Source organism: Saccostrea echinata, unplaced genomic scaffold (genome assembly GCF_033153115.1).
Source record: "Saccostrea echinata isolate AGI-Se365-2 ecotype Australia unplaced genomic scaffold, CSIRO_AGI_Sech_v1 ptg000001l, whole genome shotgun sequence".
NCBI classification, from domain to species: Eukaryota; Metazoa; Mollusca; class Bivalvia; order Ostreida; family Ostreidae; genus Saccostrea; species Saccostrea echinata.
This window is the reverse complement of record NW_026889750.1, coordinates 12,426,947-12,715,304: the sequence shown is the minus strand read 5'-3', so window position 1 is coordinate 12,715,304 and position 288,358 is coordinate 12,426,947. Positions and strand designations below refer to the sequence as shown.

At 33.8% G+C, this 288,358-nt stretch overlaps 1 protein-coding gene, 1 long non-coding RNA gene and 2 pseudogenes across 5 annotated transcripts; 1 reads left to right on the top strand and 3 right to left on the bottom strand.

The window, feature by feature from the left end:
• Positions 1-27,272: 27,272 nt before the first annotated feature.
• Positions 27,273-35,127, bottom strand: LOC133185538 (uncharacterized). The gene is made up of 3 exons (XR_009720913.1): positions 35,092-35,127; positions 33,864-34,041; positions 27,273-27,870 (listed from the first exon to the last, which is right to left on the bottom strand). It is a non-coding gene; the product is annotated as an uncharacterized LOC133185538 (long non-coding RNA).
• A 32,918-nt stretch (positions 35,128-68,045) lies between these two features.
• On the top strand, positions 68,046-212,349 carry LOC133185471 (hepatic leukemia factor-like). Of its 4 annotated transcripts, XM_061320714.1 has the most exons (4): positions 68,046-68,188; positions 123,582-123,812; positions 151,333-151,488; positions 211,747-212,349. In XM_061320714.1, exons 1-4 carry the CDS (start codon positions 68,095-68,097, stop codon positions 212,064-212,066), a joined length of 801 nt encoding a protein of 266 aa, XP_061176698.1. In that variant the 5' UTR covers positions 68,046-68,094; the 3' UTR covers positions 212,067-212,349. The 4 variants fall into 4 exon arrangements, with proteins under 4 accessions (XP_061176698.1, XP_061176724.1, XP_061176715.1 ...); XM_061320740.1 differs by lacking the exon at positions 151,333-151,488; XM_061320731.1 differs by lacking the exons at positions 68,046-68,188; positions 123,582-123,812; positions 151,333-151,488 and adding an exon at positions 206,731-207,153 and having other exon boundaries at positions 211,750-212,349.
• On the bottom strand, positions 93,904-102,093 carry LOC133181075 (uncharacterized; annotated as a pseudogene).
• LOC133181064 (uncharacterized) lies at positions 138,059-140,604 on the bottom strand (annotated as a pseudogene).
• Positions 212,350-288,358: the final 76,009 nt, after the last annotated feature.

Sequence of the window (288,358 nt, the reverse complement as noted above, 5' to 3'; positions counted from 1 at the left end):
TTATTGCCCCTTTCATAATCAATAATGATGATTTTGTCTTTGACGAATAAGCCATTTTTACGAGTTGATGGTATCAACTCATGTTATGTGACTTGTAAGGGATTCCCCAATGTATCGAAACTAATCACATTTTCATTTGAGTATTTTGCGTACGGGTTCTTTTATAATATTGGTTTATTTACAATTTTCATAATCTAAAGAACAAGGATATGTTTCCTGATATGCTTTGAAGTGTTTATAAACATAAATATTTATTATTCATTTTGTGTCTATCCGCGAGAGAAAATAGTGTAAGGGACATGCGGTCAACAAAAGTGACATGTCGTGCAAACAAAGTCTTGATTTATAAATAAATAAAAGTTTTTCTATAGTAAGAAGTATTTTGAAAACAGTTTTTTAAAGAAAATTCACAAAATTGAACATCGTACAAACCAGGCTATTTTTACAAGATTGACGTGCTGGTAGTATATAAATAAACTAATTCTTGCGCTGTTATGCTAATGAGCAGAGAAGTTTTCCCGCGTTAGTGATGAATCGTTCAACACAGAGATCATTGCCTATGTTTTTAAACAAAGCGAGAAGTTTGCAGTAAAGAAGGTCGAAGCAAATCAATTACTAACCTTAAACGGAAGAAATGAGCTGTACCAGTTGAAAAAATAATTTTGAAAGTTTTCTTGATTTCTTTTGCAAGCAATAAAAAATTTCGATTGCTTCAAGGGTAAGATTTTTTCAGCAGTGGACAACTTTGTGCTCCAATTTCTTTTTTTCCTGTTAAAAACACTGTTGAGAATTCCTGTCTTCCACAATCTAGATCTGCCTCACAGCAAGCTTTAAATACAGCAATGGTCACTTAACACGCACGTGATTCTTATCTCATTAATTGTCGACACTACACTGGAAAGTGGTTTCCTTTAATATGTCCAGCTGTGTTTTGCTTTTAGATAAAGTGAATTAATAGTACTGAAGGCAATAGATAAAAACAAAAACAAAAACTAAGTGGGGTGTTATTGATAAATTAAATGTGAAATGCATATTAATAAATGTGAAGAGATCAAGAAATCAAATTAATTCAAGAGTAGATATATCATGTAAATAGTCAATATCATGTCATTGTGATGAATTTAAAGTCTTCAGTCGAAAAGTCCAAAGAATTGAAATATCAAACGTGCATACATGTATCAATGAAAGTCAAGTAGTTGAATTTCAAGAAAGGCTTAACCGAGAGAAATGATATATAAAATGTGCATATCATATAAAGTCAAGTAGTTATATTTCAAGAGTGACTAAACCAAATGAAATGACATATAAAAATTAATGCTCATTTCAGTTAAGAGTCAAGAAGTTGAATTTCAAGAGTAGAGTAATCAAGAGAATTAAAATATTTTTTGTGCATATCGATGATCATAAAAGACAGGGGGTTAAATTTCAAGAGTGGCTAAATCAAGAGAATTGAAATATCAAATGTGCATGTAAATTTTGAAAGACAAGGAGTTGAATTTCAATAGTAACTAAATCAAGAAAATTGAATTAGGCAATATACATATAAATGAAAGTAAAAGATATGAACTATATAAGGCTGGCTTAATCACGAGAATTGGAACATATTGATGTGCATTGAAAATGTAAAATTGTTTGTCAATTTAAGAAACAGGGAAAATATTCAATGAGCATGTTAATGAAATAATTCAATTTGCGCTATTTGTAAATAATAATTCCCTACTTGTAGTACTATTGCAGGTTTGGCCTATTAATTTGAGATATTTAGGAGTTGTTTTAGTCCTGTAATATGATTTTACAACAGTTGTGCCATTTTTCCTTATTTGAAATTTTTTAGTCACTTGATATATAATATTTCTGTAAAATGATATCGAGTGTCCAAAATCTGTTCTCGGTAGTTTTAATGATGATAGTCTGTGCTGTGACCATTTCGATGATTGTATCCTTTTAAATTAATATTTTGTAAAAGTACAAATTACTTTAAAATTCAAACTACAATGTCATTTTAAGAAAAATCCCAAAATTAACTAGTATTATTTGTTTTCTCTGTTTATAGGTTCGATCTGTGATAAATTAATATACATTCCAGCAGATATTAAAAAATAAATAAATAAATATACGTGTTAAAAATACTTGATGGAAAAGGTGTAAATAAAATTGTATAATTTTATTTCTCAAAGAAAACAAAAAGAAATGATTTTAAAGTGATAGTTTTCATCATTTTCATATAATCCAAATATGGATAAGAGACCTCTACTCATTTAAACATTATATAATCAATACCATCAACTCGTAGTAGTACTTTCAGTACTTTGATTAAAATTCAGATTTGGATGAGTATTAAATGAGACATCCTGGCCGGTGGGATGTGAGTCTAATAAATGTGTGTTTCATTGACCATTGCATGTATATGCCACATGGGAAAAAATCATAAATAAATCACATTGTTACGATAACTTTTAATTAGATCTGAACTACATGTATTTGATAAAGAATATTGCTTCCTATTAGGGATGGCAATTTGTAACCGGTTAACCGATTACTCGGTCGGAACGATGGCAATCGATTAGAAAATCTGTAATCGGTTATTCGGAAAAAATAAAATATTTGTTAAATTGAACACATTTTTTAAAATTAAAAAAAAAAAGAAGAAATCTCTGCACAAAGGATGATCCTTTAGGATTTCAAGGATCTAATTTGGACGTACATGTAATTATGAATCTCCAGATTGAGACCTTAGCATAATTGGTCAGTTTATTAGCGTTAATCACTGTGAAAACAGCATGTCGTTACCCCGACTGTCCTGTATTTCTTTAATGATAATAATTGAATCATTGAGCACTGTGAATTGATGTGTTTGTCGTTTTCAGTTTTCAATCCAATTTACATGTAATTATTAAACAAATATTGTAAATTAACGGCTACAGAGTTCACATGTAGTTTTGATTATCATAGTGAAAATGCAGAAAGAACTTTTGTGTCATCTGCTCTGGAAAATTATCAAAGATTTGCTTTTTTCATTGTTTTCTCAATTTTTTATTGTCTACTGAAATTTAAATAAAAAATATGTACCCATATTTTTCTGATCCAGAATCAAGACTAATGGAATGTTTTAACTTCTATCGTCTTATTTGGGTCTATTTGTGTATGTGGACAGAGCTACTTGAAAAATAATTGTCAAGAAAACATGCATTTTGATACGATTAATCGGTTAATCGGTTGGAACGTCTTGCGGTTAACCGATTAGCAATTCTGTAATCGATTGCCATCCCTACTTCCTATGTCTGATTTATACCTGTGCATAATAAAAAAAAACTTGAGATCAAATTTTCCGTTTTCCGATCCGTTCCCTTTCCGTTCCGCATTTTAGCAACACCCCCTCTTACTGGGGTAGGCCGATTAAGAACTTCTTACTTGAACACTCTCCACACTATGCTACTGAAGCAGACAACCAATTTTGATTCATTATAATCATATTCATTTTATCCATGTAGTTCAAAAACCATAATAGGTTTTAAAACTTCAGGGAATAAAAAATCATGTTGCTGTTAAGCATGAATTTCTTATAAGCATTTTTGGTGAAACTGTGTTTTTGTGTACATTTTATTATAAAATTTGTTTTAAAATAACTTTTGTTTTTCATTGATCTTTGATTTCAGGTCATTTGATACAATTTTACAATTTGTCATGTGTGTGCATAGGTACTATCAACTTCAAATTGAAGCAATATCAATATTTTTTTTTAATTTTTGAATAGATTATGCTGAAAAAAATGTTTAAGCAAGTTTCTATAGTTCATACAATCAATTCTAATTCTTTGCCTGTCTTCGTATACTTGATACTAAGAAGTAACTTGCTATTTAATTTAAATCATAATTTAAGAAAAAGGAAGATACCCAGTAGTTTGTTCTTCTGCAAAATAATTATTTATGCCTAAAAAATGCATTATGTTTTAATATTTCCATTGAGAAATCAATCTAATAGTTTTTTTTTCATATTTTTCAGGAACCTTATTTATGGATCTTGGTGCTTGGTTAGACCCTCTGGGAAAAATAATGGTGGAATTTTCAAGAAAATATTAAGCTTACAAAAACAAATGTGTATGTGTGTGTTATGAGAGCCAGACTCTTGACTCTTGAAAATATGAACTCATCTGGTTCAAAATACCAATTGATGAATATCTTACTGGCACATTTGCATATAAAATATAAAATAAATAAAGAATTATAAGTGGCTCATTTTTGTTTTTCATTTCTTTTTGCAAGAGCTTAAGGTTCACTCAAACAATTATTCCTTAACACTTGATTTTCCTAAAGAGATTTAATTTATAATAGCATCTATTAATTTAAAGAATAGATGCGCTTATTTTATTTAGTTTCTGCTATTTGTGTTGGGTTAGCTAGAATTAATTAGATCGGGATCGGAATATCTCAAATTCCTCCTCTTTGACCTGGATCCAAAAACGAAAGGTACACGAATTTTGTAGCAGACAGAATTTTAAAAAATATACTTTCAATCACAGTTTTTCTTAAATCCCAACCCATCCCATTCACAAAGGTAAGAGTAAAGGTAAAATTTTGTATCATGAGTTAATCAAAAAATTTAAGAAGTTTTGTCTGCTGATGGGTTTTCTCTATCATTTCAGGTTTTGACTAGAGGATTCACTTCACTTGAAGTTTTCCGTCGTGGCATTCCATTGGCTTGACTTTGTATGCGGTGACTTTTAATTGTATTCAGCCTTGCGTGAAGAATTTCAGCATGGCATTCCATTGGCCTGACTGTATGCTGTGACTTTTAATTGTGTTATCATTCCGTGAAGAATTCCAGCATGACATTCAATTGAAATGGGTGTTTTGTTTTTTCCGTTGTAATCTCATGTTTTTGTTTGCGCCGAGCCATTCAACTGATGCTGTAATTCATTGTGCTGCTGCTGCTTAAAACAAACTTATTTACTTTGAAAATGTGTGCTGCTTTCAACAAATTCATGAACTGGTCTGTTTTGCTTGCTTAAAACAAACTCAGTTACTGTGCAAAATGTGTACTGCTTTCAACAAACTCATGCATTGCTTTGCTTGCTAAAATATGTTGAGTAACGTTCGTGGTTAACCCGGAACGATAACTCTACATACATGTAAAGTTTATGTAAAATACATAAAATATAATTGTAAAGTTAATTACCGTTCGCGGTATAACCGGAACGGCCATATTTATGCTTATTAATAGTATATGTATATGCTTTCATGTTGTTTGCTGCTGCTGCTGCTTGTTATTTGGGGTCGCCCTTTATGCTTGGCGACCCCTTGCTGCTTTTTAAATGCCACGACCAACAATCGCCAATATCATAATAAACGTGTTTAAAATCATGTTTTATTATTTTCCTCTATATAAATAATTAAAATGCACACAATTTCAGCATACATTGCGGCTCAAAATTTGGTAGGAGTGGCCTGTTAACTCGACAATTTTTCAAAGGAATAATAGTCATTTATCCCAATGAGAGTTATTTCTCTTATCAGAGAGTCAATGAACCTTAAACATGGAATAAAAGGAGTACATGTTCTGTGATTTCATTTTAAATTGTAAGTGCTCAGTGTTCTTGGAGACGTAATTTGTGGGTACAGTGTAACTTGAACATTTAACCATGTTTTGTGATTGGATATACCCCTGGACCCTGGGGAGGTGGTTGAAAAGAAATATGTTAATAAAAATCACACCAAATCACAAAACGTAATATTGTAATGATCTTTTTATCACATTATCAACTTTTTTATTCAAAAAATCTGCAATTAAGTAAACTGATAATGCTCACAAAAACGTCACTGAATTCACAAAGTATTTGTCTACCCATGTTATATTCTTCAAAGTTTATTAAATGTAATTATGTCATACTAGTATAGGAAAACTTAAAAATTTAAATGTCAGTTATATTTTAAAGAAATATGAGCATCCATTAGGCATTTTCTATTTGATCATAAACTATATTTTGGAGCAAAAAAGCTATCGGTACCGAAGCATCCGGAAAAATAGCACTTCTAGTACTTATATGTGATATTTTGGCTATTTCTTTTAATTCTTGTAAAATATGTTGTTTACATATCATCACAGTCAAGATATCACAGATCACTCCCAATCTTATTCCATGCTTATATATAATCATTGGCATAGAAGTCCAGTTTAAAGCAAATTCGTTTTCTATAAAATATTATTTGAAATGGATTCTTAGAGAGTCCAAGATTGAATCAAAAATTTCTTCAAAAATCAATAACATCAAGATGTATTTTGCAATAAAATGGAACTCTGACATATCTTATAATTTGTCATCGACAAAAATATTTGATTAAAAATCATACTTACCGTACTCTGAAGTTGAATTGGTATTAAAAAGATATGGTTGTCATTTACATGTACATAATCTACGAAGTCTTTGGAGATGAGGTCTTCCAACTATCTGTTGAAATTTTGGTGGATACTACTTATGCTCCTCCGTTAATTGATCTGTTTTTGTACTCTTATGAAGCAGAAATTATTCAAAAAACTTCTACGTGAGCTTCAAATCAATATTAAATTTAGAGTCTGTAGATATACTGTACATGTACAAGTATCCAAGGCGTTTTATCAATTAACATTAATTTGTCGACTCGATATATCCAAGTGAACTTAGAATAAAAAACACCACATAGTCTACTATATCTGTTTCATACATGAGTATTTACTGACATCAATGGCGATCAAACAACTTAACTATATAACAAAGGGGACTCTGTCAGCTTTTCCGTCGTCATTTTCCCATACTTATGTGGTAATATTCCACTATAGCCTCTATATGATATTTATGTCTTCAATTAAGTGAATTGATACCTAGGATCATGTTTTGAGTACGCTGTATGATTTTTAAACAAATTAGGCTATTGAAAAATAAGCTGATTTCACAGGGCTTTCTACAATACCTTTTAAAGCCATTCTTTTACAAATTTTATGGTCTTATAAGAAGACCTTGTTTGCAAAAACAACCTATCAATGGGTCGGACTTAGGCTATATTTTGACTATGGATTACCTCATCAATACAGAGTGCTCAAGGCGGCGGATTTTACCAGTCCACAGGTGATGCTTACTCCCCTAAGCACCTGTCGAGAGGTCTGTGTTTTTGCCTTTTACACGTTATGCATTAATAAAGGATTTATGAGATGATCACAGTTGGTCTTCATTATAAGGTACAACTTTTTACAAGACGGTTTCAAAGACGAAGTACCTTGGAAACATAGCACAAAATGATAATTGTTGGCCCAAATAATTTTAATCGCAAACATCATTTTTTTAGACAAAATCCAATAAATGATACATGTTAATTTTAAGAGTTATCATACCTGGCTGAGGGACTGGCATCCTTAAAGGGGTTTAAATTTGAAAGACCACAGATCGAATATGAAACACACCAAGCATACAAATGGATTAAGAAGAATTATACTTATATATACTAGGATCCATGGCAACATGCTTTTTTTGTCGAATCCGAGAATCAAGTGTTTGCCGGAGACCATTGGGCCAAAGATTACATAACATTTTAAGGTTTTTTACGAGTTGATGGTATCAACTCATGTTATGTGACTTGTAAGGGATTCCCCAATGTATCGAAACTAATCACATTTTCATTTGAGTATTTTGCGTACAGGTTCTTGTATAATATAGGTTTATTTACAATATTCATGATCTACAGAACAAGAATATGATTCCTGATATGCTTAGAAATGTTTATAAACTTAAATATTTATTATTAATTTTATTGGAATTTGTGTCAATCCGATAAAATAGTGTTAGGGACATGCAGTCAACAAAAGTGATATGTCGTGCAAACAGTTTTAATTTATAAATCAGTTAATGGTTTCTATAATAAGCAGTATTTTGAAGACTATTTTTAAAGAAAGTTCATAAAATTAAACATTGTACAAACCAGGTTATCTTTCTAAGACTGACGTGCTGGTGGTATATAAATAAACTAATTCTTGCACTGTTATGCTAATTAACAGAGCAGTTTCCCCGCGTTAGTGATGAATCGTTCAACACAGAGAGCACAGCCGTTGTTTGTAAACAAGGCGAGAAGTCTGCAGTAAAGAAGGTCTAAGTAAATCAATTACTAATCTCAAACGGAAGAAATAAGCTGTACCATTTGAAAAAAAATAATTTTGAAATTAAAGTTAATATTTCTTGTGCAAGCAATAGAAAATTTCGATTTCTACTGAATCAAGCAATTAAAACCATGGTTAAAACAACATTATATGTATTGGCATGTAAGTTTAGCATGTTTATTTAGTGACATTAAATGTATTGATTGATATTACATGAGCGTATCAGTGATACTGATATCTAAGGATAACGTTTCTGTAGTTTTCTCAATCTTATGACCTTGATGTTTCGAAACATTTATCTGACCTTTTTCATGTCACATATAGGCTTATAGGGTTAGATTTTTTTCCAGCAGTAGACAATTTTCTGCTTCAATTCTTTTCAGATTGATCTAAGAGATATGCCAGACAAAAGCCGAGATAAATTACATATTTACATTTGTTAAAACCACTGTTGAGAATTCCTATCCTCCACAATCTAGATCTGCAGTAAAGGTTACTTAACATGCCTGTGATTCTTATCTCATTTAATGTTTGCACTACACTGAAAAGCGTGTTTTGCTATCAGATGCTGACCATATGATAAAGTGAATTAATAGTACTGAAGGCAGTAAATAAAAATAAAAACAAAAAAAGTCGGTTTTTAATGAATTAAATGTGAAAATGCATAATTATAATGTGCATAGACTGAGAAATCAAATTAATTCAAGGGTATAAATTGTTTTAAAAAAACTGTATAAAAAAAAAAAAAAAAAAAAAAAAAAAAAAAAAAAGATCATGTAGACGGTCAATATACAGGTCAATATACATGTACCATGCCATTGTGTGGAATTTAAAGTCTTTAGTCGAAGAGTTGTAAGAACTTGTTTCTGATCCTTTTGTATTAAGAGAGCATGTCAGTAAGCATTGAGCTTTCTATGGAAAGTCAAAAATATGATTTTTTTTAAAAATAGTGTGTATGGATTATTTCTGTCACAAATAACAAGAAAAATACAAAATTAATGATTTCAACCATAATCACTGAGTCGTATCCAAGGAGAAACATTTCCTTAGTTACCAGAACAATTTTTCACATTCAAAACGGGCAAATACTGACATAATTAAATGCATTTTTCATGCAAATTATCTCAAAAGATGGTTTAAAGCTACCCATTTTTTAAAGATGACTAAATTGATAGTTCTACTTTGCCTGATTTAATTGGATTAAGTTCTTCTGTTACGTTGCTATGGCAATGGGAAAAAGCGACAAGTTTAGCATTGAAAAAATAGCTGAATTTAAGACATTTTTAAAAGGCATTTGACAAAAATCCATACAACGGCTTATAAACTCTATAATGAAATTTTGTAACTGTTTGAGTATACAAAAAAATTAAAAAATAAAATTGGGTAGACTTTCAAAAACATTGTTGCCATGGAGATTTAAAAATATGCAAATTTGGGCATTTTTAGATGATTTCCTGTTAACAATTCAGATTACTAGAGTAATTTGTCCTTTCAGAAATAAGATATCCTTATTCCACATGGGTGCAGTTGTAACAGGAAATGAGTCATGTACTACTATGACCTTTTCCTCACTTTGACCTTTGACCCCAAGGTCAAATTATTCTGTATTATAAATTCTATGTCTAATAATTTCTTATCTAAATCTCTACATGATTCTTGATATTTTGAACCTTGCTCCAAATATTTCATACATTGATGTACAGTGTATACTGTTAGACAATTCAAGAAGATAAATTCATGCTCTACCGTTGACCTTGACCCCAATGGCAAGGTCAGTTAATTAATTGAGGTCAAAGTTAAAAATTTTATCTGTTATGACCTGTTCTTGAAATACATGTATTTGAAACATGTGCAAAGTAATGAACAACCTTTAGTCAACACTAAATAATGATGCTTCAACATCAATAATGATTAAAATGACCTTGATGTTCCCTAAAATTTTCCTCCCCTGCACTATGTAAAATTTTAGTCCCATCCTTACCTAGAGGTTGACAATCTTAGGGGAAAAAAGAAAATCCAAATAACTTGGGGATCTTTGCAAATTAATTGATATGATTTAGTTTGGTCTTGCTATTCTTGAAAAGAATGTCTGAAAATGTGTACATGTATTCTCATTTAGTCTCCATTTTAGCCTCATCTTAGCCCCTGGGACCACGATTAGAACACAATGACATCTGCACTACCCGAGAATTCCTTGCATAATATGACAAATCCTGGCTTCGCTGTTTTTATTTTTTGCCTATATACTTTGATTCCCTGTTCTGGTTTCACCCTAAAACCCAATGGCCATTATTTGATATATCAGGAAGCTTTCACATCATCTTTTTCTTAAGATTTATGCAAATATAAATGACCCCACCCTATTTTTGGCTTTCCCTGATTATCTCCTCTTGGGAAAGAGCTCGGCCATTTATTTGAAGGAACTTGAAATATGCCCCCTTACTGAAGGATATTCAGTGTCAAGCATGGTCCAATGGTATTTTCGGTAAATTTAAAGATGAAAATTAAGATGATGAAAACAACAACACAAATTTTTTAACAGAAAAGCCCATTAAGTACAGCTATTGTTAATGCCCCTTTAAAAATTTCTCCTTCGATAATTCCATAAATACACTACTGAAAGCAATTACAGGAGAAATCCAATGAAAAATCTATTTTATTTTCCCCCTCTGCTTATATCATTCAACCTCTTAATTCACATCAGATTGAACTAAAGTCAATGTTTATTTAGACTAAAAATGATTCAACAAAAATTAATTTGACCACATTCATTAAAAACATCCTTAGAGTTCAGCCTACCCCCCCCCCCCCCGTTTTTTTAAATAGATTTGTAAAATCTTCAATTTTCTTTTTAAGGAGGAGGTTTCTTTAAAGTGCATGAATAATGCTTCGACTATTGACAACTACTCTTTAAGAAAATAAATAAACTCAGAATGTTCTTCCAAGTCCCCAATTTTAACTTGGAAAATCTTAAGAACCAAAAACAGAATTTTAGTGGCTACTTATTCTTGCAAGTCCCATTTCCTAATAGCTCAAAAAGACAAAAAGAATTTTCATAATTTTTCAAAAGTCATTATATTAGATCATTTAATATTCAGTTTATACACACATGAGGCTCAAAAACAATACAAAAAGTCCAAGTAAGTCCAAGTTTTGCCTGTGATTTGGGCACATATATGTATTAACTGTCTATATCATCCAAAAAAAATACATAACACATGCAATCCTCCATTCCTTCAGATTCAGTTCTGGGGATTACCGGTATGTGGTTATTAGACAGATATCTGACTTGGAACATGGTAAAACAAGATTAAACTTTAATAATGGTTCCGATCAAGATATATTTCCCCCAGTGGCTTCTTTAAAGGAACAGGGTGTCATCTTCAACTATCTATAATAGCTGTAAAAATAAAAGTTTATGTATTACTTCTGAATAAGTGATACAGTAGTAGATAAACATACATGTACAGTACCTGGCCATAATACAGTACGCAAAATGGCCGCCGTTATAAAAATATACACGTGTGCACACTTGCAGTTTTGAATGTTGTTTTTTCAAATTGATATATAATAAAAATTTATCCTACCTTACTAATACTTGGTTATGTAACCTTTTGCTTTTATAACAGCTTGTAATCGTGTTGGTATTGATATGTACAGTTTTCTAATCGTCTCCAAATCGATAGAGGCCCATATGTCCTTCACAATACGCACTAGGTCTTCGCGTTTTTTAATTTCGTCCATGCGATGTTCTAATCTGATCTTAATTGTCCTCCACACATTTTCAATTATGTTAATGTCTGGTGATTGACTAGGCCAGGTAAGTGTAGGGATGTTGTTTGTCGTTTTCCATTCAACCGTCTGTCTGGACTGGTGCACCGGACAATTATCCTCCTGTAGAATCCAGGGACTTGCAGGAAACTCCTTTGCAACAAGAGGCCACAAATGATAATCTAGGACCGAAATATATTTCTCGGAGTTTATATTTCCTTCTACTTCAGTCAAAGTTCCAACACCATTAAAAGATAAACACCCCCAGAACATAGCCGATATGCCGGAGCGGGGCGAATGACTACTATACTGTCCAAGACAATCGGGTTGAAATCTTTCTCCAGGTTTTCTCCAGACGTAAATTTTTCTATCCTTTCCTAAAACAACTTTCATCTCATCACTAAAAATGACCTGACTCCAGTTTTCCTCCACTGTCCACCCTAATTTGGATCGACACCACAAAACACGGTTTTGGCGATTTGGTTTCGAGATTGTTATTTTCTTTGAAACGGAGCATCTTTGATATTTCTGTTCTTTTAATCTCCTTCTTACAGTTCTATTAGACACTTTCTGTGGTACAGATTCGTTAAATTTATCAGTTAAATCTGACAGAGTCTGTCGACGATTTTTCTTCACCAACCTTGACAAGACGCGATCACCTCTTTCGCCCACCAATCGTTTTCTTCCCGGTCTTTCTCTGTTTTCCACGGAACCCCTTTCAGCATTTCGTTTTACAACCTTCTGTATGGAATTTGGACTTATTCCGATAATTTCCGAAATTTTCCGGCTACTTAAACCACTCTCATTCAATTTAATTATCGTCTGCTTTTGCTCGAGTGAAAGGTCTTCCCCCCTCGGAGCCATTTTGATTTACGTATGTTATGGTACTAAAAATAAATCTACGGAACTTCCTATGTGTGTGACGTCAGATATGACGTTCATGTATGGATGTGTGTAGTTGTCATTATTTTTTATCATATTACAATCGATAAAATGAAGAGGAAAAACATTGTATGTTAATTTTAATTTTAACGGCGTCCATTTTGCGTACTGTATTATGGCCAGGTACTGTACATCCTATCGTCTGTAACCATTTCAATGATGGTACTCTTTAATATTTCTTAAATAAACAAATTACTTCAAATGCAAGCTTAATTGTCATTTTACGAAAAATCCCAAAACTAACTAGTATTATTTGTTTTCTATATTTAAAAGTTTTAATTTGTGATTAATTATTATACATTCAAGTAGATATTTAAAAAAAAAAAAAATAAGAATACGTGTTAAAAATACATGATGGAAAAGTTGCAATAGAAATGATCTAATTTTATTTCTCAAACAAATAAAAATTAAGTGACAGTTTTCATCAATGCACATAACATCACAATATTTATCATACCTTATGAGGTTTTATTTCACATAACCCAAATATGGATTGGAGATCTCAATTCATTTAAACATTATATAGTCAATAGTCATCAACGTCGCCAGCGTGGTGCAGTGGTATGAGCGTCTGCTCTAGAGTCGCGAAGTAAGGAGTTGATCCTTACATCGTGGGTTCGAATTCCTCTGAGGGACGTAGAGACCGGTCCTTCGGATAAAACCGTATAAACCGAGGTCCCCTGTCGCAGTAGGTGCTGGCACGCAAAAGATCCCTCACTCCTCAATGGCCCTGAGTGCCGAATAAAGGTCAAAATTTGCAGCTCTCCACCGGCAAGTGGTGGCGTCTCCATATGAGTGAAAAAAAAAATCTCGAGAGGGACGTTAAACAACTAACAAACAATACCATCAACTCGTAGCAGTACTTTCAGTACTTTGATTTTTCGTGCTTCCGCTTATACGTTCGACCACACCCTCACATCCTGAGTTAACACGTTGCTGGCCGTTGGACCCCTGACGAATTCCGTTCGTTTTTACCTGGGCTTGCTTCTCTCATTGAGAAGCACCAATGAAATTAAAGTAGACAGATAATGGAAACAGAAAGGAATCAGTTTACTCATAAAATGCACGAGTTATGCATTGTTTATCACGGAAAGGCTTAATTATTAATGTGATTGGTTGAGAGATAAGAAAAACAGTCAAGATTTGTAATTTTCCCGAAAGACGTCGCTGCAGTCAGCCCGCAAGACATCGAATGTAATTGTCAGGAGTCCAACGGCAACGTGTTGACTCGGTACCGCTGACGATGTGAGGATGGTTCGACCATTCAAAAATGATCTCTCATTGTTATTTATCTATGCCTTGTCAAATAACATAAAATATAAAATCATTACTAATTAGCGGGCAAGATATATTAAAAAGCTATCTTAAATGATAGCAGCATTGTTTTTGCCCACTCCTATAGAAATGCAAATTAAATTTTAGTACTATTACAGCAAATAACAGCAAATCTCTCTCTCTCTCTCTCTCTCTCTATGAGCCTTCCTATGCAAAAAGGACCCTTCAGGTAAAAATTGGATTGGCCAGGAATTTGCGCACACTTGAAAAAGTAAAATTTCATTGATGCGACACATTAATTAGGTCCATAGAAAGCAATTTCAGGGGGGGGGGCATTTTCATTCAGAAGCACTTCCTTGACAAGCCAGCCAAAAATAGGTCATCAGAGGTTAATACATGTGTATTGAGGGGACACGTGCCCCCCAGATCCTACGGCCAAGATATTATGTGTTTGGATTTGGTAAAGTATGCCTTGATATTATGGCTAGATCAGTCATTTCCTACAAAGTATTACATTTCTAAATTTACTATCTCCTGGCCATCCCTCCGCGATGTATGTTTTTATTGGAAATGTGTACATGTAACCCTTTATACAGCCCTGTAGTGAATATCACACCAGATCTTCCAACAATCTGTTGGAATTCCCATGGGTACCAATTGCGACCCGTTGTTAGCAGACTTATTTTTGTATTAACATGGAGCAGAATTTATTCTAAATCTTATACATGAAAAAAAGAGATCTCTTGCTGTGGCCTTCAGCTCGACATTTATATATATCGACGATGTATTACCAATTAACAATAGTTATTTCCCGGTGACCGGTTGGCAGGGGATGCTTACTCCTCCATGGCACCTTATCCCATCTCTGATGTTTTTGGAGGTCCGTGTTTGCTCTGCTCCCGATTTGTATTGTTTTAATGGACTTTGAGCTTGAATACTATTCGTTATCTCAATATTTCACAAGTAACCATTTACCGGTATATTAATTGAAATCTTAATGTAATTTCTTACGTAGTAACAGTATTGTTCTTTTGTTTACTGATACTTATTTAAAAATTAAAATAAATACATGACTTTATTAAGTTGTTTACTTATTTTGATTTTCAAATAAAAATCAGTAATGACAAGGTGAAGATAACGGACAGTGATCGATCTCACAAAAATCTACAAACAATACAAATTTGTGAGAAGGGCATAAAACACGGACTCCTGGAAATTCCAGAGGTTGGATTAGGTGCCTAGGAGGAGTAAGCATCCCCTATTGACCGGTCACACGCACCGTGAGCCCTAAGTATTGATCTGGTAGACGGAACATTCCGTAGTCAAATTTAGTATAAAAACAAAGGCCTAACAATTGGTATGAAACACGTCAGCCAAAATATGACCCAATAGCTAATGAAGTCGTTACAACAGCCATAGAATTTACGAAATGCTGACCTTAAACGATGTTATTAAAATTATCCCAGTATCTTGTCTCGGTTTAAAAATTGATCGTACTCAGAGCATGCTCTTGAGTATCGAATAAGATGGAAGTCGTGAACACCGTATGCAGCATCGTCTGAAGCCACAGTTCGGAGTCCGCATATATAGCTCATAGCTCTCTCCTTCCACGGCCAGAATGGGAGAGGATCGTACATTTTGGCCGTGGTTTTCGACGATGCGTATGCAGGGGATAGCGGAATGTTTCTACATAAATAAGGAAAGTTGACGATGGAAAAGGTGAAATCTCGTTTTCATACAATTAAGTTGCTAGTTGGCCCCTATGTCTATAGTCAGTGAAACATCCAAATATGAAACAGATGTGGCAGATTTTGGTGTCTATTTCAAGTTCACTGGGATTATGAATGGAAGTAACTATTGTTAATTGATAAAATATCTGGTATTTTCAATAAGAAAAAGAAAACAGTATCATTTGTGTAATTATTGACTGCAGTCATTGAAAAAAGCTAAAAGAATAACCAGAAGACTCTGATGAGACTGTAGCTCTACTGGTCTGTACGTAAAACAAAGTAGCACTTAATGAAGTCTACTTCTGTGCCAAGTTATATTGAAATCAAACGAAAACTGTAGGAGGAGTAGCGTTTTGAAAGTATTTCACAGAAAATTCTATTTTTAGTAACCATGACAACACTATTCACTGAAATCAAAAACCGAAATACATATTATGTATCATACTGTATTCTAATTGTATGCCAAATAAGATTGAAATCAGACCAAAACTGTAGGAGGAGTAACATTTTCAAGGGATTTCACAGAAAATTCTATTTTTAGTAACCATGGCAACACTGTTCATCGAAATCAAAAACCGATGCACTAAATTATGTATCTTAATAAAGTCTTCTTGTATGCCAAATTATATTAAAAGCAGACTAAAACTGAAGCAGGAGTAGCGTTTTAAAGTAAATTCACAGAAATTTCTATTTTTAGTAACCATGGCAACACCGCTCATCGAAATCAAAAACTGATGCACTAAATTATGTATCTTAGTGTAGTTTTAGTGTGTGTAGTCAACCTGTATGCCAAGTTATATTAAAATCAGACCAAAACTGTATAAATGTTGTTAAGGAATTTCACAGAAATTTCTATTTTTAGTAACCATGGCAACACCGTTCATCGAAAAAAAAAAAAGAAAAAAAAAAGCACAAAATTATGTATCAAAGTTAAGTCCACTTGTGTGCCAAGTTATATTAAAATCAGACCAAAACTGTAGGAGGAGAAGCGTTTTAAAGGAATTTCACAGATATGTCTATTTTTAGTAACCATGGCAACACCGTTCATTGAAATTTAAAAATTGATGCACTAAATTATGTATGATAATGCAGTCTACTTGTGTGCAAAGTTATATTGAAATCAGACCAAAACTGTAGGAGGAGTAGCGTTTTAAACAAATTTCACAGAAAATTCTATTTTTAGTAACCATGGCAAAACCGTTTATTGAAATCGAAAATCGATGTACTAAATTGTGTATCTTAGTGTAGTCTACTTGTGTGCCAAGTTATATTGAAATCAGACCAAAACTGTAGGAGGAGTAGCATTTTAAAGGAATTTCACAGAAATTTCTATTTATAGTAACCATGGCAACAACGTTCATCGAAATCAAAAACCGATGCATTAAATTATGTATCTTAGTGTAGTCTTCTTGTATGCCAAGTTATATTGAAATCAGACCAAAACTGTAGGAGAAGTAGGGTTTTAAAGGAATTTCTATTTTTAGTAACCATGGCAACACCGTTCATCGAAATCAAAAACCGATGCACTGAAATATGTATCTTAGTGTAATCTACTTGTGTGCCAAGTTATACTGAAATCAGACCAAAACTGTAGGAGGAGTAGCATTTTGAAAAATTGTTTTCGGAGAGACAGACAGCTAGACAGACGGACGGACAGACGGACACCTTACTATCGCATAAGCTCTTCTGGTCTCTGACCAGTAAAGCTAAAAAAAGAAAAAAAGTCTTCACAATCTATGTTTTGGAGTCACCATACTTATTACAAGATTAACTGTACTGAAAAAAAATTGGATTTAAAAGAAAAAAAAAAGAATTTTCCTTCCTATTTGTTTTCATCTTTAAATTGCATGGAGGACATGTACTTAAAACGATTTGCTGGTAACTTACATGTAGTAAGTTATTTTGAACTCAGAGATCTTCACTGATCAAATATATGCACATGCATACAAGTTGCATTTGTTTTCTTTTTTCTTAATGCAATAAGCATGAGATTTGCACACGATACATTTTGTTTTAATTTTCTTGATTTCAGGAAATTTCAGACATTGTCTCTACGCGAACTATTAGACCTACTGCACAAGCTGAATGACCTTGAATATACCGCTATGATATAAAATGTACATGTACATGTACAATTCCTCTTGGCGTGATATCAAATTTTGCTTTGCTAAGAAGGCAGAGAATCTAGATCTTTACGATAAAAAAATTATGAAAAAGTTAGAGGCTTTAACAGTATTATGTCCATGTATATGTGACCGCGCTCTCGGATGTCTGGGACATAATTCGGCGGTGCACGTTCATTGGGGAATTTAGCTCAAGGGTTTTGGGAATGTTAGGAAGCACATAAGTCCAAATTTGTAGGGTAACAATGACAGTTTATTAAAGTAACAGTGAATTCCAAACAACATAAAAACATAAAGATGCAAGTCCAAGTCCTAACTAAAATTTAGATAAAGTTGGCCTAAATAGAAATAGAATCTTAAACTAAATAGAAATAGAATCTTAAAAGTTTCTTAGTCTAATTCCTACATGGTTCTTAATTAACACATCAACTCACTAGCTCTGTCACTCTAGATCTCCCTTAACTCTCTGTATTCTCAAATATATATTATTAACTAATTAAGAAATTACTCAATGTAAATATAGCCAAAGGGCAAAACTTGTCAACTAAGTAATCTGAACAATAGAATACTCAAGTGTCATCCTTTGATGTCAGGAAGTCAAAGAAGATTTATTTAATTAATCTAACACCTAATCAGTGACCATTGCCATCAGCCAGTATGAGTGTAAATGATTTACAATTGCTAAGAAAGCTCTAAATATTTCTGGGGATTAAGAATTAGCCAGATGTAAAATGTGTTTGTTTAGTTTCATTACTTAATTGTGAACAAATAACTTAGGATATCAAGAATTTATCAAAGTAAATGAATTTTATGAATGATATGAAATTTATTAAGAAAATCATTAAATATATTAAAATAAGTATCAAAAGTGAAATGGGAGCCATTTCACTGGTGATATGCTCCCCCTACTTCACCAAAAAGATTTCTCCTGAAATCTTAAAATACCTAGACTTCAATAATTACAAAAATCATTACCAGGTATATTACCCTATTATTTTTTTTAAACAAACAGCTACCAAATATATAACTACATATATACACAATTGTATCTGATAGCCTAACCAGGTTAAATTTCTGGAAGAAAACTTTCTTAACCTAAAGGTATAGTAGGGTCAGAGAGTATGAATGAAACATTCATAAGAACAATTAACAATCAAAAATATATACATAAATAGCATCCTAATTGGTAGGAATTATGCTAGAATGAATGGAAGTAATGATAAGTATGTTTTACATATATATACAAGGGCCCACAATAAAATCTTTTACGACGAAAAGAAAATGATTAAGACTTGCATGTACAATGCAATAAAAAATAAACATTGAAAACAAATAAGCATGCTATTAAAAGTGTCCTTTGAAATTTGTCCATTTGAATAGTACATTGGAGTTCATTTGCAAATTCATTTGGAATACATTGTTGCACAACAATTAAGCACAATTATATAGTTCATGAATTTGAATATTCTTATTCATTCTGAAATAAGAACTGTGTCCTTTGAAATCTACCTGTTTCTGGATTGGAATATTTGCACTGAAAAATGTCCTTCGAAATGATTCACTGGTATGTCCTTTGAAAAATTCTTTGGAGTTTCATTGAATATGCATCGTTGACTGCTTGCATTGTATCCTAACATCCCATTGGGAGTTCCATTAGGATTCAGCAGAAGTTATCATGACATCTCAGTAGAGAGTTCCATCAAGATGTAAAAGCAGTCAATGAATCATGACATCCCAGCAGGGAGTTCCATCATGATTAGTGGTCACCATGACATCCGCAAACAGGAGTTCCATCATGGTGATATAGTACAGAGTCACTAGTCATAACATCCTTAGGAAGGAGTTCCATTATGACCAAAATTCACAGACAGCTATGACATCCCTGGCTGGTACAGGGAGTTCAATCATAGCACAATTTTGATGACCTTGGGAAAAGAAGTGGGTCGATCAGCATAGTTTCCTGCAAAACTTCTGGAAAATGAACTGTCAATGAATCACACACAAATCATTTGTAGTCAGGGAGAGTGGCAAGAAAGTACAACCACCAAAAATCTACATGTGACACAAGAAGCTATACCTACAGATTACTTTTACTTAAATTTAAGTGTGAAAGTCTTGAAAATAATTTAATGTATGGGAAAGAATAGGTGATACATTATAATAGGTTAAACATGAGGGTATGAGAACTTTATTCTTACACAAAAAGTAATGAGAAATTATTACTGAAATGAAGCATTACACCGTTCCTCAGCAGTTTAAGAAACTAAAGTAGTTTCCGCTGGTTCATGACTCACAGGTGTTCTAATGTCATCCAGTATATCTTTGAAAACTACATTTGCATATATTCAAAGGGAATGGAATGAAAAAGAGGGGGGAAATATTTTCTTTAATATTTTGGGTATGATATTTTTCCTGCGTCCTTAGAAAATAATGATAATGTGCGGCGCCTCACACTATCTAGCACTGTAGGACAGGGCACAGAAAAAACACTAGATGGCCTAACTTATAGAAAGATTAAATTAAAAAAAATCTTCATGTTGTTAATACTTTTATTAATATAGAATGGGTGGAGTATCAATTTAGAAATCAGCATCAGGGTGAAAGAGTTTTGCGTGATTGCGAAGTTTGATTTTGAAGGCGAGGATACCCTCAGAAGATGAATAGCAAGTTGGTAACCATTTGGCTTTTTCTGGTGTAAAGTGATGCCAAAAGAAAGTGGTTCTGTGTGGAAATGAATGGACAGAAGAAATTGGGATGTACTGGCAACTGTTTGTATTTAGTTGTCCTTTTGTTCTTTTGTGAGATTCTGCAATTTCATGGTCCAATTTATTGAAGAAGGCTCTAAATAAATGGCCAGGAACCTCTCTTGGAAGACTGTAAGGTATACCTTCTTGGTAGTTGCCATAATCATCAGATAGAAGGAAGCGAAAATTGGTTTCTTTCCGATCAATTATTGCAGCGATGATTGCTTGTTTGCTCTTTTGTATTGGATTTATGGTGTGAACTGTCTCTTGTTAGTCAAAAAATTTCTTTTTCTGTGGACGTTTTCTTTTCTTTCCCTTGGCATTGTAGAGTGAATGGAATGTGTCCTTGAGGGTTTTGGGGATTTGATTTCCATCTTGCCAGGAAGTTTGAGGTTCGTTTGTAAATTTGACTCTGTAGATAGGTTTTCCTTGGTAAAGGCTGTACTCAAGGATTCTTTCGATTTGGTCTGATGAAAAGAGTTTTGATTGTTTATCCTTTGATTCGTTGCATTTTGGTAAGTTCTTTGCATGTTTATTTGCAGTTTTATTGTTATTCTTTGGTTTTGAAGTTGATGGTTGTGGTTGAGGATTATGTTGTTGGGGATCATGAGTTGATGGTTGTGGTTGAGGATTATGTTGTTGGGGATCATGAGCTGCATCTCTAATGCTTTGGTCATTATCATTGTCCTCGACATCATCTTCAGGTAGAGGCAGATTTTCATCATCATCATCCGGATGTTGATCAATATTATCTGGATGTTGGTTTGCATTTGCAGGATGCTGGTTAGCATTAGCTGGATAGTTTTCCTCAGTCATTTCTCCATCCAATTCTTCAGGATTCAGAACCACATCCTGATATTCTGGTAAGAAATAGTGAGGTCTGTCATCTGGACTATGATATAATTTGAGTCTTTTGGCATGAACAAGACTCTTTAGAATTTTGTGTGTGGCATCACTTCTTAGTTTGAATGTGTGGTTTGGGCCTTGATGAATTATAGAATGGGGACCAAGCCATTTTTGAAGGAGTTTTGGTGATTTTCCTTTGGGAACATGACTGCAGTAAAGCCATACCTGAGTGCCTAAGATGAATTCTGGCTCCTGTGCACGTTTATCATGTTGTTCCGTGTATTTTTGTTGATGACGCTTGATGTTTTCGGCAGCAATTTCTCTGCATAGTTTGAGTTGTTCCAGGACCCGCATTAAATGTAGCTTAGGTTCTTGTGCCATGGAAGTTTTAGGAAGAAGAGAAACATCAACAGGAAGGCGCATTTTCTGTCCAAACAACAACTGGAATGGTGAGAACATTGTAGACTGAGTAGCAGGTGTTGATCTGTATGCCATGAGGACAGCTGGAATGAATTTCACCCAATCTGACCGGTCTTTATTGCAGTATGTTCGAAGTGTTTGACTGATGAAGGAGTTCATCCTTTCACAAGCCGCATTGGTTTGTGGGTGATAGGCACTGGTATAGTGTCTGGTGACCTCAAAAAGTTCACAGAGAGCTTGCACTAGTTTAGACATAAAATTTTGTCCTCTGTCGGATATGAGTGTTCTTGGTGCTCCATATCTAGCAAATATTTCGGCAAACAGTACTCTCGCAACTTCTGTAGCTTCCATAGACTTTAAAGGAAAAGCCTCACACCATTTGGAAAAGCTGTCAACAACTAATAAAAGATATCTATCCTTGTTTGGTGTCATTGGTAGCTCTAAGAAGTCCATGTGCCATCTGGTAAATATGTCTTCAACGGGAAGTGGCGTCAAAGGGATTGGTTTCTGATGTTTTGAGCTCTTGGACTGCTGGCAGGTTTCGCAAGTTTTGATATATTTTTCAATGTCTGCATACATATTTGGCCAGTAGTATTTTGCACGGATAGTAGCATATGTGCGCTCATGTCCTTGATGTCCGCCACCAGCAATGCAGTCATGATATGAAAGCAAAATGTCATTTCGAAGGGGTGTGGGGACACAAAGTTGCTTCCCAAGACTTTGATCTGGAGATTGAATTCTAGTGCGTTCTTTGTAAAAGTGAAACAGAAGTCCATTAGTTATTTCATAATGGAATGATTTAGCAACAATTGCGGTAGCTTGTTTAAATTTTGAGGCAGATTTTCTGTTTTCTTGTACTCAATGATGGCTTGAAAGTCAGGGCAATTTTCTTGCAGATGCTGTAGATTAGGATTGTCTGAGACAATATCATCATGTTGATCTGCTGCATTCAAGGCAAGAATATCAGGTTTCCTAGGTGCAGTGTCATCTGGATACTCAAATGTGGCCGCCATAAACTCTTTTCTAGTAGCTTCAATGGATCCGATGGCAGGTAGGTCCTCATCATAGTGCATTCTTGGTGGAGTTGGAGGAGGATAATCTCGACGAGATAGACAGTCTGCGTTTAGGTTTTTCGTTCCAGGACGATGTTGTATTTTGAACTTGTACTGTTGAAGAAACAGAGCCCACCGTCCTAGTCTACCTGTCGCATCCTTAGTGTTGTCCAGCCAGCGTACTGTTACATGTATGTTGTCTGTGAAGACTGTAAACTCAGCACTAGTGAGGTAAGCCTTGAATGTTTTGATGGCCTCAATCAAAGCGAGGCCTTCTTTATGGTTAATGTGCCATCGTTTTTCTTGATCTCGTAGTGCACGTCCTCCAAAAGCAATTACATTTTCAAGTCCTTGTGAATTTATTTGTCCAAGGACATATCCAATGGCAGCATCTGATGCATCAATGGATAGCACAAAAGGTTTGCCAAAGTCAGGAAACGCTAGAATAGGAGCTGTTGTTAATTTTGTTTTCAGGAGGTTGAAAGCACCAGTGTGTTCTTGTTTCCACTGAAATTTGATGTTTTTCTTCAGGAGATTTAACAATGGAGCACAAATCTTGCTGTAGTCTTTGATAAATTTCCGGTAGTAGTTACACATTCCAAGGAAGCTGCGGACCTGTTTGGCATTTCGGGGTTGTGGGAAGTCAGCAACTGTGGAAATTTTGGCACGGTCTACCTCAACACCTTTTTCAGAGATTATGTGTCCAAGATATTTTACTTCTTGGGCAGCAAAATGGCATTTGGCTGGCTGAAGAGTGAGATTGGCTTTACAAAGTTTTTGAAAAATGAGGCCCAAATGTTGTAAATGTTCATCAAAATTTTTAGAAAAAACCAAAATGTCATCAATGTATATGAGTGCAATTTTCCAGTTTAATTCCTGTAAGACTTTTGTCATCAGCATCTGATAGCTTGTTGGAGCATTTGTCAAGCCGAAAGGTAGACGTTTGAACTGATACAGTCCTTGATGTGTGATAAAGGCAGTTTTGTGTTTGGTTTTCTCATCCAAAGGCACTTGCCAGAATCCACTTGCTAAATCTAACACACTGAAAATTTTGGATTTTGAGTCGGCTATTGTGTCAAACACTTCGTCTAGCTTAGGAATTGGAAAGGAAACGAGCTCTGTGATGGAATTTAGTTTCCTGTAATCTACAGCAAATCTGTATTGTCCATTAGCCTTCTTAACCATGACCACCGGACTTTGGTAAGGGGAAGTGGATTCCTCAATCACACCATTTTTCAACATCTCTTGAATTTGACGTTCTGTCTCTTGTCGCATTTGTGGATTTTGAGCATATCTCGGTGTGCGGACAGGTTTGTCTGTGTTTGTGATAATTGAATGGGTTTGGAGGTTGGTTTTCCCCAGTTCAGAGGCATCCTTGGCAAACACATCTCTGTTTTGTCCAATCAGAGTCAGGAGTTGTTGAATTTGGACAGACGAAAGGTTTTGTTCTTGAATGTTTACACTGAGCTCTTTGGCGATAATTGTATAATCTGTAGTGGCCATTGTCTGTGTAGTATCTAAGGTTGACACGCATGCAGAGTGTACAGTGTCAATGGAGATGATGTCAAAGTTGGAATCCATATGAAAAACTTTCGCAACAACTGAATTTGATTTTAAAGCAACTGATTCATTGAGAGGATTTAGGATCCTCTATGGAACTGTGTCTTTTACACATGTAGCCACGCATCTGCTACCAGATTCTTGTTTACAAGAAGGTTCACTGGTTCAAGGAAGACTTCAGAACCATGAGGGACATTAGAAACTGATAGGGTGATTGTTGACTCAGATAAAGGTGGTAAATAAATTTCAGAATTTGTACGAGCAAGGGAAAGATGTTGGTTTCCATCATATTTGTTGTATGGGGTTGTAATAGAAGCAATGATTGTTTCATTTTGAAAAGAAACACAATGGTTTGTAAGATCAATGACAGCCTTGTTTTGTTCTAAAAAATCTTGTCCTAAAATTAGGGTTTGAGGCAAAGTCTCTAAGATGTGAAAAGTATGAGGCATTTTTAAGCCATTGACATCAATATCGAGGTCTGTTGTTCCCAGAATTTTATGAGATGTGTCGCAAACACCTTTGACATATGAAAAATTTGATCTTGAAACATAAGGATTTCTGAAAATTTTCTTAAGAAACTTATTGCAAATGACAGAAATATTAGCACCAGTATCAACTAGAGCACTGATATGAAAGTTCGAGATTTTAACTTGAATTTTGTTTTTATTGGTGATAGCTGTTGAAATGGAGGCTACAAATTTGCGAGGGTGGGATGGGAGGGAACTAGGTGGATTTCTAACGGAGTAAGCCATTATCGTGAAAAATACAGTAAATAAAACAATCTAATAAAAATAATAGAAAGTTATAAAACTGTGACACATGTGATAGTAGTGGCTGTACTCACCAACAGGAACTGGCAGGCTGTTTCTGTATAGATTTGATGGCAGGGCTCCTTTCTTTAGAAGAATGTTAGAGTCACAAATCACAGTTTCAACAACACAAAGGTCCTGTAGAAATCCAAGAGTCCCAGAATGTTCACATTAGTCCACTGTAAGAGGAATTCTAAAGGATTCGACCCGGATTCTCGACCACTCTGTGACCGCGCTCTCGGATGTCTGGGACATAATTCGGCGGTGCACGTTCATTGGGGAATTTAGCTCAAGGGTTTGGGGAATGTTAGGAAGCACATAAGTCCAAATTTGTAGGGTAACAATGACAGTTTATTAAAGTAACAGTGAATTCCAAACAACATAAAAACATAAAGATGCAAGTCCAAGTCCTAACTAAAATTTAGATAAAGTTGGCCTAAATAGAAATAGAATCTTAAAAGTTTCTTAGTCTAATTCCTACATGGTTCTTAATTAACACATCAACTCACTAGCTCTGTCACTCTAGATCTCCCTTAACTCTCTGTATTCTCAAATATATATTATTAACTAATTGTAAGAAATTACTCAATGTAAATATAGCCAAAGGGCAAAACTTGTCAACTAAGTAATCTGAACAATAGAATACTCAAGTGTCATCCTTTGATGTCAGGAAGTCAAAGAAGATTTATTTAATTAATCTAACACCTAATCAGTGACCATTGCCATCAGCCAGTATGAGTGCAAATGATTTACAATTGCTAAGAAAGCTCTAAATATTTCTGGGGATTAAGAATTAGCCAGATGTAAAATGTGTTTGTTTAGTTTCATTACTTAATTGTGAACAAATAACTTAGGATATCAAGAACTTATCAAAGTAAATGAATTTTATGAATGATATGAAATTTATTAAGAAAATCATTAAATATATTAAAATAAGTATCAAAAGTGAAATGAGAGCCATTTCACTGGTGATATATATATGATGGCGGCGTCAAGAGACCAAATTCTAATGCATTCATTAGATAATTATGATGGAACATTTTTTGACTACATCAAGATACAAAATTCACTCCTCTATTTTTTTTATTTTCGACAAACTATGTCGCCGTAATATACCCATTTTTTTGGGGAGTTTATACTACACATATACATGTATATACTGGTTCAATAATCCCCCGTTTGGTTACCTCAAATGTTCTAGCTCCCAAAGCTAAGCCCAGTCATTTTACCCTTTCTTGAAAGTACAAATGTCACAGTGATATTTACACAAGATACCATATCACAGAACCTGTCCAAGTTGACTGTAAATGCAGTGATTCAGTGTCTTGCTGAACGCAGTACACAGGTACACTTTATAAACCAAGTTTTTCACCATCTTTCATGCACACTGACATTACATGTATTGAAAACAGAACATGTTACTAATTTCTTAAATCTGTGCAAGTTGGAGATTAGTTTCAATTGTTTTTGTTGCATCTATTATTACTCTACCATACCCCGGCTCCAACCAAATAAGTGGATTACCCAGGTACATGTATTTACTTGTATATGCATGTACAGCGATTATTCTGATCCTCAGCTTTTGGCAGTCATTTAAACCATGTCTTTACAGACATGACATAGAAAATGTGAACTTGCTCCGAGTTACTCAGTATTATATCATAAGCAGTCGATGAAGTTACACATACAAGTTGCATTCCTACATTACTTTTTACTATTATAATCTGTGAGTCAAATAATGAATGTGTTTGCAACTTTCAGTAAACTTCAAATTTCTGTTCAAGGATCAATATTATACACACCAATTTAAAAAACAAATTACCTGCCATAACAAATAACTTACAAATCATTGGTAAGAAATCATCAACAAAACACTACATTTCTGAACAAAACAGACTTTATTTGGTAAAAAATAACAAATCTTTGAAAAAAACATTTTTTGATTGTTACTAATATCCAGTCATTTTTAAGAATGTTGAATTTTAATTTCCTGTTTCACAGTATTTTAAATTCCAGTACTGACAAGTTAATCAACAGCTCCACATTCCAGCATTAAAACACTGAATTCACATTATACATGTAGAATATATCATTTTCTGCAGTTCTTCTGGCTAAGGAGATGGAATTCTCAAGTCATTGGTCACTAGTACATGTATTGTGTTCTCCAATCACATCTTCATAGAAATATTCACAAAGAGGATATTTTTATGCTTTAATACATGTATAACAGTTTACTGACATTTAAATATATATTCCTTGCCTTGTATATTCATGCATGCAGTTACTTCAATATTCTGTTCTTAAAGTCATTTGAATTGTTCACTAATCCTTTGAGCTCCTGTTTTGATTTAATTAGATTATTTGTTATGATTGTATTATATATAATAGCACATCACTTTATTTAACCTCTATAAGAGAACATTTCGAAATTCTTCTGTGTCAGCTTACATCCTGCATTTGAAGATTTCCTGGACATTCTGAAACAGAATAAATAATTTTATTATCATATACCATGTTTTTAAACCAACTTTTTTTTTTTAATTTACATTGTCCATTGCATACATACATACATGCATATAAATGTATACAAAAACAGCTACAATGGATTTTTTTTGCACACACACACATTCATACTGTCACTCACACTTATCGGATTAAGCTGGACATATGATGAAGAAATATGAAGGCTGCTTTAAGAGGACAGAAATCATTATATCTGTTGTTCACATATTAAAAAAAAATACGAACAATTATTGAAAAAACAAATATAAAACATTCCATAATATTCCATAGATTGGCTAAAAAGAAAAACATTTCAACTGGGTTCAAACATTTTCTTCCATAAGTCCCATTTCTTTTCAAACAATGATAATTTAGAGTTATAGATTGATACACTTCTCTCAGTGTTATATTTCATTTTCAAATGATTTATAAGGCCAAAAAAGTTTGTTTTTTTACATTGTGATGAGCAAGAAAAAATATACTGCTTAGTGTATAATATGATAAAGTTTATAATCATGTTATCTTTAGTGAGTGGTATTTCACCCAAAATAATATTTTTAATATTAAAACCAATTCTTTTAGAAGTTGTTCTACAGATATGCATACTCAAATTTTTCCATAAATCCACTATGTCATTACAAGTTACAAATACATGTTGAATAGTTTCAATATCCTCCTTACAAAAGTTGCATGAATCAGATGTTTTAATGTTAACTTTTTAAAGATAATATCCAACTAGAAGAATTCTATGAAGAAGTCGGTATTGAAACCACTTTACAGAAGAATCATTTGTAGTCTTGAAACATACTCGAAAAACATCTTGTGTGCATATATCATTCACTCCATGGGGAGTCAACTCTACATTCCACTTTGAAATTGCTGTAGGCTGCATATAATTTTTGTTTATGACATTATAAATAATTTTTGTACATTTATTATTTAAGAAAATATTTTCATAATAAAATGGTAAATAAGGCAAGCAACTTTTCTTCATTGATGTTCTCTCAATTGCCAGATTTTTAAAGCATTTTGCAATAGCACAAATGACATTATTGAACTGCATTACATTTAAAGTAGGAATATTAAATTTTTGTTGAAAAGCAGACTTTGAAAGAAAAAAACAATCATCAGACAGGAAGTCTCCAACAGTTTTAACACCTTTAAGATACCAATTTTTTATAAAAATACTCTTACTATCAATCTTTATGTTTGAGTTGCACCATATTGGAATATTACAAGCTTTATATTTCATATCCTTGTCATGTTCCATCTTTTTCATTACATTTTGCCAAGAACTAAAAACATCAAACCAAAAAGGATTGTTCTTTGTCATTAGAACATTAGAAATATACTTGTCTCCAAAGTCTAAAAATTGTTTTATAACATCATTTCCATTAACTGCCAAAAATATATCTAACCGTGGTTTATTTCCTGTATTTAACAGTCTTTGGACCCAAGTGCATTTTAAAGATTTTATGAAGTTAAAAATATTTACCATTTTTAAACCTCCAGATAGATTATCTTGAGTAACTATATTTCTCTTAACCTTATCACATTTTGATTTCCATACAAATTCAAAGATATCTTTATTTAATGAGGAAATTTTGTCGCTGCTAGGTGTAGGAAGAGAAATAAATAAATGATTCAGTTTTGGTAAAATTAAAGTTTTTACAACAGTGACTCGACCAATAGGTGTTAGTATTTGTTGGTTCCACTGTTGAATCAAAGACTTTATTTTGGGTAGAATAATATTATAATTTGTGTCAGTGATAGTTTCTAAGTCTACAGAAAAATTAATATCCAGCAATGAGAAAGTTGTTGACCCCCAATCTAACTTCCATCTTGGATGGTGAAAAAATTGATTTGAAAATTTTTTCGAGCCAATCCAAATAATTTTTGTTTTATTACTATTTATTTTTAACCCAGACAACCGTGAAAAAAAAATCCAAGGTATCAAGAGCAGCAAAAAGTGATTTTGGTGAACCATCAAGTGCAAGCGAAGTGTCATCAGCATATTGGGAAATTTTGTGTTCTTTCTCCTGAATAATAATGTCTTTATTTTGTTTCACCCTCACAATCTTTTTTTTCTTTGTGAATTTTAAATTCAAAGTTATTATTAAAAAGGACACTAACACCACGTGAATTGGACTTAAAAGAACTAAAAATACATTTATGTCCCCATTGAGCTTCTACATAAGGTTCTAAATCATCAGTAAAATGTGTGTCTTGCAAACACAGAATAGAAAGACCCTTTTTCTTATAGTAATTTAGGACATCATGTCGCTTTTGAGGTGTTGCTTAGTCCTTGACAGTTTACCGTTGCAATTTTTATGGAGTCATTCATTTGTAAACAGTATTTAAAGTATTAAGCAACCTCCAAGCAAAAAATCCGATATAATCAGCACTTTCATACACAATCATACTTTCGCACACACCTGTAAATAATGACAAAAGAGGCAAATGGTTTTGTGTCAAAAATAGAATGGATGTATATACAAAGAGAAGAAAGGACATGGCAAAATAGATTCCCAGTGAAATATCTAAAGACCAAAGAGAGCTTTCTTATTTTGTAATAAATGAAGCCTTTTCATTTTCAGTTTTTAAAAGCTCCACATCTGAAATAGTTTCTTCCTGAGTCCCGGCCACACATTGAATTTTGTCATCCAAGCCATCCTTCTCCCACAAATCTGCCTTTATGTCTCCAACATCTTGGGATAATTTGGCCAAAGTTTTGTAGGGCTCCATTATAGTTAAAGGTTCCATGCCAGGAGCAAAGGTTGCCGTCGCTTGAAACGGATTTAAAGAGGCTGGGGGGTTGTGGCCATTTTTAGACTATATTGATCTCCTTTAGAAGAAGAGCTCCATATGAAGATATAGAAAATGATCAAATTTTAAAACTAAAATTTTTGAAATTTTTCTTTGCCAAATGATAGTTGACAGCTTAAGATATCATATCTAAAAAATTAAGTTAAATCTGGTGGTTAATTTGTGGTTAATTTGTTGACCCCCAGCCTCCTTAAATGTCCAAATCCACTAGAGGGAAACGGCTGGCTTTCCACTGTGTCGGGTGCCATTGATTGTTTTGGTGAATCGTACTCATGGGTGCAGATCCCCCTGGATTCCTTACGTGTTCGCACCATTGTATCACAAAATGGAGGCAAAGGAAATAATGAATTTCTAAAAACAACACAAATATTTCCTTCGTTTACAAATCCAACCTTCAACAGTGTTGAAAATAAGAAACCAGGGAAGTTTCCGGGACCAGTAAATAGCAAATAAGCTCAAAAATTGATCTGAAGATCTCCACTAGAAAAACACGACCGCCATGGCCAATAACCATGTGACCTCTCCTTTTTTAACCAACTTAATTCTGGTATTATTTAGGTGATCAAAGACATAAATTTAAATCAACGTTCAGTATGAAATCAAATTTCTTCTTTACATATATTTATTAACTTCCTCATTAAAGGCATTCCATTAAATAACTTAAAATACATGTCATTTACAGTCTTGATCAAAGTCGTTTAGTATCTATCATAAGATAAAACAACCATACAATTTAGTCCTGGTAATACCTAATTATTTTAAGCAGATAATGTTGGAATGGTTCAATTAGCTCCAAAAAGCTTTTAAACTAAATCAAACTTTATAAATTAGAGTTATTACTTAAGAGAATATTAAGCAATCTCACAAAATTATAACACCCCTATCCCTTCCAAAGCAGATTCTTTTAATTTGCCTAAGTACATTTTTGTAAGTGACCTTGAATTTACTACAGTGCACCTATGGTCATGAGTAATCTTAGTGTGCAGTATGAATATCAAATTTTTACCCATAAGAAAATTATGGACCAGACATGAATTATACATTTTTTATGCAAGAGATACTGAATTAACCAAAATGACCATTGATCAAAGTAATATTACATGCCTTTAAAAAATTTCCATAAGAGAAATGGACTAGATTTGATTTTTATATTTCTTTTCTGGGTGACCTTGAACTAGATCAAATATCCTTGGGTGAAGGTCATAACACACTTTCAGGACATACTTAGAAATATAGTGCAGTGCATTGAACCTTGAGGACTGCTGATTTGTGTCCAGAGTGACATAACAATGTTTTTAAATTGCTTTATCCAACCAATCCAACCAATTTATCCAATGCTTTAGACCAATACTCTCACTACTTCACTAACAAATAGTAAAACTGGAACCACGCTTTCTATTTCCGAAATGTGATTTTTGAAAGTTCTATATTGTTTTGACATTTACTTGGCATTTTAAATATCCGGTAATGATTTTGCTTTAAGTCAGTTTCGTCAATAAACTTACAAACATTGATTATACAGTTTAAAGAGAAATTAATTAAAAAGGGAAGACTGAAAATAACTTTCGGTTGATAGAGGCACGATAAGGTGATAAAGATATACATGCACATGTAATATTTATAAACGACATTTCTGTGGATGAGAATATGCCGATAACATGGACCATGAGAATCATCAGCGGACAAGTTACAGCTAATACTGAAAAATTGCAAGAAAAGGAATTTCTACGTTTAGATAGCAACAAATTTAATGATTTTTTTTATTCTAACATTATGCATTAAAGCTTTTCAATACTGAACTGATTTTTTGCTTTTTTCCTAGCCACAGTGCTCGGCTTAGCCATGGGCCTCTTGTTTAGAAGAACTTAGCAATAATTTGCAGTGATCTTGTGTCATAAAAACACTAGTCAGTGACCTAGAGGTTGTAAAATGACCTTGGGTCATTGATAAATAGATTTTTGACATACATTTATACAAATTCATAATCATGATATTAAAAGATATTCAAAATTTACTCAATTTGAACAGAGACCTATAAACCACTAGTACATATATCATAGGGGTGAAACGATACACCTCCTTTACGGTTCGATACGTATTGTATAATTTTGTCTCGGTTCGGTTATTTTCGATACGATACATTTTGATAGAAGGAAACAAATTCTACATTGTTTTATGCTTTCTTTTTCTAAATCTAGTCACATATTTTACGAATTTTATTTGCAAATTGACTAGAAGAAATTGATTAAAATTATTTGACTGTCAAAAATTATTTTACAAGCAATCAGTCATCAAAAATTTACGTTTTCTATACTTATTTATTCTGAGTAACGTGTTATACCTTATGCCAAACCCGACTGAATAACGATCCCGACCGAAAAATGAACCGAACCGAAAATTAGAGATTTTGCACCGTGCATCAAACCGAGAAAAAATACCGCGGTGCATCGATACCGCGGTGAACCGTTTCACTCCTAATATATCACTGATGATAGATTCTTTTGAAACTAGTAATTCCCAGTGGATAGGGAACCATGGTATTCTAGATACATGTATGTCCAGGTCATTTTTTTTCACAGAAAATTATATGGGCAAACTGCTTTATATGTTTTTCATATTTACTTGCTAAATCTGCTTGCATTTAAATCAAGTAAATCCTTATACTTGATCAGTATATTAGATCAAGCCTATGATATACTTCAATGTACATTCATCAAACTTTTATTCACTTGCCCATGGGCAAGTATATGTACCTTTGCAAAAATGACTTGCCCTACCATGAAAAGCTAGCCCAGGTTGTTGGGCAATGATATTTGTCACTCCCTGGGAGTGGGTGTAAAGTATTAGTATGCTATGTTGCAGATCAGGACAGGAATATCTAAATGATCTCTAGTAAAGATCATGGCATGTACACCTTAAAGTTATAAGCATTCTTTGCAAGATGTACTGCATGTATGAACTTTCAATGTTTCTCCATTACAAAATTATAGTCTGGGCATAAGTGCACAGACAGCCAGAAATGGCGATACACAACAACTTTTAAAAAAAGTATATATAATTGAAGAAATTTTTTGGCAATTATGATACCATTGCTTTTTAATTGAATTATTACCACATCAAAAAGATATTTACATGTAATTACCTGTAAAAAGTAATCTTTACATTTCATCCATTTAGGTTGACACTAGCTCAGAGGTTCATTGCTGCCAAGTTGACTGCAGTACAATGTATAACAAATTAATGGTTTTGAGTGGTCCAATTACTCTGGCTTTTTTTTTCCAAGTATTAAGCCATTATTCCAATTTAAGCATGAGAAGCACCTACAAAAAACATAGTTTTCATAAATGTAGATGAATATACAGGTACTGATTTTTAAGTTCAGACGACACGTTCCTCAAAAATATATAATTTTTCACAAGATTTTGTGATTGAGATTTTGCTATTTTAAGGAGTTTCCTCACAAAAATTACCAGGCATTTGTGCAAGATTCCGAAGGTGGTATTTCCTACATAATTCTATACTAGAGGTCGCTTGAACTGCTGACATCATGATTTTGGTTTATATATATTTTTCAGATATTTTGAAAATAGTTTAGAAATGAAAAGATAATGATAATTTTAAATATTTTTGGTATATTACAAAGGAATGCAAATACAGATATTAGAGGAATGTGTCCAGTCTGACCTTACTACTTTCAACAGGTCAATTAATGAAACTATTATATTTTCTGACTTTTGAAATGAGGTAACTGTGTTTGATCAAAGCACCTCTGTGCGCCATAATCACAATATCCATATAAAGGTAGATTCCTTGACCTGTTAAATTGGTATGCATCCAAGCCCAAGAAAGTCATACTGATTTGAATCACAATTTTTATATCCAGAACTAAAAACCATATTTTGAATGAAAATTTCATGATTGAGGATGCATTCAAATGAAATAAATAATTTTGAAATTGTTAATAAGCACTTTACTTCTGCACTTAAATACTGTTTTGCTCTGAATTCAATACAGATGCCCAAGGGCCTTTAAAGTCACCTGAGTAGGATACAAGACTAAGAAGGATCCATAGAGTATAAAATAAAACAAAAATGATAAATATAATGTTTGCTTTTATTATAGACTCTCAGAAGAGGTAAAAAACTACAATAAACAAAACAAAAACAAAACATTACTATGAGACACAAACACAGATTCTAAAAATAAGTGCTTTGAGACAATGGACAATAATGGCGGGAAAATATTGTAGCTGTAGATTGTTTACATGTTATATGCAGATCATATAAACAGTTCATTTGTGAGATTGCTTACTGTAATCACATGGTAGATAAGCATAAATCTTTATCACTTATAATTCATATAAAACTTACTCTGTGGTGGATCAAATTTAGTATCTATAAAGTTTATATGCGGTGTGCTGCACTTGCAGCCATCATGTGTTTACATCTAAAAATAACTTGTACTTAAATTCACAAACATTAATAGACAGTTCGTACGTAAGATGGTTCCACTACAATAAATGAAGCTTAGTTTTCCAATTGCAAGAGAAATAGGATGATCAGTCAGATCATCAACAATATAATTAGTACTCCATAACAAATATTAAAGTAGATCATTTACTTGCCTGTACTTATCCCTATTTGTCACTATCACCATGCAGACTTAACATAACAATAAAACTAAAGCACTTTTCATTGCTATTAGTATATCAAAGCTTTTCAGGTCTTAAAATCAAATGCCTGGGCTTCCCATTTGGGAAAAAATTTAGCAGTTTCTACTTTTGCAAGGCATTCATTGACTTATTATACATTCGGTCAATCTTTGTTACAAATCAATTTAATTTCCTGCTGTTCTGAACTTCAGTTTTCTTTTTATAATATTTTGAATTATGTGACATTATGGAAAATGGCAGCCATTTTAGAGCATGTGTTTTTTTTCAGAATTTTTTTGAAACTGATCCTGATAGACATGTGACTGAGCTCGATCAGACAATTTTTTTAGCAATAAAGTTTCATATTGTCTTTTGGGAATTTTCTTTGATCAAATTGGGAAAAGCACATATTTTTACCATTGGGAATGGGGCCAAACAGCGGCCTCCTACCAAAAACCCTGTAAACTCAGATTGGCCTCTATTGGTCTTTAACTAATATTTCATGTATTATATATGTTATAATAAGTATTTAATTTAAAAAGTTCTTGTGTAAATTTTTTATTCAATTGACCTTCCAATTATATTTTCTACACTATAATATTTTTAATTATCAATCGATCTGCAAAGAAAACTTGCCCCCTCCCAAACCCCTAATGAAGTACATGCCATTGATTATGTTGCTTTCAAGCATTTTCAAGCAAATCTATATGGACAGGAGTGATGAAAAAATCTGTAAATAATGACGCCATTCAGGACAAAAAGTTGTCTGGTTTTTTTTTTTTAATTGTTTTTTTTTTTTTAAATTTATATGCTGCCTCCTTACTGAAACAAGAGGCCCATGGGTCACAATACTCACCTGAGTCAATATGGCCTTGTTGTTCTTCATCAGCAGATTTTTTTTCTCCTATATTCAAATGTAAAACTTTAATCACCTGTTCTAGCCCCACTTTACCCTTAGGTGTCTTGTTTTGGACAAACTTGATTCTAAACTATCTGGGGATGCTTCCATATTCATATGACTAATCATGGCTTTGCTGTTCTTAAAAAGAAGATTTTTAAAGATGTGTGCCATCCTACCCTGGGGGTCATGATTTGAATAAACTTGAATCTTACACTACCCGAGGATGCTTCTATATCAATATGACCAGTAATGGATTTGCTATTCTTGAGAAAAAGACTATTAAAGACTTTTTTCATATACATGTATATTTCTATGTAAAGCTTTAATCTATCATTTTGGCCCCACCCTAGCCCTGGGGAGTCATGATTTGAGCAAACTTAAATCTACACTACCTGAGGATGCTTCCATACAAATATGACTTATCATGACTTTTCTGTACTTGAGAAGAAGAATTTTAAAGTTTTTTCCTATGCATTCCTATGTAAAACTTTGATTGCCCATATTGGCCCCACCATTCTCCCAGAGGGTCATGATTTGTACAAACTTGAATCTTACACTACCTGAGGATACTTCTTTATCAATATTAGTGACTGGTAATGGCTTTGTTATTCTTGATTTGTTTGTATGTTTGATTCTATGTTGTTTAATGTCCCATTCGAGAATTTTTCACTCATACAAAGATGTCACTGGATGACGGTGAAGGGCTTCAAATTTAGACCCATACTCGATATTCAGGGCAACTGAGCATGCAGTGATGATTCTTTATCATGCCATCGCCTACCCTGACATGGGACCTCAGTTTTTAAGGTCTCATCCGAAAAATCCTTGACTTTCACTTCTAGTGCTGAGTGCTTGGTGAAGGAACAGTCACTAGCTTTATTATGTTTTAGGTTTAACCCGAAGAATTGAACCCTGGCCTCCTGGTTACGAAGCCAGCACCCTACCACTAGACTATGGTGACCAGTTTGTTATCCTTGAGAAAAAGATTTTTAAAGATTGCTTCATATATATATTCATATGTAAACTTTTGATCCCAATTTTGGCCACATCCTAGCCCTGGGGGTCTTGATTTGGACAGATTTAAATCTTACACTACCTGAGGATGCTTCAATATCAATATGACTAGTAATGACTTTGATATTCGTTAAAAAAATATTTTTAAAGATGTTTTCCCACATACATGTATTCCTATGTACAGTCAGGGGTGAGACTGAAAATCATCATTTTTAAAAATGATGATTTCTAGTCATAAACTTGAGTTTTAATAATGACTAAAATTCATCATTTTTTAGAATACTGATGAAGAACAGTCATAACTATTTGGAGTTTATTTTAAAATATAAAGTTACTTCTAAAAATGAATATGACTGTATTTCATCATTTTTATTCATTAAATGAAATACTAGTAATACTTAAACTTAATTTTTCCAAAAAAAAAAAAAAAAAATATTTATCAACATTTGTAAACCATTTTACACATAATTACGGTACAGGAAAATCGGCTTGGTAATAATTAACGTCTCGGACAGGTAAGGGTGATCGTTGTTAACTAACCTTTAAAGTTTAATTAAAACTAAACAATTGATTGACAGCATTTACAAAATAAATTATGTTATATTGATTTAATATCTAGATATATCCATCATCACATGAAATTTTACGTTTTATTTGTTACGGTTCATAAACTGATAAATGCAAGAGTTGCTGTTATTTGTTTGGTTAAGAGTTAACTGCCCTTTGTTTTGAAAAATCCGGTAGGTGGCGACACCTCTATCCTCTGTTTTTAGAGGATAAAATCTATCCTCCAAAAACAGAGGCCGTCTAGACCTGTTTAATACGGCTGACCAGATGCCCAATGAATCGTTTGATGATTACTTGTGCTGACTACGAGAACTTGCAAAGACATGTGAGTTTGGCGATATTATGGACCAAATGATTCGTGATAGGATAGTACTGGGAACTAAGGACCAAAGTGTTCGTGGACGATTGCTCAGAGAATCTAAGCTTACCCTTAACAGTGCCGTAGACATGTGTAGGACCAGTGAGAGAACTACCTGCCAGCTTAAGAAACTACAAGGACAGAGTGACACTAACAATAATAATACAGCTCAAGTCAACTATGCAACAAGAGGAAATAAAAAACACATGAAAGATACAAAGCAGCAGAAAAGATCTTCAACAAATCCACCAAAATACTCAGACAAAGGAGATTTTAAATGTAAATACTGTGGTGGAAAGCATGCAAGAGGAAGAAACAAGTGTCCTGCTTATGGACAAATCTGCAACAAGTGCAAAAAGAAAAATCATTTCTCTTCAGTGTGTCAGAGTGCTAACAAAACTGTTCTTCAAGTTGATGAAACAGATGACAGTAGTGATTGTGAATCTTGTTACACAGTGAAGACAACACATGGTAAACAGTGGTTTACAAAAGTCAACATGGTGATTGACGATGCAACTCATCAAGATGTAATCTGCCAACTGGACTCTGGATCAACATGTAACATTCTTGGATTTCGGCAATACTGCATTCTTACCCAAAATGGTTGTCCACCATTGAAAGCAACCAGCAAGGCTCTTCGACTCTATGGTGGAACATCAAAGCTTGAGCCCTTAGGTACTGTTGACATTATCTGCTCAGTACAAAACAATACAGAATGTCTGAACTTTTATGTGGTAGATACAGATCAAACTGCACTGCTCTCGGCTGAAGCATGTGAAAGGTTAGGACTGTTATCTGTGAATATTGTGAACAGTATTGATACATCAGTTAAGAATAGCTTTGAACCACTAACGCGCAGTCAACTGTTGAACACATACCATGATGTATTCGAGGGCCTAGGATCTTTCCCAGGCGAGTACAAGATTGAAATTGATCCGTCTGTCAAGCCAGTTCAGCATCAACCCAGAAAAGTTCATCAAGCCATGAAACAGGAAATTCACACAAAGTTGAAGGATCTTGAGAACAGAGGTGTGATCAAGAAAGTTACTACCCCAACAGACTGGATAAGTAGTATGCTAACCGTGAAAAAACCTGGTAAGCTACGCATGCCATATGCATTGATCCCAGAGACTTGAACAAAGCTATCAAGTGATCACACTACATCATGCCTACCCTTGAGGACATATTACCAAATCTTGCGAATGCAAAAGTATTCTCCGTCCTCGATGCAAAAGAAGGATTCTGGCACATCAAATTAGATGAATCTAGCAGTTTTCTAACAACGTTCTGGACTCCTTTTGGTCGATATAGATGGTTGCGCTTACCCTTCGGCATTTCATCAGTGCCCAAAGAATTCCAGCGTAGACAACATGAAGTGTTAGAAGGACTAACAGGAGCAGAATGTGTGATGGATGACATCATAGTCTACGGCTGTGGACAGACCATGGAATCAGCAATTCGAGATCATGACCGCAACTTGACGGCAGTTCTACAAAGAGCTCGGGAGGTGGGACTAAAGCTAAACAAGGACAAGTTCAAACTTCGTCAGACTGAAGTTAAATATATGGGCAGTATACTTACCGCGGAAGGCATCCGTCCTGATCCAGACAAAGTTAGCGCCATTACAAATATTAAAAGACCTGAAAATGTAAAAGCAGTGCAACGTTTTATTGGTCTAGCAACATACTTGTCTCGATTTTTGCCTCACCTATCGGAAACCTGCGAACCTTTGCGACGTCTTACAGACAAAGGAGCCATTTGGTCTTGGCAATCGCAGCAGGAAGAAGCATTTCAGAGTGTCAAACGTCTCGTGAGTCTTCAACCCGTACTCAAATACTATAATGTCCATCAGGAGGTCACAATTCAGTGCGATGCAAGTGAAGTTGGCCTTGGAGCCACATTACTTCAAAATGGACAACCCATTGCCTATGCCTCTCGTGCACTTTCTAAAACTGAACAGTGTTATGCACAGATAGAAAAAGAGTGTCTTGCTATTGTTTTTGCATGTGAGAGATTTGACCATTACATATATGGTAAGGATTGCATTACAGTACAGTCAGACCACAAGCCTCTTGAAATGATCTTCAGGAAACCTCTCTTGTCAGCTCCAAAACGACTCCAGCAAATGTTACTGCGCCTCCAGAAATACAACCTGGATGTTGTTTATACCAGAGGAAAAGAGTTGTTCATCGCAGATACCTTGTCTCGTGCAACTCCAGAGTATCATGGACAGCACATTTCAAAACTCGCTGAGGAAATAGCACATATTCAACATGCAGAGTGGGTTAGAAAAGTCACAGACTTGAGACTGAATCAAATTCGAGATTTGACAAACAAGGATGAGAATCTCCAGTCATTAAAAACAGTTATACTTTCAGGATGGCCTGATACTAAAGAAGATGTTCCTATTCCAATACGACCATATTGGAATGTCAGAGACTCTCTCACAATACAAGATGGTATTATTTACTGCAGCAGCCGTGTTGTCATTCCCAAAGCTCTTCGACCAGAAATGCTACGCCGCACTCATTCCAGCCATTTAGGAATTGAGGCTTGTCTACGCAAAGCTAGGGACTCATTGTATTGGCCTCTCATGAATGAGGAGATCAAGGATTTTGTCAGCAAGTGTAGCACGTGCAGTACATTTCTACGGAAACAACAGAAAGAACCACTAATGACACATGATGTCCCAGACCAACCATGGTCAAAACTTGGAATTGACATCTTTACTCTAAAAACTGAGGATTACCTTGTCACAGTTGACTATTACTCAGATTTTTTTTGAGCTTGACCTTCTTCCAGATACCACAGCAGCCACAGTAATCAACTGTTTGAAACAACATTTTGCACGTCACGGAACGCCAGATGTTGTAGTTACAGACAATGGTCCGCAGTTTAATTCAACTGATTTTCATAATTTTTCATGTGATTGGGAGTTTCAGCATGTTACTTCTTCCCCCTATCATAGTCAGTCCAATGGGAAAGCAGAGGCAACTGTAAAAATTGCTAAGAACATTGTGCGCAAGTCTAAGAAAAATGGAGATGATTTGTGGAAGAGCATCCTTGATTGGAGGAACACCCCAACTGTTGACATGGCCAGCAGTCCATCACAGCGTCTTATGTCACGAAGAACTCGGCATTCATTACCGTTGTCACAGGAATTACTCCAGCCCAAACTCGTGGAAGATGTAATAGATAAAGTGAAGTTCAAGAGACAAAAGGCTAAGTTTTACTATGACAAAAGTGCTAAAGAACTTCCAAAACTTAAAATTGGCCAACCGGTCAGGATGAAACCAAATACAGACCCGGAAAAGAAATGGAGTTACGGTACTTGCGTGGAAAACGTTGGAAAGCGCTCCTACATTGTAGAGATCAACAACAAACAATATCGCCGAAACCGTAGAGACCTTCGAGCAACAAACGAACCTTATGATGCCAATTCGCAGTCTATTCCAGAGTACGATGATGCACTTGATGCACCGCCAGTCATTACAGAAAAATCCGAAGTGAAAGACCTTAAAGTTGCTAAAATTCCAACTCCGCGAAAGCCTTGTGAACCAAACCCAATAAGCCATCGAACAAGTTCACGTGTACCCAAACTTCCAAAGAAACTTGAGGACTATGTTCTGTGAATAGTTTGCTCAAAGTATAATTTCTGTTTTGCAGTTATTTTCTTGTTTTGCAATTATTCAATTCAAATGCAATAAGTGTCATATCAGAAAGTATGTTAATGTACTTCAGTTTTTCGTTTCTTTGATGCAGAAACACTCATGCTTTATGTTTCAAGATTTGTTTACAAAGCAGGAACATTTTTTTTTATTGATTATGCCTAAATTTAAACTTGTAAATGAATTTTAAATGTAATTGTCATTCATTATCAAAGGGAGGGAGATGTTAGGATGTACATTGATTAGGCTCACCCTTTTGTGTACTTGTGTATTACGTCATCACTTTTGCATCAATCAATAAAATGTTGAACTGCAACACAGTTGATATGGTCCACGAAGCCTTGAACAAGAAAGAAGACCTCCACTATCACATCTGTGCTAATATTTTCTTAACGGTAAAAGGAGACTGTCCCTGTATTAAAATAAGGAAATACTGGAAACCAGAAAATGAAGAAAACCTCATACCTACCAAGAAGGGGATTTGCCTCCGTTCTCTCGAATATTTGAATCTAAAATTACACATGAGTGGCATTGACAAAGCGGTTCCCAAACTTGAAAACACCGTACCTCATTTCCTGCAAGACGGTCATCAAAATCAGCTAGGGATGCTTCAATATGCGATGTGAAATCCCTTAGAATACCAAAACTGATGAAACGACTACAGACGAAATGTGTCGAATATTCTTTTTAATATGTGAAAACTGTACAAATCATGTGTGACAATCATACCTTTTTATGTTTTGTAAACCTAAATTTTTTACTTTGTGTGTAAATTCGTATTAAGTATATGTAATCTAATAAATATATGTATCAAACACAAGTCCATGATTTTTGTTACATCATCATAACTCACTACCGGAATGCAAATAAATTACAAGCCGATTGTTGACAAAGCGTTGTGTATCAAGCAAATGGTGAAATTTGATCTGAAAGTCTCTTAAAAACGTCAATAGATTTGTATTATGATGTCTTCTACAAAGTACCATCTAGATATAAACATCTGGACATTAATATTTGTACATGATAAATAAATGAATGCAAAAACTGTAAAGTATAAATCAATAAATGGTTTGTGCAACAAGGATTTTCATAAATGTAAATTGCGGAGTAGAACTTTTTTAAAACACTCTCTCCTTCCTCCTCGTCTTGCTTTGTTGTATATACTCAAAGTCATCGAACGATGTCGATCACGAACCAATACGACACAACGGAGGAGGGGAGGGGGAGCAGGGTGGTGTTTCTTTTGTTTTGAAGTCTTAGCAAAATACTGGTGTCGATAGCCGAATTTTGTAATCTAAAATAATTCAGCATAAATATAATTTGTGTTACTTTACACTATAAAATCATTCAAATGAAAGATACACCAAAGATGAGTGTTGTGTAATACTTAACATTGCTACCACTCCCTACAGACTGTTGTTGGTGTGACTGATCCAAGAGACCAAAAACTGTTTTACTATGAGAGGGGGAAGGGGGTTAGTGTAGATATACTATCAACACAACATAACTAACCATTCGCCAGTTTCAAATAAGCTAATGCTACATTCTTTCACATATAAAAATGTAAAAAAAAAATAGAGAATGGAGATCAGAAATATGTGTTAGTCCTATGGTGAAAAATAAAGAAAAGAGGTAGACACAAGGGATGGGATTGCGCCAACAACAAAGTCTTTTCAACAAAATCAAAAGGAAGAAGCTTGGAGTAAGAGTTGTTTAAAACTCTCATTGATGGGATTGTCACGGCAAGATGTAATAAAACAAGCTAGATTTTCACATCGGAGTCAATATTTTCTGCGTCATTAAAAAAGCCAACCCTTGCCTAAATATTAGACAGTTCTGGAGACCACACCAAGAAGAAAACAGTGTGGAAAAAAGGATTTTTTTTTGTCTGACCCACAGAGTACGAAAGATTGAAATCTCTCTTTAACGAAAGACAACAAGCTTCCGAATCAGACATACCTTGGTTCCTTGCTATCTAATAGATGGTTATTTGAATGAATTAGGCATGCTGTTTTGCCCTATCGAATCAATAAAAGTACCAGAACTGGTAATGAAAAACTGAATCAAATTGTGTGTAATATCCCAACATCTTTAAATAAGTATATTTTCATGTGCGTGAAAATCGTGGAAATGTTATCATGTATATACATATGTAATTAACAATGAAATAAAATGATTATTTATGTTTTTTGTTGTGTGGCTTAACTATGATTCATTTAAGATATATAAGGTACTCACTGGGTAGTGTCTATCGCTATATTTGAAAGATGAAACGTTGTTTACCAAAGAGATATGAATTGTGTTATCAATTTCGCACAAAAACGTATGGGCGATATGATCCACGTACATTTCCAAGTGTGATATTTCACATAAAAATAATTGGAGGAAATTGTTTGAACTTTTTCAAATAGGAAAAATAATTGCAATCGGATTATGCGACGATTTTAATATCGGTTTTTAAGACTCATGTTTATATAAACATGCTAAAGAGGAGGGGAGGATGGAGTGTTTGTGTGTGTGTGTGTGGGGGGGTATATAACTTTTAAAAAGTCTGTTACTTTCAATTAAATTTATCTGCAAAATAAAATACATGTATATGTTATTTATATTCTACATGTATATGAGAAATACAAGTCTTGGTACGACCAAATGAAGTTAGTATTGAAACCCCAAAACGTGGTCCCAAGAAGGTTCGCAGTCAAGGGAAGAATTGTATTGTCGCTCCACGTATGATATGCACAAGAATCTGTCTCTACAAAATTAGAGGCGCTATCAAATAAAGACGTAGTCTTTTGAAATCTCTTCACAGGATGATAAAGATAGAAAAACATCCAAATATATTTATTTTCTTTGTATGACGTCACATTTGTCGATCACGGAAATGATCTATTCGGGATCTGCCCATTTGTTCACGCCACTGACTTTCATTCGTATAGTTGAAACGTGTAAGGGCTCCGACACCTTGAAAATATGGATGGAGACAGTAAAAAGTTAGTAAGACAATCTTATAAAGATTCGAGGTCTAAAAACTGGTGTTTTATATACGAATTGAGAGATCGGGTCCTAGAAGAAACATTTAGGAGAGATATGCATGATCTGTACGAATATGATAAGGTGATCATTCAATATATTATTTGGAGATATTACCTTCAATCTTCAGGGGAAATAATAGCGAAGGGATATATGAGATTAAGAAAAAAAGGAATAGGGGCACAGTTTGGAAATTTTTTGCACCACTGTGGATGTTTGAGGTAGAGATATACCAGGAGCGGTATTGCAATGGTCATACAATCATGAAACAGTATCTCAGATCAGGAGACAGAGACGATGACTGTTGTCATGTAGAACTTGGAAACTTCTACGAACACTGTTCACGTGTATGGATCCCTAAATGGGTCAATAAGAAAAGGTCTATTCAAATTGATCATTGTTTTATCTGTTTGAAAGACAATACAAAAACTTCCTGGATTTGTCGACGCTGTCATCAATATCCCTGCTGTCAGCAATGTAAGAAAAACATGCAAATCATGAGAATTCAATCCTGCCCCGTTTGCCGCTATCGTGGTGAATAAACACAAACTAACCCTCTTTACCACTAATCCGGATAATCCTTCTTTTGTCTCTCTGTTGCTTTCGGACAGCAAAAGAATATGTTGTTTGATCGCCCCACACAGATACCATGATACTTTTGATGTACCATTACCGAAGAGGTTACCGCAATAATATTTGGCAAATTTTCACAGGTTGTACTTTACATGAAAACTATGAGTTGTCAAAATAGGGAGCTCAAATCGTGTGTACACATAAGCTTTTTGCCGATTTAATCCGAGCCAAGCAAACATTTTGGGTGTAGAGTTTTCGATTCATTTGAAAATACCCCCGAGAACCATCAGGAGAGATTTCAATAAATCTGATTAACAATGGATCTTAACATTTATGTAACACAGTTCTCCAATCCAGTCAGAAACTTCAATATGAAAAATGTGAAGATAAAACGAACAATGTTTGAACATTTTTTGAACAGTTTGGTGGATATTGAAAGTGGAAGTGGATGAAGAAAAGTTTTCTGCTTTATTATTTTATTCAAAATATTTTTAAAATATAAAATGAAAACAAAAAATAAAAAAATAAACACTGGAAAGAAATATACTAGATATAAAGATGTGGTAAATAAACAATAAAAAAAATCCACGCATTTTGCGAGTGTAAATCTGATGTATTCATTTAACAACATCAAAAAATCAATGCCTAAATAAAAAAAAATTAAATCCAAACTGTTTCATTTTGTATTGCCATTTCTTTTTTACAGTCTCTCAGTTCTACAATGTTTACGGCGAATGTCTCCATGTTGTCTTCTTCTTTAGAGGTTGCTTTCGGGTCTTTATTCAGATATGTTTGAGTTTTCATTTCACTCATCACTTTCTCTAAATGACACTATTTTGCGAGTCTTCTCTTTGTGACTTTTTCATTAACTTGTCCTGAACATGACACGTCAACCAACAACGATTACCGAGCCAGTTACATCCGTAAAACTGGACATACGGCGTTTTTAGCGACGTCATAGCCCTCAACCGGAAAGCGTCTGATTTTCTTTTTCTTTTCCAAATATTAACTGCTTGTGATGAATCGTGTGCTGACCATTGTGGTTCAGCCACTCCAACAAACAATAAGCAAGAGAGTGACGATCGCGTTCTCGTGGTTTAAATTTACTTTCTGCTAGACGAGACGCGAAAGAACCCACAAGCATATTCTCTCAAAGCACTGATACATAGATTGGCATCTAAATCAATTATTGTACTACAACTTCTTTTTTTTAGAGGTTGGGATTTCACGGAAATGTTTCAACATTATTCTAAATCCCTTGAATTAGGTTTTGCTTTTATCGTATCCATATACGTCGTTGGTCTGATCAAAAGATGCAAAATTAGCCCCTCCTTTCTACTGTCAAAAACTAGCCTCCTCATTTCTACTGTCAATCTGCATGCAAGACCGACTCCGAAATGCTGTATGTAAAGAATCAAAAGAACGTCCTGTGCGGAAGATTCGACTTTAAAGGTTATTGTACCAAACCAGAAAATCAGGACAGAATGTTATATTTTTTCCTCCCAGATTCTGTAACAAAGGTAGTATTTTTTGTAATATTTGGACATTTTAAAAAGGCAAAAATAACTTCATGCAGAGGAAGGTTGGAGCAGTTAAATTTTTCATTAGACACTTAACATTTGATAAAGGAAAAATCTGTTACATTCCTGCCCGTCGAAAGGACACATTAACCCCGAAAAATTAAAGGTGGAACTCAGATACTGAGTAGTATTTTAAAAATGTAAATACAGGAGCACATACGCAGGCATAAGCATTATTTTATTTTTGGTTAATAAGCCATATTTCAAACCTAGCTCGATATCCTAGACGAGATAGCTTTTGAAGAAATTAATGTCATATGCGGCCTAACTGAAAGGAATGCAAATGATTTGTTTCGGTATTCTTTCATTTTAAAAACACCATTTTGAATACCATCGGATTTCTTTTATTTTTAATCATCGTCGTCATGTTCAAGGCATTCAGCCATGACTTTGTCCACATTGTCGACGAAAACGGGGTTTCAAGGGCCTCGAACACGTAGACAATTTCTGCTTTTGCACTATTGGCTATCATTGTCATGTATTAGAGCATGATCCTGACCAAAGTGTTGTTAACTGGTTTTATGATATAACGCGGATCGGTGTATCCATCTATGTAAGAACAGACGTCAACAGAGATGGGAATATGAGTATCTGTATATTGCTAAAAACCAGAGCTTTATTGTTTATAGATCCTAATATACTCTCAAAGTCAAACACTAAAAACCACTCGTATTTAATCGTATTTTTTATTTAGTCGATCAAATACAGACCTTGGGATACTGAAACCCACCTTCATAGTGTCCTTTTTTTTCTTTTGGTCCGAACACGCTCATGTTGTTTCATATTTAAAAAAAAAAAAATTGAAATGATGAAAAATATGTTCTGCACTGGAATTTTTTGGTATTAGAATTAAAATTCGAGATGTAAGAACAGATGATTTCGAATAGATTTAATTTAAACCTGCTTGAAAATTTACCTTGCGATTTGTAGACAGACTGTGCCGATTGTTCGGAGAAAAGACATTTATGTTAAAATTGAAGCATATTTCATATCAAATGAATTTCTTTTGAGGTAATGCATCGTAAAGTTTTAGTCGTTTTGGTGAGCATTTTTTTTTTTTAAATAAGGCACAATGTTGAATCAAATTATTTACACGAGATTCTGAGTCATTGTAATAGTAGCTTTGAGGAAGCACTATACACAAGCACTATGCACAAGACTAAATATCTGTATATCCTTGACCTTTCTGGTCCTTTGTCAACTTAACAATGGATTTTTATCGACTAATGTTGTGAAGTAGAATTACGTCCGTATTTTCAAATACAAGATTAAGATGATTTATGAAAATGCGTGCATTGGTTACTAAATATGGCTTCCATTTTATGTCCTCGCATATGCTACTGCAGGCAATTTAAATGTTCGCGCCGCGACACTTTAAAAGTCTCTGAAAAATCCCTGATTATGACGGGGTTTGAAATACCTATATTCTTTTGTGTCACTTTGTAACAATACGTGTTCAAATTCTGAATTTAATCTGAACGCTCTACCTTGACAATAATTCATGTTCTTTGCTGCTGGCATGCTTTCCCCAACAGAAAACAATATCTATGGAGAAATTTTACACACTACAAACACTTCCCTCTTGTTGACGTCTTAAAATGATCGGGACAATAAGTAAGTTTTTTTCATATCCTTCAATTTATCATCAACGCTTCCACCTTCTTCCAACGGAGGAATCCCGTTCCCCCATGGATGGCTTGTAACTGTCCCCTCTCTCTCCTACTTGAAAATGTTCGTTCATCTGGTGAACAGAGTCCGAGCCGAGTCAAATCTGTTATTACAAGTTCTACATGTATATCGTTTAATCGGTTCTTGAAACATTCAAAAAAAAAAAAAAAAAAAAAAAAAAAATAGAATTCAACAAATAAATGAAAACTTAAACTTCTTTCTTAAGTATTTCAATGTATGAAAAAAGAGAATAATATTTTTAAATATGGTAAATTGGAAAATAAATATACGAAGCATAGCTCATTTATAAAGTTTCAAAATGAAATTAAAAAAAATTGTTTAACTCACTTTGATTTTTTTTTTTTTTTTTTTTTTTTTTTTGCTTTTCTACAAAAAAATATTTCTTCAAAAAGATCCATTGAAATAAAAAACAATTTCTTGATTTGATTTTAATTTCACCCAATTCACAGGCATTTTTCATGACTGTGTTTGTGTGCGTTTTAAAGAAAAATCAGAATTTTCCGATATCAAGTTAGACATCCGATGGTATTCAAAATGGTGTATTTAATAAATTCTCCTTCAAATTAACCCCTCAATTTTTTAAGCAAATGATTTCAAATAAATCTTTTTTCATAATACAGAACAATCAATTTGATTCGTGACGCATTCACAGGTCAGCTGAAAATCAAAGTGAGTTAGACAATTTATCACACCTTTTATTACACCTTTCCGGAACAACTCTGTATTTTTCATTCGATATAAACAAAAATATTAATTTCATTTATAAGCACGCATTCAGCCCCACCCCCGCCCACAAACGTGTTACTTTTTTCCCTCTAGTTTTGTTAAAAGAAGATAATAACACCCAAGTATTTTCTGTATCACCAATGGATTCTACTGAAAATTAATTCAGATGAATTTATGATTTGTGAAATTGTTTTTTTTTAAGTTTATTCTCTTCATAAAAAGTCATCAATAAAAAATCTTTTTCTACTTCCAAGCGGATATTTTTTTTAATACTTTGATAAAATATTTTAAATACGTTTCCATTGTTCATACAATTCAATTTCTCCGCCTGTCTTAGATATGGAATAGAAACATAAAAAGAGGCACATAATAATGTAAGAAAAATTGTTTTGTGAAAGGTTATGCCATTCATAAAAATTGAAACTAGTCAATTTCTTAGTTTTTTCCAAGTAAATCAAATTGTATCAAGAGTGGTCTTCTTTTTTCTTTTACTTGTGCTCTCGACGCTTATCGCTCGGACACAACAATCGTACATCATTTCTTAAAACGGCCGAAACTGAAATCTCAAAAAGAAAACATATGCAAATTGGTTTCTGTAAAATAGATTCATGACCGCGGAACATTAACTGGAAAAATTGGAAATATACGTTTCCATCTTAGTTGATGATCGATAATGATATGGGCGGTTACAATTCGACACGGACGTCTGAGAAAACATTGGATTGAAATGCAAGATTTAATTTGGTTTTCAATCCATTTAAGCTGACTTCATAGACAAAATACTAATGTATGATTCAAAAGACAAATAGTTTCAATTCCTGAATAGGTTGAAAATGATGTAGATAAGAATTTTCAATCCAATATCAAGCGTTATAGATGTATTCTTTCATGGGACGGCCATTTGATTATATGGGGGGGGGGGGGGTTAAATTTATTTATGTCCATGCCTTCATAATACAGAATACATTCTATATTTATTTTAAGGATGTCAAGAGAAATATATTATTTTGAAGTCTTCTTCACCGAAAAACGGTCGACAAGCAAAAACGGGAAAAAGGGGTGGGGTGGGGGTGGGGGGCTGCCCAAACTCAAAAACTTTCTGCTTATTTCTAAGGTCTACCCCCCCCCCCTCCGGAATCAAATGATTTATTTCTTAAATCAATTTCGGAATAATTTGACATTTATATAAATCAGAGTTTTCTGTCCAATGTTTTTGTTTTTATGATTGATTGATCAATCAATCATAAAACAAAAACATTGGACAGAAAACTCTGACTAGCTAATTCATAAAAATGTCAAACTATTCCGAAATTGACATTAAATGTCTTCTGGATCAATCAGTAACACTGTGGGTATGAGAGTAGCTGAGGTGGATTGAAAATGAATTTCGAACTAGAATTTCAATCCATGTTTTCTCAGACGCATTGTTTTGACTCTAAAGATGGAAATGACGTAAGCATCATGTTTCCAATCTGACATACAAGCCAACTTTCCCGATTTAGGCGGGATCCTCCCGATTTTACCCTTTGATCATCCCGCTCTCCCGATCGGGAAAGCAAAATTGCCCTAAAATCCCGCGATCCGATTTGAAAAAATTCAACCTAAAATTTCCGATTTTCAGAGTTTCCCTACCGAAATATTTTGTCAATCGGGATTAGAATATCAGACTTGTTTATTCAATGCACACAGATTAGTCTCTTTGTTTATTTAACTCATGCAGGTAACATTGCTGGAGCGGTTAGGGGATTAAACTTTTCAGTCAGAAGGGGTATGCATAGATTTAGGGGTTAATTAAATATCATTTTATTAAAAACAAAAATTGAATACAGTCATTTGATAAACTAACAACAAAATCAGAATTGATCCATGTTGATCGTTTTTTAAAAACGAAAGTAGAAAACAACAAAGCATAGGTGCTGATTTTATCTGCTTGTAATAAAAATATTGTAAAGTTTACCGGTTAAAATAAGATAAAAATAATTTAGATGAAACAACAAAGTCTCATACCTCAAGTACACTGAATTTCTCTCTCTCCCCCCCCCCCCCAATGTAATATGACAAGGGAATACCCACACTATGCAAAAGTTCATCATGATTATAACAATTTCAATTTTTGTTTGGGATGGGGGTAATCCTTGTTTTAAATAATTTATGATCTTAAGAGTAAATTATTTTCTTCAGATTGTTTTGTGTGTATGATAAAATTAATTATCTGATCATGATGTCTAGTTATTAATAGGGAATAAAATGACACTTCTGTTTAAAGTACATACCACAAACAAATTTTCTTATCTCTCTCTCTCACACACACACACAATGCATTGCAATTTTTCAATATTTCTTTCAATTTAATGTCTAATTAGGAAATTCTAATTGTGTAAAATGTAAATATAGAATTTTACAAAATTAATGTTTCCCAGGAAATGTACAGTAACAAAACCTCATATATTTTTAAAACTTTGCAAAAAAAAAAAAAAAAAAAAAAAAAAAAATTATTGAACTGAAAGTTGTACATTTTCACATTTTTCATCAAATTATGTGTCTTAATGTCGTTAAACTAAACAGATACATATATCACTTCTGAGAGAGGTACCTATTTAGGCAAATGATATTTGAATTTTGGAAGGAAAAAATTTGTTTGTATTATTTATTCTTAAATTGTATTAACAAGTATATTGATTTGATATTATAAAGGATGAATCGTTTAAACGTCCAAATCTGGCCCCCGATAATTCACAAAAAATTAAATTAAAGATTTTCTAAATATTTTTGCCTCAATCTTTCCATCAAACATTGTAGTTTATTAATTTCAATTTCAATTTTTACTTCCTTGCGCTGCAATTAGGTATTTATGTGATTAATATAGCAGGGGTATGTTGTTTACATCGATTTCTCATAGACTTTAGGCCACACCCCCATTTTGCAAGCCCATTTTTTATATGAGCGCATGGATGTTTCAAGTTGTCGTAAATACGGTCAATGTAAAGAGTTATACTAGTCATTTACATTCATGAAAGAAATTGAAACAGTCTTGCGCTCATTTGTTATTTTCCTAAAAGGTGCAAAATCACGGGTGCTTGTCTCCATAGTAAAGGCACCTTATTTACAAATTTCAACCCGTCTTTGACCTCATGAATAACAAAGCACTGAACACATGACTCAAATCTATTCACTTCCACGCTTTGAGCACACCTACGCGACATGTTGGGTGTATTCGATTAAGCGACACGAGTTACACGAGTTAATAGAGTTGTAAATAAAATAAGACATCTTCGACACGGATGACCAACCCGTGTTACGCGAGTATACTCCTCAGTTTACCTGAAGTAACAGGTGAAAAAAATGGCGGAAAGTGAAGACGCAATGTAAATGTGAAAACTGTTTCTGCATAAATTTCTCAGTGTTTGTATTAGAAATTTACAACATTCATGAAAAAAGTCTACAACATTATTTTGACATCAGTTTTTCTTTTTTAGTTTTCAGATCAACTCATCAATTTACTTTTGTGTTATCATTGACAGATTTTTTAAAAAAGTTTATCTTTCTTTTTTGTTTTGACTATGCCTTTTTGTTGGATTAATCATTATAAAAATGTCTGTGTATATTGATCAATAAAATTATTCCTATAGATTTAACAATCGTAACAAAGATACGTCGTGTTAATTAGTTAAGTAATTCAGTTTCAAAATAATAAACAGACTCCAATGTGAGAGCACTGACATTTACATGTGCATGTAATAATCTTATAAATATGGAGGTCGCATCCCCCAGAACCAGCTGGTTTGTTGTTTACAATAAATATACACATAAAAAGGTTATATCTATATGGAAATTACCTTGTCAGCCTTCAATCACAGTCATAATATTGTACCATTAATACATGCGTAATTTTTTTTTTGTAAAGATAAATTTAGTTAAAATATTGAACATAATTTTTAAAGACTCAAAGTTAAAAGCCATGAAAACCATTAGCTCAAGGTTTATTTCCAACCGGCGTCACAATTTTATGTGGTATAGATCTACAAAAATTTATTCAAGTATACGTCTCTCATATTCTATGACTAACACTGGATTAATGAAAAATGTCAGTCATGATACTTTTCTGACCAATTATTATACCCCATGCAAAAAGTTAGAGAAAAATCAGAATGGTGTGGTATGACGCTTCTATACATGATGAATATATCAAACATTGTAACATATAATAAATACATATATACAGATATAAAGATAGGACATACGAAGAATGAACCACAACTTTTTTCATTTCTTAACTTAAAAGCTAAATGCAAAAAAATCCGAAATTACAAAGCTCGGAAAAGTTTTGGACACTCAGTAATTGAACTAGTTTGAATGCGGATGATTTTTTCCAGTAATAACATTTAATATATTTACTTCTCAATTCTTTGTATATAAGGGACAAATCAAAACAAAATGAAATTCATCTTCTATGTTGGTTTTACAAAATTCACAGAATCATCGTTCCGTTACAATATTTCTATGACGCCAAGTTTCAATTTCAAGGTTATGTGAAGACATTTTTATTCTACTGTTTTGTTTTTATAAATAGAAGGTATTGACTTTCTTAAATAATATTGCAAGGTTAAATAATCTACAATATGCCTATAAAAATACATTTTGTTGAGTAATTAATTTCAGCCATGAGGTTTTTTTTTTAATGAAATTATCTGTTATTCTTTGTTTGATACTCCAGTAATTAGAAATTGTTTATTAGTCATTTGTTTGTACTGTTCAAACCAGATAAATCCAAGTCCATTTTCAAAAAAAAATTCTATGATTTTTACAACCCAGTTGTCAGAGTGTCTGCTGGAATATACACATTTTCAGGATACAATTGTCAGTTTTTGTTTTTGATCTGTTTTTATACACCCGTTGATATACTGTTTTACCCGCCATATCTAAATAAACACTGTACAACACGAGATGTTTTATTTTGATTTCTAAAGTTCAACTAGTAAGCATGCGCATATTGAACACTAGTGTGACACGGGTTGTCTTATTGTGTCTAGTGTCTGCGAGCTATCGATGGTCAAATCATATTTCAAATGGGTAATTAAAATTCTGGCAGAAAACTTTATCATGATTAAGATGTGTTAATATTTTCAGTCGATTTTGTTTGATTTTTTTTTGGTATATATCAATTTATATTGAAGTCCTGAAGCATATAGCTTGCACTTACTGCTTGTGTCTCTTAAATACAGAATTTTAAGATTTAAATTACTGTGGGTATATATAATTCATTTGCCCTTGTTCCTGAAAATATACATCGGTGCTCCGTTCATTGCCTTGGAAGATATGAAAGATTTTTTTCAGTTAAAACTATCATTAATTTTATAGTCCGTTATTTGAAAAAAACACCAATTCATCATATCTTTAGAAAAATAAATTGTTTGTTAAAAGTGCACAAATGCACCCTTCCAATAGAAGAAACCTTCATGGAAAGAAATTGAAGTACGGAGCGCTCAAAAAACCTGTGTACCGGATGAAAAATCACTTGATGAATACATTTGCACAAAAAGCACCCCTAATTTGAATAGAAGGAAGCTTCAGGTTTAATCTGAAGCAAATGATATAATTTTTTACATCGGCACAAAATTAATTTCACATTTTTTTTTTTAAGATCATGTAAAAGAAAGTCCATGTGTAGTAGAGGTACTTTTATTAAAATTGTAAAAGTTGAAATGATTTTAAATGAAATAAAATAAATATTAGATATATATTAAATAAACTAAATAAACTATTAAATATGTTATAAATGCATAAATGATAAGTTTTCTATTAAAGTTTCATTCTGTTCATTCTTTACTAACATGAGTATTTAGTGACATAGATATACACCCCTTTGGATCCACACCTGTACATATACTTTTACATGACCACACACACATCTATTGGTCAGATTTTGAAATGGTTAGATTTCATTGGTTGTAAATTTGGTCTTTGTGGGGTACTGAGTTTTATTCAGAATTAGCTCAAGACTTAGAATGGAGAAGACATAGTTATATTGCTGCTAACTTACTTTATTCAAAGACCTAAGACAGTTCCTAAAAATGTAAGTTTTTATCTTTTTATGCCTTAAGATATGTTTTCCATAATTTATGTGAAATAGGTGGAAAACAGAATATTTCACTTTTAAATGTTAACATATTGAATTATCTGTCTGTATAATCAGATGTAGATAAATCTGATAGAGTTTTCTTATTAATTAATTTGTATATATACTTAGAAATATTTTGATGTGAATATTTTGATAATCAAACTAATTTAAATATATATTGGTTATGAGAAAGGTATTTGTAAAGAACAAATCCTGATTATTTTATTTATTGTACATAGGTAACACCATAAGTAAACCATATAAATAATTGAGATTGGAGAAAGTTCAATTCCATAAATTGGTATGTCTATCTGTATATATATTTTATGATTTGTAAAGAAACATAAAAGAAAGATAACTCTTCACAAGACTGTTAAGAGTAATTATGTTGTAAGAGTTCACTCCCTTATATAGAATATCTTCATTTTATCATATCGCGTTAAATTGATAAATATGATAATTAATTGTAAAAGGGAAGATAGATAATTTGTTATATTTTTATGATCAGAATATTAGATAATTGATATATTGTTTGAACATATTTTTATGACGCAATTTGTATATTGCAGGACATATCCATTTTCCATTTTCCATTATTCCATAAATTCCATATATTCTACCATTGATTAACTGGACATGTCACCGTAATAAACATGTAGTTAAAAGCTACAACTGTGTTTTCTATCACTGCCGGGAATACCCGCTACACATGTTCGCAGGTATTTTTAAAGCATAATGTTTAAAAGCAAGAACATGCATTTGTGTGACCCTTTCACATGTCCGATCTAGATATAAGTAAAAAAAAAAAAAAATCAGTCGAATGAAAAAGGGCGTTAAAAATACATCGGAGTGATTTATTATTTATCTTACTACAGGGAGAGAGTTTGTTAAAGTCAAAAAGTATAGGTGTGGATTTCGACAATTAATGAATTCCGAAACGAGGAAGATCATATTAACTTGTCTGGCATGAAGAAACAGGATTTTTTGAAGCAATGCAATTTGGACTGTACGAAGTACACTGACACGGATGTTTCTTTATCCACCAGCGATAATACTGACGTTAAGGAGGGATTCTTCTCTTATTCTACTCATATTTCTTGCATTTAAAAATTAATGAAATTTTCATAGATTCAAGAAGACAATATCACTATTGGCCGGTTGCGTACCTATGGCTCAGATAAGTACAGCTCAGCCGCTGATCCGCGGATCACGTAAGCCGGGTTTAAACCCCAGTTGAGTCGGGTTTACTTGAGACGTACTTCTGTTGCGCGCTATAAAACTGAGTAAGGCTTACCTAATCTTGACTTACTCAAATTAAAATGTTGAAGGCTAGTAAGTTTTCTAATTTTACAGCTCTTCAAACATGTTTTACCGTTCACGGTAGCTCAGTCGGTAGAGCGCTCGCTCCGTGATCGGGAGGTCGTGAGTTCGAATCTCGGCCGCAACAGACCCAAGTCGATAAAAAATGGGTAGTAACTGTTCCTTCGCCATGCGCTCGGCACTTTGAAGTGAAAGTTGCGGGTCCTTCGGATGAGACCTTAAAAACCGAGGCCCCGTGTCACGGCAGGCGTTGGCACGATAAAGATCCCTCACTGCTCAATGGCCCTGAGTGCCGAGTAAAGGTCAAAATTTGAAGCCCTTCACCGGTATATGGTGACGTCTCTATATGAGTGAAAAATTCTCGAATGGGACGTAAAACAACATACAATCAATCAATCAATCAAACATGTTTTGATATATCTGGTTGAATCTCGAAAGGATATATTTAAAAACAAAGATATATATTGATGGTAAGTTGTTAATTAAAATGCAGGAAAAAAAATGCAATACAATTTAATTCAAACCACAGGATCTGTCATCGAAACTCACACCATAAGAAAATATGAAATGGCAAGCATACTACAGCTTTCCAAAAGACTGAAGAGAGGAAAAACTGGGAGGGGGGTCTTGGGAATAAGTAACAATAGAAACAATACCAAAACTTTAGACAGAGGTAGGAACAATGTACATATTTAAATTTTCAAGCCCTTAGTACATAGTTGTTTAGAATGTTTAGCTTGATATACAACTAATGTAACAAAGAGATTATTTGGGTATTATTCATATAGCCAGCAATCCAGTGAAACATTCAATTCGGTACAAGTATTGATAAATATGTCAGTTTGTTGTCATGTTCTCAAGGATCAGGCAGTAAGCATTTTCAGTTGGGGGGGGGGGGGGGCACAGCCAAACATTTTTAGTTGTGGGGCACAACCCAAATATCCTTGACAGGCAAATTAAAAAAAACAAAACTTCATCATATATTTTCTAGAATTTTCTATATATCGGCAAAATTATTAAGGCTGGGCAGCCCCCCCCCCCCCCGGTCGTACGGCCATGTGGATAGCCTACACAATGATAAAAAATAAACTTTTAATTTCTAAGAAATTCGGCATTATTAGAAACTATTGGAATGCGTATCACCAGCTGTTTGCATTGTTTGAAAGTGTGAAATTCGTAATTTGATTTAAATTTGGTATATGAGAAAGTTTATATAATTTTTTTGTTATTTTACATTTATGTACCCGAATAAATTCCCATTTAAAAATTTCTAGTAACTTTAGACTTCAGCTGCATCAGTGTGAATTAAAACGACACATTGAAAAATGTGCCAAAAAAAATCTAATATGACCATAAAAAATTTCTTGTAGAATAGCCTTTTTAATATGGCGAAATCTTTCAATACAATCATCGTCACCATAAAACATTTCTGGAACATCAAAACAGTTCAAAATATCAAAATATTCTACCAAAAATCCATGGAAACGATATCAAGCTGGGTTTAAACCACCCCTATACCAGGTTCAGAATTTACCGTAATTCTGAGCTGTACTCAGCCAAGCCTTACCTGTGTGCAACGTGTAAACTTGGATTTAAACCTGGAATCATTGATCGGAGGTTTAAATCCGAGATACGCAACCGGCCATATGTGATGGTATCAATTAGATTAAATTTGACCGTTTTATTTTAGAAAGAAGGTCAGGTCAAGGTCATTATCTTTTTCCTTGACATTTAGAGTAAAAAATTACTGTTGCTAATCATGTGACGCCTACTTCTATTTTAAAAGATAAAATGTTTTTCTTTTTGCACAAAAAGATGTTACCATATCGGTTCTATCAGATGATTCTACCAAATTAATTGACATTATTTAACTTAAATAGATATTGGCTAATCCGGATTTCCTCTGTTTTTCTTAATTTTTTAGGATATATTGGTTATTTTTATATACTTCTTATATTTAAACATTTCTTATTTTTACATATGGTAAAGTAGTCATATTAATGTACAAAATAATACAAAAACAAAAAGCTTTGACCGTTTAGTAAGAGAGAAAAAACACTTTTTACTGATTTTTTGCTCAAATCTGTTTTAAGGTTGGAGGCTTTCCAAAGCTAACAAGATTGTAGTTTGTTTAGAAAATCATTTTTATTTGCTATGATTTAAAAATTTAGGGCATTATTATTAATTTTAGTGACATATCAAAATTTCTTCAAGTCTTTGATTGTTTAAAAAAATTAACCACATGTTATGTTCTGTGAGTGATTTTGATAGGCAGAAAAGGAGATATTTTCATACGCCGCAGTTGCGCCAAAGATATAGTCCCTTATGGATTTCAAACTCAGTTTGCCATTTCTATTTAAAATTGTACAATTATGATGAGTAAAGAAAAATATGATCTTTTAACTACATTACAGCCAAGTTTATAAGACATACAAGCAAATATACTTGGAATATTTCGTCTAGTCAGAAACCAGACAAGAATCCCTCCTTAAACTGACGTTTAAATTTTCACTTTCTTAACTATCTATTTTTTATACACCGAGTGTAGTTTTATATCGTAATTCAACCGCCTACGTGTATTTGTTGTAGCACTCGCATTTTGCAAAATTATATATGTATGAACAATTTCTAATTATGTACGTAATAAGCTTAAATGGATTAATTATTTCTTTTTCCAAAAAAGGGGTTTCTTTAAAGTGTGAAAAATAGTGTATCCTTCGTTTTACGTTCTGTTTCCAAATTCCATTGTGTATTTAATATATAAATAATTTAACGAATTTCTAGTAAATCATTTCAAATACGACTCGTAAGTTAAGCAGAAAAGAAATCAAAGTTAAGCCAGCCAAATTAAAAATGTATGCTTATATTTTGTCGGTCTCTAGCATGAAAAAGGTTTTTATAGGTGTCAGTTAATCATAAAACTTAGTACACTTCGAACACACGCTAATGTATTCATACTAATCGCACGCTTGAGAGACGCTCCGCTTTCTCATTCAAATAATAGCTGTAATGGCGAAACCTGAATTTTACAGTGAAGTATAAGATTTTATTTAATCGATATAATGTTTATATTGAAAGTGTCTTTCCCCAAAAAATCTTTTATGAGTATCTATACAGACTATGCTTGAAGACTTTAGCTATAATATAACAATGCTCTGATTTGAAAATGTAAAATTCTGCATTTAAAAAGGGGCGAGAAAGCAGTGTTATGAGGATTCATTCTTTAAAAAAAAAAAGGATAAACATTTATTTTCACGACAAAATGTCGCGAATTTAAAGCTTTGGAAATTGTCGTCACGCGCAAAATCCCCCATGGGAATTTTCAAAAGTTGGCATGTATGCAATCTTGCCATGTCGGAATGATTTGACAATTCGCGATCCAACTATCACCTTCTGGACATAGAAATATAGCCGTCAGTCACGTGTCATGTTTAAGCTTATTCAATCCTAGGAAAAATAAAATTCCTTGTAGCATTGCGCTTGATCTGAAATGACCTTTCTGGATTTCTGGAATTGATAAAATCTCGTGAGAGATTAATTACTAATATGTTTACAGCAATTGTCTGGTTTCCATCTCAAATTTACGAAAAGTTCTAAAAAAAAAAAAAGGCCCTCGGGCTTATATTGGAGTCTTGGGTTGACTTAGGATGTGATACAGATATTGCCATGTATTATTCTCTATGTATTCAATTTTAATTTACTGTAGATCCGTCTTTTCAAACTGCACGTGACATTTGTTACATTTGTACATTTGGTACATCTAGACTCTTACGTCACATGACGTCGTATGTAAGATGCATTTCCAAACCAAAACCTGGAGAATGCTAATTTTAATAATGTTTATTCTTCTATTTATCTGCCATATCCATGAAATCAAGGTGAGTTCATTTCTGAAGAACTTTAATTTGTTGTTACTAGGAGAACGTAGTTTGCAGCGAGATGTAATTTAGACTGGTACCCTGACATTGGTTAACGGGCGCAAGTTTGTAATTCCTAGCGGCAGCGAGTGGCATCAAGGGCAGAGAACAAGTGCTAGATGTAATTCGCAAAGGATTGTGGATCCAGAGGTTGATTACTGTGGAAAAAATTATTTGGATCAATGTGCAAAGTCCGAATTTTCTCTTCGCTCAGGCGTTGCTTTAAGAGCTTGCAGTGACGAGTGGCGCTCGCTAATATGTTGACGGTGCAACCTTTAGGACGAGCGCAGATACCTATTCATATTTTCTTCAAACCGCACATGACATTTGGTACGTCTAGACTCTGACGTCACATGACGTCTATGTAAGTTGCATTACCAACCCGAAGCCTGAACAGTGCTATTTTAACGAGGCCCAGTCTACTTGATCTGCGCATACGTTTTAACGCGGCGTTGTTTCAGACGCGTCATAGTATCCTTGATTGCCGTCACAATTGAATAGAATAACGTCACAGCTAAGGGGGCCGATTGGGGTTTTATTTTGTGACAACTACTATAGAGAAACTCTTTAAATTTATACCATATATACCTCAGTATACGTGCCAAGTTTAGTGAAAATCTACCGTCTGGTTATTTTTTAGGGACCATCTCAAAATACAGGTACATTTACTATAGGATTATATAGGAAAATACTATTTTTTCACACTTCTGAGCAAATTATACAAATACTACTATAGACTTTTTGCTCTACTCTACTCGTATTACTCTATATAAAATTAATACCATAAATCTGTCTATTTCCCCGAGAAGATACTATTTCACCCATCTGAGGAATATATTGTTTTAAAAATGTCTAAGTCTCTAGTTAATAAATCTCCTTTGTTTGTTTCGGTATAATAAAACACTTATGGAATGGGTACTCGGGAAATATTAAATTTATGGTTCCCCTCGGCAGGAAACTATTTCCCTCGGCGGCTTCGCCGCCTCGGGAAATAGTTTCCTCCCTAGGGGAACCATAAATTTGCTATTTTCCTCATACCCATTCCTTAACTGTATATTATTTGATGAGTAATACTATATTGCATATTTTATCATAAACAAAATCTGATTTTAAAAATTTGTTTATCTGTAAAAATATTGATATTAAAAATTGATCAGGATCAGTGTCGCGAACAATCGGGGTATGGATTAAATCATTGATTATGCCCCGAAGATTCGGGAGTATATTGTTTTTGCCCTGTTCGTCTGTCTGTCTGTTTGTCCGCAAAAACCCCTAACATTGCCCATAACTTTTGATTGGCTGAAGCTATGGCTTTCATATTTCAGATGTGTATTCCTTGTGACATGATCTTTCTTTTGGTACCATCATATTTGACCTTTTGACCTTGGAGTTTGACCTTGTTTTGCAAAATTTTACTGAACTTTAACCTTAGCCATAACTTTTGAACGGTTGGTGCTAAGGCTTTCATACTTCTCATGTGTAATCCTTGTGACAAGACCTTTCTTTGGATACCAACAACTTTGACCCTTGACCCAGGAGTTTGATCTACTTTTGAAAAACTTTAACTTTGGCCATAACTTTTGAATGGTTGGTGCTAGGGCTTTCATCCTTCACATATGTAATCTTTGTTACAAGACCTTCCTTTGGATACCAACAACTTTGATCCATTGACCTTGACCTTGGAGTTTGACCTACTTTTGAAAAACTATAACCTTGGCCATAAATTTTGAACGGTTGGTGCTAGGACTCTCGTACTTCAAATATGTAATCCTTGTGACAAGACCTTCCTTTGGATACCATCGACTTTGGAAAACTTTAACCTTGGACATATCTTTTGAACGGTTGATGCTAGGGCTTTCATATGTGACATGGCTCTTCCTTGTGACAAGACCTTCCTTTGTATATCATCGACTTTGACCCTTTGACCTTGACCTTGGAGTATGACCGACTTTTGGAAAATTTTAACCTTGGACATATCTTTTGAACGGTTGGTGCTAGGGCTTTCATATTTGACATGTCTATTCCTTGTGACAAGACCTTCCTTTGGATACCAACAATTGTAATCCATTGACCTTGACCTTGAAGTTTGACCTTTTTTTAAACCTTGGCCATAACTTTTGAACGATTGGAACTATGTCTTTCATATTTCACATGTGTATTTCTTGTGAGAGGGCAATTCCTTGGGCATCATTAATTTTGACCATTTGCCCTTGATCTTGATGTTTGACTTACTTTTGAAAAACTTTAACCTTTTCCATATCTATTCAATAGTTGCTGCTAGGCTTTCTAATTTTTTTGAGATATATAAATGAAAACTTTCAAGGACCCTAGATCCCTAATTTTAGGGAGCATCCCCTTTTTAGTGGTGTCAAATGAAAGCTCTTGAAATTATGCACAACTTATTCTACATGTCTTAACAAAATATTTTTAGTTTAAAAGATACAAAGGAAAATATGTCTAAATTTTTCGAGGTGACGTAAGTCAGCCTCGTAAGCTGCTGACCAGCTTCAATGGCACCCCCCTCTGATCACTACCATTTGCAATTTCTTATTTATCTTCACTCTTCGGGACAATTCACTACTTGATGTTGACACGTGGCACCTTAGAAAGCAAGGATCAAATCAGAGATAGGTTACTAATATGTAAACAATAGCACATGCAAGATTGATTGAAAATATTAAAACGTTAATTTTTATCAGTTCACTAAGAAATATAGTCCTCTGTTTATACATGCATTGAAATCAGAATTTCGGTTAAAAAACAAGATCAAAAATGTATTTAATATAATTTTCAAGCAACAAGTAGCGTTTTCATGGACTTACGAATACTAAATACAAGTTCCTCAGTGGGAATAAGATATGAAGTGTCCATACGCTCCGAACGATTTTAGCGAGGGTAAAATGTAAACAAATGGCTATGACAGAGATCATGACCTACATGTATGTGTATTGAACGTTGATGGCAAGCAAGGGAGAGAGCAGAATCGTGAAACAAAACCAGATGAAAGAAGCGTTTTGCTTACTTTGAAATATGCAGTTAAATGAATTCGGGGATCAACATAGGCGCAATAGTCGCTATTGAGCTCAAAACTTTACCGTAAATTATCACAAAAGCGAAGTTTAACATTTTCATCCCATCTGTTTTGTAAATCATTTGTAAAATCTGTTAAAAACAGGTAGTAATATTGTCACTATTTATAAATCTGTTCGGTGTTATCACTGTTGAGATAGTTGAATAACAGCAGGGCGCTTGCACCTATTTCGCTGCTAATGACCACTTCATCGAATACTCGATCGGAACTCCTCTAGAATTTACGCTTCTGCATATTAAAAAGTCCATTGTTACAAGTCATACACTACCATTCTCTATCCAGAGTTGTCTTCCGATACGCTACCAACACCTCTGTCAACGCTCATTGTTCAAGATTCTTGTACAAGTTTTAAACAGTGAAAATTTGAAATTAAAATAGTAATTTATTGTTGTAATTATCGATAAAGATGATAATTTATCATTTATTTTAAATCTATTATCCCTCGAAACGATTTATTTTCTCAGTTGTAAGGGAACTATTTTGCGGAGAAAAAAAATAAAAACTGCATTAAAAAATCCTTTTAAGGGGTAATAGATTCAAATAAATCATGTTTTCCGATAAGAAATATAATTAAAAATGATTATTAAGAGAATTTTTTATCATTTACAAATTTTCCAAGAATCTTGTTTAACAAGCGTTGACAGAGGTGTATGTGGGAGCGTAGCGGGAACGACAACTCTGGATAGAGAATGATACACAACAAGCTGGACCTCAATCGATGTCAAACCAAAGATGTTGGAGATTAATTTCGACTGTTTTTATTGTCAAAAGATGAATTCATGCTGTGAATACAGACATATATTTTAGAGTTATTAACTGTCTTTGGCGATCACACGTGAGAAAAGGCTGATTGCATGATAAAGTCGCTCAGTCGGCATGCAGTAGTAGATCTATTAGTTTTCATAATCTGGTAATTAAATTACTATTCTTTGTTTTCATTCTTTAATAAATACATTCACAAAAAAGAAATAATAATAAGGAATTTGAAAATGAACTTTGAAGAGAATGTAACAAATTTGCTACTTGATAAGGCTCTGAAAATATAGAGAAATGAAAAGAGAAAAATGTTTTAATCTTAAGTGTAAATATTATGTACCCCCCCCTCCCCCGTTTTTGTTGCTGTATGGTCGAGTACTTGCAAATTACAGGAATTTTCTGAGTTTACAAATTTGTTTTTCTGTATTTACCGGTTTAAGAAACTTGTTGATCAATTATTTTTTTAATTTTTAAAATACATGTATATTAAAGTTGCATAATTAGTCAAAACCATGTGTTTCTTTTAAGAAAATTGTATCACAAAACAAAAGATTTTTGTGAAATATGAATATAGCGAAGTTTTGACAACTTTACTGACTGTAAAGCAAGAAAAAAACTGCAAAATATAAGTGCCGAAAAAACAAATGTTGTATCTATCGCTTTGTTTTTATAGTTAATGTCAACAATGTCAAGGTCACGCGTCCTTTATTTGTAAACAACATTGAATTGGGGCAAGCAGAAGTAAGGAATAAGTTATGATCATCTTTTTTGAAGATTGTATCAAAATTCTCAGTCATCCGACATTTATATCTATGGAATTGAAACCATGGTAAATTCTTCAACGTTTCAGCGCATGCGTACAATAAAGAGGAAGAAGTGAAGCAATATTTTTGTGATGGGTTATACACATATTTTTTTTTACTTTTACTTTTCTCCATTAAATTAGATTTTTTAGGTTCTGAAACCTGTAATTTTCTGAAACCCAATATCTTCAAGAACTGAACAAAATTTGAATGTGTCATGCAAAAATTCTACTGTTGTCAATTTTCCCGTGTGTCCATCACAGTGTCACTTTAATCGTCAGTCGCGGATGGGCTTGTGGCGGAAGCATTTTTCCCATAAAGGTGTTATAAGTGAAATCTTCCTAAAAGGAGGATTAACAGCAATTAAAGCAGAATGCTGCGTTTCAAGTGCAGTCAGTGGCATTTCCATAATTTTTAAAATTGTTATTACATGTACATGTATAAGGTTTTTTGTTGTTGTTTTTTTTTGTTTTTGTTCCCTCGTTACATTTATGCAAACTATTTTGTTAGTTGTATCCATAATTTCCCTTCGATCTTGAAACCTTACAGCTATAGATTTTGAACTGCTGGACTAAATCCATCACTAAAATCATGGATCCCCTAACACACTCTCAATTTGATGTCAGATTTTAGAATGCGGTATAATTGCCTTTCTTTAAATATGACATTTTCCTACATGGCTGCTTCGGGCAGACGTTAACTGACGGACTCATAAGGTGACGATTGAAGTGATTATGATGTATTTGGATTTGGGGTAATTTAAAGTGAAAGAATTAAAATCAGTTTGGAAATTCAATTTTTGCTTTAAGAAAATAATATGAATGAAAACAATGGTTTGAATTCTATTTTTGCACTTCATTGGCATTACACATTTCTATAAGAACAATTAATGTATTTGGAGAAAATGACATTGGAAATAGTTTCAAGCAAATGCACAAAAGGGCTAATTACAATTATCGTGGGATTGATCTGGTTTCGAAAGATATGCATGTAGTAAAGCAATATATTAGGGAAAAGGGCTAGTTACATTTTGATATGACTGTCTTGAAATACGGAGAATTAGCTCTAAAATTTTGTACATTTTTGTGCTCAGAAAGAATGCATGGAACTTTAGTTATTGAAACATCATTTTCGACTAGTGTGCTACAGATCTGAGGGTATCTCAAGTCTACGATGCTTCATATGATAAAATAAAATAAATTATACCAATTTAGTTGAAAAAATGTCTAAATGGGCCTGCTTTTGGCCAAAAAAAAAAAAAAAAAAAAAAAAAAAATCACAGAGAGGGTTTTTTAATTGTATTGAATGCTAGCTGTATCAGTAATTAATGTGGCTCCGGGGCCATGCAACTTAGACGAGCTCATTTTTGGTCCCAGTCTCACTTTTACAAAAGGAATTATTGGTTGAAAAGTGAGACTGAGACTGAGGTCATCTAAGTTTATGGCCCCGGGGCCTGGAATTTCAAAGACATATGACACCCCCCCCCCCTGTTTTTTTTTTTTTTTTTTTTTTTTTACACATTCATCTGGAAAAATTCTTAATTGTTAGTATTTTTGCATTTGTTTAAGGTAACTAGTTCAGTTTTTTATAGATCAAATAAGTTACAAAGTGCATTTGTCGTATTGCTCACTTTTTGCTTTCCAATGATATTCATTTGGGGCTCTCTTGATATAAGGTTTTGTATATGCCAGTTAACTTGGGGATAGATTTCACATTTTACTGGAAGACGTCATCTCGATTCAGTACTTTGATTTCTCTTTTAGACGTCCTAAGTTTTGATCCCCCTCTAGCGCCATTTTAAATGCAGTTCTAAATCAAAAAACAAAAACCGATGTGCACAAACTTCAATGTATCTTCTTTTGTTCTCCATCTATTATAGTCTCGGAACCTTTGTTTCGAAACCAAAGCTCCTAAAATTTCAATCAAAGGGGGGATAACTCGTGAGCAGAAAGGAATTTCTGAAATGTACTAATATTCAAAAAATGTTTTGTAAAATCTAAACGGCCTGAAAATTTGAACAAAATCCGTGGAGAAATAAGGAAGATATGAAGCTTCAAAGTCGGCGTCTAGGAAAAAAACGTAATAAGAATAATCTATGGTCGTTTGTGCGTACAAACGTACGCCTGGCTACGCAATGTCCGCAAATCGCTTCATGTTTCACCCGATATCATACCGCATTTTCACTAAATAGGCCTGACTCGGAAAAAAAAATATGCAACCCCATTCAGAATCAAATGCTTGTCCCCTAATAACTTGCAACGGAGATGTTTTCTCCCTCTCTTTTGATCTTTTTTTCTTCCTTCTTTTTTCGTATGATTATACCACGTGACTGGTCAGTATGCGTAACGGAAGAGTTCATTATTGTGTTGTCCTAACTGTGTGAACTAAGAGACCTTAGAGCTTGTTTAATAATTTTGTAACATTGAGTAGGCTAATGCATATTTTTAATAAAAATAGGAAAACATATTTAAAACCTCGATTATAAAGATTTATTTATTTCACTGTCAATGGGATCGCCCTATTCCACATTTCTAACTGTTTACTATGACGTAAGTGGTCATCTATTTTCAGTTTTTATGAGATTATAGATAACGTTTCGGCGGTTTCAGTGATGGCGGAAGGGGGATTCTGCGATTTTTCACCCGGTGTAGACGGCAGTATTTTATCTCAAATGTACCACGAACGTGCAGGGGCTCAAAATTTCGGTAAGGAATACACATACACACACAATAGCTTCCATGCGCCTGTCCTTGGCTTGACCAGTCCGGCAGCCATGTTGGATCATGGATAGTAAACATTAGATGTAACTGTTATATAGCATTCAGTTACTGATCATTATATAATAACTTTATGCAAAAATATACACAACTGGAAGATTGTGACAACGTAGATTTTTTCTGTCAATAATGAGGTTGCTGTACTTGTCACAGGTTTAGTGGAGATTACCAGTTCTGTATTTATGATTTTATCAAAATCTGTTACTTTTGAATCATGCAAAACTAATCTCAGCGAGAATCTCGCTGAGATTAATGCAAAACATGATCAAATCTTCTGGCTCTGGTTTTTGGTTCTGCCTGGAACTGTCCACAATCATCTTGTTGATTATATCGGAAGGTGGTGGTGCGCATGATAAGTAAAATATTAAAGATTAAAATAGCAGTCCATCGGCATAATCATGTTATTCAGTTCGCGAATTAAGTTTGATGTTGTACACGTTAACCTCATTACATTTATAAAACTGATTTTAATGATAAAAAGCATTAAAAAAAATGATAAAGAGCATTATACAGTTGGACAAGACTCAGATTGACTTTTCACAGAAAGCGAATAAAATGAGTATTTAAAGTGAGGCAAGACTCTTAAATTGACTTTTCACAGAAAGCAAATTGAATAACATGAGTATATATATACAGAGGCAACATTCTAAACGTCTCTGAAAGGGGAGGTTTTCCCCAGAAAAGGATTTCTTTTGGGGGTCATACAGATATATAGCTGCAGATATGTAGCTCGCTGGTCTGAAAAAAATTTGGATGGAGGACCAGAGAGCTACAGTGCCACCCATTGAAAAAAGTGTGTATTTATTGCGCACAAAAAAGTGCGCTGTTTCTCGATTTATTTTCAGTGTATATAAAAATATTACTAATCTTGTGTTCTTAACATATTTTTTTTACTACTTCCACAACAAAACTATGTACAAGTCATGTACAAAGCGCGTTGGACCAAATTGTCTTGCCACTCAAAATGGCAGTATAAATAGGTGAAATTTTCAATGGTCTGAATTTCAGACCCAGGAGGGCTCTCTACAATGGTTTGGGGAAATGTGTCATTGTGGAAGTAGTGAAAAAATATGTTAGGAATGCACGGTTTGTAATATTTTGAGTTGCAGCTTAAATATATAGTGAAACAAATTGAGAAACAGCACTCTTTTTTGTGCGCAAAAAAATTTACACTTTTTAGCTCACCTGAGCTGAAGGCTCAAGTGAGCTTTTCTGATCAAAATTTGTCCGTTGTCTGTCGTCGTTGGCGTTGTTGTCATTGTAAACTTTTCACAATTTCATCTTCTTCTCCAGAACTACTGGGCCAATTTCAACCAAACTTGGCACAGAGTATCTTTGGGTGAAGGGGGTTCAAGTTTGTTCAAATGAAGGGCCACGCCTTCTTCCAAGGGGAGATAATCATGAAATCATGAAAAATTAATGGCATCATTTAAAAATCTTCTTCTCAAGAACCACTGTGCTTGAAAATATGAAACTTATATGGAAGCATCCTCAGGTAGTGTAGATTCAAGTTTGTTCAAATCATGACCCCTGGGGGTAGGGTGGGGCCACAATGGGCGATCAAAGTTTTACATAGGAATATATAGGAAAATTCTTTAAAAATCTTCTTCTCAAGAACAGCAAAGCCATGATTGGTTATATTTATTTGGAAGCATCCTCAGGTAGTGTAGATTCAAGTTTGTTCCAATCATGACCCCCAGGGGTAGGGTGGGGCCACAATGGGCGATCAAAGTTTTACATAGGAATATATAGGAAAACTCTTTAAAAATCTTCTTCTCAAGAACAAAAAAGCCATGATTCAGGGCTCGACATTAATTTTTTTCCCTACTTGTCCAATCGGACAAGTGACCAAGACATTTACTTGTCTGAACTTCAACTTCACTGGTCTGAAATTTGTTCAATAAAGATACAATACTGTCAACTTGAAAACTAATATAAGTCCATTACATGTGATTCATTCGTGATGTTATTGATAAATACAACAAACACATAAAAACAAACTTTTATCTAGACTTTCTATCCTGACAACAACATAAATGTTCACAAACATCAAACAGAACCTAAACTTCGTAACTCGATGTAACTTCATGCCCTCCTTTGCAGTAGTATGCAATTAGTGAACTTCGATCACGATCGAGTGTGAACTCAATTACATAGCGATCCATATCGGGATCAAAGTTCGTTTTTTTATGTACTGCTTACGTCTTTACCGATGAACTTTCAATAGTCGTTCTTTTTATTATTTGAAGACTTCTTTATATTAAAATGCACTTGTCCAATCGGACAAGTGCCCAGCAATATTCACTTGTCCGTAATTTTTTTTCGCTGGTACCGGACAAGCGGACAAGCGTTAATGTCGAGCCCTGTGATTGGTCATATTTATATGGAAACATCCTCAGGTAGTGTAGATTCAAGTTTGTTCCAATCATGACCCCGGGGGTAGGGTGGGGCCACAATGGGCGATCTAAGTTTTACATAGGAATATATAGGAAAACTCTTTAAAAATCTTCTTCTCAAGAACAGCAAAGCCATGATTGGTCATATTTATATGGAAGCATCCTCAGGTAGTGTAGATTCAAGTTTGTTCCAATCATGACCCCCGGGGGTAGGGTGGAGCCACAATGGGCGATCCAAGTTTTAAATAAGAATACATAGGAAAAATCTGTAAAAATCTTTTTCACAAGAATAACAAAGCCATGATTGGTCATATTTACATGGAAGCATCCTCAAGTAGTGCAGGTTCAAGTTTGTTCCAATCATGACCCCCGGGGGTAAGGTAGAGCCACAATGGGTGATCAAAGTTTTACATAAAATACATAAGAAAAATCTGTAAAAATCTTTTTCTCAAGAACAGCAAAGCCATGATTGTTTTTTTTTTATGGGTGCATCCTCAGGAAGTGTAGATTCAAGTTTGTTTAAATCATGACCCCCCAGGGGTAGGGTGGGGCCACAATGGGCGATCAAAGTTTTACATAGGAATACATAGGAAAAAGCAAGCCTTTTGAAATCTTCCTCTGAAGAACAGCAAAGCAATAATTAGAGTCATATTTAAATGCAAGCATCCTCAGGTAATGTAGATTCAAATTTTGTTCAAATCATGACCCCCCCCCCCCCCCCCCCCCCAGGAGAATAGAGGGGCCATAACATGGGATCATAGTTATACAAAGGAATACAAATGATATATCAATAAAAATTGTCTTCTTAAGAACAGCATAGCCATTATTTGTCATATTAATTCAAAAGCATCCCTTTGAAGTATAGATTCAAGTTCAAATTACCCCCCCCCCCCCCCCCCGAACCACTTTTATATCAAAACTTTTCAAGACTCAACTGATTTCTGCTTTTTCCTAGCCACAGTGCTCAGGTGAGCGATGTGGCCCCTGGGCCTCTTGTTTCAATGGGTGGCACTGTAGCTCTCTGGTCCTCCATCTGAATTTTTTTTCAGACCAGCGAGCTACAGATCTGCAGCTAATACAGATATACAGGACTTATCGCATGTTTCTTAATTATTTGAAATTAAAAGCGTAAAACGTTCCTTATGACCACAGTTTATAAATTTTGTGTTTTTGCTCCAGATAAACCGCTGTAATTAACCAATTATTGACTCAAATGAAAACCCCTGAATTAAAAATCTAAGTTAATTAGATAGTGATCACGTGACCCTGTGACGTCAAAGGCGACAATAGCTGATCAGCTCTATAGTTAATCTTACTATATTCAACATGAATATTCTGCATTGTGGACGACCACATCATTGATTTTATCGATATGAAATTGAATATCCAACCTTATATTTTAGAATTGTCAGCAAGAAAAAATCTGAAAAATCTGTTAACATTGTAAAAATAGCAGCGACGATATCGAAGGAGACGCGGCGAAGACAAAGAAACTCACCATCACAATACAATTTGATTTGTCATGTTATCACATGTATTAACTTAATTGATTTACAAATTTAATATTGTATAACTTTATTATTCATCGTTTTTAGCATAACATTAATTTACTTATGTTTTGTAAAGGATGACAGTCTTGAAAAATAATTTTCCGATCACGAAACATTGCCTTAATCGGAGTTGTACAGATTCTGAATGTTTCGAATAAAAATCGAAAATATCTCAAAAGCCTTATACCTTAGAGCTAGTTAATGTTTCTATAGTAATTAAAAAGCACGCTAGGAATTAATTTTTTCAGCATTTTTCGTAATTAAGCTGCATATGTCGTTGATAACTCCGCAAATAGTGTGCGTATTCTCATCTCTCTATCACTGAATTGTCGCCTATGACGTCAGAGCAGTATTTCGCCGAAATCCGACTGAAATATGCATATTGCCGTATTTGAATTTCAACTCTCAATATCTCTTAAAATATGCTTCCAATAATGTTTATTGTATTAAAGGACTTATCGCATGATTTCTCAGAAATCTTAATTTTATGAAAAATATTATCTACAACCTTGTTTATTAAAATTCTGAATACAATAAACGTTGTTGAAAGCGTATTTTAATAGATATTGAGAGTTGAAATTCAAATACGGCAATATGCATATTTCAGTCGGATTTCGGCGAATTACTGCTCTGACGTCATAGGCAACAATTCAGTGATAGAGAGATGAGAAGTTAGACACTATTTACGGAGTTATCAACGACAAATGCAGCTTATTATGAAAAAATGCTGATAAAATTAATTCCTAATGTGATTTTCAATTACTATAGAAACATTAACTAGTTCTAAGGTGTAAGAATTTTGAGATATTTTCGTTTTTTTATTCGAAACATTTAGAATCTGTAGGTCTGATTACGGCAATGTTTCGTGATCGGAAAATTATTTTTCAAGACCGCCATCCTTTACAAAACATATGAAGGCATACTTGCTTGAATTAATATTATGTTAAAAACGAAGAATAACAAAGTTATGTAATTTGAATTTGTGAATCAAATAAGTTCATACATGTGATAAAATGACAAATTATCAAATTGTATTGTTATGGCGAGTTTCTTCGTCTTCGCCGCGTCTCCCTCGCTATCGTCGCTGCTATTTTTACAAATTGTTAACGGATTTTTCAGATTATTTCTTGCTGACATTTCTAAAATATAAGGTTGGATAATAAAAATCATATCTATAAAATCAGTGATTTGGTCGACCATAACGCAGAAAATTCAGGTTGTATCGCGTATATTTTAGTAAGATTTACGTGAAGAGCTGATCAGCCATTGTCGCCTTTGACGTCACAGGGTCACGTGATCGCTATCTAATTAACTTAGATTTTTAATTCAGGGGTTTTCATTTGAGTCAATAATTGGTTAATTACTGCGATTTATCAGCAGTAAAAACACAAAATTTATAAACTGAGGTCATAAGGAACGTTTTACACTTTTAATCTCAAATAATTTAGAAACATGCGATAAGTCCTTTAAGTATTTTAATAAACAAGGTTGTAGATAATACTTTTCATAAAATTACGATTTTTGAAAGACCGTGCGATAAGTCCTTTAATGGTCACCTGAGTACAATACAACAATTTATAGGATCCATAAACTGATAAATGAAGCTTTGTTGCCCAAAAGCAAGAAAAATAGTATGATAAGCATCAACAAAATAATTGGTATAGAATGTATCTGTCCCCCATTTATCACAATTACCATGCAGACTATTAACAAAATGTCTATTTTTAACCCCATATTATTACTTCTCACATTGGTCTCTCTTGGCCTTTGAAGAACATTTAAAAAGAAAAGTTATTTTTGCCTCTCCTTTATTAGCTCACCTGAGCCGAAGGCTCAAGTGAGCTTTTCTGATCACTTTTTGTCCGGCGTCCGTCTGTCTGTCTGTCCGCCTGTCTGTCTGTCTGTCTGTCTGTCTGTCTGTAAACTTTTAACATTTTCGACTTCTTCTCAAGAACCACTAGGCCAATTTCAACCAAACTTGCCACAAAGTATCCTTGGGTGAAGGGGATTCAAGTTTGTTCAAATGAAGGGCCACACCCTCTTTCAAGGGGAGATAATAAAGAATTAGTGAAAAATTAATAGCATCTTTTAAAAATCTTCTTCTCAAGAACCACAGGGCCAGGAAAGATGAAACACATGTGGAAGCATCCTCAGGTAGTGTAGATTCAAGTTTGTCCAAATCATGACCCCCGGGGGTTGGGCGGTGCCACAATGGAGGATCAGAGTTTTACATAGAAATATATAGGAAAAAACCTTTAAAAATCTTCTTCTCAAGAACAGCAAAGCCATGATGAGTCATATTTATATGGAAGCATCCTCAGGTAGTGTAGGTTCAAATTTGTTCAAATCATGACCCCCGGGGGTAGGGCGGGGCCACAATGGAGGATCAGAGTTTTACATAGAAAAATATTGGAAAAAAACTTTAAAAACTTCTTCTCAAGAACAGCAAAGCCATGATGAGTCGTATTTATATGGAAGCATCCTCAGGTAGTGTAGGTTCAAGTTTGTTCAAATCATGACCCCCGGGGGTAGGGCGGGGCCACAATCAGGGATGGGCACGATTACTGAAAAATGTAATCGATTAATAATCGATTACTTAGAGGAATTTTGTGTAATCAATTATTAATCGATTACATTCATTTTTGTCCTGTAATCGATTGTAATCGATTACTTTGGAAGATGTAATCGATTAATAATCGATTACTCCCAAGTTTTTATCCCTTCAAATACCAAAGCAATATTTAAATGGTAATGTTGATGATATCCACTGAAGTTTGAATGTATTCCTGCAGTTTCAGTGCATTCTTTTAAGGTTTTATTCTGGCTAACATTCTCACTAAATGCCCAAATGAGGGATTCTGTACCTTGAAAAGTAGAGAAATGATTCCTACAATAAAATATGTCAAGGAATTAATTATTCCTCTCAACCTTGGATCTGAACCTCCATATTCAGATTTGACTTGTTGCAAAAATTATTTATGATAAAATAATTTTATTGTGAATAACTTCCTTAGAAGTATTTGGGCTGCCCGTATGTTGATAGTACACATTAAACATTCTTGTGTCTTCTTTAAAAAAAATAAGTAAATTAGAACTCTTAGTAATAAACATGTAAATCAAATGTGTCTTTAAGTAATTAAACTAATAGCACAATTTCATTCTGTATTGAAATAAGTGTTTTGAGAGCTATTAATTGTTTTAATAATATTGTTTGTCTTCAATAGAACTATGAATAATAAAAGTTAAACACTAGGTAGTTCACAGTTTACACCTCATTATCTGCAAGTCAGGGATGTCTCAGTCAATTAATTAGCCAAGATAAGCAAACACAGTGACACTTACTCCCTCTCTTACAGACACTTATAACCCCTCACTGATACAAAAGAAACCTTACAATTTTGAATGAAAACATGAGGATGATTTTGCAAATTTTAAAGTTACTAAAACAACAAGTTTGAAGTTGTTTAAACGTTTTCAGATATGAATAAGTATTTCCATCTTCTTTTTTCCGAGTACAATGTAGTTTATTTACCAAATCATTTATATTTAATACAGCACTTAAATCTGTTTTTGCTATTTATAATTTTCTATTACAACCACAAAGTTTTTCAATATTTGAAATATGAAAAAGGACATGCAGCAAGAGGACTATGGGTCAAATGTAAAATGCATACAAAAAATCTACATGTATATATTTTATTAATAAATAGTTGAAATACACTTCTGAATTATTTAATACTAGACCAGTAGGTCTATAATGCAAATTTTATTGAGAACATTATTAAACTTATGATAATAAAAGTTAGGTAATCCAAACATTACACTAGGTTGTTTATATTTGATATTTGTGTGTGAATGACAGGAAATAATTCTCCAAAATAACATCCATTTATGCATAAAATAATCGAAAGTAATCGAAAAAGTAATTATAATTACATTGAAAATTTTAGCTGTAATCGATTAAATTACGATTACAAGTAATCGAAAATCTCTTCGAATACAGATTACTGTCGATTACTTGAAAAAAAGTAATCATTACAATCGATTACGATTACTCGATTACGATTACCCCATCCCTGGCCACAATGGAGGATCAAATTTTACATAGAAATATATAGGAAAAAAACCTTTAAAAATCTTCTTCTCAAGAACAGCAAAGCCATGATGAGTCATATTTATATGGAAGCATCCTCAGGTAGAGTAGGTTCAAGTTTGTTCAAATCATGACCCCCGGGGTTTGGGTGGGGCCACAATGGAGGATCAAAGTTTTACATAGAAATATATAGGAAAAAACCTTTAAAAATCTTCTTCTCAAGAACAGCAAAGCCATGATGAGTCATATTTATATGGAAGCATCCTCAGGTAGTGTAGATTCAAATTTGTTCAAATCATGACCCCCGGGGGTAGGGCGGGGCCACAATGGAGAATCAAAGTTTTACTTAGAAATATATAGGAAAAACCTTTAAAAATCTTCTTCTCAAGAACAACAAAGCCATTATGAGTTATATTTATGTGGAAGCAGGTATAGCAGGTAGTGTAAATACAAGTTTGTTTAAATCATGACCACAGGGGGTAGGTTGGGGCCCAATGGGGGATCGAAAGCCATTTGTTATATTGACATGGAAGCATCATCAGGTAGTTTGATTTCAAGCCCCCCCCCCCCCCCCCCCCCGTAATCTTTTCAGTACTGAATTGATTTGTGCTTATACCTAGCCAATGTGCTCAGATGAGCGATGTGGCCCATGGGCCTCTTGTTCATCTATTATTTCCAAGTCTACCTGATCATTAAAACTATGAAAGTACTCTTTGTATTATACAATAAATATTCTTGCATTATTCTCTTATTCTATTAACCTTTCAAATACATTATTTACAGTGATTAATTATCAAAGGTAAATGGCAAAGGGGAATAACTTTGCTGAGCAGAATACAAGTTCATAGAGCCCTGGCCAGGACCAGAACACTTGACTAAATAATCCAGGTGTTCAACATTCTGGTAAAAATACCCTTGCATATTAAAATTTTACTCTGTTTGCCTCGAATATGCCCAGAAGCATAGAAGATTTTCAAAGAAATGCATATTCACTATATTATTAAATAAATAAAGCCCCCCCTCCCCCCCCCCCCCCCCAATTCTGGAAGAAGCACCTTGCTCATCATAACTATACACTTGTTTCTTTGCTTTATTACCAGCAGTAGAAAAAATATTTTGAAAGAAATTATGCATTTTCACCATATAATCAATAGAGCCCCCCCCCCCCCCCCTTCACCTGAACCCCTGACCCAGGAGCCATGAATTTCACAATTTTGAAAGAGGCATTCTTCATTATCATAACCATGCACTTCCTTTGTTTGAATAATACCAGGAGCAGAGAAGAAGATTTTGAAAGAATTTATGCATTTTCCCTATATAATCAATAGAGCCCCACCCTATCACAATAACCCTTCACCCAGGGGCCATGAAATTCACAATTTCTGAGGAGGCAGTAATGCTCATCATAACTATGTACTTAGTTCATTTAATATCCAGGAGAGAGAAGAAGACTTTCAAAGAATTAATGCATTTTCACTATAATCAATAGAGCCCTGCCCTAACACCAGAATCCCTGACCCTGGGGCCATGAAGTTCACAATTTTGGAAGAGGCACTCTTGCTCATCATAACTATGTACTTAGTTACTTTATTAAATACCCAGGAGCAGAGAAGAAGATTTTCAAAGAATTAATGCATTTTCACTATATAATCAATAGAGCCCCACCCTAAAACCAGAACCTCTGACCCTGTGGCCATGAAATTCACAATTCTGGAAGAGGCACTCTTGCTCATCATAACTATGTACTTAGTTACTTTATTTAATACCCAGGAGCAGAGAAGAAGATTTTCAAAGAATTAATGCATTTTCACTATATAATAAATAGAGCCCCGCCCTAAAACCAGAACGCCTGACCCTGGGGCCATGAAATTCACAATTTTGGAAGAGGCACTCTTCTTCATCATAACTGTGTACTTAGGTCATCGACTAAATACCCAGGAGCAGAGGAGAAGATTTTTAAAGAATTAATGCATTTTCACTAGATTTAATCATTAGAGCCCCACCCTAGCGCCAGAATCCCTGACCCTGGGGCCATGAATTTCACAATTTTGGTAGAGAGCTCAATGCTTATTACAATCATGCCAACAGTTTAACTGCTTGATGTCCAGGAGTAAAGAAGAAGATTTTTAAAGATAGCACTTATTTTGATGGTTTTAGCCCCAACCCTCAGGCCCCAGGGGGGCAGGGACCATAAAATTCAGAAATTTTTGTACCCCTTCACACATCGATGCTATATGCCAAAATTGGTTGAAATTGGTTCAGTGGTTCAAGAGAAGAAGCTAAAAATGTTCAAAAGTTTACGCACGACCCACGTTGGATGGATGACGACGGACGAAAACAGATAGCAATAGGTCACCTGAGTGACTCAGGTGACCTAAAAATGGGGCTTGGATTTTTTTTGGGGGGGGGGGGTTTCATTCTTAAAATAATGAAGGAATTGAATGAAGCGAATTGAATAACATGAGTATATACCAATGCTAGTTCAATTTTCCTTTCTATAAAAAGGAAGTGAACTGAATCGATAATACATATCAGATATTAAGAGCGAATGGAATAACATGAGTATATAAATAGTGAGGCAAGACTCTTAAATTGACTTTTCACAGAAAGTGAATTGAATAACATGAGTATATATATACAGAGGCAACATTCTAAACGTCTCTGAAAGGGGATATTTGCCCTGGAAAAGGGTTTCTTTGGGGGGTCATACAGATAAAAAATGGGACTTGGATTTTTTTGGAGGATTTTCATTCTTAAAATAATGAAGGAATTGAATGAAGCGAATTGAATAACATGAGTATATACCAATGCTAGTTCTATTTTCCTTTCTATAAAAAGCAAGTGAACTGAATCGATAATACATATCAGATATTAAGAGCGAATGGAATAACATGAGTATATAGATAGTGAGGCAAGACTCTTAAATTGACTTTTCACAGAAAGTGAATTGAATAACATGAGTATATATATACAGAGGCAACATTCTAAACGTCTCTGAAAGGGGAGATTGTCCCCGGAAAAGGGTTTCTTAGGGGGTCATACAGATAAAAAATGGGACTTGGATTTTTTGGGGGGATTTTCATTCTTAAAATAATGAAGGAAATGAATGAAGCGAATTGAATAACATGAGTATATACCGACGCAAGTTCTATTTTCCTTTCTACAAAAAGCAAGTGAACCGAATCAATAATATATATCAGATATTAAGAGCGAATGGAATAACATGAGTATATATATATATATAGTGAGGCAAGACTCTTAAATTGACTTTTCACAGAAAGCGAATTGATTAACATTAAGGCTGACACGGTTCCCCGAAATAACCGAAAACCGCAGTCCAAGTTGTTCGGTTCAGTTTCGGTTCCATTTTTCCAGATTTCGGTTCGGGTCTGGTTTATATATTAGAATGTTTTATACAAAAAATGGCATCAAAATCAAAAGAATGATGACGATAACCGTGATCATGGTGATAAATAAACATCACAACTGAATTATACTTCATTCCATGAGAAAACACTTGTCACAAAAGGATTATATAATTATCAAAACAAGCAGGAATAGTCAGTTTGTAGCTATTAGTTAGCCTAGTAGTCCTAAACAGCAATGTCAAGACGTTAACATGGATAAGATTTTTTTTCAAGGTGAATGTAATGTAACAAAAGATTTTTTATGTTAAATTCATGAAATTAAGGTTTAAAATAAAGGTGAATAACCGAAACGGAAAACTCGAAACTGAACCGAAAACAAATTTTGGAACCGTGACAGCCCTAATTAACATGAATATATAAATATACAGAGGCAAAATTCTAAATGTCTCTGAAAGGGGAGGTTTTCCCCGGGAAGGGTTTCTTTGAGGGTCATACTAATATAAAATGGGGATTGGATTTTTTGGGTGGGTTTCATTGTTTAAATAATGAAGGAATTGAATGAAGCGAATTGAATAACATGAGTATATACTGACACAAGTTCAATTTTCCTTTCTATAAAAAGCAAGTGAACCGAATCAATAATATATATCAGATATTAAGAGTGAATGGAATAACGAGTATATAGATAGTGAGGCAAGACTCTGACTTTTCATAGAAAGCGAATTAAATAACATGAGTATATACTAGTATATAAAGAAGCAACATTCTAAAAGTCTCTGAAAGGGGAGGTTTTCCCTGGAAAAGGGTTTCTCTGGGGGTCATACAGATAAAAAAATGGGGCTTGGATTTTTTTGGGGGTTTCATTCTTAAAATAATGAAGAAATTGAATAAAGCGAATTGAATAACATGAGTATATACTAACGTAAGTTCTGTTTTTCAATACAAATCAGGTAGGGAATTCATTAACACAAGTAAATATATAAAAATACAAACTTATTCCGTAAATTATACACATTCTTAGTGAACTTTGAAGTCAGTTATAAATTTGTAAGGATTCATTTATCAACACCAGTAGATATATATATATACTGACATAACTTTAAAAAATTCAGGACTGAGGTTGCAAATTTATAATACAGGTGCAAGTGAATTGCATTTTTCCCTAAAAGGGAAATATATATAAACTTGTCTTATATCTACATTAAATATTTTTTTCCACTGCTTCAACGAACGTCAACTTTGATCTATACATTTGAGCACACATCACTCACGTTAAACTTGCACTGTACGAGGCCTATGAAAACAATTGGGTGGTGAACGCCGTGAACACTCTTAACACCATACTGAATAATATGAAAGAAGGAACACAAATAATTTACATTTTAATAATAATTGTAATTAGTGTTTTTACCATATGCACTTCAATGCATTTGCTATTTATTTTGTATCTTTTAAATGATACAAACAGTTTGAACTGTTTGAACAGTAAAATCCCAACAAGCTATTTAATACTGCGTTTATTCCGTAAATGGCTTACAGATTAATATGTTAAGTCTTTATATTTCATCTAATACGAAATAAATAGCAAATGGATGATGTATCTGTTATTTTCTTTGAACATTAGAAGTCCAGCAAGATTAAAACATAAGTAACATTCCGTTTATTCAGTAAATGGCATCAATTGCATAACCCGTTATATAAAAATACGTACTTTACATATAAAATATTAGAAATAAATAATTTACGGATTAAAAAGCATATTTTGGTGTTTTTCCTTTTAATTCCTTCTCCATTAGTTCCCATTTATTCTGTTTGCAGTATTATATACTTAGATATATGTAAAAACAGCAAAAATTAGTACACCCTGAGCCTTGAACAGGTCTGATACAATCTCTTGATTTAGCTTCAGTAGTTGGCCATAATTTAGTTCCCAAAATGGCCGCCGATGTTTTCGTGAATCTTTTTGGCATGGTATTTTGTCTCCTAGTTTCCCAATACATTAAAAAATCTTATCGAATTTTGGTTTTAAATTTATTTTCCTAATTCTATTTCCGTTTTGTTTGTCGATAATTGTCTGCTAACAAAATGGGTCGCCGTGGAAAAGATTTGACACCGGAGGTGAGAAAAATCATCGTAAGTTTATCTGAGAAAGGTTATTCTGGCCATAAGATCTCGAAAATCACTGGAGTTAATCCGAGGACTGTAAATAAATTTATAAAACGAGTAAAAGAAAGGGGAAACAAAGAAAACCTTCCAAGAACTGGCAGGCGGAGAAAAACTGACAATAGAGCCGATCGTCGACTTTTTCGGATGGTACGGAACAACCGAAGGCAGACATTGGAAGACCTCACAGATAAATTTAACAACAATTCTCTTGAAAATATTTCTTCAAGGACTGTTAGAAGAAGATTGTTTGAAAATAATTATAAAAGGCATGTTGTATCTAAGAAAATCACGATAAGGAGAGAAAACAGATCTCGGCGGACCAGTTTTTGTAGACAGAAATTGTGTTGGACAGTTGAAAATAACTGGTCTAAAGTAATTTTTAGTGACGAAACAAAAGTGGTAATTGGAGAGGACAAAAAAATTTATGTGTGGAGAAAATCTAACGAACGTTTAATGGGAGAATGCACAGGAATGTTTAAGGACAGAGAGAAGCAAGGTACAATCTCTGCTATGTTCTGGGGCTGTATCACCTATAATGGTGTCGGAACAATAACACTTATAAATGGAAACATGAATTCCAATATTTATATTGAAACTTTGGATAGATATTTGTGGCCAGTGGTAACAAAAAACTTTGGAAATCACCCTTGGATATTCCAAGAAGATAATGCTCCTTGCCATGTATCAAGACAATGTAATGCCTGGAAAGCAGACAATAATATTCCCATTTTACCTTGGCCTGCACAAAGCCCAGATATGAACATAATAGAAAATGTATGGAGAGTTCTGAAAATCCGCATCAAATGCCGCATAAATGAAATTAACAACAAGACAGATCTTGAAAGAGTAGTGACTGAAATCTGGGCATAACTTCCTTTGCATTATATTAAAAGCCTATATCAAAGTATTCCAAAGAGAATCAGAGCTGTAATTAAAGCAAAAGGATACATAACAAAATACTAGTAATTTAAGGTAAGTGTGTGATGTTGTTTGCATGCTATTTAAGTTTTACATTACAACAGGCTAGCCCAACATTTAACGGCGGCGGCCATTTTGGGAACTAAATTATGGCCAAGTACTGTATATAGCTATGTTCAGGCCTGTAGAATGCAGGGGGCCTGGCCTTCCACTTTTTTTGTGAGTATAGTATTTTGCTGTAGTAAAATTTCATTTAGACACTGGTTTCCCCCCCCCCCCCCCCCTTTTTTTGTTGCTGTAAGGTTACGCACTGGCAAAATCCAGGATTCGGCAGTGTTTGGGCAGTTAAAGAGATTTTTTATGCCCCGCCATGAATATGGCCGGGGCATATAGTGTTTGTCATGTCCGTCTTCCGTCCTTCCGTCCTTCTGTCCTTCCGTCTGTCCTTCCGTCACACTTTGCGTTTAGCTCTGTTCAAAGCTCAGTTTCAAAGAAACTATCCAAGATATTTTTATCAAACTTCATATGCTGATAGATATTGATGAGGGCTATGCAACTGCATCAACATTTTTTGACCTTGACCTTTCCTTTGACCTTGACCTCACTTTTCTTAAATTAGTGTTTAGCTCAGTTTTAAAGATACCATTCAAGATAGTGTAATCAAACTTCATATGTTGATACATACTGATGTAAGCTATTCAATTGCATCAACATTTTTTTGACCTTGACCTTTCTTTTGACCTTGACCTCACTTTTCTTAAATTAATGTTTAGCTCTGTTTTAATGAAACCATTCATGATACTTTTAACAAACTTCATATGCTGATACATACTGATGAGAGCTATTCAACTGCATCAATATTTTTTACCTTGACCATTCCTTTGACCTTGACCTCACTTTTCTTAAATAAGTTTTTAGCTCAATTTTAAAGATACCATTCAAGATAGTGTTATCAAACTTCATATGCTGATACATACTGATGAGAGCTATTCAACTGCATCAACATTTTTTGACCTTGACCTTTCCTTTGACCTTGACCTCACTTTTCTTAAATTAGTGTCAAACTTCATATGCTGATACATACTGATGAGAGCTATTCAACTGCATCAATATTTTTTGACCTTGACCTTTCCTTTGACCTTGACCTCACTTTTCTTAAATTAGTGTTTAGCTCAGTTTTTTAAGAAACCATTCATAATATTTTCATCAAACTTCATATGCTAATACATACTGATGTAACCTTTTCAACTGCATCAACATTTTTTGACCTTGACCTTTCCTTTGACCTTGACCTCACTTTTCTTAAATTAGTGTCAAACTTCATATGCTGATACATACTGATGAGAGCTATTCAACTGCATCAATATTTTTTGACCTTGACCTTTCCTTTGACCTTGACCTCACTTTTCTTAAATTAGTGTTTAGCTCAGTTTTAAAGAAACCATTCATAATATTTTCATCAAACTTCATATGCTAATACATACTGATGTAACCTTTTCAACTACATCAACATTTTTTGATCTTGACCTTTCCGTTGATCTTGACCTCACTTTTCTTAAATTAGTTTCTGAATCAAACGTCATATGCTGATACATACTGATGTAAGCTATTCAACTGCAGCAATATTTTTTGACCTTGACCTTTCCTTTGACCTTGACCTCACTTTTCTCAATTTGTGTTAAAATGTTGCATTACTAATATACCCTTGGCGGGGCATTCATGTCCTATGGACATATTTCTAGTTTTAAAATGTTTGAACCCCCCCTTTGGACAATTTTTGTGTTACTAAATGTTTGTCAGATTTTTTTTTGGGGGGGGGGAGGGGAGTTGGCCCCCTCACTTTTGAAACCATTGCTACGGCTTGATATAGCTTTATTTAGCTATTCAGAATGGCTTGGTTTAGCTATTTTATCATATTCTTTTCTTAAATGTGTCATATTTTTCCATAATGTAAAAAAAATCCCAAATAGGTGCAGTGAAAGTTGAACTCTTCTAAAAACGATGCCAAAAAAAAAAATAAAAAAAAAATACTCCTCAAATTGTGCCTCCTTGATGAGACTGTAGTTTGTACTCTGAAGTTCAAAAAGTTTTAGACCTATATAAAGCAGTTGATTTTTGACCACTTGAATGAAATTAAAGAAGGTCAATCATGGTCAACAAGATAATTGATTGGTAATATTTCAGTACAATCAGTGGCATAGCGCCCTTTAAGCAACAATGCAAATGAATACACAGATTTTTCAACAAAAATAATTAATTTTTTTTTTCAAAAGATGTCAAATGTTCAATAGATCAAAATAAAATAGGTTTAAGAATGTAAAGAATTCTAGATTTATTTTATCCCTACATATAAACTAAAATATTTTCAGCTTTTATATAAGATCTTTGATGTAGTGTACTTCTCCTTTCATGTAATGATTTTAGTATTTCAAGGACGAATTTCAATTTACAAGCAATAGCAAATCATGAAATATGCTATTTACTAAACCCAAATTTTCTGCATTGTAATATAGTACTATAATTTCAAAACAATCGATAAGTAAAATGTAACAGTATTTTGTAGTTGAATATATGTAGAATTTAATTAGCATACATAATAGAAATGCTTTTGAAGAAAAGGATTTTGTGGAGCTGTATGTATTGTAAAAACTGGGCAAGTTTTTGTTAATGTTTAGTTGAACTATGGTGGAAAAAAATAAAATATTTCAAGGTAATTTTCTGATTTAAAACTGTTAAATTCCATGAGCTTCCAGGTGCTTCGCCTCAAGGCGGCCCCCAGACCCCTTGCCTTTTTTGAATACAGTAAATTTTTTGCTAGCTATGCCACTGACAATGTGAAGTAAACATACTTAGATATGTCTCACTGCACACAAGGATGAATAGTTCAATACAGTTACCAAAACTTTGGAACTATGTATCTTTTCCCCGAAAAGTTTCAAAAGCAGCAATGTTTAAACAATGTTTGATTCGGATAAAGATTGCTTTTTACGATGTCTATACTGCAAATCTGAGTAGTCACATACTTGCAACTTTTGTCTATTTCTTATGATTCAGAAACAAATGTTTGTGAAAAACTGTATTGGAATAGCTTTATAAACTATTTTGAACAGCTTTGTAAACATCTGTTTGGTTAATTCAAGCTACAGTACAGCTCACGAGTTTCTTCCACCCCACCGTGGAAAACACACGGTGGAAAATACCCCGTGTTACACCGTGTACACGGAGTTCCACCGTGTGCATATATTGTGATTACACCAAAGACGCACCGTGTCACACCGTGGACATTACCGTTTCATCGTGTGACCTTCCGTGTTCCACCGTGCAAAAAAATTACGGAAGAAAATGGTTTGTTTATAAAAATAATTTTAGAATTGAAACCATAGGTATGTTGGTTTAATTGCTAGAAAGAAATAGTAAATGAAAAATTATTTAATTCAAACAGCTCACTATCACACATGTAAGGTCATAACATAACAGCGGCGTTCAGTGTAGACTTTGGTCCACCGTTGATGGTATACATGTATATATCAATTGAATCAATTTATTTTGATTTCTGTTGAATTCATATTTCATATTCATTTGAAAACAAAAACAACTACATGATTGTGCAAATTAATATATTTCTGACGTATGCTATAAGTGCGCAGGTACAAATCCAAGTACAAGTACATTGTCTTTGAACTTAATAATTATTCAATGCCAAACATAGATACGGATCGATAATTTTAGTTGTTATTTTCTCTGTGAAATAATATGGTATTAAAGGTATTGACAGTAAAGGCATTTACAAATAATACCTACATGTATGATATCAGATAACTAATTTAGCATCATCTGATCACTACATCGTAAATAATAATAGTGAAAAAAAAATGTCTAGTCAGTATATTATGATATTCATACGGTATATGAATAAAGTCTTATTTTGCAGAAATAAAATAAAAAGTGTAGACCACTTATCAATGAAGATACTAAGTTGCTACATGTGAGGAAGAAAAAGTACATGTACATGCAAGAAAAAAACAAAACAAAACACGTAGCATTCACTAAAAAATCTTATACGCAGTTTGGTAGTCGTACAATCGGCAAATTCACATGAAAATCAAGCAGTTGTATGCATCCATTGATTAAACTTGACATCAAAAGACATAAATGTAAAAAAAAATTCAATGTTTGAACGTTTATTTCTGTCGAATATGTAAAGTGTCAGTATTTCTATCTCGGTATTTTTTTTTTATTACTACTTAATCTTTTACGATCAGTACGAAAAGTAAAAAAAAAAAATCGCTTGAACTGCCAATGCAGCATTTTAAAAATTCTATTACAAATTATATACTATTCACTTTTTTCGTAATAATTAAAAATTATTTTGAATTCCATATTTTATAATGTTAAGATACGAGAGAGAGAGAGAGAGAGATTTTTTACTTTCAGGTTCATCCTTCTGTTCTTTTTTTTCTCATATACATATAATGTATCTCTCTTATTATTTTAAAGAAAACATAGTTCACCTCCAGTTTTTATTAATCGAAACGAAATAGAATCGGTGCAATTTAGGTACAAGTTCAACACATCACACACGGAATCCATGTGCTCTACCTGTCAATCAAATACCGGATATCGATGAATTGCAGAAACTTCTCGTGTATGTATGGAGTCGCTCCTTGGCTAATATATTTCACACCTGTTCAGAAGAAAAATATATTGGGACATTCAGTTGCTATGGCCCTTGGGACATTATTCACATGTTGAAACTCTAGATGAGTGTATACTATACACCTCAACTGGCTTCGAAACTTACATGTACACGTGTCGGGAAGTTAATTGGAACTTGAAAAATAAACAACTATTTATTTAATTGTTTATAGAATTTTTAGTACAGCAACATATTTTTTTTTAAAAAAAGTTACAGTTACAAACGAATATTATTCAACTGTATCTAGATTATATAAAGTCGTTATATACTGTAACATAACTTACATGTACACTGTAAAAAATAAGTGTTTTAAAAATAAACACCAAATTGCCACAGATAATAAACACTTTAATACGTTTAAAATTTAAACACTTCGTGAAGTGTTTAAGAAATAAACACGTTAGAATGTTTAAATTCTAAACACATGATGTTTAATATTTAAACACTTCCTTCTCATTCTGTTTAAATACCAAACACTTCAAAAACACAAACCGTTTAAAGATTAAACACTGAATAAACACAAGGAGTTTACTAAATAAACACCGTACGTGTTTAAAATTTAAACATTTCATGTTTTATTAATAAACACGTTCAACCTAAACACTTAAACACTTAAACATGTTTATTCGATGCAACAGATAATAATCACTTAAACATGTTTATACGTCATTTTTTAAACACTTCAACGTGTTTAATTTACAAAATAAATAAACACTTAAACGTGTTTATAAGTTTTCAACATTTTTATTTGAAACAAACATACAACAGTACAAAACACACTGTGCTTGATGATGAACATGTACATAAAGCTTAATTAATAAATGATTTAATGTTGAATAGAGATTCAAACTTTATAAACAAGTATAACATTTATCAACACGTTTTGGTAACACATACATGTAGATACATAATTCAATTCAAGTTGAAAGATAGAATTACCAAAAAAAAAAAAAAAACTAGCTTGAACATGTAAAACCTGCATGTGAACTAAAATTCAATAAAATTGGTGGCGGGGGGTTGAAATAGGAAAATCGCTTAATAAAATGATTTTGAAATATTATTTTTCAGGAATAAAATTTTTAAACTTTATTTTAAAAAAAGAGACAGGGCGTCCATTACATCTTTTTTAATAAAACAAATAAATTCATAATTGAATATAACGCACAAAGACTGAAAATATTATTTATTTTCTGGGTACGGGATATATACATTGTGTATGTATTGCAGTTAATAAAACCAGTTGTACTTGTATAATTTTACTTTCACTAATATTCAGAGTTTTAACCAAATGAAAATTTTCAGTTTTTGCCTGTAAACGACTAATTCATTAAATATTCTTGCAACCTCACAAGAGCTGCCGGGGTATCACTCACTAAATTTCATATAATATTCTAACCGAGTTAAACAGTCTCCTCTACTTGTGTGTAAAATTCAGGTTCTTCTGCCACGGATGATGATCTCCAGTTTTCCATTCTCCAAAATTTTATTCAACCTTAGTATTTCTAATTCCTTTTTCTTATCAGAAATATCCTGAAAAATAGATAGATAAAAAATATTCACTATGCAAATTCAGAAAATTATCTGTAAAAGAATACAATGAGATTAAAAAAAATTGTTATCCTTCACGCCAATCTTAATTAATAATATAACACATACTGAGAAACAAGTTTGAAATAAAAATCTGCAATACAAATAAATCATATAAGCATACAAATAGTGTATACACTAAAAAATTAAATATTAATGTACCTGCAGGAGCAGCCCAACAGCAACAATTAAGAGAAGGGGGAGGGGGGCTACCCAAGGCATTTTCTATCATGTAAACAACATTCCCCCAAAATGTAAAGTCTCCTTAAAGAATACATGCGCGGGCAGGGGATGAAAAGTGTTGTTGTTAACGCTTATGTGTTAAGTTATGTATGGTCAGCAAATAATCATAATAATGCGTGATAGGGAGCATAAATTTTATCAAGGGCAGGTAATTGGATTACATTTACTTAAATTTCATGTTACTGGGAGACCCAAAACTAGTGTAGGCTAGGAAACAATGATGTTTGTGTTTGTGTGTGTGTGAGGGTGTGTGTGAAGGGGGGGACCCTTTTTCTTTGAAATGCCCTTTAAACTCACCTCTCAAGGTTGAGTGTGATCTTCGTTTAAAATCACTTTCCTTTATCAAGTAATGTATTCTTCTCAGGATTCACAATAAAAGATGAACGTCCCTGCAAATTAATTAGATATCGCAATATAAAGACTACAAATATTTTATGCCGACCTCTGCACATAGCCGCATTTGCACTCAGACGATATGCCTAACAATCCTGCATTTCGTAAATGAAAAGCAGTATAAATCTCTAATGTATTAAGCATTCAATTTTTTCAGATTTCATATAAAGAAATGTATAAATACCTCCTGTTTCCTTGTTAGATATGGTGTTTTTGCCAGTATATGCGTGATTCTGCATCTTCTGCGTTCAAATGGCATGTTATGACATAATCAATTGCGTCATTTTCTATCATGACGCATTAAACACAGGTGTTTAATTTGCAATTTCTATATATATACCATGTGTTTAATTTTTAAATATATGATGGTTAAGAAATGAACACTCGTGTTAAACACCGGTGATTAAAATATTGATAAAATTATAAAAGTCATCATAATATATGTTTCTCTTTCCCCTTTAACAGTTTGTGAAATTTATGAATTTTTGGCACAAAATTACCGTAAATTAATGTTAATTGTAATTGCTTTTGGTATGATCTAAAGTCAACGTATTGCCTGGCTATTCGTATTTTTTCTGTGTCAAAAAATATCTACTACTATGTACGGAATTACTTCATAAATTAAGAAATTGTACAAATGGCAAATGCACACAGCAATACTGAGAAGCAACACCTAATTTATTTTTTTGATTTGATGCATATGAACATTGCGTGTTTAAAATGGATGATTAAACACCCTACTTATTGAACACCAATTTAAATAGTCGTGTTTATATGTTAAACGCTAATGTTTTGTATTTAAACCCACCATGTTTAATTGTAAAACACGACTGTTTAAAAATTAAACACAAGTTAAACATCATTTTTTACAGTGTACTGGTAAAATGAAGAAAAAAGAAATCATAACTCTCCATGTTGTAAAATTGTCTCTCTTTCGTTGATTTTATAATTTATCATTAAAATGCTATTTTTGAAAAGGATTAGAATAAATTCTTAAAAAGGACAGGTAATACAATAAATAGGCATATATAAATATTGATCTTTTTTTAACATGTCTGTGTAGAAATTATCCATAAAACTTGTTATGAAAAGGGGGGGGGCTGTTATTAAACGTAGGAAGAGCACATATACAGTATGCTTGCTTTTATTTAATGGTTTGAAAAATCTCCGCTAGGTACTAGTAAAATATAAAATCTTCAATCTAGTTTTTCATATCTCCTATGCATATGCTTAGTTAGGCAGTGAACCTATTAACAATTATAGCAGACTTTTTTTTCATACACGTTACGGAAGAAAACTGTTTGGCTTTTTACATCATTGTTTAACATAGAACATATTGCAGAAATATCATTTTCATTGAATAGTATCATTGGAAATTTTTTCCATTATCGACGTCATTGACAATTGTTGAGCATAATTATAATGTTTTACATCTCATCGTTTACATATTGTGATTATTCTTGGCGACAAGTTTTGTGAAAAATGTTGTGCCCATAATGCTTCGATCTGTACACAAAATACAAGATAAATATTAAGGTTTATATTTTACACATAATTCTGAACAATTACAAACAGACACAGATGAAAAAGTGTGGCATCTTCAATACCTGAATATCAACATTTCATATTTTTTGATGGACTGGGCAGAGATTTACTCATTACACAGAGATTACATCGGGTCTCATCTCAATATGGGTTCCATTACGGGACGGAAATTTAAGTCAATCTTTTCATAACTTTTTTTTTCATCCGATTAAAATAAAACTAAACAATGTATTTTCTGTGTCGTATTTTGATGTAGTAATTATTAACTTATACAACAGTTTCTACAGTCATTTATAATTTTAAAAAAAGTACGTCGGATAAGATAATCAATTGACAATTCCACATGGATTTCCTGAGCATTGTGCAAATGCAGAATATTCCTTTCTAATTTTTTTTAAAATTTAGGTTTAGATTTTGTTTTACAAACAAAATAATCTTTAAGAAGATAACTTCGAAATAACACAAGATTGCTGACTGCATGGTAAAATTCTGTCTTTGTTAAATTCATTGACACGTCAGTACAATATCGAAAGTAGGAAAATGCACGCTGCGGATGATATGCATTTCAATGATTTTTTATTCTAAAATCTTCAATGAATTATTTAAAGTCATTTCAAACCACTTAACGTTGATTAACCAGCACGGAGTTCCACGGAGCAAACGCAACGTGTCCCACCGTGTTTACACCGTGTCGCACCGTGTGCCAGCTTAGCGCTGAAAACGAAACATCAAAGACACCGACATTTTTCAAAGTCCACGCAAAAGCGTGGACCAAGGGTCCACCGTGGCCGGTGTTTTCCGGAAGATACTCGTGAGCTGTACTGTAAATAGTTTAATTAAGAGATTGTGCTGGACCTGTTTTGGCCAAAACAATTTCTGGAGATAAGTTGTTCCACTCCTTGATAGTACAAGGGAAGTATGAGTACTTCTGGTTGTCACCCTTAAGTGATGGTGTACTTGCAACTTTATTTTGTAAAACAATGCAGTTACTGCAGTAACTTTGCATTACAATTCACATGAAAATGACAAACTAAGCAAGATGCTAATCCATTTCTAATTCAACCACAGCCAAAATTTTCAATTTCATGATCAACTCAGCGCCCCTACTAGAACCAAAATCAGGATGGGATAATCGTAATAAAGAATCATAATCAGCTGTAGTTGATTACAGACAACTGTGTAATCATGAGAAATAGGTATTAAGTCAGACATCTTTCTGATTACAACTAATTGTAATGTAATCGATTACTCTGAAAAAAATGTAATCTTGATTACTTTTTAGTTTTTACTTTTCTGATCAAAGAGTGTCTGGCGTCCATCTTTCCCTCGTCTTCTGTTATGTGTTATGTTTTATATAAAACCAAATCTGATATAGTTTAAAATCTTTATTTGCCTTTTGAGAACTACTCAGCTAACTACACAGCTATACACATCATCAATGCTAATCAGTTATGTACAAATAATGCATACACAGTGAACATTTGCATAAGATAAAATGTTCAAACATATGAGTGGCCGATGGCCTTGAGCATGTTGTGGCCGATGGCCTTGTGTGATTGGCCAATCGCCTAGTATGATTGGCCGATGGCCTTGTGTAGTTGACCGATGGCCTTGTATGATTGGCCGATGGCCTTGTAACTGAAGTAGGCTGATGGCGCTGTGCATGTGTTTGCGGCAGATGGCCTTGTAGAAATCGAATGAACCATATATGCTGAAAATGCAATTTCTTTGGGGTTGTATAACACATAACATAAATATTCATGTGCATAGTTGCCAACTCACCGGATTTCGTCGGGTTACACCCGATTTTTCGACCCTTAACCCGATGTGTGAAATGCCATGTGTGAAATGAAAATATATGTGAAATGCCCTGTGTGAACTCATGCAACATATAAACGGAAGTAGTTCTCTGCGATCAAATTAAGGTGGTGGTGGGGAGGAGGTGGTTTGGAGGAACCGTGCTAGAGAGACAAAGCAAAACTTGAGGAGTAATTTGATTGGCTATTACAATCACGTGACATCGGTAAACCATGTGCTAAGTAATTTGATATCTATTATTTAAACTATATTTAATTACATTAAAATAATTTTATATAAAACCAAATCTGATATAGTTTAAAATCTTTATTTGCCTTTTGAGAACTACACAGCTATACACATCATCAATGCTAATCAGTTATGTACAAATAATGCATACACAGTGAACATTTGCATAAGATAAAATGTTTAAACATATGAGTGGCCGATGGCCTTGAGCATGTTGTGGCCGATATGGCCTTGTGTGATTGGCTGATGGCCTAGTGTGATTGACCGATGGCCTTGTGAAGTTGGCCGATGGCCTTGTAACTAAAGTAGGCTGATGGCCTTGTGCATGTGTTTGCAGCCGATGGCCTTGTAAAAATCGAATGTACCATGTATGCTGAAAATGCAATTTCTTTGGGGTTGTATAACACATGACATAAATATTCATGTGTGAAATGCCCAAAATGAAGATATCACAAGACACTTGGTGTGTTTGAGATAGCTGAAAGTCCCCAAAAGAAATTGTTACCACCACCATCCTTAATCTGATAAACATCCTCTAAATACAACAAAATTGCTAAGTAAACAAATGTATATATAAACACAGAGTTTTGAAATATTCAATATTACTGTATAATAGACTAACAAAGAAATAATATGCCTAGTTGAAAACTTCATACAAGGAATTCTTCCACTAAATATCGGTTTAAGAATTTTTACAATAACAATCCAATGGAAATCTATTTAATCATATATTTCTCAGGTGAAAAGTCCTTATAGTGAATATGCTTATTGTTGAAAATTTAAGAGAACAAACATAAAAACAAAGCCATGAAACAATCCATATTAGTATCATAATTGTGAGGAAAACTATCATTACTTCAATAAAAATTCTTTAGTACACTGATTTATAATTTTGAAATGCACCTAGCATCCTAGATGAAAGTTATATGTTGATCATGTTACTGTTGACTATGTACAATAACTCAATGAATATAAAGGTTTTAACAAGAGGTAATATGATTCCAGTTCTATTTACATCAGTGTGCAATTATTTAGCGGGTTACATAACAGAGACTTGGAACAGAACTTAAAGTTACATACATATGGTTTATCACTGCAAATGAAAAATCACATCCTTAGGAATCACTGAAACATTTCATCACTTAATCACTATGAATCACTTGTTGCACATTGCCTGTTGTGCACTGGACAATGTGTCATCGTCTGTACGAATGTATCGGTTGTAGCAGTCGGACCTCCATCTTCCCAACGTTTTAATCATGTGATCCTCCACATTACCCGATGCCGCAGATGTTGCTGCCCCAATTCTGAAGGAATGTCCATTGTACTTTTCATCTCTGTATCCCAACAAGTTAAGTAGCTGTTTAAGTTTACTGATGAAGAAATTTCTAGTCAATGGAGTTCCACTTTCTTCAATGAAAAGTGCAGGAGATATTCTACCATTATTCCAGGTTTTGCGAATCTTGAGATGTTCCACCATGGAGTTGACAGGACATACATCATTACCAGATTTGAAGATCCTAATACTTATTCCTTGACAGAAAGGGTCTGTTTTTGAGCTAATTTTAGCTCCAAGGTGAATGCATTCATTGTGTCATCCATCATAATGTCTGGTAAAGATAACATGTTGTCCAGGTTACCATTCTGAATGGTGAATTCCCCACGTCGTAGGAAGGTGAAAAATGCTAATGAGGATGCAGACATTAGCATTGTGTCCACGAGTTTGCCAGACATCCCTCGTTTCAGAACGTAATGTAACTGACTTAGTATATTGTAAGTTATGGGTCTTCTTTTCTCTCTAGTATTGCTTTGTTTCTTTATCCCTCTTAATACGGTGTGCAGTCTGGGGCATGTTTCATTCATGGTGAACCAAGGGCAGTGAATGCCAGCTTTCACATAGAAGAATCTCACAGCTGCTAGGTATAACTTAATGGTATTGATGGACAGTTTTAAAGCTTTAAAACAGTGTGTCACAAAATAAATGAGTGTTTGTTCTGAATTGATGGTGGTCTAAAGTCATCTGCTCTTATCCCAATGGAAGGTAGAAAATTACAGAAACTCCTAAAACCTGTTATGTAAGCATTTCTTGTGTTTCCACTATTGGAAGAATCGCACAATTTATCTGCTTGATCCTCTAGTACAAAACAAGTTCTTGAAGTGATGGTACACACTGCTCAACGCGTTATCGGCTATTCGGTTGTTATCGGGCATTCGGTGGATAACAAATTTTGACAGGTTAGTAAATTGTTGCAAATAAACACTGTAAAAATAGAAACAGAGAATTTTGAATGTGCTTTTTGTGAACAAGAATGAATACAGATACAAAATAAAGCCCCAATATATCTTATTATAGTATTTGTAAGTCTTGAGAAGACTTTAAAAGTCAAATTTGTTATATTTTGCAAGTTTTTGGCCGATTGGCATTGCTGCATATAGCTCCTCTCTTCAAAATCCTCATATTTACCTCACATTAATTATTGTCCACAATATGACATCGTCAGAATCTCGCAAAGATGTAATTAAAGGGTAAAAATAGCCCTTTTTTAACTTTCAGGATGTTATCGGAAAAATCTAAAGAAACAAAGGAAATCTTCATTAAATCATAATATTTAAAGTGGCAAGAACACAATTCTAATTTCTGGATATCATTTTTCTCTTTTTAGAATATGTAACTTTAAGAAAAGGAGTGTTTTTTGATCAAGAAAGTTTTGGCATTTCTCATAATCACTTAAATGTGTATGATCTTGACTTGTTCGAAAATATCGTATTAGTTAATTCTCTGAATTATAAATCTCTGTTGTAACAAAAATACAAATGCCAAATTTGTTTACTGAGATTCTTACGTTGCATTATTCGCAATATAAAAGCATTGCAATTATTGCTGAATTCACAGTAATTTACTCTTAGTTTTCTGTGTGTTGCCTTCCAGTTACGCACTGTTCTTCGCTCTTGTCTCTGTTTTCCTTGCTTCGTTTTTATTCCTTGACTTTGCATTTTTGATCTCCCCTTAACCATTGTTATTCCTTTTGTTAGAACTAAGTACATACATGTATTAGTTTTGTATAAAGCAATTAAAGAATTTAAACTCAAGGGTGGTTAAATGAATTTTCCAAAAGGGTGTTAGACCAAATATGACCAAGAATTCCAACTTTTGAGAAAAAAATTGACTTAACTAGTTTACAAAAAGCGTTACTAACAGAAAGAAACTATTTTCAATGAAATAAAAATATAACTTATTCAAGTTCAAAGTCTATTGAAACAGTATACATTTGGAGCAGAGTAAACATGGAACACTAACAACATCAGATGTTGGTTCAGAGGCAAAGAAGGGATCATCCCCTGTCGACCGATCACACCCGCGGTGTGCTCTTTGCCTTATCGGCCAAATGAAAAATCCGTAGACAATTCAATGTGTAGGTAGAGCTCATATTCGGATTTAGGATGGGAGTGTCGGGGAGGTTCGGACCTCACCTGGAATTTACAGAGTTATTAATATTTACAGTGCAGGAAACTAATTTTGTTACAGCATCGATGCTGATTTGAATGCTTCCTTTGCTTGCTGATTTGAATGCTTCCTTTGCTTGTTGATTTAATGCTAGTAATCCTTATCCTGATGCTGTTTTATAATTAGGTCAATGCTACCAGAAGTAGCATCATGCTACCGGAAGTAGATAATGAATTTCAGCATTGCCGTTTAAAGCAATAAAAGTGCCTTTTACAATTATTTGATCATAATATCTCACTATGTATCAATAATGTGAATACTTTAACCAATATTCTTTCTTTCTTTTTTAATTTTTTACTGAATTAAAACTCATTGATTTTCTGATGTTAGTAGGATAATGCTGATTTTATGTAGGTCAATGCTGGTTTTATCCTTTGCTTGCTGATGCTGATCCTGGTAATGCTGTTTTTTAAATGCTGATCCTGATGCTAGCTCGATCCTGATGCTACTAATGCTTATGCTGATGCTGGTTTATGTAACAAAATTAGTTCCCTGCACTGTATAGTGAAGTAAATAAAAAAAACTTTGGCACATCCCCTTCCCCACTGAAAAAGCGGATCGCTGTTTGTAGAAAAGGTTAAAAAGGTGAAACATGAAGAACTGAAGTGAATCGACCAGCAACCCCCCCCCCCCCCCCCCCCCCCCTAAATAGGTATTTTTCACGTTTGGGAAATGAGTTCAACGTTTTTTTTTTAAGGTCAATTTTATTTATTTATTTATTTTTACTGAACCATGTTTTTGTACAAGGATAGTCTCCTTAATCTACTACATACCCAATTATAACAAGAAAGAAATATTTCTTTGCGGTATATTTGCACCTCATTCGATTTCCTCTATTTCAAACCTTAAAATGGTTAGACACAAACAATGCTATCGCTCTGCATTGGACAAAACAAACTTTTAGCTCATTGGGGCACTTGAAGTGATGATGTTTTTTTTTTTTTCAAAAATGACATAATAGATCGTAAGACCTGACTAACTAAAGAAACTAAAGATTTGTTATATACATGTACATTTACGTCTGAAACCGCCTAAAGCCACTAGTGCCTATCTTTAATGGAAAACAGAAAAATGATTGAGCAGATAAGTGGTTCTATTATAAAATCATAATTATAATTATATGCATGTGTATCACAAAAACTAACAATGGACAGCTAGAAAATTTTCAAAAATTTCTTAAAAAACATCACGTTTGAAATTTTCAAAGACTGACAGATTATAATGGACTTTTTTCCAATCTTTTTCTAAAGCTGAAGAAAACTTTTTAACCCGAGTTTCCGATAACGTGCACTCGTAAAAACCGAATTATCCGGCAACATCAACCTTGTTGACGATAACGTTTTCACCTAACGAGACATTTTAAATGCCTGTTAACTAACCCTTAATTTGGATTTTTGATCTTAGTCTGCTTATCTACAGGTATATGATTGTCCATAGAATATATAAACTATTTTGTTTAATACAAAAAACTGAAATTGACTTCTAGAGAAGCTAAAATGTGATGACATATTCCAAAATTTTTATAAAATATCATTTGAAAGAGCTGTAGATCTTTTGAAAGAGAGTGATTTGGTTTGTGCTTTTTGCTGCTGAAAGTATAATCATATATCTGCCAAAGATCACAAACTTTGTTTGCTGGAGTACGCAGTTATCGTTGAATTAAGAAATTTAAAATCACCTACGCTTTCTAAACATCGCTTTTCTTGCACCGAATGCCCGATAACAACCGAATAGCCGATAACGCGTTGAGCAGTGTGTTGTATGTTCACTGGGTCTTTTGATGCTGCTGGAGCTGCTTCTCTGAATCGGGCCATCTGGAAATGAGAAAGAGAATCAGCTATCACATTTTCTTTACCTGGGACATGAAAGTTTTCACATGCTGATTTCCAAGTTAATTTTCTCATAAGCTTCAATATGATAGAAGATTTAGAACGACGTTTTCTAATTATCTGAACAGTAGCCAGATTGTCACACAAAAATTTAATCCGTTTTCCCGATCATTCATGTCCGCATCGAACCACAGCTACTACTATGGGGTATAGTTCTAACAGCGCCATAGAAAGAGGATCCCTTCCCAGGTTGTGAATTTCTTCTGTCCATTTTCCTTAAAACCCCTGTCCGGCATAATACCCACCAAAGCCATGGTTTGATGAAGCATCAGTATATAAAGAAATGTCATACGTGTATGTGACATTTTCCTCCAAGAAAAAAGACTTTCCGTTCCAACCTTTTAAGAATTTTTCCAACATGTCTAAGTCTTTTCTGCACTCACTCGTCAAGTACACATGATAGTGAAGTTCGCACACGGAGTGGGCTAGGGTAAGTAGGTAAGAAATGAATGATCTACCAGCGGGGATTACACGTGCTGCAAAATTAAAATGGCCTAAGACACTTAGAAGCTCCCGTTTTGTGCATGATCTTTTTGATCGAAGGTTATTAATGAAAGTTAATATTCTTTCAACTTTCTCCAAGGGAATACGACTTTCCATAATTTTAGAATCAAGTATAATTCCTAGGTATTCAATCACTCTGTCTGGACCTACTGTTTTCTTCTCTGAAATAGGGATTCCGAGCTTTTTGAATACCATGGTCAAAACTGCCATACTCCTCAGTCCACCTTCACCAGGGAGGTCAAATGTGATGAAATCGTCTAGTAAATGGAGGATATTTTTTGCATTGTAGTTATATTCTAATATCCAACAGATGGCTTTGGAAAGCATGTCAAAAATTTTGGGACTACTCCTACAACCAAATACTAGTCTCTTGTAGAAGAAGTATTTGTTCTTCCATTTAATTCCGTAATAGGGTTGAACTTCTTGCGAGATAGGAATTAATTTAAAGGCGTCCACTATATCAGTTTTGCAGATGAGTGACTTCCTACCTAGTCTTTAAAATGCTAATGGCATCATCGATGCGCACATATTGCAAAGAATATTCGTCTTTATCAATAAGATCATTAATACTCTTTTCAGATGATTGATTGTGAGGCGAAGATAAATCAACAATTAGTCTATGTTTCTTTTAGTATTTCCCTTGAGAAATTCCAATGGGGCTAATTCTGTAAATGGTATATGGTGGTATGTCATATGGACCATCTAAGTAACCTTTCTTCATTTCATATTCTAATAATTTGTCTACAATTTCAGGTTGTTTTCTAGCTGACAGCAAATTTTTGCACTCTAATGTAGAGTTAGGTAACACTGTTATTCCAGTGTTAAATCCCTTCTCTAGTCCTGTTATTAATGAATCAACAAACATCCTGTCGGGGTGTCTAGTAAGTTCTTTTTCAAGTAAATAAGTATTTATCGGGGTGATTATTGCTGTTTCGCATTGCCTGTCCCCATTCTCTTCATAAATTAGTCATTGTTTCTCCGATTGAGTGTGATCTTTGGATTTGTTTTTCACTTTTGTGCAATTGGATGCAGAGTGGTTGTTTAGTTTGCATTAATATGTGGAGGAGATTGCAAGAATTCCTGTGGCATCCATTTGATCCATTGAAGTTGTTACATATTTCTTTCCCTTTGTATGAAATTCTTGGTCTTCCTTGAACATAGTGTTGTACCGATAATCAGAAAACATCGATTGTTGACGAAAAAATGCTACCGATTCCAATGATCAATAATAATTTTTCATAATTGATCATCGGAATCATACTTCTAATACAATACATTCCGGAATTATCCATTTCTGGTTTAAAATTTATTTCTTCTTAATGAAAGAAATGGCGTCTGCATCTGATACTAGCCAACTAGCACAGAGCAGAGGTGTTTAAGAACTGAAAGGTGCATATATAGGGCCTAAAAAAATTATGTTTGTTTCCTGTAACCCGACTGACCCATTCAATTTACCCGAGTGGATTTTTTTTCTGCCAAATCTGTGTTTGCTCTTAATTTGATCAATCAGCTGATTCTTTTTATTCAAAAAATATTAATTGTATCTTTTATTTGAGATATAGTGTATGCAATTTAGTCCACATTTACCTTTTCAATATATAAAGAGTAATCAATCCCCCCCCAACTTTTTGAAGTTCGTTTTCTGCCGCTAGGCAGCCATGTTGGGTGTCCACTGTAAATATAACACCTGGATAATTCAGTCCCTGGATGTTTGACCCCATTATTCATAAGCAAAAAAAAAAAAAAAAAAAAAATCCCGAGCTACCGACCCTTGATTTTTTGGGAATGTTACAGGAAACAAAGAAATTTAATTTTTTTAGGCCTAGAAAGTGTAAAAGAAGCGAAACAACAAAGAAAATAATATATTATATATTTCATATATTCATGTTAAAGAAATAATATGAAATAATTGTAATGTCTGCTTTTTGTATACAAAAATATGAAATCTGATTATAAATGGTAAAATCGCATGGGAAGCAGAAATTTATTCCAACTGATGATCAATTATAAAAATTAACCGATGTCCCATCACTACTTGAACATCCACATTACTAGGTGTTTGTTTCATCTTGCCATTTGGATTTACAGAAGATATGAGCCCCATCTTTGATTTCGGGCAGAAATGTGAGGAATGTGTCAAGCTACTACAGAACGCATCATATCATAGTTTGACCTGAAAATATGGTTGTAAACAATTTAGTGTCTCTAACTGACCAGTCGATGTTAATGTTTCTCTGTAGCAAGAGTGCACTTGCTAGGGCTGAGAACGCCTTATGGTATTCGTAGAAGGCAGATCCTCTTGTAGTGGATGCCATTTCTACTATGTCATGTTCATAGGCATCGTCTTGAAGGATAAACCTCACAAATGATGTTTTTGTACTTCGTAAAGGCTATTATAAATTCATTAAGAGTTAGATTTCTTAACAACCTAGCATCATGATTTTGTTTCAGTAAGATGTATATACCTTCACTGTCGGTCACCCTTTGTTCCTCTACCTCACATGGCATGATAAGTAAGGCTAGGTTTATATCTTTACCTTGGATTATGTTGCTTCGTAGTGTTGGTGATACTGTTTCCACATATGGCAAAGAGTCCAAGGAAACTCGGGTAGGTATATTCTGCAAGGGGTTCCATTCAAGGGACTGAGGATTCAAGTAATTCCTAGTCTCAGTTGAACTACCTGGCTGGTTGGATCCCGGATGATTCTTCTTAAGGACATCCAGTTCGTTTGCCATCTTTGTCACTGAGTCTCTTATTCCTCGTATAGCTTCAGACAGTTCATCTTGCCTAGATGTCAACATCCGCCCAGCCTCGTTCTCGGTTATCTGATCTGAAGATGCCGGAAATGTATCTTCTGCACCATCTTGATTGTTAGCTCCGAGATCAATGTCGGTTACACTACTTGTCGAAGTTGTTTTCCTTTGACAAAACATTGTCCTGATATATTTGCACTAACTGCGACTTTTTGAGCAATTGTGGCAGCACGATTCCTTTCTATTTCAGTTTGTTCAAAATTTCCGATGCTGTCCAATTTTCAGGTTCACTTGTGTTCCAACGTGAAAGTTCACTATCTGTCGGTCTTGATGAGGTTTCGGCACGTTTTCTTTTCCTTCCAGACATTGTCACTTACAAATAAATAGATCTATACAAACAATCAATAATCACATAGGTCACGGATTATGAGACTATTCGCCCGTGTCCATATAAACAAACACACGTGGAACTACACGTGGTGTATCTGCTATTTAGATATTACAATCCACAACAGAGAATATAAATAACACCGGCAAAGTTTCACGTAAGTCTTATAAATAAAATCCGTAGGAATTTACTTGAGATTTGCAGGAACTGTGCTAGAGAGACAAAGCAAAACTTGAGGAGTAATTTGATTGGCTATTACGATCACATGACATTGGTTAACCATGTGCTAAGTAATTTGATATCTATTATATAAACTATATTTAATTACATTAAAATAATCTGTCGTCTGTAAATTTTTCACATTTTCGTCTTTTTCTCAAGAACCATTGTGCCAATTTGAACCAAACTTGCCACAAAGCATCCTTGGATGAATGGAATTTAAGTGTATTCACAGGAAATGCCATGCCCTCTTTCAAGGGGAGATAATTAAGAATGTGTGAAAATTTGGGAGCATCTTTTAAAAATCTTTTCAAAAACCACTGGGCCAAAAAAGTTGAAAAATATGTGAAACCTTCATTAATAAGTGAAGAATCAATTTTGTTTCAATCATGACCCCCGCAGGTATGGTAGTCAAAGTTTTACATAGGAATAGATGGTTAAAAAATCCTCTCAAAAAGAGCAAAGCCATGATTAGTCATATTGATATGGAAGCATCCTCAGGTAGTGTAGATTAAAAGTTTGTTTAAATCATGATCCCTGGTGGTACGGTGGTCAAAGTTTTACAAAGGAATATATGATTTGAATATCTTCTGAAGAACAGCAAAGCCATCTTTGTCATATTGATATGGAACAATCCTCAAGTAGTATAGATGAAATATGGAGATAATGAACAGCATTCAAGCTCAGAAGTCCATCAAAACAATAAAAATCAGGAGCAGAGCAAACACAGACCTCTAAAACATCAGAGGTGGGATCAGGTGCCATGGAGGAGTGAGCTACCCCTGCTGACCGTGTTCTCCTTGTCATGATAGGAAAATAATGGAAAAACTGTAGACAATTTAGTGTGTAAATAATGGCCTAACAATTAATATGAAAATGTCTATCAGCATTTGACTTAATGATAGATTGTATTTGCTGACAAGGTCATTGTATTGACCATAGAACTTGCAAAATGATGACTTTAAATGAGACTGTTGATATTCTTGTTTCATCAACTTGTTTGTCATTAACTTACCTCGTCTTAGAAACCCTGTATGTAGGTGACAAAGGTATATTGCTACATAAGTAAGGGAAGTTGACAATTGAAAAGTTGAAGTCATCATGTTTATCATAAAGCTTTGTTGTTAGGTTACCATAAACATCTTTTTTCTAGTAAAATATCCAAATATGAAACAGATGTGTCAGACTCTGTGGTATCTTCTATTTCAAGCTCACTGGAATATATCGTCTCGACATATGAATGGAAGTAACTATTGTTAATTGATATGTGGTTGATATATCTAGATGTCAAGTTGAAGACCACAGCAAGTGTTTTTTTCTTCTCATGTATAAGATTTTGAATAAATTTTGCTTAAAGAGGTATGTTCCTGAGCTTTTCAGTAGAGTTTTGTCTTGAGCTCTATTTAAAAAAATCTGCCTAATGTTTTAGTTCTTATAATAAATTTTGGTTTCTAATGCAAATTAATCTATATTCGGTTAAAACCCCATGATTAAATTCCATACCAAAAGCATTAAGTGAGGAACTATATTTTGTGGCGGAAGGGTTTTTTTTAAGAAGAAAACGATCAATTTTTCTCTTTTGAAGTATTTACAGTATTGTTAAGTTTGGATTCCTATTTTTCCATGCAGCCTGCACACAGAGTTTACTGTGTGCAATGAACTGTTTTATACTGGTCCTAAATTACATATTAAATATACTATCATGAATTCTATCATCATATTTGACAAATATAGCAAATATATTGTGAAAGTCCAGGAAAACAATAGCCTCAATTTAAGCTTTATTAGTAATATCTGAAAATTAACATTACAGACCCCCACTTTTAATTTTCTTTCATTCTGCTTAAATTCAGTAAAATGACATTACTTTCAAATGATTTTATTGTGTGTGAAATTTTTCATTCCAGAAAAATGACATTTTTTGAGTGCAGAAAGGTCAAATAATTGACCATGTGAAGTATTTGGAAACTTTTTGATGTCACAAATTTAAATTTGTCTGTTCAAGATAAATTGAGACTGTGTTTGTTCGGATAATTTATTTGAATAAAAAATATTTGAGGAAAAACATTAAAAAATTTGATTTATATGTGTGACATAATTACAGTGCAAAAAGAACATATTAAATCTTCGTAGCACCAAAAGAAGTGTTAACCCCCATTTTGTATTTTGATTTTTAGCTCTTCTGAGCCAAAGGCTCAAAGAACTAATGCTATGGCCATTTGTGCCGTATGCGTAAACTTTTTAGCTCACCTGAGCCGAAGGCTCAAGTGAGCTTTTCTGATCAAAATTTGTCCGTTGTCTGTCGTTGTCATTGTTGGCATTGTTGTCTTTAACTTTTCACAATTTCATTTTCTTCTCCATAACTACTGGGCCAATTTCAACCAAACTTGCCACAGAGTATCCTTGGATGAAGGGGATTCAAGTTTCTTCAAATGAAGGGCTACTCCCTCTTGCAAGAGGAGATAATTACAAAATAGTTAAAAATTAATTGCATCTTTTAAAAATCTTCTTCTCGAGAACCAATGGGCCAGGAAAGATGAAACTCAGGTGGAATCATTGTCAGATAGTGTAAATTCGAGTTTGTTCAAATCATGACCCCCGGGGGTAGGGTGGGGCCACAATGGATGATCAAAGTCTTACATAGGAATATATAGGAAAAATCTTCTTCTCAAGAACAGCAAAGCCATGATTGCTCATATTTATATGGAAACATCCTTAGTGTAGATTCAATTTTGTTCAAATCATGAACCCCCCCCCATTTATGGGGTAGGTGGGGAACACATGCATTTTAGCTTTTCAGTACTGAACTGACTTTTGCTTTTTTTCCTAGCCACATTGCTCAGGTAAGCAATTTGGCCCATGGGCCTCTTGTTAGAATATGGGCCATAACTTAAGAACCCCTTGGTCTATTATTGTCAAATTTGTCACAGGGTATCCTTGGCCCAAGGGCTCCCATTTATACTAAAACTAGGGTTGTGGCCCTTAAGCAAGGGGAGATGATTAGGTAAATAAAACCAAAAGTACTGGTTGCTAAAAAAATCTTCTCAAGAACCACTGGGCAGATTATCACCAAACTTACACAGAAGGATGAAGATATGTTGTAGATTTAAATTTGCATGGGAAATTGCCCTGGGGCAAAGGGCGTGGCCTCAAGGTTACTTCAGGGTGGGGCCACAATGGGCAATCAAAGTCTTACATAGGAATACATAGGAAAAATCTTCTTAAGAACAGCAAAGCCAATATTGGTCATATTTATATGGAAACATCGTCAGGTAGTGTAGATTCAAGTTTGTTCAAATCATGACCCCCGGGGGTAGGGTGGGGTCACAAGGGGCAATCAAAGTTTTACATAGGAATACATAGGAAAAATCTCTAAAAAACTTCTTAAGAACAGCAAAACCATGGTTGGTCATATTTATGTGGAATTATCCTCAGGTAGTGTAGATTCAAGTTTGTTCAAATCATGACCCCCAGGGTTAGGGTGGGGCCACAATGGGTGATCAAATTTTTACATAGGAATACGTAGGAAAAATCTTTAAAAATCTTCTTCTCAAGAACAGCAAAGCCATGATTAGTCATATTTCAATGGAAGCATCATCAGGTAATGTAGATTCAAATTTGTACAAGTGATGACCCCCACAGGAGAACTGAGGGGCCATAACAGGGGATCATAGTTATACAAAGGAATATACAAAGGATATATCATTCAAAATTTTCTTCTTAAGAACAGCAAAGCCATTATATGTCATATTAATTCAAAAGCATCCCTATGAAGTATAGATTCAAGTTAGTTCAAATTAACCCCCCTCCCGAACCAGTTTTTTATTTAAAACTTTTCAAGACAGAGTGCTCAGGTGAGCGATGTGGCCCCTGGTCCTCTTCAGGGCTTGAAATAATTGATGGCCAGCTGGTCTGGGGCCAGTGAATTTTCAATCTGGGCAAGTACATTGCAGAGGGCATGTACCCTTTTGGTCAGCATTTTCTTTATGCATAATAAAATTCATTCACGGAGGGGCTAGTTAACTTGACACGGTTGTGTGTCCCAATTTCTACCATTTCTTGTTTTGTTAAGTTGTACTTCTAAGTATGAAATATAAAAAAATATTACTATTATGAATATGTTTTTTGGGCCAGTCTTTTTAAAATCTACTGGCCCAGTGGGACAGTGAAAGTACTAAGCTGACCAGTAAAAATTTAAGGTAATAGCCCTAGTGACCAATAAACAAAAATAATTATTTCTAGCCCAGCTCTTGTTAAATTTTGTGGCCATTCTTTTTCATAGAGCTGGCCGCAGTGTGCGAAATTAATGGTAGAAGTATAGACAAAATCTACAGAATATGCGTCCGGTCTATAGCGAGGTCAGTACCTCAAGACCGATTTGTCTATAGAGTAAACGCGGCCGTTTTACTCAATACAACTTTTCATGCGAGTTCTAATGAAAAATCACCACGAATTTCCCCAAATTAATGCTTTAAAATTCTCAGCCAATGAAAACTTAAGCATCAAGCTTTATTGTTCATAAATCTCCTTTATCTGATCCATTTTGCAGTACTACATGATTTATTTATTCCTAAAAACAATCGTCAATTTTTCCTAATCCAAATTTCCTCAATTCCTCTATGGTAAATACGTCTGAATATCCCATTGAATTATTTCCTGACTCTGTAAACTGGAGAATGGGTGTTGGTTAGATTAAAATCACATATAAAAAAATATAATTAAGGACATTTAAAATTCTACTATGAAAAAAAATCAATGTTCACTCTATAATCTGAAGGCATGCATATTTGCAAAAGGGGATAGAGAGATAGACCTAGATAATTTATATTAAATTCAGTGAAATTTATATATTTTCATTATTATTGATTAACTAGTACATAAAAATCCATTTCATTTTGAGAAATATGCTCAAAATTTTTCAACCAAAAAAAAAAAAAAAAAAAACAAAAAAACAAAAAAAAAAAAATCCTAAGAGCCTGGCACTTTTTTCCTTAAACAGTACCTGCATCTTACAGTAAACACATCTTTTTTTTTTTTTTTTTTTTTTTTTTAAGAAATTTTAATTTTAATGTTCCCTGCATCTGAAAAATTCAACATGTTCAAAGTGTATAAAATAGTGTTAAATCTAGACCCTAAAAAGGGCATGGTAATCCAAAAGTCAAAAGGGCACTTTATGCCATGACAAGTTTTCATGGGGGCACTCTTTAACATGCCTTTGAAATTATAAACTTTTACTTTATGTACTTTAATTATTGTTATACTAAACTCTTTATTTACATTGTATACAAGTAATTAAAAGGTCATGAAATTTATAAATCTGTTTTCAATTATTCATTTTTAAAAAAGAAAAACAACATAATACAATTCACACACTGACATGACAATTAAAATATTATATATATTTAATTTTTTACACAGGGAATTAGATATTAGGTTATTTTAAAAACCATTATAGTTGTGAATCTAGCTGTTGCATGCACCAAGAATTATTAGTTGGAGGCATCCCAGGATTTTTTCCTGTTTGGAATACATGTAGTGTTATTGGTGTATGACAAGCAAAAAACAAAAATAATTTTTTTCCAAAAGGGGGGGGGGGGATACTTAGAAAATAATTGTTATAGGCAGTTTCTTTATTTGGAAAATAATCTATCAATATTATCAAGTGAAAATTTTGATCTAAACAAAAAAAATAAAACTTTAATGAAATAATCAAATCTTGAAAATCTTGATAAATACTTCGAATTGACCTTCAGGGTGTCAACTCTAAAGAACAAAACATCATTTAAAGAAATTCCTTCATACTTTATTGTTTCCAAGCCCATTTCTCATATAATATTCAGTTTTGGTGCAATTCAAGTTGAGTTTATTCAGATTAAATGAGCAGACTGTTTTACACTTTTCATCATCAACTATGTTTTTTTTCCCTCTTTTCAGTTTAAAAAAAAAATGATTCTGTCTTAATTTATTCAATTCACAAGTTCATCTATCTTAGACATTGGGCTAATTCTTGCTTATTCAATGAAATCAAATGATGTTTTTCTCATGTTGTCTCCTATACCCTAACAGCCTGAGGCATGTTACCTGGCCAGGTGGCTGTGTGCGTTGAAGCGAGAAGTAATATCCTGCCGTGAATTCACACCTTTGAGTACACATTAAATAAAAAAAGGGCTAATCAGCATGCACTGAATAAACAGAGCAGCTAGTCAATCTCCACTGTTGGGCATATTATTTATATTTGGCAAGTAGCAAAAGGGCATGGCACTGGAAAAAAGGGCATGGCGCTGAGGAAAAACGAGCATGGCACCGCGCCATGCTAGTTTGCTTTAGATTTAACACAATAAAAAACCTAGAATCATTGCTTAATAGTAATGGTTATAAATGTCCATGTGTCTAATGTCAATGCATAAAATATTGCAGTATAGGGAAAAAGGAATAAGCCATTGACAAAATATACAATAAAACAAAAATATACATGGAACTATATCATTATTATTTTTTTTTGGTCTACAGATGATTTGTCAGGTCTATAGAATTTGAAATTGTTGTAGACCAATTGTCTATAGCTTAGAAAAGTTAGTTTCGCACACTGGCTGGGTGTTGGGACTAAAAAATTGTATTGCGATATATTGCGATATTAAATTTTGTATTACAATATATCACAATATTATATTTACTTTCATTTTTACCTTTTTCTTTATTTTTTTTCAATAAAGACATAACAAAAATTATAGTTTTTTTTCATTCAAATTCAATCACTGATTTAGTGGAATGTAAATAAACTGAAAAATTAATGCAAAAAGTATGAGAAACTTAAAGCTACTCTTATGAATAGATTGTTTTGAACACAAAATTGACAAATTAAAAAAAAAATTTTTTTAGACACTAGTCTTGGTATAAGCATCAAGATTACTGCAGATTTTTTTTTCAGGAAGATTGTCCACATGACAAGGCTTTAAAGACCCAATTTTTTTACCGTACGGTTACCTGAGAAGAGGGAGTGGTCTTATTAGTACAGATGTTATTTACCTGGAGTGCCCTAATACTCAAGATGCCAAAAATTCATATACACATTGCATTATACAGGAAGTCTTTATGGTGATCATGGCCAACATTACACACGTTTCTTGTCTAATTCTGAGTGAAACAGTGATGAAACCAAATAATGCTTTTGCACGAACTTGATAATCTCAACATTTTCATCGAAAATTTTGATAAAAAAAATATCATGAATAAAGAAATATCCTTTTACTAAAAATTATATTAAAAAACTAGATTGTAAGCTACAAAGCAATCATATCAATGATTTTTTAATTGTCAGTAAAAAATAATTACAAGGTATATTGTACGTGTAAATATTGAAAAAAAGTTCCATTTCTCTTCAGTACATTAACAATCTAGAAATTATTGATTTCCCTGGCCGACACTGGTGCCCATGATGTTCATTTACGAATAAGGAATTTAGAGGAAATTCGAACTATGATTTTGACATTTCTTCCACTACGTGGTGAAGAATTATTGCCAATTTTTGTAATCTAAATTTCTTAAATAAAATAAATGCCATCCGAAGATAGTGCAATTTAAAAATAATCCCCAATTTATTGTACACGAAATACAATATTTACGTAACGTGTACTATTTGTGAGTTTTTTTTAAACATCTGCTTTTACAGATAAAACCTGTGATAATTTAAAAGGAATCTTCATAATTTTCAAACTTATTTCATGCCATCAGTGTCTAATTATCTTCTGTCAATTATTTTATTCCATTTTGTGTTGATTCATTTTATTGGGGGGGGGGGGGGGGGGGGTCGCTATATTGTTACTGAATTGAGTTTCTGTGGACCCAAGCGACAAATCAAGCGGGGCACAGAAAAGAGGTTGTCGCGTAGTCAGGTAATTGTTATCGAAACATCCAATATCAGAACATCAGGTAGCACCGGTAGCTGGCCTGTTAATCAGATCAGTAGCTATTGTTTTATTTATGATTGACAGGCGGTATATTATTGATCTTGAACCAGGTAGATTTTGGGGGCATTAACACAAAATTGGGTGTTTAAGGCGACCATAATTTGATTTTTAGTTTTACGGATTTTTTTTCAAGAAATGTCAAGTCGGAGGACGAAAAAAAAAAAAAGAAGACAAAATTCACAGTTTATTATTTATTGATACATAATTTTGTGAAGTTGCACGGCATTTTATATAACTGTCATGGTATGCGACTTTTTTTGTGACACTACGTATTTCCCTGACACAGTCTGTTGTTTTGCATTTGTTGAATTTGTTAATCAGGGATTTATCAGCCTATTTTTGGAAATACCATTTTTGGGGAATTGGGAAAAAATTAAAATGTTGCTTAAATCATATACTCAGGTGTATTTCATTTAACATTTCAGCATGAACTCTAATTTGGGCAACCAAACAGACAATTAAATATGATCCAACTTCATCATGCAAGATCAATTATGAACAATAGACTAATAAATTAAAATTGACTTCAATGACTGAGTATAAAGTATTTATACAACTCACAGGTACTTGGGTCTTGGTTTATAAATATGTATGTACCTTATTGATATGTACTTTTTTTACATATCAATAAGGTACATACATATTTATAAACCAAGACCCAAGTACCTGTGATACAACTTAGGTAGTAACGTGTATGTATGAGATTCCAATTTAAGTATAGAATCTGTTTCTGGGGATTATAAACCTCCTGCAAAAATTATACCAAGTACACATTTTCTATAAGTCCTCTTTTAATACATGTATGTATTAATGCATTGAAAATGTATTTTTTTTATCTGAAATAATACCTACAGTGCTTACTATTCATTCGTAGATCAATTGAATAGGTGGAAATAACTTAATACGTCTATATAATTACACAATATCACCATGTTCAGAAAAACTGAGGAAATTCGGATTAAAAGTTGGCGATGTTTTTACAGTGTTTTTAAACGTGTTATGACTGTAGCTTTGCTAAATGAGTTAAATAGAGGAAAATTACAGACAATCTGACAATTTTACTTTGTGTTTTCCAAGATAATTAATTTTAAAAGCATTGTTCACCTATTGGGAAAAAACACTGCCAAATTGGAAAAAAATTAACTCATTTTCAATTGGGAATGGGGACGAATTTCGGCCCCAGAGAAGGTACTGATAAATCCCTGAACTGTTTGAAAGTGTAGGTTGGTTTTTGAAAACAATGAAACCAATCCAACGATGTCCACCATTCTCCACATGTGTTTGATTTGGTATTATAAAACATGGGTTTGACACGAGTGTCTTGAAAAATTCCGAATTTTTTTTTTTTTTCAAAATGCAAATTTTTAGAGTCAGCGGATCTGTAAAACTAAAAATCAAATTATGGTCACCTAAACAAGCCCTCTGGCTACTGACAATGTCACCTGCAGTTGAAAAAAATCTTTCTGATGCTACTGAAGTTTCAGGGATACACAGAATTTTTCTTGCCAAAGAACCCACTAAAGGGCATTTTCCTTGTGTATTTTCCACCATTGTAAGGGGTCACTGTTAAATGGTGCAGGAGGCAGACTTTTATATGTTTCAATATTTTCTGTTGCTTTTTCAAAACAGGTTTCTCTGTGGCTGGGGTGTAAGACACAAAATACACATCAGAAAATAATGATGCTAAGTCTTCTTGCTTAATTTTCCTTTTCTGAGGACTGTTATTATTACTGTCAATGTCAACAGCTACTTCTGTAATGCTTGAGGTAGAATCATCATGCAGTTCTTTGGGTTGGGTCCAAATTTGGTAATGATGGTAATGGTGGATCTGAAGTTTCCTCAGGTTCTTGTTTAATTTTCATTTGCCCAAGTTCAGCAAGTTTGTTAATTACATTTGAATGAACTTCTTCTTTCAAGTGTCATCTTCTAGGAAAGGCAGTGATTTAAATCTGGGATCAATGAAGCTTGCCAGAGTAAGAATATATCTCTGGTGATCATATCTGTGCTGTAGATCCTGAACAATTGTGTTCTTCATCTGTTTAATCCCAGTACTTTCATCATCTCTTGTTTGCATCTTGTGAAGAAGAGTGTGCTGTATAGGCATTATGACAGATATGGTAGGCATGCTCTCAGTGCAGAGAGATTTTGTCACAGTTTTTAATGGCTTTAAGCATTCCATGACTTCCTCAGCAAAAGGTAGGTCTTCATCTGTAAATGAATTTATATCTTTGTCTCTAAATCTAGACTCTTCTTTCAGCCTCAGAACTGTTGTAACAGCACACTGCATTTCAAGAAAACGACAAACCATATCATATGCGGAGTTCCACCTTGTGGGTACATCTATCAATAATTTGTGTGCAGGCAATTGTAGAATTCCAGCTTGTTCTCTCAGCTTTGCAGTTGCAACAGAGCTACGATGGAAGAAGGCAACAATCTTTCTCATTCTAGCAAGAATATGGGATACTTGCTTCACCTTAAGAGACTTCTGCACTGCAGGGTTAAGTGTATGGGCATAACATTTTATGTGATATTCCGCTTGAAACAAAATGCCAGCCTTTTCCATATTGCTAGCATTGTCTGTTACTGTTGGAGGTCTTGGATTAGAAGGAAGGCCCCAGTCTTCAACTGCCTGTTCAAAATTTCAGCAATGTTTTCACCTACAATAATAATTCGTAAACAAAATTAATCATACCTCTCAGTTTAAGTATGCTTTGAAAAAATATTTTAATTTCTTGTTTATTAATTTTCGTTTCCTTTTACTTTTTTTTAATATTAGATTTTTACCTGTGTGATTTTCTGATAAAACTCTTGTTCGAATCACAAAATTTTGTAAGTCCAGTCGGTGTCCATAAATATGGCAGTTATTGTGTTATAAATGAGTCTGTACTCCTGGACGTCCATCCATCAGTTGTTAGTGCCACCTAAACAATTAAATAAAATAAAATACATCACTAACACAGTAACAAATGTTGTGCATAACAGTACTTTCTCCCTTTTCTCAGAGGAAAAAATGAGTAAGACATTGATAATATTCCTTATCATAATTGAGGAAAAAATGAGTAAGACATTGATAATATTCCTTATCATAATTGAGTTTTTAGCCCACCTCAACGAAGTTTGGGGAGCTTATGTAATACCCTTGGCATCAGGGTTGGCGTCCTAGGTTTAAGTTTTAGGAGCAGTTTTCTTTTCAAGAACTTCTATGCCCTATATTTATCAGAGATGCATGGAGGATGCTTCTAGTGTGTTTCATTGTACCAGTCAAGGTTTCAAATGCTGCAATTTCAGCTAAAGAATGACCAGGTTAATGTTTTTGGAGCAGGTTAAAGTTTTTTGAAGCGGGTTAAAGTTTTTGGAGCAGGTCTCATTTCCAAGTAATTATAGGCCCTATATTGACCAAACTTGCATGGATGATGCATCTAAGGATGCACACTACTGAACTTGCTTCGGATGCTGGATCTGACCTACATTTTCCGGATGAGTGACCAGGTTAAAGTTTTTGGAGCAGATCTCATTTCCAAGTAACTATAAGCCCTATGTTGACCAAACTTGCATGGATGATGCATCTAAGGATGCACACTACTGAACTTGCTTCAATTGCTGGATCTGACCTACATTTTTCGGATGAGTGACCAGGTTAAAGTTTTTGGAGCAGGTCTCATTTCCAAGTAACTATAAGCCCTATGTTGACCAAACTTGCATGGATGATGCATCTAAGGATGCACACTACTGAACTTGCTTCAGATGCTGGATCTGACCTACATTTTCCGGATGAGTGACCAGGTTAAAGTTTTTAGAGCAGATTTCATTTCCAAGTAACTATAAGCCCTGTGTTGACCAAACTTGCATGGATGATGCATCTAAGGGTGCACACTACTGGACTTGCTTGGGATGCTGGATCTGACCTATATTTTCTGGATGAGTGACCAGGTTAAAATTTTTTGGAGTAGATCTCATTTCCAAGTAACTATAAGCCCTATATTGACCAAACTTGCATGGATGATATGCCTAAGGATGCACACTACTGGACTTATAACGACTTTACTTATACACTTTAATTAAATATTTCAGGTATTAAGTGGCTTAGAATCATCAAACTTTGTCAGTTGATGCATCTTGGGTCCTTGGAGTACGACGCATGAAGAGTAGGTCACCATGACCTACTTTTGAAATTTTATGGCTGTATTTAATATTTTCAGGTACTATTTGGCTTGGAATCATCAAAATTTGTCAGTTGATTGGGTCCTTGGAGTATGTCCACTGAAAAGTAGGTCACCATGACCTACTTTTCAATTTATACAAGTATAATTAAATATTTCGGGTACTAATTGGCTTAGAATCATCAAACTTTGTCAGTTGATGCATCTTAGGTCTTCAGAGTAAGTCAACTGAAAAGTAGGTCACTGTGACCTACTTTTAAAAATTTATGGCTTTAATTAAATATTTCAGCTACTAATTAGCTGAGAATCATCAATCTTTGTCAGTTGATGCATCTTGGGTCCTTGGAGTACGACACATGAAAAGTAGGTCACTTTGACCTACTTTTGAAATTTTGTGGTGTAATTAATAGTTTCAGGTACTATTTGGCTTAGAATCATGAAAATTTGTCAGTTAATATATCTTGAGTCCTTGGAGTAGGTCTACTGAAAAGTAGGTCACTGTGACCTACTTTTCAATTTATATGACTATAATTAAATATTTCGGTTACTAATTGGCTTAGAATCATCAAATTTTGTCAGTTGATGCATCTTGGGTCCTCAAAGTATGTCATCTGAAAAGTAGGTCACTGTGACCTACTTTTTGAAATCTTATGGCTATAATTTTAAAAGTATTTTAGGTATTAATTGGCTTAGAATCATCAAACTTAGTTGATGCATCTTGGGTTCTCAGAAAATGACAAGTGATAAGCAGGTCACCATGACCTACTCTCAGGTACTAATTGGCTTAGAATCATCTTGGGTTCTCAAAGTGTTTCATCTAAAATGTAGGTCATGATGACCTACCTTTGGAATTTCAAGGCTTTATCTAAATATACAGGATACTTAGAGGCTTCAAATAGAAGTGATAGGTTATACAGTTTATCAGAAGAGCAATTCAAGACCCTTGGGCCTCTTGTTTTTATGCCCCCGGATCGAAAGATCCCGGGGGTATATTGTTTTTGTCCTGTCTGTCTGTTTGTCTGTTTATCTGTTTGTTTGTCTGTTTGTCTGTCTGTCTGTTGTCAACTTTAACCTTGCCCATAACTTTTGATTGGTTGGAGCTATGACTTTCATATTTCACATGTGTATTCTTTGTGACAAGACCTTTCTTTGGGTACCATCATATTTGACCTTTTGACCTTGACCTTGGAGTTTGACCCACTTTTGCAAAATTTTATGAGACTTTAACCTTGGCCATAACTTCTGAACAGTTGGAGCATGGGGTTTCAAACTTCACATGTGTATTCTTTGTGACAAGGCCTTCTTTTGGATACCAACAACTTTGACATTTTGACCTTGACCTTGGACTTTGACCTACTTTTGAAAAACTTTAACCTTGGCCATAACTTTTGAACAGTTGGTGCTTAGGGTTTCAAACTTCACATGTGTATTCCTTGTGACAAGGCCTTCCTCTGGATATCAACCACTTTGACCCTTTTGACCTTGACTTAGGAGTTTGACCTACTTTTGAAAAACTTTAACCTTGGCCATAACTTTTGAATGGTTGGAGCTAGGGCTTTCATACTTCACATATGTAATCCTTGTGACAAGACCTTCCTTTGGATACCAACCACTTTGACCCTTTGACCTTGACCTAGGAGTTTGACCTACTTTTGAAAAACTTTAACCTTGGCCATAACTTTTGAACAGTTGGTGCTTAGGGTTTCAAACTTCACATGTGTATTCCTTGTGACAAGGCCTTCCTCTGGATATCAACCACTTTGACCCTTTTGACCTTGACTTAGGAGTTTGACCTACTTTTGAAAAACTTTAACCTTGGCCATAACTTTTGAATGGTTGGAGCTAGGGCTTTCATACTTCACATATGTAATCCTTGTGACAAGACCTTCCTTTGGATACCAACCACTTTGACCCTTTGACCTTGACCTAGGAGTTTGACCTACTTTTGAAAAACTTTAACCTTGGCCATAACTTTTGAATGGTTGGAGCTAGGGCTTTCATACTTCACATATATAATCCTTGTGACAAGATTTTCCTTTGGATACCAATCACTTTGACCTTGACCTTGACGTTTGACTTTTATTTTAAAAACTTAAACCTTCACCATAACTTTTGAACAGTTGTATCTAGGTCTTTCAAATTTCACAGGTGTTTTCCTCGAGACAAGATCTTTCTTTGGGTATCAACATTTTTTATCTTTTGGCCTGGATTTTGACTTGCATTTGAGAAACTTTAACCTTCGACATAAGCTGCCATACGGGGGCATCAGTGTTTCACAAACACATCTTGTTTTGCAATGAAATTGAATCATAATAGAAAAAATTTCTATTATGAAATTTAATTTAATTCATCTTATGTTAAATAATAATTAATGATTTTAATTCAGGTGATCTCCAGATACCATCCAATATATTTATAACAACATAACAATTGGAATTACACACACATATCCTAACTGGGAGGTGTTACATGTATGAAGACGCCACCAATAATGAGAGCTGAAACGATTGTGTGTTTCATAGTTTCAATTATTTAACAAAAATGATGTAAAAATATGTAGGATAAAATTATTGTTTTGTTTATTCATTGGTAAATGAAATAATTCAAATGATATTTATAATAGTAATATCCCAGATATCATTAAAAATTCAACAAAATTTAAACTTGTTCAAAATGATTTGATTTTTTTTTTGAAATGTATCAATCTTTTGATTTTGTATATTGTTTTAAACATTTAAAAAAAAATATTTTTTTTCAAAATGTTTTAGCATTGTTTTGTTAAAAGATCTTCTTTCTTGAAGTGTTATGATGTTTCTGAAACATTGTCACTGAATGTTTTTACAAATGTTGCGAGAACATTTTTCTTAATACTTTTCTTTAAAAAAAGTTAAATTAATAATAACAAGAGGCCCATGGGCCACATCGCTCACCTGAGCACACTGGCTAGGAGAAAGCAGAAATCAGTATTCAGTATATTGAAAAGTTTTAAAGGGGGGGGGGGGCGGGCAAACTTAAATTTACACTACCTCAGGATGCTTCTATATCGATATTTCTAATCATGGCTTTGCTGTTCTTAAACAGAAGAATTTTAAAGATTTTTTTCCTGTGTATTCCTATGTAAACTCCGATTGGTCAACACTACCTGTGGATGCTCCTATGATAATATGACTAATCATACATGTAGCTTTGCTGTTGTTGAGTAGCAGATTTTTTCAAGATGATTCATATATATTCTTATGCAAAACTGAGACCCTCTGTTATGCCCCAACCTCTTGGGGGTCATGATTTGAACAAACTTGATTCTACAGTACCTAAGGTTGCTTCTGTATATATATGACTAATGTGGCTTAGTTGTTCTTGAGAAGATTTCAAAGATATTTCCTATGTAACGTGTATGATCAGGTTCTTACAAGGGATATATAGGTTTTCCTTTTAGTCTGTCTGAGTTAATGATTGGAATGATTATTGAGACAGCTATGTCTGAGGGTACTTAGATTTCCTCTTTCATCCAGAGATGGGGACTGGGTGAGGTACTACTTGCACTGTGTTTCTCCCCTAGGTTCCCATTGATAGATAAGAACTAGGGATGTCAACGAATATTCAAACATTCTAATGTTCATTCAATGAGTTAATATTCGAATATGAATTTAAGATTCAAATATTCGATGTTTTTCAGATTTCACAAAAAAGAGATAATAAATTTTAATTAGAACAATGCTGGAATCATCCCCGTTTTATTTACTAGCGATCCTCTTATTTCTTTCTCTACTTTTTTATATTATAGATCTTCTAAATTATTTCATTTTGAGTACGGTATAAAAGAAATAAACAAGTATTATTAATGTATAATACAAAAAGTACTTTCGGTAGTTTTATATGATTGGATCTAGAATTGAGGGCATTGAAATGAAACCCTTCTTGAATGTCTAAGAGACAAGTGAAGAGTGTACTTATAAAAATAAATTTTATTGATCATTGAATTACATCTTTCATAGAATCAGTCTGTAATATTGTAAAGGACTCAATTTCAGAATAATGCATCAATTACTTGATTATCTGGGGTTGTTTATATTCCTAAATTGTAAAATCATTATCGGGAAAATAATGACCTAGGGAAATTGTCTATGGAAGTGTTTGTTTATGTTTTCAAAATATTGTACCAAAGATTATATTACCGGTATATCTCTTATTAAACAGATAATTGTAATTTATTCGGTGTTTTTAAATCTGAAGAGTAAAGATCATCTTGCCCCTGGTTAGATGACTGGTTTGTCAGTTTGAGCTTGTACATACAAAGGCGTCGGAAGCAAATTGAAAGGGGGAGGGGCTAACCAACAACTAAAAAAAAAAATGTTTGGAGGGCTAAGCCCCAGTTTCCAATACCTATATTATGTCTATCTTTCCAAAACAAAGTAGTGTGTGTGTGTGTGTAAAGCCCCCCCCCCCCCCCCCCCGACGCCTATGATAGATATCATTTGTTAGAATTATATTTCGGTTGTATATACTTAAATGAATTATTTATTTTAAACACTGACAATATCAAATGTAGAATTCCTTATTGTATACCTACAAAAGTCTACATTCAGTTTTACTTCCAAATACTGACACAAAAGCCTGCCATTAGTGTAAGATGATGTACATTTAAAATAATCAGATTTTATTAATTTTATTGAATATTTGAATATATTTGAATATTTTCATTGAATATTCGAATATGAATTATTGACATCCCTAAATAAGAACCTGTTGTCTCAATCTTCTTCAGATATACTACACCCAGTGCTTAAGTACTTAACAAAGATTACATTGAAGTCTATGGAGCAATTTTTTAAAAATAAAAATTCAAATAATATCAATAAATACTGAAGTGAAAAAATGCACTAAAACACATTAGAAATAGAACAACAATTGAAAATGATTTTTTTTTACCAGGTAAGATTTTTAAAATTAGAATTAAAATTTAAGATTTTTAAATAATTTATTAATGAAAAACAGAGGGAGATAACTCTTACCAAAATTCAATGTCATAAATAAGGACATCCCACCCTTACATGCTCATAGTAATAAATGGGAATTATGTCTAAATATACTGAGTAGTCAACACCTACACATCTGTTATGTATTCAATTTCATTGAATCTTTTGCTATTAGGATGGAATACCTTAACTTCTTTATCTTTTGCTATTAGGATGGAATACCTTAACTTCTTTATTGCTGACCGTTCATGGTAGCTCAGTCGGTAGAGCGCTTGTTCCATGATCAGGAGGTTGTGAGTTCGAATCTCGGCCGCGACTGACCTAAGTCCATAAAAAATGGGTAGCAACTGTTCCTTCGCCATGCCCTTGGCACTTTAAAGTGAAACTTCGGATGAGACCTTAAAAACTGAGGTCCTGTGTCACGGTAGGCGTTGGCATGATAAAGATCCCTCACTGCTCAATGGCCCTGAGTGCCGAGTAAAGGTCAAAATTTGAAGCCCTTCACTGGTATATTGTGACGTCTCTATATGAGTGAAAAATTCTCAAATGGGACGTAAATCAACATCCAATCAGTCTTTATTGCTGATTCAACACCCAACTTCTTCAGCAACCTTCTGAATGCCAGAGCTTTGCCTCATATACCCTTAGGCTAGTCCATTCCAAGGATTGTCAGGTCATTCCACTATTTGAAGTCTTCAATTCGTTTTACTCCAATGCCCCTTAACCATTACACCTATATCATATGAAAACCTTGACCCCCTGTTGTGGCCCTGCCCCACCTCCAGGGGTCATGGTTGGACAAAATAGAATCTACACTACCTGAGGATACTTCTGTAATAATATGACTAATCATGGCTTTGCTGTTCTTGAGAAGAAGATTTTTAAAGATATTTCTTATATATTCCTATGTAAAACATTGACCCCCCTCTTGTGGCCCCGCCCTACCCCCGGGGGTTATGATATGAACAAATTTGAATCTAGAGTATGTAATGAAGCTTTCACATAAGTTTCATCTTTTCTTGTGCAGTGGTTTTTGAGAAGTAGATTTTTAAAAGATGCCACCAAATTTTCATGATTCTTAATTATCTTCTCTTGAAAGAGGGCGCAGCACTTCCTGTGAACAAACTTGAATCCCCTTCACCCAAGGATGTTTTGTGGCAAGTTTGATTGAAATTGGCCCAGTGGTTCTTGAGAAGAAGTCGAAATTGTGAAAAGTTTACAGACGACAGATAGACACTGGACACTCTTTGATCAGAAAATCTCACTTGAGCCTTTGGCTCAGGTGAGCTAATAATAAAGTAGACCTTCACCTAATGTTATAACACCATTTTGCATAGTTTTAAAAATGTTTAAAACATTTCATCATTACTTTATCTATTTAATGTGACCAGTTGGCAATTTGAAATTTAAGTTAACCTACATGTTGATGGAATTAATTTTTTTTTTTTAATCTAGAATGTCTTGTAAACATTTTCACAACATGAAAATATTTGATTGGTGTCTCTCAAATATTTAAAATAACGTTTTTTTACAACTACAATAAGATGTTTTGTGCTTCCCGTAAATACGTTTTTTATAAAAGAAATTTTTTGAGTTATTTTCATAAATGGAAGTTCTTTACTCTAAAATTTCATAATTGACCTTGATAATTTTATGATTGTGTATTCCATTAAAATATTGACTGATCAGCTCCTTATATCAAAGCAGAGGATATATGTAAACAATATACATGAAATGAAATTTAAAAATGCTGATTTTAATTCCTTTATTTGAAGAAAAAGGTGACTTACTATTGAGTCTATAAATTCTTCAAGCTTTCAAAGGACCACGTACAGCCCTTTTTGGAAACATATTTTGACCAACTGACTGTACACATTCGACATTTTTTATGTCAACATTACTTTAATGTATTATAGGCATATTAAAATCATGCTAAATATGAAATTAGATAATATGAATTCGTGCCTCAAACAAATTAATTTTAAGTCCCGAAAAGTGTTAACCCAAGTCCAGAAACGTGTTGTCAGGTCCCGAATTGTTGGGGTCACGCTCCTGAAACATCCATAATTCTTGCCATCGATACTAAAAATAAAGACTTCTGTGAAATTCTTTTGAAGTGTCACTATTCCCCCCATGGTTTTAGTCCGATTTCAATATAACTTGATAGGCAAGTAAGACTACACTTAGATATATAATTCTTTATATTGGTTTGTGATATTGATGAACATTGTTGCCATTGGTACTGAAAGTAAAGATTTCTGTGAAATTCTTTCTTAGCGTCACTATTCCTCCTACGGTTTTAGTCCAATTTCAATATAATTTGGCACACAAGTATATAACACTAACAGTCTTTGACAAATCCCGGGAGTCTGAAGCCTGGGACCTGGTAAAATTGGAAGCAGGCATGTGGAAATTGCATACTTACAAGCCCAAAGGGCATGTAAATTCTGAGGCCTAAGCCTCCATATTATCAATTTAAATAATACCAATAGCATTAAATGTACTTAAAAGTCTGATTTTTCATCTAAAGTGGAGCACCAAATAAAATTTTAACGATACTTTATTCTACCACAATTTCCAAGGAACTCTTTTCCAAAGGAGACACAAAAAGTATACACGTTGAAAACAATACATTACTTCCAAGGAACTCTTTTGCAAAGGAGACACATAAAGTGTACAGGTTGAAAACAATATTGATGGCGAGACAATAGATCGATAGAAATGGATTTCGGATCATTTCCTTGGCATGAATAGGCAAATAAGAATAAAATTACTTGATAAAATTCTGGGCATGTAAATATTTGTTCGGGCTAGCGTAATAAGTGGTTAAACCTGCCTGAAATGCATGTACTGAACAAAAGATTTGGTGAAGACTGCATAAGCTTCATAATTCTGTTTATCAGTTTTTGATTTCGATAAATGGTGTTGTCATGGTAACTAAAAATAGATTTTTAAAAAATTTCTTTTAAAACGCTACCCTTACTGCTTTTTTTGTCCAATTGAAATCAAACTGACTCAGAAAGAAACTAAACCAAGGATCATTATTTTATTTATTGCTGTTGCCAAAATTTCAGGTCTTAGTGCTACCTTTGTTAATTATCCCCTGCATGACACAGTTTTTAGAACATTTGCTCTAGAGTCGCAATGTAAGGAGTTAATCCTTACATCGCATGTTAGAATTCCACTGATGGACATAGAGACAGGTTCTTCAGACGAGACCTTGGTCAGATGAGACCGTATAAACCAAGTTCATGTGTCGGAGTAGGTGTTGACATGAAAAAGATCTTTCACTGCTCAATTGCCCAAGTGCTGAGTATAGGTCTAAATTTGCAGCCCTCCACCAGCAAGTGGTGGGGTCTCCATATGAGTGAAAAATTCATGAGAGGAACGTTAAATAACAAACAAAACCCTTCAAGTTGTTAATTAAATAAAAATCAGTAAAGCTACAGTCTCATCAGAGACTTCTGGATATTCAGTGTGCCTTATCTTCTTTGCTCCTAAACTTCTAACCAACTAACTGTATGAATTTTGAAATGATTAGAGATGATAGAGTTCTCACTAAATGGTGAAAATTTTGTCACATAGGTCCAGACCTGTTCCAGATGGACCCAAAACGTTAATAACCTGGGGCCTGTTTTACAAAAGAACTTACGACTAAGACAAACTTATAATTCCACTTATTACTTTCTTTGGAACATTAATTTGAAAATGGTTTTAATAGTTTTAAAAAGAATTTAGAAAGATACGTTTATGACATAAATTTTAAATAAAATAATCAATTTTGAAATTTTTTACAATCAATGAAAGTATTTGGTCTTAGTTCTAAGTTCTTTTGTAAAACGGGCCCCTGGTATCCAGGTGACTGCCAATGTCCATAAACCTGGTACATGTATTCAAGTTTAAAAGTATTAACGAGTGGAATGACTAATCTTTGTTTAATGGTTGATTCCTTTTATAGATGAATCTAGAGACAAACCTCATGGCCCTGGCTTTTACCAGGATCAGTACTCAACAGTAGAAGAAATGGCTGCCAGTACAATACAGGCAATGTCTAACCAGAATCGTCAAAGCAATGTATTGGGAACCCCTACTGCCACCACAGCTGCTGCTGGTCTGTTCGAACCACACTTACATTCATCTATGAACTATGCTCTCAAACCTGAAAAAGGTCTTCCACCTACTCCCCCAGGTAAGAAGAATGATGGTAAAAAAAGAATTTTGTACTTATATTATTAAGGCCCCACAAGGATTTATGGATGCTTTATAGTAATCACTCTGTCTTTTCTGTTAATAATTTTGTTCAGCTCACATGAGCTGTAAGCTGAAGTGAGCTTTTTCTGAACACTGGTTGTCCACATCTGTCTGTCTCTCTCTGTAAACTTTACACATTTTTGACTTCTTTTCAAAAACCACTTGGCCATATTTAACCAAATCAGCACAAAGCATCTTTGGGTAAATGGATTCAGAATTGTCAAAATGAAAAGCCAAGCCCCTCCAAGGGGAGATCATTAAGAAAAGGCGAAAATAGGGTAGCATCATTAAAAAATCTTCTCAAGAACCACTGTGCCAGAAAAGATTAAACTTGTATGTAAGCTTTCTGATGTAGTGTAGATTGTACATTGTTCAAATCATAGCTCCCAGGGATAGGGTGGGACTGCAATAGGGGATCAAAGTTTAACATGAGAATATATGGAAAAAAAACTTTTCATCAAGAACTACTGGACCAGGAAAGATTAAAGTTATGTTTAAACTTCTTGATATAGTGTAGATTTCTAAATTGCACATCATGGCCCCCAGGGATAGGATAGGACCACAAAAGGGGATCATAAGTTTTACATAAGTTTTACATAAGAATGTATCTCATAATGGAGATATATTGAAAACTCGAAGTTCATGCTTGACAGAAAGGATTGGTGTGTCATGTCCTTGACTAAGTGTCACAGTAGCAAGTTCAAGATCACAAGCCAAAAAAAGTATAACTAGTGTCTGGTCAAGAACTCTCTTATGAAAAATATTGGATATTAATTGATAATTCACAAAAAATTACTTATGAATTGAGGGTAAGGTAAGTTAAGATAATATTTATTTAAAGTTGGGTTTTAACAACAAAAACATTAACTCTGAAGAGCTATTTTCTGATTACATATTAATATTATTACATATAAATACAACAGCCACACAAAATATAGAAGAAATAGTGCTTTTTAAATATCACACTTCTAAAATATCACTTTACTATAATGATGCATATAAAATGATATGACATAGGATTATATAGGAAAAAACTTTTAACATCTTCTCAAGAACAGAAAATGCATATGAAACTCAGAATACAACAATACCCTGATAATACTGGCCAGTCACTTTGATTGATTGTTGACCAGCATGGCATTTACACGTGGTCAGTCAAAGCCTATGTCCTCAAAAAAGCATGTGTCATATTTGTTCTGATTTGACTGGATGAGGTTTTAAATTTAAGAAAATTTAAAGAATGGAATTAGTAAGGCTACTCTAGCTGCTACTATTGTTGTACTATATAGCTATCATTATCATCATTATAGGAAGTTAAACTTGCTTTGTCTGTCCACATGTAATTGTTGTTTACTGCGTACTATAGTGAACAATCATTCAATACGATTGGTCAGTATTGTCAGTGGTATTACTGGGTTCTGTGTTTCTTGTGCAAAGTATTATTGATTCCATTGAAATCAAACATCCAATCGATGAGTAATAAGAAAATCAGCATACAAAAATTTAGCACACCTCATCCAGCAAACTGTCATGCTGTTAGTAAAACAATAATAATTTATCAATCTTTATATGCTTATACATATTGATGAGAACTATTCAATCACATTAACATATTTTATATCTTGACCATTCATTTGACCTTGACTTCAAAATTTGTGTTTAGCTTAATTTCAAAGAAACTATTCATAAGACAAATATTTTTATCAAACTCCATTTGCTTTTTCTTATTGATGAGAGCTTTTCAATAACCTCAGCATTTTTTACCTTGACCTTTCCTTTGACCTTGACCTCACTTTCTAAAATTTGTGTTTAGCTCAGTTTAAAGAAACTGTTCAAGATAGTTTTATGTATGCCTATGCACTGATACATTATTTGGTGAGAATTTACCAACTGTGTCCAATTCATTTTACCTTGACCCTCCCAATGACTTTTTACCTTACTAATTTTATTGCGCTTTAAAACTCAGTTTTAAAGAAACTATTCAAGATATTTTCATCAAACTTCTTACATTAATACAGATTTTCATGTTGCATTACTAATGAACCCTTGGTGGGGCATTCATGACTTATGGACATATTTCTAGTTTTTTTCTCTGTTTCTTTTGTTTTTTTGACGTACATCTTAACTTTATTTTGCCCTGAAGAAGGGAGATGGCGTCCCGAAAATTGACAATTTCTATTGTTTGTATCTTGGTCATTTTTAGTGCTTTGTATAATGCAGCTATGTTAAGGCTTCCCGAAGCTTTAAAATGCGCTCATAGCATAATATTGTATTGGGAGGTTGGTTTTGGTTTTAATTCATAAGTATTGTACTTTAGTACTTCCAATTTATATAGAGGGTTCCCTCGGCTATATATTAACAATTATTTGGTATGATATCACATGACTTTGTTGTTCACGTGATGGTCATTTATAATTTTTTGAAGTGTTTCACATAAATCGCTTCGGCGCAGCTGATTATCACAATAATTATTAACATTTTGTTATATGAATAAATTCATCGTATCCTTGTGTATCCGATATGTGCTTGGGAAAAGTCATAGTATTACTTGGGTACAAAATATTTCGTGAGAAATTCAAGTTTGTGGGTATTTTCCACACAATATCGTAATCTGTATCAAAACAAAGCCATCACACATTTTCCCCAAGCAAGATTCAGTTAGAGAACAACCTCTTCTTACAGATTTCCACAAGAAAACTCAGATTAATCCTCATTAATCACCTGCGCCAGACTCATTTATACACACAAAATAAATTATACCTCCAACCACAGGTATAAAACAGAGTACATTTCAAAAGTGTATTTTTTGTAAGCATTTTGAACATGCTGAATTTTATTCAAGGGTACGTAAGCGATGTATTTCTAAAATATTCGGACATATAAGACTTAAAAAACCTTTAAAGACTCGTGAATTTTGCAGCAGTTATTTAGCATTTTACATGCAGTTTGAAATAAAGTGTAAATTAAGTTCATGACACTCTCCCCGTCAAAACAACTCAAGTTGGCACTGACTTGACGTAATTTTCTATTATGATGTCATATTTTGATAGTTCAGAGAAGTGAAGGCACAGAGTGCACTGTGATATTCTATGGGAAGCCTTAACCTGCCTGCGAAAATTCCCTTTTGTGATCTTGTTTCTATTTATGAGTCCAAATCGGCAAGCATCGAGCATTTCATGGATAGTCAAAAATTTATTTTTCAAAAGCTTTTGGTATATAATTGATATTTTCCTACTTAATGCTCAAACACAATTAAAAAATTATTTTGGATATATTAAGGGACTGGTATGCAAGGAAATCCATTTTCTTGGTTACGGGTTCATAAATCCAAATGAAATCAATGAATTTTTAGCCATTTTTCTATGAATATGCTTTCTGTACATTATAAAATAAGGTATTTTGATTATCTTATTTGTTGAAAGAATGAATTACTTTATTTTCCAAAAATAACAAAAACAAAATTTCTGTACTGATATTGTTGCCATGACAATGGGAAAAGAACATGACATCAATACTTATTAATTTTGGAAAAAATTACATGTTTATCACTATATATGCAAAATCTACAACCACCGCTGGAAAAATGATTGCTGTGCTCTTGAGCTTGTTCGGGGTCATCTATATGTCATGTCTATAAAATAAAATAGATGGGCAACTTTAGTAGAAAAAAGTTTTAAAAGGTCAAAATGTGTGTCAGTCTGGCATTTATAAGCTTTTTTTGAAGAGGTACGGGTATACTGAATACATGTAGTGTCCATTATATTGGTTTTATTGGTTTTGATCAAAGCTTACTCATAAATTACTATTTTTGAGTAATAATTGCACAACCAATTTCAAAGGGAATTTTATATCCCCCACACATGAAACTTGGAAAAGGAGGGGATATAGGAAACACTTTGTCCGCTGGTCCATCCATCCATATGTCCATACAATCTTGTCTGGTCCAGAACATTTTAATGGAGAGCCATTGAAAGTTCATACTTGATATTATTAATAAGATTGTTTACGACTTGGAGATGTATCATGAACTTGACCCAAGATCATTTGAACAAGTTCAAGGTCATTGGAAGAAGAATAGTGCAATTCATGCCCATTCTATAACATTCTAATGAAAAGACTTGAAAATTTATACTTAACTTAAGGTTTGTTTATGAGTTGTGGGTGTGATATGACCTTGACCAAAATTCATTTGGGCATGTTTGACCTTGACTCAAGGACGTTTAGCATTTTCAAGGTCACCTCGGTGAAAGTGTACAATTTGTGTTTGGTACACAACTTCGCATGAAGAGACATTGGAAGTTTGTGCTTTACACAAAGGTTTTAGGCCAAAATAAAAAAAAAAATTGTTTCCCATAACGCGACCGACCCAATTAAATCCCGCCAAGTGAAAAGTTTTTTTTTTAAGAATATTATTCACATATTTTTTTTAAATGTTTATCAACTTATATGAAATACAATTTCATCAAAATCTTAAATTCTTATTAGAACAGCCGATTTTGTTTTACTGTGATTTTCAAGCTTTTGTTGGAAACAAATGGCGCCCATATTGTGGTCACATGGGTTAGTTGGTGTTATAAAACAACTGCAACATATCAGCCATATGCCTTTAGCTTATTAAAATCTTACACTCTTGAAACATTTTGTTAATAAAATATACCATGACTAATTAAGAGTGTTTTAGTGTTATTTACAAACCTGTCTTTTAAAATTAAGGTACATAGTAAGCATGGTAAGGCCCCCCTCATTAGCAGACAGGGGGCCTAACTTGTGAACACATCAATTAAATTCACTGCATTTTATTTAATTTGAGTGATGATCTAATAAACAGTTCTTATGTTTATTACATGGGACCATAGGAGTTGTAAATATTTCTGCATATTTCATCCTGATGAATATATTAATTCAGATGTTCTTTCCTCATGCCTTTTATTCATGGGTTAAACTTCATGACCTTGACATTGTGCATGATATTTTTAGATAAAGTTTGGTTCAATTAAATATTGTTTACATATTCTTTCCAAATAGTTTTGAAATCTTGATACAGCTTCCTGAGACGTCCAGTGTGTTTTTTCTTTAATTAGGCCCTTGAAGATTGGTTGTTTCTTTGCTTTAAATCTGAGAATTTGAGAATTGTTGGGATGACAACATTTGAACATTTGCCTTTCAAAAATGCATACATTGATTGAAACTTGGATACTGATACTTAAAGAGAGTCACTATGAGAGCTCAAATAATTGAAGTTAAACCATTTCAAGCATGCATGTAGTATCAGGGTTAGGGTTGGAGGGGGGGGGGGCTGGCCCCTCTACTTCCCCCACTCCAGCTTTCCTAGTTTAGAAACAATATTGCACGACAGATAAGACCTCAGGGGCTACCTAAAATAAAAATCTGGAAGGACTATTCATGAATGATGTCTAAAACTTGTACTTTAGACATTTACCTTAAAATATATTTCATAACATGCTATAAAGTGAAATATAAAAGCTTTGTGTTTAACTAGTCTTCTTTTTTATCTGTCAAAAACCATTTTGAAAATTTTGAAATTGATTGATCTTTAATGACCTTGTTCTATGATACTTCAAAATGCAGAATATAAAGAGAATATGCATGCCAAGAATTAATAAGTTATTAGTTGTACATGAACAAAAAGCTACTGACAGACAGACAAAGAATGTTACTTTTGGACTGAACATTTTTATTTGATCATCTTTCATGACTACATTGCATGGATCTTTTTTTTCTGGCTCGCTGAGGATATAACCACCAACCACTGACTTTCAGCATCACTGGTCTGTACTGTAATAATGTATTCTCAAATATCTGAAAAAGTGAGAAAATTAAATTGTGATTATCCCCCCCCCCCGCAAATGAAGTTTAGGGAGGTATATTGGAAACAGCATGTCTGTCTGTCTGTCAGTGTGTCCGTCTGTCTGTAGAGGAGATTTTGTCCGGACCATTTCTTGGAACCTGTTGGAAGGATTTGTCTGAAAATTTGTACACTCATTATTCACCAGTTGAAGGTGTGCCCCTGGTATTTTCATCATGATTGGATAATTTTTTTTGCATTTTACAGGTGTTTTTTTTTCATTTTTATTATTTGGTTTTGTCCGGATCTGTTCCCAGAGACTATTGCATAGATTTGTATGAAAATTTGTACACTTATTATTTACCATATGAATATGTGCACCTGGTATTTTCAACATTATTTGACAATTTTTCTCCATTTTACAGTGTTTTTTTTCATTTTTATTGACATAGCATTTCGGGTTCATGTCTAAGGTTTGAGACATAGAATCTAGAACATCTGTACAAAAATGTGAACTTACAGCTTAAAACTACTCATTAGAACTAAAAAAAATCGCAAAGTATTAAAAACAGTTTTTACATTACACAGCAGATAGTGTAAATCCATTTGTCCCTTGGGAGTGATGAGTGGACATGCATCCATTTAAAGATTAATTAATGAGTTTAGTGTGGGAAGCTGTTAGGGCATCTCTGATCAAGCAGGTCTTATCTGTATCTCCTGGGGATTGGGCAGAAAGAAATAAAGATCTCTGTTGTCTAAGTCTCTTAATTGTAATTTATGTCTGTCAAAATACATAGTTACTGGAACCAGCCTTTTATTTTTAAAATGAGTTTGATATAAAGGTATTAAGATCAATTTGATTTTTTATAATTAATTGATATTTTTTTTTTCAACAATCAATTTGCAGAGTGTCATGTCTCACAAAGATGACAGATAGTTGCAAACTATTTTTTCAATGTAATAAAAAACACTGTAATTATTAGTATTGATGTTTTATTAGGCTGCACCTTAGTTTCATTCATTAAAAAAAATATAATGAGTAACTAAATTTTCACTCTAAACGTTTAAGCAAATTGTGAACACCTCTCACATCTAGAAAACATTAGTGATTTGGTACCTTCTCTGAAAAACCCAGCGGGAGGTATTTTGACAGTTCTAGTTTTATATAGCTTTGCTTTCATATACTAGGCACCATTTCCAGTTGAGCTTGTTTTATTATGCCTCCGCTCCAAAGGAGAGGAGGGTATACTGTTTTACCCTTGTGTGTCTGTCTGTCCGCCTGTCTGTCTGTCTGTGTGTCAGTCTGTCTGTCCGTAACAAATTTGTTTTGTTTAGGCATGCCATATGGTGGGATTCATTTTTGTGAGAATCTGATGTCAACTTCCTGTTTATCTGTGCATCTGTCCGTACCATACATAACAAATTTTGGTCACAGTTTTCTCAGCAATTACTCATCGCAGATGCTTGAAATTTTAGCACACTCTTGGTTTAAGCATGCCATATAGTGGGATTCATTTTTTGTACGAATCCGATGTCAACTTCTTGTTTATCCGTGCATCTTTCCGTACAATACATAACAAATTTTGGTCACAGCAGATGCTTGAAATTTTAAGCACACTCTTTGTTTAGGCATGCTATATGGTGGGATTCATTTTTGTGAGAATCTGATTTCAACTTCCTGTTTATCTGTGCATCTGTCTGTACCATACATTTCAAATTTTGGTTGCAGATTTCTTAGCAACTCTTATTGCAGATCCTTGAAAGTTTAGCACACTTATTGTTTAGGCATGTCATATGATGGGATTCATTTTTGTATGAATCTGATATCAACTTCTTGTTTATCCCTGTGCTTGTCCAAAAATGAACTTGTGTATTCACATCATAGCGGAGGTATTATTAGCGAGCATTGGCTCACAGACTTCTTGTTTGTTCTGTTTGTTTTTAAATTCTTTTAAAATTTGAATTTTGAATAACCAGTGATTTGTTTGATTTATATGAATTCTTATTTTTTCATTTTTTGGATATAAACAACATAGATGATGTAATGTGTTTTCCATGTATTGAGTATTTCAAGACTTTTATACCTTCACATCCCTATCTACAGTCAGTGGACATAAGTAGCTGGGCCTAGGAAGGGGTAGCGCCATACTCCATCTACGCATACTGTAGAAAAATGGGGATTGAAATAATAGTGCGCTGTGCCATGCGGTGTGCCTCGCAAAATGCAGGCAGGCATGTTTTGTTAGTTTGTAAGTTCATCCCAGTTGGCTCTTTTGGTATTCTTCATCGAAGTTAGATGGAATCTGAGATGTATCATATGATAATATCGGAACCATCATTGGGCATATTGACATCCACTGGTAAACAAAGAAATTTTTCCTTCAGTGTGGTTCATAAGTGTTAAGTCTTTTTCAGTGGCTGACCACAGCTTTTAATGAAAGTCATGCACATGGAAAATATTACATTCTACCTTTAGTTACAATGAAATACCTTATTAATGAAGTATACATATCTTGGCATGTCCCTTTATCTGTAAATTGGCATTTTTTTAAAAAAATGGGCGCTTTTGGTTTACATATAATTTTCCTAAATACTTATTGTGTTAGAATCTAGTTGATGAAGGATTTATGAAGCTCTTAGAAACAAAAAAAATCATTTCCACTTATCAGAGTAATAAGATTTGCCAATACCTATTGCATTTTTAGCTCACCTTAGCCGAAGGCTCAAGTGAGCTTTTCTGATCAAAATTTCTTCATTGTCTGTCGTTGTCATTGTCGTCGTTGTAAACTTTTAACATTTTCATCTTCTTAAGAACCATTGGGACAATTTCAACCAAACTTGACATGAGTATCCTTGGGTAACAGGGATTCAAGTTTGTTCAAATGAAGGACCACACCCTCTGCCAGGGGAAATAACTAAGAAATAGTGAAAATTTGGTGGGGGTATTTAAAATTCTTCTTCTCAAGAACAACTGGGCCAAAAAAGAAACTTATGTGAAAGCTTCCTGACATAATGAAGATTTGAGTTTGTTCAAATCATGTTCCCTGGAGAGTAGGGTGGGGCTGCAATGGGTGATCAAAGTTTTACATAGAAATATATAGGAAAAATCTTTAAAAATCTTCTTCTCAAAAACAGTAAAGCCATGATTGGTGATATTTATATGGAAGCATCCTTAGGTAGTGTAGATTCAAGTTTGTTCAAATCATGACCCCTGGGGGTTGGGAGGGGTCACAATGGGCAATCAAATTTTGATTTAGGTATACATATGAAAAATCTTTAAAAATCTTCTTCTCAAGAACAGTAAAGCAATGGTTAGATATATTTATATGGAAGCATCCTCAGGTAGCTTACATTCAAGATTGTTCAAATCATGATCCTCAAGGGTAGGAAGGGGCCATAATTGGTAATCAAAGTTTTACATGAAAATATGTAGGATAAATTGTAAAAATCTTCCAAAGAAAAGCAAATCCATGATTAGTCATATTAATTCAGAAGCATCCTCAGGTAAGTTATATTCAAATTTGTTTAAATCATGTCCCCTGGGGGTATAGGGGGCCATAGGAGATCAAACATATTAAAAAATCTTCAAACCCATTAGTCAATGAAATATGAAAGCATCCTCAGTTAGTGTAGATTCAAGATGAATAAATCAGACCCCCCTTTCCCGAGAGGAAGGGGGTGTTTGTGATCACTTATATATTTAACCTTTTCAATACGAAACTGATTTCTGCTTTTTATCTAGCCAATGTTCTCAGGTGAGCAATGTAGCCCATAGGTCTTTTGTTTATAAATTTTCCTAAATTTTGTTGTCAGAGATATATGAAATATGTGGAGATAACGAACAGTATTAGAGCTCAAAAGTCCATTAAATTACACTACACCCTTGTCAAAATAGACCAGGATATCCCAAGATTTATTGAGATTTTCTCAAGATTTCTTGGTCAAAAATCCCAGGAAGTCTCAGGATTATCCTGGTTCCTAACCTCAGGAATTGTCAGGATGGTATTTGAACAAGGATTTTTCAGGATTTGACAGGACATCCTGGTGAAGCAAAATATCCTGAGATATCTTGAGAATTCCTGGGAACCACAACTATCCTGACCTCAGGAATATTTCACATGTTTCATGGTAGTATAAAAATCCTGAGATGTCTTTAGATTTCCTGGGATCACAATCCTGTCATCATCCTGGCCTCAGGAATTTGACTTTGTAGTGTAAAAATTCTGAGATATCTTGAGATATTCCTGAGATTGACAATCCCTTCACTGACCTGAACTTTGGAATTTGTCACTTCTTTCGAAAACCAGATTTAAGTTCTCAAAATGCATTTAAATACTGAGAATTCCCTTTGCACACTAAAAAGAGTTATTAGGCAAGTTATTCTTTAATCAAATGTTGTTTTTTTTCTTTGGAGCTTTAAAAGTCTTTCATGATGTTATGAATGGTGGTAACATTGACCCCATGGAAGCATTCTGTTATTAGGCCTGTAAAAGTAAAGATACTTTATTATTCGAAGACACTCACATTAATTATGTTAAATGTCAATATGAAAAAAACAACTTTATGTAATTTTTTTGCTTTTTACACTTACAACATCTACCTGTGTTAAAACATAATTTTACCTTGATTTTATGTTCTCTTTTCCTTGTCAAGGCAACAAGGCCCTTTTCGGCGAAAACACCAATGAACTGGAAGTTGTCAGCTTCTCTTTACTGAAAAATATAAATCAAGGGCATTGGCAAAGGGGCGGCAGGGGCGGCGATTGCCGCCTCAATAATTTTGCAAAAAAAAATTAAAAAAAATTAAATGAGAAATATAGAATTACAAAATTTATAAAGGCAATATCTGTAGTCAATGGAGCGGTGAGAATAACGGCAATATGTGGTCATTGGAGCGGCAAAGTGTGAAAGCTATTGTTTACACAGATGCAAATTGGGATGCACGTGTACATATACCTATACCTGGCGCGTGTAAACAATAAGCAGGGTATCCATTGGTCCACGTGCTGGTTTGCTACAAATTCTTCATCAGACCCACAGCTATAGCAACGTTTTGAGAAATTCTATTTCTTTGGGGTGGAGTTGGGGGGTCTCTACGTTTCCTGATTTTTTTGTTCTTTTCAAAAACGGGAATTTGCCCGAGTTCGACCTTAAAGCAAAAACAGTGTGTGTGGAAGGGGGAGGGAGCAAGCAGCGTTTAAATGGATATTTACTAGGGATGGCAACAAACATTCAAATATTCATTCGATGAGTTGAGATTCGAATATGAATTTAAGATTCGAATATTCGGTGTTTTTCAGATTTTATAAAAAGAAGCACTGTGATTTATAAATTTTGATTAGAGCAGTGCTGGAATTATCCCTGTTTAATTTACTAGCGATCAATTTCGATCGCCTGATTTCTTCCACTATTTTCTTATCTTATAGAACTACTAAAATACATGTTTTTTGTTTTGAGTAAGGTGTTTAAAGAATTGTGCAATAATGCTTTATGTATAAAACAAAATGTACTTTTATAGTTTTTATTTGTTAGATATGATCAGATCTAGAATCGAGGACAACAAAATGAAATATTAGAATGTCTCAAAGGCGTGAAGAGTATAAATTAATTGATCATTGAATGAATGTCCGATATAATTAGTCTTTAATTAATATTGTAAAGGGCTTAATTTCAGAATAAATGTGTAAATTACTTGATTATCTTGGGTTGTACATAATCCTGAGTTTTATATTCATTATCGGGAAATTAGTTAATTACATGCACCTAGGAAAATTGGCTTGTTATCACTACTCCTTCGAAACCTTAAACCGTAGAGATACGAAACCTTCACTAATGTCTTTGACTAATTTAGTAGACTCTTCAATCTATTCAGTGCGAAAGGTTGCATAAACCCCTTTAATTAGTTATTGCCCCTGAAAGTTTTTGATGGTTACGAATAATTTTTTTTTTTTAAACAATTAATCGTAGAGACAGGGGACCAATGGCATTGGCATGGGTGTCCTTTGACCTTGAAATTTATATAGAGGTCAAAAGTCAAGGTCATTCAAAATATGAGAAAATTAGCTTTTTTAATATCTCTTTTGTCTTTCAACAAATACTGAATATTTTTGCATCTATAAAGTGTCCTTCTAAAACTATTTCAAAGATTTCATTCTTGTCCCCCAAGTTTGACCCATTCAAAATTTGTCACCCCTTTTGCAACAAAACCTTGTTATCGCTACTCCTCCGAAACTGTAAACCTTCATCAGTGTCTTCGACTCATGTAGTACACTCTTCAGACTATCATTGTGAAAGCATTCTTTGGTCCCTTGTATGAGTTACTGCCCCTGAAAGTTTATGCTGCTTACATTTAAGTGAGCGTCTCAGAGAAAACCATGCAAAACAGTCCACAAGCAGGGTTTATGTATTGTTATCAATTTTTGTGTGCAATATAGTATTGATATACCATTAAATTTGCCACATATATTTTTGTCATTGTTGCCTTAGTTCATGACTTAGAGGCATGTTACTAAAAATAGAACATGTAGTCAAACTAGGAGCTTGAAATCATTGAATCTAGACATATTTGAGGAAGTCTCAACAAATTATGACATTTCATGCATTGAAATTAATTGATAGGCATAAAAGTATGTTGCCTAGAGTATCAGTCAGGATAGTAAAATTTATTCAGTACTTATCCAGTTTAAGTACAAAAAGGTCACAAATCTTCCAAAATTCACATTTCCAAAAAATTCAAATATTTATGAACTTTCAAAGTATTTTTAAAGATTCTGTAAACACTGCAATTTGTTTTATTGTAATTACACCTGTAAGTACAGACCATAATTAGGAAGATATAAAAAATCTATCTTTGGACTCTTTCAAATAGGGCAGATATGAGGTCACGAACAATGCTATGTTTTGACGTATTGCAAATCATAATAAACATTGTTAAAAAAGCTCACATCTAGTATATCATAATTTAACTGGAAATGTTTCAGCATGTCACTTTATAATATTTCAAAACAAACAGGACAACTATAACACAATTCTACGTAAAAGGAACTTAAATACATTTTAATGCAGAACATATATGTTGTCATGGGTTACGGTATTATCTTGGTATGTTTTCTTTAAAAACATCAAATGGCTGTTATTCATTGAACTTATTTTTACAGGAAAAAGTATTATTGTGTGGTATTAATAAATATTCTATATAAAAAGGCAAAGTGTTTAAAAATATTAAGAAATTTATTTTTGTCATTTAAATATAAAGAACATGTTGCCATGGAAATACCATATTCTTGGAGTTTTATCATTTTCTTTGAAAAGGATGAAAATTACTTTAATCAATTCATTACTCTTCGATCAGAAAATCATGAAAACAAGTCCAATATTTACAAACATTTAAAATAAAACATTGGTGTACAGATACAGAAAAAAATATGTAGATGTTGCCATGGAAACATCATACATTTTACGTTTTTTTTTCAATTTTTCCGGAATCCCCCCCCCCCCCCCCCCCATGATAATCTTCAAATCTTTACTTTTTACTTTTGCTAATACATATATAATCTGACTAAAAAGGACTATTTGTGTTATGAAATAGACACAAAAGAACATGTTATACTAACATAGCATGTAAGCTACCATAAAAATGTTTACCATGGTTACCAAACAAAGTAAAATATCAAGTGTTTGAATTAGAAATACATATATGCTATTATTATACCTCATTATAATTATTCTACACAACGCGTTATCTGATTGGTTCTAGATTATCACGTGATCGGGCCATAAAACTTCATATTTCACAGTCGTCGGCATGCTTTTCATCATATTCCCCCTCTTCGGATACCTAGTGCATTTTCCCGCAATAGTTATCGTTTGTTGAAAGAAAACTCCCGAGAGTAGTAGACGTCACAATAGCTTGGTTTACGTCACAAAATTGATGATTAGTGATGTGTCAAAGGGTTTCAGTAACTTTGCGTTAAAAATGAAAGTGAATTTGAGAGCGGTGCCGAATTTGGAAGTTTATGTTTATTTCAAAGTTTTTGCTTGTTTCGGTATAATAAACAATTCATTGCATGAATGTTCGGGAAACATGAAGATTTATTCAGCCAAGAAATATCATATTCCCCTCGGGCGAAGCCCTCGGGGAATATGATATTTCTTGGCTGAATAAATCTTCATATTTCCCACACTATCATGCAATAAATGTATAATATATTCATATGCTAAGTGCATTTCATGAAATGCTGGAATTGTAACTTGTATCTTTAGAAATATCTTTAACAATTAGAATAAAATTGCAGAAAATAAACTTTTCACACCTACATGTTTATCAAATAGGTTGCTATGGATACACAAAATTACGTATTTACAACATTTAACACATTTTCAGATTTTAATGCCATAATCAATTGCAGTTTCCTCTGCTTTTCTGTAAAGGTGGTTTCCCAGAGCGAGATGTTTCTCGAGATTGGCAGACCTTACATACTGTTTCTGACAAGAGGGATCTGGACATGAATACAATTCATCGAACAGTTGTCTCTGATCCTGGTGCTGCATACTGACAGTTTCATTTCTGTTGTTAGAGTTTCTTTTTCTCATACGAACTTGTCCAGTATCAACTGCATGGGACGGAAATTCTTCTAAAACCTATACCAGAAAAATCCATAATGCATTAGTAATATTTAACTAAAATAATAGAAATTCTACTGTATATTGTAGAATTTAAAACAAAAACAACAACTATTTAAAAAAAAAATTGTTTATCCATACAAAAAAGTGATTGTATATTTATTATATAGATTTGTAATCATAACAAATACCTGGAAAACCTTCATTTCTCTAACATGAAGATGTTGATATTTCAAGGGATTTGTTTCAATGAGCCTTCCACAACCAACCTGGTATGCCTTTCTCATAATTACTGAATCCACATTAAATATGAAGTTGTTCAGAAGGCTAATCTGGGGGATTTTGGATTTTATTTTTGGTTCCTCTGCATTGTCAATGGAGACAACACAAGCTTTAGTTCCTTTCAATCCATGATTGCTTTCTAAAGCTCTTTTCAAATCTCTATGGCGAGTCCTACAAATTTGTTCACACCAATCTGAAAGTAAAATAATGTGATCTTCTAAACAAATACTTCTTTTTTTGATATAAAAATTAAATTTGTCAGGGATGGCACAAGTTGCATGTGCAATAATGCACTAAACTAGAATGGACTATTGCATAAGATATATTACATGCAGCACTTTAGTTTCAGAATTTCATGAGTTTTACAACAAATGTACAAGTACTTTTCACCTAACAAGGGATTTTGTCTTATATGTAATAAAATTATTAAGCATGTTGCAAAGTCCTTGCTCATTCTCAATTTTTCCCTCAAAATGTCAACATTTTGAATCTGAAAATTGCTTAATGTATCCTTTTGCATACTAGCTAGCTAATGTATACTTAACAAATATTATAATTATCAAGTTCTTCCACAAACTGTACATTGTAAGAGGGAGAAACATTCTTTTTATGCTCCATTGAGCACCTCTTGCAAATTGCTACAAGACAAGTAATTGAAATAAATAATGCAAATTTTGTCAAAGTACAAGTACATTGTAATAAAACTTATTTATGGCATATACACATCATTATCGAATTCATTTTCTTTAAATTTCCTTAATAATATATTGAGTAAATAAACAAATTATAAATAATAAATAATAGTGATCACCTGGTGTACTTTAACTGTTTTGAGATATAATAATTTTTTTCTATAGTTTTCTGTGAATGACTTAATTTAGGTTACAAACAAAATTAAATGCTGATTTCCAATAAAAGGCCTAAATGACCCCCCCCCCCCCCCTCTTTTTTCATTTTTTTTTTTAAATTATGATAGTTTGTGTAATTTTCAAATAAGATCCTAAGAAACCATGTAAGTCTTACTACTTGTGATCAGTGATCAGTTTGCATTTCTCAGATTACTCCATGTATACATATGCTCTTTAAACTTAACTTGAATTTATTATTTAAATTTATTCTACTGGAATAAATATTTCTTTCATACACATAATTCAATGCAACTTTTTTTATAATCATTTTATTGAAAATTTGATAACTACTAACTAGGTTCATAATAATTATAACCAACCTGAAACTACTGGTAATATTTGTCTTGTATTTAAGGACCCTCTATACACTAGAGGAAAATATTTTTTGGACATTGAGAAAATTATAGTGTGTAAAGGTGTAAGTATTGAGCTTATCTATCACATTTTCAGCATAGGGTGCCTTGCATTTACTCCCAGGAAAAATGTTCAAAGACAATGAAGTACTGATGAGCATGAATACCTGCACATGAAGTGTTCTATCTATTCATCTTGGCCTATTAAAGTGTTATGAATGCTTGATTTGATCGCAAATTAAGTAATAAACTGTACTTACATTTCAATTTATTTAATTCTTGATCAAAGGGCAGATCACTCTATCTGCATAAAAATACCACAAAATCAGAACTCTCTAGTGTGCAGTGTATAGAGGGTTCTTAACCACAGTTCTTTACAAATTGTTGGACTGGATCCTCTGTCTGCTTTCATGTTTCCCTGATGACCAGGATAGGAACAGGTTCTCTTGGGTCTTTTCCATCATGCCCCCAACTCTTCACGGTGCTTTATACATATTCTCATTGAAAGAACGGTTTTATCAACCGTGAAATACCCACTTCGATATAATATTAATATATACTCAGGACATACGTGAGCATCATATACATGCTTGTCTATTATTTCCGCACTTTGTAGAGAATATAGATGACTCAAGATATCTATGTCACATTCATAAACATAAAAAGTGTTTGCAAAATTACAATCAGATTCTCCATTATGAAAGTCACACACAGCAGGACATTTGGTTGGCAGTGCTTGTAAATGAACATCCATTTCCATTTATAAATATATCAAATTAATCAGAAAAATCTTGGAAGTCATTTTGATTAAAAAGATCAGACCACATAGATCAAAAAAGCTGCATCAAGTTCATTCTGATAAATCATGTTTTTACCTCCATTACTTCTCTTCTCTTTTCTACCTCCTCTGCCTGGAGATTGCATTTAAGGGGAGGTAAATCTTATAAATAATTTTTCATAGAAACAAAACTTATCTACAGGATTTAGACATGGAAGATATTGATCTAACAAGTACTGTAGATTCCTTATTTTTTGCGAGTACTTATTATCGTGAAATGACTCTTTCACGTCAAATCGCGAGGACAGTAATTCGCGATAGGACGGTTGATCAAGGGATTTTACATTGATTTCAGCACCATAAAAATAAAAGCGAGAAATTTTATTTCGTGAGTGCTGCTTCTCGCGTAATTACGCGATAATTAGTTCCTCACGTATATTTAGGAATCTACAGTATTTATGACCAGAAAAAGCATTTTAAGGTCTCGATGTCTAAAATATGAATAAATTCAAGAATGACCTAAAATATGTCATTTCATATATATATATATATCAATTTTTATCAGTTGTGCAGTAAACTTTGAGAGTCCAAAGATGGATTTTCTTTCAGTTTCCATTTAGGTCTTCTACTTCTATAATCATGTGAAATAGACAAGATGCAAGCGTTTACAGGTATATTTATACCTTACTCAAAGTTAGCATTTTCTTTCATATCTGGCAGTGGTATCAATATGCCAGTTTTCTAAATTCTGCCTGATCTTTATCAAAACAGTACTATCAATTCAACTTTGTTTTACTGAAAATATAAGACATAGATAACTTATATATGAGTAAAAAGTTTGTATGAATTGTTCTCTTATTTTTGTAATTTGGTACTCAAAATGTATCGTTTTTGGTATTTTTTTTTACAATTTTCAAAGGATACTTGGGCCAATACTTAAAGTAGGTCAAAGCTAAAAATAGAACAACAATGAGGGGCAATTGAATTCAAAATTTGGACTTTCATGGGAGGTTCTTCCAGTTTTATACCAGTTTTAAAATATCTGAGATGTAAGCTTGTGGACCATTTTTGCCATTTTGCATGGTTTTCTCCGAGACGCTCACTTAAAGAACTTTTATTTAAACGGTGTATCCTAGAGACATGGGACCAACTGCCTCTGCATATTTGGCCTTTGACCTTGAAATATAGGTCAAGGTCAAAGGTCAAGGTCATTTAAAAACATAAGAAATTCCTTGTATATGTGTAAAATATAGCAATTCACCAAATGACCTTGAACTTTTACCTTGACCTTTGACCTTGACCTTGGGTCAAATGGAAAAGTAAGAACATGCATCCAGCTCCAGTATCAGGAAAAACATAGAAAGTAAAGATTTCTTGTTTTGTTGTTGTTGTTGTTTTTTTTTTGTTTTTTTTGTAATGACCTTGACCTTTGACCCTTGACCCAAAGGTCACAATCAGGCTTAAGGATGTGGAAGTAGTTACAATTCTTAGTTTAAAAGAGGCATAAAATAAATGATTCATCACCCCCCCCCCCTTCTTAAAAAAAAAAATCACATCAACAACAATGTAGAATATTTCTGGAAAATTCAAACCAGACCTTGGATCGACACCATATTTGGTACAAATGTAGTATAGACCTCAGAAAAACCTTCTGGAGAGTTTTACGGTGAGTCTTATAAGTTTATAGAAGTCATAAAGTTTCACGGCAAAAACTATAAGTTCTGTTGTGTTTGAAATTAAAGTGCAGGTGAAGGAAGAAATGATCTAAACCTTTTATCGGCTATTTCTTCAGATGTCGTTAGTAGCATTTGATTCTCCTGATATGATACGACATTTTAATACCAAGCATTCTCTCTTTCTTTTACATTTGGAATTTATTTGATTTTTATTTAGAATTAATCAGTTTCCAGAAATAGCGATTTTCGGTAGATTAAAAACAATTCTCGCTTTCATTGTCGTTTTTCCCTTCTAAAAATGCATGTTGGGAGTTTAATTTGTGCTACACATATTTAATTTAACCCAAAGAAATGCTTATTTAAATGTTTCATATTTATTTCAGGATATTTAGTCAAAAATGTTTAAATCCGAACCCGATCTTTTAAGCTTACAACGAAGCTATTTACAAAACATTCAGCATGCTCACAATATCGATGAATCGGGCTACAGTCCATTAATACATTTTCATTAGGGAACAGTGTTAACGATTTCTTACGCAGTCCGTCCCTTATTATTTAATATACTGCTTGCAAATTCAGGAACTATTTCCTTTTACGGAACTTCTTTCTTCCCCTTCCGATTCTAAAAATACGCTTGCAATTATTCTATAGTCCTAAACATTTTAACATACTATCTTTATCAGAATGCGTGGCCTAATGGTTAGCGCACCTGCCTTTCAAACCAAGGGTTTTGAGTTCGATCCCAGCTGGAGGAGCATTTGATTTTTTTTTTTTGCATTTATTGCATTTTTCTTCATTTTTTTTTTCAGCCCAAATGACACAGAAACACTTAAAAAGGTGGAAAGACCTCTAATTGTTCTGTGAACAATTAGTTTACTAGTTTATTTATTTTATTATTTTTTTTTTGACATACATGTTTCTCGACCACCAACGAATGCAAGTGAGATTTAGCTAACCCTGCCCATTATGTGACATAAGCAGTCCATTATCTCATCCACAGGTCCAATATCTCACTCCGCGGTCAAACATTGATTTTTTTATGCCCGCACAGTAAAACATTGGAAATGTTAAACTTTTATTAGTATTGATATATATATAGGAATGAATTTTTAAAGGTATAACAAAATTTTTTATCTCTTGACTTTGACCTTGGAGTTGTATTCGGATTTGAGAAACTTGAACCTTTGCCATAAGCTGCAATACCGGGGCATCAGTGTTTCACAAACACGTCTTGTTCAATATGCAAACTAGACAAAAAACATTCACAATGAATCCTTAAATCATTGTGTTGAACCTAATAAATTATTTTGACTCGATCTATGGTCTGAAAGAACATGGCTGAACTTATCCAGTCAATAACTCACAGATTGGGATTTTTCTTTACCAGTGTGTGCTATGGCCTTGATGGAGTGTGACATGGCCTTACCTCAAATTCAAGGTCACTAAGGATAAGATGTTTTGACTGGATGTATGGACTGTAAGAACATGTGTGAATTTGAGAAGTCAGTAATATGCAGATGGGCTTTGCTCATAACCAGAGTGTGTCATTGCTTTCGCAAGGTCATTTGGACAAGTTCTAGGTCACGTACATTCCTTTATTGTCTTTTTACTACAGAGTGAAACATTGTTAGTTGATACCCTTTACAAGATTGCTTATAACCTTAGAGTATGGCATGACCTTGACTCAAGGTCACTTCTTCCTGTCAGCAGCTCCAAAGGAAGACCTAATCGTTGCTTTGCAATGAGCTCGGCTCTAGTTGTCTTTATTTCTGTTGAATTTATATGAAATAAAATACTTAGGAATGTTTTTTAACTTGGACGTATCGAAGTCTACAACCGTGAATCCAACCTTGGCATGGGCCGATCGCCATCTAGCAAATTTCACATTTAAGGGAGCCGACTTGGGTTTTATTGTGTGAAAACTACTATAGAGAAACTCTTTAATTTTATACCATATGTACCTTACATTGACTTCGGTATACATGCCAAGCTTAGTGAAAATCTACCGTCTGGATATTTTTTAGGGACCATCTCAAAATACAGGTACATTTACTATAGGATTTTATAGGAAAATACCATTTTTTCGCACTTCGAAGCAAATTATACAAATGCTACAATAGACATTTTGCTCAAATTATACTATTTGATGGGTAATACTATATTGTACATTTTGTGCATGAAACACAAAATTCTACCGTCTGGTTTCCAGAGGGAGCATCTCAAAATGTCAAAATTCATGATATTTTCCTGTTTTTATGGAGTACAACAAAACATGACAGATACCATAGATTTACACGAAAAAATAATAAAAATGATTGTTAGATTCTCAATTTCCTATTTTTAAAATTTCAAGAGCATGTATTTTATACTTTTTATTCTATAATGGCATAATTAATGACCCCGCTTAAAGAACTTCGGTTATTCATAACGTCAAAAACACACTATTATTCTACCCCAATTTTGTGGAACAATCTTGTAATTGTCGTATGGTGCTTACTTAATGCTGTGGCTATCTATAGTAAACATTTTCATGTTTGTTGATTTATTTGCAACAATTTTTCACCAGAGGAATGAATAATCTTTTAATTGTTTTAATTTTTTTTCCCCGCCATGAATATGGCCGGGGCATATAGTGTTTGTCATGTCTGTCTTCCATCCTCTGTCCTTCCGTCTTTCCGTCTGTCCTTCTTTCACACTTTGCGTTTAGCTCTGTTCGCTCAGTTTCAAAGAAACTATACAAGATATTTGTATCAAACTTTATGCTGATAGAAATTGATGAGAGCTATGCAACTGCATCACCACTTTTTGACCTTGACCTTTCATTTGACCTTGACCTCACTTTTCTTAAATTAGTGTTTAGCTCAGTATTAAAGATACCATTCAAGGTAGTGTAATCAAACTTCATATGTTAATAGATACTGATGTAAGCTATTCAACTGCATCAACATTTTTTGACCTTGTCCTTTCATTTGACCTTGACCTCATTTTTCTTTAGTGTTTAGCTCAGTATTAAAGATACCATTCAAGATAGTGTAATCAAACTTCATATGATGATACATACTGATATAAGCTATTCAACTGCATCAACATTTTTTGACCTTGACCATTCCTTTGACCTTGACCTCATTTTTCTTAAATTAGTGTTTAGCTCAGTTTAAATGAAATCATTCAAGATATTTTTATCAAACTTTTATTATTTTATGGTATCAGAAGTTTCTTTTAAAAAAATCGACTTTCAAATCACCGTCCTCGGAGGGCTTCTTTGATAACGGCATTCAACCAAAAATCGCATGGAGCTAGGTCAGGACTGTAGGGTGGATGTGGTAAAATGGCAATACCATTTTCCTTTAAATATTTGGTTACTACCTCTGATCTATGGGCTTTATTCCTCTAGTACTGGTTGTTGGTCGGGTCGTTTTATAGTGCTCTACAACCTGAGACAAGACATTCTCTGCATAAAATTGACCAGTAACACTGCTGTGTTCTGGAACCGGAACTTGAGCAACAGGGCTTTTAGAATCAAAAAATAAGGTGTACATTACTCTCCAGACAGACCGGTTTCTGAGTGCAATTTGAGGCCTTGTATCATTTTCACCGATCCAAACTTTATTATTGAGCTTAGTTTCCGGTTCAAAAAAATATATCCATGTTTCATCACCAGTTACAATCTCATTTATTCACCTTTGGTCACAATCTTCATAAATTGTTAGTAACTGTGAAGCCATTTCTACCCGGATGCGCTTTTGCTCTTCTGAGAGAAGATGCGGCACCCATCTAGCACAGACTTTCCTAAGCTTTAAGTTTTCCTTTAAAATACGAAAAACTGCTGACGAATTAATATTAGTTAAGTCTGCTATTTCCTCAACTGTATATCTAGCATCATCAGCTATCGTATTTTGAACAGCGGCGATTTCTTTTTCGCCATATGCACAAACTGGACGCCCCGAATGGGGGTCATCTTCAATTGATTTTCTACCCTCTTTAAAATTGAACTACCCATCTTGCTATTGCTTGATATGAAAGAGCATGCTCTCTGTATACTACATCTAAATTAGCTTTTATTTCTGTTGCCGTAAAGCCAAGCAATGAGCAAATTTTGCAATACGCTCTTTGCTCAAAAAAAGATTGTTCTCCTTATCAGTCATTTTTACGCCCAGTATACAGAGTATACCTAATTATGACGTCATTTTAGCAGACCTATATGTCATTTTGAATGTAAAATGACGTCACTACTAATGCATATTTGCCTAAGCTTTACAGTGGTATCAGAGTCGTTTTAATCCGTAACGTAGTTAAAATTTTATATACCAGTTGCCAGAACTTTTGAAATGCCCCTCGTATATTTATAGTAAACCGGCGTTCCTTTTTCTCTTTCTAAACAACTAATTAAAAGTATGTTTTTGATAAGTGTCGTTTTTCTCCGATAATTTTTGTTGTTGTTGAGTAATGCCTTATTTTCACATGCAGTTTTAAATAAAATTCTGTTAACTAATACGAGGGGCATTTGAAAAGTTCTGAGAACTGTTTGATAAAATATTAACCGTTGAACAGAAATTACTGAATTTGATATCATTGGACAGATCAGAAAAATATACACATATTGTGACATCATTTTGTATTTTTTTTTACGTAATAACTCCGAAAAATGACGTCAGAATCTCGAATGTCTAGCATACTGACCATAAAAATGACATAACAAGAGACACAATTTCAGTAAAGTAAAATTTTAAAGTCAACTTTTGTTCATTACTCGGATGCTCGCCAAAGGACACAACTACCAGTTGAGAGAATGTTTATATAGACTACATTCAATCATATGGAGGTTATATTCAGGAGCTCCTATAGTTCTGAGGTGGTTTAAGAGTGTGTCAAACATAGCATGTTATTATCGAATCTTGTGCAAAATATTGGATAAAAAAGACACTGCTGTGAGAAAAACACAAAGTTTACAATCACAGGAAAATAGTGGACGGTGTTACAGAATTTGCTGGCATTAATTCGTCATGTGTTTTAACCAATTTTGTGGGAACGATTAAAGCTCAATAGAGGTTAAGCCAAGGATGTCCAATATTTTTTCGTAAAAACAAAATGGCGCCAGTGTAGTTCTAACCCCACCGTAACTCGATATGTTTGAAAATTTTAAATCATGGAAAATAAATAAGATTGTACATGACAATGAAACCCAGATTTATTTTTTTGAGTTGAAAGTCAAAAGCTGTAGTGAGTTTTGGATTGCCGAAGTTGAAATAATATGAAAAAATACGCACAGAAACTTGTCCGGGGGAAGACTTTTGTACATCTTATTCATAAACGGTAAGAGTCCTGATACTCAAGATAACATTTTTGGAAAACTGCATCATTACACTTCAGTTTTATACGGAATATGTTTTGTTTAATACAGAGGAGAGCTGTATAAAAGACCGAAAATCCAGATATAATTAAAAATCTTTTATGAATGCCTAAGATAACATTACTGTGCTTATTAACCAACCAAAAAAATAAAATATGGAACTGCTGATTTACCGTAACATTTTTATAGTCTTACTCTACTTCCATGCAAATTTTCTTTGAAATATCTTTTCAAATAAGCCGTTGACAGCACTTTTTCGATGTTCTCATGTGGACAAAAAACACGACTTTTCAGTATGCTACTTATTCAAGATTCTGACGTCATTTTAGGAGTTATTACGTCATAAATATAAGAAAATGACGTTCATAGTAATCCATATTTTCCAGCCCTTTTCAATGGTATCAATCTAACTTTTGTGAAATGGTTAATATTTTAGCAAGCAGTTCTCAGAACTTTTCAAAAGCCCCTCGTAAATGTAAAGTCAAGAAAGTTATTGTACATTTTTACTACCCCCCCCCCCCTACACACACGCGTGCACGTGCATGTGTGCGCGCGTGTGCCCAGAATAACGACAACATAAAATATTTCTTTTAACCCAAAATAGACCTCTGATCGACTTTAAATCTGCTGTATATATTCACCTATAAGTCGGTTTTTTGGGAGTCAAACGTTGGTCCAAAAATCTTTATCCGACTTATATGCGAGTTATAAAATGATTGGTATTTTAGTGGGTCAATCACTCTAGTTGAAGTTAAAAGAATACAACCGACTTATAGGCGGACCGACTTATAGGCGAGTATATACAGTACTAAAGACCCAACATACATGTGATAATTTTTAGGCCCAAATACTGTACAGGAGTCTTCAAAATACTGGAATTTGGGTGAAAATACTGTACATTGTTCATCAAAAAACTGTACAAAAAACTGTACAAAATATCGACCAAAAAATCAATGAAAGAGGTTCATTTCAAGAAACTTTTGCCTTTTGCAGCTTTTAGAACTTCAACAATCCCCATGGTCAATGCTGAAATTGGTAAAAAGACTTCCATAGTACAGTGTAAAAGACTTCCATATTACAGTGTTTAATGCCAGAGTCTGATCGTCTCCAGACATCTGTATTTATTTTTAATGATACTAAAAGCATTTCTCTTACTCTGTGTTTGAATGGATGATACTAATGTCTAAGCAGGGCAAAAAAAGTCATGGATTAAATTTCGTGTTGCTGTCACACATTGTTGTTTTCTCTTTCAAACGTCTTTAATTTCTTACTGACAAAATTTTAACTAATTACAGTTGAAAAACCCCTTAGTAAGGGTATTATGAAAAAATATTCTGTCTAACAAAAAGCTTTGATACGTTTTAATTACGATGTAATTATCGTGGGAATATTTCACACCTTAGATCATGATGTTTTGTTTACATTAACCAAGCACAGTAAGTCACGCATCAAAAAAGATTTCCAGTGCTGCGAGAGTGAGAATTAAGGAAAAATGGCAGTTTCCAGTAAACAATTCAAAATACGGCACAAATTTCCATTTCCAGTGAATTTTGGTGTACCGCCGTGAGGCTGTGAATGTGGTAAAAAATACGTGACGTTTTGTGTACAGCCGGTACATATCACAGGTATGACCCAAAATAAATTTTCTTGAAAGTTTGTTTGCCTTTTACTCAATTAGTTAATCGGCAAATTTCTGTACAGATGAACAGTAGTGACTAAAAACTAGCTATATTTTTCCTTTGATACAATCCAATTCTCCTGATATGTTAGTTTTAGTTATATGTTTAAACATCTCTGTTCTGATGTATTTCCAAAGGTACTTATAGACAGGACCCCCCTCCCCCCCAATTAAATATGCATGCTGCTACATATTTGTGAGAAGTATCCAACTGCATCAAAAACATTATTTGACCTTGAACTTTCCTGTGACCTTGACCTCACTTTTCTTAGATTTGCATTTTGCTTAATTTAAAAAAACCATTTAAGATATATTTATGTAAGTTTATGCACTTATACATAATTTGGTGAGAATTTATCATCTATATCCAACTTTTTAGATTTCAATTTCAATTTTAAAGGAACTTCTCAAGATATTCTCATGAAATTTCATAGACTAATACAAATTTTCATGTTGTATTACTAATATACCCTGGGCTGGGCATTCATGTCCTTTGGACATATTTTTAGTTTTTCATGCAGTGACTTGTTTTTATACCCCCCACAAACAAAGTTTGGGGGGTATATAGGAATCACCTTGTCCCTCTGTCCATCTGTAAACTTTTCACAATTTCAACTTCTTCTCAAGAACCACACAAATTTTAACCAAACCGGTAAAAAGCATCTTTGGGTGAAGGAGAGTTTAAATTCTTAAAATGAAGGGCCAAGCCCCCTTCCAAGGGGAGATAATCAAGAAAAGACAAAAATAGGGTGAGAACCATGGGGACATAAAAGCTGAAGCTTATGTGGAAGCATCCTGCGGTAGTGTAGACTCTAAATTGTTCAAATCATGACCCCCAGGGGTAGGGCGGGGCCACAATAGGGAATCCCAGTTTTACACTGAAATATGTAGAAAAAAAATCTTTAAAAATCTTCTTCTCAAGAACCACTGGGCCAGAAAAGCTAAAACTTATGTGGAAGCATTCTGGTGTAGTGTAGATTCTAAATTGTTCAAATTATGACCCCTGGGGGTAGGGCAGGGCCACAATAGGTATTACAAGGGGGGAAATAAGTTGAAAAACACCAAGGCCAATGTTACTCAGGTGAGCGATGAGGCCCATGGGCCTCTTGTTTGAATCCCCTTGACAACTTTTTACTTTGTTTTCTTTTTATATGGATATAAAGAATATGAGTTACAAGGAAGTAAAATTTCAGGTCTCAGTGACTAATTCCTATGACTTAGTTTTGCTGTATCCCTTAGCAGGACACTTGCTCAGTGCAACAATGAAGTTTATAATATTTATACTTAAGGTTAGACGACATGTTCCTCATTAATATATAATTTTTTCCAAGAATTTGTCATTGAAGTATTGCTACTTTAAAAATAAGTTTCCTCACAAAAAGTTAAGGTACCTTACCAAGCATTTGTGCAAGATACCAGAGGGTGTTATTTACTATATAATGCTATTAGAATCCTATTAGAAATCACCAGCATTGCCAATATCACATTTTTTTGGTGTCTTCATCTACTTTGACATTTTAAAAATAGTTTTAAAGTCACAAGATAATGATAATTATGTTGAAATTGTTTTATATTACGAAGAGATTCAAAACAGATACCGAGCAACATGTCATCTGACCTTAAGCATTTTTGTCAGGAATGTGAAATTCTGCTGTTTAATTAAAGCTATCATGCATTGTTATAAACTATTATAAATAATGAATGCAAAATGGTGTAGAAACTTTCTTTTTCCCCCACATATATTTATATATAAGAAGGTTTATCATGGTCAAGTATGTATTACAAATAATCTTGTAAAGCCTTGATGAAAATTTAATTTCAGTGATTTTGTTCACTGATATGAAAATTTTTCCAAATAAAAAACTTAAACAATTTCCTTTAATGGATAGAAAACTCTGGATTAATAGGAAAAAAAACCCTGAAAACTCTTCCTACAACTTTAAATTTACATTCCATGGTAGTCTTGGGTAGCCAATGAATGATTGTCTTGCTTCTTGCCCCATCAGGGAGCCCCAGTGAAGGAACCCCCTCCCGGCAGCACCTGGCAAAGCCAGTCCCCATGAGGAGACGGTCGGAAAAAAGTGTCTCCCAGACCAGATTGGCCATGTCAAACTCTTATGAGGCTTCCATGATTGAGCATAGTGCAGCCCTCTATGGACATGGTAGGTATTTAATTACAGCCTTGTGTAAAAGTAACTGTTCTGTCACTTTTTCAATCCAAGTGTTTCTGGTCCTCTCTATTCTAACAAACACCATTATAGGTGTTATTATCCTTCAGAATGATACAGTCAATCTGATTGGTCATGAGCATGTCACATGCAGGGAGACAATTCATGATGTCACAAAAACTCTGCAGATCTGATAATGAACTGGAATGCGTGGGGTGTCAACTGTGTTGTCTCCCTTCAGATGACAATGAAATAGCCCAAGTGAACTTGCAGGGTGACAACTGTGTTATCTTACTTAAGACGAAAATAAATTGTCATAAGTGACAACTAATGTAAATAATGATACAGTGATTCATTTTGAAAATGGTTATCATGGGTCCAAAGGACCCCTCTTAATGACAACAATGGGTCCTGTGCCAAAATCAATGCGTCCAAATCCAAGAGTACCGTATATATTAGATATTACAGAGGAAATTCTGGTGAAATATAAAAGGGTATTGCACAAAAGTGCAAATGTTTTATTGTAGCTGTGAGTGATTAATAATTTTACTATCAATTGTCCAAGTAAGAGTACATGATTTTGTGTCATAAAAATAATATACTGTCCACTGGGCACTTTGGTTCTATTTTCAGATCGTACATACGATCTCACAAATTGTATCAGTCATAAAATGCACAGAAGCAGAATGAAGTAAAAAAAAAGTTTAAAAAGACATGACAAATAGTCAGAAATAAAAATGATTAAATTTTATACTTGTTAGCTTGTAAGGAAAAAAAAAACGAAAAAAAACCAATGATACAGCTTACAGCTTAAATACAAAGGCATAGCATGGTATAGTATTCACTTCATAAACGTTCCATGGTATAATCAGTGATAATCGAGCTATGCTATCTAACTTTCAAATATTTTCTGATAATCGCTTATTAACTGCAATTGTGAAATCTGACCTGTTGTTGACAACCTTATACCTGTTGAAATCGTTCATGCATGCAGCATATCACTTAGCACGTGGATATGATGCAATCGGTCAAGTTTTGAATCAAATTATACCGAAATAGTTTAAAATAGTACATATAAATTTATTGCGTCCATTGGGATGCACATTTATTGAAATAATGCGTCCTGAGCAAAATTTGTGCGTAATTTACGCAGGACGCACACCAAAATGAATCACTGATGATACATATGTGGGATCTGTTAACAGTTAATTCTAAGGGTGATGTCAAAGTTGTCTGTTGACATACAGTTGAACTTCGGTATCTCAAACACTGATATCTCAAATACCATGGATATGTCGAAGTGATTTGGAAGTCCTGACCCCTTATTCTTTAAGCATTTTACCCTAGACAACTCGAATCCTCAAATATCTTGAAGATTTTTCTTGGTCCATTGAGTTCGAGATAACGAGGTTTGACTGTATTTTAAAAGTATGGAATCATAGCAGTGGGTAGTAGAACACAAGAGGTATGACTGATATTTTCTACTCTATTTTACTAAATTCAGATTCTTTAGGATAATAAAACTATTATGGACTTCTAAACAGTCCATAATTGTATATTGTCACTGGCTAAAATAATATACATGTATATTCAACATATACAACAATATGTGCCTATCCTCACTGCACATACTGTTACCCTACAGTTAGGGCTATTGAAGAAATTTTGTCATTTAGTTTTTATTGTACCCCGAAAAAACGAAGTTTGGGCGGGGGGTTATATTGGAATCAGCATGTCTGTCTGTCTGTCCATCTGTCTGTAGATGGGATTTTGTTTGGACCTGTTCTCGGAGACTATTGCATGGATTTGTCTGAAAATTTGTACACTCATTATTCACCCAAATGAATGTGTGCACCAGATATTTTCATAATGATTGGATAATTTTTCTGCATTTAACAGGTGTTTTTTCAGTTTTAGCTCACCTCAACGAAGTTGGGGGAGCTTATGTAATACCCTCGGCTTTGGCGTCGGTGTCGGCGTCGGCGTCCCAGGTTAAGGTTTTTGGAGCATTTTTCTTTTCAAGTACTTCTATGGCCTGTATTAGTCAGAGATGCATGGAGGATGCTTCTAGTGTGTTTCATTGTACCAGTCAAGGTTTCAGATGCTGCAATTTCAGCTAAAGAATGACCAGGTTAATGTTTTTGGAGTAGGTTAAAGTTTTTGGAGCAGGTTAAAGTTTTTGGAGCAGGTCTCATTTCCAAGTAACTATAAGCCCTATATTGACCAAACTTGCATGGATGATACATCTAAGGATGCACACTACTGAACTTGCTTTGGATGCTGGATCTGACCTACATTTTCTGGATGAGTGACCAGGTTAAGGTTTTTGGAGCAGATCTCATTTCCAAGTAACTATAAGCCCTATATTGACCAAACTTGCATGGATGATACATCTAAGGATGCACACTACTGAACTTGCTTCGGATGCTGGATCTGACCTACATTTTCTGGATGAGTGACCAGGTTAAGGTTTTTGGAGCAGATCTCATTTCCAAGTAACTATAAGCCCTATATTGACCAAACTTGCATGGATGATACATCAAAGGATGCACACTACTGAACTTGCTTCGGATGCTGGATCTGACCTACATTTTCCGGATGAGTGACCAGGTTAAGGTTTTTGGAGCAGATCTCATTTCCAAGTAACTATAAGCCCTATATTGACCAAACTTGCATGGATGATACATCTAAGGATGCACACTACTGGACTTGCTTCGGATGCTGGATCTGACCTACATTTTCCGGATGAGTAACCAGATTAAAATTTTTGGAGCAGATCTCATTTCCAAGTAACTATAAGGCCCATCTGATCAAAACTTGCATGGATGATGCATCAAGGGACGAACAATCTCAAAACTTGCTTCGGATGCTGGATTTGACTTACATTTTCTGGATGAGTGACTAGTTTTAAGTTTTCAGATAAGTCTATTACCAAGTAACTGCAAGCCCTATCAGACCAAAATTGCATAAATGTTGCATCTAGGGATGCACACTCCTAGATTATTAGTTTAGTGTGGGACTTTGCCTTACTTAAAGGCAACATTCATTGAGGTGAGCTCTGTAATCTCTGATTACCTATGTTTATTGACTTTGTCATTTTTGGATCACATAGGTTTGATACATAGAATCTAGAACTGCCATTTGTACATCTTGTAACAAATGTGAATTGCAGCTTAAAACTACTCATTAAAACTCAAAAAAATCAGCAAGTATTAAAAAAAAGGTTTTTTGGTCAATAGTCTCTATAAATCTAAGAGTCATGCAGTAACCTTATTAAAAAAATGTTGCATCAAGATTACACAGTTCTTTTTTTATCATTATATAAAGCTTTTTAACAAAGGAGATGGGTGAACAAGGCACGCAGAATGCCTAAAGCTTCAGATACATAAAAAATCATAATCAATTTGTTAATATAGTATTTAGAGTAAAGTTCTTATCATCGAAATTTATGATATTATGATAAACAAAATTTTTCTGAGGAAAATTTTCACGGCAAAAATTATTCTGTTATTAAAAAAATAATGTGGTATTTGTGGGGTTCGAACCCTAGCAATAAAAATCCTGAGTATCATTTTCTTTTGAGACTAACATGCTAACCACTATGCTAAACAGCTCCTGATGTATGGTGGCATTTAAATCATGTTTGTGATATGACCCTTGACTAAATGGACTTTCTCGGAAAGATGTGAATGTTGTGTCATAAAAGTGTATTTTAAGGGTAAAGTGGGTCTTTGCTTCATGTTTTTGTTAACCAAAAAATGTATATATTAACGCAAACTTTGAGGATAAACTTTCAAAAATATGGAGCGAAGACCCACTCACGAAATTGATACTTTTTGCCCTCTTTAGTGTGTGTATCTATTTCATAAGCAAATAATTTCAAGCTTTGTGAGATTTTTGCAAATTGCTGAAATTTTACATAAAGTATACTTTATTGTTAGATAAAATATCAAAGAAAATTTTGTTATAATTGAGATTTAATTTTTACCTTCATGTTTGTCACATATTAGGCATTGCTCTCGCCTTGTTCGCCTGTCTTCTTAAAAAAAGAATCTTTGTTTTGAACAGAATGACATAAATGAATGTCATTTTGTACTCATACTCAAGGTGCATTACACAGCAGATAATGTAAATCCATTTGTCCCTTAGGTGTAAGGAGTGGACATGCATCCAGTTAAAGATTAATTGATGAGTTCAAATGGGAAGCTGTTAGAGCATCTCTAATCTAGCAGGTGTACATGTTATCTATATCTTCTGGGAATTGGGCAGAAGAATTAAAGATCTCTGTTCTTTAACTCTCTTAATTGTAATTTATGAATTATAGTCTGTCAAATTAAAATACATAGTTACTGGATGACCAGCCTTTTATCTTTAAAATGAATTTAATGTAAAGTTATCAAGATTAATTTGATATAGTATAAATAACTAGTTCTAATTGTAACTGAGATAGATGTTCCCCAAATGCTCCCCCTACTCCCTTTGAGGCCTATATGCTTCAACAAATTAACCAAAACCTTTGTATTTTAGTCTTTACCAACTTATTCTCAAAAGTATTTTAAAGAAATAACAATGTAAATAGAGCACAGTGAGCATAAGAAAATCAGATTTAAGTACACGGGCAAGCACATGATTTCCAAAATTACCATATTCATGACTTGTACAAAATCTAATAGAATGCCATAATAAAAAGCTCCAATTTAAATTTCAAAAATATTCATAGTAAGTTACTGCAACATGAATATTAATCAGATATCAGCACACGTGCATACATGTCCTCATATTTATATATACTCTGAATTTCATCTTCTTTCATTAACAATTAAAAACATTTAAAATACTAACAACCTTAGCCAACCGGATTTTAGGAAAAGTACTTGCATGTATTTTCTAGATTTCTGACATATATAATTATTATGTTCCCCAAATGAAGTTTGGGAACATATTGTTTTTACTCTGTTTCTTATTATTAGGGTCTTCCGTCTTCACGGAAGACCTTATAGTGATTCTACTGTTTCTTATTAAGGTCTTCTGTTTCAGTCAGAAGACCTTATAGTGATTGTACTGTTTATTAAGGTCTTCCGTTTCAGTCGGAAGACCTTCTAGTGATTGTACTGTTTATTTTTATTATTATTAAGGTCTTCCGTCTTCATCGGAAGACCTTCTTGTTATTCTTAGGTTTCTTTTCCACTATTTAAGGTCTTCAGCGGAAGACATTCTTGTTATTCTTAGGTTTCTTTTCCACAGTTTTTATTATTCTTTTTCTTACCGATTTTGTGTACGCGAGTTCTCGGAAACGGCTTGCTCGACTTTCATGAAACTTTCAGGTCTAATAGAACATCAAAAAATCTAGACATATATTTTTTTGTTTTGATAACGTCACTTCTGGTTCCGAGATTTCTGCATTTTAATGAATTTTAGAGGGTTGGTTTGTCCGTGAGTTTTCTCAAAAAAGGCTTTAGAGAGAAACTTGAGATTTTCAGCGATGACAGAACAATATATGTAGATGTGATAAACGTATTTCATTCTCACCGGTATTGCTGCACGCCGACGCTCGCTATGGCCCGAAAAAGGCATATCGAGAATTTCAAAATTTCTAACACCTTTTCTACAATATCTTTTTACCTGTAAATATTTTGTTAGAACATATAGAACAAAAGTTGTGTAGAATGTTACAATCTTTCAAAGGATATCAACAATAAGGGGCTGGCCCCTAAAATTAGGGAGCTAGGGGGGCCAAAAGTGTTTTCCTGATATCTCAAAAAATATTGAGAATTTGTATAGCATCATAGAAGCAAAGTTGTTCAAAATGATAAGTAGCAGCTAAGGAGACCATTAAAAGTCATCAAAATGACGTCACTTCCGGTCACACCGAGAGTAATGGTAAATGGCTCATTTTTGCACATATGACCGTAGAAGTCTCTCGATCTCAATCTCATCTCCTTCAAATTTAGACGGAAGACTTATTTGTTGCTTTGCAACAAGCTCGTCTAGTTTTATTATTATTATTGTTTTTTTTTCTTACCGATTTTGTGCACTCGAGTTCTTGAAAACGGCTCGCTCGATTTTCATGAAACTTACAGGTCTGATAGAACATCAAAAAATCTAGATATATATTTTTTTGTTTTGATGACGTCACTTCCGGTTCGGAGATTTCCGCGATTTTGTGATTTTTAGAGGGTCACTTTGTCTGGCAGTGTTCTCAGAAACCACTGAACATAGAAGTATGAAATTTTCAGTGATGATAAAGCAAACTATAGAGAAGTGAATTTTGTATATCAGTATCAACGGAAGTACGAAGCATCGATGCTCGCTATGGCCCGAAAATAGTCTTATCGAGAATTTCAAAATTTCTAACACCTTTTCTACAATATCTTTTTACCTGTAAATATCTTGTTAGAACATATAGAACAGAAGTTGTGTAGAATGTCACAATCTTACAAAGGATATCAACAAGAAGGGGCTGGTGCCTAAAATTAGGGAGCTAGAGGGGCCAAAAGTGTTTTCCTGATATCTCATAAAGTATTGAGAATTTGTATAACATCATAGAAGCAAAGTTGTTCAAAATGAAAAGTAGCAGCTAAGGAGATCATTAAAAGTCGTCAAAATGACTTCACTTCCGGTCAAGCCGGAAGTAATGGTAGATGGCTCATTCTTGCTCGTTTATCTGTAGATGTCTCTCGATCTCGATCTCATCTCCTTGAAATTTAGACGGAAGACTTATTTGTTGCTTTGCAACAAGCTCATCTAGTTATTATTATTTTTTTCCCCATTTTTTTGTCCAAGCGATTTCTCAGAGATGCCTTAATGGATTTTCTTGAAACTGTCAGGGATTATGACAAATAATATAAACTAAAAACATTTTGAAGGATTTTTCAAATTTCACTTCCGGTTGTCAGATTTCCTTTTTTTCAAAAGAGATCATGTCTGGACGATATCTCAGAAACGGTAAAAGATTAAGACCTCAAACTTTCAGGGATTATAGATCATCACAAGTACGTTTGTGGAACATGTTTAAATCCGTCAGCCGTCACTTCCGGTCGTCACAGGAAGTGATCAAAGAAATCGAAAATTTCAACTTTTCTTATTAAATTTTTAATTAAATCTTGCATCACTTTATTGCATCTATTTTGCAGTTTTGAAATATGTTGGTCCCACCGGAAACAGAAACGTCAACTTCTGCTTATAAGCGAAAAACTACATAATTTGAGTATTTTACTTTCCCATAAATATCGCTTATAGATGAAGTATTTGAAATGATTTTTAGATATGTTATTTAGACTGCAAATGTCTAGAGTAACGTCAAATATCTTGGTAAAATTCACTTCCAGTCGCATGTTTTACTGTCCGCAAAATAAGAACTTTTCAAAGTGAGATCTCAAAAAAGGTAAGAGATTAAGACACCAAACTTATATGAGTAATAGAACTTAATGAGTAGGCAAAACCCTTTGGGTTATTAGCGTCAGCCGTCACTTCCGGTCGTCACAGGAAGTGATCAAAGAAATTAAAAATTTAAACTTTTCTCTTTTGAAATAAACCTTGCAACATATAATTGAATCTCTTTCACAGTTTCTATATGTGTTGATCTCACTGGAAACAAAAAACGACAACTTCCGGTTATAAGAGAGAAACTATGTAATTGGGTACATAGAAACTATGTAATTGGGTACATAGATAATGGTAGTGATGTCAAAGACTGTTTGATGAACCAAATGACACTGATAAAGAGAAGATACAAAGAATGATACTTCTAGCCAGGCATGTGACTTTGAAGATGATAGTTTACTGTTTAGTAACCACCTCAAATCAGTGATTTGTTTTTCTGACATCCATTCAACATTTGAAACTAGCTATTCCTGGTTTTAGAAATTGTTCATATGTAGACCATGCTCTTGCGTATCAAATCAACTGAGAGATATAAACTCCGTATGCAGGTGATGAAGAAGATATTGGAGAGTCATTTCTTATGTCATAATTTGAGCAAAATATGTTTAGCCGAAATGAAATGTGAAATGAAAACTGGAAATGACAGATGAAGAAAATTTATTTCTCCATCCTCCTGTATCCCTAATGGTCTTCTGAATTTAAAGCCATTGGAAAACTAACTTAAAGAGGAACACCTTATCTTTGGTGATACAATTATGGGGGAAAAAATATTACTTCTACAGGGAAACAAAAGTCGTATTATTACTTGTATTGCAAGATGGCCAAATTTGTATGACCAGTGCTTTTGAAGAAAACTATGCTTGCACTCAGTGTCCCATGAACAAAGCATTCTAAAGATAGAGAGTACAATTTAATTCTAATGGATAAAGATCACCTCAGAAATGTTAGAACTTGTGTGATTTGAAAATGGTATAATATTGTTTGTCTGTAAACGTGTTTTTCTGTAATACCTATTCATAACTCTTCCCTGACAGCTTCGGTATTTCAGAAAATATTCGATAGAAAAAAATAAATTGCACTAGGGTCAGTGTCTTTCTATGTATCAAGTATAATATGTGAGAATTGAAAATTTATTCTTTTTTATGATTTTCTGGATACTATTCATTAAAAGCAATATAAATTCCTGTCATTATGTTATAACATTTATTAGCATGTGCATGTTTAAATAAATTTTAATTTGTCTTGTCTACGAAAGTCCTGACATTAAGTCAAAAGTCTTAGGAAATGGGAATATCATAAAAATAATTAACTCCTGGCTTTACAATGAAATGTCCTGGCAAGATTTGGATTTGAAATGTTTAACAAAGAAGTCCTGGGAGATCCCAGGAAGTCCTGAATTCAAATCCCAGGATTATTAATCTTAGGATTTCCTCAAATCAGATTGTGAGGAAATCCTAGGAATTCTTGGGACATCTTAGGAATTCCTGAGAAGTACAGGTAACTCTTGATGGCTCGAACTTCGATCTCTCGAAGTTCTTGATCGCTCGAAGTGAGTCTCCGGTCCCGAATTTTTCCACCATATAACTAAGCAAATTTACTCTTGATTTCTCGAACGCTCGATCTCTCGAAACCCTTGATCCCTCGAAGTCAAAATGCAGTCCCGCTCTGCATATTCTATTAGAATTTACCCTCGATACCTCGCAGTGGCTATGTGTATACAAGATTATATAATTAGCACCTTTACCTGGACATTTAAATGGCCCCAGGCAAAAGACGCGGGTCTTGGGGAACGGGATGTTTATTCAGGTGACACTTATGCTGCAAGGTGATAATTGATTTATAATTAATCATATTTTGCCTATATGCTATTAAAATAATTATCATCGACTGTCTTACGATAATTAAGAGACGCAAGTCATTGAAAAGTAGTAATTGATTAAAAGACAAAACACTAAATTAATTTTTATTTCGAGTCAGAGTCAAAGTTAAACGAAATATGAAAAAAAGCAGAAACAGCCTCAATGTCAATGTGACGAGTATTATTGGACAAATACTTACAGAACTGAGTTCAATGATCATTTTTGGAATAGTCAAAGCTATATATGCGACGCTGTTAATGTCGTTTTCATGTAAGGAATGTGTAATATGATGTCCATATTACAAAGAATAAATAAATATATAAGAAATGACGATATACATTTTTTGCTTTACTCAGTTTAATGAAATGTTCATCTTCATTACGAAAAAATATCGTTGTTTTTATATAAACCACGTGTAAAAGGTTAGCACTGCATGAAAATCATCACATCCGGTAAGATAATTTTAAAACCTGTCAACAAACCCGGAAAATTCCGGACTCTTGAAAACTCGAACTCTTGATCTCTCGAAGTTTTTCCTCGGTCCCGCGGGCTTCGAGGTATCAAGAATTACCTGTATTTCAAAGTCAGGAATGTTTTCTGCAAGGGTGATCAAAGAAATCAAAAATTTCAACTTTTCTCTTTTGGAATAAGACTTGCATCATATAATTGTATCTTTTTCACAGTTACGATATGTGTTTGTCCCACCGGAAACAAAAAATGACAAGTTCCGGTAATGAGAGAAAAACTACATAATAGGGGTTTTTAGCTCTTCTGAGCCAAAGGCTCAAAGAGCTAATGCTATGGCCATTTGTGCGGTGTGCGGTGTGCGTAAACTTTTTAGAATATAGGCCATAACTCAAGAACCCCTTGGCCAATTATTGTCAAATTTGTCACAGGGTATCCTTGGCCCAAGGGCTCCCTTTTATACTAAAACTGGGGTTGTGACCCTTTAACAAGGGGAGATAATTAGGAAAATAGAAACAAAAGTACTGGTTGCTAAAAAATCTTCTTCTCAAGAACCACTGGGCAGATTATCACCAAACTTACACAATAGGATGAGGATATGTTGTAGATTAAAATTTGCACAGGGATTTACCCTGGGGCAAAGGGCGTGGTCTCAAGGTCACTTCAAAGTTGACCAAAAATTACATTTTATTAAAATGTTGATATTTTGCTTACTATAAGGACTAGGATCATCAAATCTTGTCAGTTGGTGCATCTAAGGACCTCATATCATGTTGACTCAAAAGTAGGTCACGGTGACCTACTTTTCAAATTTTGTGGCCATTCTTTTTCATAATGATTTAGAGGCATATTTTGAACAATTAAAGGCCTATGATCATCAAACTTTGTCAGTTGATGCATCTTGGGTCGTCAAAGTACGTCACTTAAAAAGTAGGTCACCTTGACCTACTTTTTGAATTTTATGGCTAATCTTTTTTAAAACAATTAAGGTAATTAATTCGAATACGGGGAGGCTTAGAATCATTAAATCTTGTAAGATGATGCCTCTTGGGGCCATAAAACATATTTATTAAAAAGTAGGTCACCGTGACCTACTTTTTGAACTTTGCAGGCATTCGATTTCAAAGCGTTTTAGAGGCATAATTTGGACATTTTAAGTCCTATGATCATAAAACTTTGTAAGTTGATGCATCTTGGGTCCTCAAAAAAGGTCAACTGAAAAGTAGGTCACCTTGACCTACTTTTCAATTTATATGACTATAATTCAATATTTCAGGTACTAATTGGCTAAGAATCATCAAACTTTGTCAGTTGATGCATCTTGGGTCTTCGGAGTAGGTCGACTAAAAAGTAGGTCACAGTGACCTACTTTTGAAAATTTATGGCGTTAATTAAATATTTCGGGTACTAATTGGCTTAGAATCATCAAACTTTGTCAGTTGATGCATCTTGGGTCTTCAGAGTAGATCGACTAAAAAGTAGGTCACCGTGACCTACTTTTGAAAATTTATGGCTTTAATTAAATATTTCGGATACTAATTGGCTTAGAATCATCAAACTTTGTCAGTTGATGCGTCATGGGTCTTTTGAGTAGGTCGACTAAAAAGTAGGTCACCGTGACCTACTTTCTGAAAATTTATGGCTTTAATCAAATATTTCGGGTACTAATTGGCTTAGAATCATAAAACTTTGTCAGTTTATGCGTCATGGGTCCTCGGAGTACAACAACTGAAAAGTAGGTCACGGTGACCTACTTTTGAAAATTTATGGCTTTAATCAAATATTTCGGGTACTAATTGGCTTAGAATCATTAAACTTTGTCAGTTGATGCATCTTGGGTCCTCGGAGTACAACAACTGAAAAGTAGGTCACGGTGACCTACTTTTGAAATTTTATGGCTGTATTTAATATTTTCAGGAATTATTTGGCTTAGAATCGTCAAAATTTGTCAGTTGATACATCTTTGGTCCTCGGAGTAGGTTGACTGAAAAGTAGGTCACTGTGACCTACTTTTGAAAATTTATGGCTGTAATTAAATATTTTGGGTACTTATTGGCTAGAATCATCAAACTTTGTCAGTCGATGTATCTTTGGTCCTCGGAGTACAGCAACGGAAAAGTAGGTCACGGTGACCTACTTTTGAAAATTTATGGCTTTAATTAAATATTACAGGTACTAATTGGCTTAGAATCATCAAACTTTGTCAGTTGATGCATCTTGGGTCCTTGGAGTAAAACAATTGAAAAGTAAGTCACTTTGACCTACTTATAAAATTTTATGATTATAATTTTAAAAAATATTTTAGGTATTAATTGGCTTAGAATCATCAAACTTAGTTGATGGGTCCTCAGAGAATGACAAGTGATAAATAGGTCACCATGACCAACTCTCAGGTACTAATTGGCTTAGAATCATCTTGGGTTCTCAGAGTGTGAATTGGAATTTCAAGGGTTTATGTAAATATACAGGATACTTCGAGGCTTCAAATAGAAGTGATAGGTTGTACAGTTTATCAGAAGAGCGATTCAAGGCCCATGGGCCTCTTGTTAATTTTCCCGTACATATCACCTATAGATAGAGTTCTTTAAGTGATTTTTATATATGTTATTGAGACAGAAGAAGTCTAGAGTGACGTGAAATATCTTAGTTGTCCTCAAAATGAAAAGTTATTTCAGCGAGATCTCGAAAACGGCATGAGAGTAAGACACCAAACTTATAGGAGTAATAAACCTTGGTTAGAAGGCAAAACACATAGGGTTAAAAGAGGTAGCCGTCACTTCCGGTCGTCACAGGAAGTGATCAAAGAAATAAAAAAAATTCAACTTTTCTTTTTAAAATTAGAACTTGCATCACTTTATTGCTTCTCTTTCGCTGTTTTGAAATATGTTAGATTCCACTGGAAACAAAAACTTTAAACTTCCGGTTTAAAGAGATAAAATACGTTATTTCGTGGTTTAACTTTCTCATAAATATCACTTATATTTAAGTATTTGAAAAGTTTTTTTGCATATGCTGTATATACTGCAAAAGTCAAGAGAAAATTCAGAGATTTTTATTCAGTTCACTTCTGGTCGTGTGTTTTCCTGTCCTCAAAACTAGAATTTGTTCTCACAATTGTTCGGCAACAGTAAAAGACTGAAGTCTAAAACTTTCAGGACTTATAGTCAGTCATCAGTTCATTTGCATCGTCTAAAAATTGTGTGTCGTCATTACTTCTGGTCGTGACAGGAATCGAAGCAAAAAGGTAATTTATTAAGTTAATTTGTTTCTACATAAGTTTTAGGCTAATACCGAAGTTGGAAAAGACATGTTCATGGAAACAGGAAGTAGTATAATGGAAGACCTTCTCATTACTAGTAATGAGTTTCTAGTTATTATTATTATTATTTTTTTCCAATTTTTTGTCCAAGCAATTTCTCAGAGATGGCTCGATGGATATTCTTGAAACTTTTAGGGATCAGGGGCTGACAAATAGATTTTTAAAGCACTTGCCGTCGGCAAGTGCATGGTCAAATTTCACTTGCCCTAGTTCAATTTTTACTTGCCCCACCATAAACTATAAATTAAAGATAACACTTATGACAAAATAATTTCGATTTCATTTTAAACAACAAAACATACTTCCTTTAATTCTTTTATTGCTGTGTACTATCCAGCACTTTATATTCATCATTATGAATTAATTCGTCACTAAATTGAACAATTTTGCAACTTCGTATGTGTTGTTTTGAATATTGGCGACATTTAAAACCACCTGCAGGTAAATTTGTACCAAGTACCATACAATCTGTTGATTGATTGATTGATTGTATGTTGTTTTACATCCCGTTCAAGAATTTTCCACTCATATAGAGACGTACAATATGTGTCACTATCATATTTCAGCTAAATGTCATGATACCTGCTATTTCTTAAAAATAATTGTTTCCGACTGTTGTTTTTCTTTTTTCATACTTGGTACATGTATGCCTAGACGGTAGTTATGGACGATGTACTTGTCATCAGCTTTTGATCGTTTTCTGCCTCATAACTGTCAAAACGTTTTCCATTTCTCCAATGCCAATTTGTCTCTTTCAATTATGTACAAATACATGTACTATAAACTTTCGGTTAAACTTGTAATGACATGATGACACAATTAAATTGGTTCGCATACAAAGTGTGACAAGCAAAGGAAGATAACTCTTACAATAAAATAATTTCGATTTCGTGTAAAACTGTAACGTTTTTAAAAATATTTATTGATTGATTTTTTTAAAGTCACTTGCCCACGGACAAGTGCTTGTTAAAAATTCACTTGCCCGCCTCTAAAATTCACTAGCCCGGGGCGTCGGGCAATGGGATTTGTCAGCCCCTGGGGATTGTGACAAATAAAATAAACTAAAAACATTTTGAAGGATTTTGCAAAATTCACTTCTGGTCGTCAGATATGTCCGATTTCCATTTTTTCAAAAGAGATCATGTCCGGACGATATCTCAGAAACGGTAAAAGATTAAGACCTCAAACTTTCAGGGATTATAGATCATCACAAGTATGTTTGTGGAATATGTTTAAATCTGTCAGCCGTCACTTCCGGTCATCACAGGAAGTGATAAAAGAAATCGAAAATTTCAACTTTTCTTATTTTATTTAAATCTTGCATCACATTATTGCATCTGTTTTGCAGTTTCGAAATATGTTGGTCCTACCGGAAACAGAAACGTCAACTTCCGGTTATAAGCGAAAAACTACATAATTTGAGCATTTTACTTTCCCATTAATATCACTTATAGATGAAGTATTTGAAATGATTTTTAGATATGTTGTTTAGACTGCAAATTTCTAGAGTAACATCAAATATCTGGTAAAATTCACTTCCGGTCGTGTGTTCTACTGTCCGCAAAATAAGAACTTTTCAAAGTGAGATCTCAGAAATTGTAAGAGATTAAGACACCAAACTTATATGAGTAATAGAACTTAATGAGTAGGCAAAACCCTTTGGGTTAATAGAGTCAGCCGTCACTTCCGGTCGTTACAGGAAGTGATCAAAGAAATCAAAAATTTAAACTTTTCTCTTTTGAAATAAGATTTGCATCATATAATTGAATCGCTTTCACAGTTTCTATATGTGTTGGTCTCACTGGAAACAAAAAACGACAACTTCCGGTTATAAGAGAGAAACTATGTAATTGGAATTTTTAACTTTCTCAAAAATATCACTAATTGATAAAGTTTTTGAAATGGTTTTTAAATATGTTATTGAGACTGCAATTGTCTAGTGTGAAGTCAACCATCTCAGGAAAATACACTTCCGGTCGCATGTTTTTCTGTCCTCAAATTGAGATTTTGTTCACCTAATTGCTCAAAAACAGTACATGACTGAAGTCTAAAACTTTCAGAACTGATAGTCAGTCACCAGTTTATCTACATCATGTAAAAATCGTACGTTGCCGTCACTTCCGGTCGTGACGGGAAGCGATGCAAAAAAGTGATTTTTTAAAGTTTTTTTTCTTTTTACAGAAATGTTTAGCTAAAACAGATGTTAGATAGACCATGACCATGCAAATTATTTTCATCGGAAGTGCCAACCAAAAAAAACAGAAGTTGTCTCAAACATGAGTAGTTTTTCATGGAAACTTTTAGGGATGATCAGTTGTGAATAATTTAGGTGTAGAATGAACATTTTATTCGTTTGGAACACTTTCGTTCATGACGAAGTCCATAAAGAAAACAGAAAAATAATTCTGTTTGTTTTTATCTGTATTTACGTATCTTTGGAAGCCTTGAGATAACTTTTGTTAATTATTTAGAGTTATCTTATTGAAAGGATTGTGTTTTTTTTTTTTTTTCAAAAAAGTCAAGAAAACGGAAGACCTGTTATTGCCTAGGCAATAAGTATCTAGTTAAGGTCTTCCATCTTCACGGAAGACCTTATAGTGATTCTACTGTTTCTTATTAAGGTCTTTCGTTTCAGACGGAAGACCTTATAGTGATTCTACTGTTTCTTTTTATTATTATTATTTTTTTTTCCCCTTTTCTTGTTGGAGCGATTTCTCAGAGATGGCTGGACAGATTTTCTTGAAATTTTCAGGGATGATAGAGAATGAAAATACCCCCAGACATTTTTTTTTCATTTTTTCGAAAATCACTTCCGGTCGTCAGATATGTCCGATTTCCGTTTTTTCCAAAAATATTTTGTCCGAGTGAGATCTCAGAAACGGTAAGAGATTAAGACACCAAACTTATATGAGTAATAGATCTTGAGGAGTAGGCAAATCCGTTTGGGTTAAGAACGTCAACCGTCACTTCCGGTCATCACAGGAAGTGATCATAGAAATTGAAATTTTCAACTTTTCTGTTTTGAACTTTTTTTTTCATCAGATTGTTGCATCTTATTTGTTGACCGCCGAACGTCTTGTTGAATGAAGCTAGCGTAAGGATAAATGAAATATACAGGAATTATTGGATCTGACAGATTTTGGAAATGGATAATCTGTCTTTGAAAACATAAATACTCTGACCTCCAAATGCAATAAGATTGGTAATTTGTACGGTACATACAATAATATATTTGATGATGGAAAAAATTCAATAGAACATACATTTTAAAGAAAAGCGCAAAGATTTGCTCGTGACGTTTGGCGCGAAATAATGTATTGTAACATCCCCCCTTTTCATAGCAGACAAATGCTCTGATACAGAAGAGCAGAAAAAGATAACATGGACATGAAATACATGTATATGGAATTGCATGGGGAAAAAAGTTGAATATATAAGGAATAAAATTAAAGAAGACAGTATCATCAGATCACCAGTAATAGATTATTTCTTCTGCTGACAGTTATTGTTTAATTAAACTCAAGTAACGAATTCCGAAGTGAATCTGCCTGCACAAAATTTGTCTAGCTAGCTCTCATTCTATAATTCCTCCGTATATAAAAAAAGCTTTTATCCTCCTTGACGCTTGCTTCTTCAAGCATTGATTCAAAGTAAAAATCAATGATGGATGGTAAAATTGCTCGTGAAGTGGTTTCCATATTGAATTTTGAAGCAGGCGATCTGGGTTTAATCCCAATTATGTCTGAATTTTCTTTCTCATTTTTTAGCTTTAATTTACGTTTTCATCTTTATAAATGATATGAGCGTTTTTTTTTTCTTTGTGAATTCTGCGCTGTTCTCATTTTTTAAAAGACATCTTTAATATCCTTGCATTTTGAACCATGTAATATTTTAGGTATCTTTACTACGAGCATATATAAATATAATTTTACATGCAAAGAATATCACATATAAGGAAGGTTATTCGGACGGAAGACCTCTCGTTGCTTGCAACGAGTATCTAGTTCTTATTCTTATTTTTTAGACAAATTTTGTCCAAGCAATATCTCGAGAACTATTCAGTGGTTTTTCATCAATCTTTCAGGGATAACGCACCAGTTAATGGCATTGTACATTTAAAAGAATTTTGGAAAAATTCGCTTCCGGTTCCAAGTTATCGACATTTTTCTGATTTTAAAATGAAATATTGTCCGTGGGATATCTAAAGAACAACTAAAGATATGAACTGGAGACTTGTTAGAGACTATAGAACATGACTTCTAGATATGCAAATCTACCTTGATTTTCGTCATCAGTAGTTCCGGTCGCTACCGGAAGCGAATTTAAAAAGTCTAATTTTTCAGCTTTTCTGTTTTTCAATATTTTTCTATGATATTAGTAGGGTTAATAGAGACTCTTTTCATAATGATAAATATATAATTTGTTTTAAAATTGATAAATCCAAACTCTAGAGAATTTTTATTATTCTCTTTTTTTAAGACAAAATCTTTTGCACGCGAATTCTCGAAAACTATTCAATGAATTTCTTTGAAATTTTCAGGAATAAAAGATTTTTATATGAGTTTTATATGAAATTCCGTTTTTTGGTAAATTCGGTTCCAGTGCCGTGTTATGCACATTTTTCGGATTTTAAAATGAAATTTTGTCCGTGAGTGTTCTCAAGAATGGCTAAAGATATGAACTGGAGACTTGTAAGAGATGATAGAACATGATTTCTAGATTGGAGAGGGGACCTTTTCATGCATCGTCGTTGCTTCCGGTTGCTACCGGAAGCGAATTTAAAAAATCGATTTTTTTCTACTTCAATATTTTTCTGTAATATCTGTAGGGTTAAGAGGGTCTCTTTTCAAAATACTAAATATATAATTTGTTTTTGAAATGATAAATCCAAACTCTAGATATTCGTCATTTTCACTTTGAAGCGGGAGTCCAAATGGCGTAATGGTTAGCGCGTTGGATTTTCACGCTGACGACAATGGTTAAATCTCCAGAATGTCTGATTTTTTTTATCACTTTTAGCTTGAATTTACGTTTTCATTTTCAAAATCGGACGGAAGACCTCTCATTGCTCGCATTGAGTTTCTAGTTATTATTCTTATTATTAAGGTGTTCTGTCTCCACGGAAGACCTTATAGCAATTCTATTGTTAGCTCACCTGAGCCAAAGGCTCAAGTGAGCTTTTCTGATCACATTTTGTCTGTAGTCCGTCTGTAAACTTTTCACATTTTTGACTTCTTCTCCAGAACCACTGCGCCAATTTCAACCAAACTTGCCACAAAGTATCCTTGGGTAAAGGGAATTTAAGTTTGTTCAAATGAAGGGCCACGCCTTCTTCCAAGGGGAGATAATTAAGAATTCGTGAAAAATTAATGGCATCATTAAAAAATCTTCTTCTCAAGACCCACTGTGCTTGAAAATATGAAACTTATGTGGAAGCATCCTCAGGTAGTGTAGATTCAAGTTTGTTCAAATCATGACCCCTGGGGGTCAGGTGGGGCCACAATGGGCGATCAAAGTTTTACGTAGGAATATATAGGAAAAATCTTTAAAAATCTTCTTCTCAAGAACAGCAAAGCCATGATTGGTCATATTTATATGGTAGCATCCTCAGATAGTGTAGATTCAAGTTTGTTCAAATCATGACCCCCGGGGGTCAGGTGGGGCCACAATGGGCGATCAAAGTTTTACATAGGAATATATAGGAAAAATCTTTAAAAATCTTCTTCTCAAGAACAGGAAAGCCATGATTGGTCATATTTACATGGAAGCATCCTCAGATAGTGTAGATTCAAGTTTGTTCAAGTTATGACCCCCGGGGATCGGGTGGGGCCACAATGGGCGATCAAAGTTTTACATAGGAATATATAGGAGAAATCTTTAAAAATCTTCTTCTCAAGAACAGCAAAGCCATGATTGGTCATATTTAAATGGAAGCATCCTCAGATAATGTAGATTCAAATTTGTTCAATTCATAACACCCCCCCTCCCCCCCGAACCACTTTTATATTTAAACTTTTCAACCTTTCAAGACTGAACTGATTTCTGCTTTTTCCTAGCCATAGTGCTCAGGTGAGTGATGTGGCCCCTGGGCCTCTTGTCTCTTATTATTATTCTTCTTCTTTTTTTTTAGACAAAATTTTGTGCACGCAATTTCTCGAAAACTATTCAATAAATATTTTTGAAATTGTCAGGGATAAAAGATTCTTGTATGAATTTTATATAAAATTCCGTTTTTTGGTAAATTCAGTTCCAGCGCCAAGTTATGGACAATTTTCTGATTTTAAATTGAAATTTTGTCCTCGAAGGATCTAAGGAACGGCTTAAGATATGAACTGGAGACTTGTTAGAGATGATAGGACACAACTTTTAGATTTGCAATATTGCCTTTTCGTGTGTCGTCAGTTCTTCCGGTCGCTTACGGAAGTGATCAAACAAATCGTTAAATTTCAACTTTCTTTTTTTAAATCAATACTTACATCACATTATTGCATCTCTTTTGTAGTTTTGAAATATGTTGGTCCCACCAGAAACAAAAACGACAACTTCCGGTTATAAGAGAAAAACTACATAATTTGAGTATATTTCTTTCCCATTAATATCGTTTGTAGATAAAGTATTTGGAATGAATTTTAAATATGTTATTCTGACTGCAAATTTCTAGAGTAACGTCAAATATCTTTGTAAAATTCACTTCCAGTCGCGTGTTTTTCAGTCCTCAAAATGAGAAGATGTCTGAGTAAGATCTTGGAAACGGTAAGAGATTAAGACACCAAACTTATATGAGTAATAGACCTTGAAGAGTAGGCAAAATCATTTGGGTTAAACTGTCAGCCATCACTTCCGGTCGTCACAGGATGTGATCAAAGAAATCAAAAAATTCAACTTTTCTTGTTTAAATTAAAACTTGCATCATTTTATTGCATCTCTTTCACTGTTTTGAAATATGTTATACTCCTCTGGAAACAAAAACGTCAACTTCCGGTTTTAGGAGATAAACTACGTTATTTTGATATTTAACTTTCTCATAAATATTGCTTATAGAAAAAGAATTGAAATGTTTTAAAACATGTTGTAGATACTGCAAATGTCTAGAGACATGTTAGAGATTTTTTATAAAATTCACTTCCGGTCGCGTGTTTTCCTGTCCTCAATATTAGAATTTGTACTCACAATTGCTCAGCAACAATAAATGACTGAAGTCTGAAACTTTTAGGACTGATAGTCAGTCATCAGTTTATCTGAATCGTGAGAAAATCTTGTATCGCCGTTACTTCCAGTCGTGACAGGAAGTGATGCAAAAAAGTGAATGCTTAATGGTTAGCACGTAGGATTTTCACATTGACAACCAGGGTTAATTCTCCAAAGTGTCTGAATTTCTTTTATCACTTTTTCAGCTTGAATTTTCGTTTTTATTTTCAAAATCAGACGGAAGACCTCTCATTGCTCGCAATGAGTTTCTAGTTAAGGTCTTCCGTTTCCATGGAAGACCTTATAGTGATTCTATTGTTTCTTCTTCTTCTTATTATTAATCTTTTTTTTTAGACAAAAATTGTGCATGTGATTTCTCGAAAACTATTCAATGAATTTCTTTGAAATTATCAGGGATAAAAGACCTTTATATGACGTTTATATGAAATTCCGCTTTTTGGTATATTCAGTTCAAGTGCCAATTTATGGACAATTTCCTGATTTTAAAATGAAATTTTGTCCTCGAAAGATCTAAGAAACGGCTAAAGATGTGGACTGGAGACAGGTTAGAGATGATAGACCATGACTTCTAGATGTTCGAAATTACCTTGTTTTTCGTCATCAGTACTTCCGGTTGCTACCGGAAGCGAAATAAAAAAGGCAAATTTTTCAACTTTTTTGTTTTTTAATATTTTTCTATGATATACAGGGTGTTTCATAATATATGTTACATTTTTAAATCTAAATATTTTTCTTACCTATCATATTTCAAATACAATCCCTATATCATTTTAAACATCAAATCCTGCATTTTTATTCCATGTGAAAAAGTCAAAAAAATCTTGGTATTATTTTGTTTATTTGTGACATTAAAACTTATGTCATATTTTGAATATTTTTCGAAATGGATATTATAATAATCTATCAACATATTGCTGCATGAATTGTAAAGGTGTTTTATCAATACAAATCGCCACATTTCATTCATAAATTGATGATGGAAAATATCAATAAAAGAAAAGAAGCTTTTTAAGATGCTCATCAGAATGCTAATAACAGAATTTAAAAGGACCTGGACGGGCGATATGTGAGAAATGACACAATAATCCAGAAAGACTAAGAATTTAATTCAAGAACCGAAAATTTCTTGTTTTAGTGGAAACTTTAAATAATGTAGCAAACTCCTTAAAAAGTGTGAGATAGATGTTTTCAGAAATTAATGCTGGCAACATCAGCATTCTCAGTGTGTATTGAATTTTGAAATATGATTTGAAGTGATCAGCATATGAATTCTTAATAATGCAATGCCCCAAAGAAAGAGTTTGGCCCCTGGATTTGCCAGTTCTCAATCTTTGGACCTTTTTCTGTGGGGATGTCTTAAGAACAGGGTCCACAATACTAGATCCTAGATACTGAATGAGCTCAAAAAACAAAAAAAACAAAAAAAAACAAAAAAACACAAAACTTCAAAGGAGGAGTGTCTCACCAGAAATGTGGACAACAGCTATTAAAATTTCCTTAAGCAACTTTCTTTTGTAGCTGAAATGGACGGAGATCATTTGGAACATGTAATGTGTGGCTTTGACGTTGTGAAATTCAACATAACAAAAATGATGCAATTTAGAATTTAGCTCTTTTTCATTAATGGTTGAGATTGCGTCCTGTGTTTAATATTTTGGTTGGTAATTTTACTTTATGAATCTGATGGATACATGCATTAAATTGGTGAAAACACCAGCGTGTATCTTTTTCTTAAGTTTGTCAATTTGTAGACTCCTAATGTAACATATATTATGAAAGACCCTGTAAGTAGGGTTAATAGAAACATTTTTTAAATATAAATATATAATTTGTTTTAAAATTGATAAATCCAAACTCTCAATATTCGTCATTTTTCACTTTGGAAGGGGGGATCCAAAGGCATAATGATGAGTGTGTTGGATTTTCATGCAGGTGACCCAGGTTCATATGTATTATACATAATCAGTATTTTATTATGTAAAGTCAAATTACATGATTGGGTTGGACATCAGAGCCTATACAAGTCCTCTCCAAAAAGGAATGAGAAGTTAGATGTATTGCACAACGGTAATACATATTGTGTTATACTAGTAAGTAGTAGCTTTTCAAGAAGCTTGCCTGACTAAAGCAATAAATATTTATAGCAAATGTTACATGGCAAATATTTCCTTTGCATGCCGGACCAGAAAAATAAGAAAAAAAACTTTTTTTTCAAAGACTGTTTAATAAACATAAATGGTATCAGATTCCTTGACTGTAATAGGGCGAGACATGTTTTGCTCCGAAACTTTCCAATCTTTTCATGAATGTGTAACTTATCAGAATAGTCCACTTTTGGGGGTTAACAGGAAAAAATATGAAGAAAAAACTTAGCGAAATCACTGTTTCAGTGTTACTTAAACATAATTATTATAATGTTATATGTACAATGTGATAAATACGCATTCTAAAGGTCAAAAATCAGGCTATAAGAAGATACTTTTTAAACATTTCATTGAAGCTATCTCCTTTTTTAAATCAAGATTACATCACATTATTGCATCTCTTTTGTAGTTTCGAAATACGTTGGTCCAACCGGAAACAAAAAAAATGTCAACTTCCGGTTATAAGAGAAAGACTACATAATTTGAGTTTTTCTTTCCCATTTATAACTTTTGTACATAATGTATTTGAAATGAATTTTAAATATGTTATTCAGACTGTAAATGTCTAGAGTAACGTCAAATATCTTTGTGAAATTCACTTCCGGTCACGTTTTTTTCTGTCTTCAAAACGAGAAGTCTGTACAAGATCTCTGAAACAGTATGAGATTAAGACACCAAACTTGTATGAGCAACAGACCTTAAGATATAGGCCAAACCATTTGGATTCGGAGCGCATGTTGTCAATTCTTGTCGTCACAGGAAGTGATCAAAGAAATCAAAAATTTCATCTTTTCTTTTTTTTAATTAAAAATTGCATCACTTTGTTGCATCTTTTTCGCAGATTCGAAAGATGTTGGTCTGACCAGAAACAAAAACGACAACTTCGGGTCATAAGAGAAAAACTACATAATCTGAGTATTTTACTTTCCCAAGAATATTCTTTATAGATAAATATTTGAAATGAATTTTAAATATGTTAATCAGAGTGCAGATGTCTAGAGTTACCTTAAATATCTTTCAAAAATTCCCTTCCGGTCGCGTATTTTGCTGTTCCAAAATGAGAAGTCTAAGCGAGATCTCAAAAACAGGTAAAAGATTAAAACACCATACTTTTATGGGGCCAAAAGTCTTTCATCTTTAACTCTTTAACGATCAATAATTTGTAAAACATTACTGAAGCAAAGATGTTTATCTTAATGATTTACAACAATATATGATAAGATTCTGATCAAATGTTACGTAATAAGGGGTCACAAGGGGCCAGAATGCTAAATCTTTGATGCTTTATATCTCGAAAAGGGAGAATATTTTGTAAAGCAATACTGAACAAAAAATGGTCAGAATGATGTTCTAAACAATATGCACCCTTTTAATTTTTGGAAAACGGCCCCATTAACGACCTGGAGGGGTGGCCCCTAAATATTTCCATTCAGCATATCTCCACAACGAAAAGAAATCTCTGAATAATTGTTGAACAAAAAATCTTAAAAATCACAAGACCTTGCATTTGATATCAAGAATAAGGGGCTGTCCCTTCAAATTAGGGGCTCAGAGGGGCCAAAAGTCTTTCATCTTTAACTCTTTAACAATCAATAATTTGAAATACATTACTGAAGCAAAGATGCTTATCTTAACAATTTACAACAATATACGATAAGATTCTGATCATATGTTACGTAATAAGGGGTCACGAAAAGGGAGAATATTTTGATAAGCAATACTGAATAAAAGATGGTCAAAATAATGTTCTAAACAATATGCACCCTTTCAATTTTTGGCAAACGGCCCCATTAAGGACTTGGAGGGGTTCCCCCTAAATATTACCATGCAGCATATCTCCACAATGAAAAGAAATCTCTTAAAATTTGAACAAAAAGTCTTCAAAATCACAGGACCTTTCATATGATATCAAGAATAAGGGGTTGACCCCTAAAACTAGGGGCTCATAGGGGCCAAAAGCATGTCATCTATAGCTCTTTGTTAATGTTATATAAATCAAAAGAATAAAATCTAATTAGGGAAGTCTATGTATTATTATCTTTTAACAAAGATCATAGTCAAAATCATGTCTCATCTTATCGAAAAATCAGACGGAAGACCTACTCGTTGCTCGCAACGAGATCTCATCTAGTTAGGTCTTCCGTTTTCAACGGAAGACCTATAGTGATTCTACTGTTTCTTCTTCTTCTTCTTATTATTATTAGGTCTTCCGTTTTCAACGGAAGACCTATAGTGATTCTACTGTTTCTTATTATTAAGGTCTTCCGTATTCACGGAAGACCTTATAGTGATTCTACTGTTTCTTATTATTATTATTATTTTTTTTTTCCCCAAAATTTTGTGCAGGCGATTTCTCAAATACTATTCATTGGTTTTAAATGAAATTTTCAGGAATTATGCGTCGTCAAATGAACTTTGTTCATCAGAAGGAAAATTTGGAAAACTCGCTTCCGGTGCCAAGTTATTGACAGTTTTCTGATTTTAAAATGAAATTTTGTCCCCCCTTTTTTTTTTCAAAAATGGTTTGAGATATGAACTTGAGACTTGTTAGAGATGATAGGTTATGTCTTCTAGATGAGGGGAATCGCCTTTTTGTGCATCGTCAGTACTTCCGGTCGTTACCGGATGCGAATTTAAAAAAGTCGAATTTTTAAACTTTTTTGTTTTTCTATATTTTTCTTTTATTTTTATAAGGTTAATAGAGGCTCTTCTGAAAATGCTTCACATGTAATTTATTTTAGAATTGATCAATCCAAGCTCTAGATATTCGCATTTCTAAATTTGAAGCGGGTCCAAAACGGAGGCTGTCTCCGTAAACTCTGATAAGTAGGTCGGAATTTCTGGAGTCAGCCGAGCGTTTGTTTGAATGAAAGTACCATAAGGATCAAAGAAATGTGAAAGAATTGTTGGATTGTCACATCACAATTACGTTGCAATTCTGTTTCAAACTAGAGTTTTAATCCGGGGTTTCCTCAAACGTCTAATATAATTGTTCTTGTCTGTATCTCAAAGTAGAAAAACGACATGACTACAAGTGGAAATACGATAACTACAACCTTTTGTTTTACACCACGGAAAAACTGATCCTAAACCATGGTTATAAGTAATAGCTTTTCAAGAAACTTGCCTGACTAAAGCAATCAATATATAGTAATTATTACATGGCCATTGTTTTTCCCCATGCAGGCTTGTGTCATATTAAATGAACAAAAAAGACAAAAATAAGAAAACCATTTTTTTAAAGATTGTTTAATGAAGTTGATATAAATATTTTTTTTCTAAAAGATGTTATTGAACATAAATGGTATCAGATTCCTTGACCATCGCAGGACGAGACATGTTTTTGGGCGAAACATTCCAGTCTTTTCATGAATGTGTAACTAATCGGGATAGTCCACTTTGGGGGTAAACAGGAAAATAAAACTTGTAGAAAATCTTACCTAAATCACTGCTTTAGTGTTACTTATCCATACGATATATAATAAGTACAATATGATAAATATACTTTCTCAAGCTCGATATTCAGGTTATAAGAACATACATTTTGAAATTTCATTGAAGCTATCACCATTCAATAAAAATAAATTCCAAAGGAAATGCGTGAATATTTACCCGTGACGTTTCGCGCGAAATAATGTATCGTGACCAACCTTTCGTAGTTGACAAATGGTCTGATGCAGAAGTATATAGAAGTGCAGAAAAAGATTACATGGACATGCCTGTATATGGAATTACATGAAATAAAAAGTTGAATACATAAAGAATAAAAGAAAGTAAACAGTATCATCAGAGAATGGCTAAAGATATGAATATGAAACTTGCTGAGGTGATAGAGCATCAAATGTAGATATGGTGATTAACCATTATTTTTCGTCGTTCTTACTTCCGGTCGCAAACGGAAGTGAATTCAAAAATGTTAAATTTGCAACTTTTTGTTTTTCAATATTTTTCTCTGGGATTTACAGGGTTAATAGAGAGTCTTCTAGGAGTTTTATGTATGTTTTCATCTTTTTGAAAAATTTGCAGAGATTTTTATAAAATTCACTTCCAGTCGAGTGTTTACCTGTCCTCAGAATTAGAATTTGTTCTCACAATATTGCTCGGCAACAGTAAACGACTGAAGTCTAAAAGTTTCAGGTCTGATAGTCAGTCATCAGTTTATTTGAATCGTGAGAAAATCTTGTATCGCCGTTACTTCCGGTCGTGACAGGAAGTGATGCAAAAAAGTGAATGGTTAATGGTTAGCTTTCTTGGATTTTCACGCTGAATTTCATTTATCACTTTTTCAGCGTGAATTTTTGTTTTTATTTTCAGAATCGGACGGAAGACCTCTCATTGCTCGCAATGAGTTTCTAGTTATTATTGTCTTCCGTTTCCAACGGAGACCTTCTACTGATTCTGTTGTTTCTTTTCCACTATTATTATTTTTTTTTTTAGCTCACCTGAGCTGAAAGCTCAAGTGAGCTTTTCTGATCACATTTTGTCCGGCGTCCGTCTGTCTGTCCGTCTGTCTGTCCGTCCGTCTGTCTGTCCGTCCGTCTGTCTGTCCGTCTGTCTGTCTGTCTGTAAACTTTTCACATTTTCGACTTCTTCTCAAGAACCACTGGGCCAATTTCAACCAAACTTGCCACAAAGTATCCTTGGGTAAAGGGGATTCAAGTTTGTTCAAATGAAGGGCCACGCCCTCTTTCAAGGGGAGATAATTAGGAATTACTGAAAAAAATAATGGCATCATTTAAAAATCTTCTTCTCAAGAACCATAGGGCCAGGAAAGATGAAACTCATGTGAAAGCATCCTTAGGTAGTGTACATTCAAGTTTGTTCAAATCATGACCCCCGGGGGTAGGGCGGGGCTGCAATGGAGGATCAAAGTTTTACATAGAAATATATAGGAAAAATCTTTAAAAATCTTCTTCTCAAGAACAGCAAAGCCATAATGAGTCATATTTATATGGAAGCATCCTCAGGTAGTGTAGATTCAAGTTTGTTCAAATCATGACCCCCGGGGGTAGGGTGGGGCCACAATGGAGGATCAAAGTTTTACATAGAAATATATAGGAAAAATCTTTAAAAAACTTCTTCTCAAGAACAGCAAAGCCATGATAAGTCATATTTATATGGAAGCATCCTCAGGTAGTGTAGATTCAAGTTTGTTCAAATCATGACCCCCGGGGGTAAGGCGGGGCCACAATGGAGGATCAAAGTTTTACATAGAAATATATAGGAAAAATCTTTAAAAATCTTCTTCTCAAGAACAGCAAAGCCATGATGAGTCATATTTATATGGAAGCATCCTGAGGTAGTGTAGATTCAAGTTTGTTTAAACCATGACCCCCGAGGGTAGGGCGGGGCCGCAATGGAGGATCAAAGTTTTACATAGAAATATAAAGGAAAATATCTTCTGAAGAAGAACTGCAAACCATGATTAGTCATTTTGATATGGAAGCATCCTCAGGTAGTGTAGATTCAATTTTGTTCAAATGATGACCCCCAGGGGTAGGGTGGTGCCCAATGGGGGAAGGAAAGTTTTACATAAGAACATATAGAAAAAATATTTCTTCTCAAGAACAGAAAAGCTATGTTTAATCATATTGATATGGAAGCATCCTCAGGTAGTGTAGATTCAAGTTTGTTCAAACCATGACCCCCGGGGTAGGGCGGAGCCACAATGGAGGATCAAATTTTTACATTGAAATATAAAGGAAAATATCTTCTTCTGAAGAACAGAAAAGCTATGTTTAGTCATATTGATATGGAAGCATCCTCAGGTAGTGTAGATTCAATTTTGTTCAAATGATGACCCCCAGGGGTAGGATGGGGCCCAATGGGGGATGGAAAGTTTTACATAAGAACATATAGAAAAAATATTTCTTCTCAAGAACAGAAAAGCTATGTTTAGTCATATTGATATGGAAGCATCCTCAGGTAGTGTAGATTCAAGTTTGTTCAAATGATGAGCCCTGGGATAGGGAGGAGCCACAACGAGGGATCAAATTTTTACAAAGGAATATATGGGAATTTTTTTTTAAAAAATCTTCTCAAGTACAACAAAGCCATTTGTTATATTGACATGGAAGCATCATCAGGTAGTTTAAAATTCAAGCCCCCCCCCCCTCCCCCGGTCTTTTCAATACTGAACTGATTGTGCTTTTGCCTAGCCAATGTGCTCAGGTGAGCGATGTGGCCCATGGGCCTCTTGTTTTTTTTCTTACCGATTTTGTGCAGACAATTTCTCGAGAATGCCTCAATAGATTTTTACGAAACTTTCAGCAATGATGGCAAATTATCTGAACTTTATGCGTTTTTTTTCATTTTGTCGTCTTCACTTCCGGTCGCGAGATACGGCCAATTTTCCATTTTTAAAATGGCATTTTGTCCGCGAGTGTTCTCAAAAATGGTTAGAGATTGAGTTTTGAAACTTTCAGGGATGATAGATTGTGACTCATACATTTGAGAAACCTGTATAGCTTTTGTTGCCGTGACATCCGTTGTCCACCGGAAGTAGTTTAAAAATATGCAAATTTTCATTTTTTTCTTATTGAAATGTTTTTAATAGAGGCAAATAGACTGTTTCGAGTCATATTATTTCCACGGGAAGTTATTTCTTCCGAACCTGAAGTAGTCAAAAAAATGCTCATTTTTCCTCGAAACTTTGAGGGATAATTCCTCCACACTCAGTGAGGAGTTTAAAGTCATTTTGAGTACTTCCAGTCATACCGGAAGTGAATAAAAAAGACCGGAAATTGTTTGAAATTGATAGATTTCACTCTTTTATGAGTTGCTAAACAATTCTGAAGAATTGATATGAATATCTTTTACATTTAAAGTTGTTTTACTTTCTTTTAGCAATCAAAATTTCCCTATCAAGATTTTATCAGAAATCTAACGGAAGACCTACTCGTTGCTCGCAACGAGATCTCATCTAGTTATTATTCTTATTTTTTTGACTTTCTAATTTTGTGCATGCGATATCTTGAAGACTATTGAATGGATTTACATGAAATTTTCAGAAAAAGTATGTCGTAACATGAACTTGATCTATCTGAGAGAAAATTTGGAAATTCCCTTCCGGTGCCAAGTTACAGAACATTTTCTGATTTCAAAATGACATTTTGTCCGCGGATAATCTCAAGAACGACAAGAGATATCAAAGTGAAACTTTCAGGGAATATAGTTCGTGATAGGTACTAGCCGGGTCGCTACTTTTCGTTCGTCGTCGGCACTTCCGGTCGCCTACGGAAGTGATCAAAGAAATCATAAAATTTCAACTTTCCTTTTTTAAATCAATACTTACATCACATTATTGGATCTCTTTTGTAGTTTTGAAATATGTTGGTCCCACCGGAAACAAAAACGTCAACTTCCGGTTATAAGAGAAAAACTACATAATTTGAGTATTTTTCTTTCCCATTAATATCTTTTGTAAATAAAGTATTTGAAATGAATTTTAAACATGTTATTCAGACTGCAAATGTCTAGAGTAACGTCAAATATCTTTGTAAAATTCACTTCCGGTCGCGTGTTTTTCTGTCCTCAAATTGAGAATTTGACTGAGCAAGATCTCGGAAACAGTAAGAGATTAACACACCAAACTTATATGAGCAACAGACCATAAGATGTAGGCAAAACCATTTGGGTTCATAGCATCAGCCGTCACTTCCGGTCATCACAGGAAGTGATCAAAGAAATCAAAAATTTCAACTTTTCTTTTTTTAAATTTAAAATTGCATCACTTTTTGCATCTTATTGCATCTTTTTCCCAGATTCCAAAGATGTTGGTCCCAACGGAAACAAAAACGACAACTTCCGGTTATAAGAGAAAAACTAAATAATTTAAGTATTTTACTTTCCCATAAGTATTCTTTATAAATAAAGTATTTGAAATGAATTTTAGTTATGTTATTCAGACTGCAAAAAATATCTTTCAAAAATTCACTTACGGTCGCGTGTTTTCCTGTCCTCAAAATGAGAAGTTGTCTTAACTAGATCTCAAAATCTGGTAAAAGATTAAAACACTAAACTTTTATGAGTAATAGAGCTTGAGGAGTAGGCGAAACCATTTGGGTTAAACGCGTCAGTCGTCACTTCGTTGTAACAGGAAGTGATCAAAGAAATCAAATATTTTATCTTTTCTTTTTTAATTAAAACTTGCATCACTTTATTGCATCTCTTTCGCTGTTTTGAAATATGTTTATTTCCACCAGAAACAGAAACGTCAACTTCCGGTATTAGGAGATAAACTATGTTATTTTCATATTTAACTTTCTCATAAATATTGCTTATCGATAAAGTACTTGAAATAATTTTATATATGTTGTAGATACTGCAAATGTCTAGAGAAAAGCCAGAGATTTTTATCAAATTCACTTCCGGTCGCGTTTTTACCTGTCCTAATAATTAGAATTTGTTCTCACAATATTACTCCGAAACAGTAAACGATTGAAGTCTAAAACTTTTAGGACTGATAGTCAGTCACCAGTTTATTTGAATCCTGAGAAAATCTTGTATCGCCATTACTTCCGGTCATGACAGGAAGTAATGCAAAAAATGTGAATGGTTAATGGTTAGCACTTTGGATTTTCACGCTGACGACCAAGGTAAAATCCCCCCAGAGTGTCTTAATTTCTCTTATCACTTTTTCAGCTTGAATTTTCGTTTTTATTAGAATCGGACGGAAGACGTCTCATTGCTCGCAATGAGTTTCTAGTTATTATTATTATTATTAAGGTCTGCCGTCTTCACGGAAGACCTTATAGTGATTCTACTGTTTCTTCTTATTATTATTTTTCCGCCCCTCTAATTTTGTGCACGTGATTTCTCAAAGACTACTGGATGGAATTTAATGAAATTTGCAGAAACAATGTGTTGTAATCTGAAGTTATTTTATCCAAGATATTTTTTGGAAAATCACTTCCCGTGCCAAGTTACAGACCATTTTCTGAATTTAAAAAGACATTTTGTCCGCGAATAATCTCACGAACGGTAAAAGATATCAATGTGAAATTTTCAGGGATTATATATCGTGATAAATCCTAGCCGGGACGTGACTTTTCGTTCGTCGTCGGTACTTCCGGTTGTTACCGGATGCGAATTTAAAAAGTCGAATTTTCTAACTTTTTTGTTTTTCAATATTTTTCTTTGATTTTATTAGAGTTAATAGAGACATTTCTAAAAAGACTTAATACATAATTTGTTTAAAAATTGATAAATCCAAACTCTAGATATTCGCATTTTAAAATTTGAAGCGGGTCCAAAATGGCGGCTATCTCCGTAAACTCCAACGAGCAGGTCGGCACTTGGAGCTCCTCGGGTGGCTGGTACCTCGCACACTCAACGGTGTTCTACAATTTCGGGTTTAATCCCGATTATGTCTGAATTTTCTTTTTCATTTTTTAGCTCTAATTTACGCTACCATCCTTATAAATGATGTTTTTTTCTGTGTGAATCCTGCGCTATTTTCATTTGTTTTAAATAAATCTTTAAAAATCCTTGCATTTTTGTGAAGGACCCATGTTATATTTTACGGACATTGGTAAGTCAAAGTTTTCCTGAGAAAAAAAGGTTAAATACATGGGTTTTTCCACTTATTAAATAGTGATTGAGAGTGATCTCCCGTGTAGAATTCTCTAAGCAATGAAAACCAAAAAAGCATATGTTTACAGAGGTAAACAAAGAGCACGTGTACTTCCTTCAATGGGTAGAATCATCTATACAGCAAGAAAGAAATGGCTTTGTTGTACATTGTATTCAGGAAACAAAGAGCCAACAGGTCTTCATTTACCATAGTTATGATCAGTATGCTGGGAAAGGCAAAGATGTGACATATGCTGAAAGGTAGACCGACTGAGATCAGTTTCTAGGTTGTATGAAGGAAGCAGCATTTTGTAAGTGATCAAAGAAATAAAAAAAATTCAACTTTTCTTTTTTTAAATTTAAACTTGCATCACTTTATTGCATCTCTTTCACTGTTTTGAAATATGTTAGATTCCACCAGAAAAAATCCCGTCAATTTCCAGTTTTAGGAGATAAACTACGTTATTCTTATATTTAACTTTCTCATAAAAATTTCTTATCGATAAAGTGCTTGAAATAATTTTATGTATGTTGTAGGTACTGCAAATGTCTAGAGAAAAGTCAGAAATTTTTATCAAATTCACTTCCGATCGTGTGTTTACCTTCCTAAAATTAGAATTTGTTCTCACAATATTGCTCGGCAACAGTAAACGACTGAAGTCTAAAACTTTCAGGACTGATAGTCAGTCATCAGTTTATTTGAATCGTGAAAAAATCTTGTATCTCTGTTACTTCCGGTCTTGATAGGAAGTGATGCAAAAAAGTAAATAGTTAATGGTTAGCACGTTGGATTTTCACGCTGACGACCAGGGTTAAATCTCCAGAGTGTCTGAATTTCTTTTATCACTTTTTCAGCTTGAATTTTCCTTTTTATTTTCAGAATCGGACGGAAGACCTCTCATTGCTCGCAATGAGTTTCTAGTTCTTATTCTTATTCTTATTTTTTTGACTTTCTAATTTTGTGCACGCGATTTCTCGAAGACTATTGGATGGATTTACATGAAATTTTCAGGAATGATGTGTCGTAACATGAACTTGATCTATCTGAGAGAAAATTTGGAAATTCACTTCCGGTGCCAAGTTACAGAACATTTTCTGATTTCAAAATGACATTTTGTCCGCGGATAATCTCAAGAACAACAAGAGAAATCAAAGTGAAACTTTCAGGGAATATAGGTCGTGAAAGTTACTAGCCGGGTCGCTACTTTTTGTTCGTCGTCGGCACTTCGGGTCGCTTACGGAAGTGATAAAAGAAATCGTAAAATTTCAACTTTCCTTTTTTAAATCAATACTTACATCACATTATTGCATTTGTTTTGTAGTTTCGAAATATGTTGGTCCCACCGGAAACAAAAACGTCAACTTCCGGTTATAAGAGAAAAACTACATAATTTGAGTATTTTTCTTTCCTATTAATATCTTTTGTAAATAAAGTATTTGGAATGAATTTTAAATATGTTTTTCAGACTGCAAATGTCTAGAGTAACGTCAAATATCTTTGTAAAATTCACTTCCGGTCGCGTGTTTTTCTGTCCTCAAAATGAGAAGTTGACTGAGAAGGATCTCGGAAATGGTAAGAGATTGGGACACCAAACTTACATGAGCAACAGACCTTAAGATGTAGGCAAAACCATTTGGATTCAGAGCGTCAGTCGTCACTTCTGGTCGTTACAGGAAGTGATCAAAGAAATAAAAAAATTCAACTTTTCTTTTTTTAATTTAAAATTGCATCACTTTATTGCATCTTTTTCAGAGATTCGAAAGATGGTTGTCCCAACAGAAACCAAAACGACAACTTCCGGATATAAGAGAAAAACTAAATAATTTGAGTATTTCAATTTCCCGTAGATATTCTTTATAGATTAAGTATTTGAAATGAATGTTAAATATGTTATTCAGAGTGCAAATGTCTAGAGTAATCTTAAATTTCTTTCAAAAATTCACTTCCGGTCACATGTTTTTCTGTCCTCAAAATGAGAAGTTGTCTGAGCGAGATCTCAAAAACAGGTAAAAGATTAAAATACCAAACTTTTTTGAGTAATAGACCTTGAGGAGAAGGCGAAAGCATTTGGGATAAACGCGTCAGTCGTCAAGTCCGCTTGTCACAGGAAGTGATCAAAGAAATAAAAAATTTTAACTTTTCTTTTTTGAATTAAAACTTGAATCACTTTATTGCATCTCTTCTGCTGTTTTGAAATATGTTAGATTCCACCGGACAACGTCAACTTCCGGTTTTAGGAGATAAACTACGTTATTTTATATTTACAATTCTCGTAAATATTGCTTATATAAAGTACTTGAAATAATTTCTTGTATGTTTTAGATACTGCAAATGCCTAGAGAAAAGTCAGAGATTTTTATAAAATTCACTTCCGGTCGCGTGTTTACTTGTCCTCGAAATTAGAATTTGTTCTCACAATATTGCTCGTTAACAGTCAACGACTGAAGTCTAAAACTTTCAGGAATGATAGTCAGTCATCAGTTTATTTGAATCATGAGAAAATCTTGTATGCCGTTACTTCTGGTCATGACAGGAAGTGATGCAAAAAAGTGAATGGTTAATGGTTAGCATGTTGGATTTTCAAGCTGACGACCAGGGTTAAATCTCCAGAGTGTCTGAATTTCTTTTTATCACTTTTTCATCTTGAATTTTCCTTTTTATTTTCAGAATCTGACGGAAGACCTCTCATTGCTCGCAATGAGTTTCTAGTTATTATTAATATTCTTTTTTATTCTTATTTCTTCTCTGGTACTTTCTGTTGCGCAAGTGTTCTCGGAAACTGCTCATCCAATTGAGCTAAAACCTTTTTAGGGTTAATAGGCATGTTGTGTAGATGTGCTCGTTGAAGGTCATTTTGCGTGCACATGCATGCACGTGCAGTCTTATAGCCGTAACTTTTAAGTTTTTTAATGAAATGCTTTGAAACTCATAACATAAGGATATATTAGTAGAGTAGACAAGATGTAATGGTCAAATCAGCATGAACTCACGTGGATGCACGTGCGCTTCGCTCTGATTGGCTGAAACAAAAGTTTCAATATCTTTCTTGTTTTTTGACAAAATACTTTGAAATTTAAAACATAGTCATACATTAGGAGGTTGTACAATAAAATATATAAGAATTATCATGAAAACACACGCATGCATGTGTGCTGCAATCTGATTGGCTTATGCTTTAGATGGCTATAACTTTCTTGGTTCTCAACAAAACAGGATGAAATTTAGAATATAAATAGGCATAATGGATGCCAACATTGTGCTACTATCACAATTTAATGCTAAAACATGCATGCACGTGCGCGCGCGCGCAATGCGTTAAATGACCAATGTACTTGATATAGCCGTAACGTTTTGATGAAATGCTTTGAAACTCAAAAAATAGAAATATAATAAGTGTAGACAAGATGATGTGATCATCATGCATATGCATGCACGTGTGCGTGCGTGCAGTGCTGAAATGACCTATATATTTGATATAACTGTCAGTTTTGTACTTTTTTTATAAAATGCTTTGATGCTCAGAATATAAATATATATTTATCTATTAGACAAGATGATATGGTCAACATGCACATGCATGCATTCACGTGCAAAGCGTAAAATGATCAATATACTTCATATAGCCGTTACTTTTATACTTTTTGGTGAAATTCTTTGATAATCAGTTTTATAAAATGTAATAATGTAGAAAAGATGACCTGGTCATCCCTGCACATGCATGCACTTGCGCGCATGTGTAATGCGTAAAATGACATTAATACTTAATTGCCTTATTTAATGAAACTCTCAGGAAATAAGGCACCAAAAGAGAGTTGGGGAGCATTTGGGGAACATCTGTAACGGTCCCTGTTACAATTTTAACTAGTTATTTATGTTATGGCGTTCATGTCCGTCCGTCCGTCTGTCTATTAGCTCTTTCGTGTCCGGCTCATAACCTTAATACTATTAGGCCTAGAATTACCAAACTTTGTCTGCTGATACATCTTGGGTAGAAGGTGTGTCACACATTAAAAGAAGGTCACTCTGACTTTTAATTAAGATGCTATGGACAAATATGGAAAAATCCTGTCTGGCTCATAACTAGAAAACTATTGGACCTAGAATCATCAAACTTTGCCAATTAATGCATCTTAGGTAGGTGTGTCTAACCCTTTTTTAAGGTCACTGTGACCTTTGATTTAAGTGAAAGGATGAGTGCACTCAAGCTATGAGAGTTGGGTCCCGGTGTTTTGCGCAAAATAAAATTCCGAAGTTCATGAACTTTATGTTTTATAGGTATTAAACAATGTCTTAAGAGCTGGTTTTGGTATATCATATTACACGAAAGTATTAAATGCCGAGCGACACTAGCTTTTGAGACGGGGGTCTAACAGTTTTGTCACATTTCTATTGTCATTCATATGCATACCAGTTTTCAACGACATTGTTTACATCGAGCCGCAACTTGTCCATTGGTCTCATTTGCACAGAATGTGTATTTTAATTTAAGGACGTTCGATCCTGAGCTTTTGAGCAGATTTTGGTCTTGAGCTTTATTTCTAAAATTCTGCATTATTTTTAAGTTCTAACATTAAATCTGGATTCTACAATGCAAATTATACTATATCCAATGAAAAAACCGCAATTAAATTCCATTCAAATAGGATTAAGCCAGGAACTATATTTTGTGGCGGAAGGTTTTTTAGAAGAAAATGATCATTTTTTCCCTTTTGAAATATATACAGTACTGTTAAGTTTAGATTCCTATTTTTCCATGCTGGTTGCACACAGAGCTATTTTGTGCATTGAAATGTTTAATGCTGGTTCTAAAATATTAATTAAATCAGTTTTTTGTGAATTCTATCATCATATTGTGACAAATATAGAAAATATATTCTGAAACTCCAGGAAAAAATTGAGCCAATTTTATCATAAAATTAACAGTTTTTTAGTAATATCTAAAAAATAACATCATAGACCTCCACTTTTGATTTTCTTTTCTGAATATATAAGATAACTCTGATCAATCTACTTAAATTCAGCAAAAGTTTAAGGCTTTAAAATATTTTTCTTGCTTGTTAAATTATAAATGCCCGAAAAATGACATTTTGTGAGTGCAGAAAGGTCAAATAATTGATTATGTGAAGCAATTTGAAATTTTTTTTTTGGTCACAATTTTAATGTGTCTTTTTTAAGAGAGAATAATAGCATACTTTGTCCCATGATTTATTTGGATAAAAAATATTGGAGGGAAAACGTCGAAGATGTTATTTTTGATTAAGACACAAATTCAGTGCAAAAAGGTCATTTTAAATGTACTGTAGCGCCAAAAGAAGCACATTGACCCCCATTTTTTGTTTTGATTTTTAATTAAGCTATGTGTGTAGAAGCTAAAAATATACTTGACAAAAAAAGTTTAAGACTTTAAATATCAGGATCCAACGTCGTTAAATTTCAACATATCCAAAGGACAATGTTGGACAAATTGTGGCTCATATCTAATTTTTTGAAAAAGTCTCCAAACTACGGTTGAATTAGCCACTAAATTAACAGTTCACCGAGTGTCAACGATTGATATTATAATCACTTTACTCACGTGACATTCCACTGTACGATACGCTAAGGCTTTCATTGAACATTTCATTGTGTTTGTCATTGAAAGTTTCTATTGGGACAGTATCTATCGTACTTCCAACTTCAAACTATGGAAGATTTTTGCGCAAATTTTAATAGGGTTTGAAGATTATATGTCTCTTATTTTACTTTGTATTTTTCATTAGGGGTGTTTTGAAAGAATTCTGGTATTGACAGTGTGATTAGTAAGTACATGTACAGGCTCATGTCGCCTCTGTATAATGGTATGCAGGGCGAGACATCTTCCCCATCCCTAAACACTAGAATCATTTATTATTTGTGCACCATGAAACTACACAATCTCTCTCTTCTCCATTTAAATTTGCAGTGTGAATAAAATCATATGTGCTAATGTTTAAATTCCACATCCATGCGATTTAAATGTCTCCGCCTATTTGCGGATACCTTAAATTCGAAAGTGGCTCGTTCAAATTTCCAGAATTTAAAGCTTGTACATGTTCTTTTCAATGACATTGTCTGTAATTATAGAAATATGTATGACAAAAAATTCAAGGAATAAATATCAAAAGAATATGCTTGCACAATAATCAAAGATTAATTAAGCGATATATTGTAATGTAAAGCTTAAAATGGGTAGCCGAAAAGGTTCCAAATGACGTACTAAAGTGCACTCATTCTTTTAAAAAAAACTATGTCTTTTATCATTTAAATCACACAATCCAAAAAGATGTAAGAATATTGCAGTATCCTTATTAAAAAAATGTTAAATCAAGAAAATACTTATTTTTTTTCATTATTATAAAATTGCTTGCTATAAATATATACACGAATTGATTCTAGTTAATTCAAAAAATTATTGCATCAGAAAAATATTGCAAATGTCACACATGTTCTCAGCACCAAAAATGGCAGCTAAAAACAATGCCAAGAAAAAATTTCCAAACTGACAGCAGTACGGGAATCTAGCACTGGGCCCTGTGAGTTGGGCGCCAGTGAAGTAACTACCGGGGGTGTACTTATAACCATTATTTACACTATGTACAACTACAGAATAACACTGCAGGTTCTGGCCCGTGGCCGACTCACCGACTGTGTCTCTGAAGCACATCTTGTCTCCACAACATCCTGGCGCTGAAAGAAGTCCGTGCGACTGTCCCGCCATCTGACGTAACATCATCAGTAGGTCGTACCACGGGACAGTTGCACAGATACTATATTAGAAAATGTCGAAAAACGTCTTGTATTAAATATCTATCAAGTTTTTTACCGTGATTTTAGTCTCTAAACCAGTTTACTAGCACATTGAAAAATGTTTTCTTGAATACGCCGCCATTTTGAATCACACGGAATAAACATGACCATTTCACCTGTCTAAATTTACACAACCAATCACATTTCATCTAAGTAATGGAATTTTTTATTCATTCAAACCTATTACCAAATAAGGAAAGTGCTTTTATTAGACAAAATTTCCATTGGCCGCCTAAAATAGCAGTATAAAAATATCGTTGCTGTCACCCAGAATATTCCGGGGTCAGCTCACGGCACATATTGGCTTTGTTTGCCGGAATATTCCGGGTTCAGCACTACAGTACAATTCGTTTTTTATCATACCGGTTTTATATCGTACTTCTTTTTTTATCATAGATATTTGAAACACAAAACCATTTCTTAATACAGTACCGACTGGACACAACCTAACACCAGAGCCAAGCCAAAGCGCACCCCGGGTTCGCTTCCTGGGTTCGCTCAGGGTCCGCTGCGGGTCCGCTTTCAGAAAATAGGGGACCGCTCTGGGTGCGCTTCGGGTTTGCTCTGCATTCGCTAGGGGTCAGCTCTGGGTCCACTAGAGCGAACCTGGCGTTCGCTTTCTGGGTTTGCTTCACGCACTCATGTGTGAATCGGACCCAGCTTTAATCTTGCCGCCAGTAAGCCCCGCCCCTTGTATATTCCAAATACAGTAGTGAAATCGATCATTACTGTTTTTATGGCAATCAAAACATATGCATTTTAGTGACAATATGGAGAACGTTGATATAAATTTTCAAGAATTTCACCATACATTCAACGTAGAATTATCACTTTTATTTTTCTTACTTACATGCTAAGTATATCTCGAAAGAAAAAGAAGAAAAGGTGTTTAATTTATTTTCGATGTATCAGATGGAGTGAAATTGATAAGAGTATCTTAATATAAAAAAAAAAGCTTTCAAATTCATTTGTTTACATTTTTCGTGCATTTTAAAATAAGTTGGAACTTCCAATTGTAATTGCAATTGCTAAATCATAATTCAAATGTTTGAAAGACAAACAACTGAATTATGATCTTATCTATGAAATACATGTAGCTGAGACATACTGTACACGTAAAATGCTAAGTTTTCATATTTAGCAGTTTACATTTAAGCATTTATAAACATGTATATGTAGGTCGTGATAATCACTAAGAATTCTAGATCTCATACAGTGTAACTTGAGTTTTGTTTTACTGATCATTTATAATTTACTTCCATGCTAGAAATCATTGTTTTATAAGGAAGACGGAACGGAAAAAAACAAAAAACAAAAAAAAACAACACTCAAAAAAACCAAAACAAACAAAAACTAATAACTGGTCCACTGATAAGAATATATCATTTTTTTAAGTTGTTTTCAAATACATGTAAATGATCATTTGAATAGTTTGTGTTCCTTACTGGTTCATCCCCCCCCCCCCCCCCCACTACATACATGTACATACTGGAGCGGCATGTTAACATGTTAACAAACAAAATTCTGAATGTTTAAAAATAAATAAAAACAAGAGAGAAAACAAACAAAACAAGAATTCAATAAGGGTAAACTTGCATGATTAAGTAGATGAAATTAAGATAACAACGCCAGATTTTTTTTTTTTTGTTCTATTTCGATGAGCCCCCCACTCCTCTGTACTGGAATTGTTTTCTATGGGCTGGTTGTAGCGATTTTAATTTCAAATAATATACAGTGTTCTCTCTCTCTCTCTCTCTCTCTCGTAAAGCTATATTACTGATTTTCAGCATTCAGGTGGCAGCAAATTACATGAACATGTACTCTTCATGCAACGTAAAAAAGAACTATGACGTTTCCAAATTCAAAAATCAAGAAAAAAAAAATAAGAATAATAATTGAATTTCTCATTGATAACTTGCCCAGACGAGGTACATGTAACTTAAGGGGCATTGAATGTAGAGGGGGGGGGTATATACTCAGGTATACCGTGACCATGGAGACAGTATACATCCAGCTAGCAAGTGTCAATTAAAAAACCCACTGCAATTGCTCTTAGCACCCGCAATATCTTCGAAACAGGTGGATGATTACCAACAAGTGTTGACCTTGGCTTCACTTTGAAACTATAATTATTAAAGTGTTAAGATTAAATAATTATGACAATTACAAAGTTCAAATACAGGTACCTATCTAATGAAAAAATATATGTATGTTTTCGTATGAAGGTATCTTTGCAAGTTCAATTTACTAATGCTGGAATAATGTGTACTTTTCATGCACAAGTACAAAATGTACCCGTCTAGTATTTTTATGACGTCGAGCTCTTGGAGCTCGAACGTCATCTAGCAAGCGCCCAGTTGAAATCGCGACCGGATATGTACGCGACCGAATGTGTCAGTCGATGCATCCGCAATAGAAAATAGCAATAGCTATAAACCAATTTCTTTGAAAACGCTCAAAATGAATAATAGCTTGAAAATAAAATTGCATCAATTATATCTGCAATTAATTCTATTGCAAAACAACAATATTATGTTTTATTCTCACACAAGAAAAACGTGATGGTTGTTGCGGATGAATTTCTACAGAAAGGGTGCGTTGAATGACATGAATAACATTTCGGAACGATAACCGTGTAACATAAACAACACAACAGGAGGTAAAATAATTACAAAATAACATTAACACGAATACTACAAGACTAAAAAGATTGAATTTCTAAATCTTAGCTTTACTTATACAATCTTCTAACCAACTCTATCCTAAAAACCGATGATATTGACCAGTATTACTGTATTTCTCTATTTCCTCCATTTCCCAGTATACCGTATACCACGCCCGATCGTAACTCGATCGTAACTGTAACAGAACAGTCTTGGTTGTAGTTTAGATGCAATCACTAATACAACGCTATGACATTGGCAATTAGAAAAAATATTATATAAATTCATGAAATCCTTCATAGTTCTTCAACTGACTGAAAAGAATTTAGCATAAACATGTTCGACGGTGTCTGGTCAATTCGCACCCTGCTCCATTCGGACCATGACATAAGGCCCCGGACTGTAATTGTGATATTTTGTTTAAAACTATTTTTTTTTATTATTTCTCCTGAGTCACTCACTTGACTTATTACTATCTTCAAATTCAAAATGATCTTTTGAAATTTTTTTTCTTCTTCGACGTCATTGAAGCCTTTCAGGCTTTTGATTTTTTATATCCATATAAAGTGTTTCGAAAATTACATGTAGTACATGTAAGAGGTTCGTGAACATGTAAACCTGTATACCTATATATATATCGACGAGAAGGAAAGTGATAAGCATTTTTTTCCTTTGTCTGACTTGCAAGTAGTTACAAAAGTTCAAAAACATACAATGTAAGGTCTACATGTAGGATAATTATAGAATTGACAAAATAATCTTTCCCTATATACATGTATTTAAATCAAGCTATTTATTAAATTTTGGTAAAAGATTAATAATAAATAAATAAATAAATAAATAAAATATCATAGTAGTTTAAAAAAATGAGGTTTTTTTTTCACTCCAATTTACGTATTGACATAATGCACATTTATATTGTACAATGTCATTTAACTTTTTTATGATCAATTATTAAGATCGATAATTAGGGCCCCGCAAGGATTTGCTGGTGCCCTATAGTAATCACTCTGTCTGTCTGTCCGTCTGTCATTCTTCTGTCCACAAATTTTCTGTTTTTTTCTAATAACTTTTTTTGTAGTTGACCAATTAAGTTCAAATTTGGTATGTTGGTTGAAGAGGCAGTAAGACATACAGTACCCGCATCGTTATTCTTTACAATTCTATCGTGTCCTATCGTGCGTTTATCTTATTGTATCGTGCGTGTATCCTGTTGTATCGTGCGTATATCCTATCGTATCCTATCGTATCGTGTTTTCCGTTTATCAGGTTTTGCGTTTTCTATCGTGTTTTCCGTTTATCAGGTTTTGCGTTTATCGTGAAGATCGTTTATCAGGTTCTATCGTGTATCGTGTTTTGCGTTTATCGTGTGCATTCGGAAACCCTCGCTTTTTATCTTTACATTGAGAAGAAACACCCGAGATATCCCGAGTTTATTTTTCGTTTTGTTATTTTATTTACGATCCATTTAATTGTTGAAGAGAGAGAGAGACTAATAACTTATCTGATTCTCTGGTTTATAAATTTAAGAAAATAGATAGATAAATTACTAAATAAATACATAAATAAATAACAAAAAACATCAAGTACCGGCCGTGACCAAGCAGAGAGCGTAAATCAAAAGTTAAATCCTATTTAGCACATAAAATAATCGGTTTACAGGTCAATCGTTTTTTTTTAATTCAAATTGTCGATTTGTAAGAAATATTATTTGTCAAAAATAGAAATATTATAATTTCTTTAAATAGTCAGAGTCACCAAAAGGTAGACCATTATTAACTTTCTTTTGATAATTATAGAAACATAAAACAGCAGGTATGTGTGCAAAATAAATAAACTGAAAAAATATCAGCATCTATATAAGGCCTATCTTTTTTTTTCCAATAATGGAATTAATCAATAACAAGTTATTCATTTTTCAGAAACACTAGTAGAAGCACCTTTTTTTTTTATTAATATTTGAAAAGCATCATCTGGTAACACACTTGTACATGTAGTTATATTTTTATGCCTCTATTCTAAATGTATGCACAATCAATTATCTAAAGGATTGTTTCCAAATGATTCATAAAGGCATAAATTATACAATGTAATGCATGATCTTGATAACATTTACAAATTTTGTCTGTACGTGCAAGTATGTAGTTCCTATTTATTTCTTTTTCTATTTATTTGTTTCTCTTTTGTGTCTAACTAAAAAATAAATTACAATTTATAATGCATGTCTATTGAGCATGTTCTATTCAATTCACCATAATTATAAATATATTTTATAATGTAGATGTTTAACGATTTTTACTTACTACTGCTTTTAGAAAATCAAAAAAAACAAAAAAACCAGTATACATCTTACCTATTTCGGCGTGGAAATGAAATGAGTATAATAGTGACAGACGGAAGCGCTCCCGTACCAAAAGAACTGACATATATGTACCTGCCTAATCAGTACACTGTCTCCCTGTCAGGTCAAGACCCAACCCCTTACCCCTACATGACACCTTGGCCCGTGTGTATTCAACGTCAACATACCTGAACTGCTCTCTCACATGGTGTCAAGTATTTACCTTGAACCCTACTGGGTATAAATATAATGCATAATTTCATTTTCTGCATAATGTTCATAATTTGTGTGAACAACACTTAAGGATTTTATACACTGTACTAAGAAAATAAGAAAATGTACACTTCAGTTACTAATTAAAAACTGAATAAATGAATCAAATGAAATATAGGCGAGATTCGTCCCACCACTCCATTGATTTAATTCATTTGTATACTTTTATATACTTCTTATTGGTTTAGTCTTAAACATGATCTGATCTGATCAAATTTAAAATAAAATATTAATCGAAGAATATGGTGAATAACTCTTATAGAAAAATACGAACTTTACCTCGCATGATTTTTTTTTTCGCTATTAAAGGCTCTTCAAAAGATATATGCAAAAATTTATATGAAATCGCCCGGTTTTGCTTCAATACACAAGACATGTAAATGCCTTGAATTTAATTTTATTACTGTTTATGGATTACATTTAATAATTGACTATATTCAAGAAGTCAAAATATATTTTAATTTTTTTTCTTTTTGAATCGGATCTTCTTTTTGTTTTTTATATATATATATTTTAGTGGTTAATGCAATCCCCCACCCCCACCCACTGACTGTGCCTCAGGTGGGATTAAGACTTTCATAATTTACAAAGTTTTGTTTTATTTTGCCGATATAGTCATATATAAGATAAGTTTAGTAACAATTAATACAAAGTCTAATAGAAATGATTTACAATTATTCAGTCCGAAAATCTTGTCATATTGTGGAAATTTATTTTACATTATTATTTATTTGTGTGTGAATCGGCTTAGCATACACCTAGCTATGGTAGATATAAATTCTGTTAATGTGAATATTTATAACCAACTTTTCCGCGACAAATTACACTGCTTTTCCGCGATTATATTTTTGGCTTTTCTGCGATTTAATTTAGCACTTATCCCATTAGTCAGGTAAAAAGTCTTTCTCCCTGCTGTCAACCAGCTTCAATCTTCTTCTTCTTCTTCTTTTTTTTTTTTTTTTTTTTTTTTTTTTGTCTTTACTGAGATTTTTGTCAGTATTCTTTTTGTTTCTATCTTGGCAATCTGTAATTGTCGCTTTGCATATTTTATCTTTATCGGTAAGACACATCGCCATTATTTACCTTTCGATACGTAAATCCATCGTTTGTAATATATATTTGTTACCACGAGTTGGTTCGTTATGAACAATTTCCATGGCACCTAAAACATCACCGACCAGTGTAATATGTGATTCATTCAATTTTTATCACAGTGTGGTACTATCGAGTAGAACTTATAGGGAGATACATGATAATCCGGTAAATATCGGCAACAGTTTGCTGTAAAGTACTTACTGTGACACTTTAAAAATCGCAGAAAGGAAGTATCGAAAAAAAGGAGAAAACATACAACTTATAGTAAAATTCAATCGCGGGAAAGCAGTATAAGGTAGTCGCGGAAACGCAGACAGGTTGCAAAAATAAATTTGCGGAAAAGCAGGTGGGCGAGGCTTGTGTAGAAAGAATTTTCATTTCTTTAGGGGCGGGGGGGGGGGGGGGGGGGGGGTCTAAAAAGAAATGTTTTGACAAGAAAACAAAAGAGGCTAAAGACATTATTGTTGATGGGCGATATTATACAAGCATTATATTTTACTCTATACTAAACATGTTGGTACACTGTAACATTTTTAGGTACACGACCGCGTTCTCCCTTCTGGGTCCTATACAGACCTATGACATTGGAAATACCAGAGAATAAATACAAAAGAATGGAAATGCGATATTCTTTTCGGATACTAGATGATCTAGTGACGTTTTTTAATTTTGTTAAATTTGATTTCTTTCGGCCGTTATCCCTCTTCATATATATACATATACAATGTACATGTATGTACTTGGAATATGTAAATGATTAATTTTCGTACCGGATAGATATTTGTGACATATACATGTATATTTATATAGGAGAGATATAATCACAGTCCAGTGCACAGCCTGTGTCGACGCAACTAGCATACTTCAGCAAGTAACGTGTTTAAAACATTAAAAAAAATATATAAATAAAAACAAAATCATAAAAACTTTGAGGAGACAGCGTTAACTTTAAAATGTAATAATTATTTATATATATATATATTTTTCCCCTAGACTGACTAGTAAATTATTTTCGTAAGATTTGAATTATTAAATACCGATAATTTAAATTAATGCGATTTTGGATACATCACAGACTTCTAGCAGAAGATACTGAATCCAAAAATTTCATTTATTACAGAGTTCTTCCGGATATATACTCAATATTTGATAATAAATTTATAAGGTTTCATTTGTTAAAATACTGAATATATTTATAGTGTTTCATGAATTATTGCACCTGGTTTTAAAACTTCGATTGACTACGGAATTTTTGAGCCACCATCATTAAAATCACTGTTTTTTAAACGACTAAAATTCAAATTTAACGATTCGAGGGAATTTCGACATTTGAATAATTATACAAACAATCGCATAATTTCCACCAAAGAGTTCAATTTATCTGAAATAATTACAGTTTGAATTTGGTGACGATCCATTATTGACAAAAAATAAACATGTTTCTTGTACAAAGCATAGTTACCTCAAATGTTTAATCATATTACATTTAATATATTTAAGCATTTAGATTTGCGGCTTTATAAGTAATTAAAATCATCATACTACAGTGTATCTAAAAAGGAAACAATTCGTCTTGTCAAAATACGTTTCGCATTTTGAAACAATCCTATCAGGTTTTGCGTTTATCCTATCGTGAAGATCATTTATCAGGTCTATCGTGTTTTGCGTTTATCGTATTTTGCGTTTATCGTGTTTTGCGTTTATCCTATCGTGCGTGTATCCGGTCCTATCGTGCGTTTATCCTATCGTATCGTGCGTTTATCCTATCGTATCGTGCGTGTATCCTATCGTATCGTGTATCCTGTAAAGAATAACGATGCGGGTACTGTATTTTGATGCTAAGTTTGGTTATCTATGTCATCTAGTTTGGAGCTGGGGTGGTGGGGTAGATTCCTTAACTTTACATTAGAATGAATGTAAGGGCAAAGAGAGATAACTGCTGAGAATGTTCCTATTGTAAAGTATGAAACCTGCAACTAGTCCCATGGGATTAATTAGCTTTCCTCTAGAAGAAAATCCAAAGCATTATCTGTTTCTGTCAAATTGGGATTAATTAACACCTCTGTCTGCAAATGAAGTTTGTTTTGAAGTTAAGGTCAATTCTGAATGATGTTTACATTCTCTGAAATGTGGATTTAAAAAATGTTCATACTTTATTTTGGTAAAATACACAATGAGTTATGATTTTATTGAATTCTAAAGACAAGATATACATCAAGATAAGTTTTTTTTATTATTTATTGATTCATTTTTTTAAAATTTTTTTTGTTTTGCTGCCTTACGTAAATTCAAGAATACATGTACTATTAATTTTAAGGTAGTCCGATAATAAACTCATTCTATCATTACTGGAAAAGTTCTTATTGTAAACTTGGAAGAAAAGGATGAGAGAGCAGTACAATTAATCCTCTGGGATTAATTATCTTGTCTGGGGCAGAAAATTTTCCAAGCTTATCTTTATTTGTCACTTTAAGATAAATTAACCTAATTTGTTTGCAACTGATGTTTGTTTTGAAGTTAAGGTCAAGCCTGGGTGATATTTGCATTCACTGAAGGCTGGCATTTTATAAAACACATGCTTTGTTCTTGTTTAAATATACATTTAATTGAGTTATTATAGATATGATGTTTTTTACTGCCTTATGTAAATACAGGGATACTCTTTACAGGTTGTTTGATATTTAGGAATTATCTTGAAATTTTATAAATACAGTTGTTATTGCATATTCTTCTTAATATATTTTTTAATTTTTGTAATCAATTAAAATTCTCATTCTGTAAGCTGCACCCTTATATTTCTACCCCTTGGCGGGGCCCTTGCTGACTGGTCAGTTTTCTAGTTTCTATGGTGATCTGGATAAATTAAAACGTGCATGTAAATTGAAATAATAAATTAATAAAAAATAATTAAATTAAAGCACGTACATGTTCTTATACTGTATCTTGAGATAATAAAATTCTATAATTTATCGGAGACCAGTTTTTTTTTATTCTTCTTTTTTTTTTTAGTAACAATTGTTATAACCATTATTATCTTCTTTTTTTCTCTATTATGAATTAAAGTACTTATTGTCTGATAAATTTACGCAATGTATATTTATATATTAATGGATTTTAAAAATATAAAGAAAATAAATATGTAACTATACATGTAACATGCTACCTGGATTATAAAAAAATATAATGCATTAATAGATTTTAAAAATAAAAAATAATGAAAATAGATGTGTAAATATTGCATGTTGTCTGGAGAATTAAAATATATAAATGTAAAATCATGTTTAAAAATCATGTTAATATTTTTACACTGTACATTCACACGCTTTGCTTGTACAATGTTTAGATTACAAACTGGCATGTTGACTGGTCGATGCGCTGATGGTCAACACATTTTATCACTTATCCTTATTGTAAAACCTGTTCAGCATGTTGATTGGTCGACGCACTGATGAGTAAATCGCTAATCCTGATTGACAACTCTGTTATGCAACACCGAACACACGTTCAGTTTCTGGGACCGCTACTGAATTTGAGGTTCGCTTTCAGTGTTCGCTCTGGGTCCGCTATGGTTGCACTCCGGGTTCGCTAGGGGTCAGTACTAGCGGACCCCAAGCGAACCCAGAGAGTGAACCCGGGGTGCGCTCTTGGTTTGCTTTCTGTTAGGTTTTGTCTGGTTGGTACTGTAATTCATTATAAATTTTGTCTGTTATTATCATAGGTAAAAGTATACACTTCGCTTACTATAATAGAAAATTTTTGTCCGTAATATTTTTTTCACACCTTATCACTCTTGGGACAATCAACAAAACAAAAGATAACACCTATCTACACCTGTGTTTCATGCACTGTCACTTGTCTATACACAATATCTTGATTTTCACTTTGAAGTTGCCGATAGTGACTGGGGAGATTAGTCACACTTCAGTGCACTTACCTGAGCAATTTACATGAAGTCTGTTTATTTCATGAAGTACATGACAGGATAACACGAACTCTTATTTAACTCACCTCGACGAAGTCGAGATGAGCTTACGCTATACCCCCGGCGTCGGCATTAGCATCGGCATCCCATTTAAAGTTTTAGGAGCAAGTCCCATTCCCAAGTAACTATAAGCCCTACCTGGACCAAACTTGCATGTATGATGCATCTAGGGATGGACACTACCACATTTGCTTCGGATGCTGGCTCTGACCTAGATTTTTCCAGATGAATGACCAGGTTAAAGTTTTTGGAGCAGGTCCATTCCCAAGTAACTATAAGCTACCTGGACCAAACTTGCATGTATGATGCATCTAGGGATGGACACTACCACATTTGCTTCAGATGCTGGCTCTGACCTAGATTTTCCAGATGAATGACCAGATTAAAGTTTTTGGAGCAGGTCCCATTCCCAAGTAACTATAAGCCCTACTTGGACCAAACTTGCATTTATGATGCATCTAGGGATGGACACTTCCACACTTGCTTTGGATGCTGGATCTGACCTAGATTTTCCACATGAGTGAATTTTAGCCATTTTTTAACCAAATTAGCATGGATGATGTTTCTAGGGATGGACACTTCCTGACTTGCTTTGGATTCTGAATCTGACCTACATTTTCCAGATGAGTGACCAGAGTAATTTTTTTGGAGAAGCTTTATAATATTGTGGCCTGTTATGATTAAACTTGCATAGATGGGGCATCTAAGGATGAAAACTTCCAGACTTGCTTTGGATGTTGGAACTGACCACAATTTTCTTGATTACTAAACAGGTTAAAAGTTTATTGAGCAGGTCTATTTCCAAGTAACTATAAGTCCTACTTAAACCAAACTTGTATGTATATTGATCTTGGGATGTACCTATCCTATTTAGGAAAAAAAAAATATTATGTAAAATCTGCCTTACTTATAGATAACATTCGTCGAGGTGAGCTCTGTAATCTTTGATTACCTATGTTTTTCATAACTTATTTTCTTTGTATGTTAATCCTGAATTGTACATTCATAATGAATACGTTTTACCAAATGTGTTGAAACTAAATTTAGTGTCAGTATTAACCCAAGCTTTTTACGCTTGATGTCTGGATCAATGTTCATAGTTAATTACATTTACAAAACTACCCGATTAATTAAGAAATAATTAATTAAGTGAAATTTACTCTCTCATCAGTCTGTCCTAGTGGCTTTGAATTTATATGCTCATCAGTGTATCAATGAATTTTAATTATACAGCGACATTAAGTGAAAATAGGTAATTTTGGATGAATAAAAGAAACAATTTGAATACATGCTCTTTGTTGCTATCTTAATTTATTTAATGTGTGACCAAAAAAAAAACCCCGAAACATTGGTAATTTGAATTGACCATAAATTAAAAATGAAAGTAGATCAAAATAAACAAGATGGATGCCAAGGGATCTAGAAGATTTAGTTTGAAGAGTATTAAGCTTTATTTAAGTGAATTTATTTATGATAAAAAGTTGAAACAGAAAGTAAATATTGTGAAATGATATGTTAGTTAACTTGTATTTCAAATAAACCTAAAAAATCGAAATTATGTATAATACATCCAATAATTTACACAAACGCCGTATCATGTCAAAGGTCCGACATGAATTTCAGCCGACTATGGTTATTATAATAGTCGCTTATTATAAAGTTTTGGCCTGAGAAATAAACTATGATAATAAACGAATTGTACTGATAATAAACGAATTGTACTGTACTAGGGTTAAAAATAGTGATACGGTATTAATTGCGAAAGTTGTAGCAACATTTACCATAAACATACGAGGGTTATTCAAAAAATACATAGACAATGTCCCTCATCATCATATTATTTTTACACGATTTAAGATCAACACATTTTCATATGTAATATGATAATATGATATGATAATATGTCTCATATGTATTTTTTCGATGTGTGTTACCAGAGGCACTGTGTTGGACAAATGCCACTCAATGCCGCTGACTTTACCAGAAGCTTTGTGTTGGACAAATGCCTCTCAATGCCGCTGACTTTACCAAAGGCACTGTGTTGGACAAATGCCGCTCAATGCCGCTGACTTCACCAGAAGCTCTCTCTTGGACAAAGACTTATTAAACACCAACCCATTTCTTTTGATTTTTGTGACTTCTTACATGAAGTATGAACCAAGCAACTTTATTTATTTTATATAAATAATTTACACTGACAAAGTTACGTGATCTAGCTGTCTAGATCTCAGTGCACATTAGTTTACTATGTTGACATCACAATAACACGATACTCTTGTAATAAATAAGATAGATCTGTTTCTGTAGATCATAAATTTGAATTGGTGGTTGTGCTTGTATTTTAATTCTTAATTTGTTGAAGAAACTTTAAAAATCTTGTTTTCTCCACAATTCAAGATCATTGCAATCTTACAAAAGCCTGTTTTCCAAAACCTGGACTCTCAGAGGAAACTTTGATATAGACAATAAAAGCACTAAAAGTCTCTACTTTATATTGATGTTTGAATTGGATATAGAGTGATAGTCAATAAATTTGTATACAGACAGGGCCATTTTATGCACAAAGTGAACTCGCTCTTTGAACTCTTACTTACTTTTAAAATTCATTTTTAAAAAAAGAAACCACTGCATAAAAGTTGGTAAGTTAGTGTTTTCACATATCTATTTAGGCCAGGTAAAATTAATCTTTAGATTCTCATCCCCGCCCGCCCCTCTCAAAGTGCCCCGCCCCGTTGTTTTTTATTTTGTTTTTTGGATGCCAGGTAAAATTAATCTTTAGATTCTCATCCCCGCCCGCCCCTCTCAAAGTGCCCCGCCCCGTTGTTTTTTATTTTGTTTTTTGGATGCCAAGCGTATTATTTTCATGTATTTTTATGCAGCAAGAATCTGGGTCAAAATTTAAGAGTTATCTCCCGTCTGTATTAAAAGTCGCGTGGCGCTATTTATAGCAAAAAAAACTATGTGAAGAATGGAGAAAAATCGGCAATAAAAGCAGTTTAAATACGTAAGGAAAAGATAATTTGTCAGTAAAGAGAAGGCAGAAAAGCAAAAATAACATATAAACACATCTAGATACCATCACTGGCATGGGCAAGTTTTTAAAGAGATTTTAACCAAGTAAAAACAGACGAAGAAAATACACATGGTCAAGTTTTAAATAACGATCTCCAGTTGTATGTGATTTTGCATTAAAAAAAATAATAAAACATCGTCCAAAGACTTTAGAGAATAATGGTGCTAAGGAAATGTTAAATCTTAAAACTGTTAAGGCCTAGGCTTTTCAGTAGAATATTTTACAGATTTACACAATCCTGTTTTTGTAAATATGATATATTTTAATGTCGAACATGTCAAGTCTCAAGAACGATTGAATGTATGAGAACAGTAGAAGTCTGTGATATCTGTATATCACACAGAATAGAAGGAGTTGTTGGTAAAACTATAAGGTATTTGGGGAAAGGTCGCTGAGAAAACATGCATATGCAATTTATTAGGATCAGCACCTCATTTTGTTTGGCATGTGCCGTATCTGTGTACTTGATTATTTGTTAATAAAACTATAAATATTTTAATTTTCTATAACAAGAATCTTCTGTAGATATTTAAAAGAATATGAAAACAATAAAATTTATTCATATTGGCATTAACATAATGTAAAAATTATGTGTACGAATGTTTTGTTGATACATTCATTTATCAAAAATAAAAAATAAAACCCGCCCACCCGCCCCAATTTTTTAGCAAATTAGGATGAGAATCTAAATTTTAAATTTATATGGCCTTACATAAGCTGTTTTGGAGAAATAATATGGCTGGCTGGATTGAGATCGTGGGGTAATTGGTCAGTTTGTGATGTGTTAATTGTCGTTACCCTGCCTGTCCTGTAATTCTTAATAATATTAATTCATGTTTGAGCACTGTGAACTGGTATTCTATCTCTGCAGTTATCTAGCTATCAAATTATATTTTTAAACAAACATTGTAAATAAAGTATTAAGTGATAGTTCAGACTAAGTTTTGATTATGTAGCATATATATTTCTTCCTAAAAATAAAAACGAAAAATTATATGGTCAAATGTCAGTTTTCATTATTCTATCTCCACCCAATGGTAGATTCTAAAAGAAATATTGTTAAATACCTTCTATATTTCACAAAATCAAGTGATAGGTATAGCCTAGTCTACCACAAACAGCTATCTGTGACCCAAGAATAATAATCTAACCTGACTTTTCAGTTAGGAAGGATAACTCTTATCTATAATCCGTTTCTTTGTATTAGTATAACATATAACATAAAACATGAAAAATGGGGTGCATTTAAAATAAACATATTCACTATATATGATAACATTCATAAGCAAATAATGCCATTATTTAATCAAGGAAACTGCATAGAACATACCTACTGTGAAATCAAACAACAAAACACCTCTTCAATATTCATAAAAAATGAGTGATGACAAAAATTGCTTCCTCTATTCAAACTGTGATTTTGCATAAAAATATGTAATTGTATTTTGCATCTTTAAATCGATGATACGTACAACTTGCAACAGGCAGAAATACTTTTGCAAATAATTTTTTTTTCTATATGTGACGAATTCACAACGTGTGTTAATTAAGATCAGTTTTTTTCTAAACATTTTAAGTTTGCCTGCCCCTAGTGTACAGTAGAAATGCTAGATTATGGTGACAATGCAGAATGAATTTGTGTATGTAATATGTTTTGGAAAATTATCAATGACTGATTTCTTTCTAAGTTTCATTGGGTTTTCTTGAATTTTTTCTTGTGTATTGAAATTGAAATATTATATATATATATATATATATATATATATATATATATATATATATATATATATATATATTATATATATATATATATGTATATATATATATGGTGGGTGTATCAAGTTTTCTAATTAAGATAAACATAATTTTTCTGACTTCTAACTTCTTTTTTAGTCTCCTTGGTTATGATATGAATATAGAGCTACCTTAAAAAAAATATGTAAAGAAAATGTAAATGTGTATTTTGATTACCAGTTAATCGGTCTGAATGTCTTGCGGTTAACCAATTAGCAGTTCTGTATTTGATTTCCATCCCTAAATTACTATGTACATGTATGTCTATGAGGTACATATGTGTTCAGTAACCAAGTGATAATTTAGTGATGATTTTAAGTACTACTGTTGGTCGTTTCGGAGATAAGCCTTAATCCAGTGTAATGGTGAATTAGTACATCTGCTAGTCAGTTGGAAGATAATCCATATATTGAATTCATTGTGACTTGTTTCCTGGTCAGTGTTGGGAAAATTGAAGGAGGATGTAGTTTCTAGGATATAATGGCCAAGTTGACGACAGCTATAACTAGTGAGACTCTGACTGATGTAAAGGAAGTGAACTGGTCACTGTGATGTAATGAGAAGTGGGCAGGTATATTGACAGCCTGAGGTCAGTGTACAGCAGATCACAGGCCAACTATCTATTTGCTGTCAGGTACCCAGGAAGTGACCAGCGAATATTTTTATAATATAGATTCTTGCACCTACATAATCCTCAGGCTATGCCATGTTTCTACCTTGGGTTTATTTTTTTCTTCAGTCAAGATCATGTGATTACTTGGAATTCATTTAAAGCATGTATACAGTACTTTTGGTTAGTATTACTGGTTGTGATCTGTTATGGAAGAGAGACTTCAGCTTGAAAAAGACGTGATTTTCTCTGTCCACATTTGTATGGTGGATTATAACAGTGTACAGATTTCTTATGTCACAGAGTTCTTATACTTACCCAAGAGATATTAGTAGTGGCATTGTTGTCTATCAGAGACATTACATCATTTTTATTGGCTGTTACCTGTTACTGACCATAGAACAGGAATTTTACAGATATTTACGTAACATTTATTTCTTACTTTTTTGGAAAAGGATTAATATGAAGAATTAATAGGAACTGTTACTAGACTGCAGTTGGCATTTGTTATACATCACAAATTTAGCTCAATTATTTGCACAGGTATTGTTCAATAAGGAAAAGAAGGTGACCCTTTGTGAAAACTTTAATTTTTGGGGGAATTGATTTATATTTATTCGCAGTTTGCACCCTTGAGTTCTGCTTACTGGTGTTATTAGTGAATGGCTTCGTATGGTAATAACCCATGCTTTGATGGTAACAAACTTGGGCGTGAAAGTCCAGATAGCTTTAACCAATATTTTTGTGAGACTAATAAACCTTCTGAATCTCGACTCCCTAAATTGAACCTCGAGGGAAGCTATGGAAAACTAGGCATGGACCCTAACTTTAGTGATTCTTATATGATGGATGGACTTGGTGGTAGTGGTTATTTGCCATCAGGAGGAATACCTCAGGGACATTGCTCTTCAGCTGGCCCCTCCATGGTAGTGGCACCCTCCATGAGTCATGGCTACATGGGACAAAATACAGGATTACATACAAACAATTATCAGTCAGGAGCTATGTCATCCAGTTATCTTAATCCTTACATGCAGTTTCAAGGCCTAGGTAATATATCCTTATGTTGACATACTGTCTGTGGTTTATCCTGTTCATGAGATTTATGTAGTCAAATATCTGCATGCTTTATTTTCTGATGATTTTTTTTCTTAAATTAGATTTGGCTATTACTCACATTTGTCAATTTTTTTAATTTTTAATCTGTATTTTAAGTTCCCTTTATCAAGATTTATAGATTTATTTTCCTTTTAATTGTTGAGAAAAAACCAAACAGATTTCTTAATTAATTTTTAGATATGAAAGATATTTGTCAAGAATTTTTTTCCAATTAATAATTTATAAATTGTATAATTTTATTTTATCGAAAATTTTTTTTAATTGTACATTCACTGATATGCAAATTGACATTATCTAGAGGTATATTCTTTGAAGAGTAACCAAAATATAAGGTATGTCATTAATTAGATTTTTTGAACCAGACATGCAAACCAGACAGTAACTATTATCAACAATGTGGCAATACCCCAGTTGTACTTAAAAGTAGACAAGCATTATGTAAGACAATAGTATTATTCCAACCTGCCCAGCCCTGTGTTATAGGGTGCTAACAGTGGGTCTCATTCTTTTGTTGTTCTCACAGCTTTACAGTTGTATATATGATGTAATCTTACCCCCTCTCTGTTTATTCATCTGGTAACAAATTGATTTCTTATTTTAATTCCTATTTAATGGGATATTGATATCAGAATCCCCAAAAACCACCTGGAAGAGAAGTTAAATGTAAAAATACCACTTATTATGCATAGACCAAAGTAGTATAATTTCATTTCTTAACAACATTATGATATAATGCACAATTAAGTTATTTCTATAATTCAACATGCACAATTTTTCTTCTTTTTGAAATTCATGTTTTTTTTGTTAATTCTTCCACCCCACAAAATTTTTACATTTTTATATGAAATACACTCAAGGGTTAAAAGTATTAATTTTTAGTGTTATAATCCTTCAAAGAACTTGTATTTTAAAAAAATTACACAAAAAAATTATTGCTTTTGTCATTATTCTCACAAGATATGCAGATTTTAGATTTATATAATGTTTAATTTTACCTGCTATTTCTAGTATTTTCAAGTGAATTTAAGATGCAATTCTTTTTTGAATCTGGTACAGTAATTTTGATTAATAGGAATTTTTGTAATATATGAAGCTCAAATTCCATACATGAAGATTAATTATCTCAGTGAATTATAATAACTGTAATACAGAAAAATAACAATTTCAGCTTTATATAAGACAATGGTGCATGATTTGTAAAGTGCGAAGTAGAAATATTTTACAATATTTTTAAAATGTGAAGTTTGTAATGAATACGTATTAGCAGTGCAGAAATACTGATGACCCTGGAGTATATTAATGATTTAATTATACATGTATAAGCTTCAACAGGTTGAGGAATCTACCTAATATGGATATTGTTGTAATTGCACACAGCGGGCTTTAGAGTGAACAATGGTCCAATCCAGTGAATAAGCCGAAAAGCATGATGGTCTACTACATGTTTATATTTTACAACAAACATGTGGTTCAGGCAAATTTAGGATGCAATTTCAAATGACTGCGGGAAAGTCAACTAATGATAATTTTAATGTTTTGGTGAAAAATATGTAGAATAGGTACAAATTAAGATTTCCCATGTGTATTGAGTAGCATATCTATCAAAGTTGTATACATAGTAAACAATGACAATACGTGAGTACACCTCAGAGTCGAATGTTTTGGACCAGGGAATATGGTCACGATAAATTCATATTCACTGATAGTACAGCACGGGAAAAGCTGCAAGGCAATTGTCAACTAATGGACTTGTACAATGGAGTGTAGGAAACCCACATTTTACCATTGTAAAACATTTGTATGTAAATGTGAGCATGGAATTAATAGATAATGTTGTACATATTGTATTAAGTGTGTAAAATGTTTGGAATAATGCATCATGTCTTTCCAAGAGCGATTTGAAAAATTGGCCTATTCCAAACGCACATGTAGTATGTTTTGTAGTAACCCATAATGCAACTCATTTAGCTGATTGGTCGGTTTGTCAGTCACATTGGTGCCTTATTTAGCATGTAATTTTATTCTGACGTCACAGAAAATAGTTTCCTTGACCTGTTCAATAGTTATTTGTATTTCTGGAGAGCTATAATCTCTTTTCTCCTTATCAAATTTTGAATTAAATTCATTACATTCAGAAATATTTACACATTAGAAAACTTAAAACTATCTTTGCAACTTCTTACACATGTACTACATCATTGTGACAAATTCAGTTTTTTAGAGACCGAGCTAATTTAAGCTCTGCAATGCTAATAGGTCCTTTTCCTGTGATTATGTGATCTTTGTGTGTTGCCTTCTGACTTTAGTTTCCTTTTGTATAGGATCTGTGACTTCCCTCATGACAAATATTTTGATCATAATGTGTAATTATAATCATTACATCCTCTTGTTCCAAATACATGTAGTTCTCTGCCAAGTTTTCTTTTTAAGTGCTGAGCACATGATTATTAGGGAATCTCAGTCAATTAACCTTTAGTGTCACTTAATTACTATCTATGCCAAAGGTTATAAAGTAAAAATAATAGATGGAAAGTTTAAATAATTTTAATGGTACAACTAAAAAACAAGACACTTTTTAACAAAATGGCAGTGAAGATTATAAACAAGAAACATGAGAGGTTAAAAAGATTTGCAGATAAACTGAAAATGGGTGCGAAAAAGTAATGTCATAACAATGTCAGTTACATTTTTGACGTGCGGTGATAGACAAAACTTAAGATTGTGTTTACATTTTTAAAAAGTATTTTACATAACTGAATGAAATTTTAAGGCAAAAATCCAAATAGAGAGAATTATTAGTATGTAAAATTTTGTTGATGATATTGGATTTGTGAAGATTTTATAGCAATTGTGACATTACTTTTGGATCAATCTCATACATAAAGTAAATTGAATAAATCATAATAGAATTATAATGAACAAGTCTTATCTGTTTGATGAACCATTTACTTGGTTGGAAAAATTTATGAGTTACAAAAAAATTACCTGATTGCCTTCCCTAATATATATATATATATATATATATATATATATATATATATATATATATATATATATATATATATATATATATGTCTGCAGGGTTACATACATTTGAATTGATATACATATGTATACACTTTCAAATGTGAAATAATTTTTTTTAACAATTTTTGAACAATTCCTGTCTCTCTTATAAAGTGAAAAATCACCTTTTTTGAGAAGGTATATTTTCAATTTTAAGGATAAAAATGATCAGTGAAAGCCCCTCCCCCATTATGAACCTTATGGTTATATGATCCTATATATGTACCTAACATTTATTTTTATCTATATTTCATTAAGAATAGAATTAAAATTCCAAATTGATACAATGGGTTATGTTTATTTTAACCCTTTGTTTCTCATTATGTCTGGCTAGTATTGCAGTAATGTAAATAAGTAAGATGGCATGTATTGCTTAATGAGTTTATGTCATTTAATCATTGAATCATATGATAAAAACAATTATTGCTGCTTTTTTTATCAATACAATGGTTTAGCCACCTTTGAAGCACAATATTCACCTTGCCCTTAAGGCTTGGTGAATATTGTACTCCTCAGGTATCTAAATCATTGTATTGACCTCAGAACCAGCAATAATTGTATAGTATTATACATTCTTAAGTGAAATATTTATATTTATTACACTTGGTATTCTAGCACTCTACAAGCTGAATCTTATGGCAATTTAGCACTCAAAAATGTAGAATGGTATGATGATCGACTTTTATGGGTGTATCATATGTTCAAACATTTGATGAAGTGCAGGTCAATGAGGTGAAATCTTGGAGTTACTGAACAACATGTATCTGGTGATCTTATCATTTAAGTAGGGGAATCTGTTCATATTGCACACAGCCAGTAATGTGATGAAATTCTCTGTAGATATAGCCTTACTTTTATGCTTACTGAGTATCCATGCATAATAGACTAATTTGGATAAGTATTTTGTGATTGATTGGTTTAATTTACCCTGAATTCAGATTTTTATCTTCTTAGAGCAACTCTGATGTTATTAAGCACTAATGATTAACAGTTACTATGTTCATTGGTAAATGCTCTTTTTGTAATTGATGCTATTTATTTGCCTTTATTTGGCTGGAATATGTAATGTAGGATTATTTTTGATGCATGCATACAAATGTGACTTGAGAAAAAAAAAGACTCAAACTATTTGTTCTATTGTCAGCTTGCCATTTTCCATATAATGATCGACAATTGATGCGAAAAAAGTTGAGACTATGAGAGTACATGAAAATAAAAAAAAATATAAATAGTCATTCAGATGTTTCTATGTAATATTCTTGTTAAGACCGACAAGAAAAATGCAACATATGCTAGACCTGAATGTTGTTATTACCAGTTAATTGTTATGTTAATCAATCAAACACACAAACATTCAAAGAAATGTTATTATTTCAGTCATAAAATGCTATAAGTGCCATTTCTGAGCATTCTGTGCTGTATTACTTTTCTCAATCTGCTTTACTTTTGTGCTTGCAGCAGCTGCAGCAGCATCAGCATCTTCACCGACTCTAGCCCGTGCTCTAGCAGCAGTGCAGCAGACACAGAAGCGACCACGGAGTGAGAAAAAACCCATTCCTAACGAACAGAAAGATGGCAAGTACTTTGAACGCCGAAAGAGAAATAATTTGGCTGCCAAGAAGTCAAGGGATGCTCGCAAAGCAAGGGAAGATGAAATTGCCATTAGGGCCAGCTTTCTGGAAAAAGAAAATGCCATCTTACGAGCCCAAGTAGGGACTTTGAGGGAAGAGGCAAACTCATTAAAACAACTCCTCCTACAAAAGAGGTCAAGGCCATGATCTCTGAGAAAAATCCAAGATGTCCAGCCGGTGTTAAATATTTTTTATTTACTTTTTTTTTTGTTATTTAAATTTCTTTTGCAATAAAGTTTTAATTATTGTAACACTAAAATTTTTTAAAACATCATTGCAATTTCAATCATCTTTGAAAAACTTTTTTTTTCAAAGCCGGTGTCAGTAAACTGTTAGAAGTTTTACAAATGTGTGGTATGGTTATTTTTTAAAGTATCTTCATGTATAATTTTAATAATGAAGACTTGAGGAGCTCATTTATTTGTTAGTAATTCCCATATCCTATATGGAGAAAAATATTGTGTCTGTTTTATAAGCATACACTTACATTTTACTTATAAGAGTATTTCATAGAAATATACATGTATTGTACTTTTTAGCCATTCCTGTATTGATATGTTTAAAATACACATACCCCTAAAATACATGCACATGCATGTATGTAAAATCAAACTATTGATGCAAGTTAATTTCATGTATTTTAACTGAGATAAGAATTAAGTAAAGTCTTTTAAATCAAGGGAAAACAGAATTTAATCAGAATTATGTGCATGTATAAACATGTTCCTATAAATAAATATCTATGAAATACAGTCATCTGATCACACAACATTTTAGAGAGGACAGATTAAAAAGATCTGGAAAATTTTGAGAGGTATTGAATGTGTTATTGTGCAATGATCATCCGGTGAAAACTGTTGTTAGGAAATACTCTACAAATTACATGTATTGGTAATTTGAATAATAGAAGATGAAGTATTCTTATCATTTAACCATTCCTTCTCTGAGTGTTTTTCCTTTATAAATGATTAAGATATTGAGTATGTTATATTTTTATTCCTTTGTTCCGCAGCCTTCTTCTTTTTGACCTAGCTCCTTTGACTCTTCAGTGGAACTAGTTTTTGTCAGTTTGTTGTTTGTTACTTACTCATATTTTTATTTTTTTCTAGCACACACTCAAAATGTAAATGGTAAATTGAAATAATGATATACTGACAAAGTTGGAAGAAGGTTTGAATTATATACTGAAATGCAAAAGAAGTGCAACAAGCAGTAATCTACATATATTTGAATTTTTTATCTAATGATTTTCAAAAATGAATACAGTAAGGTAAAACTCGATTTAAAAACATCAGAGATTTGATAAATATGTTAAAGGATTATCTTTTAACTTTAGAAAGTAACACATGACTGTTCAAACACCCCCCATCCCGGCCATTCAATTACAGTGTTCAAGACTGCCATGCACAACAATTGCAGCTTGATTTCTACGATGCAATATATATAAGGTTCATGAATCTCGAGATCTGGGCGAAAGAAATATTCTTTGCCCTTTTAAATGCCTGTTCTTCAGATAATGAGGTCGAATTTTCTCTAGCCTAGCGCAGTGTTGTAACCCTTGGACTTCCGGTCCAAGGACTTTCATTCATGCTGATGATACGTAAGAGCCTGTTGAGGCGTGATGTAGTGAATATTTATCATCTGCAACTCTCCATCACCTTTATTTTGAGATTTTCCAGCTAGAGCAATGGAAATGTGTACTTAAGTCATTTTCAGGAAGCCTTGGCATTGCTTACAGAAAAGAAAGGAGAATTTATTTTTCGGAATATTGCTGCATTACTTATGATGAACAGATGCAAACCCTTAAAACCCCATATTATTGCCAAATGTTTTGTAAAACATGCAATTTTTGATTTCTGTTAAGTGGACTCAATATTAACTTCCGGTAATTGTATAAAAATCATTCAACCATTAAAAATTACCAATATTTACAAAGCTGAAGATGTCTTACTTCTTAGAAAATTATATCCTATATATAATATTTCCCCCTAAAATAGGATGTTGCATTTCTTTTGCGTTTCAGTATATATATATATATATATATATATATATATATATATATATATATATATAATAATAATAATAGTCCTAATAGTGCTCATAGTTTCAGTGCTGGAACTTGATAAAAAAAATTGGTATGGTTAAAAAATAATTTTAAAACGATTTTGAAAAGAATTTCTCCCTCTTACTGATATGTTTAGGCTGATTGATTTTCTGATTTAATTTGATCAGTAAAAACTTTTAAACTCCAACTTCTCATCATTTTTTTTTTTTTTACAAGGATCTCCCCCCAATGGCAGCAGATTTGATACATTAAATTTAAACCAATACATATCAATTTTACAATTTATATTTAATTTCTTACATTACAGAGAAGGTGCTTTTTATTAGCTCACCTGAGCCGAAGGCTCAAGTGAGCTTTTCTGATCACATTTTGTCTGTAGTCCGTCTGTCTGTCTGTCTGTTTGTCCGTCCGTCTGTAAACTTTTCACATTTTCGACTTCTTCTCAAGAACCACTGGGCCAATTTCAACCAAACTTGCCACAAAGTATCCTTGGGTAAAGGGGATTCAAGTTTGTTCAAATGAAGGGCCATGCCCTCTTTCAAGGGGAGATAATAAAGAATTAGTAAAAAATTAATGGCATCTTTTAAAAATCTTCTTCTCAAGAACCACAGAGCCAGGGAAGATGAAACTCATGTGGAAGCATCCTCAGGTATTGTAGATTTAAGTTTGTTCAAATCTTGACCCCCGGGGGTAGGGCGGGGCCACAATGGAGGATCAAAGTTTCACATAGAAATATATAGGAAAAATCTTTAAAAATCTTCTTCTCAAGAACAGCAAAGCCCTGATTGGTCATATTTATATGGAAGCATCCTCAGGTAGTGTAGATTCAAGTTTGTTCAAATCATGACCCCTGGGGGTAGGGCGGGGCCACAATGGAGGATCAAAGTTTCACATAGAAATATATAGGAAAAATCTTTAAAAATCGTCTTCTCAAGAACAGCAAAGCCCTGATGAGTCATATTTATTTGGAAGCATCCTCAGGTAGTGTAGATTCATATTTATTCAAATCATGACCCCCAGGGGTAGGGCGGGGCCACAATGGAGGATCAAAGTTTTACATAGAAATATATAGGAAATATTTTAAAAATCTTCTTCTCAGGAACGGCAAAGCCCTGATTGATCATATTTATGTGGAAGTATCCTCAGGTAGTGTAAATTCAAGTTTGTTCAAATCATGACCCCCTGGGGTAGGGTGGGGCCACAATGGAGGATCAAAGTCTTAAATAGAAATATATAGGAAAATATATTCTGAAGAAGAACAGCAAAGCCATGATTAGTCATTCTGATATGGAAGCATCCTCAGGTAGTGTAGATTCAAGTTTTTTAAATGATGACCCCTGGGGATAGGGATGGGCCACAATGGGGGATTGAAAATTTTACATAGGAACATATAGGAAAAATCTTTCTTCTGAAGAACAGCAAAGCTATGTTTAGTCATATTGATATGGAAGCATCCTCAGGTAGTATAGATTCAAATTTGTTAAAATGGTGACCTCTGGGATAGGGAGGAGCCACAGTGGGGGATCAAATTTTTACAAAGGAATATATGGGAAAACTTTCAAGTTCTTCTCAAGTACAACAAAGCCATTTGTTATACTGACATGGAAGCATCATCAGGTAGTTTAAAATTCAAGCCCAAACCCTCCCTCCCCCCCCCCCCATAATCTTTTCAATACTGAACTGATTTGTGCTTTTGCCTAGCCAATGTGCTCAGGTGAGCGATGTGGCCCATGGGCCTCTTGTATTTTCTTTGAATTTTGGCATTATGCACAAATGATTAACATTTTTCATTGATTCAGAAATAATTTTATATTTTGGCATTACTTTTTCACATGGTACTGTAGAATAGTAGAAGTATAGTAGAATGACAAAATCAGAAACAAATCAGAAACCTGAAAAGAAACCAAGTATTTAGGTGTACTTGTATTTAATTTTTATTTTTTCTTCTTAAAAATTTATGTTTTTCTTTACTAGGAGAGTTTATAGGAGTAGATGGTGATAAGAATTGTGAATATCATATATTATACCATACTTAGCTTATCTCAGGGATATATAGATATAGATATATATATATATATATATATATATATATATATATATATATATATATATATATATATATATATATATATAAGGGTTGTCAATTTGTTCAGTTGCAGTTACTTGCATACCTTTCTGATTGAATGCTTGAATACTTGGTCATCATTCAAGAAAAGTTCAAATTCTACACCCAGCTCTATGATAGGATATTGTTTTTTTAAAAATCTATCATAGTTTCAGGACCTATATGCCAACGTTAAGTCAATAATTGAATGTAAAGGAGATTATAAGATTTAAATGTTTTAATAAATATAAATACACTTTAGTATGATAAAAATTCAGTTTGATTTAATGCAACTTGGGAATGATAATAAAATCAAATCAAACCTAAATATATTTCATGAATTTCAATGTTCATGTTCTAGACCAATCACAACAGCATGTAAACAATAACTCTGTCAACTGATAATCAGAATGAATGTATGCCATTTTTTTGCTGTGAGGAAAATTAAGAAAGTAGAAAAGTATTGTTTTTTTCTGGTATTACTTTGATGTCATTTATGATAAAATATACTATTTGTCCCTCCCATGCAATTAAATTTAGCTTCACATACAGTCAAACCCTATTATCTTGAACTCTATGGGACTGAGGAAAAACTTTCAGATATGAGGATTCGAGATGTTGAGGTTAAAATACATAGAAAAAGAGAATTGTGGACTTCCAACTCACTTCGACATTTCCATGGCATTAGAGATACCGATGTTGAAGATACAAAAGTTCAACTGTGATTGAAATTTTGTATGGTTTATTTAACATGAACAATAGAAATTGTTCGTGTCGTTGGTCATTTTTAGTGCTTTAAATATATATATATATATATATATCTCTCCTGATAAAGTAAATTTCACCGTGTTTTCTATATACAGTTGAACTTCGGTATTTCGATGGGGATGTGTCAAAGTGATTCAAAAGTATTTTATTGTATTTGAACCTCAATATCTCAAACCTTGAGATATCTCGAAGTTTTTCTCTTGGTCCAATAGAGTTCAAAATGAGGTTTGACTGTATATACTATAGTTATACTACATGTTTAAATAGCTGTATCTCACTTTCATTCTCAATGACAGTGTTGTGTAGGGCCGTACCATGAGGATTCCGTCGGCATTGAAAGCAAGTTTTTTGACTTGCCTAGATGGCTGACCGGTCTGCTAGGAGGAAGATTCCTCTAGTTCATCTGTGGGTTGGGACGGAATTGAGTATCCTTATAAAGTGAATTTCTCTGTGCTTTCTATACTTATGGCAATTATGTTAGTCTAAGTAAGGGTTATTGTAAATAAATGGGCTTTAAAAATAAATAAAATTAATTTCATTGCAATATGTATCAGTAAAGATTCACTAATGAAACTTATGTCTAAATAGCTGTATCTCTCTTCCATTTTCATTGACCATGTCGTGTAGGGCAGCGCCATAAGAACTCCATCGGCATCGAAAGCAAGTTTTTTGACTTGCCTAGATGGCCAAGTGGTCTAGCACGCTGTTCCTGCACTGCTAGATATGTAGATCAAGAGTTCATTCCCAGATTGGGGCGGAATTGAGTTTTAAAGTGAATTTCTCTGTGATTTCTGCCATGTTTCTGTTCAAATTTTGCTACTCACCATCCAAAGAAATATTGATGGTATTGGCATGTGAGGTCCGTTAACTAATAAAAGAACATGCCATGTTTCTGTTCAAATTTTGCTACTCACCTTCCAAAGATATATATATATATATACTGTATACAGGGAAATTTTTGCCCCCATTTTATTTTCACCCCTTTCGCCCTACCCTCATTTGGGTGAATTTAAAACGGGGCGAATTCAAAGAATACAGTACAATTTCTTAAAGAAAACTATGAGTGGGCGAATTTAAAATGGGGCAAAATTGTTTGCAAGTGTGAAAGGGCGAAAATAAAACGGGGCGAAAATAACCCTGTATACAGTGTGTGTATATATATATATATATATATATATATATATATATAGATATAGATATATATATATATATAATTTAACAAGGTATTGTACTGAATCAGAAGGCTTTTATTTGTATGAATTAATGAGAAAATTCTATGAAGATCCATGTTTCTAATACTCAATAGTATCTCAAATAAGGCATTGTTACATCATACTTATTTTTACATCACTTTTACAAATAGCAGCTGGACATTCAGTTTATAAAGACTATTTTGAAGTCTTCATTATTGTTGTTTCATACAAGATCATTTCCAATTTTAGAAACACTAGGTTTATAAGCTTTTTAGAAGATGAAAATAGAAACACCAAGTTTATTAAATGTTTTATACTTAATCCTGTGATTTAGTTTGATCTAATCAGATAGCTGGCAATGATGGAGAAAAATGATGTGCTTTACAAGCTCATTACACAATGTTCTGTAAATCACATGGTCTGAAAGGTATACTCAAAAGAGGTAAAAAAAAAAAAAGTGTAAGACCATTTATTATTACATGTATTATTTTAAGAAATGCTTGTTGTCTGGAGGATACAGTGTACATATTTTTGCCTGTCTTGAAGGGTATTGTTTGAAGACCTCAGGCTGTATGCATTGCTACAACATTTAATACAAGTAATATTTTATTAAAATATATGTATAAATTTACAAGATGAGTTTTGTGTTTTTAATTCTCATTTGTGTTTGTATAGAGGTTTGCAACTTATTTTAGGAAAGGAGAAAATATATTGCTGGACCAGGAATCAAACTGGTGATCCCTGTATCACTAGTCAGGTGCTCTACTAACTGAGCTATCCAGGCCAATATCTACGTCCCAAACCATCACCCTCCCTTCTTAAACTGTCTTCACCCTCAAAGACTTAACTTAAATTCTTATTGCCCATGGCAGAACTTTCACTTGCAAGTTCAGGGTGGTCAAAAGTACCAAATTATGTAACAGGAAAGGAGAAACTGTATGGCTGGACCGGTAATTGAACCCGAGAGTCATGCATTAGCATCACTAGTCAGGTGCTCAACCAACTGAGCTATTTAGTCCAATATCCACAGCCAAAACCATCACGATTTAAAAATACTGTATATTAACCCCCCCCCCCCCCCAAAAAAAAAAAAAAAAAAAAAAACTACATTCATTCCTTGTTGCTTAGCTAGGGCCAAAAGTGGTCTTCCAACTGACTGTTTTCCAGACAATATGCTACATTTCCTCAAATACATATCTGAATGTAATCATTCCTTTGGTATACAAGTACCTCAGTTTTTTAATGATAGACCATCATTATTTAAAGTTTTAATACGCCCGTCTTAAGACGGGACGTATTATGGTATGGCGTTCATGTCCGTCAGTCTGTTAGTCTTTTGGTGTCCAGCTCATAACTTAAATACTATGAGGCCTAAAATAATCCAACTTTGTCAGCTGCAACATCTTGGGTAGAAGGTGTTTGTACATTAAAAGTAGGTTGCTGTGACCTTTATTTAAGATGATATGATCAAATATGGAAAAATCCTGTCTGGCATATAAATGGAAAACTATTAGATCTAGAATCAGCAAACTTCAAACTCATCGAACTCAATTAATGCAACTTAGGAAGAAGGTGTGTTACATCCTACTTAAAGGTCACTGTGACCTTTAGTTAAGGTGAAATTAAAAAAAACAACATGTTTTTAAGTTGCACAATCCCAACAGAAGTAACATCAAGCAGTCAAACTGTTGGCAAGATTGTAATAAGCTTGAACCCTCTACCAAAATTGTGAAACTCATGGTGCTAGGTTCAGGGGTTCTGGTGCTAGGCCGGGGCTATACAGATCATATAGTGAAAGTGCATTATTATACCCCAAACAACAAGTTGTGGGGGGTATAATGTTTTTTACCCGTCCGACAGTCAGTAAATCAGTCAGTCAATCCATCATTCCTGTTTTTTAGCTCTTCTGAGCCAAAGGCTCAAAAAGCTAATGCTATGGCCATTTGTGCGGTGTGCGTAAACTTTTTAGAATGTGGGCCATAACTCAAGAACCCCTTGGCCAATTATTGTCAAATTTGTCACAGGGTATCCTTGGCCCAAGGGCTCCCTTTTATACTAAAACTAGGGTTGTGACCCTTTAACAAGGGGAGATAATTAGGAAAATAGAAACAAAAGTACTGGTTGCTAAAAATCTTCTCAAGAACCACTGGGCAGATTATCACCAAACTTACACAAAAGGATGAGGATATGTTGTAGATTATAAATTGTTCAAGGCATCACCCTGGGGCAAAGGGCGTGGTCTCAAGGTCACTTCAAAGTTGACCAAAAATTACATTTTATTAAAATGTTGAAATTTTGCTTACTTTAAGGACTAGGGTCATCAAGTCTTGTCAGTTGATGCATATAAGAACCTCGTATCATTTTGACTCAAAAGTAGGTCACGGTGACCTACTTTTTAAATTTTGTGGCCATTCTTTTTCAAAATGATTTAGAGGCATATTTTGAACAATTTAAGGCTTATGATCATCAAACTTTGTCAGTTGATGCATCTTGTGTCCTCAAAGTAGGTCAACTAAAAAGAAGGTCACCTTGACCTATTTTTTGAATTTTACGGCTAATCTTTTTCAAAACAATTAAGGTCATTAATTCAAATACCAAGAGGTTTAAAATCATTAAATCTTGTAAGATGATGCATCTTGGGGCCATAAAACATATTTATTAAAAAGTAGGTCACAGTGACCTACTTTTTGAACTTTGCAGGCAGTAGATTTCAAAGCGTTTTAGAGGCATAATTAAGACATTTTAAAGCCTATGATCATAAAACTTTGTAAGTTGATGCATCTTGGGTCCTTAAAAAAATGTCAACTGAAAAGTAGGTCACTGTGACCTACTTTTGAAAATTTATGGCTTTAATTAAATATTTTGGGTACTAATTGGCTTAGAATCACCAAACTTTGTCAGTTGATGCATCTTGGGTTTTCGGAGTAGGTCTACTGAAAAGTAGGTCACTGTGACCTACTTTTGAAAATTTATGGCTTTAATTAAATATTTTGGGTACTTATTGGCTTAGAATCATCAAACTTTTTCAGTTGATGCATCTTGGGTCCTTGGAGTACGACAACTGAAAAGTAGGTCACAGCGACCTACTTTTGAAATTTTATGGCTGTATTTAATATTTTCGGGTACTATTTGGCTTAGAATCATCAAAATTTGTCAGTTGATGCATCTTGGGTCCTCGGAATAGGTTGACTGAAAAGTAGGTCTCCCTGACCTACTTTTGAAAATTTATGGCTTTGATTAAATATTTTGGGTACTAATTGGCTTAAAGTCATCAAATTTTGTCAGTTGATGCATCTTGGGTCCTTGGAGTACAACAACTGAAAAGTAGGTCACTGTGACCTACTTTAGAAAATTTATGGCTTTGATTAAAGATTTTGGGTACTAATTGGCTTAGAATCATCAAACTTTTTCAGTTGATGCATCTTGGGTCCTTGGAGTACAACAACTGAAAAGTAGGTCACTGTGACCTACTTTTAAAAATTTATGGCTTTGATGAAAGATTTTGGGTACTAATTGGCTTAGAATCATCAAACTTTTTCAGTTGATGCATCTTTGGTCCTTGGAGTACAACAACTGAAAAGTAGGTCACTTTGACCTACTTATAAAATGTTATGGTTATAATTTTAAAAACTAGTTTAGGTATTAATTGGCTTAGAATCATTAAACTTAGTTGATGGGTCCTCAGAGAATGACAAGTGATAAGTAGGTCACCTGACCAACTCTCAGGTACTAGTTAGCTTAGAATCATCTTGGGTTCTCAGAATGTGAATTGGAATTTGTAGGGTTTATCTAAATATACAGGATACTTAGAGGCTTCAAATAGAAGTGATAGGTTGTACAGTTTATCAGAAGAGCGATTCAAGGCCCTTGGGCCTCTTGTTTGTCAGTGCACCTCCTCGTAAACTGCTGCACAGAATTTCGTCAAACTTTGCAGATATTTAGGACATAGTGTGTAGTTGTGCATATTGTCAGGAAATTCCAATTCAATTATTTTCTGGGAAATTTGGCACTTTTCAACCTAGATTTATGGCCATATCTTGAATATAGAGATGAACAGTTTGTCAGCGCAACTCCTCTTAAACCGCTGCACAGAATTTCGTCAACCTTTGCAGATATTTAAGACTAAGTGTGTAGTTGTGAATATTGCCAGGAAATTCCGATTCCATTATATTTCTGGGAATATCAGCACATTTCAACTTAGATTTTTGGCCATAACTTGAATATAGAGGTGAACAGTTTCTCAGTGCAACTTCTCTTAAACCGCTGCAAAGAATTTCGTCAAACTTTGCATATATTTAGAATACAGTTTGTAGTCGTGCATATTGCCAGGTAATTCCGATTCCATTATTTTTCTGGGAATTTCGGCACTTTTCAACTTAGATTTTTGGCCATATCTTGAATATAGAGATTAAGAGTTTGTCAGCGCAACTCCTCTTAAACCGCTGCACAGAATTTTGTCAAACTTTACAGACATTTAGAACACTGTGTAGTTGTGCATATTGCCAGGATATTCCTATTCCTTTATTTTTCTGGGAATTTTGGCACTTTTCAACTTCGATATTTGGCCATATCTTGAATATAGACGTCAATAGTTTGTCAGTGAAACTCCTCTTAAACCGCTGCACAGAATTTCGTCAAACTTTGCAGATATTTAGGATACAGTTTGTAGTTGTGCATATTGCCAGGTAATTCCGATTCCATTATTTTCTGGGAATTTCGGCACTTTTCAACTTAGATTTTTGGCCATATCTTGAATATAGAGATGAAGAGTTTGTAAGCGCAACTCCTCTTAAACCGCTGCACAGAATTTTGTCAAACTTTGCAGACATTTAGAACACAGTGTGTAGATGTGCACATTGCCATGAAATTTCGATTCCATTATTTTTGGCCTTAGAGTTTTGGCTATTATTGAAGAAACTTTCCAGCCTTGTAATAAGGAAATCCACTGGAATCAGCTTTTGTAATGAAATTTTATGTGCAATATTTTGTGACCTTAAAAGACCCCTATTGGTATTGAGATCAAAATATAAATGATTCAACACACACCTACAATCTTGGATAGAACTACACAGTATAACCCCCCCCCCCCCATACACGCACATGCAAACACACATCTCAAATTAATGCTTTGCCTTAAATAATTTCATAATTACAGTATATAAACAAATTTATATGACTACACCATAATTTTCTTTCCATCAATTATTTAAATGTGTAAATTGTCATACGTTAGGCATGGACTTACACTCATTAACAAATCGAAATCACTGAGGAATTTAAATAACAGTTTGTCAGCATAATTCCTACACTGAATTTCCTGAAACTTTGTAGGTATTTCAGACATTATGTGTAGATTTGTACATTACCAAGAAATTTTGATTCCATTATTTGTCTAGAAACTTCAGACCAATTTTTGTTACAAAGATTTAAATGTCCTTATATGCAAGAAGTTTTGATGTGATGATTGTTTGCAAATAATGCCCCTTTTTGAATTATACTGTGTATTTAAAGTGCACCGTGCCATTCATTATGTGTTACATTGTCAAGTTTTGGGGGAGCGTGGGGTATGTGATCTTGCTCACTTTTTCTTTCATTTCTTTGAAAATCTTTTCTCTGCTCATGGGTATTAAACAAACTAAAAGCATAGTTATGATGAACAAGGATGCCTCTTCCAAAATATTGAATTTCATGGCTCCTTGGTGAGAGGAGCTGGTGCTAAGCTGGGGCTCTATTGATAATATAGCAAAGATGCATTACTTCTTTTAAAATAATTTTCTCTACTCCTGGGTATTGAGCAGATAAACAAAGTGCATAGTTATGATAAGCAAGGATGTTTCTTCCAAAATTTTTAAAACTTGTGGTCCGTGGGTTAGGGGTTCTGTTGTTTCAAGAAGGGGTACATTAATTCTTTGAAAATCTCTGCTCCTGGACATCTAGGATAAACAGAGATAAAGTTGTAATAATAAGGGTATTTTTACCAGATTTTTGAAATTCTGGACCACTTGGACCAGTGTTCTGTTGCTGGCCAGGGCTCTATTAATTTGTATTATAATGAGAGAAATTATTAGTCCCCTACCGGTGAAACCGGAGGGACTATAGGTTTCCTCTGAGTCTGTCCGTCCGTCTGTCTGTTTGTCTGTCTGTCTGTCCCTCTGTCTGTCTGTCAGTCTGTCCCACTTGGTTTTCCGCACTTTTTTCCTAAACGCTTGCAGATATTGAGCTGATTTTTGGTATATGACTTTACCTTGATTAGTTATAGATCGAGTTTGCATTTCGTTCCGCTTCATTGATTTTTGACGGAATTATGACATTTTCAATTCTTAACGGGAACCAGATTTCACTTGCCGGTAGGGGACTAGTATTGCTAATGCAATACTCTCAGAATGCTTGTTTCTCTTTGTTGTTCACCTATGATTATTAAACACTGTAAATAATGTAATTGAAAGGTTATTAAAATAAGAGAATTACGCAATAATTTTTATTGTATAATTTAAAAGGTACTTTTATAGTTGTCTTATAACTTGTCTTATAAATGTTATTCAAAAGACCGAGAGAGGCCAACGTGAGAGGTAATAATGTGGAGTTTTAAATAGTGCTGATCCACTATCGTTTTTTTAGTCTGCATGGTGAAAGTGATAAATGGGGACAAGTAGAACTACTTTATGAGTTGTTATGAGCACTAGATTAGTTATTTCGTTGATCCCGATCATGCTATTTCTCTTGCTTTTGGGCAACAAATCTGTCTTTTGTTTTATTTTTTACTTCTATTAATCCTTTAAATTGTTGTTTTACACTTAAGTGACCTTTAAGGCCCTTGGGCCTCTTGTTTTTTTTTAATTTTTATATCTCAGCAACAAATTGCAGTGTCATGTCTCACTAAGATGATAGTTTTTATAAAAGAGTCTGAATAAATATAATGAAGTGTTTTGATGCTTTATTAGGCTGTAGCATTGTTCTTCATTCATAAAAATATAGGGAACAGAGCTGCAGATCGGTATTTTAATACTCTTACACAACCATTTATGTGTTTATAATAATTGAATAATATTTGACGGGCTTATCAAGTGCCGTGACGTTGCATTTTATTTAAAAAGTGGTGTTACTGTGAGCGATCTCACAAAATGATACCCCCGCTACATTGCTTTAAAGTGCCCATTGGAATTTTGAAAATGTGACCTTAAACCTGCCAAAAATACTTGGTTTTAAGTAATATTTTAGTGAAATATGAACATCCAATGTTTTTCCTTTGGAAAATTCTAGACCTTTCATGAACTTTAAACTTTTTATACCAGTAACTTTGAATTTGCCTCAATGAGCTTGACCCTTCAGGTCATACATGTAAACAATCTCTGTACTAAGTATGAGCTTGCAATGATTCTCCATTATAAAGTTATAGTCTAGAAAAGAATTTTATTCTTTTTCTGCTAGTGACCTTGAACTTGCCAAAAAGATTTGGGTCAAGTTCATGACACATCCTCAGATGATAAACATTTTTTGTAGCAAGTATGAAAGAATATCGGGGCATACATTTCAAATTAAGAGTGGGGGCCAGCAGCGTCTATACAAGCACTTTAATTAACCTAATCATTCTATTTTATCAATTAAAGAATTCTAGAAAAGATTTACCATCATTCTAATAGCCCATCATTAAGTACACCTTTCCGTAGACAATGAGAAAAATATTGGATTAGAAAACTAGGCACGGCCTTTCCATATGTATTCCACCATATTTTAAATTGATTGATTGTATATTGTTTACGTCCTATTCGAGAATTTTTCACTCATATAGAGACGTCACTATATACCGGTGAAGGGCTTCAATTTTGGGCCTGTACTCGGTACTCAGGGCCATTGAGCAGTGAGGAATGTCATCACAATTGTAAGAATTTACATCATATTTTGAATTTTTCTGCTAAATTCTATGTTTGTATTGTTTGTTTTATGGAAGTTATCAACATTTTTTTATTGCGTGTGCGACGTTTGCGTTACCTATCTACATGCCTTTTGGACGTAATTGACGGAATAGTCGAATTAACATATTTGATAAATGGAATTTTTTAATCAATATTTATTTTAAAATGTATTTGATATACAATTACCAACCGAATGATATAAAGTTTTCATACAGTTAATTGTTTCAAAATTATAAAATAAGCGCAAATGCTGCCGCAATGGAAATTTTGACTTTTTGACACCAACACCGTGCGCGACGTCTCAAGAAGATTTTAAAAGATTTTTCGTATATATTTCATTGTAAAAAATGGATTCCCTATTGTGGCTCCGCCCTACCCCCAGGGGTGATGTTTTTAACAATTTAGAATCTACACTACCCCCAGGATACTTCCTCATAAATTTCAGTTTTTCTGGCTCAGTGGTTCTTGAGAAGAAGATTTTTAAAGATTTTTTTAATATATTTTTCAATATAAAACTTGGATTTCCTATTGTGGCCCCGCCCTACTCCCGGGGTTCATGATTTAAACAATCTAGAATCTACACTTCTCCAAGATGCTTCCATATAAGTTTCAGCTTTTCTGGCCCAGTGGTTCTTGAGAAGAAGATTTTTAAAGATTTTTTTCTGTATATTTCAATGTAAAATTTGGATTCCCTATTGTGGCCCCGCCCTACCCCCGGGGGTCATGTTTTTTTCAATTTAGAATTTACACTACCCCAGGATGCTTCCACATAAGTTTCAACTTTTCTGGCTCAGTGGTTCTTGTGATTGATTGATTGATTATTATTGTTTTACGTTCTTGTGAAGAAGATTTTTAAAGATTTTTTCTATATATTTCAATATAAAACTTGGATTCCCTATTGTGGCCCCGCCCTATCCCCGGGGGTCATGTTTTAAACAATATAGAATCTACACTTCTCCAAGATGCTTCCATATTAGTTTCAGTTTTTCTGACTCATGGTTCTTGAGAAGAAGATTTTTAAAGATTTTTTCTATATATTTCAATGTAAAACTTGGATTCCCTATTGTGGCCCCTCCCTACCCCCGGGGGTCATGATTTTAACAATTTAGAATTTATGCTACCCCAGGATGCTTCCACATAAGTTTCAGCTTTTCTGGCCCAGAAGTAGATTTTTTAATGACCTCACCCTATTTTTGCCTTTTCTTGATTATCTCCCCTTGTAATGGGGCTTGGTCCGTCATTTTTACAATTTAACTTCCCTTTCACCCAAGGATGTTTTGTGTCAAGTTTGGTAAAAATTGGCCCAGTGGTTCTTGAGAAGAAGTTGAAAATGTGAAAAGTTTACAGACAGACAGACGGACGGACAACGGACAATGGGTGATCAGAAAAGCTCACTTGAGCTTTCAGCACAGGTGATCTAAAAAGCGTAAACTGTTCCAACCCACGTTATACCGTATAAATTGGGTAGCTATAAATTTCATTCCTTATCATTTAATTTTCATTCATTTAGAGTAAAGAAAAAAGATGATTGCCATTAAAAGATGACTTCAAATTGTACAAAAATTTAAATGTAACGTCAGGCGGATCGATACGTTTTTGACGCAAGTCATTTTGACGTAGGCAACCCAATTCATACGATATAAAGTAAATTTTTTATCCAATCAAATGGCGCGTTACAATCAGAATTAAATTATTCTGCAATGAAACAAACATGAAAACATAACGATATGGTTTATTCTCATAGAATAAACAAACACAAGTAATTAATGAAAATTATGTTGTTGTTGTTTAAAGACCGTAGGAAGAAAAACCAGAAGTCTCTCACGAGACTGTAGCTCTACTGGTTGTAATTATAAAGGAAGATAAAAGTAGCTCTTGGACTTGAAACTTTGCAACAGCAATAAATAGAATAATAACCATTGGTTTAGTCTCTTTTTGTGGCAAGATTTATTGCAATCAGACTAAAACTGTAGGAGGAGTAGCATTTTAAAATAATTTTATAGAAATTTCGATTTAAGTAACCATGGCAACATCATTCAACTAAATCAAAAAACAATAATGGCAATTATGTATCTCAGTGTAGTCTACTTGTATGCCGTTATACTGAAATCGGACAAAAAGTGTAGGAGGAGTAGCGTTTTGAAAGTATTTCAAGAAATTTTTTATTTTTAGTAACCCTGGCAACACTGTTCATCGAAATCCAAAACTGATATAGAGAATTATGTATCTTAGAGTAGTCTACTTGTGTGCCAGGTTATACTAAAATCAGACCAAAACTGTAGGAGGAGTAGCATTTTGAAAGTATTTTACAGGAATTTCTATTTTTAGTAAACATGGCAACACCGTTCATCGAAATCAAAAACTGATAAAAAGAACTAGTTATAATTGTAACGGGGACCGTTACAGATGTCCCCCAAACGCTCCCAAACACCTTTTTGGTGTCTTATTTCCTGTAAGCTTCATTAAATAAGGCAATGAAGTATATTGGGTGTTTTTTGCATTTCACGCACGCGCACGTGCATGCATGTGCAGGATGACCATGTCATCCCGTCTATACTATTAATGCATCTTTATATTCTCAGTATCAAAACATTTCATCAAAAATATATAATTTCCGGCTATATCAAGTATATTGGTCATCTTAGCATTGCGCGCATGCACACCTACATGCATGTTCATAATGACCATTCCACTTTGTATACACTTACAATTTGTCTATTTATTCTAAGTATCAAAGCTTTTCATCAAAAAATATAAAAGTTACGGCTATATGAAGTAAATTGGTCATTTAACACATTGCACACGCGCGCATGCTTCATGCATGTGCATGATGTCCACATCATCTTTTCTACACTTTTAATATATCTGTATATTCTTAATATCAAAGCTTTTCATAAGAAAATATAAAAATTATGGCTATATTAAGTATATTGGTCATTTAACACATTGCACGCGCGCGCACGTGCATGCATATGCATGCATGTGCATGATGACCATGTCATCTTGTCTACACTTCTAATATATATAAATATTTTGAGTATCAAAGCATTTCATCAAAAAGTATAAAAGTTAAGACTATATCAAGTATATTGGTCATTTTACGCTTTGCGCGTGCGCGCACGTGCATGCATGTGCATGTTGACCATGTCATCTTGTTTAGACTTTTAATATATCCTTATATTCTGAGTATCAAAGGATTTCATCAAAAAATATAAAAATTACAGCTATATCAAGTATATTGGTCATTTTACGCAATGCACGCGCAAAATGACCTTCGTTCCGCAAATCTACATAACATGCCTAGTTAAACTAAAAAGGTTTCACCTCAATCGGATGAGTAGTTTACGAGAACACTCGCGGACAAAAAAGTACCCAGGAAGAAGAAAAATAAAAACTAGTTGTAATTGTAACGGGGACCGTTGCAGATGTTCCCAAAACGCTCCCCAACACCCTTTTGGTGTCTTATTTCCTGTAAGCTTCATTAAATAAGGCAATGAAGTATATTGGTCTTTTTTTGCATTTCACGCGCGCGCACGTGCATGCATGTGCAGGATAACCATGTCTTCCCGTCTATACTATAAATGAATCTTTTTATTCTCAGTATCAAAACATTTCATCAAAAAATACATAAGTTCCGGCTATATCAAGTATATTGGTCATCTAAACATTGCACGCACGCGCACCTACATGCATGTTCATAATGACCATGCCATCTTGTCTACACCCATAACATGTCTGTTTATTCTTAGTATCAAAGCTTTTCATAAAAAAATATAAAAGTTACGGCTATATTAAGTATATTGGACATTTAACACATTCCACGCGCGCGCATGTGCATGCATGTGCATGATGTCCACATCATCTTGTCTATACTTTTGATATATCTGTATATTCTTAATATCAAAGCTTTTCATCAAAAAAATATAAAAATTTAATATATTCGTCATTTAACACATTGCACGCGCGCGCACGTGCATACATATGCATGCATGTGCATGATGACCATGTAATCTTGTCTACACTTCTAATATATATAAATATTTTGAGTATCAAAGCATTTCATCAAAAAGTATCAAAGTAACGACTATATCAAGTATATTGGTCATTTTACGCTTTGCGCGTGCGCGCACGTGCATGCATGTGCATGTTGACTATGTTTTCTTGTTAACACTTTTAATATATCCTTACATTCTGAGTATCAAAGCATTTCATCAAAAAATATAAAAGTTACAGCTATATCAAGTATATTTTTCATTTTACGCAATGCACGCGTACGCACGTGCTTGCACGTGCGCGCAAAATGACCTTCGTTCCGCAAATCTACATAACATGCGTAGTTACCCTAAAAAAGTTTCACCTCAATCGGATGAGTAGTTTACGAGATCACTCTTGGACAAAAAAGTACCCAGGAAGAAGAAAAATAATAATAACTAGAAACTCATTGCGAGCAATGAGAGGTCTTCCGTCCGATTCTGAAAATAAAAACGAAAATTCAAGATGAAAAAGTGATAAAAGAAATTCAGACACTCTGGAGAGGTAACCCTGGTCGTCAGCTTGAAAATCCAACATGCTAACCATTAACCATTCACTTTTTTGCATCACTTCCTGTCATGACCAGAAGTAACGGCATACAAGATTTTCTCACGATTCAAATAAACTGATGACTGACTATCATTCCTGAAAGTTTTAGACTTCAGTCGTTGACTGTTAACGAGCAATATTGTTAGAACAAATTCTAATTTCGAGGACAAGTAAACACGCGACCGGAAGTAAATTTTATAAAAATCTCTGACTTTTCTCTAGGCATTTGCAGTATCTAAAACATACATGAAATTATTTCAAGTACTTTATATAAGCAATATTTACGAGAATTGTAAATATAAAATAACGTAGTTTATCTCCTAAAACCGGAAGTTGACGTTGTCCGGTGGAATCTAACATATTTCAAAACAGCAGAAGAGATGCAATAAAGTGATTCAAGTTTTAATTCAAAAAAGAAAAGTTAAAATTTTTTATTTCTTTGATCACTTCCTGTGACAAGCGGAAGTGACGACTGACGCGTTTATCCCAAATGCTTTCGCCTTCTCCTCAAGGTCTATTACTCAAAAAAGTTTGGTGTTTTAATCTTTTACCTGTTTTTGAGATCTCGCTCAGACAACTTCTCATTTTGAGGACAGAAAAACACGTGACCGGAAGTGAATTTTTGAAAGAAATTTAAGATTACTCTAGACATTTGCACTCTGAATAACATATTTAAAATTCATTTCAAATACTTAATCTATAAAGAATATCTACGGGAAATTGAAATACTCAAATTATTTAGTTTTTCTCTTATAACCGGAAGTTGTCGTTTTTGTTTCCGGTGGAACTAACATCTTTCGAATCTCCGAAAAAGATGCAATAAAGTGATGCAATTTTAAATTAAAAAAAGAAAAGTTGAATTTTTTTATTTCTTTGATCACTTCCTGTAACGACCGGAAGTGACGGCTGACGCTCTGAATCCAAATGGTTTTGCCTACATTTTAAGGTCTGTTGCTCATGTAAGTTTGGTGTCTTAATCTCTTACCGTTTCCGAGATCCTTGTCAGTCAACTTCTCATTTTGAGGACAGAAAAACTCGCGACCTGAAGTGAATTTTACAAAGATATTTAAGATTACTCTAGACATTTGCAGTCTGAATAACATATTTCAAATTCATTCCAAATACTTTATCTACAAAAGATATTCATGGGAAAGAAAAATACTCAAATTATGTAGTTTTTCTCTTATAACCGGAAGTTGACGTTTTTGTTAGCTCACCTGAGCCGAAGGCTCAAGTGAGCTTTTCTGATCACTTTTTGTCCGGCGTCCGTCTGTCTGTCTGTCCGTCTGTCTGTCTGTCTGTAAACTTTTAACATTTTCGACTTCTTCTCAAGAACCACTGGGCCAATTTCAAACAAACTTGCCACAAAGTATCCTTGGGTGAAGGGGATTCAAGTTTGTTAAAATGAAGGGCCACGCCCTTTTTCAAGGGGAGATAATAAAGAATTAGTGAAAAATTAATGGCATCTTTTAAAAATCTTCTTCTCAAGAACCACAGGGCCAGGAAAGATGAAACTCAAGGGGAAGCATCCTCAGGTAGTGTAGATTCAAGTTTGTTCAAATCATGACCCCCGGGGGTAGGGCGGGGCCACAATGGAGGATCAAAGTTTTACATAGAAATATATAGGAAAAACCTTTAAAAATCTTCTTCTCAAGAACAGCAAAGACATATTGAGTCGTATTTATATGGAAGCATCCTCAGGTAGTGTAGATTCAAGTTTGTTCAAATCATGACCCCCGGGGGTAGGGCGGGGCCACAATGGAGGATCAAAGTTTTACATAGAAATATATAGGAAAAACCTTTAAAAATCTTCTTCTCAAGAACAGCAAAGCCATGATCAGTCATATTTATATGGAAGCATCCTCAGGTAGTGTAGATTCAAGTTTGTTCAAATCATGACCCCCGAGGGTAGGGCGGGGCCACAATGGATGATCAAAGTTTTACATAGAAATATATAGGAAAAACCTTTAAAAATCTTCTTCTCAAGAACAGCAAAGCCATAATGAGTCATATTAATATAGAAGCATCCTCAGGTAGTGTAGATTCAAATTTGTTCAAATCATGACCCCCGGGGATAGGGCGGGGCCACAATGGAGGATCAAAGTTTTACATGGAAATATATAGGAAAAACCTTTAAAAATCTTCTTCTCAAGAACAGCAAAGCCATGATGAGTCATATTTTTTTGGAAGCATCCTCAGATAGTGTAGATTCAAGTTTGTTCAAATCATGACTCCCCGGGGGTAGGGCGGGGCCATGATTGACTATCAAAGTTTTACATAGAAATATTTAGGAAAAATTTTTAAAATCTTCTCAGGAACAGCAAAGCCCTGATTGATCATATTTATGTGGAAGCATCCTTAGGTAGTGTAGATTTTAATTTGTTCAAATCATGACCCCCGGGGGTAGGGTGGGGCCACAATGGAGGATCAAAGTCTTAAATAGAAATATATAGGATAATATCTTGGAAGCATCCTCAGGTAGTGTAGATTCAAATTTGTTCAAATGATGACCCCTGGGATAGGGAGGAGCCACAATGGGGGATAAAATTTTTACAAAGGAATATATGGGAAATTTTTTTTGAACATCTCAAGTACAAGAAAGCCATTTGTTATATTGACATGGAAGCATCATCAGGTAGTTTGAAATTCAAGCCCCCCCCCCCGGTGGTAATCTTTTCAATACTGAACTCGTGCTTTTGCCTAGCCAATGTGCTCAGGTGAGCGATGTGGCCCATGGGCCTCTTGTTTCCGGTGGGACCAACATATTTCGAAACTACAAAACAAATGCAATAATGTGATGTAAGTATTGATTTAAAAAAGGAAAGTTGAAATTTTACGATTTCTTTTATCACTTCCGTAAGCGACCGGAAGTGCCGACGACGAACGAAAAGTAGCGACCCGGCTAGTAACTTTCACGACCTATATTCCCTGAAAGTTTCACTTTGATATCTCTTGTTGTTCTTGAGATTATCCGCGGACAAAATGTCATTTTGAAATCAGAAAATGGTCTGTAACTTGGCACCGGAAGTGAATTTCCAAATTTCCTCTCAAATAGGTCAAGTTCATGTTACGACACATCATTCCTGAAAATTTCATGTAAATACATCCAATAGTCTTCGAGAAATCGCGTGCACAAAATTAGAAAGTCAAATAATAATAATAACTAGACGAGCTTGTTGCAAAGCAACAAATAAGTCTTCCGTCTAAATTTTAAGGAGATGAGATCGAGATCGGGAGACATCTACGGTCAAATGAGCAAGAATGAGCCATTTACCATTACTTCCGGTGTGACCGGAAGTGACGTCATTTTGTCGACTTCTGATGATCTCCTTAGCTGCTACTTGTCATTTTAAACAACTTTGCTTCTATGATGCTATACAAATTCTCAATACTTTTTGAGATATCAGGAAAACACTTTTGGCTCCTCTAGCTCCTTAATTTTAGGGGCCAGCCCCTTATTGTTGATATCCTTTGAAAGATCTTAACATTCTACACAACTTTTGTTCTATCTGTTTAAACAAAATATTTACAGGTAAAAAGATATTGAAGAAAAAGTGTTAGAAATTTTAAAAATCCCGATAGGACATTTTTCGGGCCATAGAGAGCGCCGACGTGCGGCACTTCCGGGGAAAAAGAAATGCGTGTGTCACATCTACCCATAATGCTCTAGCATCGCTGAAAATTTCATGCTTCTACCTGGAAGCGCTTTTGAGGAAACTGCCGGACAAAATGACCTTCCGAAAACCACTAAATCGCGGAAAGCTCGGAACCGGAAGTGACGTCATCAAAACAAAAAAGATATATCTAGATTTTTTGATGTTCTATCAGACCTGTAAGTTTCATGAAAATCGAGCGAGCCGTTTCCGAGAACTCGCGTGCACAAAATCGGTAAGAAAAAAAAACAATAATAATAATAATAAAAATAGTGGAAAAGAAACCTAAGAATAACAAGAAGGTCTTCCGCTGAAGACGGAGGACCTTAATAATAATAATAATAATAATAATAATAATAATAATAATAATAATAAGAAACAGTAGAATCACTATAGGTCTTCCGTTGAAAACGGAAGACCTAACTAGATACTTATTGCCTAGGCAATAACAGGTCTTCCGTTTTCTTGACTTCTTCAAACAAAGAAAAGAACAATCTTGTCAATAAGATTACTCTGAATAATTAACAAAAGTTATCTCAAGGCTTCCAAAGATATGTAAATACAAATAAAAACAAACGGAATTACTTTCCTCTTTTCTTTATGTACTTCGTCATGAACGAAAGTGCTCCAAACGAACAAAATGTTCATTCTACACCTAAATTATTCACAACTGCTCCTCCCTAAAAGTTTCCATGAAAAACAACTCATGTTTGAGGCAACTTCCGGTTTTTCGGTTGGCACTTCCGGTGAAAATAAATTGCATGGTTATGGTCTATCTAACATCAACATTAACCAAACATTTCTGTAAAAAGAAAAAAAAAACTTTAAAAATTCACTTTTTTGCATCGCTTCCTGTCACGACCAGAAGTGACGGCAACGTACGACTTTTACATGATTTAGATAAACTGAGGACTGACTATCAGTTCTGAAAGTTTTAGACTTCAGCAATGTACCGTTTCAGAGCAATTTGGTGAACAAAATCTCAATTTGAGGACAGAAAAACACGCGACCGGAAGTGCATTTTCCTAAGATAGTTAACGTCACACTAGACAATTGCAGTCTCAATAACACAAATAAAAATCATTTCAAAAATTTTATCTATAAGCGATATATTTTGGAAAGTTAAAAATCCCGATAACATAGTTTTCTCTTATAACCGGAAGTTGTCGTTTTTTGTTTCCAGTGAGACCAACACATATAGAAACTGTGAAAGAGATTCAATTATATGATGCAAGTTTTATTTCAAAAGAGAAAAGTTGAAATTTTTTATTTCTTTGATCACTTCCTGTGACGACCGGAAGTGACGACTGACACTATTAACCCAAAATGGTTTGCCTACTCATTAAGTTCTATTACTCATATAAGTTTGGTGTCTTAATCTCTTACTGTTTTTGAAATCTCACTTGCACAAATTCCTATTTTGCGGACAGTAAAACACGCGACCGGAAGTGAATTTTACCAAGATATTTGACGTTACTCTAGACATTTGCAGTCTAAATAACATATTAAAAAACCATTTCAAATACTTCATCTATAAGCGATATTTTTGGGAAAGTAAAATACTCAAATTATGTAGCTTTTCTCTTATAACCGGAAGTTGACGTTTTTGTTTCCGGTGAGACCAACATATTTCGAAACTGCGAAACAGATGCAATAATGTCATGCAAAATTTAATCAAAAAAAGAAAAGTTGAAATTTTCGATATCTTTGATCACTTCCTGTGACGACCGGAAGTGACGGTTGACAAATTTAAACATGTTCCACATACGTACTTGTCAAGATCTATAATCCCTGAAAGTTTTGTCTTAATCTTTTACCGTTTCTGAGACAACGTCCGGACATGAACTCTTTTGAAAAAACGGAAATCGGACATATCTGTCGAACGGAAGTGAATTTTGCAAAATCCTTCAAAACTTTTTAGATTATTTTATTTGTCATAATCCCTGAAAGTTTCAAGAAAATCCATTGAACCATCTCTGAGAAATCGCTTGGACAAAAAATGGGAAAATAATAATAATAATAACTAGATACTTATTGCCTAGGCAATAACAGGTCTTCCGTTTTCTTGACTTCTTTGAAAAAAAAACTCACAATCATCTCAATAAGATTACTCTAAATAATAACAAGTTATCTCAAGGCTTCCAAAGATATGTAGATACAGAAAAAAACAAAAGGAATTACTTTTCTGTTTTCTTTATGTACTTTGTCATGAACGAAAGTGCTCCTAACGAGTAAAATGTATAAAAATATTTTGCATGGTCATGGTCTATTTAACATCTGCATTAGTCAAACATTTCTGCAAAAAGAAAAAACTTTAAAAATTCACTTTTTTGCATCGCTTCCTGTCACGACCGGAAGTGACGACAACGTACGATTTTTACATGATGTAGATAAACTGGTAACTAACTATAAGTTCTGAAAGTTTTTGACTTCAGTCATGTAGTGTTTTTGAGCATTTAGGTGAACAAAATCTCAACTTGAGGACAGAAAAACACTCGACCGGAAGTGCATTTTCCTAAGATGGTTGACTTCACACTAGACAATTGCAGTCTCAATAACATATGTAAAAATCATTTCATAAACTTTATCAATAAGTGATAATTTTGGGAATGTTAAAAATCCCAATAACAGTTTCTCTCTTATAACCGGAAAGTGTCGTTTTTTGTTTCCAGTGAGTCCGACACATATAGAAACTGTGAAAGAGATTCAACCATATGATGCAAGTTTTATTTCAAAAGTGAAAAGTTTAAATTTTCGATTTCTTTGATCACTTCCTGTAACGACCGGAAGTGACGACTGACGCTATTAACCCAAAGAGTTTTGCCTACTTATTAAGTTCTATTACTCATATAAGTTTGGTGTCTTAATCTCTCGCCGTTTCTGAGATCTCACTTTGACAAGTTCTTATTTTGCGGACAGTAAAACATGCGACCGGAAGTGAATTTTACCAAGATATTTGACGTTACTCTAGACATTTGCAGTCTAAATAACATATCTAAAAATCATTTCAAATACTTCATCTATAAGCGATATTTATTGGAAAGTAAAATACTCCAATTATGTAGTCTTTCTCTTATAACCGGAAGTTGACGTTTCTGTTTCCGGTGGGACTAACATATTTTGAAACTATAAAACAGATGCAATAATGCGATGCAAGATTTAATTAAAATAAGAAAAGTTGAAATTTTCGATTTCTTTGATCTCCTCCTGTGACAACCGGAAGTGACGGCTGACAGATTTAAACATATTCTGCAAACGTACTTGTCATGATCTATAATCCCTGAATGTTTGAGGTCTTAATCTTTTACCGTTTCTAAGATATCGTCCGGACATGATCTCTTTTGAAAAAACGAAAATTGGACATATCTGACGACCGGAAGTGAATTTTGCAAAATCCTTATAAACGTTTTAGCTTATTTTATTTGATATAATCCCTAAAAGTTTCAAGAAACGGAAACGGAAGACCTTAACTAGATACTTATTGCCTAGGCAATAACAGGTCTTCCGTTTTCTTGACTTCTTTAAAAAAAACCCACAATCATCTCAATAAGATTACTCTAAATAATAACAAAAGTTATCTCAAGGCTTCCAAAGATATGTAGATACAGATAAAAACAAACGGAATTACTTTTCTGTTTTCTTTATGCACTTCGTCATGAACGAAAGTGCTCCAAACGAATAAAATATATAAAAATAATTTGCATGGTCATGGTCTATCTAACATCTGCATAAGCCAAACATTTCTGCAAAAAAAAAAAAAAAAAAAAAAAAAAAAAAACTTTAAAAATTCACTTTTCTGCATCGCTTCCTGTCACGACCGGAAGTGACGACAACGTACGATTTTTACATGATGTAGATAAACTGGTAACTAACTATAAGTTCTGAAAGTTTTTGACTTCAGTCATGTAGTGTTTTTGAGCATTTAGGTGAACAAAATCTCAACTTGAGGACAGAAAAACACGCGACCGGAAAGACATTTTCCTAAGATGGTTGACTTCACACTAGACAATTGCAGTCTCAATAACATATGTAAAAATCATTTCATAAACTTTATCAATAAGTGATAATTTTGGGAATGTTAAAAATCCCAATAACAGTTTCTCTCTTATAACCGGAAAGTGTCGTTTTTTGTTTCCAGTGAGTCCGACACATATAGAAACTGTGAAAGAGATTCAATTATATGATGCAAGTTTTATTTCAAATGTGAAAAGTTTAAATTTTCAATTTCTTTGATCACTTCCTGTAACGACCGGAAGTGACGGCTGACGCTATTAACCCAAAAAGTTTTGCCTACTCATTAAGTTCTATTACTCATATAAGTTTGGTGTCTTAAACTCTTACCGTTTCTGAGATCTCACTTTGACAAGTTCTTATTTTGCGGACAGTAAAACATGCGACCGGAAGTGAATTTTACCAAGATATTTGACGTTACTCTAGACATTTGCAGTCTGAATAACATATCTAAAAATCATTTCAAATACTTCATCTATAAGCGATATTTATTGGAAAGTAAAATACTCAAATTATGCAGTTTTTCTCTTATAACCGGAAGTTTTCGTTTCTGTTTCCGGTAGGACTAACATATTTCGAAACTATAAAACAGATGCAATAATGTGATGCAAGATTTAATTAAAATAAGAAAAGTTGAAATTTTCGATTTCTTTGATCTCCTCCTGTGACGACCGGAAGTGACGGCTGACGGATTTAAACATATTCTGAGTTTGAGGTTTTGATCTTTTACCGTTTCTGAGATATCGTCCGGACATGATCTCTTTTGAAAAAACGGAAATTGGATATATCTGACGACCGGAAGTGAATTTTGCAAAATCCTTAAAAACATTTTTAGTTTATTTTATTTGTCATAATCCCTGAAAGTTTCAAGAAAATCAATCGAGCCATCTCTGAGAAATCGCTTGGACAAAAAACGGGAAAAAAAAAATAATAATAATAAACAGTAGAATCACTATAAGGTCTTCCGTCTGAAACAGAAGACCTTAATAACTAGACGCGTGCTTGTTGCTTAGGCAACAAGTGGTCTTCCGACCGACTCTGCTGGAAAAAAAAAATGCTACAATACCTAAATGGAAACATACCTAAACGTCAAATTTTCTTATGTATTCAAGTACTTCGGGTTTTTAAAAATAAACCTTCATTACTACAAGTTTTTTCAATAAAGTTCGTAAAAACAAACCTTTAAAACATCGGTGAAAAGTACGAAACAGAAATGTCGTTTTTAATTGAAAAAAGAGGGAGGAAACGAAAAAAGATTTTGCTGCCAGTTTGAATCAGCCATATCATGTCATCAGAGAAGTTGACTCATTACGCAAAAGATAACAGTTTTACTTTATGTATTGTCGGTATCTGTAGCTGTATTCCTATATGAAATGTAATAAAATGTTACATTGATCAAATATCACAAAATTCAAAGAGAATAGATACTAGACATCATTTAGAAGATAAAATTTATATTTAAGCTGAAAAGAGTAAAGTAGTACAGACATTCTGGGGATTATACCGGGGTCGCCCGCGTGAAAATCCAACATGCTAACCATTGTGCTAGCAAGGACCACCGCTTCGAAGTGAAATATGACGAATATCTAGAGTATGAGTTGATCAATCTTAAAAGAAATTATATATTTATTCTTCTAATAAGACTCTTTATTAACCAAGTAAATTCCATAGAAAAACATTGAAAAACAAAAAAGTTGAAAAATTATACTTTTTGAATTCACTTCCGTTCGCGACCGGAAGTAAGAACGACGAAAAATAAAGGTCGATCAGCATATCTACATGTGATGCTCTATTATGTCCGTGAATTTCACTTTCATATCTTCAGCCGTTCTCGAGAAAATTAGCGGACAAAATTCAATTTAAAAAAATACAAATTTCCCCCAAAATCGCGAACGGAAATGATTTTCAAAAAAGTGAGGGACACCCCTGGAGATATTTTCATGATGCATCTTCCCTGAAAAAATCTTTAGAATTGAACCACGCACAGCTGAGATATCGCCTGTACTATGAAAAGTGGAATAATAATAATAACTAGATGCCTTTCTTGTTGCTAGGGCAACAAGTGGTCTTCCGACCGAACTTTTCTCCAGAACGCTATGCTATCTCACTTCATTTAATACTTTATTGAAGGTACTTTCGTTTGCGTTTATGTAACACATTCTTTGAACATAGATCATAATTATTAAAGGATTTCTGTAGAAACTCTCTTAACAAAGCTTTAAAAAATAAGCAAAAACTATCATTCATGTCTTCACGGAAAAAAAATATTATTTACAACTGAAAAAAAGAGAAACAATCTGCCGTCCCTGCAGGATTCGTACCCGCAACATACGGGAAAGTTTGGATCGGTCATATCTTTGCAATATATGCATCAATCAAAATGATGAAAACATGCATAGAATTCTTAGAAGACACTCTGTAAACCCTGTAAATCCTAAAGAAAAATATTGAAAAACAAAAAAGTTGCAAATTTAACATTTTTGATTTCACTTCCGTTCGCAACCGGAAGTTCGAACGACGAAAAATAAAGGTCGATCACCATATTTCCATTTAATGCTCTATCACGGCAGTGAGTTTCAAATTCATATCTTTAGCCGTTCTCGAGAAAATTAACGGACAAAATTCCATTTAAAAAATACAATTTTCCCCAAAAATCGCGAACGGAAGTGAATTTCAAAAAAGTGAGGGACATCCCTGGAGGTATATTCATGATGCATCTTCCCTGCAAAAATCTTTTAAATTGAACTACGCATAGCTGAGATATGGCGTGTACTATGAAAAAAAGAATAATAATAATAATAGAAAACAGACGGAAAACAATAAGGTCTTCCGAAGGAAGTCGGAAGACCTTAATAATAGAAAACAGACGGAAAACAATAAGGTCTTCCGAAGGAAGTCGGAAGACCTTAATAAAAAGGGACGGGTGTGCGTGAGAAAACGTTAACACTGTTCCCTAATGAAAATGTATTAATGGACTGTAGCCCGATTCATCGATATTGTGAGCATGCTGAATTTTTTGAAAATAGCTTTGTTGTAAGCTTAAAAGATCGGGTTCGGATTTAAACATTTCTGACTGAATATCCTGAAATAAATATGAAACATTTAAATAAGCATTTCTTTGGGTTAAATTAAATATGTGTAGCACAAATTAAACTCCCAACATGCATTTTTAGAAGGGAAACACGACAATGAAAGCGAGAATTGTTTTTAATCTACCGAAAATCGCTATTTCTGGAAACTGATTAATTCTAAATAAAAATCAAATAAATTCCAAATGTAAAAGAAAGAGAGAATGATGGTATTAAAATGTCGTATCATATCAGGAAAATCGAATGCTACTAACGACATCTGAAGAAATAGCCGATAAAAGGTTTAGATCATTTCTTCGTTCACCTGCACTTTAATTTCAAACACAACAGAACTTGTAGTTTTTGCCCTGAAACTTCATGACTTCTATAAACTTAAAAGACTCACCGTAAAACTCTCAAGAAAGTTTCTCTGAGGTCTATACTACATTTGTACCAAATATGGTGTCGATCCGAGGTCTGGTTTGAATTTTACAGATATATTCTACGTTGTTGTTGATATGATTTTTTTTAAGAAGGGGGGGGGAATGAATTGTTTATTTTATGCCTCTTTTAAACTAAGAATTGTAACTACTTTCACATCTTTAAGCCTGATTGTGACCTTTGGGTCAAGGTCAAAGGTCAAGGTCATTAAAAAAAAAGAACAACAACAACAAAAAAAACCCCAAGGAAATCTTTACTTTCTATGTTTTTACCTGATACTGGAGTTGGATGCATGTCCTTACTTTTCATTTGACCCAATGTCAAGGCCAAAGGTCAAGGTCAAAGTTCAAGGTCAATTGGTGAATTGCTATATTTTACACATATATAAGGAATTTCTTATGTTTTTAAATGACTTTGACCTTGACCTATATTTCAAGGTTGGTACCATGTCTCTAGGATACACCGTTTTAAAAAAAGTTCATTAAATGTAAGCAGCATAAACTTTCAGGGGCAGTAACTCATACAAGGGACCAAAGAATGCTTTTGCAATGATAGAATGAAGAGAGTATTAAATCAGTCGAAGACACTGCTGAAGGATTGGAATCTCTACGTTTTACGGTTTCGGAGGAGTAGCGATAACAAGGTTTTATTGCAAAAGGGGTGACAACTTTTGAATGGGTCAAGCTTTGGGGACAAGAATGAAATCCTTAAAATAGTTTTAGAAGGACATATTATAGATGCAAAGATATTCAGTATATGTCGAAAGGTTTTCTACAGAATCTCTGACAAAAAAGCTTTTAAAAATCAGCAAAAACTACCATACATGTTTTTAAAGAGAGAGAAGTCATTAGCAACTGAAAAAAAAGAGAAAAACAAAGAAAAAAAATTAACTACCTCCAGCAGGATTCGAACCCCAGACAGTGGGACAAAGTTTGGATCGGTCATATCTTTGCAATAAATGCACGCATCAAAATATTGAATACATATTTAGAATTCTTGTAAAACACTCTATAAACCCTGTAAATCCTAAAGAAAAATATTGAAAAACAAAAAAGTTGAAAAATTGGACTTTTTGATTTCACTTCCGTTTGCGACCGGAAGTGCCGACGACGAAAAATAAAGGTCGTTCCCCATATTGCAACTTGATGTTCTATTTATTCATTGAGTTTCAATTTCATATCTTTAGCCGTTCTCGAGAAAAATTCTGGACAAAATGCCATTTAAAAAATACAAATTTCCCCAAAAATCGCGAACGGAAGTGAATTTTGAAAAAATGAAAAACACGTCTGGAGATATTTACATGATGCATCTTCCGCGAAAAAATCTCTGAAATCTGCTCCCTCACAGCTGAGATATCGCCATAACTATGAAAAAAAGAATAATAATAATAATAATAATAGAAAACAGACGGAAAACAATAAGGTCTTCCGAAGGAAGTCGGAAGACCTTAACTAGTCGAGCTTGTTGCAAAGCAACAAATAGTCTTCCGTCTAAATTTCAAGGAGATGAGATCGAGATCAAGAGACATCTACGGTCATATGAGCAAAAATGAGCCATTTACCATTACTTCCGGTGTGACCGGAAGTGACGACTTCTGATGATCTCCTTAGCTGCTACTTGTCATTTTAAACAACTTTGCTTCTATGATGCTATACAAATTCTCAATACTTTTTGAGATATCAGGAAAACACTTTTGGCCCCTTTAACTCCCTAATTGTAGGGGCCAGCCCTTTATTGTTGATATCCTTTGAAAGATCGTAACATTTTACACAACTTTTGTTCTATATGTTTTAACAAAATATTTACAGGTAAAAAGATATTGTAGAAAAGGTAATTTTAAAAATCCCGATAGGACTTTTTTCGGGCCATAGCGAGCGACGAAGTGCGGCACTTCCGGGGAAAGAGAAATGCGTTTGTCACATCTACACATGTTGCTCTATCATCGCCGAAAGATGTCACGTTTCTGTCTAGAAGCGCTTTTGAGAAAACTGCTGGACAAAGTGACCCTCCGAAAATCACTAAATTGCGGAAAGCTCAGAAACGGAAGTGACGTCATCAAAACAAAAAAAATATACGTCTAGATTTTTTAATGTTCTATCAGACCTGTAAGTTTCATGAAAATCGAGCGAGCCGTTTCCGAGAACTCGCGTGCACAAAATCGGTAAGAAAAAAAACCAATAATAATAACTAGATGCGTGCTTGTTGCTAAGGCAACAAGTGGTCTTCCGACCGACTCTTTGCTGACAAAAAAAATGCTGCAATACCTCAATGGAAACATACCTAAACGTCAAATTTTCTTATGTATTCAAGTACTTCAGGTTTTCAAAAATAAACCATCATTACTACAATTTTTTTTCAATAAAGTTCGTAAAAACAAACCTTTAAAACATCGGTGAAAAGTACGAAACAGAAATGTCGTTTTTAATTGAAAAAAGAGGGAGGAAACGAAAAAAAAAATTTGCCGCCAGTTTGAATCAGCCATATCATGTCATCAGAGAAGTTGACTCCTTACTCAAAAGGTAACAGTTTTACTTTATGTATTCTCAGTATCTGTAGCTGTATTCCTATATGAAATGAAATAAAATGTTACATTGATCAAATATCACAAAATTCGAAGAGAATAGATACCAGACATCATTTTGAAGATAAAATTTATATTTAAGCTGAAAATAGTAAATTAGTACAGACATTCTGGGGATCATACCGGGGTCGCCCGCGTGAAAATCCAACATGCTAAATATAACCATTGCACTAGCAAGGACCACCGCTTCGAAGTGAAATATGACGAATATCTAGAGTATGAGTTGATCAATCTTAAAACAAATTATATATTTATTCTTCTAATAAGACTCCTTATTAATCAAGTAAATTCCATAGAAAAACATTGAAAAACAAAAAAGTTGAAAAATTAGACTTTTTGAATTCACTTCCATTCGCGACCGGAAGTATGAACGACCAGCATATCTACATGTGTTGCTCTATCATGTCCGTGAGTTTCACTTTCATATCTTCAGCCGTTCTCGAGAAAATTAGCGGACAAAATTCAATTTAAAAAATACAAATTTCCCCCAAAATCGCGAACGGAAATGATTTTCAAAAAAGTGAGGGACACCCCTGGAGATATTTTCATGATGGATCTTCCCTGAAAAAATCTTTTGAATTGAACCACACACAGCTGAGATATCGCCTGTACTATGAAAAGTGGAATAATAATAATAAAAGAAAACAGAAGGAAAACAATAAGGTCTTCCGAAGGAAGTCGGAAGACCTTAATAACAAAAAATAGTGGAAAAGAAACCTAAGAAAAACAAGAAGGTCTTCCGCTGAAGACGGAAGACCTTAATAATAGAAAACAAAAGGAAAATAATAAGGTCTTCCGAAGGAAGTCGGAAGACCTTGATAAACAGTACAATCACTATAAGGTCTTCCGACTGAAACGAAAGACCTTAATAATAACTAGAAACTCATTGTGAGCAATGAGAGGTCTTCCGTTCGATTCTGAAAATAAAAACAAAAAATTCAAGCTGAAAAGGTGATAAAAGAAATTGAGACACTCTGGAGATTTAACCCTGGTCGTAAGCTTGAAAATCCAACGTGCTAACCATTAACCATTCACTTTTTTGCATCACTTCCTCTCACGACCGAGAGTAAAGGCGATACAAGATTTTCTCACGATTCAAATAAACTGATGACTGACTATCAGTCCTGAAAGTTTTAGACTTCAGTCGTTTTCTGTTGCCGAGCAGTATTGTGAGAACAAATTCTAATTTTGAGGAAAGATAGACACGCGACCGGAAGTGAATTTTAGAAAAAATCTCTGACTTTTCTCTAGACATTTGCAGTATCTACAACATACATATAATTATTTGAAGTACTTTATCGTAAGCAATATTTATGAGAAAGTTAAATATAAAAATAACGTAGTTTATCTCCTTTACCCGGAAGTTGACGTTTTTGATTCCGGTGGAATCTAACATATTTCAAAACAGTGAAAGAGATGCAATAAAGTGATGCAAGTTTTAATTTAAAAAAGGAAAAATTAAAATTTTTGATGTCTTTGACCACTTCTGTGACGACCGGAAATGACGGCTGACGCTCTGAATCCAAATGGTTTTGCTTACATCTTAAGGTCTGTTGCTCATATAAGTTTGGTGTCTTAATCTTTTACCGCTTCCGAGATCTTGCTCAGACAACTTCTCATTTTGGGGACAGAAAAACACGCGACCGGAAGTGAATTTTACAAAGATATTTGACATTACTCTAGACATTTGCAGTCTGAATAACATATGTAAAATTCATTTCAAATGCTACAAAAGACATTTATAACTACAAAAGATATTAATGGGAAAGAAAAAAACTCAAATTATGTAGTTTTTCTCTTGTTACCGGAAGTTAACGTTTTTGTTTCCGGTGGGACTAACATATTTCGAAACTACAAAGGAGATGCAATAATGTGATATAAGTATTAATTTAAAAATGGAAAGTTGAAATTTTACGATTTCTTTGATCACTTCCGTAAGCGACCGGAAGTGCCGACGACGAACGAAAAGTAGCGACCAGGCTTGTATCTATCAAGATCTATAATCCCTGAAAGTTTCACATTGATATCTTTTACCGTTCCTGAGATTATCCGCGGACAAAATGTCATTTTAAATTCAGAAAATGGTCCGTAACTTGGTACCGGAAGGGAATTTCCAAATTTTCTCTCAGATAGGTCAAGTTCATGTTACGACACATCTTTTCTGAACATTTTATGTAAATCCATCCAATAGTCTTCGAGAAATCGCATGCACAAAATTAGAAAGTCAAAAAAATAATAAGAATAATAACTTGAAACTCATTGCGAGCAATGAGAGGTCTTCCGTCCGATTCTGAAAATAAAAACGAAAATTCAAGCTGAAAAAGTGATTAAAGAAATTCAGACACTCTGGAGAGGTAACCCTGGTCGTCAGCTTGAAAATCCAACATGTAAACTATTAACCATTCACTTTTTTTGAATCACTTCCTGTCACGAGCGGAAGTAACGGCGATACAAGATTTTCTCACGATTCAAATAAACTGATGACTGACTATCATTCTTGAAAGTTTTAGACTTCAGTCGTTTACTGTTGCCGAGCAATATTGTGAGAAGAAATTCTAATTTGGAGGACAGGTGAACACGCGACTGGAAGTGGATTTTATAAAAAATCTCTGACTTTTCCCTAGACATTTGCTGTCTCTAAAACATACATGAAATTATTTCAAGTACTCTATATAAGCAATATTTACGAGAATTGTAAATGTAAAATAACGTAGTTTATCTCCTAAAACCGGAAGTTGACGTTTTTGCGTCCGGTGGAATCTAACATATTTCAGAACAGCGAAAGAGATGCAATAAAGGGATGCAAGTTTTAATTCAAAAAAGAAAAGTTAAAATTTTTGATTTCTTTGATCACTTCCTGTGACAAGCGGAAGTGACGACTTACGCGTTTAACCCAAATGGTTTCACCAACTCCTCAAGGTCTATTACTCGTAAAAGTTTGGTGTTTTAATCTTTACCCTGTTTTGAGATCTCGCTCAAACAACTTCTTATTTTGAGGACAGAAAAACACGCGACCGGAAGTGAATTTTTGAAAGATATTTAATGTTACTCTAGACATCTACACTCTGTATAACATATTTAAAATTCATTTCAAATACTTTATCTATAAAGAATATCTATGGGAAAGTAAAATACTCAAATTATTTCGTTTTTCTCTTCTAACCGGAAGTTGTCGTATTTGTTTCCGCTGGGACTAAATCTTTCGAATCTGCAAAAAAGATGCAATAAAGTGATGCAATTTTTAATTAAAAAAAAAAGTTGAAATTTTCGATTTCTTTGATCACTTCCTGTGACGACCGAAAATGACGGCTGACGCTCTGAATCCAAATGGTTTTGCCCACATCTTAAGGTCTGTTGCTCATATAAGTTTGGTTTCTTAATCTCTTACCGTTTTTGAGATCTTTCTCAGACAACTTCTCATTTTGAGGACAGAAAAACACGCGACCGGAAGTGAATTTTACAAAGATTTTTGACGTTACTCTAGACATTTGCAGTCTGAATAACATATTTAAAATTCATTTCAAATACTTTATCTACAAAAGATATTAATAGGAAAGAAAAAAAAACTCAAATTATGTAGTTTTTCTCTTATAACCGGAAGTTGTCGTTTTTGTTTCCGGTGGGACCAACTTATTTCGAAACTACAAAAGAAATGCAATAATGTGATATAAGTATTGACTTTGAAAAGCAAAGATGAAATTTTACGATTTCTTTGATCACCTCCATAAGCGACCGGAAGTGCCGACGACGAACGAAAAGTAGCGACCCGGCTAGTATCTATCACGAACTATAATCCCTGAAAGTTTGACATTGATATCTCTTGTCGTTCTTGAGATTATCCGTCGACAAAAGTCATTTTGAAATCAAAAAATGGTCTGTAACTTGGCACCGGAAGTGAATTTCCAAATTTTCTCTCAGATAGATCAAGGTCATGTTACAGCACATTATTCCTCAAAGTTTCAAGTAAATCCACCCAATAGTCTTCGAGAAATCGCGTGCAAAAAATTAGAATGTCAAAAAAATAATAATAATAAGAAACAGTAAAATCACTATAGGTCTTCCGTTGAAAACGGAAGACCTAACTAGATACTCATTGCGAGCAATGAGAGGTCTTCCGTCCGATTCTGAAAATAAAAACGAAAATTCAAGCTGAAAAAGTGATTAAAGAAATTCAGACACTCTGGGGTTTAACTCTGTTCCTCAGCGTGAAAATCCAACGTGCTAACCATTAACCATTCACTTTTTTTATTAACATCATTTCCTGTCACGACCGGAAGTAACGGCGATACAGGATTTTCTCACGATTCAAATAAACTGATAACTGACTATCAGTCCTGAAAATTTAAGACTTCAGTCCTTTACTGTTGCCCAGCAATATTGTGAGAACAAATTCTAATTTTGAAGACAGGTAAACACGCGACTGGAAGTGAATTTAAAAAAAAAAATCTCTGACTTCTCTGTACTGTAGACATTTGCAGTACCTACAACATACATAAAATCATTTCTTCAAGTACTTTATAGATAAGCAATATTTGTGAGAAAGTTAAATATCAAAATAACGTAGTTTATCTCCTAAAATCGGAAGTTGACGTTTATGTTTCCGGTTGAATCTAACATATTTCAAAACAGCGAAAGAGATGCAATAAAGTGATGCAAGTTTTCATTTAAAAAAGAAAAGTTGAAATTTTTTATTTCTTTGATCACTTCCTGTGACAAGCGGAAGTGACGACTGACGTGTTTAACCCAAATGGTTTCGCCTACTCCTCAAGGTCTATTACTCATAAGTTTGGCGATTTAATCTTTAACCTGTTTTTGAGATCTCGCTCAGACAAATTCTTATTTTGAGGACAGGAAAACACGCGACCGGAAGTGAATTTTTGAAAGATATTTAAGTTTACTCTAGATATTTGCACCCTGAATTACATATTTAAAATTCATTTCAAATACTTTATCGATAAAGAATATTTATGGGAAAGTAAAATACTCAAATTATGTAGTTTTTCTCTTATAACCGGAAGTTGTCGTTTTTGTTTCCGGTGGGACCAAGATCTTTCACATCTGCGAAAAAGATGCAATAATCGGATGCAATTTTTAGTAAAAAATGAAAAGTTGAAATTTTTTATTTCTTTGATCACTTCCTGTGACGACCGGAAGTGACGGCTGACGCTCTTAACCCAAAATGTTTTGCCTACATCTTAAGGTCTGTTGTTCATAAAAGTTTTGTGTCTTAATCTCTTACCGTTTTTGAGATCTTGCTCAGAGAACTTCTCATTTTGAGGACAGAAAAAACACGCGACCGGAAGTGAATTTTACAAAGATTTTTGACGTTACTCTAGACATTTGTAGTCTTAATAACATATTTAAAATTCATTACAAATACTTTATCTACAAAAGATATTAATGGGAAAGAAAAATACTCAAATTATGTAGTTTTTCTCTTATAACCGGAAGTTGACGTTTTTGTTTCCGGTGAGACCAACATATTTCGAAACTACAAAAAAGGTGCAATAAGGAGATGTAGAAATTGATTTAAAAAATGAAAGTTTAAATTTTACGATTTCTTTGATCACTTCCGTTAGCGACTGGAAGTGCCGACGACGAACGAAATGGAGCGATCCGGCTAGTATCTATCACGAACTATAATCCCTGAAAGTTTGACATTGATATCTCTTGTTGTTCTTGAGATTATCCGTGGACAAATGTCATTTTGAAATCAAAAAATGGTCTGTAACTTGGCACCGGAAGTGAATTTCCAAATTTTCTCTCAGATATATCAAGTTCATGTTACAACACATTATTCCTGAAAATTTGATGTAAATCCATCCAATAGTCTTCGAGAAATCGCGTGCACAAAATTAGAAAGTCAAAATAATAAAAATAATAATAACTTGAAACTCATTGCGAGCAATGAGAGGTCTTCCGCCCGATTCCGAAAATTGAAACGTAAATTCAAGCTGAAAAGGTGATAAAAGAAATTGAGACACTCTGGAGATTTAACCCTGGTCGTCAGCGTGAAAATACAACGCGCTAACCATTAACCATTCACTTTTTGCATCACTTCCTGTCACGACCGGCAGTAACGGCGATACATGATTTTCTCGCGATTCAAATAAACTGATGAGTGACTATCAGTCCTGAAAGTTTTAGACTTCAGTCGTTTACTGTTGCCGAGCAATATTGTGAGAACAAATTCTAATTTTGAGGACAGGAAAACACACGACCGGAAGTGAACTGAATAAAAATCTCTGAATTTTCTCTTGACTTTTGCAGTATCTACATATCTACGTGACGACCGGAAGTAAGGGCTGACCGTCTTAACCCAAATAGTTCTGTCTACTCCTCAAGGTCTATTTACTCCTATAGGATTGGTGTCTCAATCTCTTGCCGTTTCTGAGATCTCACTCAGACAAGTTCTCATTTTGCGGACATTTAAACGCGCGACCGGAAGTGAATTTTACAAAGATATTTGACGGTACTCTTAAGATTTGCTCTCTTGATAACATATTCAAAAATCAGTTCAAATACTTTATCTATAACAAATATTTATGGGAAAGTAAAATACTCAAATTATGCAGTTTTTCGCTAATAGCCGGAAGTTGACGTTTTTGTTTCCGGTGGGATCAACATATTTCGGATCTACAAATAAGATGCAACAACGTGATGAAAGAAAAAAATCAAAAAAGAAAAGTTGAAAATTTCGATTTCTTTGATCACTACCTGTGACGACCGGACGTGACGGTTTACGCTCTTAACCCAAATGGATTTGCCTACTCCTCAAGATCTATTACTCCTATAAGTTTGGTGTCTCAATCTCTTACCGTTTCTGAGATATGACTCGGACAAAATATTTTTGAAAAAACGGAAATCGGACATATCTGACGACCGGAAGAGAATTTTGAAAAAAATGAAAAAAGCATTTGAAGATATTTTTATTCTCTATTATCCCTGAAAATATCATGAAAATCCGTCGAGCCATCTCTGAGAAGGGGGAAAAAAAATAATAATAATAAAAAGAACTAGTAGACTAATTGTTCACAGAACAATTAGAGGTCTTTCCACCTTTTTAAGTGTTTCCATGTAATTTGGGCTGTAAAAAAAGAAGAAAACTGAAGGAAAAAAAGAAAAAAAAAATTGTTCTTCCAGCAGGGATCGAACTCGGAACCCTTAGCTTGAAAGGCAGGCGCGCTAACCACTACGCCACCAATTCCGATGAAGATTTATGCAGTAAACTACCTATTCAAGAATAAAAAATTGTTGTACAACGTAGTTATCGGAATTGAATAGTTTTGAGAAACATGTTTCCATATCATTTGGCTTACAAAAGAACAGAAGAAAGAAAGAAAGAAGAAGAAGAAGAAAAAAGCAACAAAATAAATAAAAAATCAAAAATTCGTATTTTGCTATTTATTGTCGGGCTCGTTTCTCTATAGAGTTCAAAAGGTCTTTGCGCATCTCCAAAAAAAGATGTTTTTTTTTTTTTTTTTTTTTTGCGATTAAGGGGCCAATTTTTCTCTCTTTCCCCTTCTCTCTTCCTTTCTCTTCTTCTTCTTCTTTCTCTCTCTCTCTCTCTCTCTCTCTCTCCTTTTTTCTTTTTGCTCCCGTGTTGATGGCATTTGTTTACATATAGTTACCATGGAAGTACAATGCATGCATGACATGTGTTTTACTGTGCATATCGTAATTCTATTTTTGTGCACTGTGCATTCGAAGGTTTAATTTGAGGTGTTAAATGTTCTGATTTAGTTAGACTACTTAGAAAAGTGCCGATGAAATAAATCGGACTCGAGGCTAATGGTATGTAGGTCGTCATATAGGAAAACATGGATTGGACTCAAAGCGACCTGACTGCAGATCCTAAGATTGTTGCAGGCTCAGTAAGAAGATTCCTGAATGAAACAAGCTTCCATGTGGGTTATATTAAATGCAGCTATGATAAATAAAATGTTCTACATGCATTTTAAGAAGAAAACAAGATAATTAAAGCGTGGAATAGTTTATTTCATACATTTATATTGGTTTAACCCCCCCTTTTCATATATTCCGTATTTCTCGTATTTTGGATGACCTTGACCTTTGACCTTGACCTAAATTTCAAGGTCAAAGTTTCTAAAGTAGTCGAAGACACTGTTGAAGGTTTCGCATCTCTACGCTCAATGGTTGTGGAGGAGTAGCGATAACAAGGCTTTTGGCACAAGGGGCAAGAAATTTTTAATGCGTCAGGCTAAGGGGTTGAAAAGTGAAATCTGAAAATAGTTTTAAAAGGACATATGATGTATTTAATGTTATGTAATATATGTTGTCAGACAAAAGAGATTTTAAAAGAGCTAAATTTCTCATATTTAGAGTGACCATGACCTTTGACCTTGAACAAATTTTGAAGTCAAACGACGAAAAATCCAATGCAGTTAGTTTTGTGTCTCTACGATGAATCGTTTTAATTTTTTTCATCATATGTAAAGAAGAAAAACTTTCAGGGGGCAATAACTCATCAAAGTGCTGGATCTATCATTTCGCAATGCAAGATCGAAAAGTCTTCTCAAGTAGTCGAAGACATCGGTGAAGGTTTCGTAACTCTAGGGTTTACGGTTTCGGAGGAGTAGCGATAACAAGGTTTTATTGCGAAAGGGGTTATAACTCCTCGAGGGTTCAAAGTTCATATACGCAGGGTCAACTGCAAAAATCTTTTACGAAGTACATTCTTATGGACCATGAATCTTTTCGATAAATCTTGAAACTCAAAAACACGTGGCGGAAAAATAATAATAATAATAAACAGAACAATTTCAATAGGACTTTCCACAGAAAGGTGGAAAGCCCTAATAAGATGAAAGAGACATCAAAAGCACTGACTTTTTCATGTTTTGAATGACCTTGACCTTTGACCTTGACCTAAATTTCAAGGTCAAAGTCCCTAAAGTCGTCGAAGACACTGTCGAAGGTTTCGCATCTCTACGGTCAATGGTTTCGGAGGAGTAGCGATAACAAGGTTTTTCCCACAAGGGCAAGAACTTTTTAATGCATCAGGCTCTACGGGTTAAAAAGAGAAATTCATAAACAGTTTTATAAGGACATTTGATATATTTGATGTTATGTAATACATGTTGTAAGACAAAAGAGATATAAAAAGAGCTATAATTCTCATATTCAGAGTGACCTTGACCTTTGACCTTGAACAAATTTTGAAGGTCAAATGATGAAAAAGCTATTGCAGTTGGTTTCGTGTCTCTACAATTAATCGTTTTAATTTTTTTCATTATACGTGAAGAACAAAAACTTTCAGGGGGCAATACTTGATCAAAGTGCTGGATCTATCATTTCGCAATACCAAGATTGAAAAGTATTCTCAAGTAGTCAAAGACATCGGTGAAGGTTTTGTAACTCTAGGGTTTACGGTTTCGGAGGAGTAGCGATAACAAGCAATTCTTGCGAAAGGGGCAATAACTGCGAGAGGGGTCATAGGTTATATGCGTTGGGTCAAATTTGTTCATAACTTTTTATGACCTTTACGATGAAGAAGAAATCTTTTCGATAAACCTCGAAACAAAAAATCAGCGGAAGAAAAATAATAATAATAATAAGAAGAAGAATAATAATAATAATAAACAGAAGAAAATCAATAGGTCTTTCCACAGAAAGGTGGAAAGACCTAAAAAGAAGAAACAGTAGAATCACTATAAGGTCTTCCGTCTGAAACAGAAGACCTTAAAAATAAAAAGTACAATCACTATAAGGTCTTCCGACTGAAACGAAAGACCTTAATAATAAGAAACAGTAGAATCACTTTAAGGTCTTCCGTGAAGACTGAAGACCTTAATAACAGAATGCCGTGTAGGGTTCACGTCAAAACATGGTGGCGCAAAACAATTCCTGAATTTTCCCCTTCAGTTCGAGCATTTCTGCATTGGACAGGGCTGATGGTTGTTTATGAGATGATAAACTATGTGTAAACTTTCTTAGTTTAGCGGAATCATGAACATTTTCGGCGTGATGAATAATTTGTTTACAGTAGTGATGAGGCTTTCGCGCACCTGCAGGAGCGGATCCAAGGATTTACAAATTAATAAAATTTAATAGAAATGAAGTTTTAATACTTTTAAATATTATTTAATGAAATTATTAATATGCAAGTAGTAGATATACAAGAAAACGCGAAATGCTAAGGAAGGCAGCTGACAATCACTACTTTCTAAAGATAAATTAATTCTAAATAAAATAATTATAAATTCTCTAGACAGAACAGAAGAAGAATGAATGGTAGCAAAATATCAGATCACATCAGGGGAACTGAATTTTATTAATGAAACTCTAAAGAAGTTCAGTATAAGTTGTGAATTTTATATCTGTGTATTCTACCTGGTTGCTTCGAGGAAAGGGGGGAGGGGGTTCTTGAACATAAACATGTAAATTACCATTATTTTGTAGAAAGAATTAAGGCTTATAATTTTGAAAACGTCAAGAGGAGTTGCTTGAAATATGAAGGTCAAGGTCATTTTATAAATAATCCAAAACATAAAAGAGAAAAAGGGGGGGGGGTTTAAAGATGACAATGTCTTCTATAGATGACAAAAAGGAGGGGCGAATAAAATGCACACACATATTATATACAACCGTTTTTATTTAATATAAACTCGTTTCCATGGCAACAGGAAGGTTTTTCTTGTCTATCCCAATCACCAGGTAGGTGTTAACTCTATACCACCTCCTACGTGAATGAGCGCTGAGCAGTCCCCGCAAACTATATATACGGGGAAGAAATCAATATTTTGTAGTGTTTAAGAAACGTTGGTCCTACGTTTTCGGAAATTCTAAGATATTTAAAGATATTTAATTCCTTCTTAATCCTATCAAGAAACTGGTAATACGTAAAATCTTCAAAGAGGGGCCTTTACATACCCTATGAATATTACAGAAAAAAGTAGTTAGAAAGACGAAGAAATTGAAAAAATCGACTTTTTAATCCAATTTCTGTGACGACCGGAAGTATTGACGACGGAAAGAATATTCATGGTGACATCTACAAGTCATTATCTATGATATCTGACAGAGTTAACTTTTATATCTTAAGCTGTTCTGGAGAAATGGAGCGGACAAAGTCATTTACAAAATTTCGTCTATACAATAATATTAAGAATACTAGAAACTCATTGCGAGCAATGAGAGGTCTTCCGTCCGATTTTGATAATAAAAACGTAAATTCAAGCTGAAATATAAAAAAACAATCAGGCACTCTGGAGATTTAACCCTGGTCGTCAGCGTGAAAATCCAACGCGCTAACCATTACGCCATTTCAACTCCCGCTTCAAAGTGAAAATGAGGATTATCAAGAGTTTGGATTTATCAATTCGAAAACAAATTATATATTTAGTATTTTGAAAAGAGGCTCTCTTAACCCTACAAATATTACAGAAAAATATTGAAGTTGAAACAATAGATTTTTTAAATTCGCATCCGGTAGCGACCGGAACTAACGACAACGCATGAAAAAGTCCCTCTGCCAATCTAGAAATCATATTCTATCATCTCTAACAAAAAAAAAAAAAAAAAAAAAAAAAAAAAAAAAAAAAAACACTCAACATCATTTATGAAGATGAAAACGTAAATTTAAGCAAACAAATTCGGGATTAAACCCAGATCGCCTTCGTGAAAATTCAATATGGAAACCACTACACCAGAGCAATTTTACCAGCCATCATCGATGTTTACTTTCTATCATTGCCTGAAGTAACGAGCGTCAGGGAGGTTAAAAGTTTTTATTTTTATATAGTACGGAATTATAGAATAAGAGCTAGCTAGACAAATTTTGTGCAAGCAGATTCACATTGGAATTCCTTACTTGAGTTTAAACAATAACAAATAATCTATTACTGATGAACTGATGATAGCGTTTACTTCCTTTATTCTTTTTGTATTGAACTTTTTATTCCATGCAATTCCATATATCTGTATTTCATGCAAACGTGTCCGTGTAATCTTTTTCTACACTTCTGCATCAGACCATTTTTCTACTATGAAAAAAGAGTCACGATACATTATTTTGCACCAAAAGTCACGAGTAAATCTTCGCGCCTTTCCTTTGAAATGTATGTTCTATTGAATGGCCTCCATTCTCATATATATTATTGTATGTACCGTACAAATTACTCATTTTATTGCATTTGGATTTCAGAGTATTTATGTTTCAAAGACAGCTTATCCATTTCATAATCTGTCAGATCCAAAAATTCCTTCATATTTCACTGATCCTTATGGTAGTTTCGTTCAACAAGACACTCCGACCTGCCAATCGGCAATCCTCGACTGACTCCGCTACGCTCCATACAAACCTCGGAATTGATTGGTGGAGAAAAATGCATCAAATCGATTACATTCCTCTGCTGGAAACTGCCTTGTAACTCATTTCATATTTTACTCTGCATAAAATTCTTCAAACATTTTTTTTCTCTTGTCTAATTCTTCCTTGTATATTGGTTTTGATCACAACATCATGAAAGTAGTCTTTGAAAGCAAAACAGTGTTGGGTGTGCTTCAAAGTAACTCAGACTTCAAAGGTATAACATTTGGAGGAATTTCAAATAAGATCACATGAATTTATCAGCAATATGTTAGAACACCATTGACGTCCGAGATTAGCGTGCGATGAACGAGCCCTCCGAAGAGCTCCTAGTGCTGACTTGCTCGTCGGAGTTTACGAAGACAGCCGCCATTTTGGACCCGCTTCAAATTTTAAAATGCAAATATCTAGAGTTTGGATTTATCAATTTTTAAACAAATTATATATTAAGGTGAGGTTTGCGACACCCTCCAAATTTTATTTTTTTTAAATTGTATATATGTTATACATCAATTTGTTAGGGAAGAATAGTGTCATCAATTAACGCGATTTTAAAAGATATTGCCCGTCCCGTTTTTTGAGTAAAAGACGCCAAATTTGAGGTATTTGACGCTTTACATGTTTAATTATTTTCAATAAAAAATTGATTTATTTTATATATTATCATATTAAAATAATCAAAATGGCATGATTTAATATATTTTATGCTTAATTTATCTTAAATTTATATTTCTGTTATTTAAAATGTAAAAATTTGGGTAAAAAAAGAGGGTTTTTTCAATTTTCCATAAGAAAGTGAAACCGTTGCCATGGCAACAAACAAGTAAAATCACCACTATCCATATCAACCGATTCCACGAAAATCCAAGAAATTGTTAACTGGATCATTTTCATTACAATGAACTAAAAAAAATATGTATGTCCCCAATACCGTTTCCATGGAAACAGAGGCTATATAACGGGTTTTGTACATAAAATCAGACTTTTTCTGCATTTTAAAGTAAACATTGATACGATTTTGAGAAAGTGTACTCATCATACTAGATTTTATATGAAATATTTTTTTGGCAGAAAATTGACCACAATAACACCCCTTCTATGCTACTAAATAATCAGTTCATGGAAAGACTCTTGGTATACATATCCTACTTAAAGCACCTTTACAATATTATTGATGAAATAGTCAATGGAATTATGTTTCAACACCTTTTAGAAATACATGTATTTATAACATACTTGAAGTGTATACATGTAAATGTATTTGTTCATCATGGTTTCTTAGTATGCTGCTGTTGGAAAACAAGTTTAAGTACAAACCAATAAAAGCTTTTTGACCTCATGTTGATTTAATCATTCCAAAAGATTTTATCTACATGTATTAATTATTTAGACATCCTTAGCTAATGTCTACTCATCTATGACTGGTGACGCTTTACATCCTATCATCTGAGTGAAATGTTGCACTCATTGTATCTAGGTAGCTGCTATCTTAACAGCAGTACATATATCTACATATCAATCATTTTATTAGTTTGTTCATTTGTTTGTTTAACACTTTTTCACTCATATTGAGACGCCACCACTTGCCAGTGGAGGGCTGCAAATTTAGACAGTACTCGACACTTATGGCCTTTGATCAGTGAGGGATCTTTTCCATGTCAGCAAATATTGCAATACGGGACTTTGGTTTATATGGTCTCATCCGAAGGACCAGTCTCCAAGTCCCGCAGTGGGATTCGAACCTGCAATGCAAGGATCAACTCCTTCCTCTGTGATTCTAGAGCAAACCCTCTAACCACTGCACCATGAGGGCGACTTTGATCAGTCTCAGATTCTGGATAAATGCAGCTGTATGTAAGAAAACAATAACATTGGATTTCAAGTTACAAATTCATATTTTAATGAGTTTTCAATGCAAGTACTTCCAATATTAGTCAAATTGTAAAATTCTGCAAAGTTATTACACTGTCATGAATACTAACAATGCCATAATGACACAGATACATATTCTGTCCATTATCTATGGATATTTTGCTACAACAATTTACATGAAATTTTACAAACACTTTTTGAATGCTACATAGAAACTTGTTAAGCAGACATATGCCACCTTCAACTAATACATCTGATGCACACATTCATTTTACTGAATACAACTTACAAGTTCAAAGACGGAGAAGCAATGTACTGTAATCATCTCAGACTTATTTTTTTTTAATATAAGGAAAACACTAGATAGAATGTTGTTGTGGAATCATTGTTTCCATGGATAACATTTATTGGGTAACTAGTCTCCTCCAAATCCTGGACCACTGGTATTGGCATATCTGGTTCCACTGTCCTCGACCAACTTTCTTGAACATTCATGAGCTGGAATATAATGGTCTTTACTATGATAGATGGCACAGATCTTCAAAGCAAGAATTGAAGTACTTTTTTCTGAATCTTTTCCAATTAATGATCCATTATCTGAAATTGTGTGTTCATTTTCATATATTGAAAGGAATGATAAAAAAGATGAAATGAATGAATTTCCAACATACTCACTTTATAACTAATAATGGTACAACTGTTATAAAAATAAATGTATACATTTCTACAGATTGAATAAGATGAATGCAATCATATAAGCTTGATGAGTGAATTTTCTAAAACACACCCTAAGATTATTCATAAATAGTCATGCATAATCTGGATCTATTTTTATTTAAAAAAATAGATACTAATAAAAATAGAACTTCATTCACAGAAAGTATTCCCAGGCCCTCACTAAAACCATTCAATCTAAATCAAAACTATCCACATGGCTGTAGGAACCGATGGGGGCTGGGGGGGGGGGGGGAGGCATTCCCCTGCCCCCAATAATTTTGCCGATATATAGAATACTATAGAAAACATAGCTACTGTATGCTTGTGCCCCCTTAATAATAACGTCCGATGACCTTTTTGGGTTTCGTTGTGCCCCCCCCCCACACCCCCAAGCTTGGTGAGGAAAAAATAAATACAAACTGTACTTTAGAAAAGCTCACTGTATTATGTCATAATTCCAACCTGTGTTTTGACTAAAAGAGTTAGAGCATTTTAATATTTGTTTACTGCATTCAAGATTGATATTTTTTTTATGGATTTGGGCGCTGGACTTTTTTTTTCAATGAAAACTAATTTTCAGTGAAAAAAAAACGTGTCAATCAATAATTCAAACAATTTCATTAAAAAAATGATGAAAATGCTTTCCTGATTCTATTAAAAAATTTAGAGAGAGAGAGATTTAAAAAAAGTGGGATGCATTGTGGGATTTTAGTCACATGCACCTAATCCGAGATTCGCTGCACGTTACAATATACATGTAAACTGATAAAAGCAGGGTTTAGAGTCAGAGGAATCTCGGATTAACATGCGCCCTGATCTGTTCATTCATTACTGTTTATGTCCGTTTAGGTCATTGACAACTTTCCGTAATTCGTAGTTGTAATACGCGATTATGAACCTCGAATACTTATTTTAAAATTAACAGTTAAATAATTACCTGTCTGATGCAACTATATCAAACTGTCAAATGCTCCGTGACTTCTCTTCCCTGTTCGGAGTGCATACTGCATGCACCATGCAGAGTGTAACAGGATGCTCCCACATCTATTCTTTCTTTCGTTCGTGATGTCATTTAACATGTTTAAATGAAGCGGTGAAGTGCATGATTCACAATCCATCTGATTCTTTGCTCCTGCTGACTTGAATAACCGTGCAACTTGCGCAGTTCAGAAAATAAACTTACTAGTCCTCTTTTATTGCGCCATCAATCGTGCATCACGCTAAAGTCTTACATCGTCCGCTAAATTCTTCTGAGATTCCTGCACTTTAAATTGTTATACGATTTTCTACTGGAAATTTCCTTTGTTTATTCCCATCATGTTCATGTCATGGAGTTCGACAGACGAAATTCATTAGCGCTTGAATGCTTAGTATCGCTGGTTTAAATTTCGCCGGTTTCAAACGCTTAAGTGATTCATAAGAGTTATCTCCCTGTGATCGCAAACCTTACCTTAAGCCTTTTTGGAAATGTCTCTATTAACCCTACTAATATCAAAGGAAAAATATTGAAGAACAAAAAGTTTAAAAATTCGACTTTTTAAATTCGCAACCAGTAACAACCGGAAGTACCGACGACGAACGAAAAGTCACATCCCGGCTAGAATTTATCATGATCTATAATCCCTGAAAGTTTCACATTGATATCTTTAGCCGTTCTAGAGTTTATCCCTGGACAAAATTTCATTTTAAAAGCAGGAAATGGTCCATAACTTGGCACCGGATGTGATTAATGTAATTTACTCTCGGATAAAATGAATTCAGCCTACGACACGTTTTCCCTGCAAATTTCATACCAATCCACCCAATAGTCTCCGAGAAATCGCGTGCACAAAATTAGAAAGTCAAAAAAATAATAATAAGAATAATAATAATAAGAAACAGTAGAATCACTATAAGGTCTTCCGTGAAGACGTAAGACCTTAATAACTAGACGAGCTTGTTGCAAAGCAACAAATAAGTCTTCCGTCTTAATTTCAAGGAGATGAGATCGAGATTGAGAGACATCTACGGTCATATGAGCAAGAATGAGCCATTTACCATTACTTCCGGTGTGACCGGAAGTGACGTCATTTTGACGACTTTTGATGATCACCTTAGCTGCTACTTGTCATTTTCAACAACTTTGCTTCTATTATGCTATACAAATTCTCAATACTTTTTGAGATATCAGGAAAACACTTTTGGCCCCTCTAGCTCCCTAATTTTAGGGACCAGCCCCTTATTGTTGATATCTTTTGAAAGATCGTAACATTCTACACAACTTTTGTTCTATATGTTTTAACAAAATATTTACAGGTAAAAAGATCTTGTAGAAAAAGTGTTAGAAATTTTAAAAATCCCGATAGGACATTTTTCGGGCCATAGCGAGTGCCGACGTGCGGCACTTCCGGGGAAAGAGACATGCGTATGTCACATCTACGCAGCACAGTTAAGACTGCAATAAGGAGGCGGGGCCTAATTTTTACGGGAAATGCTTACTATGACATCACACAAAAATACATGTTCTTCAAATTACCACAAAATGAAATGATACGCTATTTTAAACTGCTGGATAGCTTTAAACTACATCAATACTTACTATTGCATGTATTTTTGTCGTTGGTTAAATCCCATATTGCAATATATAAACAATTCACTGATCGCAATGCACTTGTCAATGTGACGTCATATCGTAAAATTTGACGCAGTTTGTATGCAGTGAGAGGCGGATCAAGTTATATTTTATACAATGAAAAATGTGTTTTGTAATTAAATGAAATGTTATTTGCAGATATATAAGAGGCCATCAACTTGGATGCGATGTCTATTTTATGATTTTATCCATATACTTCCCGTACATTCCCTAGACAAGTTAAACTGCCGTACATTTGTATGAAGATTCATTGAAGGGTAACAGAAGGGTCGTAATAAATCGATATATTGCAAGGGCATACCCTCAATGAATTACGACAAGCTTTTACACATAAACTCAAGAGGTATGAAGATATTTGAAAAGTGCTGCGAACCTGATGAAATCTTGCAAATGAATTAATCATATCTACATTTAATGTACATGACCAGCAAAATATTCAACATACGGTCTAACAAATTTAATTTTAGCAATTATATAGTAGAATCTATATAGGTTGGCAGCACTTTTCACAAACTACAAAGAGTGTTGAAAATAATTATCAATTAAACTTAGATTTTTTACTTGGTTATGCCCTTGCAATATTGAAATTTATAGATGACCTCAATACTGCAGGTATATTTGCTAAAATCACGTGACTGCCACATTACGTGACAAATCTAAATAAGAAATATAAACGTCCTCGACATGTAGTTTTCAGCCACATTACATTTGTCCGATAATAGTAAAGGCCTAAAAAGAATCGCCCATCCTTGTAAAGAATGTATTTCTTATCTAAAAAATTCGCCGATATTTCCATTGGGCACCTTATCTGTACTGCGTACACATAATGCTCTAGCATCGCTGAAAAATTTCATGCTTCTACCTGGAAGCGCTTTTGAGGAAACTGCCGGACAAAGTGACCCTCCGAAAATCACTAAATGGCGGAAAGCTCGGAACCGGAAGTGACATCATCAAAACAGAAAAATATGTATATTGATTTTTTAATGTTCTATCAGACCTGTAAGTTTCATGAAAATCGAGCGAGCCGTTTCCGAGAACTCGCGTGCACAAAATCGGTAAGAAAAAAAAACAATAATAATAATAATAAAAATAGTGGAAAAGAAACCTAAGAATAACAAGAAGGTCTTCCGCTGAAGACGAAAGACCTTAATAATAATAATAATAATAACTAGATGAGATCTCGTTGCGAGCAACGAGTAGGTCTTCCGTCCGATTTTTCGATAAGATGAGATATGATTTTGACTATGATCTTTGTTAAAAGATAATACTATATAGACTTCCCTAATTAGACTTCATTCTTTTGATTTATATAACATTATTAAAAAATCTATAGATGACATGCTTTTGGCCCCTCTGAGCCCCTAGTTTGAGGGGTCAGTCCCTTTTTCTTGATATCAATTGAAAGGTCTTGTGATTTTGAAAACGTTTTGTTCAACAACTATTCAGAGATTTCTTTTCGTTGTGGAGATATGCTGAATGGAAATATTTAGGGGCCACCCCTCCAAGTCCTTAATGGGGCCGTTTGACAAAATTGAAAGGGTGCATATTGTTTAGAACATTATTCTGGCCATCTTTTGTTCAGTATTGCTTATCAAAATATTCTCCCTTTTCGAGATATAAAGCGTCAAAGATTAAGCATTCTGGCCCCTTGTGACCCCTTATTACGTAACATATGATCAGAATCTTATCATATATTGATGTAAATCGTTAAAATAAGCATCTTTGCTTCAGTAATGTATTAAAAATTATTGATCGTTAAAGAGTTAACGATGAAAGACTTTTGGCCCCTCTGAGCCCCTAATTTGAGGGGTCAGCCCCTTATTCTTGATATCAAATGAAAGGTCTTGTGATTTTAAAGATTTTTTGTTCAACAACTATTCAGAGATTTCTTTTCGTTGTGGAGATATGCTGAATGGAAATATTTAGGGGCCACCCCTCCAAGTCCTAAATGGGGCCGTTTGACAAAAATTGAAAGGGTGCATATTGTTTAGAACATTATTCTGACCATCTTTTGTTCAGTATTGCTTATCAAAATATTCTCCCTTTTCGAGATATAAAGCGTCAAAGATTTAGCATTCTGGACCCTTGTGACCCCTTATTACGTAACATATGACCAGAATCTTATCATATATTGTTGTAAATCGTTAAGATAAGCATCTTTGCTTCAGTAATGTATTAAAAATTATTGATCGTTAAAGAGTTAACGATGAAAGACTTTTGGCCCCTCTGAGCCCCTAATTTGAGGGGTCAGCCCCTTATTCTTGATATCAAATGAAAGGTCTTGTGATTTTAAAGACTTTTTGTTCATCAACTATTCAGAGATTTCTTTTCGTTGTGGAGATATGCTGAATGGAAATATTTAGGGGGCACCCCTCCAAGTCCTTAATGGGGCCGTTTGACAAAAATTGAAAGGGTGCATATTGTTTAGAACATTATTCTGACCATCTTTTGTTCAGTATTGCTTATCAAAATATTCTCCCTTTTCGAGATATAAAGCGTCAAAGATTTAGCATTCTGGCCCCTTGTGACCCCTTATTACGTAACATATGACCAGAATCTTATCTTATATTGATGTAAATCGTTAAAATAAGCATCTTTGCTTCAGTAATGTACTACAAATTATTGATCGTTAAAGAGTTAACGATGAAAGACTTTTGGCCCCTCTGAGCCCCTAATTTGAGGGGTTAGCCCCTTATTTATGATATCAAATGAAAGGTCGTATCATTCTGCACAACTTTTCTTCTATATGTTTTCACAAATTATTAACAGGTATGAAGATATGAAAGAAAAGGTGTAGAATTTTGTGAGATGTTTCTGAGACATTTTTTGAGCCCTACCGAGCTTCGGCGCCTTTTGCACTAGAGAGATTTGGACACCTGCCTGCAAATCTACAAACCTTCCCCTACCTTCACTGAAAATCTTGACTCAATATCTTAAGTCGTTTCGGAGGAGTTTCCAGGACAAGCCGACCCTCTAAAAATCAGAAAATCCTAAATATCTCGAGATGGAAAGTGACGTCATCAACGAAAAAAATTTCCAATAAGGTTCAGATCAATACCTATCAGATCTGAAAGTTTCATGAAAATCGGCCAAGACGTTACCGAGAACTTGCGTGCACAAAATCGGTAAGAATAATAATAATAATAATAATAATAGGGAAAAAGAAACCGAACGAAAACAATAAGGTCTTCCGTTGGAGACGGAAGACCTTAATAATAATAATAATAATAAGTAACAGTAGAATCAGTATAGGTCTTCCGTTGAAAACGGAAGACCTAACTAGATACGATCTCGTTGCGAGCAACGAGAGGTCTTCCGTCCGATTCTGAAAAAAAAAACCCCGTAAAATCGAGCTGAAAAAAGTAAAAAAAATAATTGGACACAAGGGGGATTGAACTCAAGTCGCCAGCATGAAAATCCAACGCGCTAAATACTACGCAAATGGGACAACTGCTCTAAATCTACTTGTATATACTTCTGCAATAGTGCATCTGTCTTAGAATTAAGAAAGGCGGGTCACCATTCATAATTTGGCGCCAAACGCCACGAGTTAATCTGCGCGCCTTTTCTTTGGAATGTTCTATTAAAAAGGTGTGATAGCTTGAATGAAATTAATAAAAGAACGTTCCAATTAGTTACTCTTTCATGAAAGGGTTGGAATGCTTCGCCAAAAAACAAACATCGCTTTACGACGGTCAAGGAATCAGACACCATTTATGTTCAATAACTTGCATCAGAACTTTGAGAAAAAAAATGTTTATATAAACTTCATTAAGCGATCTTTTAAAATACGGTTTTCTTACCTTTTTCTACTAGTTTATTATGACACAAGTGTGCATGGGAAAACAGAGGTCACGTTTTACACTTACTATATATATTGTCTCTTGAAAAACTATTACTTATAACCATGATTTAATATCTGTTTTTCTATTATGCAAAACAAAAGGTTGTAGATATCGTATTTCATTTTTACATGTAGTCTTATCTTTTTTACTTTGAGAACCGGCCAAAACCAGTTATAGATGACGTTTGAGAACACATTGGCTTAAAACTGAATTTGACACAGAATTGCAACGTAACTACGACGTGACAATCCATGTATTCTTTAACTTTACTTATAACTATGATTTAAGATCTGTTTTTCCGTGGTGCAAAACAAAAGATAGTAGGTATCTTGTTTCATTTGCACATTTAGTCTTTTCTTTTTCTACTTTGAGAACCAGCCAAAACCAATTTTAGTTTGACACAGAAATGCAACGTAAATACTACGTGACAATCAAAGCATCCATTTACATTTCATTTATCCTTATGTAACTTTCGTTCAAGCAAATGCTCAACTGCCTCTTTAATCCCCTACTCGCGAAATGTCGGAGTTGATTGAGACAGCCGCCATTTTGGACCCGCTTCAAATTTTCAAATGTTAATATCTAGAGTTTAAATTTATCAATATTAAAACAAATTATATAGTAAGCATTATAAGAAAGGTCTCTTTTAACATTCCAAAAAGAAATGAAAAATTTTAGAAAACAAAAAAGTTAGAAAATTTGACTTTTTAAATTCGCATATGGTAACGACCGAAAGTCCTGACGACGAACGAAAGGTCGCGTCCTGGATAGTACTTATCACGATCTATAATCCCTGAAAGTTTCACGTTGATATCTGTTACCGTTCTTGAGATTATCCGTGGACGAAATGTCATTTTAATTTCAGAAAATGGTTCGTAACTTGGCACCGGAAACGAATTTCCAAAAAATCTCTCGGATAAAATAACTTCAGATAACAACACATTGTTTCCTTAAATTTCATGAAAATCCACCCAGTAGTCTCCGAGAAATCGCGTGCACAAAATTAAGTGGGCGGAAAAATGATAATAATAATAAGAAGAAGAAGAAACAGTAGAATTACTATAAGGTTTTCCGTGAAGACGGAAGACCTTAACTAGAAACTCGTTGCGAGCAACGAGAGGTCTTCCGTCCAAATAACCATTCTAAAATTATCAAAAAATATTGAAAAACAAAAGAGTTGAAAATTCGACTTTTTATATTCGCTTCCGGTAGCAACCGAAAGTAATTACCATGCACGAAAAAGTAATTCCGTACATCTAAATATCTTTTTCCATTTTTGAAAAAAAGGGGCGACAAAATTTCATTTTAAAATCAGAAAACTGTCTATAACTTTGAACCGGAAGCGAATTGTTCAAAAAATATTCCAAATGTAACAAAGGAAGTTAATACTGCAATATCCTTGAAAGTTTGACAGAAAACTATTGAATAGTTCTCGAGATATCGCGTGCAAAAATTCTCCGTCATCAGAAAAGTTGATTCCTCACTCATAACACTATCTGTATGATGTTGTGCATTCCTTTTATTTCCTTCATACATAAAATACTATAAAACGTAAATTGTATAATATTTCGCGTAACTCAAACGGAAAATAATACCAGATATCATATCAAAGATACAGTCTTATATTTCAGCTGAAAAAAAAGTACAAAAAAATCAGACATTCTGGGAATTGAGTCAAGGTTGTCCGCGTGAAAATTAAACACGCTAACCATTACGCTAGCGGGACCATTTCTTATAAGAGTCTCTATTATCCCTAGTAAAATCATTAAAATATATTGAGAGACAAAAAGTTGACAAATTCGACTTTTTTTAATTCGCTTCCGGTAGCGACCGGAACTTGACGACGCACAAAAAGGCAATTTTACATATCTATAAGTGATGTTCTATAATCTCTAATAAGTCTCCATTTCATTTCTTTAGCCGTTCTTTAGATCTGCCGCGGAAAAAATCCATTTAAAAATCAGGACATTGTCCGTAACATGGAACCCGAAGTGAATTTTTCCAAAATTCTCTGAAATGTAACAATGGCTCTTTAAAACGCATTATCCCTGAAAGTTTGACGAAAAACTACTGAATAGTTTTAAAGATATCGTGTGCACAATATTTGTCTAAAAAAATCAATAATAATTATAATATTTATTAACAATTTTCAAACTAATTATATATTATGCATTCTTAAAACAATCTCTATTAACACTACTAATATCATCAAAATATATTGAAAAACAAAAAAATTGAAAAATTTCACTTTTTAAATTCGCTTCCGGTAGCGACCGGAAGTAGTGACGACGCACGAAAAAGCAACTCTGGTAATCTAGAAGTCATGTTCTATCATCTCTAATAAGTCTCCAGTTCATACCTTTAGTCGTTCTTTAGGTTTGCCGCGGACAATATTTCCATTTAAAAATCAGGAACTTGCCCATAATTTGGAACCGGAAGTGAATTTTTCCAAAATTCTTTAAAATGTAATAATGGCTTTTTAAAACGCATTATCCCTGAAAGTTTGATGGAAAACCACTGAATAGTTTTCAAGATATTGTGTGCACAATATTTGTCTAAAAAATCAATAATAATTATAATATTTATTTTTCAATTTTCAAACATATTAAAGATTATGCATTCTGAAAAGAGTCTCTATTAACCCTACTAATGTCATCGAAATATACTGAAAAACAAAAAATTTGAAAAATTTCACTTTTTAAATTCGCTTCCGGTAGCGACCGGAAGTAGTGACGACGCACGAAAAGGCGATTCTGGTAATCTAGAAGTCATGTTCTATAATCTCTAATGAGTCTCCAGTTCATACCTTTTAGTTGTTCCTTAGGTTTGCCGCGGACAATATTCGATTTAAAAATCAGGAATTTGCCCATAATTTGGAACCGGAAGCGAATTTTCCAAATTTTCCTTGTGATGAAACAAGCTCACAAGATGACTCACTTTGTGACAGTTTCATTGAAAACTACTGAATAGTTTTCGAGAAAACGCGTGCACAAAATTTGGTCAAAAAAAAAAAAATAATAATAACAAGAAGAAGAAGAAGAAGAATACTAGAAACTCAGTGGGAGCAATGAGAAGGTCTTCCGTTATACTACCCTGTTTGCATGAACATGTCTTTTCCAACGTCGGTATTAGCCTAAAACTTATGTAGAAAAAAATAACTTAAAAAATACTTTTTTGCTTCGTTTCCTGTCACGACGGAAGTAATGACGACACACAATTTTTACACGAAGCAAATGAACTGATGACTGACTTTAAGTCCTGAAAGTTTTAGACTTCAGTCTTTTACTGTGGCCGAACAATTGTGAGAACAAATTCTAATTTTGAGGACAGGAAAACACACGACCGGAAGTGAACTGAATAAAAATCTCTGAATTTTCTCTTGACTTTTGCAGTATCTACAGCATATGTAAAAAACATTTCAAATACTTGTCTATAAGTGACATTTATGAGAAAGTTAAACCACGAAATAACGTAATTTATCTTTTAAAACCGGAAGTTTAAAGTTTTTTTTTCCGGTGGAATCTAACATATTTCAAAACAACGAAAGGGGAGCAATAAAGTGATGAAAGTTTTAATTTTAAAAAGAAAAGTTGAAATTTTCGATTTCTTCGATCACTTCCTGTGATGACCGGAAGTGACGGCTGACGCTTTTAACCCTATGTGTTTTGACTTCTAACCAGGTTTTATTACTCCTATAAGATTGGTGTCTTACTTTTATGCCGTTTCCGAGATCTCGCTGATGTAACTTTTCATTTTGAGGACAAGAAAACACGCGACCGGAAGTGAATTTTACTAAAATATTTCACGTCACTCTAGACATCTGCAGTCTCAATAACATATATAAAATCATTTAAAGAACTCTATCTATAAGCGATGTGTTGGGGAATATTCAAAACCCCTATTATGTAGTTTTTCTCTTATAACCGGAAGTTGTCGTTTTTTGTTTGGGACCAACACATATCGTAACTGTGAAAAAGATACAACTATATGATGCAAGTCTTATTCCAAAAGAGAAAAGTTGAAATTTTTGATTTCTTTGATCACTTCCTGTGACGACCGGAAGTGACGACTGACGTTCTTAACCCAAACGGTTTTGTCTACTCCTCAAGGTCTATAACTCCTATAAGATTGGTGTCTAAATCTCTTACAGTTTCTGAGATCTCACTCGGACAAATTCTCATTTTGCGGACATTTTAACGCGCGACAGGAAGTGAATTTTACAAAGATATTTGACGTTACTCTAGACATTTGCAGTCTTGATAACATATTCAAAAATCAGTTCAAATACGTTATCTATAAAAAAAAAATTATGGGAAAGTAAAATACTCAAATTATGCAGTTTTTCGCTTATAGCCGGAAGTTGACGTTTTTGTTTCCGGTGGGACCAACATGTTTCGAATACAAATAAGATGCAACAATGTGATGAAAGAAAAAAATCAAAAAAGAAAAGTTGAAAATTTCGATTTCTTTGATCAGTTCCTGTGACGACCGGAAGTGACGGCTCTTAACCCAAATAGATTTGCCTACTCCTCATGATCTATTACTCATATAAGTTTGGTGTCTCAATCTCTTACCGTTTCTGAGATATGACTCGGACTAAATATTTCTGAAAAAAACGGAAATCGGACATATCTGACGACCGGAAGTGAATTTTGAAAAAAATTAAAAAGCATTTGAAGATATTTTCATTCTCTATCATCCCTGAAAATTTAAAGGAAATCCATCCCGCCATCTCTGAGAAATCGTCCGAAAAGAAAAGGGGAAAAAAATAATAATAATAAAAAGAACTAGAAACTCATTGCGAGAAATGAGAGGTCTTCCGTCCGATTCTGAAAATAAAAACGAAAATTCAAGCTGAAAAAGTGATAAAAGAAATTCAGACACTCTATATAACTCTGGTCGTCAGCGTGAAAATCCAAAGTTCTAACCATTAACCATTCACTTTGCATCACTTCCTGTCACGACCAGAAGTGGCGGCAACGTACGAATTTTACGATGCTGATAATCTGATGACTGACTATCAGTTCTGAAAGTTTTAGACTTCAGTCATGTACTGTTTTTGACCAATTAGGTGAACAAAATCTCAATTTGAGGACAGAAAAACACGCGACCGGAAGTGCATTTTCCTAAGATGGTAGACTTCACACTAGACAATTGCAGTCTCAATAACATATGTAAAAATCATTTCAAAAACTTTATCAGTAAGTGATATTTTTGGGAAAGTTAAAAATCCCAATTACATAGTTTTTCTCTTATAACCGGAAGTTGTCGTTTTTTGTTTCCAGTGAAACCAACACATATAGAAACTGTGAAAGAGATTCAATTATATGTTGCAAGTTTTATTTCAAAAGAGAAAAGTTTAAATTTTTTGATTTCTTTGATCACTTCCTGTAACGACCGGAAGTGACGGCTGACGCTTTTGGCCCAAAGGGTTTTGCCTACTCATTAATTTCTATTACTCTTATAAGTTTGGTGTCACTTTGACAAGTTCTTATTTTGCGGACAGTTAAACACGCGACCGGAAGTGAATTTTACCAAGATATTTGACGTTACTCTAGACATTTGCAGTCTTAATAACATAACTAAAAATTATTTGAAATACTTCATCTATAAGCGATATTTATGGGAAAGTAAAATACTCAAATTATGTTGTTTTTCGCTTATAACCGGAAGTTGACGTTTTTGTTTCCGGTGGGACCAACATATTTTTAAACTGTAAAACAGATGCAATAATGTGTTGCAAGATTTAATTAAAAAAAGAAAACTTGAAATTTTCGATTTCTTTGATCACTTCCTGTGACGACCGAAAGTGACGGCTGACGGATTTAAACATATTCCACAGACGTACTTGTCATGATCTATAATCCCTGAAAATTTGAGGTCTTAATCTTTTACCGTTTCTGAGATAATGTCCGGACGTGATCTCTTTTGAAAAAACGGAAATTGGACATATCTGACGAATGGAAGTGAATTTTGCAAAATCCTTGAAAACATTTTTAGTTTATATTATTTGTCATAATCCCTCAAAGTTTCAAGAAAATAAATCGAGCCATCTCTAAGAAATCGCTTGGACAAAAAACGGGAAAAAAAAATAATAACTAGAAACTCATTGCGAGCAATGAAAGGTCTTCCGTCCTGTCCGATTCTGAAAAAAAAGAAAACTCAAGCTGAAAAAGTGATAACAGAAATTCAGACACTCTGGAGATTTAACCCTGGTCGTCAGCGTGAAAATCCAACGTGCTAACCATTAACCATTCCTTTTTTGCATCACTTCCTGACACGACCGGAAGTAACGGCGATACAAGGATTTTGTCACGATTCAAATGAACTGATGACTGACTATCAGTCCTGAAAATTTTAGACTTCAGTCGTTTACTGTTGCCGAGCAATAGACCGGAAGTTGACGGGTTTTTTTTCCGGTATAATCTAACATATTTCAAAACAGCGAAAGAGATGCAATAAAGTGATGCAAGTTTTAGTTTAAAAAAAAGAGAAATAATATGAGCGCATCCTCTGATTCTAAAAAATAAAACAGGTTTTGTAATCCTCAGAAATAGTTCTATTATTTAATAGTTGCATATTTAAGATCAGAGGTTACGTCCTATATTAAATATCAAAAAATAGCTTTAAAAATTGGCTGTTTTGTAGAAATTTTCAGGATACGATGAAAATGACACATTTCATGACGTCATAATGCATAGGCTAGCCAGAAAATTATGTCATATTTTATAGATACGCAGTCATCAAAGGTCTAAATGATATTTAATGCATTGTCAACTAAAACCAAGCAGTTTCAGTTTTTCTGAAATTCACAGGGCCAAAAAAGGCCCTAAGCGAACCTTGTTCTTTAATATTGAAACCACTACACTAGCGCAATGTACCAGCCATCATCGATGTTTACCTTGCACTCATTCCCTCAAGTAACGAGTGTCATGCATGTTATTTTTTTTTCTTATTGTACGGAATTATAGGATGAAAACTAGCCAGCTAAATTTTGTGCAAGTGCAAGTAGATTTACATCGGATTTGTTACTTGAGTTTTAACAATAACTGATAGCAGAGAAAATAATCTGTTACTGATAAAAACTATTAAAAAACTATTGTGTTTACTTCCTTTATTCTTTATGCATTCAACTTTCTATTCTATGCAATTCCAAATACAGACATATCCGTGTAATCTTTTTCTGTACTTCTACACTTCTGCATCAGACCATTTGTGAAAGGCGGGTCACGATACATTATTTCGCGCCAAACGTCACGAGTAAATCTTCGCGCTTTTTCTTTGGAATGTGTCTTCAGTTGAATAAGTGTACGTGATAGCTTCAATGAAATTCAAAAGAAAAAAAAGATGTTGCTATAGCCTGATTTTCGGGCCTAAGAATGTATATTTATCACACTGTACATATAACATATCGTATACGAGCAAGTAACATAAAGGCAGCGCTAAGTTTTCTTACGCATGTTATATTCCTCTTTACCCCCAAAAGTGAATTATTCCGATTAGTAACACATAAATGAAAAGACTGGAATGTTTCGCAACAATACACGTCTCGCCATATGACGCTCAAGGAATCTGATACCTATTATGTTCAGTAAATTGCATCTATAAAGGAATATTATCCTACTAAAATCAAAGAAAAATATCATTGAAGTATATTTTTCTCTCATTTGAAATTGCTATATGTTATTCAATCAACATGAGAAAGTAACAAATTCTACTTTCAAAATACAATTCGGCAAATCTCCAATTTATGATACAATTGCATAGTTATCTAGCTACATATACATTTGAACCAACATGTGTTCCTCGTTTTATCATATCACAATTGCATCTATACACATTGATTAGTGCAAAATTCAACTGCAAACTCTTTATAAGGGAGTAAAAAGACACGCTGATATTGTGCCGTCAAACACCGCTGCTCTGACGTCGAACGACATAGCGCCCTCCCCCAGCCCCCCCCCCCTTAAAGATAAAATCTTATATTTGAGCCTAAAAAGTGAGAAAAAAAAATTCGGACATTCTTTGGATTGAATTCGGATCGCCCACGTGAAAATTCAACATACTAACCATTACGCTATCAAACATCATCGCTTAAAATTGAAAAATGATAAATATTTACAGTATTGATTAATCAATTTTTAAACAAATTGCATATTTAGCATTCTTGTAAGACTCTTTATTTAGCATATCAACATCATAAAAAAATAATGAAAAGCAAAAAAGTTATAAAATTACGCTTTTTAAATCACTTCCTGTGACGACCGGAAGTGACGACGACACACGAAATGTTTCCATCACACATTTACAAACCAAATTCTATCATACCTGAAAGTTTCAGAGTCCTACCTTTAACAGTTTCTGAGAACATTCACGGACCAGATTTTTAGTGGAAAAAGTGAAAAATCGTAATAATTCCTGACCGGAAGTAACTTTTCCAAACTTTTTCAATATTTCAAAATGGCATGAGATAACACATCATTCCTGAAAATTTGGTTGAAAACGAATGAGTAGTTTTTGAGATATCGCGATTTGAAAAGGTCAAAAAAATAAAAATGAAAAATGATAATAATAATAAGAAGAAACAGTAGAATCACTATAGGTCTTCCGTTGAAAACGGAAGACCTAATAAACAGTGCAATCACTATAAGGTCTTCCGACTGAAACAGAAGACCTTAAAAAGAAGAAACAGTAGAATCACTACAAGGTCTTCCGTCTGAAACGGAAGACCTTAAAAACAGTAGAATCACTACAAGGTCTTCCGTCTGAAACGGAAGACCTTAATTATAATAAAAATAAACAGTACAATCACTATAAGGTCTTCCGACTGAAACGGAAGACCTTAATAAACAGTACAATCACTATAAGGTCTTCCGACTGAAACGGAAGACCTTAAAAAGAAGAAACGAAAGACCTTAACTAGATACTTGTTGCGAGCAACAAGAGGTCTTCCGTCCGAATAACCATCCTTAAATGTGATATTCTTTGCACGTAAAATTACATTTATCATGTTTATATCTGCTCGTAGTAAAGGCACCTAAAAATTTAACATGGGTCTTTAAAAAGATTTTTTATTCATAAAAAGATGAAAAGAGCACAGAATTCACAAAGAGGGAAAAAACGCTCAACATCATTGATAAAAATGAAAACGTAAATTTAAGCAAAAAAAAAAAAAAAAAAAAAAAATCAGATACAGTTGGGATTAAACCAAGAACACCTGCGTGAAAATTTGATATTGAAACCACTACACTAGCGCAATGTACCAGCTATCATCGATGTTTATCTTGCACTCATTGCCTGAAGTAAAGGGTGTCAGACAGGTTAATTCTTTTTCCATAGTGCGGAATTATAGGATGAAAGCTAGCCAGCTAAATTATGTGCAAGTACTAGTGGATTTACATCGGAATTTGTTACTTGAGTTTTAACAATAACTGTTAGCAGAAGAAATAATCTGTTACTGATGAAAACTATTAAAAAATATTGTGTTTACTTCCTTTATTCTTTATGCATTCAACTTTTTATTCTATGCAATTCCTAATACACTCATGTCCGTGTAATCTTTGTACTTCTGTACTTCTACACTACTGCATCAGTCCATTTGTCTACTATAAAAGGTGGATAACATACATTATTTCGCGCCAAACGTCATGAGTAAATCTTAGAGCCTTTTCTTTGGAATGTGAGTGTATGTGATAGCTTTAATGAAATTTTAAAAAGTGTGTTCTTATAGCCTGGTTTTCGAGCTTAAGAATGTATATTTATCACACTGTACATATAATATATCGTATATGGGCAAGTAACACTAAAGCAGTGAATTCGCTAAGTTTTCCTACATGTTTTATAGTCCTGTTTACCCCAAAAGTGACTATTCCAATTAGTAACACATTCATGAAAAGACTAGAATGTTTCGCTAGAAAACACGTCTCGCCGTACGACGGTCAAGGAATCTGATACCTTTTATATTAATGCAAAAAAGTATTTTGATACCCAATTACCCATTAAAGTGCTTATTTCTTTCCATAATCCTCTCATCACTAAAACACCATATCTTATCCTCCTTCAATGAATAAAAAGTCTGTGAAACAGTTTGTCGTGTGTTGCCACCTTTGTGACGTTCAATAATTTGCTTGAAATTCTCAAAAGTATTATTAACAATGGCATATAATTTTAGCTGACACAAAATATAAATATGAGAAATAAACCAATTTTGTAAAGGGAGATAATCCAAATTTCCAGTAATTACAACTTAGACTTAACAGAAAAATCATGAAAATGGGTCTGAAAACGCTTAAAATATAAAGTTACAACCAAAAATTTTGGCGGAGGCGGGGTAGAAGGAGGTAAATAACAAACTTGAAAAAACGTCCGTCCTCCAAGGCTGTAGGTGGGAGAAGAGGCAGAGTACGCACCGCGTGGCCGAAATGTTAAATGTTTGATTTTGATTGGTCAATCTCTGCCTCTCCTAAGACAGGAAACAAATTGACCATTATAATACATCACTATACAATATATTAGACTTGAACATTCAAGGAGGACACTTTTTGATTACAATAAAAAAATTTAAGTAAACTTAAATTTATTTATATTAATGCAATAAGTATTTTGATACCCAATTACCCATTAAATTGCTTATTTCTTTCCATAATCCTCTCATCACTAGAACACCATATCTTATCCTCCTTCAATGAATAAAAAGTCAGTATAACAGTTTGTGACGTTTAATAATTTGCTTGAAATTCTCAAAAGTATTATTAACAATGGCATATAATTTTAGCTGACACAAAATATAAATATGAGAAATAAACCAATTTTGTAAAGATTGATTGATTGATTGTATGTTGTTTTACGTCCCATTCGAGAATTTTTCACTCATATAGAGACGTCACCATATACCGGTGAAGGGCTTCAAATTTTGACCTTTACTCGGCACTCAGGGCCATTGAGCAGTGAGGGATCTTTATCGTGCCAACGCCTGCCGTGACACGGGGCCTCGGTTTTTAAGGTCTCATCCGAAAGACCCGCAACTTTCACTTCAAAGTGCCGAGCGCTTGGCGAAGGAACAGTTGCTACCCATTTTATCGACTTGGGTCTGTCGCGGCCGAGATTCGAACTCACGACCTCCCGATCACGGAGCGAGCGCTCTACCGACTGAGCTACCGTGAACGGTCCAATTTTGTAAAGGGAGATAATCCAAATTTCCAGTAATTACAACTCAGACTTAACAGAAAAATCATGAAAATGGGTCTGAAAACGCCATTGACTTGACTGCACTAGGGAAAGTTCAGACCCATGAAGAAAAATGGCAACACACATCAAACATTAATCCTACCAGAACTTCTGGTAGGATTAATGTTTGATGTGTGTTGCCATTTTTCTCCTGAGAAGTGAGAAAATTTACCTAATCTGCACATTGCAATATGGGAATAAACATATGTCCCATAATGCAACAAAACACCATCTGTTCATGAGACATATAGGACAAGATAATGTATCAATCTATTACAATTCAATTATAATAAAAAATTAATTTTCCCCATGTTCTATGCGGGATAAACATATGCCCCCATAATAACAAAATCTGAAGATAACTGTTAAAAGGGATGCATTTCATATGCCCTTCTGAGTATTAACAAATGACTCAGGGACTGATGTGCCTGATAAGGGGAGGCCATCCCAGTTCGAAAGGAATGTCCTTTGAATCTATTGACATCTAATTTACAAAACATGAGACTTTGCTTTAATACATTTGAAAATTCTTGCCTTGTGACTGCAATGTTTGGGGGGTAGAAAAAAGGGGCCCATCACCCCTGCCTCTCATTTTCAAGTAGTGTTCTAATGCCTCAACGGGACAGTATTTTAAACAACTGCAGGAATTAATTGTAAGAGTAAAAACTTTACCGCCTGAATGTTTATAATTTTGAAAGTGAATCAAAACCTTACTTATCTGAAAAGTAACTTGTGACATTTGTAAGACATGATTAGCAGTGCAAACTGATGTTATTTCTCCTATTCTGAGGAAGCCATGGAACGCCAATAAAAACATTGCTTGAAATAATACTTTCTTATATATGTTTGATACTGTATGTTCTAATGCATCACAAATTTTATGTAGAACTACTATGGTTATTGGTAAACGAATATCCATTGAAGGTCTTGTTTTGCGACAAGAACTTAATAGTTTTTGAACAAGAAAGCATGACGTATTGTCAGGCAAGTTATTAATTCTATGTATATATGCTATTGATGAAATAAATGACACAATGGAGGAGGCTGCATAACCTTCAGCAAATAAATAAGAGATAAACAAAGCCAAAGTATCCTGAGACAATGGAAGAACATTATTGATATTAAATTTGGTCGCAAAATTTCTATAAATAGACCATGCCCGTTTATATGCCTGAGTGGAAGCTGGTGCCAATGTTGAAGTCAACAGGTTCCTCAAGACTGGTCCTAAGGAGGTAATGCTGGCAGCTGAGGAATCACCATTGGTTCTTTGTCCATCCAAGCAGCCAGTTGATAGAATTGCTGCACCTTCAAATGAGACAAGCAGTCACATAGAATATTTTCTTTGGTACCAAGATGCCTAGCTTGAAACAAAATGTTAAACTGCAAACATATGAGCACTAACTCTCTTACGAGATACATTATACGTTTATCCTTAGACGATTGCTTGTTAATGATATGCACAAGGGCATAATTGTCTGTGTAAAAATATATACACTTATTTTTCAAAATATGACTCCACACCTTAAGAGCTAACACTACTGGATAAAATTCCAAGAGAGTAATATTAGATTTTTTCCAATTATCATTCCAAGTCCCATAGAACCAGTGCCCAACTAACACTGCCCCATAACCAATGGATCCTGAAGCATCTGTATACATTTTCAATTCATTAGAATCTACCCACCTATCTGGTAAGAAAACTGACCTACCATTAAATTGTTCCAAGAAGGCTAGCCAAGTATGCAAATCTGCTTTTACTTCTTTGTTTAGTCTAATGAGATGATATGCTCTTGTTATGCCAATAGTGGTATTGATAAGTCGCCTTAGAAATGCTCTTCCTGGCAAGACAACATTACAAGCAAAATTAAGAAGACCAATTACTGATTGCATATCCTTTAAAGTAATGTTTTTGCTTGGTAAAAGCTCCTCAATTGTATCCCTACATTTTTTAACTTTATCAATAGGTAGTCTTGCCTCCATCATCTCAGTGTCTAATTCATAACCCAGAAAAGTCATTACCTTGTCAGGACCGAATGTTTTATCCTTAGCCATTGGTATACCTATGTCAGAACAAACTGTTAAGAATGCCTCAAGTTTTTTGTGGCATCCTGTAGCAGATTTGTCAACAATTAGAAAATCATCTAATCATGAGTCATAATTTAATACCTAATTTTTCTTGAGCTATCCACTGAAGTGCCGTACTAAACCTTTCAAATATACGACAAGAAGAACTGCAACCCATCTGAAGACATGTATCAAAATACCACTGACCTTGCCATGTGAAACCTAAGTATTTAAACTGTGATGCATGTAAATTGATAATTCGAAATGCATAAGAAATATCTGTTTTGAAACAATATGATCCTTTCCCACACTGTTTAATGTTTTGAATAGCATCCTCTACAGAAGAGTATTGAACAAATGACTCCTTTTCAGGTATGCCATCATTGACAGACTTACCTCCTGGATATGAAAAATGATGTATCATACGGTACTCACCCTCTGTTTTCTTGCTAACTAAACCTAAAGGGGAACAATGTAAAACTGGCATTGGCTTTTCTTTGAAAAAAAACCATAATTCTACCCAAATGTATCTCCTTCTCTAACTTCCTGCTGATAACCTCTGGTAAGTCCTGTGCTGATTTTAAGTTTTTTGAAAGAATATTTCTAATTTCCCCTGTGTATCCAATGCTAAAACCATATTTAAACCCATTAACTAAAAATTCTGTTTCTACTTTATCATACCCCACCAACCAGCACTCTAACCTATTGGGATTTACTGGCGTAGGACCCTTTTGTGGGATAAGTTGCTTTTGAGGATTTAGAATTACCTGTGTTGGTTGATGTCCCATTTCCCTGAAATAATTTCTGGGTTCTGAATTTGTCCAAGAAACGAAATGGTCGTTGAATAGGTTTTTTACATGAATAGATTGGATGCATGCCACCACAGTTAAAGAATCTGTGTTGGAATTTGCATGTAGCACCTAGCCTACAATACTTTTCAGCTTTGTGATAAGCAAAGCACACTCCATGAGGGACTTCCTCATACTTGCTAAATGTCGACCGGTCTGATGTTATTTTGCTTAACCTTTTTTCAGATTGCTTGAGGCGAGCATTGACATATATCCCCATATGGACATCACCCCATTCTACCTCACCTTGTTCTATGAGTTCCCTGAACTCCTTATCATATCTTCTCCAATCCCCCTTTTCCTCTGCAATTTGCCTAACTGATTCCATATGTTTTGCAAGCTTTGGCTGTGCAAGTGTATCTTTAATGCAATAAGTTGTTGCATACCTATTCCATGCAGTTACCCAGTCATGCAGGGATAATGAGCCATCCCTAAATTCATCATCATCTGTGGACTGCATATTGTGAATTAACACCTTACCTGTCTGATCTTGTTCTTCCACTTTGATAGAATACTTACTTTTTCCCTTTTCCTTTTTTAACATCAAAGCCATATCAACATATTGTTTTGACCAAATTTTAGATTTGACTTTGTCAGAAACCCTTGCCTCTATTGGCACTGAGGAGCTCACAAATCCCGATTTCTTACCTGCATTTTCTACAGGTGGGAATTCAGTACCCACAATCTGTGAACTGTGTTCGGCTACAACATTTGATACCAAACCTGAAATACCTGCATCCCCTGACTTATTCATTGTGTGACCATCCAACCCAGGAGGGCTTGCTGTTAAACTGTTGCTTGCAGAGGTGGTAGCATTATTACCCCTTTCACCCCCCATATTATGAACAGAGATACATTTAAAAACATTGTACTCCCCTGATGTTGTAGCAATGGTTTTATCTCTGCTAACACGTTCTCTGTGACTGACTTTGTTATGGTTTAGGTTAATTCAGCTAAGGTTTCAGGAGATACACTGAGGGGTGGAGTGCTGGTATCGCTTGCCACAGCATCAGTGGTGGTGGGCCCTCCTGTTTCCTTTCGGCCACGACGTGGTCTTTTCGCCTGACTTGTTTTGGGCTGCTGGGATTTATTTCTTTTTCCTGGCATAATATTGGTAAACCTATAGAATTGTAAAATTGAGGCAGAATATTTAACATAATATAGGCCTAAATGTCAATTGACCGGAACTGCACGAGTCAGATCAGATACACCAGTACCATGACCACGCATATGAGCATGTTAATACTTAAAATTACATTATATAAACACTTGAATGCATCGAATACAAAGTAATATAGGCCTAAATGTAGCATTGCCGGAAGGATAGGTGGCGCTGCGTAACTTGAAAGTTGGGATTTCGCGAGAAAGTGTCCCAACGCATACTACCCTTGAATTACGGCTTTTGACTTGTTCCCTGTAGATTCTGCTCTTTGGTTGGTAATTTTAGAGTAGTGACCTTTACTTTTATGTAAGAACCAAAAACAGGGGAAAATCTCACAATAGTACGGTAATTATCGTCGTTGAAAATCTTGGATTTGCATTTTTACAATCTTATCAATTTATTACAGTGCTTTAACACATTTGAGTTAATCAACAAATACCTCTAAATATAATTGGCACCTTTTTTAATGTCATTATTGGCCGTAATATATTGAAAACTGTGAAATATTCAGGTACCCTCAAACCGCAAGTGACCTGTTTAGGGAAATTCGAACTGTAAACAACGTGGTGACAAACACGAGTACTGACTCGAAGTCAGTCTACGATGTACATATTTCTTTTAAATTCTAAAGAAAATTTTATAGACATATATTGCAAACTTGAAGAGTCAAAATTAGAGTTTTTAAAGCTATATATGGCGTATCTGAGCTAAAAAAAAAGAAGGTATTTGTACGAGATTGAGTGTAGATATAAATAACGTTCAAATAAAATATTTCACCGATTTTGAACTTGAATATCCTCACGTTTTATAGTTAAATGTCTGTTATTTAAATGTAGAGTCGGTAAATAAATAGGTTATTGTGTTAAATTCTTGATATCTGTTGAAAAGCGATATTGATTTAAATTTAAATTACAGAAAAGTTCTACCTTTATACAATTTAATAAAATACATATTAAGATTTTTTTTTAATTTTATTTATCTGAACTTTTAAAAAATATGCAACACATGACTTTATATTTATTATTAAATAAATAAATTTCATAAAGATGTTTGAAAGTTTTGCATTTATAAATATACTGTTCCCCTTTGTATGTTATGCATATGCTTTTACCATTCAAGAAGAACAGATTTTTTAAAACCAATTATGATGGTGATGGTTCTATAGTATATTTTACAGGATTTTCAACTTCATGAACTTGAATTCAAATTAACATAGTAGGAAAAAATCAGTGTTTCATACCCTGACCAGAAATATTCGTACTAGTAATATTAATAGGTGACATGTTTTCAATAACACACTTTCCGACATCCTGTACCTATATACAGTTGATGACAAAATCCATCCCAGAAATATCACAATAAAGAATAGAACCAATATTGCTCTGAAACAGACAAACATTTCCCGCACTACTGTATAGCAAATCACACCACCCATTGTGCGACTGCAGAAGCCATTAATCAACTTCTCTGGAACCACTGCTGGAACCACTGCTGGTCAGTAAGGACTAGCAGCCACATAAAACAGAACGCTGACATCAGTAATAAATCACCACTTTTGAAGTCGATTCACCTCGTGCCGTGTCAAATTCCAAAGTAGGCTGTAGTGCCTTTACCAAAGACAACAATGCATTGTTAATTGTTTCTCAAACAAGCAATAAAACTGATCATGGTGGTCCTAAAATAATCGAAGCAGATTTAATTCACAAAGAAACGCCGTCCAAACACTCAAAATAATACTTTTATATAAAGCATCTATAAGCAATAAACCTAAAATGTATTTTTTTCAAACCCTATTTCGAAACGAGTGATAGGCATATTTTACGATAAATCTAAGAATAAAAAACCGTGAATCATTGATGAAACAAAAACATGCGCATGATACATTATAAATGTAAAAAGGGGACAGCGAGTACAGAACGGAATTTAATTAAATAATCAACAAATACCGCAACAAACAAATTGGCAAATATTCATTTTCCAAACGATTTCTTCACAGAAAAAAGGATAATTAAGGAACTAAAACGAAAACCCAAGCGGGTACAAAATGGCAAGTACAATGACTGCCTGAGACTTGTACTTAGGCCTTGCCTAGAGTACTGTAAAATCAAACAATTATAGAAATCAACTAATACCGTAACAAACAAATTGGCAGACATTTCTCCAACGATTTTCCTTCACAGAAAAAAGGATAAATCCGGAACGCATTAATTAAAATACATTCCTAGATAAATCAAATAAAGTCGATGAAAAAATCGCCAGGGTAAAAGCTGAAACTAAAACGAAAAAACCCAAGCGGGTACTAAATGGCAAGTACAAAAGACTGCCTGAAACTTGTACTTAGGCCTTGCTTAAAATACAGTAAAAAATCACAATATTTTAGTAGTCAACTAATAGCGTAACAAACAAATATTGGCAGACATTTCTCCAATGATTTTCCTTACAGAAAAAAGGATAAATCTGAAACGCATTAATTAAAATACATTTCTAGATATATCAAATAAAATCGATGGAAAAATCGCCATGGTAAAAGTTGAAACTAAGATGAAAAAACCCAAACGGGTTTAAACTGGCACGCACATTGAATGCCTGAAACACATACCTAGGTCATGCCTATAGTACTGTAAAAGTCACAAGTTTTTAAATAATGAATTTCACACATAAAGGTTGAAATTAAAATGAAAAAGGACAATTATTGGCAAGCCAATATCTGATAAGCAGAGTTAAATTTTTCAGTTTTTTAAATAGATAATTAATTTACAAAAACTGAAAAATTTAAGCTTGTTACATATACCATATCCAAATGATTTTGAACAAAGGGAAAAAGTGACAATCTTGTTCCATTTTCTAGAAAATCTATTCTCTCGCTGAAATTAACGCTCCCCTTATACTCCTATATAAATGTACATTCCCTTGTTTGTTCAGATGAACTCCGTCGCATACAAATTTCCGACTACAATCTCCTTCACTGGGAGAAACAAAATAATTCCCGTGTTCCCAAACACACAATAACCTAGTGATGGCAGTGCACCTTTCAATATTGCATTCACTCTGTCTGCTACATCATTGTACCCACAATTAACCTTAAGGTAAGGTTTGCAACCCCCTCCAAATTCTATTGTTCAAAAATTGTACGTATGCCATATATCTATTTACTTGGGAAGAATACCTTCATTATTTAACACGATTTCAACAGATATTGACCGTCCCGTTTTTTGAGTAAAAGACGCCAAATTTGAGGTATTTGACGTTTCACATGTAAAGTTATTTTCTATGAAAAAATTGATTTATTTTATAAACTATCATGTTAAAATAATTAAAACGGCATAAATCAACATATTTTATGCTTAATTTATCTTAATTTTTTATTTCTGTTATTTAAAATGTAAAATTTGGGTAAAAAAGAGGATTTTTCAATTTTCTTTAATAAAGTGAAACCGTTGCCATGGCAACCAACAAGTAAAAATCACCATTTTCTATATCTACCGATTCCAAAAAAATCCAAGAAATTGTTAATTTGATTATTTTCATTACAATGAACTTAAAAAATATGTATGTCCCCAACACCGTTTCCATGGAAACAGAGACCATATAACGGGTTTTGTATATAAAAATCAGACTTTTTCTGCATTTTTAAAGTAAACATTGATACAATTTTGAGAAGGCATACTCGTCAAACTAAATTTTTTATTAAATTGTTTTTTGGCAGAAAATTGATCACAATAACACCCATTCTATGCTACTAAAAATCAGTTCATGGAAAGACTCTTGGTATACATGTCCTACTTAAGCACCTTTACAATATACTATTGATGAAATAGTCAATGGAATTATGTTTCAACACATTTTAGAAATACATGTATAAAATTTATAAACATGATTGAGGTGTATACATGTACATGTATTTGTTCATCGTGGTTTCTTAGTATGCTGCTGTTGGAAAACCAGTTTAAGTAAACCAATAAAAGCTTTTTTGACCTCATGTTGATTTAATCATTCCAAAGGATTTCGACTACATGTATTAATTTCTAGACATCCTTAGCTAATGTCTTTACCCATCTATGACTAGTGAGGCTAAGTTACATGCTATCATTTGAGTGAAATATTGTAGGCATTGTATCTAGGTAGCTGCTATCTTAGAAGCAGTAAGTTAACATATATCTACATATCAATCAATTTATTAGTCTGTTTATTTGTTTGTTTAATATCTCTTCAAGAATTTTTCACTCATATTGAGACGCCACCACTTGCCAGTGGAGGGCTACAAATTTAGACCCGTACTCGACACTTATGGCCTTTGAGCAGTGAGGGATCTTTTTCGTGCCAGCAAATACTGTGATACAGGACTTTGGTTTATATGGTCTCATCCAAAGGACCGGTCTCCAAGTCCCGCAGTGGGATAAAAACCCACAATGCAAGGATCAACTCCTTACTCCATGATTCTAGAGCAAACGCTCTAACCACTGCACCATGAGGGCGACTTTGATCAATCCCAGATTCTTGATAAATGCAGCTGTATGTAAAAAGAAAATAACATTGGATTCCAAGTTACAAATTCATATTTTAATGAGTTTACAGTGCAAGTACTTCAGATTTCAGTCAAATTGTAAAATTCTGCAAAGTTGAATATTGGACTGTCCGACAAGAATAGGAAAAAAAAAATAACAATGCCATAATGACACAGATATTCTGTCCATTATCTATGGATATTTTGCTACAACAATTTACATGAAATTTTACAAACACTTTTTGAATGCTACGTAGAAACTTGTCATTAAAGCAGACATATGCCACCTTCAATTAATACCTCTGTTGCATACATTTATTTTACTGAATATAAGTTCAAAGATGGAGAAGCAATGTACTGTAATCATTTCAGACTCTTATTTTTCTAAATATAAGGAAAACAGTTTGTAGATAGAATGTTATTTCCATGGATAACATTTATTGGGTAACCATTCTCCTCCAAATCCTGCGCCACTGGTATTGGAATATCAGGTTCCATACCTTTGCTTGATCCATCCAACTTTCTTGAACAATCAGGAGCTGAAGTACTTTTTCTGATTCTTCTCCAATTAATTATCCATAATCTGAAATTGTGTGTTCATTTTCATATAATGAAAGGAATGAAAAAAACCCCAGATGAAATGAATGAATTTCCAACATATTCACTTTATAACAAATAATGGTACCATTATAAAAATTAATGCATACATTTCTATAGATTGAATTAGATGAATGCAATCATATAAGCTTGATGAGTGAATTTTCTAAAACACACCCTAAGATTATTCATAAATAGTCATGCATAATCTGGATCTCTTTTTATTTAAAAAATGAGATACATATACTATAAATGTAGAACTTCATTTACAGAAAGTGTTCCCAGGCCCTCATTTAAACCATTCAATCTAAATTAAATCTGTCCACACGCCCCCCCCCCCTAATTTTGCCGATATATAGAATACTAAAGAAAACATAGCTATTATATGCTTGTGCCCCCTCAATAACGTCTGATGACCTTTTTTTGTTTGTCAAGTAATTTTTTAATTATTGGTAGTGCCCATCTAAACTGAAAATGTTTGGGTTTCCTGGTAACCCCCCCCCCCTTTCCCCAAACTGGAATTGCTTCCTACGGGCCTGATCCACATTATACTAATGTATCACTTGGTGAGGAAAACATAAATACAAACTGTACTTTAGAAAAGCTTACCTGTATTATGTTGTAATTCCAACCTATGCCAGCTGTCTCTATAAGCCCCTACCAAAGGTTACTCCAAACTGCGAAAAAAAATATCAATAAAATTAAATTTATATATATTAAAAAAAAAAAAAAAAAAAAAAAAAAAAAACTTATATTTACATGTACCAACTAAACATGTATTTGTTTTGAGAGAACCAAAATTTACCTTTGTCAGAGTAGGTCAATCAACTGAGCTTAGCAATCAGTAAAACTTAAACAATACTGGAACATATATAGCCAGTGCATAGATTGTATGATTGATTGTATGTTCTTTAACGTCCCTCTCGAGAATTTTTCACTCATATGGAGACGCCACCGCTTGCCGGTGGAGAGCTGCAAATTTTGTCCTATACTCGGCACTTACGGCCATTGAGCAGTGAGGGTTCTTTTTCGTGCCAGCACCTACTGCGACACGGGACCTCGGTTTATACGGTCTCATCTTAAGGACCGGTCTCCACGTCCCGTCCCACAGTGGGATTCGAACCCGCGACGTAAGGATCAACTCCTTACTTCGCGACTCTAGAGCAGACACTCTACCACTGCGCCACGCGGGCGACGCCAGTGCATAGAAGTAAAATAGGAAAAGTACCGTAAACCAACTTTTTTTTATTCGCATCATCTTTTATTCACGATTCGTCAGTTTGAAATCAATCTGTGGCGATTATTTATCGCGACTTAGGAAACATTCTCTACGAATACAAAGCAAAATAAATGGTTCGCGGCGATAAATATTAGTGAATTAAAATATGTCGCGAAACTCGCATGCGAATTAAAAGTGGTTTACAGTATTGAAAAAGTCTTGATACGGAGTCCCAGACTTTATGACTTTTAGTTTAAATCCCCCTCTTTTTAACCTACATTTAATTCCTTTTTGAGATAATCATATCAAAGTTTATGATTAAATAATTAAAATTCATACTAAAATCTATCTTGGGAGAAAATCCATGTGTAGCACATTAAATATCACTTTGTATGTTTTGACTAAAAGAGTTAGAACATTTATTTGTTTACTGCATTCAAGATTGAATTTGATATTTTTTTTAAATGGATTTGGGCTCCAGGCCTTTTTTTCAGTGAGAACTAATTTTCAATGAGAAATACACTAGATCTGTCTGATAGAAGTGTCAATCAATAATTTAAACTATTTCATTTAAAAAAATGATGAAAACACTTTCCTGCATGCAGATTGTATTAAAAAATGAGAGAGAGAGGGAGGGAGAGAGAGATTTAAAAAAAGGTTGGATGACAACTTTTTCTGCATTGCAGGATTTTAGTCACATGTAACTAATCCGAGATTCGCTGCACATGTCATACTGCATGTATTAGAATGTAACATTGAACATTTTCACCCAAGAAAACCATTGTCAACCGAGGCGCATAATATAGACAGATAAAAGCAGAGGTTAGAGTCAGAGGAATCTCGGATTAACATGCACCCTGATCTGTTCATTCATTACTGTTTATATCCATTTAGGTAGCTGACAACTTTCCGTAATTCGAAGTCGTAATACCGATTATGAACTACAAATACTTAAAAAATAACAGTTTAATAATTACCTGTCTGATGCAACTATATCAAACTGTCAAATGCTCCGTGACTTCACTTCCCTGTTCGGAGTGTATA

What these genes read in the sequence shown, in the direction of transcription:
- LOC133185471 (XM_061320714.1), top strand. Translation starts at nt 68,095, where the DNA reads ATGGCGGAAGGGGGATTCTGCGATTTTTCACCCGGTGTAGACGGCAGT. An exon ending in TGCAGGGGCTCAAAATTTCG is followed by an intron (nt 68,189 to 123,581) that starts GTAAGGAATACA and finishes TTCCTTTTATAG; the next exon opens with ATGAATCTAGAGACAAACCT. An exon ending in TGCAGCCCTCTATGGACATG is followed by an intron (nt 151,489 to 211,746) that starts GTAGGTATTTAA and finishes TTGTGCTTGCAG; the next exon opens with CAGCTGCAGCAGCATCAGCA.